Source organism: Fundulus heteroclitus, chromosome 2 (genome assembly GCF_011125445.2).
Source record: "Fundulus heteroclitus isolate FHET01 chromosome 2, MU-UCD_Fhet_4.1, whole genome shotgun sequence".
Taxonomy (NCBI): Eukaryota; Metazoa; Chordata; class Actinopteri; order Cyprinodontiformes; family Fundulidae; genus Fundulus; species Fundulus heteroclitus.
This window is the reverse complement of record NC_046362.1, coordinates 37990131-38276433: the sequence shown is the minus strand read 5'-3', so window position 1 is coordinate 38276433 and position 286303 is coordinate 37990131. Positions and strand designations below refer to the sequence as shown.

Here is a 286303-nt window from a genome sequence, read left to right as displayed (position 1 = left end):
CAGACAGGCTGAAGTTCTGCTATTAAAGTGTTCTGGACTTCCTGAACACTTCAGCAGAACCACAGGCAGTTCTCATCCATGCCGCATCGATCCAGTAAGTTATGCAAAAGGAGTCCAGCCCATGTATTGAGTGCAGATACTGTACAGAACATGGGTTTGTTATTCATTAGGTCCACATTTCTTTATTACAATATTTTCATTTGTCTGATGTAACATTTTAATCTTCAGATGAATTGTAATTTGACTTTACATGCTCTGTAAGCCAGAACTATTAAACAAAAATATTTAAAATAAATCACTCTGTGAGGAGTAAAACAATCTGGTATTCACCTCATGCCGTCCCCCCCCCCACTACCCAGACAATGTGCTGTTTGCCCCAATACTGCCAGGTAAACGCTTCAGAAGCTTCAAAACCAAAACTAATAAACTTAGAAACAGCTTCTTCCCCAGAGCTGTGAGGGCAATCGCCCCCTGATGGGAGACTGCAGTCCTACGCTTTAAAATCCCCCCCCCCCCCCCCCCCGCCACTGTTACTAACCGTCATATGTTACAATCACCTTAATGTTACTGCACACTATCTCTGAATATCTAAATGCACATTTCTGTAAATGAAGGCTCAATCGTCATTGTTCAATAAGCACCTTATTACCTCATTATCTGTTATCGAGTTCATGCAAACTTTTTAATTTTTTTAATCTTTTGAACACTATAATGGAGGGAAAATGTTTTTTTTATTATTATTTGTATATTCTGGTCAAAAAATAAATTTCACCACGATAAGACGCAGTGACAATAAAGAATCTTTGAATCTGGGAAGCTGCTCCTCTTTAAGCTCCTCCTGATTATCTGATGAGCTCCAGGTGGAGGACACACCTGCCGGTCACACCCTGTAATGAGAGGAAGTCGGCGTCACACGCAGCAGCCGGCACACAGCTCTGTGGATGTGACATGCATCTGTATTTAGTTTACTCAGCATTTCTGTTCAATTATATTATTAATCATTCTTTAAGTGAATTAGTCACTGGAAAGGACAACAAATTACCAGAGAGAATAGATTCCTCATGAAATTCTAGATATTTTATGTCTGACATCAGCAGGATATAACACCACTGACAGACAGATGAAGATAATATGCAACAAACAATAAATCAGAAAACATTTTGCTCCGTCACTAAGCAGAGAGCATGGTGACTTCCAGTGAGCTCTCTGCTTACATGATCCTCCCCTCCCTGTTTTGTTTTTTTACCATGAGCTCGGCTTCAGACACACACACAGACGTCTGGCTTGTTAGCAGTAATTACAGCGACACATGTGAGCGGCTGCTGGACACATTCAGAGTTAACTAATAAGAGACGCCCGTCTGGGTTCTGTAACAGAGTTGTTGCTCCGGGCCGATTACATTCTCCGCCATGTGTTGCTGTAAATGCAAATCAGACAACTGGGTCGTGCTCCCACAGCCACAGGCCACATTTCTTTCAGCTGCTAATCTGATGTCAGTGTTAGTGATTTTAACTTTTTTAACTGGTCCAAAAATGTTTGTGAGTTTCTTCAGTGGAATACAACCAACATCATCTTATCTGATGTTGATCTGAATATTAAAACGTTTTCATTGTTGGCCGTACAGAAACCAAGCATGCAGGGATATTCTACCAGGTTTGTCTGGATTGGGAAAGACATCAATGCTGTTTCTCCAGATAGAAGATTAAAATGCAAACGGGTTGTTGGACCTGCTTTCAACTTTCAGAACTTCAGAACTTTTGGTCCAAACTGAGATGATTGCTTCAGATGGTTGCTGCAGATTTCTCTGCTGAACATCAGCGATGAGAACCTCCTGCTCCACATCCCACGGGTGTTCTGATGGACCAACTCTGGAGACCATGGGAGTCCAGTGGAGTCATTTTCAAACCCGTTTCAGATGATCTGAAGCTTGTGACGTGAAGCATTGAGATCCACTGAGGTCATAAAGGGATGGAGATCATCAGCACCAAAACCCAGGAAGGCTGTGGGGTTTAAACTTTAGTCAGTTGGTGGTGATGGGCAAAAATAATAAAGAAAATGTCTCCGACCACCAATATGCCGCCACCACAACCATCCGGATGAAGGAATTTGTTTTGCCAAGTTCTGACCCAACCATCTGAATGTTTCAGTAGCAATCCAGACTCATCGGACCAGGCTCAGTTCTGGTGAGTCTGTGAGAATTGTAGCTTCAGGTTCCTGTTCTTAGCTGATAGGACTGGTACCTGGTCTGGTCTTCTGCTGCTGTAGCTCATCTGCTTCGTGTTTGCACAAGTTGTGGTGTTCTGCAGACCTCGGTTAGAACCAAGAGAAGTTTATCTGTAGCACATTTCAGTGACAAGACAATTCAAAGTTCTGCACATGAACAGAACATAAGAAAATAAAACATACAGAGGAAAGAAAACGGCTGCATGGTGCTATGATAAATGGGGATTTATTGAAGAATGTGGTGACTTAGAGGCAAGCAGGTAACACAAAGACCAGGAACTCAACAAGGAGAGGACCAAACGGGGGATGCATAATGGAGAACCTGATGAAGAGTGAAGGTGTACTGGCTGAATAAATAGGGAGGAGAAAAATGGGAAAGGCAGGTGAAGCAATTAACACAGGTGAAGTAACGGGGGGCAATTAAGCTGAGATGGAGAAAGGGCAATGCTATGTCAGGGGCAGCAGGAAAACAGAACCCAAAAAAACATGATGAATGAACAAATGTGGCAAAATAAACCCATAACTGAACAGAAGAGAGGCAGGAAAATAATAATCTAACAGAAACAATAATGCACTACTAAATCATAATGAGCAGAAAGCTGACTAATGACAGGAACACAAATCTACAGATAATAAACAATACTAAAGTGAGAAAACACAAACAGAACTGCAGGATCTCCAGGAACCTAAAACTAAGTAATCAAACCCCTGTGGATCCTGACTAGACATCTCTCTGAAAACTGTGAATAACACCTCCCTCCCTCTCTCTCTGCACAGTCAGACCTCAGAAACTCAAATTCATTATTAAATAGGTGTTTGTCTGAATCTCTACAGTAACTCTGCTTGTCTTATCTCTACCTATTACCATTGTCTATAAATCATTAATCGGTTTATCTATCTATCTATCTATCTATCTATCTATCTATCTATCTATCTATCTATCTATCTATCTATCTATCTATCTATCTGTCTGTCTGTCTGTCTGTCTGTCTGTCTGTCTGTCTGTCTGTCTGTCTGTCTGTCTGTCTGTCTGTCTGTCTGTCTGTCTGTCTGTCTGTCTGTCTATCTATCTATCTATCTATCTATCTATCTATCTATCTATCTATCTATCTATCTATCTATCTATCTATCTATCTATCTATCTATCTATCTATCTATCTATCTATCTATCTATCTATCTATCTATCTATCTATCTGTGTGTGTGCATACTACCATCTGACGCAAGGTTTCTTGTTCTGTAGGCACAATATTTCATTGCAATGCAGCATGAAGATATCCTAGGGCCATAGACTAGTCTATGTTGTCTGGCACCAGTGCAGAGAAGGAAAATTGATTCTTTGTTCTCACCTTCCCTCATATCTTTGTGTTTGCCTTTTTCTGAGATCTAAAACCTAATCTGAACTGCCAGACATTAACCTTCACCAGAATACAAAGACATTAAGTCACACTCTAGGCCTGTGGTTTTGGTTTTATGATCAGAGAAACTGCTGCGTGGTAAAACCATTACAACTTCTGTGATGTCTGTTATGTGCACAAACATCGGTCTAACAAAGAAAGAGATGGAGGCAGCTGAAAAGCAAAATCTATAAACTGCTTAAACATGGAGTGAATCTTGCTATACTGGTTATAGATCCTTCAAAACAGACTTTTAAGCAAGTGCTCATCAATCACTGTGTGGTTTTGCTACAAAAACAGGACCAGTCCAAACTACAATGAGCAATCAGGTCTGCAAAAAGGATCATCGGGGCTGACTGTCCCCCCCATCCAGGATTTGAACAGGTCCAGGGCCAGGTAAAGAGCAGCTAACATCTCTGCAGACCCCACACATCCAGGACGCAAACTGTTTAGACCTTTACCTTCAGGGGGCGCTGTAGAGCTCCGTTTGCTAAAACCAGCTGCCACAGAGACATTTTCTCCCTCCAGGCTGAGGCTGCATCTGAAAACATCTAATTATAGCACCTAGCTCCTGTTCCTTGACATTTCATGAGGTCAATAGTAAGAACTTGAGTCAAATCCAGGCCTACAGCCTTTCAAAAAATAACAAAAAAAGTGCAAATAAGACAAATGTAGTGAACAGCTGAAGCTCTACATCACACATGTAAACTTATCCAGACTTCCTAGTTCTACCAATAATCGGTCCAATTGCTTGTTATTATATTCTTAAAGAGAGTTGACATATTGGCAATGATTTGATTTTATGTATTTGATTTGAACATTATTAATAGGTTTGTTTTTAACAGAAAATATATACACTATGTATGTTAAATAAATGATGTGTACAACATAAACAAATAATCAGAGTTTAATAAGGTTAACGTATGTATATATATATATATATATATATATATATATATATATATATATATATATATATATATATATATATATATATATATATATATACACATTATATTTAATCACATCACAGCTGGTGATTTCATTGCTTCCTTTGGTTAAATACTTTGTTGATACACTGTTACACTATCTATCAGATCTTATTGCTGCAGACAACAAAGGCAGAAACGGCCAAAGGCCTCTGATCCAATTGTATGACCAACAAGTCATGTAATATGCTGTGCCATTATTATGCACGGTTTTAAATGATCTAATGTTTATTAAATAACTCTCTGTCTGTTAGGTATTGTCCTGTGAATATCTGACTAAACAGCTGACATCAAAAGAATAGTTGAAAGGGATGAATTCGAGCACTGGCGTTCTTTTAACATAGTTAAAACTCTGCACACATATAGAATAAAGGAGTGACAATTTCTCTTCAAGTTCAAGAGTTTATTAACAGAAATAAACAAACATCCAGAGAATACAGGCAAAGAATGCTGTTTATATGAATTAACACTAAATTCTAATCAAATCTTCGGTACTAGGCCAGTGAAGCTTAATTAAAAGTACTAGATCTTTATCAGACAATGCTTAATTAAACTTTAAAGAGTCTGCCACCCTTGGTCAGTTACTTTCATGCAAACCCACACTGTTTACTTACCTTGCCTGAGAAGAGAATCTTTACTTTACTTTTAGTGTCTTTATGTTGTTCGCCCAGCCACTGTTGCTTTGGTTTAAAGTGTCCAAAGACCTCAAGAATCATAACTTCTCCATAGTGTAGGCACTTTTTTGTGAAGTAAATTATTCACAATGTCTGTATATGTGACATATGGTAGTGAATCCAACTCGACACACATTTTGTACTTGTCCAACTCGTGTGGAGCTATAGCAAAAACAGCTATCTTTGCTTCCTACTTTTTAAGGACACATCATATAATGTGTCGCTGTGACATGCTCCAGCTCTAAGCAGGATAGCTAGCTGCTACTGCCACAAATGAGGTCTTCTGTCTCTCCCAGCACTTGACAAAGCCATAGCCTGCTAAAAAAAAAAAGAAGCCTGGGTAATGTGGCTCATAATGCTGTTCCTCAGTAATGCCTTTTACTGGTATAAATTTCAGGAGTTCATTACTTCCAGTCTGGTCTTGTGGAACCCATCTATTAACAGTCAGAGGAACCAAACCCATGCCAGACTTATAAAATCCTGATTGTTTTGAAAAACAAGTGGAATGTCTAGGATTGTGCTAAATTGGTTGAGTTCTTATTTGCAGCTAAGTTCCTCCCCTCTAACTCCTTACTCTTAAAGGTAACGCAAACCAGCTTTCCATCTAAGAGGTTGAGACTCATAAGTCTACCAATATATTTGTATATAATATTTGTCTAGTTGCTCACAGCCTACTTCAGAGTGTCACACCCTGCTCCTGACTGGAAGATAGTCACAGAGTAGCCTAAGCAGCAACTTTCCTTCACAACCTCCATTGCCCTGTCTGCAAACCATCCCCATTATCTTCTAGCGCCCGCCTCCTGGTGCAGCCAGGTATCTCTGTATCTCAGCTAATGAATTGACGGGAGTTTGGACAATCTTTACTGTACTATTTAGTAAAGACCCCTTTGTATCCTGGCCTTAACTCTATGGGTCAGTGACATCAACATGAACGCTTCTGCGTTAGATGGATTGGGCAAGACTGGGCAAAGGAGAGCCCTTGTGTGCCAGTGGGACATTTGCAGCTGCACACATGGTAGACTCCAGGGAGGAGGATCGGGTGTTTGTCCATTTTGTCAGCTGAGGATGTTGAAAATTCATACAAAATTGGATTTATGATAGTAGGATTTCTGCTTCTTGCCTGGAGTATCAAGAAATTCCTAAACTATGGGCCAGCTGTTTTGGCCCATGTCAAGACAACCTGAACTATGTAAAGTTTATTTTGTGCTACTAACACTCCGTGTGAAATGCTGTGTAAGCAGAACTGCAGGCTTGCTGTGGTTCCTGACCTTGCTGGCGGAATGGAATAGATCTAGGATAAGTTGGAAGCTCGGCTATGGCAGAATTACTACAAATTCAGCTGTTTGGAATCGCCATTAAGAAGAACCAGTGACACTTTAAGGCAGACAGGAAAAAAAGAGTCTGCATGACCAAAACTAGCATCCCCGCAATCTTAATTTCTCCTGGATGTTATGTAAACAAGATGCTTTGTGACATCTGTGAGCTGGAACAGAGCGCTACTGAACTGCCTGATAATGGTCCATCATTATCAAAAACTATGGCTGCAGGTGCTATATGGGACAATTCATAGACGTAAGTTAACACACACACACAATTACACTAACACACAGGCACACATACTGCCTTACTGCCCTTTTCCTTTACTCTGCTGCTTTCTGTTTTAGCTGTAGGGTCACAAAGGTCAGATCAGAGACCTCCAGTCGTAGCGATAAGGATTTACTTACTTAATTTTATTACAAGGATTTACCCAGTTTGTCTTATTATTAGAAGCAATTAGTGATGAAGCTTGTTCCAGTAAAACTAATGAATTCTAGTCAAGGAGTTACTTAGCCATTCTTTGTCTTCCTGTGGCTCTAAGTCCCCTTCCTTCTTCCTCTGCTCCAATGTTGACTCGACGTCTGCCCTAAGGAAGCAACCACAATCTTTCTTAAGCTGCCCTTTTATACCCCTTCTCAGCAGCCGGGATTGGCCTTATGCTCATCCAACCACCCAAAATGTTTTCGATTAGTCAGATTTTAATGCAATACCTGGTTTGGCTTTCCTGCCCTCAGGGGTGATAAGCAGTGTTGCAAAGTCTGCCTATTATAAGCGACTTTGGGCTTGGTTTTTTCCAGAGTCGCTTGGAAATTTTGTGAGTCAAGGGTTGTGTTTTTTTGGGCTTGTTTTAGGGCATTTGTTTTTTTGGGCTATAAAATAAGTGACTATAAACAAAAGCTTTAAATACACCTGCTCGACAGCGTGAGCCAGCTAGACTATCTGTCTGCATGCACACATCCCCTTTTTGACAACAATTATACAAACAGGTACAGTGATAGTGGGTGGAAATACCAAATTAAATACATACATTTAAATATTGTAGAAATAGACACTGTATTACAGTGTGGTAGTTTGCTTTTTGGGCTTCTTTTGGGCTTGTTTTTCATAGAACTGGTAACTTGTTTCTCTCGCAAGATCTGGCAACACTGGAAATAACTTCTTTAGGATTGACAGCTTTTCTCCTCCTGGACAAAAGGTCACTCTGAGGCATGCTTTTGGGCCCGGTGTTTCCTATCATGTTGTTTTGGTTAGCTTCATTCCTTCAACAGAGTCCTCTCCTCTAATGGTGAGCTGTATGTTTATATTACAACTTTTTTCCACTGCAGAGTGGATCTTACACAACATGGTTAGACTTATACACTCATTACAGAGATTTTCAATCATTAAAGACATGCAAATTATTACAGAAACATGACAATCATTTAATATTCCGAATTGTCTGATTCTTTAATACATATGGCTGGTTTATTTCTGCAAAAGTAGAAAAAAAGAATTAATTCAGCAGAGTCACACACTCATTTTAGGCCTTGAGATGAGTGAAAAAGGAATCAATTTACCTGCTGACAAAGACTTATTTTTAGGCCTTCAGATGATTTTTGTTCTGGGTTAATGTTCTGGGTTAAACTGTTCTGTTTGTTAATTTATGCATAAATAGATGTAAATATCTAGGATTATGCTGTCCACACACTCCACCACCTCCCCAAGTATGAAGAGAAGAGCGTGTTCAGTCTTCCTGGACCTCCTGTAGTCCACTAGGACCTCCTTAGTATTGCTGGTGATCATGATCAGGTTGTTCCTGGAGCACCACGGTGTCAGATTGTGGACCTCCTCTCTGTAGTGGGACTCATCATTGTTAGATATGAGCTCCACCACAGTGGTGTCATCTGCAAACTTCAGAGCAGTCGTGTGTGACACAAATATGCTGACAGTTCTGAGGAATTTAAAGTTAATGTGATCAACTGGGCATAAAGAGCAATGTGTTCCCCTGCAGATGTTCTTTAATACTGTCTGCTGACTCAGGATTAAATTCAAACTATGACCAAGCCCTTTGCACATGTCCTTACCAATTTTCAGTTACAAACTGCCACTCCAGACTTTGTTGTCAGCCTTGTCAGTGAGGTGTGACGAACCAAACACAGGAAGTTCGTGAGCTGAGTTAATGTCTTATAAACAGGCTGTACTAGTGTAATGTTCAAAAACAATTTCTACATCCCAGTCCAAACACCTTAAATGGACTTTCTGAGCACCTTCATTGACATGCTTTCTGTGTCCCATCAGCCACCAGCTCTGAAAGTCCATGTACCTCCAAGTGAATAGTTGTTTGTTGGTCTTTGTTTCCCATGCTTTTAAATACCATATTATTGTTTAATTATGTCAGTAGAAAGATTGTTATGTTCTGCTACTGGATTTGTGAATTTCCTTACTGGAAATTGTCTGTTTGTCTGTCTGAGACACCCTACTGGGTTGACTCACTTCATGGGAAAAATGGTCTTGTTCCTTTTATTTCACCCAGTGGGGGGATTTTATTATGGGCTCATTTAGAATTTCTGTATTCATTTTTGTGGTAGTGCTCATGTAGAACCTCATTGTTGAACAGTAAAATAGCAGGAGTGTTGTGGATAAATATTACTTATTTACCCTGTTTCTGCTCTCTTTAAAGTATAGAAACATTTAAACCTTTTTATGACAACTATCAACCCATATATCACACCATAATTATATTCTGCTGCACTGCTGTTCCTGTTCTACTGCTTTTTAACAACAGATATAGAACAGAGACTTTTCCAGTTTGTTTTTTGCCACTCTCTGTGGTACTTCACTGTTCTCTCTCAAAACCCCTGCCTATGTATAAAAATGGCGAGCTTTTCCCTCAAACTATTGCTCCTTTGCTCAAATGTAAAGTTAATACTATTTGATCTCACTTGAATTCTGCTCAAACTGTCTCTGTATGTAGGTCCAACCCGTTCTCTCAGTTGGTTCCCATCTCTCTGCTCACCAAATCCTTTTGTTTTATCATGCAGATTGGCACAAGCGACAAAAACAGCAAGGCCTTTCACAACTAATCTGACGTAATAATTTGTTTTAAATTTCTTAGGTCATTGTTGATCTCAGATAGGTCTTGATACGACGGAGGGACGAGAAACACCTCTCAGCACTTGCAGTGGACACAGCCTTAAAGCTAAGCTAACGAAGCAAACGAAGTAGCGGTCATTTTGTTTACATCACATGACACAATCAGCCAATAGGGTAGTTCACGCGTGACGTCAGCGCTACGTCCAGGTCCGGCGTGTAGGCACAAACAGTACTGTTCTTGTCTACTACATGACAAAACGGGTGATTTAGAGTGTACTTTTACTTCGTTTATTTTTGGAATCTAAACAATGCCTACGACTTGTTGTGCTCCCGGTTGCACAGAGAGGCATTCCAAATCGTTGGATGTACGTTTCTGTCGTTTACCGAAGGAGGAAGGACGAAGAAAGAAATGGATATTTTCAATGAAAAGAGCGCAGGCAGACACTCCCAATGGACTGGGGGAGCCATCATATTACGACAGAATTAGCAGTCTACACTTCATCTCCGGTAAATGCAACTTAATTCTGCTCTAGTCATTGTTCTTCTTAAATAGCGGCGGAGGGGAGGTGGCGATCGCTACACGGGCCGGAGAAGCGGCTGCTACAGCAGCAGCAGCCGCTTCTCCGGCTGTCTGGAGCAGTTTCTCTGTTTGCGTCCGCCATTGTGTTCGCCTTTTGCCTACCAGTCGCGCATGCGCGAAAAACCCGGATGAAAACAATAGCAGTGAACTACCCTATACATTTTTAGACGGGATGATTTATCGCTTTCTCATTGAAGAATGATGCTGCTGCCATAGACTATTGTGCATTTGAAAAAATAGCTATTGAATAATTTAATTTTATTTATATATATTATTTTACATGTTTGATCATCAAAACCCTACCGGCCCTACCGGTTCCACGGTCCTTGGTACCAAGCCCCCTGGGAGTTATCTCCCTCTTTGCCCGTGGACTTTGGCGAGACGGTCAAACATGGGTGCAGTCCAGAATTGCCGCTAAGTACAGCCTGCTGTGCAACATCGGAACCAAACCAGCCGACCGCCATGGACACAGGCTGCTTGTAACCTTTCCTCAGCTTTTGCAGGAGAAAAGCTGATCTGAAAACCGCCCCTTCTAGCTGTGCAGGGAGCCTATGAACACAATCAAGCTAGGAAAAGCCACATTACCCCCCCCCCCCTCCAATCATCCTCCATCATCCCCCACATCATCCCCCTTCACAGGCTGAGTGCAGGCCCTCACAAAAGACAGTCACACCAGGGAGGCCATGCAGAGATCCCCATGTCCACAGCCCGGGTCACAAACGAGGACCTTCCCCCCCCTGGCCCAGCCGGTTCCTCGCCCCTGGCCACAGAACCAGTTTCACCCTGGAGTGATTCACTGCAGCCGGACGCCCCGTCGCCACAACCAGAAAAAAACAGAGGTTTGGCAGAGAAAGTTTAAAATTCTTCATTCTTAATGTCTTTTCACCGTGTTTTAACATTTGACCGAGCTAACAGGCTAGCTCCCGCTAGCATTCTTAGAAAACAAAGCTTTGCTGATGTGTTTGGGTGTGTTTTACGGTTATAACAAACTTTTTAAAAAAAACTTTAATTGTATACACAGATGGGCCATTCATGTTTATGTTGTCTAGTCTGCTCTTTACGACCAAATGGAGCTTAAAATTCCTTTTAAATTAGCGCCGGATGTCCGCTAGCAAAGCGCTATTAGCCTTCCGGATCACCTACTGCTAGTACGCTAATTAAACATAAATACGGGTTGTTTTAAACATAATGTTTGGCTCCGTGTCGTTCGATGGTGCTACAAGCGTTAGTGTAGCATTAATGGGGAAGAATTATGTCCATTTAATTATGTTTTGTGTAATTTTAGGATTAACCCCACAAGCTAATATCAACAGGGCCAGGACGCGCTCAGATACACGTCATTTCCGGTCATTAACTCAGCTACAACCACAGACATACGTAGACGCGTCATAGGGCTCAGGTTCGCACGTCAACGTCACCGCCATATTGTATGTGGCAGAAAAAAGTTAAGTTCTGTTGTAGTGAACGTGGATCAGAGAAGCTGCCTCATTCCTGTGCTGCATGAAAATGTATTCTGGCTGATTTCACTACCTGTATCTGCCTTCTATAAACTAAGGCTGCACCATGTTGCAAAACTGGACACACTAAAGCTGCAGAGTGGTAACACTGGCTATATATATATATATATATATAATATATATAATATATATATATAATAAATATATATATATAATATATATGTAATATATATATGTAATATATATATGTAATATATATATATATATATATATATATATATATTTGTGTGTATGTGTTATGAATATAAGGATCAATTTGTTAAATCTAAACATTGTGGTCTTCATTATTTCATAAAACCGTGTCACATGTGAACCTTTAGGAACAGACTTTTTGGGTGAGTATTAAAGAGGTAAAATTAATAATATGCAGAGGTGTCATGTAACAAAGTACAAATACTTCGTTACTGTACTTAGGTACACTTTTTAGGTATCTATACTTTACTCCATTACTTATTTTTCTTCCTACTTCTGACTTCTACTCATTACATTTTTACACAAGTATCTGTACTTTCTATTCCTTACATTTTTAAAACAAACGTTACTCGTTACTCTTGGCTTCAGTTTAATATTTATAAATATTTATTTCACGTAATGTGCGCCATCCAATGCAGATCATTGGCGCCATCCACACCTAGTGAGAACTAGTGTAATTGGATGAGTCATATAACGCAAACACTCATTGGTTAGCTATTCTATAGCTATTCTCTTATTTTTATTTTTATTTCTCTCTCTCTCTCTCTCTCTCTCTCTCTCTCTCTCTCTCTCTCTCTCTCTCTCTCTCTCTCTCTCTCTCTCTCTCTCTCTCTCTCTCTCTCTCCACACACAAACTACATAGAATGTTTTTGCACCAAAGGGTATAGTTTACCTTAGGTATTTGATGGAACTCACACATTTATGTTCTGGCAGTTCTGCAGGCTTGAGTACTACTGCTGTTTAGAATTGAATTTCAATAAAGTTTGAGAGAGAACATGCTCCTTCAGTGACTTTGTCTTTGACTAATGGGTTAATGATTATGTTGTGTCTTGGGCCACATGTAGAACTAATCAGTGTTTAAATTAAGCTTTCAATTCATATAGTGGCACATACTTTTTCACTTTTACTTGAGTAAAGAGGTCAAGTTGATACTTCAACTTTTACCAGAGAGTTTTTAAACTGCAGTATCTATACTTCTACTTAAGTAACAAATGTGTGTACTTTTGACACCACTGATAATATGAGAAAAAAAGTCCTAGGTCAATAAAGTAAAAATAAACAAACAAACACAAAAGTGATAATGTTATGATAAAAACCTTATTATGAGAATTAAGGGGGAATATTTCCAGAATAATCACAGTTTGCAGAATTATTTCATTCCTGGAGTAATAGGGCCAGGTTAGATTATTTTAAATACTTTTATTCTTTAGGAGAATAAATTCAGGAGAATGAAGCTAAAGGGATACGAAAATAAACTTGTAATATTACAAAAACAAAACTACTACGAATACAAAGTATATTCAGAGATTAAAGTCCCTCTGATACTGTTTAAGTGACTGAGTAACTGCAGATTTGCCACATTTAAGATGGCGGATGCTCTGACGCATCGCAGCATAGGCAGAACCCGCCCAACGACGCGTCTACTCTTATATTATGTTTATGCACTACAACGAACTGAGCTACAACGTCATTTCCTGGAGTAATAATTACATTAATAAAATCAAATGTCCTAAATGATTTTTACAGAGGAAATCATTCTTTAAAATGTTATTTCCTCAAATGATATTTTATATAACTCATATAACTTTATATAACTTACAACTTTGTGAGGACATATGGATGTTTTTTTTTATTCACTGTATTGCTATAACAACATATTGGTGGCAACCAAAACTGTCACTGTCAATACTTTGACGCTAACTATAGTAACAGTATTAAAACAACAAAAAATATATAACTTTGGTTCAACTTGGTGCGTTTGACCTAATGGGCTTTCAAGCTTGATGCATGGATCAACGTGATTGGACAACTCATCTTCTGAAAAGATTAGGCTTACATCACAGTTCAGCTTACAGTGGTTAATTTTCTTCAGATTTCATTGATAAATCACCAACATCTATGTTTCTTTAGAGTACCACTGAAGGAAACCACAGAACTACCAGAGATACCTGAACCACCGTCTGAGAACCATGAACCTAAGTTCATGTTCCAGGTCCATGATAGCTTTATTCTGAGCTAATTATCCTTATTTTATGTTGACTTAGTTAAGTTGACTTTGTACCTCTGAGGTTGATGGTGTAACTTTCATTGTAGTAAAAACTAACGTAATCACCTCAGGGTCTAGGCAGGAAAATATCTTAAGCTGTCAAATATAACAAATGATTACATCTCTTTTCAAAGCTCTCCTCTTACTTAGACGCACAATCACACAGTGACACAATCAAGTTTACACAGAATATAATGGGACTTTGACCTCCATCTGCATTTCGACAGCCTGAGGAATCCTGGGAAAATAAGATTCAAAGGTCAAACTGGGCTCCTAAGTTACATCAACTGTTTGCTCAACATTTTATTTAACCCTAAGTGGCTGTTGTCACCGGTTAGGACATGTTGTAGCTTCTCCTGTCGTTGGCGTCAGCGGTGCAGGACAGGCTGCGATCAGCCCACGTCGAGCCCGGAGACCTGGCTGCTGGAGGTGAACGATGGCTTCAAAGTAACCAAAGAGGTAAAGACACGTTTGGAAATCAGCTACTTTGCAGTTTGCTGTGATTCCTGGTGGCTTTTTGACATCTTTTAAGGTCTTTTAAGGTGAATTTTATATGTTTTATGAAAAAACTCCTGTGCACTCAACAGGGTTTTTTTTCTTGTTAATCTGTTTTCCGTTATGTGTTTTTCTTTTTATCAACAGAAACACACTGACATGAATCTGAAAATGCACCTCTCAATTTTAGTGTCCTTTAACTTGGCCAATAGCTTACATCGTGACATTTACTTTATGTACTTTGTTAAACTGGTGAACTCTTTAAACTTGTAAAAGACCGTTAAAGACATCCAATGACCTTTGCGGTGGTTAATGATCTGCTCAGTTTAAATAAAGAGGGTTTTGACTTTGTGGAGATCAATGACCCACTTCACTCCTTCGGCAGCACGTGCAGCCTTTTGTGCATCCGTGTTTTTGCCGTGATCGGGAACAGGCTGTATCAGCAGAACTCTCAGAGGGGATTTATCCTGATGGAGGATTTACATCCATTGGAACCGACACCCCTGTGCACCAGAAAAACACCCGTTACTTATGAAAACGTTAAAAAAAAGCCTTACAAGAATGCCTGACTCAATTAATCCCTGTGACAGTAGTTGCATCTGCTGGGTTTGCATATTATTTTAACATGCCTTCCAGAAATATATATTTGTTGTGATGGGTCAGACGGGATTTATCCCCTTTGCACTGGTTGCACGTATTTTGGGTTTGTTTTTTATCAACGTTACACATCTGGGAACTGACATTTTTGTTCATTCTTCTTTGGAAAACAGTCCAAGCTCAGTCAGATTGGCTGGAGAACATCTGTGAACATCAGTCTTTTCACAGGTTTTCACTTGGATTTAGGTCTGTCTGGACTTTGACTAGACCATTCTAACCCGCATATCTGCTTTGATCTAATCCATCCCATAATATCTCAGGCTGCAGGTTCAGGCTGGTTCTCCTGCTGGAAGGTGAACCTCCACCTCAGCCTCAGGTCTCCTGCACTCCAAAAACAGAACTAAAAATAAGTTAAATGTTCTTAAAATGAGTGTATTTGTCCTTGAGTTGAGCAGGTAAATAAGACTATTTGCCAATGGAATAAGATTTCTGCACTTAAAATAGGAACAACTCATCTCCATCATCTTATTTCAAGTGCAGGATGTCTAATTATCATATTTTAGGGGTCAAAATACTCATTCCATGGGCAAATAATCTTATTTACCTGCTCAAATCAAGGACAAATACACTAACTTTAAGAACATTTTACTTATTTTTAGATCCGTTTTTGCAGTGTATTGTCCTGATTTATCTCCATCCATCTTCCCATCTGAACTACCTCTCTGTCCCACAGCATAATGCTGCCACCACCATGTTTCAAGGTGGAAATGGTGTTCAGGATGATGTCCAGGTTGGCTTTCAAGCTTTTCACATGTAGCCCAAAAAGTCACATATTTTCTTCTGAGCAGAGAACCTTCTTCCACATGTTTGTCTCCTACATGACAAACAGGACTTCTTATGACTTCTTTTCAACAACAGCTTTTCTTGCCATTCTTCCATAAAGACCAGATTTCAGGACTAATTATTCCACCTGAGCTGCTGGTCTCTGCAGCTCCTCCAGCGCCACCATGGTCCTCCTGCTTCTCTGATCAATGCTCTCCTGGTCCAGCCTGTCAGTCCAGGTGGACGTCCATGTCCTGGTAGGTCTGCAGGTGGTCCATCCTCTCTCCAGGTCCACATGATGATCAGAACTCTGGGAGGTTCTGTAGAACCTGATCCTGGTGGAAACTGGACCAGAACCTCCTCCCTGACCCGTCTGCTGGGTTCCATGATGCATTTTGCTGTTATCATAGGACACAATGAAAAGATTTCACTGTAAATTAGTTGTTTTTTTTCAGGATGGAGGTTTGTTTCTGGTCAGGCCACTGGAGAAAATTTGTGTTTTTTTCACAGATTATCCTAAGGTTCTGTTGTTACATTAAACATGGAAGTATTTTTGAAACAAACAGCACATAAACAGCAGGTTGTTGCGCTGCAAACACTCCTGCAACAACCTGCTGTTATACTAATTACCAGTTCTCTGGGAAACTCATTCAGATTGCTCCCACAGTTCTTCAGGCCTGTAGCTGCGTCTCCAAATGCGTTCTTCAGGGTCTTCAGGGCGCCATGAGTGACGCTGTAGCTCAGCAATCTGGTCAGATCATTAGCAACTGTTCCTACAAAGGGAACTCTTTATAAAGGGATTTAGCTGAGTTTCAAATTTAATCGGACTGATTGCATAATAACCCTGAGGTTGCTTCCCAGAAAACCAGCGAGGGAAAAGAGGTGATTGAACTTTTAAAGTCCTTACTGCCATGCTGCTTTTATAAATAACAGGCCTGGAAGCTTTCCAAAGCTCCTCCCCGCGGCCCTGGCTGGCATCTTCTCGTATTCTGCAGCCTGCCTTGTTGGATCAGGTGTCCTCTTTCCTTTGGCACGTGAGTGTGGTTGTCAGATTTGTGTCCTAATGGCCTCCCTCTCTGTTAGGAGCTGAGGAGAACTAACCCTCAATGTTTGAAAGAAACTCTCTTCTGACCACTCATGGCAACGTCCAAAACAAACAGAAAGGGGTGAGGGGCATGGCAGAGGGAGAATTACGCCTAAATGGATTTAGAAACTTGACTGCAGTACACAAGATGAGAATTAACATCAATTTGTGTCCCTTTATATATCAAAGTACTGTGGAAACCACTGCTGGTCAACATGGAGCCTCCAGAGAAAGGCCAGAGGAGCCGGGCTGCAGCAGAACCGCCTGCGGCCCCAGACGGGGGCTACGCCTGGTTCATCCTGCTCTCCTGCTTCTTCGTTTTTGGCCTGACCTTCGGTGTGATTAAGTCCTTTGGCGTTCTGTACGTCGAAATTCAGCAGCACTTTGAAACCACCGCAGCAGGAACGTCGTGGATCACCTCCATCACCGTGGCGACCGTTCACATCGCAGGTAACCGTCCACCATCACCACTGAAGGTTTCATGGAGAAGTCCAGAAATGAAAGTTATTTTAAGCATTTTTGAGAAAGTTTTTCTGTTTATAGTGCCACTGAAAAGTATTCACGCCCATAGATATTTGCCCTGTCTGTCATGTCTCAAGCACATGCTTCAATGAATGTTACTTTGTTTTATGTGATAGACCTCACAAACTACTACATGTAGAGGAGAAGGAAAATTATTCATTGTTTTCACATTTTTCTAAAGTTTGGCTTACAATAGTATTCACGCCCCTCCGTTTCCAGAAGCAAACATTTAAATGTAATTTAAAGTCTGTATAAATCCAGTAAAGGCCTCCGGGGTTTTGAGATGCACTGCAAAAAGAGAACTAAAAATAAGTCAAATTTTCTTGAAATGAATATATTTACCCTTAATTTGAGCAGGTAAATAAGATTATTTGCCAATGGAATTAGTATTTTTACCCCTAAAATAAGATAATTAGATATACTGCACTTGAAATAAGATGATGGAGATGAATTGTTCCTATTTTAAGTGCTAAAATCTTATTCCACTGGCAAATAGTCTTATTTACCTGCTCAAATTAAGGGCATATACATTCATTTCAAGAAAATTTTACTTGTTTTTAGTTCTCTTTTTGCAGTGTGATCACGAGACCAAAATAAAAGCTTATATACAAAAATAATGTCCACCATCCTTCACACACCAACTTTAGGCTGATGGTTTTTAGCTAATTCTGTAATATTTAATTAAGTGCAATGTGGCAGCAACGTGGCACAAATATGGAAATTTAAGGGGTGTGAATACTTGGACTTTATTGTACAGATGGAGGTTAACATGAAGGTATTTATCGTGAGAGTAAATTATCTCCACAGGTAAATAACTAATCAGCTGAGCTACTTCCTGTTTGATCTGTCTCACAAAGTCCTGATAAATGACATGAAAAGTTTTTAATTTGAAAAGAAATGCAGCACGGTGAACACCCTCTCTAATCTGTAAAACAGCTTATTCTCTGAAGTCAGGCCTAACTCAGTGTCAAAGTCTAACTTTGGTGACTTTCTGTTTTCTCTCTTTATCTTCATAGTAGGTACACCTGGTCTGGCGTTCTGTTAACTGTGACATCATCCAGAGAAGACGGCTCACCCGCTACTTCCATCTAATGTAGAACAGATTACTAGATCAATGTGTGCTTCTGTGCTTTTTTGTTTCTCTTGTTGTGTCTCTGCTCTGTCTTCTGTAACCCCAGTCGGTCGAGGCAGATGACCGTTCATACTGAGCCCGGTTCTGCCGGAGGTTTTTCCTTCCCGTTAATGGGTGGTTTTTCTTCCCACTGTCGCTTCATGCTTGCTCAGTATGAGGGATTGCTGCAAAGCCATGTACAATGCAGACGACTCTCCCTGTGGCTCTACGCTTCCCCAGGAGTGAATGCTGCTTGTCGGGACTTTGATGCAATCAACTGGTTTCCTTATATAGGACATTTTTGACCAATCTGTATAATCTGACCCAATCTGTATAATATGATTGAACTTGACTTTGTAAAGTGCCTTGAGATGACATGTTTCATGATTTGGCGCTATATAAAAAAAGAATAATAATAATAATAATTTTTTAAGAAGAATAAAACGTGTTTTTATAACTATAATTTAAATCTTTTCTACTGGAATCCTTACCTGTGACTGTTTCCTGTTCCAGCCCCCGTAGCCTCTGCTCTGAGCGCACGCTTCAGCCATCGCTCGGTGGTCATGGTGGGGGGGCTGATATGCAGTGCAGCCGTCGTGTTTGGAGCTTTGGCCCGCAGTCTCACTGATCTCTACATCACTGTCGGGTTCCTGAACGGTGAGTGATGCGTCCACAGGAAGAGCAGAGCCGCGTGCAGACGCAGATTTATTCCTGACGGCTGTGTGTTGTAGGGCTCGGCTACGCTCTGACCTGGACCCCCACCGTCACCATGCTGGGCCTGTACTTTGAGAAGAAGCGGCCGGTGGCCAACGCCTTGGCCAGTGCTGGAGAATGCATCCTCACCTTCAGCCTCACGCCGCTCTTCCAGCTGCTGATCGACTGCTTCTCCTGGAGAGGCGCTCTGCTCATCCTGGGCGGGTTGCAGCTTCACCTGTGTGTGTGCGGCCTGCTGCTGCGGCCCATCAGGACTCCAGGAGCCGCCGCCTCCATCCGCAGAGTCTCAGAGGAGGAGGGCGGCTTCCAGAAGGACGACTGGCATGAAACCAAGCCGAGCTTTCAGATGGAGAGCGAACTGAACATATTGGAGATGTCTGAGCAGGAGACGGTTAAAGATTGTGTGGAAGAACCCGATGAGACGTCTAGTTTGACCCAAAGCTCTACCAGCAGTCCACAGAAGACCAAGCTGAGGACCAGAGTTCAGCACTATGTAGATTACACCCTGATCACAAACGGCAGGTTCATGGTCTACTCCATGTTCGGCGTGTTCGCCGCCCTGGGGTTCTTCGCCCCGTCTCTCTTCCTGGTTCCTTACGCTCGCAGCAAAGGGATCAAAGAGTACCAGGCGGCGTCCCTGCTGTCCATCTCTGCCGTGCTGGACCTGGTTGGAAGAGTGTTCTTTGGCTGGGTGGCGAACCTGAGACTGATTGAGACGGTACGTTCAGCGTTATGGGAGGAAAGGCTTCTTCACTGCAGTGTAAATAGTTCTTTATACGTTGTGGTCTGCTCCTCACATGATAGGTTTCACCAGGGACATTCTAAACTTAGACTTAGACTTAGACTTAGACTTAGACTTTCTTTATTGTCATTTTGTAGCACAGAGTGCATACAGAACGAAATTTCGTTTTTTTCATACAGCTCAGAAAGATTGCAGTAACTCTACAGGATACCTTGCAGTGAATTTGCAGTACAGGATAAGAAAAATGCAGTGGTAAATCACAGTCAAATACAGGATAACTTTCAATTAACTTTCGGATAAAGTGCAGCAGTGAGCAGTAGGCAGATTGAAATGTAAAGATAATGTAAGCAATGTAAACAAATATCCAGTAAGGTGCAGCAGTGATTTAACAATAGACAGTTGCATTGTAAACAGTTTTGCAGTACGTTTCCGGAAAAAGTGCAGCAGCGATATTGAAGGATACATACAAATGTGCAAATCAACGGGTCGAGTGTGGTACACAGTCCGTTTTTATCCTTCAGCAGTTCAACAGTCTGATGGCAGCAGGGAAAAAGCTTTTGCAGAACCTGGTGGACCTGCAGCGGATGCTGCGGAACCTCTTTCCAGAGGGCAGCAGGGAGAATAGTCCATGGTGGGGGTGTGAGGGGTCCCTGATGATGTTACGGGCTCGAGACACACAGCGCTGCGATGAAATGTCTTTAACGCTTAACGTGAAAAAGCTTAACGTGGCTTAAGGTAGGAAAACAACGAGGAATCATCACCAAATTTCGCATGGCCATATCTTGTCATGAAGACTTAAGCCTATCAAAAAAAAATTAAACCGAAATCCAATGATTATAGAAGATATCTCGCATTAACGTTTTCTGCTTCATTGAGGCCTTTATTAAAAGGAAAAAGCTTAACGTGATTCAATGTACTTAAACAACGCTCAGTGATCACCAAATTTCTCTCATATATTGCTTATCATAACCACTTAAAACTATCAAAAAAATCGAACCCAAAGTCCAATTATTATGGACGTTATATGACATTAAGTATTTCATAGGCATAGAGGCTGGCTATATGAAAGCAGAAACGCTTAATGTTAGATAACGTCCATAGTAATTGGACTTTGGGTTTGACATTTTGTCAGTTTCATGTGCTTATTAGGAGCAATATGAAAGAGAAATTTGGTGATCATTGATCGTTGATTAGGTTCATTAAACCACGTTAAGCCTTTTTCTCGCCATAGGCGCCAATGAAGAAGAAAACGTTAATGTGAGATATCTTCTATAATCATTGGATTTCGGTTTATTTATTTTTTGACAGGCTTAAGTCTTCATGACAAGATATGGCCATGCGAAATTTGGTGATGATTCCTCGTTGTTTTCCTACCTTAAGCCACGTTAAGCTTTTTCACGTTAAGCTTTTTCACGTGAAGCTTTTTTACGTTAAGCGTTTTAGAATATCCCGTTTCACCATTGAAATAAAACGTTGAGCATGAAGGTAACAGGGTGCTTGCGCAAGTCTTGAAAGTCTTAATAAGTATGGAATTTTGAAACACTGTTTTCCAGACCTTGAAAAGTCTTGAATTTTGTGTGAAAGTCTTAATAAAGTATAAGAAAAAAAATGTATGGTAGAATTTTACAGTATGCTCAAAGGCATTGTGAAATGAGAAATAGGAAGGTAGGCTATAAAACTATAATTTTACTAACTGGTCACGTACTGTATTAGCCTAATGGAATCAAACACTTGTTTGATGTGAAATTCATGTACTTGTGATTTTCATGTTTTGAAACGTTTTCATCAGTAAAAGCATAATTTACTGTGAATAATGCATTTGTTCATTGAATACTAGCCTATAAAAATTAACATTTCTAATAAACAGTTTGTACAATCTCAACCAATGAAGTAGGCAGTAGGCACACAAGTACATAAAGTTAAGGTCTTGGGGGAAAAAAAATCAGTTTTAAAAAAGTCTGGATTTTAATTTGTAAAAAGAGCGAGCACCCTGAGTAAATGTGCTGAAAAGCCTCCCTGGAACCAGCAGCTGACGGCGGTCTCTCCGTCTCTCCACCAGGTTCAGCAGCTGACGGCCACGGTGATTCTGCTCGGTACCGTTTTACTCCTCTGCCCTCTGGCCTCGACCTTCTCGGAGCTGGTGGCGTTCAGCGCCGCCCACGGCCTGGTGTACGGCGCCACGGTCGCCATCCACATCACGGTGCTGCCGGAGGTGGTGGGGGTGGAGCGGCTGGGAAGCGCTCTGGGCTTCTTCATGCTCATACGCAGCAGCGGAGGCCTGCTCGGACCGCCCATCGCCGGTAAGCTTTGATACTCAGCAGCAAACACGCGACCCGCCCGCTGTGCAAATCACACAGGAGGCCAGTTTAGCTGCAAGATGTTGCAGTGGAATCCCCGGTGATCCGCTTCAGCCGGGCGGGAGCCAGAAATAAACTCAGAGCGGCACAGAGAGTGACTGCATTCAGTTGATTCATGCAGGATGATCATTCGTAGAGCTTCCCACCGTCATGTTCTGCGGTGTACAGGCTCCTCTCCACCCATACGGCTCTCCACCCAGGGTGGCACCACCCAGAGGGGAGTCAAAAGAAATGTTTATCAGTTGGAACTAGTGTTGCACCGATACCATTTTGATGTTTGTATGTCACTTGAACGCAGCCTTCTCTCTCCCCACTAGTATTATACATGTTATATAAGTTCATTAAAGTTGCACTGTTTTGGCATTTGAGAGCCAAAACTCAGGGTTTAAGGAGATTATTCAATTGTTAATGTAATTTTACTGTCTTACTGTTGCACTACTAATATACATTTTTCGAATGTTGCACTATTTTGGCCTTTGAGAGCCAAAAGTTTATTCAACTATTGTCACCCATTCCAGGTAGGCAATAAAAAGTTCTACTACCCTAAGTAGTATGCAGTTCTTCATATTTACACATCAATTTCAAACAGATGGTATCGGTATCGGCGCAACACTAGTTGTAACCCAGTGACAGCTGCTAATGTCGTTTCTGGAGGCACACAAGGCAAATTTAACTGTAACGCACATTTCAGTACAAAGACAATGCAAAGTGCTTTACATTCCAAAATATAGGAAAACAGAATAAAAGCAAGTTGGAATAAAATGTAGAAGAAACGAGACATCAGTCCTTTAATCCTGGAAATGTTCTCCAGGTTCTAGAAGGTCCACTTTGTCTTCAGATGGAGGTTCAGGTGTGAGTCCATCACTACTCCCAGGTTTCAGGCCTGATCAGTGGTTCCTAGCTGAAGCAGCTGAAGCTGTGAGCTAACTCTGGATCTCTCCTCTATTGGTCCAGAAATTATTCCTTCAGTTTAGTTTTTATTCAGTTAAAGAACATTTTGTCTCCTCCTGCATTGATTTCTTCTATTTCCTCAGAGGCTGAACTGGTTCATAGTCACCTGGTGACATGGTGATGTAGAGCTGTGTGTCGTCTGCATAGTGATGGTAGCTGATGATGTTTATGATCTGAGCTAGAGGAGCATGTAGATCTAGAACAGGAGGAACCCAGGATGGAACCTTGGAGAACCCCACATGTGATTTATGTCGTCTCTGATGTAAAGTTACCTGCTGACACTAAAAGTCATTTAAGTAGGAAACAAGAGGTCAGAGATTTACAAACAGCAAAACTCTGTCTAAAGGAGCAATCAGTGAAATTATGCCACTAGGTGCGTCTGTCGACCAAAATAAAACGTGTGGCAAGCCACGCCGTTCTCTACCTCCAAAATCTAAGCACCAGACCTGTTATCTGTTTTAATTTAACTTTTTTTTTGGGCAAAAAGAGAATGCCGTGAACGTACATGAGGATCACGGTGGGCAGCTCAAAAGCCCGCCAGGCTGCAATAAACAATGCTAACCGTGTTAGCCTGGCTAACGTCTGGCTAGCATTGAATCAGATCAACATAGCGATGCAATGCTAACGAGACTCTAAGACCAAATAAAACCAACATCTGACTGCTTCTGCTCTCCAAATGTTCTCCACCTTTGAAACGCGAGGTCAGCATTAATCCTTGTTTTTTCCTCCTTCCTTATCTGACAACTTCTTTGCCAAAGACCGTTTTTTCTTGTGGTAACAATGCCTCATGATCGTCTGCAGGCGAATACAGCGGTAGCATTTTATCCAGAATCTTTTATTGTCACCGTGGTGAAATCTTCTCTGGGACATACTTAGGAAACAAACAATTAACGAAAAGCAATAAATAAACAATAAGTACAGGTAGTAACACAGCAAACAGTGAGTAGAGTAGAGTAGAGAGGTTTTTTTTTGTTTTTTAGAGATTAAAGCATGCAAAGCAAAACAGTTTTTGGGGCCTGCTAGGACACGCACAAAGTTCTGAAAGTCAGTCCTATTTACATTCCTGATAGTTAATATGCAAACTTCTTAAACCTTAATGTACAGAAACTGTGCAATGAAACCTTCCTGATGGTTGAGTGTGCAAAAAATATGCATTCAGTTTATTGTAACGTGTACAGACTCAGTCTTCTCAGCAGGGGGCGATAGTCCTGACAGCGTTTGTGAAGAAGTCTGAGTCTGTTATGGATTTGATGGTGAAGATCCTCAGTCATCAGGTCAGGATTAATCCTAAAAAAGGTTAAAAATAAAGCAGCTGGACTTCTGTTCTGAAGCTGAAGACGTTTCTCTTCCATCCAGGAAGCTTTCTCAGTTTTAAATGTCTGCAGTAGTGAGGAGTTCCAGCTTTATGGACCTGCAGGCCTCCTTAGAGCTTAGACTCACCTGTAGATCCACCTGGAACTGATCGGCCCAACAATGGAGAGTCGTTAGGCTCCTCGTTAGGCTCCTCGTTAGGCTCCTCGTTAGCCTGGCTCCCAGGAGGAATGCTGTGGTCACATCATGGAGATGTGAACTGGGGGAAAACCTAGCAGGAATCAAACCTATCGCTGTGTTGTAAGTTTCTGAACTTATTACGCTGCGCTGGTAGTCCGTGATGTTTCTGATGTTTCTCCACATGTTACCTGGATTGTTGCTGCTGAAGTGGTCCTCCATGCTGCTTGGACCTCTGCTTGGCCTTCTGGACCTTTTTAAGTTCTCATCTAGTCCTGCTGCAGGCCAGTATGTCTCCACATCTGAACGCTGCTTCCTGGGCCTTCAGCAGGGACCGAGCTGTCCAGCCATGGTTCTGGTTAGGACTCTGATCGTCTTTGTGGGAGGACAGCATCAGAGCAGAAGTAGAGACAGGAAAGCAGAGATGATGTGTAGCTTTCTAAGTCAGCGCATCTTTAAATACGTCCCAGTCAGAGATTCCTGAACAGTCCTGTAGATCTGATCAGGCTCTTCTGTCCTAACCTGAATGTTTTTATCACCTGTCTGGTTCAGATCAGGTATATGTGGCTGTACCAGTTTAAATCATTGATCACACAGACATATCCGTACTGAGCCTTCTCTGCTTCCCTTTTAGGTTTCTTTATAGACAAGATGGACAATTATGGGACAGGCTTCCTCATGTCCGGAGTGGCCCTCATCGTCTCCGCTTTGTTCCTCCTCATCCTCCACCAGATGAACCGAAGGGTTCAGGGAGCAGCCACCACCACCAATACTGCTCACAAACAGAAAAAGAGTGAGACAAAGTGTCCCTGATGAAATAAAATAAAAACAGACGGTATGTTTGGCGCTAATCTGGATCCGAGTATGACCCGCTTTAAGGGTAGCAGAGGTTAGAGTCCAGCAAATCAGGTCATGTTGGACATAATCTGCAGGATCATCTCTGCACCATCAGTTTGAAACACAAAGGAGAAAATAAATACTTAGTAAATGTTCAGTGGATACAAACAAACTTAGCACAAAACCCGAGGATGTTCCAGTTTGGCTGTTTGTTTTTTCAGCAATGTTTAGCAAAATATTCCAAACTAGAAATAATTTATTTGGCTCACGTTCAACTCTGCTGTTCCACCCACCAATAAATTGGTATCATTTAAATAAATACATATAGTATAAATATATACAGGCTATGTGTAAGATTTATTGTTACAATAAAAAAAAATCGACCAAACATGAACCTTAATTTTTATGTGACTAAAGTAATAAATGAACTGTTTCTAAACGTAAAATCTGATGTTTACCTATTTTTTACTGTCAGTTTATTTTAAACAACCCAGGTTGTTATATTAGATGTAAAATTGAACTGCAGATCCTGAAAAACCTGTTTTATTTAAAAAAAAAAGTGTTTTATGTTTTTTTTTTAAAGCATGTTTTGTTTTCTGTTCATTTCATTAAAGTTATTCGCTGTTACTGAATCCAGTTTTTCCTTTGCTGCTTCAGATGAATGTTGGTTTACTGAGATTCAGAGCTAGTCTGTGGCGCCCTCTAGTGCAGGTCTGCTGGTATTACAGCCTTTCTGAAGCCAGAGCTGGAATCATAAATCTGTTAGCACTGAATCACATGACAAGGTGGTGAAATAGTTTCCACCCTCCTACTGTACAGCTATATATTTATCTATCTATATATTTATATATAGATATTAGAGGGAAAGAGGAGCATGTAGTACTGTGAGCAACCCGACACGGTTGCCTTAGTTAATCAGCTCTAATTAGGAACACCTTGTTTAGCTATCAGCATGAAAAGCCTGGTGAGAAGTTTAAGGTCTTGTAGATAAACTGAGTATAAATCCAGCTGCAAAAAGTAATGATCTCCTCCTCTGAGAAAACTGAGCTTGTTGAGGAGCAAAGGGCTGCCAGTTCTGGACTCTATCCCCCCCTGACTACCTTCATGTGAGTCTGTCTCCTTTAACGTCTCACCTGATCTTCAGCAGCTCTGCTCAGGAGGAAAGCTGAAGACTTCATGTTTTAAATCTCTGCTAGGTGTTGTCACAGTGGAAATCTGAACGCTGTTAGTAGTGAATGAGAAACTTTCCAGATTAGTTTGTTTCAAAAAAGGAGGCAATATTGATTTTTCTTCTTGTTTTAAGTTTCTAAGGTTCATGTATTTTTAACATTTTTCTTTCTTTTTATCAATGTAACATACCTGGACTCAAACTAAACCAAAAAAAAAAAAGTGCTACAGGTTTCTCCACAAGTTCTGGAAACCTTGACAAAGATGTGGGAAAAGAATAGAAATGAATTAATGCTCCATCACACAATGGATAAATGTCTAAGCTTCTGTAACAGAGCTTTGGAGGTCAGTAAAACCATCCGTCATCACTCTGAACCAATCAGAAGCCCTGTGAACATTTTCAGCCTTGAAAAAAAAATCACATGCAGTAAAAAGAACATATAAATACATCAGTCTGCATAAACTTGCAACAACAAACTGTGGCAGGAGATTTAAAGACACTGGACCCCTCACACACACACACACACACACACACACACACACACACACACACACACAGTAACACACTGGACACTCCAACACAACCCAGCAGATTCATCATAAAGCCAGAAAGCTCACTGCAAAAGAAAACCCACATCAAAGCCTCATAAGGCTTTGATTTATCAAACCGGAACAAAGACGCGATCCTTGTTTCATCAAAGCTGCATAAAGACACACAGACACACACACACACACACACACACACACACACACACACACACACACACACACACAGATCAGGAAGCCTCAGGAAAAAGCTACTGCCTGCTTAAACAAAAGTAAGGTAGTTTGTATCTCAGTGAATCTGTTCTATCGTATCAACAGTTTATTCCATAACATTTCAGATGCAGAGATTTAGATTTAATTCAACATCCTCCAACCAAGAAGCTCGTTTCTGATTATTTGCATCTCCCAAAAAGATAAGAGGCTGGCAGGCAGGCCTCGCTGCCATCACCCTAATCTTCAGCTCCCTCTACAGATTCAGACACGATCCGTAGGTCGTTTTGTGTTTTTGTTTTTTACTTCGTTTCAATTCTTTTGAAAAGGCTTTTTGTTATTTATGATGCTTTACACCCATGTTTTCCTCTCTGTTGACATCCTTGGCTCTTTCTTGAGTTTTGTTCTCTGTTTATTGGTTTACATTCTTATCTATCGGTAGTATCTTGCCTGTAGATGGTTAGCTGCTTTTGTCTTTTGTTTTATTTTATTTTTCCTCTCAGTCTGGGCCACCCAAAGGAATATTAAAATATCAATTCAATTCCAGATCTGACAGTGATGTGATTTTTATAATAATAATAATAATAATGTTGGGTCTAAGTGTATATCGGGAACATGTACGGCTGATTTAAATTGTTTTCATCTTTGGAGTGAACCTAAAATCTACGTAAAACCTTTATTTAAAAGAAAGATAATATCAAGCCTGTTATTAGAAAAACTAATACATTTACATGATGAGTGCAGAGCATCATGTTAACTATCAGGCCACTAGTTTCCAGGTTTGCAGTCAAATAAGGGAGAAGCGCTGAACTTGGTTGCTTGTTGCTGAAAGTGAATTTATTTCAGCAGATAATCAGCCGGCTGTTTTGTGCTTATTTGACTTCAGGATCATGAATCACACTGATTGTAGAGCAGTAGGCTCTCTCACCTTCTAGTGTTGGTATAGTATATTCACTGTTGGACTAAAATATTTTATGAAAAGCAACTTTTTTCCTACATTTTACGCAGTTTTTGGTACTTTTCGATTGTTATTCATCAATAAAACTACTGATAGATGTCAACGGTGCTCAATAGAAACGACTTTGAGAGACTTTCCAGAGGTTCTGGTCCAGCAGCGATGCTTTACTCGTGTAAAGCTCGTCAGCTTATCATGTGTTCATTGAGTAAACGAGCCAATGTGTGGTTAGAGGTTGTGCATTAAAACCTGAAAATATCATTAAAAAGTGTTTCAGGGGTTTATAATAAACCTTTTAACTTTTTAATAAACAGGATTATAATCATTACTAATTGAATTACTCACTTTGAGTTGGATCAAATTAAATTCAATGGATTCACATCAGAATGAGAATGAGCTGAAGTCAATGATAAATGAATGAACTAGACTATATTGAGTTTAACAGGACTGAATCAGTTTTTACTCTCTGGGTCTCAGTCTGGGGCGATAGTTTTCGGGAGCTGGACCAGCTCCTGAAAACCCAGCTGAGCTAAACTCAATGAATCTGAGCTGAACAGAACCAAAAGTAAGGAAATAAACTGAATGGACGCGTCTTAAACTGGACAGAACTGAATTCAATTGGGCTAAAACGTCCTGCATCCTGGTGGCGTGTGCAGAAAGAGCACGAAGCTGCAAGGAGAGCAAATTATTTACATGTTTCCTGGACTTTCTGAACCCGCCTGAGCTGAAAGGAATTTCCATCTTCCCTGAAGGTAGCTGTGCAGGGGGAAGGATAGAGGACAGGTTTCAGGGAGATCCAGGTTGGACATTAAAAGTGCTTGAGAGGGAAGGGAGAAGAGGAGGCAGCATGCTGGCAGAGGAGAGGCTCTGGATGTGGAGGAAACTCGTTGGTTGGAGTCAGATGTGCCAGCTGAGGCCTTTTTAGGGGTAAACCAAAATGATCCACAAATTAGGAAGGAACCACAAGAAGGAAGACCTGCTGGGAATGAGAACCGATCTGCAACAAGTGGTTTGGAGGAGCGGACCACCTCCGCAACTGAGCCGCGCTGTTTCAAACACAACTGTAGCTAATCTGAGAGGCCAATAAAATAGTCACTCTGAAAATATTTGTGTTCTGGGTGGGTTTTCAGAGCTAGAATAAATAACTGGAGCCAAACATGGTTAAAAGGTTGGCGACTGAGCAGACATGGATCCCGTGTTTAGTGTGAGTCTGCCAGCCCAACGTCAACACGGGACTTTTCCAAGACATGCTTCTACCTCTGCGTCGAAAAGCTGCACTTTTTGGATTTTATGTAGGAAAATGCACAACAGCTGATGTTTGTTCTGCAATAATTCCTTCTCTGGAGGTTGTTGCTGATATTTCCTTTTTCCCCTTTGTTGCTTAACTTGTGTTCATCCCTCAACGCCCCATCTTTAACTCATCACGCTCACACCAAAGCCAAATCTCACACATACTTAGAAAGGACTTTAAAGAATTTGATATGCAACACTTTTATCTTCTTTTGTCACAATAACATCATATTGCCAGAAATGCATTTCTTTTCCTTTTGTTTACTCTCTGAAAGCTCTTGCATGGATCTCCAGGGTAAATTAGAGCAGCTTTCTCTCCCAGTTTGCAAAGACAGATCAAGAATGTGTCGTCAGTCCTTCAAAGCGCCTGAAAGCCTTCAGGAAGCCGGCCTCACAGTTTGCACATTAACGCCAAATGCTGTGAATTAACACGACTTTAAAGGACACCCAGATTACATGAACTATACACACCAACAAAAGAATAAACGTAGTTCTGGTTTAACTGGTGGATTTAAAGTGACTCAGAGACATTTATTCAGAGGAGATGCAGCAATGAAGGACATATCAGAGTCTCTTTCCTCACTTCAAACCCAGGGAAAATTCTCACATAAATTATCAGCTTTCCTCAGATCTTTGTCAAATATTTTCTGCACTGAGCTGCTAAATTTTGACACATAACCCCCCCCCCCCCCCATTCATTCCAACCAATCATTGCTTCTCCCTGACCCTTCGGGTTGACCTTTGACCCCAGCTGACAGCCCTGACTTGCAGTGAATGGCTTATAAAGGTCCTCCACATACAAACACCCACCACAGAAGCAGGAAAACACTAAAGGAGCTTATTTGGTCTGTTGGCGCTGGCCACAGTAGCAGCGCCGCCGTGGGGGTGGGGGGGGGGGGGGGGGTCTGTACGACACAGATTCCTGCTGCAATCAGTGAATTAAGGCTGAAGGCAGCCTGGAATTAAAGCTGCAGACTGCAGGTCTGACAGGAGATCCTCATATTCTGCTGTTCTTGCTGTTGTGAATCTTTACAGGACGGGTTTATAATATTTTATTCTGTTCTGGTTCTGGTCCGCTTCTCTTTCTGGCTTCCATGTCTGCAGGGTGCTGCTCTTTAGCCAAATAAAATACCAAATGTTGTGTTCTGTGCTAGGAACCCTGGGAACTCTCATGTGATTGGCTCAGGAACCAGGAAGTAAACACGGGCTGCACTCTGAACCAAAATATTTCTGGACCGTAGCTCTAAGTCTGAAAGGAGAAAAACGTGACTAAGACATTGTTGATGGAGATGATTGTTTATAGGGAATGTTACTAACATCCTGGGAGAGAAATGAGAACGATTTAGGTTGATTTTACAGTAAATATTTTACTTATAGCTCCTTTAAAAAAAATATCCACACAGTCAGATGTTTCACAGGGACATTTATTGCAGTTGCACAACATGTTTCCTTATAGTTTGATGAAGATAATAAGAATGAGGGCCAAACCAAAGAATATTGACCATAATCAGTCTACAACCTCATTTACCAACAACAGATGTAACATTTAATTAAAAGCAGCTGTCAAACTGATTTGGGCTCTTGGGTCTGAGCTGGGTAGATTTGAAATGGTCGGGTGGGTTTTTGTCATCTGGGCTAAAGCAACGGATGAAAACCTGCTCATCAGATCTTCAGATACAAGATCCTAACTACTGTGGACCTCCACGGGTTCATCCTTGCCTCCAATTATCAGCCATGTTTGTCTGTTTCAGCCGTCATGTGCAGGTCTGGACATCGCAGCTCTCTGGAAGGAGACGGGTTTTATGTCCCAGCGAGGAAACATGTGGATCATCTCCAGAACCAAAGCTAAACACCTTTTCAGAAGCAGCTGAAGCTGGTAGGAGAGAGAATCACTCAGTCCTGGAGCAACATGGCCTGAAAGACCACTCAGAAAGGAAGAAGCCATTAGTCCAGAAGCGACAGATTAGTTCAAAAATACACTCAGGGACAAATAGCTCCATTCTTGGAGAGATGTGGTGATTTCTGATGGAACTAGAGCTGAAGTTTTTGGACAAAATGACCATTATTACATCTGGAACAAAGGAACAAGTTTGCAAACCCGAGAACAGCATCCCAACTGTGACGTACGGGGCGGCAGCATCATGATGGGGGGGGGTTTGCAGCAGGGACTGGTGGATTGATGACATCATGAGGAAAGAACCTTTTATGGAAATATTGAAGCGATACCTTAAGACGTCCACCGGGACATTAAAGCCTGGACACAAACGGGTCTTCTGGGTGGACAACGTCCCTCAGCTTGGCACCAGGTTAGTGGCTGCAGGACAACAAGGTCCATGTTTTAGAGCGACCAACACAAACACGACCCAGTTACACCGGTTCTTCAGGAGGAAAAGGTCCAGAAGCTTCTGGAAGGAAATCCAGCAACGTTTGACCCAAGTCACACCGTTTAAAAGGAATTCAAGTCAGCAGATGTGTTTGTGGGCGTCGACCGACTGTTACACCATGAATCAGACTGGAACGCATTCAGAGCCTGATGTGACGCCTTCTAAGACCTAAAGACAGAACGCTGAGATGCTTTTGCCTTCAGAGAGAAGATGTCAGATGAAAGAAATCTCAGCTTTCATGTCCCGTGTCTGATGTCTTTCCATCCGCAGCCTTTTATCTCTGAGGTGTTCCTTTCTCTCACGCTCTACTCTTACGATCGACTCATAAACCGGTCCAAACCTGGTTGTCATTTAAACAAGAGTCCGTGACTGAGAAACTGGACTGAAGGAAACATTCTGCTCGGCTCTAAGCAAGACGTTCTTTGAGGTGTTGAATGTGCGCGGCGCCCTGCATCGGCTCACATCCTGTTCATAAGCTGTTGATTTTGGTATTGGCTGCTGTGAAGCCCAGACAGGAAATGGGACGAGGCATTGGAGACAGTGTCTGGCATGCTAACATCCAGTCTGCTGCAGCAAACCGAGCAAATAAATTCCCTTCCAGGTCAGAGTACCGGGCTGGAGCTAACATTCCTGTCTCGGTCGCAGATACACAATCTCCTCAAGAGAAAAATGTTAGTTGAGAAGCTCCTGAATTTCAAAAGAAAACGTCTTCAGATGGTCTGGTTGCAAAGAAAAACTGGATTTTATTTGATGTTACGGCAGACCAACGGAAAGCTGTGCATATCTGTGAAGTAGAAGGAAAACTAAAGGTGGCTTTGTGTGTTTATTTTCAAGTTAAAATCTGCAGATTAGTTGGGTTCAGGTCTGGACTTTGACTAGGCCATTCTAACCCATCAATCTGCTTTCATCTAAAGCACCCTGCTGTTTCTTTAAACTTTGCAGTATGATGTATGTCCAGTCATCAAGGAAAGAATATGCAGATCATTGTTTCAGCGGTGGAGAAATAACCAGCAGCAGCTCAGAGCTGAGCTGTGCAGTAGTTTGATTTTAGCCACCTCAGATAAATCCAGAGGAGGAGGGGAACTTTATTCATGACAGAAAAAAGGGACCTGGAAGGTTTAAAAAGCTAGAGGTCCTCCACTTCATTGGGGAGCCGCTCTAAATAGATGTCCGGTAAATTTGGTGCATTGAAAAACCAGGTGAAAAGGTGTTTATTGGTCAAACATACGGACTGATTTAAAGGATTTAGCAGCAAGGCATATGTGAAGCTCCTTGGTGGACCTCTCTGTTGGCAGCGTTAAACAAACAGCAGGAACTTCTTGATGCTCTTCACCATGAATTAGACTCACTGTGACCATCATCTGCATATTTAATGAAATGCATGTTGGCCTGGGAACCACAACGGTCATTAGTATGAAATATATAGAGAGACACAACTGGACATCTTGTGACTTTCTTTCTGCAATTCTTTTCATCTTGACTCCTGGGATCTCTGCAGCTCCTCCAGAGTTACCATGCTCCTCATGGATGTTCCTCCGATTCACGCTCTCCTTAAAGTCCTCCTTTACAGTTTCTTCTAACGTTTGTCCTTCCATTGTTGTTTTCTGTCGTGCAAAGTCTGAATATCGGAGCTTCTGATCTCCCGTCTGAATATCAGTCACAGGAGATTTGCATGATCCAGACAGCAGCTGGGCTGAAATGCATGCTGGGAGATGCATGCAGTTCGCTTCTCTAATGCTTTTAATGGTCTGCAGCTTAGTAGCGACGTGCCTCTGTTTCAAATGAAGTGTTAATAATGGAGCTAAGGGCAGCAAATCTGTGCAGTCTTTAAACTGCAGCAACAGAGAGCTTAACGTCCGTAGCAACGGCATCTTAAGGTGGAAGGAGTTCATGAAGGGTCTTCTGAAAATCTTAATCATCACAACACCTCCTCAGCGTTTCCTTCACCTGAATTATTCACACTCCCCTTGGTCTGGTAGAGGACTGCGCTGCCGGAGCCGCTCTGCTCTCACTCGCTCTGCTCTCCCTTTTCTCTGTCTTTTGTATAAGTGAAGCCGGGGCCTCCCAGTGACATGAGCCCTGCTCCTGTAAAACTAATAATGACTGAGATTTGTGCAGGCTTAGCATTCTTTCCCTCCTTTCAGGGCAGCGCACTGGGAACGGAGCAAAGGGAGGCGATGGAAAGGGGAGGAAAATCTTGAAGCAAAGTAGAGGGGGGTGTTGGGTGGAGGGGTGGAGGGGGGGGGCAGTTTTTAAGAAGCAACTCAGGACATACATGAGAAGTTCAGCCCAATGAGGCACAAGATGGAGAAGAGAGACGGAGAGGCCCCTCGCTCTGAAACGCAGCACATACCTTCATTTTGCACGGGTCAGTGCCACTAATCCCCCCCCACCTCGCATCCTCTCTAAACATGTTACACAACCGCATGTTTTACCGCTTTAACGCGCATGTTTCTGAAGAAAAGGAGCGTTAATATGTTCACAGCCTCAGTGCCGTGTCAGTGTTGCTGTTTGGTGGTTAAACGATAAAAGAGTGGATAAAAGAGAAGAGTGGAGAGTTTTCCTCGTGCCTCGTGCTCATCCAGTCTCAGCTTTCTCTCCCTGCAGACGCCCAGACTGTCCAACGTGTCCCAACTGCTCAACGCTGACAAACGTTCGCAGAGATCCCCAGATGTGCCTCGAGATGCAACCATAGGGCGGGGGGGTTCACAGACACTGCCCACTTTAACATGCTCCCCTCTCTGCTTTCACCTCCTCTCCTGTGTGCACGCTGTGCCCGTTTGATGCTGCTGCTCCTCTCCTGTTCACCTCCCTCCTTTCCTTTCCTTTCTTCCTAAAACACTTCCTCTTTTCATCTGTCTGTACTTTCCCCTCTCTGTTCTCCGCTCTGTAATTCTGCTCGTCTGCACTCCTTCACAGCCGGATATAAAGGCAGGTCCGGCTGGAGGGAGAGGGCTTGTGTAATCTCTGGCAGCGCACGAGCACCAAAGATTCCTTCTTTCAGCGGGAGAGCGGGGAAGCCAGGGAGGACGGATCAAAACTTTGCAACAGGAGGAGGAAAAGGAGATAAATGAGTGAAGAGAAAGGGGAGAAGGAAGATTTCAACAGCGAGTGAGTGGAGCCACGGTGACCATGCCGGGCTGCTTGGTGCTGCTGCTGTCTCTGCTGGTCCTCTCCACGGGGAGTGATGCCAGACGGATCAGGAAACGAGGACTCAACCATAAGGTAGGAGAGCGTTCTCACTTTTAGCACCTGAACGCCACAGGAGTTCTGATTAGGGCTGCAGAGAGGAGAAGTGGGTGAAGCATAGACAAGACTGTGTTACAGGCCCGCTGCACACATCAGGACCGCTTGGTGGTAAAGGTGACAGGAGGTCGAGCTGCCCTGAAACCTGAAGTAAGAAGAAACAACCAGAACCGGGTTTGGGTTACTGGCAATACTGGAAGTTTAGTTTCAGAAATTAGACGCAGCTTCTCCAGAGTAAAGACAGAAAACAGGATGAAATCCATCCGTTGTTTTACCAGGTAAAAACAAGCAGCTGCTTTATGGAGGGAACATTTCTACACCAGCATTCCAAAAAAACGCATTTCATCAATTATGTTTGTTTTCCAACAAGAAGGTCCTGGGTTCAGATCCCAGTCTGGGGTCTTTCTGCAAGGAGTCTGCATGTTCTCCCTGTGCATGTGAGGGTTCTCTCTGGGTACTCCGGCTTCCTCCTCCAGTCCAAAAACGTGACGTTAAGTTTCATTTCAAAGTTTATTTGGTAGGGACAGACACACATCGACATAGACAAACTGAGCATGACAGCAGTCCCATGTTGGCGTCATAGTGCTATAGCCACTGCTAATTCGCAGCACTTGTCTCACCACATTGAACTTGGTCACTAGATTATTGATCATGTCATTTATGAGTGAAAATGTAATTATGTCACCTGGATTTTTTTTTTCCAGATCATAATTTCATTTAAAAAAAATATATCATCACATGTAACTTAATTTTAAAGATCACTGGACCAGACTTAAACCTTTCAAGACTGACTTACATGTTCTTACATGATCTTTCATGACACATGTTCTAGAAAGATCTGAAGAGCTCAAGACTGATATTTCCCCTTTAGATAGATTCTCCACCTGAGCTGTGGATCTCTGCAGCTCCTCCAGAGCCACCATGGTCCTCCTGCTTCTCTGATCAATGCTCTCCTGGTCCAGCCTGTCAGTCCAGGTGGACGTCCATGTCCTGGTAGGTCTGCAGGAGGTCCATCCTCTCTCCAGGTCCACATGATGATCAGAACTCTGGGAGGTTCTGTAGAACCTGACCTGCTGGAAACTGGACCAGAACTTCCTCCCTGACCCGTCTGCTGGGTTCCCTGGTCTCCATGATGCTGGATGTTCTCTGGAGAACCTCTGAGGCCAGAAACAGATCAATTCACGCAGAGATTAATTGAATTTACTAATTAGGTAACTTCTCGCTGTACTTTCTTCAGATTTTAATCTGTATTTTTTTATATAATATATTTTATCGTCAAAGACAAAAGGAGGAAGAAAAGCTTTATTAGAAACGAGAACAAAGTCGGTTTCTGTTTTTGATGAGTGTGGGTTGAGCCTGGCTGGAAAAAGCTGCTTATTTTTGAGTTTCCATGTGAGTAACTGAAGAGCCGTGTGTGTGTGTGTGTGTGTGTGTGTGTGTGTGTGTGTGTGTGTGTGTGTGTGTGTGTGTGTGTGTGTGTGTGTGTGTGTGTGTGTGTGTGTGTGTGTGTGTGTGGCTGATATTTAGGGCAGGAACTGAACTTGCTGACCAGGCCGCTGCTTGTTAGCTGCGCTCAGCGTGGCTCATTGATCTTCTCTAATAAGCGCTCACAGTAGCCTGCTGCCTTCTCCCTCTTTCTTCTCCTCTTTGCAGACTTTTATTCCTCAATGTTCTCAGTTTCTGACTTGTTTATGCTCTCCCTGGCCCAGAAATCAGAGAAGCTCACCCGTTCAGTCTTTGAACTCTGCTCTCCTTCCTCCCTCCTTCGTTTCCTCGCTCTCAGATGTTCCTCTGCTCTCCTGCTGCTCTCACAATGGACCAAAGACTTGCTGGTGTCTTCTTCCACATGCAGTAATTGAAACATGCTGAGGCGGACGTGGAAAAGGAGTTTTGGCTTTGCACTTTAAATCTTTTCATCTCTGATGTTTCAGTATTTTCCCACTGGTATTACATGCATGAACACCAGGATGTGCAGAAAGGCAAATGATGTTTTACATAAATGTGTGCTTTAACAGAAGAATCGCTTGCTGCAGCAAACCAGAGACCACCATCAGGTTCTGGCTCCTGTCGCCCTCTCAGTTAACTCGACAGAACTTTAAGCAGATTGGGTTTTTGTAAAATTAATTTCAAGTCAAGAAGAACTTCTGTGCACGAAAGTCATTTTCCAAACATAAAAATCACAAACCTCCGCAAATTGGTTGAAGAAACTGATCTGTATAGTTTATAATTCACAATAAATTTAAATGAACCTGTCAAAATGTGAGATTTCTCTCATAATTTTAACCTGGTGATCTCAATCTCTAAATGTGTGGGAAGCATTTTACTCATTTTATTGTGAAAAACAACTTTTTTTTTCGGATTTACAAACACGTGTCCTTAAAAAACTCTGTGGCAGCCATGTTCTCCAGTCAGCATGTGTTCAATTAGCCAAACAGCTGTTAGGAAAACCACAAACATGCAGCCGACTTGGATTGTTTTGAACTAAATCAAACCTTTTTGATTATAAGTGTGATTTACGTGCTCTCCTCTGTTTTCTATTTCTTCTTTTTTTTTTTTTCCACATCCTCTTTATATCTGATTGTTTGTGCAGGTGTGTCGTTTTCTTCAGGCTACCTGTAAACCTGCAAATGGAGAAAACCTGAATTTGGTCTCAGAAACAAATTTTCATTTTTTCAACTAGCAGGACTGAATTTACTGGAAGCACATGTCGGGGAAACCGGAGCAGAGAACTTATTGAAAAAAATGTGTGCATAAGTTATAAAGTTTGTTGAGTTGTTTCAGGCTTCAGGAAGGTTACAGAAAGGCCAAGAACACGGGCTTATTGTTTATTATTAAATGGTTTATATGGGAGTTTATTAAAGTCAAGCCTAGAAGTTAAAACTCAAGCTTAAAAAACAGCCTTTGTTGTATTTTTAAGTTATTAGGATGATCTAACGGATGGTGTAAATGTTTAATACTCACCATCACAGACCCCATCAAGCACGTTACCTGAAGGTTAAATCTCCTGCAGTCAGAAACACCGCCGGCCTGTGAGATCTGTCAGGGCACGCCGCGGCAGAAACACCGTCTCTGATGCGAACATCACAGAGTTTTCTCAGTTTCTTTCATGGGACGTGAGCCTCTGACACACCTGGCATGAAGACAGAGGGCCTGCAGATGCCTCCCTGTCTTTGTCGAAGCAGCTGGGACTCTTGGCCCGGGGCTAACGACGCTGAGGAGAGAGAGAACTGCTGGTACTTTAGAAAACAGCCTGAATCCAGCGTATAAATACTACAGAACCAGATCGTCCAGAGACCTGTGGTTCTTATTTTTCCTTTTCTCGGAGTAGACTTCAGACATTTCTGTCCAAGCCAACCATCTGGCCTGCAGGTTAGGAGAGATGCTTGATGCAGAAGCAATTATGATGGATTCAGAGGAGAGGGGGGGGGTTACACATGAGATCTCTTTTAAAGGAAAGCAGTAAAAACATTGTTAAACTTTTCTGTTTATTATTTATGAAACAAAACCTGCTTTTAAATTCTGACAAGACAGAAGTTATAATCTTTGTTCCAGAGTCCTCAAAAAATAAACTTCTTAACCAATCACTTAATCTGGGTGGCATTAACTTGGCCTCTGGTAATAAAGTTAAAAATCTTGGTGTTGTTTTTGACCAAGACATGTCATTTAAATCCCATATTAAACAGGTTTCCAGAGTTTCCTTTTTTCACCTCCGGAATATCGCCAAAATTAGAAACATTCTGTCCAGGAGTGATGCTGAAAAACTGGTCCATGCATTTGTTACTTCAAGGCTGGACTATTGTAATTCTTTACTATCAGGAAGTCCACAAAATGCAGTTCAAAGCCTTCAGCTGATCCAAAATGCTGCGGCAAGAGTTCTGATGAAAATCAACAAGAGGGATCATATTTCTCCAATTTTAGCTTCCCTTCATTGGCTTCCTGTTAAATCAAGAATAGAATTTAAAATTCTCCTTCTAACGTATAAAGCCCTTAATAATCAGGCTCCATCATATATCAGAGCTCTGATTACCCCGTATGTTCCTAACAGAGCACTTCGCTCTCAGACTGCAGGTCTGCTGGTGGTTCCTAGAGTCTCTAAAAGTAGAATGGGAGGCAGATCCTTTAGCTATCAGGCTCCTCTCCTGTGGAACCAACTCCCAGTTTTGGTCCGTGAGGCAGACACCCCGTCTACTTTTAAGACTAATCTTAAAACTTTCCTTTGTGACAAAGCTTCTAGTCAGAGTGGCTCATGTTACTCTGAGCTACCTCTATAGTTATGCTGCTATAGGCTTAGGCTGCTGGAGGACATCAGGGTCTATTTCTCTCTCTCTGCTGAGTTCTCCTACTGCTCTCCAATCTGCATTGTTTGTTGTTATTTCATCTTTTACCTTTTTGTTCTCTGTCATTTTTCTCTTCATAGAAGGTACACCTGGTCTGGCGTTCTGTTAGCTGTGACATCATCAGGGGAGGCAGATCATCCTCTATTACCATCTACCATAGAAAGTACTCCTGGGTCAATGTGAGCTTCTGTGCTTTCTGTGTCTCTGCTCTGTCTTCTCTAACATAGAAAGTACTCCTGGGTCAATGTGAGCTTCTGAGCTTTCTGTGTCTCTGCTCTGTCTTCTCTAAGCCCCAGTGGGTGGAGGCAGATGAGTGTTCACACTGAGCCTGGTTCTGGTTCTGCTGGAGGTTCTCCTCCCTGTTAAAGGGGAGTTTTCCTCTCCACTGTCGCTTCATGCATGCTCAGTATGAGGGATTGCTGCAAAGCCATCAACAATGCAGACGACTGTCCACTGTGGCTCTACGCTCTTTCAGGAGGAGTGAATGCTGCTTGGAGAGACTTGATGCAACCTGCTGGGTTTCCTTAGAGAGGAAACTTTCTCACCAACCTGGAGGATCTGATGGAAGCTGACTTTGGAAAGAGCCTTGGGATAATATGATGTGAATTGGCGCTATAGTCATAAAAATACTATAAACAGACTATACAATTACAGCCCATTTACCATCAGCTGATTGTTCACAGATCTCCTTCATGCTACAGATAACATAAAAAATCCGCCTATTTTATTTTATTTAAGCCCCTGTCCATCAGAACTCACCTCTGTCTGAGTTACAGTTTATCTGGGTAAGCTGCAGCCATTGTGATCTCTGTTTTTGTCTAACTCTGTGCAAGAATTTGGTGCTGTTGCTGCTGCAGGGCTTCAGTTGACATTATCAGGAATATATCTTGACTTACTTATTTAATGTGATTAACTCTGAACAAAGACTTTTTAGTCTTTAGGTTTTTATTCTTTTGGTTCTTTTTTTATCTATTGCAGGAGGTATTGAATGAATTAATGAATGAATTAATTCATTCAGTGCAGCAGGAGGTTTGTTTCCTGCTCTCTATAATTGGTTTCCCTGAACTCTTCCACAAAGGAAGCAGAGACTGTCCTGATACGTCTGAGATCTTGAGCTGGAATCACAAACGGTCCAATCTGGAGCCATTCCTGGCCTCCTGAGCCCCCCCCCTCTGCTAGCTCCACATAAACACTGCTGCAGAGCAGTGCAATGAAACGCTGGAGGAACCAGAAAATGGGCTGCGGAGATCAAGTGTTACAGCAAACATCCTGCTACTGCTTTTCAACACTGACAATAGTTAATAAAAGAAACAGGGGAAGGAAAATAAAGAAGACGAGGGAGATAGTGTTACAGGCAGAGAGGAGAAATGAACATGAGCCACGGTCCTGCTGACAATGTGAGGGCAGCCCCGCAGAACCAGGGGTGGGCTGGGGGGTAAGTAAACACTGCAACATCAGAGAGATGGGAGCCGGATTGTGTGATAAAGCTGAGGATTAAAGCATGGCGGCCCATCCGGCATCCAGCGGGATGAAAGCACAGAGACAGACAAAACATGAGTCCTCACACTGAGGTAGTAGGGTGGAAGGATGGATGGCAAATATGTAAAGAGTGAGTAGGTGGATGGTGCTATCATTCCCAGAGCTCAGGGACACTTCATGCCCTGTTGTGGCACAACTTCACATAAACAGGAAGGGAACACTTGACCATTTCAGGAAGGACTGGCAGCAGAAACAGAGAGTAGATCGGATGTGAGACAAGCAGAGAGGATAGAGGTCGTTATGTTATTATGCAATCAGAGCGGACTTTACTGAACTGGTTCATAGATGTTCTGAACCTGGGAGAGGTTTCAGACCATGGTGGTTTCCCAGGGCATAAAACAGTCTGTGTGAGGCAGTTCTGTTCAAGACATTTATTAGATATTAAGACGTGCAAAGTGGTTCTTCAAATGTTTTAACTGAACAAGAGACCAAATGTAGCATGCTGATACTGCGTTAACCGACATAAATGTTAAAGAGGACCTATTAAGCTTCCTTTTAAACATTGAAGATAGTTGTAGGGCTATACAAAACTTGTTCATTACATATTTTGCACAAAATCATTCTCAGATAATGAGATTTTACCTCAGTTTTACCTATTTTGAGCTCCTTTCAGAATGAGCTGTTTTCTATGTTAGATGGTAATAGAGGATGATCTTCCTCCCCTGGATGATGTCACCGCTAACAGAACACCAGACCAGGTGTACCTTCTATGAAGAGAAAAATGACAGAGAACAAGAAGATAAAAGCTGAAATAACAACAAACAATGCAGATTGGAGAGCAGTAGGAGAACTCAGCAGAGTGAGAGAAATAGACCCTGATGTCCTCCAGCAGCCTAAGCCTATAGCAGCACAACTATAGAGGTAGCTCAGGGTAACATGAGCCACTCTGACTAGAAGCTTTGCCACAAAGGAAAGTTTTAAGATTAGTCTTAAAAGTAGACGGGGTGTCTGCCTCACGGACCAAAACTGGGAGTTGGTTCCACAGGAGAGGAGCCTGATAGCTAAAGGATCTGCCTCCCATTCTACTTTTAGAGACTCTAGGAACCACCAGCAGACCTGCAGTCTGAGAGCGAAGTGCTCTGTTAGGAACATACGGGGTAATCAGAGCTCTGATATATGATGGAGCTTGATTATTAAGGGCTTTATACGTAAAAACAGTATAACAGTGGAAATTAATCCCATGCTGTCTGATAATTTTGCCGATCGGAAGCATATATATAGTAAAGAGAATTGGTCCAAGGACTGAACCCTGTGGTACTCCACAAGTGACCCTAGAGTTTGAGGAAGATTTATTATTAACATGAACAAATTGGAATCTGTCCGACAGATAAGATTTAAACCAGCCTAATGCTTTCCCCTTAATCCCTACAGTATGTTCAAGTCTTTGTAGGAGAATATTGTGATCAACTGTATCAAATGCAGCACTGAGATCTAACAGGACAAGTATAGACACAAGTCCATTATCTGAGGCCATGAGAATATCATTAGTGACCTTCACCAGAGCTGCTTCAGTGCTATGATGAGCTCTGAAGCCTGACTCAAACTTTTCAAAATCTGTTTTTAAAAACACATCCCTGTCATTCAAACGACAGGTTTCCCAGAATTTATATTAAAATCTGATAAAGTTTTAACACTCGGCTGATTGCCCAAAATATGATCTAAACAAGTTCATGTCGAGTCATTCTATTTCTGATTGCATTAAATATGTGGGTATAAATTCATGTAGATTAATGTCTTTCTAAGAACTTTGCCTGCCTCACATGTTTGTGCCTCTTTGCACAACATTAACAGTAATTTGAGGCTCTGGGAGAAACTTTTACTAGCTGTGACTAAGCCAGGCATTGTTCCTCCCATTGTTCCCCAGGGGAACCTGAACCCCCTAATAACCGTCCTCTCGCTAAGCTCACAGCTGCCAGACTGAATTACAGTGTGTTTAATTGAACCCACATTAGGGTTTGTGATACCACCATCAGCGCCAAGCCATTTATTTTCCCTTTGTGGTTACTTTGGGATAGCAGGCAGTAAGCTGGCCAAATAAACGGTACACTTTAATGATGGTCTGCAGCCCACAGACCAATTATATAATTACAAATCTTGCATAAAAAACAATTGTTTTGAAGGAGTTCCTGCATTCTTATTGTCAGATAAACTGTGCTCTTTCAGGAGGGAAAGGATTGCAACGCGACTTCTTTGTTAGCTCGAGAAAATCGGACTTTAACCCCTTGAACATTTTCCCATTTCCTGATGTTACAAAAATGACATTTAATATATCTTACTGGGTGTTTTTGCAATAAAACAACATGGCGTGGTGAATAACTGTAAAGTGGAAGGAAAATCATTCAAGGTTTCCAGACCTTTTACAAATGGAGAGCATATCTGAACATCAGTTTTCAAGTCTTGCAACAGACTCAAGTAGATTTAGGCCTGGACTTTGACTAGGACATTCTTCTACACAAACATGCTTTGATGTCAACCCTAGCAGGATTCTTCCTCCAAAACTGCTGCATTTAGCTCCATCTCTCTTATAGTCAGTTTTCTTGTTCCTGTTAAAAAAAAAAGCAATCCCACAGCATCATACTGACACTATTATGGGTGATGTAAAGTCAGTTTTTTCCGTAAATATAGCTTTGCATGTATGCCAAAGGTTTTTTTCCCAGAGCATCGTCTTAAACATGTTTTCTGTGTCCCCTACATCAGTGACTGAAACTTGGCCCCCAACCCTGGTCCTCAGGGCCCTCTATCCAGTATGATTGAGGTATTTTCCATGCTGCCACTCGCCTGATTTAAATGAATGGCCAATAAAAAGGCTTCTGGCATGTAGACGAGATAATGCAACATTTCAATAATGTGTAGGGTATTGGGACCTGGTAACTTACAATTGGGGACCACTGCCCCAAATAACTTGTGACAAACTGCAAGGCTATTCTGCTTCTTTTCCACAAAGATAAATTAAATTCAATAAAATTTTATTTCTATAGCTCCAATTAACATCACATCATCTCAAGGCTCTTTCCAAAGTCAGCCTCCATCAGATCCTCCAGGTTGGTGAGAAAGTTTCCTCTCTAAGGAAAGCCAGCAGGTTGCATCAAGTCTCTCCAAGCAGCATTCACTCCTCCTGAAAGAGCGTAGAGCCACAGTGGACAGTCGTCTGCATTGTTGATGGCTTTGCAGCAATCCCTCATACTGAGCATGCATGAAGCGACAGTGGAGAGGAAAACTCCCCTTTAACAGGGAGGAGAACCTCCAGCAGAACCAGAACCAGGCTCAGTGTGAACGCTCATCTGCCTCCACCCACTGGGGCTTAGAGAAGACAGAGCAGAGACACAGAAAGCACAGAAGCTCACATTGACCCAGGAGTACTTTCTATGTTAGATGGTAATAGAGGATGATCTGCCTCCCCTGATGATGTCACAGCTAACAGCACACCAGACCAGGTGTACCTTCTATGAAGAGAAAAATGACAGAGAACAAAAAGGTAAAAGCTGATATAACAACAAACAATGCAGATTTGAGAGCAGTAGGAGAACTCAGCAGAGAGAGAGAAATAGACCCTGATGTCCTCCAGCAGCCTAAGCCTATAGCAGCATAACTATAGAGATAGCTCAGGGTAACATGAGCCACTCTGACTAGAAGCTTTGTCACAAAGGAAAGTTTTAAGATTAGTCTTAAAAGTAGACGGGGTGTCTGCCTCACGGACCAAAACTGGGAGTTGGTTCCACAGGAGAGGAGCCTGATAGCTAAAGGATCTGCCTCCCATTCTACTTTTAGAGACTCTAAGAACCAGATCAGATCTCTGCAACCATTACTTCTCCAGGTGGCAGCTTCTCCCTCCTGAGCTGTGGGTCTCTGCAGCTCCTCCAGAGCCACCATGGTCCTCCTGCTTCTCTGATCAATGCTCTCCTGGTCCAGCCTGTCAGTCCAGGTGGACGTCCATGTCCTGGTAGGTCTGCAGGTGGTCCATCCTCTCTCCAGGTCCAGATGATGATCAGAACTCTGGGAGGTTCTGTAGAACCTGACCTGCTGGAAACTGGACCAGAACCTCCTCCCTGACCCGTCTGCTGGGTTCCCTGATCTCCATGATGCTGGATGTTCTCTAAGGAACCTCTGAGGCCAGAAACAGAACAGCTGCTGTTAGATTAAATTTCTCACAGAGGGACTCTGTTTACTGATTAGGTGAATTCTAAAGCTTGTAGAAAATATCTGTTATTTGTAATTTTTCTCTATTTTCCTTATCATCAGTCACATAATTTCAATATAAAGTGGAAGGCCTGTCTGAATAAAGACATTTCCCCTGTTTTCCTGCATCCATGGTTTCGGTGGTGAATATTTTCACCAGGGAGACGCTTAAATCGCTCTAATCCAATATCTCATGTTTTTTGCTGCAGTGCATGTGGCCATTTATTGTTCTGAGCTGCACACACATGGATTTTATTACAGCAAAGTCCCAGGAAGCACAGCTGCCCTTGACTCCACTTTTTCTCTCATGTTTTTTTCATAAAGTATAGAGTTTAGATTCGAGGAAAAATCTGCCGCACGATCTAATTTCCATCTTAGCCGACTCCTCCTGTTCTCCTAAAATGCTGGACTATCGCCTGTAGCTAAAGTTAAAAGTGTTAGTGCCTTTTAAAACATTTCTCTCTGTTTCTCACCAGAGGTTAAAGATGTTTGTTGAACTCCTATGGTTTGTTTTCATGATTGTAGGAAGTTTGTTGTGAACATAAAGGTTGTCCAGCTCCGTGAAAAAAGCATTAACTCCTGTTTTCCAAACTTCAGAATATGCTAAAGTCTTTGCTTTGGTCCAGTTTTGCCATCAGGCAGGTTTGTGTTTGCAAAGTTTTCCAATCCAGGTCGACCCTTCCACCCAGGAATGCACACAACTGTGTTTCTGTGTCTTTGCTGCCCCCTAGAGGTTCAAAGATGAAACGATCAGAGCTCCTTCAACCCTGCAGGAGGTCAAACCCTGGAGGAGCAGCATCTCAGACCAACATTTCTACCTGTCTGTGTTTAAGGACTACGAGTACCCCAACCACCCCGAGTCCACGCAGCACCAGAAGAACGACCGGTGTCCACCTCCTCCTCAGATGCTGCCGGAGCGAGCCTGTGATGTCCCCGGCTGCCGCTCTGACTCTGAGTGTGAGCACCACAAAAGATGCTGCTACAACGGCTGCATCTACGCCTGCCTGGAGTCCGTCCAGCCTCCCCCAGGTCAGCAGAGCATCATTCACAGCTTATTACCAACCTGTGATGGCTTACGGCAGCAGGGCTAAAGTGTGGATCTCTCTGAGCAGTGCTGGACTGGCTGGTTCAGCCCAAACCTCGATGGTTAGGAGGAAACGGCTGGCTGCTAGACGGGCCGGAGGAGGTTCTGCAAGGTGAGCAAAACAAACAGCTGGTCCTGACATCAGCAGCTGCTAACCCTGCTAACCTAAGGTGACCAGATTTCTGAAATCAAATCTGGGGACATTTCTTGCTCGTGGATAAAAATCAATACATCTCATCAAGATGAAATTAGGAAACGGGGACAGTAATGGTTTCATTTATTTTTACATATTTATTAATATTTAAACAACAAAAATCAAGTGTAAAAGCCAGGAATAATCCTCTCCACACTTTTAGTATATCATAAGATGAATACAATTAATAAATAGTGTTAATAGAAAACTAGAACTTTGGGTTGAGGCAAAGTGATGGGGGTGGGAGTGGAGGGGTCTAAGGTGGTTAGCAGGGTTTTTCAATTTTGTGTAGCCCAAAGAGCTCTGCCACCTCCTAAGGGGTGAGTGACATGAGGAAAAGAAAAACCAATAAATACAAACATTTAGACTGTGGCTCTCTGTGAAGACAGAGTTCCTCCACCTTTTAAAAAAGTGCAACAAATACTTATTCTGTTCATGTCTACATACCTATGAGCAATAGGTTTTTCTGCATTAACATCAAAAAGAAGTAGAGGTCAAGCCCGCAGGTAAAGGGTGATACATGTTTCTTACTGTCACCTGGCCACATCAGGGGCCTGTGCATCTCAAATAAGCAGATTCATTTCTTTCCATAATGGGCTATAAGCACAGCTCCGCTACTTCCTGAACCTCAGCAGCTCCTTTGTTTCCTTTCTTTCTTTCTTTACTGGACAAGCTGATTAATCCAGATGTGTCTGGCTGGTTACTGAAGTCAGACACACCTGGATTAATCAGGAGCTGCTGAGCTTCAGGAAGAAGTGGAGCTGTGCATGGAGCCTGTTTGGGACAAGAAAATGGGTTGTGGTGATGTGAGGTGAAACAAAGGCCCAGACTTGGAGACCCCTTGGATCAGTGTGCAGCATGAGCATGTATAAACTTACACAAAGTGTGTATAACTACATTATGTGTATGGTAGTGGTTGATGTGCCAGTATATTGTTTGCTCCTATAAGGTGAGTTAACTCCGGTCAGTGAGTCAGCTAACATGAGATCATCTCTGGTTTCTTCAAGGCCATCTGTGTCTGAAGAGCATCAGCCATGGTATCCAGAGGTCTGGATAAAATAAGAGGAGAGGATATATTATGTGCAGAACAGAAATTTTTAAAACACAAGAAAAAATACAACTAATCTGCCTCTTCATTCTGCCATAGCTAGGAAAGTGCAGTGGAACTCATGTTCAGTGCAGAGACTCAGAAAGAGGTTATATCCTCAGACAATTAGGCTTCTCAACTCAAACCTGAGTCACTCTGTTTTACATAGTATACTTCACACACTACATTACTCACTACGTTACTTTATCACTTAAATCATGTCAACGCTTTATCACTTGAACTTTATTAATGCTCTAAGTAAAAAAAATTCCATTATCAATCGTTCTTTCCATCAGTGTTCCTGTTTTCCTCAATTCTCATTTAATCTGCTTTTTGACTTCCTATCTTCTTTCTCTCTCCTCTTGTATCAATCTTACATTATTCTAAAACAGACATTATATAATTAAAATCAGTTCCAAAAACATTAGAATGTACAACGTGAAAACTTCCAATTATTGTTATTTTTATTATTATATCATCTGATTAAACACTACAAATCTAATTACCACAATATTAGGAGCTATAAGCAAAAACAACATAATAAATGGACATTAAACAGGCGGTTATCTCTTCCTCCATCATTCTCAGATCATGTAAATCTTTTCTCATTCAGTTCTCCTGTTACTGACTCCTATTTTTTCATGAGGAGCTTTCATATATCCAAAGTGAGCAGTAGAAAAGCTAAACCTAAGCCTGGAAGTCTATGCTCATAAATCAGCAAAACAACTTGTAATAACTCTACTTAGAACTATCTGAAATATAAACCAAAGCTCACCAATCAGTTCTAAAACATCTTTAGAGGAACCCTTGTTGATCCCTGGAGAACCAGCGTACCAGTTTAGCGCCTTACAAAGAGTTTTCAATCATTCTGTTACATTTTATCTAAGTGTCTTTTACTGATGTGAGCAGCAACTCGTGGTCTTGTCTTACTTTTTATTGATAATTTTTAACCTGGACAAAAACCAAACATTTATCACAGGATCAGCCCGATCCAAATACTTACCATGACACAGGGAAGCTCCCCCTGTGACAACGAAGTTCCACTTCTTCTTCTTCTGTTTTAAAAGTGGTGCGCTGTTCTTCCTTTTCTTCTTCTTCTTCCTCTTCCTCTTCGTTTTAATGGCATCTGACATCCAAAAGGATCATTACCGCCATCTAGTGGTGCGCGCAGCGCAACCAGCTACCGTAACACATTTTCCCCCTCGGTAAAATCGGGGACATTTCCGGGGACAGCTTTTGCCGGGGACAGGTGGTTCAAAACGGGGACAGTCCCCGGAAATCGGGGACGTCTGGTCACCCAGCTAACCGCACCCAGAAAAGCAAAAAAAAAAACATGTGGGACACGAAACGTTGTCTTATATTTAAAGGTTCTTACCAGAATTCAGCTTTTAGTTTCTCCAAACAGGAGATGTTCACTTTTCAACCAAACATTAGGCTAGGAATTTCATTATTTTGATCATTTATGTTGCCGTGAGTGAAGAGGTTTGTGAGTCTTCCTCACAACACTTTGAACCTCAAAATGGTCGAATAATGAATTAATTTTAAAATGATTTACTGTATTTTGTTAGGGATGATGAGCTTACAGAGATGGGCTGTGAAAGGCAGTTACCGTCGTGTTGTTGTGAACGAGAGTCCAGTACAGAAGCTGTAAACATCCCTCTGCCTTTTAGATTAAATATGTTAAAGTATAGTTTCTGTTACAAGAGTCTTTTTATTACTGCAGAAGTCTATGATAGAAAGACCACATTATTCAGGAAAAGAACCTGGGTCCACCACAGAAGGTCAATTCTTTAACAATATACTACAAAAGAAATTCAGCAAGCAGGATTAAACGTGTTTACGTGTTTAAAATCTTCACTGGCTGTTTTATGAGATACGGCTGATCCGCTGTTAGCACAAAGAGTGGATCAGCCAATCAGATTCATTCATGTAGACGTGGGGAAGACGACCTGCTGAAGCTGTAACAGCATCAGAATGAGGAAAAACGAGGATCTAAGTGACTGAAGGAAGTCCGGCTGTTGGTACCAGACAGGCTGGTTTGAGTGTTTCAGAGTTTTCTGCATGGAGGAAAATGTCTTGCTGATGTCAGAGGAGAACGGGCCGACTGGTTCCAGGTGATAGAAAGGCAACAGGAGCTCAGAGAACCGCTGGTTCTGACCGAGGACTGCAGAACACCTTCTCTGGGCAGAACATGCAGAACCTTGAAGCAGCAGAAGAGCAGTCCTGTCAGAACCGGGACCTGAGACTTCAGTTCACACGGAATCACCAGAACTGGACCGGAACAGGTTGGAGAAGCGTTGCCTGGTCCGATCGGTCTGGATTTCTGCTGCCACACTCAGACGGTCGGGTCAGAACTTGGTGCACTCGACAGGAGAGGATGTGGTGGAAGTCATGGTCTGAGGTGGTTTTTGGCACAGCTTGTGGCCCTTGGTACCATCTGCCCACCTCAGTGCTGGTTCTGATCATCTCCATCCCTTTATCGCCACAGTGGACCTGTCTGCTAAAGGCTTCTTCCAGCAGGATGATGATCCGTGTTACACGGCTTAAACTCAAGGAGTCAAAGAGTGCATGTTCACCTGAGAGCATCGCCGCATACCATGCATGCATATCGCTTCACCCTGACTAATGTGGCCTGCTGTCCTTCTCCTGGGCTAAAGGTAAAAGCAGGTTTAAGAGAATCCAAATGAAACTTGTTCTGTATAATCTGTCCATCAGCTGAAGCGTGCAGCACAACGGAGGATGGAGACGAGCCTCTGCACTGTCCTACCGGCTATGAATGCCACATCATCAACCCAGGAAACCCTGCAGCTGGAATCCCCAACCGGGGACAGTGCATCAAGCAACGGGTCAATTCTGGTACGGCTTTACGGTCCCTAGTGGCCAAACGTGGTGCAGTGTGACAGTTCAATTGATAATGTCTGTCTGTCTGTCTGTCTGTCTGTCTGTCTGTCTGTCTGTCTGTCTATCGATATAGCTATATTTATTTATATATATGAATATATGTGTGTGTGTTTGTGTCAATAGGGTGAGCTAAAAGTGAAAAACTCACATTTGAAATTAAAGGCATGCAAGTAAAGCAAGATAAGACACTAAAATACACAGACTTGTAACAAATTACACAATTTCTTCGTGTGAAAACAGGTTAAAGTGTCATTATTTATACCTAAACAAAAGAGCAAATACATTTTGTTCAATTAGAAAACCACAATCAAGTCTCTGAATTGTAAATTTAGTGACACTGTAACAAATCTGGGCTGTTATAAACCAGGAGTCCACAAAGTGGGGGTATAGTTGATTTAATGCTGAAAATGTATGCCTTCATTATTGGGGAGAAAAAACTTTTTTCAAAGATTTACAACTTTTCAACTTCACAACATCCAGGTTTCTATTCCAAATATGTAAAATTAATTTCTGTGGAAATGTTCTCCTCTCTGGTCAGTATTTTATTTTCCTTAATCTAGAATTGCTGTAATGCAGTTTTTTTGTGTGGAAATTCCACGAATAAAGTCATAATATTACCAGAACAAAGTTGAATTTGTTGAATTATGAATTTGAATTTGTAATGTTACATGAATGAAGTCCCATCGTTTCAAAGTCCTGATACTAACAACAATTTGATGATGATTTTCTAAAAAGATTTGGAGTTTCCTTATTTGTGAAACTGATACCACTTTACAAGACGCTCAATATTCGTCATTTTAAAACATATAGAAAATTACACTTTTTTGTAAGAGTTCTGATAAAATCACGACTTTATTAACAGAATTTCCACAAACATTGTATTATGGCCGCTATAGATTAAAGAAAATTAAGCAAACCTGAAACCAGCTTCATCTGATCTACCTGAGCGTCGTCCAGACCTTTAATGTGACGGGTTTGTTTTTGCTGTTTGCCAACAGATGGACGAGGTTTGAGGCACAAACACTTCAAGGACTACAAGGACTACTTGGGTAAGAAGAGTTAAACACTTTGAGCGGCTGAACCAGAGAAGTGTAGCCGACCCACGGTTCAACGTTATTTTTCTGACAGGTTCCAGTTCTAACAACGCCGTGGCCTACGAAAAACATCACCACAAGCACCTGGGATGAAGAGGAGATGGTGGATTTCATCTGCTTTCAATCGTCACTTCACAGCCATGATCTGGAGTTCAGGACTAGGAAATAAATTAAAATAATGCGCCCTTTGAGATGGTTTATCATAAATGTGTTGGAAGCAGAGCTTCAAAATGCAGAAAGAAGAAAAAGGAGCCGGAGACAAAGCAGAGAAGATTAAACAGGCGGTTCATCAGCTGATCAAAGGTTTCAGAACATAGTGAAAAAAAAGATCTTCACATAGATCTGGCTTTCATATTTTCTGTCAGGCGTTCACCCGCTATGACCTGTTGGCTTTAAAGAGTCGGGATTGTTGAGATGAACAATGAGGCTGTGATGGAGCAATAAGACGGACAGAGCAGGTTTCACTTCCAGACGGTGGATGTCCTTCATGAAGCCACCTTCACCACATGGAGCGACACCTATGTTCAATTCAATTCAATGTTATTTCTATAGCACCAATTCACATCACATCATCTCAAGGCTCTTTCCAAAGTCAGACTCCATCAGATTATACAGATTGGTGAGAAAGTTTCCTCTCTAAGGAAACCCAGCAGGTTGCATCAAGTCTCTCCAAGCAGCATTCACTCCTCCTGAAAGAGCGTAGAGCCACAGTGGACAGTCGTCTGCATTGTTGATGGCTTTGCAGCAATCCCTCATACTGAGCATGCATGAAGCGACAGTGGAGAGGAAAACTCCCCTTTAACAGGGAGGAGAACCTCCAGCAGAACCAGAACCAGGCTCAGTGTGAACGCTCATCTGCCTCCACCCACTGGGGCTTAGAGAAGACAGAGCAGAGACACAGAAAGCACAGAAGCTCACATTGACCCAGGAGTACTTTCTATGGTAGAGAAGACAGAGCAGAGATACAGAAAGCACAGAAGCTCACATTGACCCAGGAGTACTTTCTATGTTAGAGAAGACAGAGCAGAGACACAGAAAGCACAGAAGCTCACATTGACCCAGGAGTACTTTCTATGTTAGAGAAGACAGAGCAGAGACACAGAAAGCACAGAAGCTCACATTGACCCAGGAGTACTTTCTATGTTAGAGAAGACAGAGCAGAGACACAGAAAGCTCAGAAGCTCACATTGACCCAGGAGTACTTTCTATGTTAGAGAAGACAGAGCAGAGACACAGAAAGCACAGAAGCTCACATTGACCCAGGAGTACTTTGTATGTTAGAGAAGACAGAGCAGAGACACAGAAAGCACAGAAGCTCACATTGACCCAGGAGTACTTTCTATGTTAGAGAAGACAGAGCAGAGACACAGAAAGCTCAGAAGCTCACATTGACCCAGGAGTACTTTCTATGGTAGAGAAGACAGAGCAGAGACACAGAAAGCACAGAAGCTCACATTGACCCAGGAGTACTTTCTATGTTAGAGAAGACAGAGCAGAGACACAGAAAGCACAGAAGCTCACATTGACCCAGGAGTACTTTCTATGGTAGATGGTAATAGAGGATGATCTGCCTTCCCTGATGATGTCACAGCTAACAGAACACCAGACCAGGTGTACCTTCTATGAAGAAAAAAATGACAGAGAACAAAAAGTTAAAAGCTGAAATAACAACAAACAATGCAGATTGGAGAGCAGTAGGAGAACTACGTTAAACAGACGTATTCAACTTTTGATGGGTCCACTCAGCAATGAGTCCTTTTCTGAGTCTTTTAGTTTTGTTTGGGGATTTTTTTTGGGCCGTGCCTGAAATCGTTGATCAGCTGATGAAGAGACGTCTAAGTTCTGCCTTTTGAAGCCTTTCTTTCAACCCGGGTCCTGGTCTCAGTTCACCTGGACCTGTTAGGATTACATTCATGGTCAGATCAGCCGTAATATAACCTCAGATGTTCGCCCGGTCCAGTTTGATCTCATCACTGCGCCTACCTCCTCTTTGTAAAGCTCATCAAGCCGTCTCCGTTCAGGTGTTTTGGGAGGAGCATCTGATGAACTGTTACCTGTTGTCCAACCAAAGAAATGCTGCAGGTGCTTCCTCAGACACCGACCAAGGTCAGTGGAGCAAAACAGAGCAGAGGGCAGCTTTAGACCAAAGCTCGTAATAAAAAAATAAAAAGCAGTTTTTGCAACTCTGTTCAACTCCACAACAGATTCATCTCTTCTCAAAGTCAGCAGAAAAAATCAGGACCGTGTGTCGCTCTTACTCATTCTCCAAGAAGCTCTGCTCAGAGTTCCTCCTCAGAAATCTGCAAAACGTTTCCTGGTCAGAGAGGGAACAAACCCGGCCCCAGGGGGCACCTGTGCTTTAAACCCCAAAATGATATCATAGTAAACTTAACGAGTGTAATTAGCCGAATAAATGCCATGTGAGAGTGGATTGTGGCAGTTTTAATGGTTGAAGAGCAGATTTTAGATTCATGCCAGCCATAAAATGTTGCTCCAGATAAAAACTCAAGAGTTTATTAAAAATGCCCAACAGGGTGTAATAAAAATAATAAAGTAACAATTACAAACATGCATCTGTAAAAGTCTGCATATGTTAAAGATTTTTAGGAAGGTAGGTTGGATGAGTCCAATTAAAGTTACATTTTATTGTTTAAAACGTTTAATTCTGCATCAAGTATCTGATCAGTTATTGTTTGTTCTGACCGGGAGATAAAAACTATTATTTAGTGAGTTAATAAAACTGTTGACAATGGTGCTTCTTAATAATGGTAACAGAGCAAAGGGGGATTTTTTTTAAAGTGTTTTTTTTTAATAATATGTACATTGTCTTTATTTTAAAACTTCCCCAGCTTTTAGTCTTTATTCTGTTCAGATGGTGCTCTGGTTTATTGCTGCCTAACAGAAGAATAAGCTGAAAACACGAAACTCATCCATGTTGAATGTTGTTCTCTGAATGTTGCTGCGTTGATTCCCTGAATTTACTGAAATAAAACTTAACATCTAAACTAATATCCTCTTTGTTTTTGTTGTCCTCAAAATAAGATCTCATCTGTTGTGGGTGCATCAATTATGAAAATCCATTCTTTAATCCTTAATAAACCCATAATCACCTGATATTTTAAAACTAAAATTTTATATTATTTATTATCCGTATATTTTGGCTTAAAACATCATAAAATATCTGGTTCTCCAGAATAAATTCTAAACTTTGACAAATCAGTGTTTCAACTTAGAAACCAGCAAAATAAATAAAAATATCTTTTGTTGAGTTAATTTCAGAAATGTTTCTCAGCTGTAGCTGCTGACGTCAGAGCCAGTCTGCAGATACCTCAGCCAAACTGTGAGGTAAATTAAAGATTATATATATTATTTTTACATAGTTTGCATTTAGATTAAAAAAAAAAAACTCTGTGAGCTCAACTACTCCCCCTAGTGGACAAATGTCGTAAGAGTTTGTGACGATGAGGAAAAGCTGCTTGAGTTTCATTACTAAATACTATTTTTATTTGTGGGTTATACAATATGTTACATATTTAAATGCACTCCAGGTTAAATTGTTGGTGAATTGGAGATAATTGGCTACAGTTTGACCTCTCTCTTCATGTAAGGGTTGCTTTTTGCACTTCATTACTCCTCCATGAATTATTCATCACAGCAAACTCCCACAATCTGCCTTCATATTTTTGTTGCTGCCGTTAACAAAGAGTGAATAATGATCAGTTGTCTCTGTTACCAGAAGGGATTTATTGAGAAACTGTTTTTAAAACTAACTTCTAACTTTACATATTTCTGCTTTATATTCGTAGATATGATCAGAAACAGATTCCACTTAGAAGTCTTTACATTTAAAACTCTGGAAACAGACGGAAGTTATGTTAACTATTGTGATTGATTTCTGGGTTTTAGCAATCAAATGTGTCTTTATTTATTTACTTTTCATGTTTGATCTTTTGTCACAATCTCCATCAGTTTGTCTTGTGTTGTTGCTGGTTGGCAAGAAGCTGGTGATCTTTTCTAAATGATGTGAAATGAAGGAATTGAAAGTGCTCTAATGATGTTGCACTTTCTTTATTAATGTCACAGACTGAGCATTGCTGCATTTTAACTCGTTATGCACATAAACCAACCCAGATGGGCCTAAAACGTTTTAGCAGCAGCTAAATGACATCAGCCAGCTGGAGAAAGAAAAACTGCCTGAAATCCAAGTGTTGAACCTCAGTTTTATAACAACAGAAACTGCCAATAAATAAGGCTGAAGATACAAAATAAAAGTAAAAAATATACAATTTAAAACATCCTGATTCTGAGAAATGTAAAAATGCAGGTACTGTTAAAAAAACTCTACAACTGGTGCTTTTACAACAGACTATATAGTCTGTAAATAGTCTGTAGAAAACAGACTATTTATGGAAAGAATGGAAACCTGAGCACTTTATGTCCCTTAAGAGTAAACCCAAATCAGCTTTTGCATTTCTAATAACTATAAGAATGAATAAATAAGCTCTACGTTTCTGTAAAAACCAGGACTAGCTCCGGCAGACGTGCAGAGTCCTCCCTGATGCCCTGCAGCAGCCCGGTGGGGGGGTTCTTCCTCTGCCTGGGTCACACCTGCCTGCACCTGAGCGCCGCTGAACGCTGCATCACAACAATGAGTCAGTAGGAGAGCGGGGCTCACTGTGTCAGCCTGTTTGGGTCAGAGTGCCTGCAGGGTTCTGGTTCTGCTGCCTGCAGGGTTCTGGTTCTGCTGCTGGACAGTTGCTGCTGGTTCTGCTGCGGGTCAGCGCCTCGTCATGAACACACCGCGCAAGTCAACAGAGAAAAGGTCAGTTTTTATGCCAAATCCAGACTTCTTCTCCAACCAGGAGGTAAACCTGCCGACTGCAAACCTCTTAAAATTAATATACCAGTTTTTTTTTTCATCCATTACCTCAGAGCTCTTTTACAGCAACACCAACAACTGAAACCATCTATCTGGACGGTTCTGTAGAAACATGCAGAGCTAAATACGTTTCTATTATAACATCTCTGTGCTCAGGTGTCACTGTACAAAAGCTGAAGGTTAGTTTTATTTTACAGTGTTTGCACCACTGGAGCGATTGACCACTAAATGCATATTTTATATATACTTATAATGCAGTGAAATACTGTTTGCCTCCTTATTCCTGCCGTTGCTGCTTTTCTATAAACCCTAAATGTTTTAGATCATTAAAAAGCTGTTTTTAACGGATCAGCAGCAGCTTTCCATCTCTGTGGAGGAATCTAGAGCCGCTCTGCTCTGCAGATTTGCTTTAATTCAGCCACACTGAGTGGTTTCCAGCATGAAAGGCTTGATTAAGGCCATAATACAGCTTCTTTGTCAGTTTTGAGTCCAAATGTTGGGTAACATTTACAATTAGGTACAGTAAATATGATTAACTACCAGGGAACGTCCTGGGAACTAATGCTGTACTAATGGGTAGTTAACCAGTAATTACTGGGGAACACACAAATCAAACCTTATTGTCTATATCATAGAAATTGTATGCAATGCATCAGTTAAGGATGTATTTTATTTGTAAGAGACCAAAAAAAATATTCGTTAATAGTGGATATTGGTAATGATGAGTAATGACATCATTAAGTAATTGGTTTGACATTTTAATTACATGAAGTTAACATAATAATAACCAGGAAATGATCTGGTACTCAGAAAGTGAATCTGGATAATCTGATAAAATTTTACTTTGGAAAGTGCCTTGAGACGACATGTATCATGAATTGGCGCTATATAAATAAAATGTAATGGAATTGAATTGAAAGTCAGACATAGTTAAGATGACAGCAGTACAGGAATATAACTTTGCTAATGTCTTTCATCAATAGGTTTATAAAAAAGAGAGAATCCAATAAAGTCAGCAATCACTGGGAAACAGGTTTTAGACGATTACGAGTTGTTCAGAACCCACATGGAGAACTTCTCCTCTGTTTCTCTGAAACAAACCAGAAGTCCTCTAATGAGGCTGGACTGTGTGTCCTCCAGTCCGTCCTGGTAAACTAACAATTATTACATCATTGGTTCCCAAGGCGTTCCCTAGTAGTTAATCTAATCTTGTGTACCTTATTATAAAGTGTTACTGAACTTTGAATAGGCCCCTCCACAGGTTTCTGTTTACATGTGTTGAGGTTTACATGCTATGGATCATCCTGCATGAGTCCTTGAAATAAGATTATCTGCCAATGTAAAGAGTATATTTACCCCTAAAATAAGATAATTAGATATACTACACTTGAAATAACTTGATGAAGATAAGTTCTTCCAATTTCAAGTGCAAAAATCTTATTCCATTGGCAGATTATCTTATTTACCTACTCAAATAAAGTACAAATGCACTCATGTCAAGAAAATTGTAACGTATTTTTAGTTCTGGTTTTGCAGTGCATGTGTGGATCATGGTTCTCTCTGTGGTTCTTTGTGTCACAATCCCCAGGTGCTTGTTTTGAACGGGTTCCTTAAGTTCCTGGACCGCGCCTTCTTTGGTTTATTATCCTTTAGTGCAGAGGTCACCAACCTTTTTGGAACTGAGAGCTACTTCATTTGTGTTGTGTCATACGAAGGGCTGCCAGTACTGATCTTTGACCTAGAAGAGTTAGAGTTAACTTTATGTAAAATAAATACATTTTTCATGCTTTGTTATAGATGTCGTCATTTTTAAATCTATACAAATGAAAGTGTGATTAAGCAAAAAGAGTAACGGAATAAAATAAAGTCTTGGTGATGGACTGTGTTTTTTTTTTTTTTGTAGAACGTGCTTGGTGATCTCTGGTTTAGTGTTTGTTTAGTTTTACTTTGTGGATTTAGTCGGTGGATTCTGTTTAGTTTGTTCTGTAATCAGTTCTTATCGGATTCTGTTAGCTTTCCTCCCTGTCTGCCTCTTCTCTCTCTCTCCTTCAGGCCTTGTTCACATCCAGCCGGGTCGTTATGATAACGAATAATATCTGCCTCACTTTTAAAAAACAATGTCATACCCATGGGATTGTTTTCAGAAAACTTTTCATCCACACAAAGCCGCACAAATACGACACTGAGCATTGTTTTAAACATGCCAGACCCATAGGGGGCAGTGCACTACAAAGCCAAAAGCTGTGTCAGCCAATCAGAATCCTTCAACACAACCATGTGGTTCCTCCCTGTTGGGATGGTGTAAAACATTGTTGGAGCAGCTCTGAACCAACATAAAGATCAGATCATGTTTCTTCCGCTGCACAGTTGTACATTTCTGCTTTATTTGTCGCATACTTGTGATGCACGGGAGCCTAAAACCCTGTTGGCCATTTACACACGCAGACAAAAAACTAAGTTTGATTAAATCTCCACTTTGGTTGCAGTCTTCAGAATTAATTGTTTTTAGAGAAGTAAAGCTAATTTTTGTGTGGATGAAAGGCCAAAGAATGCATAAAAGTGTGTTAGTTGCTCCAGATATTCGGCTACATGTGGACGAGGCCTTCATCGTTCTGGACTGCTGCCCATCTTCATCTGATTACTCGTCTTCACGCCTTCTCGCCTCACTCTCCCTGTTTTTCTCCTCTCATTTGCTCCCCTGCTCCATGTTTATGCCGTGTTCTGCCTTCCTTGTGTTCCCCTCAGTTCATTTGTTTCATTTAATTAAATATTTTTTCATTCGACATGCGGCTCCTGAGTTCCTGTCTCCTACCTCTCAGAACATAACACTTTGGAGCCATAAAGTTTTAGAAATATTTGTAATCCTTTGCAGGCTGATGGGTGTCAGTGACGTTGTTTCTTACCTGTTCTTGGATTTCTTTAGATTGATTTATGAGCCTTTTAAGCCTACTTCATGCTGTCAGACAGGTTCTATTAAAGTTAGGTTCTTGATTCTACGGGTCTGGTAGTAATTAGGATTGGGAGTAGTTGGTGAAATTGAATTCAGCTTCCCAAACAACGTGGTTAACCACAGGTAATTAATGATTAAAAAGGGGAGGTGATCACATTTGGCCAAGTTGTTTTGGAGAGCTTCGTTCCCTTAATACATGAAATCAGCATTTAGAGAGTGAGTTTTACTTTTCCTCATGTTATTTTTGTCTGATTTTCTTTAAACTTTTTCAAACCATTCTGCATTTTAAACTCTTGCTTGTTTTTGTTCCTCAGAAATGCCTCCAAACACAAGCTGGAAAAGCTTTTAAAGGAGCGAAAACGCACCTTTCCTCTGCTGACTAAGGTACTGAGAGAGAGTTTATTCCTCATACTTACATTAAGTATTTTCTCTGTTCATGTTTTCACTTGAGTTTCTATACTTTGCTGTCAGGCAGATTATTCATTATTCTAAATTATAGAGGTTGATATGTTTTTGTGTGGAGACATTAGCCCCCCCAGGCAACCTAACACTCTATTTCCATCTGTGGCCTATAAAGTAAAATGTTCTTTGGGTGATTGGGATTTATTAGGGAACATACTCTCCCTGGTGCTGCACCAGTGAACTCTCCGGTGCCGGGTTCCCATTTGCTCCTGGGCGGATGACCGCTCAGCTGTGGCCCCCCGCTGTGAGGGCTCCTCTCCGTTGACACCCAGGTTAACCATCACACTCTTCCTGGAAAGTACCGCAGCTTTCAGCTCTGCCCTAAATGGACACTCTGCAGCAGCAGCAGACTCATTTGGCAGCTCGTGTGTTTTTGGCCCCTGGGCTCCGCTACATCAGTCACTTTTTCTTTGTCACATTCCTTTGATCTCTGCCTGGAAGAAAGCCTCCGCACCGAGTAAACAACCCGAAAACGCCACAAACACAACTGCATCCTATCTGAGGCATACAGTGAAGAAGTTCAGAAGTCAGCTTTCTAAGTTGGGACATCAATGCGTCTGCGTCATCACAGAATGCAAACGCAGGCAGCTTCTTTGAACAGATGCATCGCCCCCCTGAAACAACCCGCGGCTGGAGGCTGCACAGCATTTTTATTTCTTTGTTTGTGGTTCATGTGAAATATGACTCACTGCTGAAGTCCTCATCTGGCTTTTTTTTGCTTCTTTTTATACTCCAATAGACATAATTCATGTTTCACAGCCTTTTTATTTATTTATTCATATTGTTATGCTTTCAACTAATCTTTAGCTGATTTTTTTGTTCCTCATCTGTCTACATAATGATTTTCAAGACAAAGCTGTTGTCTCATCGTTTCTCGTTTCCTAGAAAGCCACAAATGTTCTAAACCTTGTTTGATGCACAAAGCGGATTAAATGAAACACATTTAGTGAAACAGGGAGTCTGCTCATCTCCACAATTTTGTGTGCTGGTGATTAGATTGCACCCTTGATTTTTATCGTGTGTAGGAATGAAGGGTTTAATTTGGACAGTCTGCTGTGTTGTTGCCATCTCTGGAGAGTACGACTCAAGTTTAAGGCGGGGCAACCCGGGTGGACAGGGCCAGTGGCAGGATTTCATGTAAAATGTCCCTCAAGCTGGAGAAATAGTCTTAGTTGTAATAACCACCAGATAAGACCCGGTCCCCTGTGTGCCACTGCAAGCATTCAGCATGCCGATGTGAGTGAAGTAATGCTAATATTTAAAAAGCACTCGTATAAATTCAGTTTGAGTGGTGTAAGTCCCCACCTTCATGCTGTGGAATTTCTCAACATGTTTGGGAAATGAGCTGCAGGCTGGCTTAGCAGGAGTTCACATTATGCCTCCAGGATCAGAGGCATAGAGAGACGGTATTTACTGAAAGCTGTGCATGTTTGTATTCCCCAGAAAAGAAACAGGTATGCGAAAGTGTTACAAGGCTGTTAGTGTGTTAGATAAAACCGTGAACAATAACTTTGGGAACAAAGGTTTGCCAGACCTTTCCCGAAAATGGTTAAGCCCAAGGGTCTATTTCCAAAAAATGTTCCCACTTTATAAGGCATTTTTCAATTAGTACAACGCCTAAACTGCTAATGTTGTTGGCGACTAACATAAAGGTCCTGGATGTGGATGAAAAAAGTTCAGAGCAAATTGTTCTGGGCCAGAATAAACGAGATTTAAATGCATGTTTATATGCAAAACTTCTTACTTTTGCTGTAGAGAAGGAAATAAACACAATAAATTGTAACTACAGCATCATGGTTATCATCTGAAGCAAGTTTGGTGTCCACACAACAAGCAGTTCAGAAGTTATGCATGTTTAGATTTTTTTTATATATCCAAACAGACCTCTAGTGTGTTTGGCACAATTATTAGACTTTGAAATGTATTCTTATATTTTTATTGTCATATCCCCCACCCACAAAAAAAAAACAGTCTTTATTTTGTTTAAAGGTATACTATGCAACCGGGGTTGATTTTCCAGCGAGGCTCCCCCCAGAGGGCGAAAGTAAAAGTGCACTGTCATAAAGATGCTCAGCTGTTCTGGTTCCTCCGTCAAGCCAGGCGCGGTTGTTTTGAGCTTAGCAGACAGGCGAACGCAACGAAAAGTGGAAAAAACGGCAGTAGAAACAATGACTAACACAGTGAAGGTATGAACATCAAGCTTCCCGCAGCGCTATCTTGGCAAGGCGCCTCGCCGCGGCCGCCTCGCCAAACTCACGCTACCGCCTCTCCAACATTCAAAAAAAATAAAAAATAAAAATAAAAAATGATAATAATAATAATAATAATAAAACTCGATATGCTTGCATGTTTATTTGACATTAACACGCGGTTCTTTGTTGTTGCTTTCGCGTGTGCATATAGTGAATGGCAGGGCAAAAACACATGGAGTTCTCGCCGTAAAGCAAGACCGACTCTCGCGGTCTTGCACCAGACTTCTGAGCCTGTGAGTGCGGGCCGAGGGCTCCTGCAATTGCAAGTGCGGTAATTCCCCCACAGACCACCAGGGCGGCCGAGAAAACCTTTGTTCGACCTGAAATTACTTATTTAATCATCCAAAACGGTATGGAACACATTAATTAACTGAAAATGTTGCATAGTATGCCTTTAAACATTCTTTATTTACATACTCTAATTACAAACTATACATGCAAACAAATGGGAGAAAAAGGGAAAAAGAGTTTTGCTATGTTTTGGGGAGAACTGAGGGTTGGACTGTAAGAGGCACAATGGTAAAGTCTGAGCAGGTCCCCGATATCTCAGGGCAGCAGAGATGATGACAGAGAGACAAGCAACCTCGCACACACCTAAGCGCGAATTATCCCTTAAGTTGTGTTTTGGACAGTGTGCGGTAGTCAGAGTACCCAGAGAGTATCCGTGCATGCACAGGAAGAACCCAGAATCTCAGTGCAGCAGGAGCCCAGGTGAGGAAACCTCCAGGGTCCTCCTGGACGCACCACCTAACACCTGTAGCGCAGTCCTGGCCTTCTGTTAAATTAAAAGTCTGTAAAAGCGGTTACACTTCACGCTCTGCCCCGCCTGCTGTGTTGCAGGCGGAGCCATGGCCCAGCCGTTACCCCCGCTGATTGTGCCGTCACCCTATTATTGTGATGAACCCGGCCTGATAGAGTTACTCATCGCAGCTTTGTCCCTCGTTGACACCGGACCCTCAGAAGTAAAGCGGGTCATTTAGAGGCAGAGCTCAGTCCTGCTGACACACATTCAGATATCAGTGTCCCCGAGCGGCGGGCTAACACCGCTACTCTGCCGCCCCTGGGGGAACCTAACTCTGCTTTAACTAAGGGAAGCGGGCCTGCAGGCCTTTTTAATCTGCGTGCTTCTGCTGCAGCGTGCCTGTCTCTGCATGGCTGGGTTCTGCTGTGGGTTCACTTTAAGCTCGTCCTACGTTAACACGTCCGTCCTATGTTTAGACATCCGTGTGTGCCAGCAGAAACGCCTGTGGTTCCTCGTCAACGCTTGAATCCGGCACCAGAATAGCTGCCTGGGTAGCTGCGCCCTGAGTGGCGTGGAGGAGTCGTACCTCTACGCGGGTTCGCCGCCTCATCTTCAGGCCGCCGTGGCGAGCAGGTGTTGTGGCGCCCCTCCAGAGAGGACTGAGAAACCCCGTCAGCTTGACAAACATTAATTGGATCTCCAAAGAATGCATTTTGAAACGCCACCCAGGGAGTTTAGTTAATGAGTGGCTGGCGTCTGTTTTTCCTCGGCGGTGAATCACGCAGCGTGGAGCTGCAGGGGATGCCAGCTCACTCCCCCATCGCGCCTCCTTCTCCAGAGGCTCAGGAGCAACGTTGTGTAATCCGCTCTCCTCTGAAATATCACCATTATATAAGAGGACCCTGCTGCTGGGCTTGATTCACAGCTTCACCCGTTATTTCCCACAGAATAGCTTCAGATGTAACGTTTCATAACTCTTTTCAAACCTTTAAAGCATTTTACCAACAGTTACAGGACATGTCGCGCCCCAACGGAACCAGAACCCTCTGTAAGCACAGGAACTAATCAAATTAATTGTATTTCATTGTTATGTTTAAGATATTAGTTGCAGACGGCGGTCAACAGTTTCTGAAAATCTGGAATTCCTGCTTCGATCGTTCTCTAATTAACCAGACTATGATTAATAAATTATGAAAGGTTATTTATAACATTTAATCACCTGTGTTTGACTCACTGCTGGTTCGTCCCCATTACTGTAGAACCAGCGGTCCAGTCTGGTAGGTCCGGGACATAACGTCTATTTTAATCCGATCAGGGTCAGAATTTCTCAGATTTCATCAGACTCAGCAGGTCCAAACTGGGATGAGGACCAGTTTAAAACGGAAATAGGCTGTAATACAAAGCTTTGAGAAAATAATAGCAGCAAATTCAAATATAAGTAAGAGTTGAACATTTTCCTCTTCCATGATTCATCCTTTAATAACAGTTAAAATGCAGGAATTTAAGTCCAGAGTGGTGCGTTGGCGGAAAAAATGGAAGTAGGAGAGGATGAAATGGTAATGTGAGTATAAATCAGGGAAATAATCCTCAGAATAGAAAACGGATCATTAATGATGACTTACAGGTGGTTTATTACACATTTACAGCCTGGAACCTGTTTTTAGTCTCAAGCGACAGCAAAGAAATGTTGTTTAAATGGACTTTAGATTTAATCATTTAGATGCATAACCATTAGGAATAATCAGGATGAACCTTCAGGCCATGCCTTTTAGTATTTACTGCAGCATCACAGTGAGACGCAGAGGGACTTCCAGGTCTGTATCAGATGAAAACAGCAACAGGAACCGGAAACTTTTACAAACTGCTTGTCGTCCTCGTCGTTTGTGCTGGAAGGTGATTGGTTGACAACAGGCTGATCACCTGAGTGATCAGGCCCACAGGGTCATCAGCCCGCTGGGACTAAAGGGACAGAAAAGGCTCTAACCTTTCAGCAACACTGTGGAGGTGAGAGGAGGTCAGGGGAATGAGCCGTGGGCGGCCTGCAATGCATGCTGGGAGCTTCACATCCAATCCAAGCAATATTTGACCCATTGTGCAGATCAGCACACGTGACACATACTAGACATGCCAGGTTGTCATCGCACACACCGGCCCGCTGACGCGTCTCCATCCTCGGGTTCTGAGGCCCGGCCCGGCACAGCCTGGGGCATTTGGGTCTCTGCGGCGCCGTTAACGCAGCTAAGCGGTACTTTTCACACATGCAGCTGCACAGCGAGGGTTTAGCCCGGTGGTGAATCACTTCGCTGGATGGGTGAGATAACAGCGCCGGCCGGTGGCCTGCTGACCCAGACATGGAGCCCTGGATCCAGTCTCGTTCCAGGAAGCGAAAGCAGCACAACTTTGATGAGAGAATGATTAATGAGGTTAGACTTAGGAGTCCGTGACAAATTTAGAGAGAAAAGCAGCTGACGTTAAAGTCGGAGTATGAGCTGTGCTTGGAAAACTTTGATCCCCGGCTGTCCAGGAACCTTTTCTTGACTTTTGTTTCATGGATGTGAACAGAAAGTGATCGCTGAGCGTTAGAGCGGACCGCATGAAGGACCCGGCATGTCAGCGCCGCTGTTTCAAACACCGTGAAAAGATCCCAGGATGTGCTGCGAGATTTTAGTTTGACGTTATTATCGGGAGATAATTCTGCTGCTTGATGTGATGCTTGATTCTCCTTAAGATCCACGTGATATTCTAGAGCTAAAACCGTCCTTAGGGGCGAGCCAAGCTTCAATAACATCACACATTATAAGAAGCTGGCATTTTTAAGATGAATTAATGGTTCCCCGGTCATCAATAACAGGATTTTCTTCATTCTTATTTTCAAAATTTATTTATATAGTTATTTATCGCATGTTATAGTCTAAAAATAGATCAAATTCACACACGCGTCCTAAACCAACCACACCAAAAACTCTATTTTTAAACATATGCTTACAATCATTAAGAAAATGAATTCAATATACTTAAATGATAAACAAATATCATGCAAAACCTAAACAATTGATTCATTTCTTTTATTAAATTATTAATTTAATGACCTGAATCCCTAAATTTAGTCTGGGTCTTCATTCACTTACATTGTCTGGGTGAAAATTATAAATAATATTAAAGTCATTATGGATTGAGTTTTTGATTCTCCAGTTCTGGTCACAAGTTTATAAACACTTTTCCCAGACTTGTAATTTATTTTTTATTTTAAATGTTTCAACTGCAATAATAATAAAAAATAAAAAAGTTTAATTCTATTTTGGATTTTATCCAAACCTACAAAAATTATGTATTCCAGGCTCAAATATATACATACAGCGCAACTAATATTTGTACAAATCTTTCTTATTAAGATGTAATAAAGCCTCAGGCCTTTTGCAGCCGTTATCAAGCTTCTGGTTTGGTTCTGTTTGGGAATTGGACCGGTCCTGTTTGCAGAGTTGATTTAAATTAGTGGGTTGAGCTCAGCTCATAGTTTGTCTGTTTTAACGCTGGTTCTGATGTTTGAGATTAATGTCCAGTCCAAGATTGATCTGTTGAGGTTCTGAAGTTTGAGGAGCAAACTGGACTCAATGAGGCTAAAGAGCAGAGCAGCAGCACATAAAGTCTGTTAATAAATCAGCTTTTTATCATCCTAAAACAATAAAAGAATAAAGGATTTCCTGTCAAAACAGATTAATCTCTGTACAAAAATCCACAGGCAGCTGCAGCTCATCTAAAATTCTGCCTGACCAGGAAGCTGGATCATTTCAGAACCGGTTCTGAAATCAATAAATAAATAAATAAAGCACCAAATGGACAACAACCCATTTCTGAGCTGCTGGTCAGGTCTGAACCGTGCAGAACCCAATATTTAGTTTCTGTGCTGAACACCTGAGATGTTCCTTTAAATCTGGACTGAAAACATTTCCGCTCAGTGCAGCTTTTGAGTTTCACTGATGAACTGATTAACCGAGGAGCGACATTTAAAATCACATCATATTTAACGTGTTTCTCTTATGCAATGAGTTTTTCTTCTATAATTATCAGACTGTTTCTCTTTTGTGTGGCTGAATGGTGTTCTAGAAATAAACCTGCTCTGCTTTGCCTGCACTGAATGTCAATGTTTTGTAATCATTTAGATTAGCCTTAAAATTGACAGATTTACTATAACAGTCCAATCATGAGTAAACATGGACACGTGAAATGAGCCGTGGCCCAGTTCTGGTTATTCTGGTTCTCTGTCTAAAAGAGGGAGACAAAGCAGGCGCCTCAGGTTTGTCTGTTCGTGGGTTTCTCTGTGCATCAAATGATGAATAATGTAATATAGAGCATGAGAGGATTATGCTCTCCATGCACGACGGGTCAGAACGGCTGACACAGACGCTGAGGAACCGGGTCCAAAGTGAGAGAGCAATAAAAGCAGCAAGGCAGGTTTATCTGTTAGTTCTTCACAAGGAAATAAAGGAGAGAATAAAAGTCTAATTTTATCGTCACAAATTGAAAAACTAGATACTAAATAGCTTTGAAAGGATAAAAATGTATTTGGCCTTCGTCAGAAAGCTGCTGAAAATCGACTGTTAGCTTCATTTCTATTCATCCAATTCAACAGTTTTCAGGAAGTTTGTTCCAGAACCGAGGAATAAAAACGAGACGCTGCGTCTCCTGGCGGGTCTGCTTCGTTCCTGCCGCTCTGGGATGGATTCGTTTTATAGAGCAGAAAGTTTTTATCGTATTTATCGCCTGATTGGAGTATGAATGATGTAAATATCTGGACCACAACAACAAATCTAGTATCAACAATTTACAACATCTGTTTTTCTGAGACATTCAGGCACAGGATGCTCGTTATGTGGCCTGAAGGTTTATTACGTGAAAAACAAAAAATGTCGCTCCTCTAGAAACAAGTTTCTATGTTCCTCAGATCTGGAGCAAACTTCCTGAAAACCTGAGATGTTCAGAAACTGTTTGCTGCAGCTTTGCCCTAAAGCTCAGGTGTTATTTCAGCAGTTAATGTTTTCTAGCACATATTAGCTGTTTTCTGGTTTTGGCTAGACGCTGTTAGCTTCAGACAAACCTGTGATGATTTGATCAGAACGGAGGTGAACTGCTGCCGGTTTACGCAGAGAAGCGGCGGAGAAGCAGAATGCTGAAGAGATTCAGTCATTCTCTGTATTTATCCAACTAATTTCCATGTGGAGCAGCGAATCTTTCCACGTGGAAATCACAATGAGTCGTGGCCTAAGTCGGCTTCGTCTTTCAGATTTGCTAAAAATAAAATCCAAACACATAATCACCCAGTGCCACTGATGCAGATTAAGGATAATAAGTTAAGTTAAACTGCTTTTTAACAGCAAGGGGGGTGCTCTTTGGGATTATAAGTGAATTTAAGATGTTACAGTTATTATTGTTATAAAAGTCCCAGTTCAGTCAAACATTTTCTTTATCATAAAAAGCTCAGCTGACGTTAAACCACTTCCAGGACGGAAACTATCTGGTTTCCATTTTAATATGAAAATGATTTCTAAAAGCGGAGAGAGGATTATTCTCAGGTTCTCTCATATCTGGTTTCTACATTTTCTGGCATGGCCGCCTGTCCGAGCCGGACTAAATCATTACCATAAACACTTATCCAGCCTGAACATCAGGGGCTCCGTTAACCTGCGACTCACAATCGGGCCTGTTTGCCTGTGAGTGAGCGCCGTTCTGTCAACTTGTGAACTTGACCCGTGTCCAACGCGGTGTAACCAGACGCCTCCCAATGTGCAGATGGTGCAGTGCAGCTTCCAGGTCAAGCCGCCCGCGTCGCTCTCTGCCACGCAGACCTCGGCCCTGCAGAGTTTCACCTGCCAGAGCCCGGCAGAACCTCTCCCCAAAGGCCCGCCTGGCCCCGCTGGTCCAGCCACCGGCTTACAGACCCGGCTGCAGCCATCAGAGAGGAACCGTTGGGAAAACGACTTCTTTCATGCGGGTCTATTGTTTTTTTTATTCTGTAAGAACCTACGGATATGAAGAGGAGACCCAGAGCAACCACTGTACCCTGCAGTGTCCTGCAGCATGCCAGGAGCGGCTGACTGCGCAGTAATGAAATACAGTACACCAGGGGCTACATGCTACAGAAATAGCAACATTTTTCCTGTCACCAAAACATGTTGATTTACAGATTATATTTTTGGTCGCCGGGTGAAACTGGTGCGAGCAAAGATAGTTGCGCTTATTGCCCCTGTGTCATTGGGTATCAAAACAACGTGTTAAATACGAAGTGCTGCACCTTAATCTGCCCAATAACTGGGGGTTAAACAGACACGTGGCATTTAGGCCCTTCCAGTTTGACATTTATGAAGCAGCTGAGAATAAAGCTGCAGGGGAGGCCTGTCCTGACTCAGCGTTCACTGTAACGGCACTTTCATCTGGGTCTGAGGAGCAGAGAGACAATAAGTACGTCTGCTCATTTAAAGACAGTCGTTACTTAGACGGAAAATATGACATGAAATAGGTAGAAAACCTAAACATCTTGAGACTGCATCAGAGTCCTTCTCCTATAAATCTGTGCAGGAAATGAGGGTGGAAGTAGATACAGCCAAGGATGACGCCTGCAAAAAAAAAATAAGCTGCAGTTTCTGTTTAAGGATTTTGCAAAAACTTGCAATAAGGATCTTGGATTTAAGGGAAGGAACAACAACAAGGACACGACACAGCTGAACCTGTGGAGCAGGAGCGACTGTGGCTCACAGGGAAGAGCAGCCATCTTGTAATCCTTTGTGCTCATAAACACGCCCTGCTGCAGTCCTGACGGTCCGGCTGTTGACTCAGCTAAATGGTAAACTGACTGAATTTATGCAGCACTTTTCTACTCCTACCGACCACTCCAAGCATTTTTATAGCAGAGCCAAATTCATCCATTCGTGCAGATTGGTATGCAGCTTGGAGTTAAGTGCCTTGCCCAGGGGCAGATAAACATGTGGCATGACATGTAGCTAACAAATAGCTACAGCAGCAATGTTTGGTTGGTTTTTACAGTGTCTGAACCAAACATTGACTGCAGATGCTGTCTCCCCCTCCAACCTTCACAGATGTAGCATCAGGTTGTGAGAAAACCAACGGCACAAAGACATGTAGAGTTTGAGCAGCATGAGGGACAAGGGGCTCAGAGCAACATTTTACATTGCTGCCCTCCATTGAACCTGTCAGGAATCTCAGCTAGTGGGAGCATATAGATGTAGAATAGAAGGGTTCCCAGGACTGAACCTTGGGGAACCCCACATGTGACTTTTGTCCGCTCTGATGAGAAATTACCTGTTGACACAAAGAAGTCCCTGTTTTTTAGGTAGGATTTGAACCAGTTAAGAGTTTTACCAGATTTCAGAGATTGAAATGAATCTGACTTCAGCTGTAAGTCTGAACACAGTTGAAAAAACTATTAGACTGCAAAAGGGAAACTAAAAGTAAGTCAAATTTGCTTGAAATCAGTGTATTTTCCTTGATTTGAGCAGCTAAATAAGACTATTTGCCAATGGAATACGTTTTTTTGCACTTAAAATAAGAACAATTCATCTCCATCATCTTATTTCAAGTGCAGGATGTCTAATTATCTTATTTTAGGGGTAAAAATACTAATTCCATTGGCAAATGGTCTTATTTAGCTGCTCAAATCAAGGAAACATACATCATTTGAAGAAAAATTTATTTACTTTTAGTTCCCTTTTTGTAGTGTTAAATCTTTAAATTAAATCTGATTTGCCTGAGAGTATCAGTATAGTGAAAGTAAATCATTGTGTTCTGTTTTTTTGCAGCTTATTGTTTCCACTAAGTCCAGTCTTATGTCACATTAATAAATGTGCTAATGTCTAAAGATTTATAAATACTTTAAAAATTCAGATTTACCGGTGTGGGTTGATTTAAATCAATCTTACAACTGAGCCTCCAAACTGTAAAGAGGCTCAGTTGTATAATAAACTATTCCTGTCAAACATTGTTTTCTAACTGTAAAAGTGAGAAATCAAATCTTAATAAAACTACGTTTAAATCAAAGAATCTAATTAGAAATTACTAGAATGACTAAATATCAAAGGAAATGACCAGAAACAAAGGTGTTTGGTAGTCAGCGACGTTTAGGCGTCCCTCAGCGACCCGTGGCAGCTCTACTGTGAGAAGACGGGTAAAAAAGATGGAGGATAAGACGAGGAGAGGCAGGCGGGGGGTGTGGCGTCCCGCTAGCTGCGTCTCCAGGATACAGTGGCGAGTGTGAATGGAGAGGAAAGTTTGAGGCGTCTGCTGGGCCCCACGGGAGGCCCATTAGAGCAGAACCTCCTCCCAGGCTGACTTCCTCAGCCCCATGAGGAGCTCACCTGGGAGCACGATGGGATCTGCATCTGCCATACCTTCCCTCTCATTGTTTGTTCGCCCCCCCCCCCCCCTCCTCCGCCCATCCACCAATCCGCCGCTCTCAGAGCCCTACAGGAGACACAGAGCCAGGCCCCCGCTGCTTTATCTCCGGCTCAGGATGGGTCCCCGGTTGAATCCCATCCGTACGTCAGAGGCAAAGACGAAGAACGCTCCCTCCCCAGTGCTGCCATCAGCTTCTTCTCTCCTCTCTCTGTCCGTACCCCAGAACGGGCGCTGGCATGTAAGGATGGATACCTAGATGATGCTCGGCATCCTGGACGTGTTGGGGAGGCACTGAATTAAGAGGTGATCCAGATTTTAAGCAGGTGAACAGATCTAAAGGTGGAGACTCAGCTGCAGATCAGAGGAGGAGCTTCATGGCACAAAGTGGACCCCAGGTTCTAAAAGAAAACATTCTGGCCTAAAATCTTCATGACCAGTTTTGTGGCTCTGCAAACAACCCGGTGTTTCCTTTATTTACTGGGAGACGTCCCTCGCTCTGGCTGGAGATGAGGTTGGCCGGCTGAGGAGGCGTTCAGGCTGTGCTGGTGGCAGCATGGAGGAGGTGTGCTATGTGGGAAGACGGGACCTCACCTGCCTGCTGTGGGCTCAGGTTGCTCCTCTGTTGCTGCCTGGGGAGGAAGAGGAGGGTCCAGCCAGAGGTAGGCGTGAAGGCAAGCTGCTGTTTTCACTGTTTTCCCTTCTTTCAGACTAATCTGCTCATTATTTATCAATATTTCAACTGAATTCATATCTGTTTGGAGTTTTTTTAAAACTCTAATCTGTTGTTGATTTCTCTTATATGAATTATAAATTACCCATCATGCTTTGCTGCATGGGTTTTTCATTGCCAAGGCGATAAATGCTGCGCTGCGTCCTTTTGTCTCCTGGGTGAAGACGGACTGACTCTGTCTCACCTGAGGCTGATTCACAGGAAACATCACAGACTCGTGGCTCCGTCAGCAGGCAAGGTTTAAAGAATTATTACATTTATTAAAGAAACAAACCCAAAGTCCACAGGTCTCCTTCTACTGCAGATACAGCTGGGACACACATTAAATATCATTGATAATAACTTCATAGAACCGCAATATTAATTAAGACATTAGCAGCATTTTACTAACCAAAAATCCAGAATATTTGATCAGGACGACATCCCACTAGGTACTTCGTTAGTGGAAACTCCACATGGTTTGCTCTGCTTTTGGTTTCAGCGCATCTGGTACTCGAAATAAAAGTTCCTGCTTGCTCCAGAAATTGACAGTCTGGCAATCATTTTTTAGATTTCAATATTTTTCTTCCTCTTTCTGTTGAGGAGCTCCATTCCTCGCGCTTCTGCTCGCTCAGCCGTAGATCCGCTTTGGTTTCCAAAAAGGGTTTGGAAAGCACTGTTGCTTGTCTTGGTGCTGTAATGCACAACCAGATTCTTGTAATCCAGGCATAAAGTTTTGAAAAACAAACTTGGAATTAGCTCTCCTCTTAAGAATAAATATAATACTGCCCTGCTCTGACACCACGTTGTCATGTGACTGTGGAAAGCCAATGAAGATGCTATATAAGCAGGAAGTAGTGGCTGCTGGGAAAGAGTTTGTTGGAGGTTATAGGAGCAGCCTACTGGGGCCAGACTGGGCAAGAAGTAGCAGGGTTTGTTTTTTTTGTTGTTGAAGCCACAGAGTTGGTCAGGTGTTGATGGCAAGCTAGGAACCTACTGCTAAGGCAAGAAAGCCTGAAGCTCATCCCAGCCCAGAATTCACCTGTTGGGTATCACCTGCTCTGAATTAGCTGGTAGGAGGCTTCATAGCCTCCCCTTTAAATCACCGTCCCGTTTTTTCAACTCATTGCCCCCAGCCTTTCTACATTAACCCTCCCCTCCGTTTTGAATCTGTTGGGCTTTTGTCTGCTGGGCCGTTGAACTGGATGCTGCATGTGGCATACACTGCTGCTGGGACCTGGATTTCTCTGGACCTTGTTATTTAAGAAATATGCAGAAGTCTTGCAGGACTGTGAACTAATGAAATCCATCCATTCATTTCCGACACGCTTATCCCCATTGGGGTCGGGGGGGGGGGGGGGGGGTACACCCTGGACAGGTCGCCAGTCCGTCGCAGTGACCTGATCAATTGTATTTAAGATTTTAATGGCCATTGTTTTGATATCTTTGTGTGTCCGTTATGCTTGTCTTCCTGCACAATGTATGGTATGAACAAAAAGGTGTTGTCCAGAAAGGCTAGAGGTGTCCCATCAGGGGCAGAGACAGGAGACAGGAGACAGGGCCTTGGTCCAGACTTGGGTCGTTCACAGGAAGCAGGAGAATCCAGGCACAGGCAGAGACAGGCAGGCGTGGTCAAGAGGCAAGAGATCGATGTCCAGAACACAGAAGCCAACAGGAGAATCCGATAAGGGCAAGGCAGGCAGGAGAAAACCAGAACGAGACAGGTCGATGATCAGAAGGTCCAACAACGGGACGCTGGATGGTCTACTCACCTGATGGCTTTCAAGAATCTGGCGGTTACACGCTGGGAGAGCCAGGAATATGTGGTGCTCCTTCCAGGTGCAACAGCCCCAGTAATTGGAGCTGCAGCAGGTGTAACCACTCAGACCTGATTACTGGTGCAGCACAGAGAGCAGGAAGTGATGTCACAGAACTGCAAAAAGGAGCTTTTCAGGCACGAGCAGACAGGAATCATTACAGGCTGCTGCTTTGGTTAGGCAGGTCTGGGCCCAAAGTGGCTCCAAACACCATGTCGACCGGTGGCTAATAACAAGCACTCCAGGTAATAAAATTTGCAGTATTGGTCAGAGCCTGTCAGAGAGGGCTACTAGTAGCGTTAATAATCCTGTTCCTGGTCCTGCTAGTAGGAGATGTTTGACCTTTTCTAACGATGTCCAGCTTTGCTTCAAAAGTCCGTCCTGAAAATGGCTTTGACAAGAAAATCTGCAAACAAATTAATTTCTTCTTCTCCTGCAGTCGTTGGTTGACCAAAAAAGCGAGGTGCATCTCTGGTTAGTCCGCTCTCTGACCATCCAGTCCAACGGTGTGAATAAACTCATGTTACATACGCCTGCTAGGCACGGGTGTCCATGGTCACCTAAACTAAAGCAGCAGCTTCATCGACTCTGTACTACTGTGCTATATGCTACAGGGTCTGCAGAACTGATAGTGAAGGCAACAAATGTACCTGACCAATTACCTGAAATGTAATTGATCAAATGCTTTAATGTGAACCAGATGTCTGGAAGAACGGGGTCATGGACGTCCCCAGCAGTCAGAGAGTAAAAGGCCAAGAACATCCTGAATAGGTCACCATTTCTTATCAGGGCGACCATGAAGACATTCCCACCTGAAGGCGATCGGCCCGGGGTGCGTGTTTCTGAGCTGTGGGAGGAGGCTGGAGTTCTTGGCTAGAACCCACACATGCAGAGGGAGAACATTGCTGCAAGGCAACGGTTAACAGCTGCACTGCTTTACTTTGCAGCCTTTATGTCAAGCATGTCTTATAAATGTCTAATTCATGTCTTTAAAGATTTAGCCATCTGTTGGTTTAGTTAGATGGACCCTGTCTAATTTATGATCACGGACAGAGGAGCAGGGACTGCAGACTCTGGTCGTTTTAAGGAGGAGAGAAGCTGCTTTATTAGTGGAGGCTGATTACTGAGGTGTCCAGGACTGTTACATAACAGGATCATCTTATCATATTCATCTCCTGTTGTTGTGGACTAATCATCACATGGAGCTGTTTTCCTCTTGCAGATAGAGATTAGTCACTGGAAAACAACCTCTTGAATTTACGTAATAGTGCTGAAGTGCAGTTGGTTGTTTTTCTCTTTCTCTTGTAGTGAGTTGGATAAAAGCTCTTGGAAATATTCAGACCGCTTTAACTTTTTCCCCATTGTGTTCCTGTCACCACCACAGAACCTCGTGGTGTTTTCTTTGGGTTTTAGTTGGTAAAGCAACGCAAAGAGGAGAAAAATGGTGATTTGTGGAAGTTTAGGTTCAGCCGAGTTTTCTTTGAGACGATCATGTCAGCAAACAGAATCCAGCTGTAAGTAATTTAACCTCATAATAAATGCAGCTGTTTTCTGAAGGCCTCAGAGGTTCTTCAGAGAACATTAGAGAACATCCAGCATCATGGAGACCAAGGAACCCAGCAGACGGGTCAGGGAAGAAATCAATGAATTATGAGGGATTGCTGCAAAGCCATCAACAATGCAGACGACTGTCCACTGTGGCTCTACGCTCTTTCAGGAGGAGTGAATGCTGCTTGGAGAGACTTGATGCAACCTGCTGGGTTTCCTTAGAGAGGAAACTTTCTCACCAACCTGGAGGATCTGAAGGAGTCTGACTTTGGAAAGAGACTTGAGACGACATGTGTTCATTGGAGCTGTATAAATTAAATTAAATTGAATTGAAATCTGCATTGAAATGTACTGTTTTGAGATGTTTATATTTAATTTCAGACTTTCACATTCAAATCTTTTTTTAAACGCCTTATATTAATATTTAAAAGATTTTCCAGTTAAAACGTTTTCGTGGATCCGGTTTCCTTCACCGAAACCGTCTAAAATAGCAAGTATTTGACGGAGAATGATTAGATTTACAGGTTGACTACACGAGACGCCTTCTGGCGCAGAGCCTCTCCGTCATCTGGAGGGCGAGCTGTCTGCATGTTATTTACTGCCCTGTGCGCTCCGGCACGGAGGTGCGTGCGTCAAGCCCCCCTCGCTCTCCGCCGCTCTCCTTCTCCTCAGAGCTGCTGTTAGAAAGCGCCTGGGTCATAATAGGCTTGCTGGAGGTGGAGGACATTAAAATAAAAGACCTATATCGGTCCGTCCCCAGCTGTCAGAGGCAGCAACCCGAACAGGTGGCTCCTTCAGGCGCAGGGACCGTCGACAGCTTGTCGCGCTCGCTAATCTCCGCTGTGACGACAGCGCATTACCCGGTGCGCGTAAAACCGGCAGTGCGGGAGGTTTGGGTCGGGGATTCTCATCAGTCATCAGGATTTTACTCATCGCTGCCGGTTCCGTGGGAGACGAAGACAGATTTTTCTCTTTTCCTTTGGAAAGTCTGGCTTTTTCTTTGTGGATGCTCTGAGTTGGAAATAATGACTTTTTGTAGGATTTTATAAATTTCTCCTGTGAATTTGAGCCGCAAAGACTGACTGAAAACAGCATGTTGCCGGAAATAAATAACAAGGTGAGACACAGCTGGGGGGAAACTCTTAAAATCTGTATTTTTTGTAAGACTGACATCATTATGCAGATTTTAGGAGTTGAAAAGAACAAATGTGGACGGCTGTCCTTTTTTAGCTGTGTTGATCTAATTGATATAATCTAAGAAATAAATGTTGTTTAACATGAAGTGCAAATTCCAAACCTTAAGTTGTATTAGAATGGTGTCATTTATATTAATGTTTGCTAAAACGCTGCACTGTAATTGAATGTGAAGTGAGCTGTTTCTGCCTAGATACAGATCCAACATTTGCAGTGATTTCATTTTTGCATAAATTCAAGGGTGAAACTTGACAATAGAGCCGCCAAATTGACGCCCTAACTTTATAAACCAAAACTTTGCTATGGTTTATGGATTTAAATAGTGAAATATTTCAAATTAGACCTTAATTCTGGTGTCTCCTCTCCTTGTTAACGCTTTTTAACGCTGATTTTAAAGTTCTGCACCTTTGTTCCTGAACACATGCCAAGTTTTGGTGAAAAATCTGATCCATTTCTATTTCAGTCGTTGTTTAGCCCATTTATTTCAGTGTTTGTTGTGCTGACAGATTCCATAAGTCTAAATGTGTGCTGGTATGTTTTTCACGCCGTACATGGGGGCTGTTAAATTTATCCATTGCTGTTATGGGATCTTAAAACAGTAAAACTCGTGTTAAATATACAGATGGGTCAGCTTCAGAAGCATCGTTCTGACCTCCTGGTCAAACTGGGGTCATGATCCGCTGTAGAGACGATACGATGGACTGATTTCACGCTGATAATTAAACATCTGACAGATGATAGTGGGAGCGTTTTACAGTTTGTTGATGTTTACTTTGGTTCCCCCGGTTTATGGCCTCGCTTTGGCCCTCTGACCAACTGACCCTCCTGGAGATGAAGCTCCTCTCTCACATTTGCAAGGATCATCCTAGATCAACGAAAGCTGTGCAGCTGCATGGACAAAGTGGATCACTAACCTGAATGTAGCAACTTAAAAAGTTTCTTTTGTAAAACCTTGGAGCATCTTTTATTGTTTTTAGCTGCAGCTTTGAAGCAGGAGTTGATTCTGTCGTGATCGCCTACGAGTTTTTCTCTGTTTTGGTGCTGATCTGCGTTCATATCAGCTGAACATGTGGTCAGATGTCACTGACCTGTGACTCCGGTTCACCCGTTGAGAAGACAGCAGTTTGATGGTCATTAGAGAAGCTTACAGCGGATCTTCACAGCTGGTGTTTTAGGAAGCCGACCTGCCACGGTGACCTACACGGCTCCTGGTGTCGCACGCTCAACCTCCGAGGTCGAAACACGACTAAACAGCCGCGCCGCTGCAACTACATGTACTCCACCTCCCTGACTGAACACAGGAGTTTACCAATCATAGCGTAGAGTTAATAACCCTCAGGCATATTTAAATGTAGATACTTTATCTGTTAAACAAAAAAGGTTTCAACACAGGATTGTTACATCCGAACCAGAAAAGAAGAAGCTGGCACACAGAGAGCTATGGGCTGCTATGTTAATGGAAAGTTGAGTGGAAGGAAAAACGAGGGCAGAGAAAGGTGCACATGCCGCAAAGTTTTGTCTTTAATCTTAGATAAAATAAGATTGGATAAGATAAGCTTTATTGATCTCACATTGGAAAAATTCACTTGCCACATCGGCTCATAAGAGAGAAGGTGCAAATGTAGGAAAGGTGCATCAGTTATATACAGTGAATCTTCATATATATACAGTGGATCAAAGAAAAAGAGAAAAATAAGAATAAAAATACAAAAAAAATAGGAATGGACATGTGATGTCTTATTTACATTCACGGTGATTAGACTGACGGTCCAGCATTATGAATGAAGGGACTGGGGGTTGAATCGAACTTCTTTGAGACCTAAATTTATTTATTTTTCTCTGCTGGAAGCGTAGAAATAAACACTAGAAATTAATGAAGCTCTATAACATAAATTGATATGCTTGAAACTGAATTTCTGAAATGAGGTTTCATGAAGCTGTGTATCAACGTAAATGAGAACAGAGACGTCGGGGATTGCTGAATGAGTTGTTAAAGGTTTAAATGAATGAACTGGAATTAATCTAATCTGTCTGTAGGATTCTTTGACGTGTTATTGTATTTCTGCATAGATAACTGAATGTATGCCTAGTAAAGTGCATTGAGGTCACATTTGTTGAGAGTAGGTGTTATAATAAAAACTGAAATGACTTGAACTAAATTAAAGAGTAGCTCGAGGACTTTTTTTTTTTCTTCAGTTTCCTTGAATGGCACCTCAGTGGATTTAGTTTGTATTTCTTAGGCCTCCAGTCAGCGGTAAAGCCCTGAGATTACGATGGGGAAGTTCTTTCCTACGTCGCACCTGCAAACAGCACACCACTCATCCTGATCAGCCCCTCCCTCCTTCTCTGCCAGAGAGGTAGATTGAGTTTAGCACGGATCCCCACATGAGGATAAGCCTTTATTCACCCATATGGTGCCGCCCACCAGAGATGCACGCTGATTAATGAAGCACGTGTAAGCTGGCTCTGAATCATTACAGTGTGTGCTTCAGCGTTCTTTTTTCCTCCCTTTTCTGGGACATCGAGATGTTTTGGGTGCTTCACGTTCTGCCAAACTGATCTCCAGCGGGCTCCTCCTTCTGCGCACACATTGACGTGCACCTGCACCGAGCACGGAGACGACGGTTGTTGCTGGGTTTTTGCAGGAGTGATCTATTTTAGGATCACAGTGCATTATTTTTACTGGCCTGGTTATAGGCCGGCTCAGATGCCCAGAGGCTGTGGGTTGCTAAAGAGACTGGAGAACCAAGCCAGAACAAGCTGTGTGATTATTATGTTACTCAGCTCCATTAGGGCTGGACCATAATTCAATAACATTAGATATCGATGATAGGAAAAAAAAGGGTCAATAAAAAGTTTAATAGAATAACAGTTTTCCTCCCTTGTACATTCTAGTCATAGGTTAATATTTAAGTCATTATATCCTCCCAACCAATCACAACGCAGACCCAGGAACAAAGCTCCGCCCCCTTCAAAGGCTTTTTTTTAAATACTTGCAGTTTTTGGTAAAAAGTTGGTTGAATAAAAGATTGAGTTTGACTTTAGTGTTTGTTTTTCATCTTAAAATATATTTATTGAATTTGTTGATAATTATCGATATCGATCAAAATGATTTGTATTTTATTTAGTGGAAAGCAACAATGATCCCATATTAAATCATTCTGTGCTGAATTGAAATAAAAAATAAAGGTCACACGTCTTGCATGGCTACTTTTATTTGCTGCCATCTTTTTCCTCATTTAGTTGAACCTCTTCATCTCTCCTGCAGGCGTCACGGCCGGAGGCGTTCCCTCACCCTCACCGGCTCCCAGCGGAGGGCAGCCGTATCGGAACCAACCGGCCCTGCTCACAGGTCAGTGCTTCCTGCCCGCGTGACGCCGCTGCAGCCGACACAACCCAGAACGTGACGTAACGACAGGAGCATCATTTGAGCTTTGATCATTCCACGAGTGAAAAGCCCACTTCTTTCACCACATGTGATCAGCATCTATAGAGGGGATTCTTTTGAACATTAAAGGCCTCTCTGTTGTTACTCACACTATTTGGGTTATTAACAGTGAAGCGAAAACAGAAGCTGGCTCTCAGCTATCAACACACATGATCCTCATGATAACTACTGCTGCAGCTGCGCAGCCGTTTTCCATGTGTACATGCACATGTAAACCTACCACTGGTTCCAGAACGTCGTATTTAAACATCCTGTTCCCTCGGCCAGTTTGCCCGTTGTGGCATGTGCCTGTGACTATATTTAGCCCCGTCTCCATGCGTCACAACCAGGTTAGCGGATCCTGCTGCAGCATGCATCACATCAAATTAAAAAATTATAAATAACTGCCGTCTAGGAAAAGAAAAAAAAAAACTTTGTGGGGTTTTGTGAATGATTGAGAGTGAACTGGATGTGGGGATGCATTACAGGCACGGAGCAGCAGGACTGGCGTGGCACAGGAGGGCTAATTTCGTCCATCATTGTAGGGGCTGAGCGCCGCATGGCTGCAACACATGTAATCGTGCGGCGAGAGCAATCACAGTGTCAGTCAGAGAAAAGCCGGTCGCTGCGCAGCGCCTTCTCCCACAAAGACGCCACAGACAGCCGCTGTCAGAGCCCCGCCCGGCGAGGCTTTGTCTCCGCGTTACTCTCATCACGGCTGGTAATTCCAGCCGCCGCCTGCCAGGGGGGTCCAGGTCACCTGAGCCTCCATGATGGGAGGTAGAACGTGAGAGAGAGACCAGGCTGATGAGGAACCGCGTGATCCAGATCATGCAGGAGGAACTTTGTGCAGAAAGAGGGGAAAATACGCAGCTTTAATGTAAGAAAACAATATGGGGCAGGGATAAGTTGCCTCAGCTAAGGTCAAAGTTAATAACGTCCTTGGTGGAAGAGTTTCAAGGCCAGAAATCTTAATTCCCCCCAAAAAATACTTTTAAAAAATACTTTTTTGGACTTAAGAGACAAAAGTGGACTTTTGTTTCACGTCTGGTTTAAAACTAACATTTCTTTAGTAGTTCTGCCCTAGATTATCTAATTTCTGTTCCAGTTACTTTTCTGTTATTTCTTTGGTTCTCAGTGTGAATCCACAGCCTTGCACACCAGTGGCTATATTTGACATCGTTGCCCCCCCTTAGCATTTATTTCCGCTCAAAGGAATTTCATCCCTTTCTCATGTTTAACTGCGAGACGCTCCTTATTGTTACACTGGAAGTCTGATAAATATCTGTGTCTATTTCCTTTGTTCAATGGTTTAGTATAAATGTGCCTTTATTTGATTAGATTTTTGTGCAGACTTTATGGAGCTGAGCTTTTTTGGTGAGGGGAGGGGAGGGTAAGATTAAAGAGGAAAATGTAAATATGTGCCGTAAACTTGTGCATTGTATGGCTCTTTTTAATTTTTCTCTCATGTATGAAACATTATGGCCAACTTTGTGAAATGTCTATTATAATATATTTTATATTTTTATAAAAACTAACCCAGCATTTCAGAAACTGAAGTTTTAAAACAGGCTTACCTTATATCAGCCAAATTAGTTTTTCTTAGGATGAAACCAAAACGACCAAGAGCCTTTTTTCAGCCAGCTGATCGGCAGTGTGTGGCAACAGGTGGGGGAGGGGCAGTGCTTCTTGAACCTTGCTGCAGGAAAATATTACGGCCCCCAGCCTCGTTAAAAAAAACTTAAACCGTAGGAAAGGTGTGATGTTGGGAACGCGTTTTTTAAACCCTGGTTCTGAACCAACCAGAGCCGGATTTCCAGCACCAACAAGCTCAATCCATTTGCAGTTTGATGAATCACATTTTCTTTATATGTTGTCACTCTTTCATACAATAATGTCTCATTGTGTCTTTAACTACTGCAAGTCTGAAAATATGAAACGGTTTCTGTGAATTACAGAAGTTCAGCTCTGGTTTGGGCTCCCTGCCTCAGCTTGAAACGCCGGTGGTCCAGGTGGTGGTCAGCAATGCCAAAAACCAGCACCAGCAGTCCGACAACATCCTGCCCCAAATCACCAACAAAGGGGGTCAAAACAACTACCAAACGGTGAGAGCCTCATCCACTGAGCAGCTGTCAGGTCTTTTAACGCAACAGATCAGCTTCTACAGATGTTCAGCTGTCCAAACGAATTTTAGCTTTTGTTCCTTTTGCTCATATTCAAAAGCACATTTTTTTTGTGCAGGTCGAGAGGTCAAAGCCAACGCAGCAGTTCTCGATGCGCGGCGGTGCAGCGACAGATAAAGTGTCCGCGCCTCGAAACAGCAAAGTCTTCAGCAACAAGCTGGAGAAGGAGAAAGTGTATGAAGGACAGAGGCTGCCCATGTCACCTACAGGTGCGTACGCCCGGATGAGGACGTTCATCTGGATTACAGGAGCTCAGAGACAGGCTTTCACGCCTTTATTAATGTGTAGGTGGGCTCCTGTTAATGAGTTACCAGTGCTATTTAAAGACGCCGCTCCTCAACCCTCTGCTGGGGAGTTTTAAATGTAACGCTGACTCATCATTCCCTCCTCCTCCTCCACCAACTTCCTGCTGCAGAGGCGATCAATAACTTCAGGGAGCGCCTGACGGAGTTCGAGCAGGAGGAGATCAACGACTACGCAGAGGTGTGGTACCTGGGTCTGGGCTCCCAGAAAATCGAGGGTTCCCAGGGAGCGGCGCAGAACAACGGATACGATGACGAACACGGGAGCTACGTCAGGGTAATGACATGTTGAGGAGGCTTATCGATGTGAGGGATGGCTTAGAGGGTTTGATGCAAGCAGAGGGCTGTTATTTCTGGCAGGAATCACTGAATGCTGCTATATATATATATATATATATATATATATATATATATATATATATATATATATATATATATATATATATATATATATATAGTGTGTAGTGATAGTGGACTATATGATAGGAGAGCTTCATGGTGTTTTCTGCTGTCTTCCAGGTGCTGCATGACCACATTGCATACAGGTTTGAAGTTCTTGAAGTGATCGGGAAAGGGTCCTTTGGCCAAGTCCTAAAATGTTTGGACCACAAGAACAACGAACTGGTCGCCATCAAGATGATTCGCAACAAGAAGAGGTGCGTGCTCACCTTTCCTCTCTTCACTTCATTTAATTTATTTCTCTTCCGTTTGGATCTTCCTGCAAACGGAGGAACTTTTAGGAAAATGACCCTGGTTATTTACAGCTTCCGAACATATTCCACCTCTCCACATCTGAAGAATAAATGACTTGTGACTAACCCAGAGCCATCTTTTGGCATTTCTTCAACATCTGATAGCGTTGTAAGATTTTCCCACATGCTTGCTCCGTGATCGTTTTACATTTTATGAGTCTGCCAATTTGTTGCGACCAGATTTAGCCTGATGGGAGTCGGTGCTTCAGGGTGTTATCTTACCTGTCCTTCGCCACTGAGAGACACAGTCGGCTACAAATGCCTGAGTCCTGCTGGCCTTTGGGGTTTTTCACCACTTCAATAATGCAGAAAACAAAATGGCCGCAGCGTGCCTCAGATTGCTGCGGGGAAACTCCTCTCTCCATCCGATTCTCAGTACCAATGCATGCTTTGATGAAACATCTGTTTCTTTGAATTTTAACAGTTTCTACATTGGGTTTTTTTCTGCAGGTTTCATCACCAAGCTCTCGTCGAGCTGAAGATTCTGGAGGTGATAAAGAAGAAGGACAAAGACAACCTGCACAACGTCATTCACATGAAGGAGCACTTCTACTTCCGGAACCACCTTTGCATCTCCTTCGAGCTTCTCGGGTTAGTGAGAGCATAAACGAGCGCGCCTTCAAAGGAGACTCTAAACACTTTGATGAATAATTGATCTCCTAATTGGAGGCGCTTCACCTTTAACACGTTCAACCCTAACCCTGATGCCCAAACCCAGTTCTCTCTGAGTTCTAGTTTTACTGGTAAATAACTGTACTAACAACAGAGTTAAGTGGTTTCTACCTGTTAGAACAGAGCGCCGCTGATATCTATTTGAAGGGATGAAGTTTTATGTGTCACTCAGGCTGAATGACCTTTAGGGGACGTCTTGGGCCGGCACCTTGTCTAACGTTACCGTCACCGTATCCTTTAGTTAAAGCCTCGATCAGGGCCCTATCTCTTACCCCGTCTTGCTTCATGGTGCGAAGGATCCAGTTGCGTAGACTCTAAAGAAGTTTATGCTTATCACAAGAAGCAAGAATAGCACTCTGTGTCTCTGCCTGCCTGTGAACGTGAACACAATCAGCTCTTTTTCACGTACGTTGCCAAAGTCCAGGTTAAATCAGAGGTGTCTGGTTCCTTTGTAAGATTTCTTACATTGTTCTTTCTGCAGAAACATGTGGTGATACAACAAAAATAAAAGTTAAAGAGGAGATTTAATTAATCCCGTGAATGTTCTTCAGCACCGTGATGGATGTTTCGTCCCTTCTGACAGGGTGAACCTTTATGAACTCATCAAAAAGAACAACTTCCAGGGCTTCAGCCTGGCTCTCATCCGGCGGTTCGCCCACGCTCTTCTCCGCTGCCTGCAGATGCTGCACAGGGAGAAGATAATCCACTGTGACCTCAAACCGGTACGGACATTTAAATCACCTCCGTATGTTTTTAGAAAATGACTGATGGGACTGACTGCTGTCCGTCTCTGGATGGAGATCATGCTTTTGCACTGAATCACCTTCTGCTGTCGCTGATTTCATTCTGAAGTTTTCCTGGAATGACGTTGAGCTCCCTCTTGTGGGGAGAAGCTGCACTGCAACCACTACTTGAGTGGAGGGTTTTTAATTTGTTTGCAAAAAATCTTTCAACAGGAGAACATCCTTCTGTCCCAGCGAGGGCCGGGAAACATCAAGGTGGTCGACTTTGGATCGAGCTGCTACGAACAGCAAAGAGGTAAAAAGCAGAAAACTGTCTAGAAATAAATATAAATATCTGAATGCGCCCTGTTTCCTTATTTCCCCTCTACCTTCTCTGTCCTCAGTGTACACCTACATCCAGAGTCGCTTCTATCGCTCCCCGGAGGTGATACTGGGCCACCCGTACAGCATGGCCATCGACATGTGGAGTCTGGGCTGCATCCTAGCTGAGCTCTACACCGGCTACCCTCTCTTCCCAGGAGAGAGCGAAGTGGAGCAGATAGCCTGCATAATGGAGGTGGGACACAGAACAACACTGCTGGGGAAAAGTCTTCACCACCTTGCAAATTTCTTCTGTTTGTCCTTCAATTCAGTTCAATTTGTCCACAGTGGACAGTCGTCTGCATTGTTGATGGCTTTGCAGCAATCCCTCATACTGAGCATGCATGAAGCGACAGTGGAGAGGAAAACTCCCCTTTAACAGGGAGGAGAACCTCCAGCAGAACCAGAACCAGGCTCAGTGTGAACGCTCATCTGCCTCCACCCACTGGGGCTTAGAGAAGACAGAGCAGAGACACAGGAAGCACAGAAGCTCACATTGACCCAGGAGTACTTTCTATGTTAGAGAAGACAGAGCAGAGACACAGAAAGCTCAGAAGCTCACATTGACCCAGGAGTACTTTCTATGTTAGATGGTAATAGAAGATGATCTGCCTCCCCTGATGATGTCACAGCTAACAGAACACCAGACCAGGTGTACCTTCTATGAAGAGAAAAATGAGAGAGAACAAAAAGTTAAAAGCTGAAATAACAACAAACAATACAGATTGGAGAGCAGTAGGAGAACTCAGCAGAGAGAGAGAAATAGACCCTGATGTCCTCCAGCAGCCTAAGCCTATAGCAGCATAACTATAGAGGTAGCTCAGGGTAACATGAGCCACTCTGACTAGAAGCTTTGTCACAAAGGAAAGTTTTAAGTCTAGTCCTAAAAGTAGACGGGGTGTCTGCCTCACATTTCAGATCAGCAAACTAATAATTTTGATGGCAGAAAAAGAAGTTTTCAAACGTTGATTTTCTTTGCTAAGGGGAAAAGCTATCCAAACCAAACTGGCCCTGTGTGAAAAAATGTTCCTCCCTAAATCAAAAAAAAAAAAAAAAAAAAAAAGTGTAAAAGGGGTAAATACTTTTAGAAACATATTACTTCTTTGGTTCCTCTGCACTTTAACGAGTTCTGGTATGTTTTAACCTGCAGGTTCTTGGGATGCCTCCAAATGATTTTGTCCAGTCGGCATCAAGGAGGAAATTGTTCTTTGGTAAGAATGTTAGATTGAAATTATTCAGCAAACTGTGTGACCTGTGCAGAAAGCAGTGATGTTGCATTAGAAGCCAAATTCACAAAGCTGTGCTCCATTTTTATTTGCTATAGTTTAAATTCGTTGTATGTCTTTCAACTGATAACAAGCAGCGACTCAAGTTAAAGATGTATTTATTTGTAAGGTGGTCTCAGGTGGTCTAAAGAAATCTTTTGCAATTGTATGTGAAATATTTTTAGAATGAAAAGAGAGCATAATTCTACCTCAGTGGTGATCTACATTAATAATCTGAAGTATGGACAGATTTCCCTCTGCATCACCCCAGAGAGACGCTTTCTGCCTAGTAGGGCTGCTGTGTGTCCAATTTGTCGTGAAAAGGCAGGTTTGTGAATTCGCCCCTTTAGCGCAGGATTTGACCGCCCTGCAAGGCTTGGGTGTTCCAGAAAGAGTAAAAGTGTTTTATTAGCCTGGTTATTTAATAAGTGATTGTGTTGTGTGTGCAGACTCCAAAGGAAACCCGAGGAACATCACTAACAGCAAAGGGAAGAAGCGGAAACCCGACTCCGTGGAGATGTCAGCGGCACTGAAAACCAACGATCCTTTGTTCCTGGATTTTATCCAGCGCTGCCTTGCGTATGTTTAACCAACACCTCTGGCCTCAGCACTTCACAGACTTTCTCTTTGGTCCTGCCTGCTGCACTGACACTTTAAACGTTGTCTGGCTGTTTCAGAGCAGGATTTACCTCTGCTTTTCACGTGTAATTCTCATTTTCCTCTGATTTTAGTTGGGATCCAACAAAAAGAATGACCCCGGATGAAGCGCTGCAGCACCAGTGGATCCTGGAAGGAAATTTCAACAAAGTCCGATCCAGAACCAAGCCGACGGCAAAGAGGACCACCGACAGCTGCAGCAGCAGCGACAGACCAGCAAACAGCCGGCCTGGTGAGAGCGCCGCAAGCTTCCAGATGTGCTTGAAAGCAATAAATCTAACAAGTGCATAAAATAACACATTTGAGTCGTCTTGCTTTCACAGCGGAGAAGGTCGGCTCAGAGCAAGGCAGCAACGACAAGCTGAAGAGGGACAGTTCAGCCGCTGGAACGAAGACGGCGTCTGGCGAACGTCTGCGGCCCATCGGGGCGTCGGCGGAGGAGGAGGTGTGTGAAAGCGACGGCACAAAGAGCCAGGCATCAGGAGGGCGGCGGCGAGAGGCCCGTTCACATCATCATCAAGCCTCAGGAGGAAATGAGCACGGAACGGAAAGACGGCTAGAAACCGTCTGAGAAGGTCGCGTTGCATTCATGACAGCTGGGAAATCCGGACGTTCAGAGGCGAGGCTAAAGGAAGCGACTGCTGTTTGGGTCTGGACCTGCAGAGACGCTTAATACGGTGAACGGGTTCAGCGACGTCTCACCGTAGAGAAATGAAGAAATCTGATGCTAGAAAGCAGCTCAAGTGGATTTTTTCCAACATTTGCCACATGATGAGAAAAAAACAGGAGAAAAAAGAGTGATGGACACGTTTTATGTTCTATATTCTTGTCGAATTTAAATCATTGTATTTTTATAGACGTTGTGATGCATTTAGTTTTTTTTTGCAGACATTGTAACTAACTTTTTCACATCTGAAACATGAAACTTTACAGACCTGCTGTGGGTTAATTTCTGGATTTAAATCTTTGCTGTGCATTGCAAGAAAATCTCAGATTTAAAAAAAAAAATAGACTTTAGCTTTAGGAAAATCCAGTAGAGAGCAGGAAAAGGTCTAAAATGCTCTTTGTTTCTTGAAGACTTTATCTCCTCACAATAGTTTAAAATGTTTAAATATTGAGTCTAATAACGGCTGAGCCAAATGATTTTTATGACCCAATTTATCAAGACACGTTTTATTTGCAGAATTAGGTTGATGACTGGTATTACTTATTATTTCTTCTTTATTTATTGTGGAGTAGCTTGGAGCTTGCTTTTCATATGTCTTGAGAAATTTAACTAAACCCTAAAATGTGGATTTGTAAGAGAATCGATTGTATATATTTCTGCTGTAATTTCTTATACATATGTAAAAGAGAACAGATTTTAAATTTAGACAAGGTTTTACTTGTTGTGCTGTTACTACATGATATCGTTTTGTATGTTTGTTATTCCTAATATTTTTATATTAGAAGCAAAAAGACAATCCTGTCATTGATAGTTTGTGCCTTGCAGTATTAGAAATCCAGCACTTTATTGTTGTTTTGTCGACACTTGCATTAGAAACTGCAGCGTTCCTGTCCAAATATGATCCAGGCCTCCTGCCAGGAGCGCTTTTATTTAATAACACAGTCTCTAATTCTGAATAGATTAATTATTTATAACTTATTTTTCTGTTTGTTTGTTTTTTTTTTTAAACAAAAAAACTTTGAGAAAAACATGTCCCCACTATGTATAAGCTGAATAATGTGATCCTTAGAAGATTGGACTGGAGCTGTTAATACGAGAATACAAGAAAGAAGCAATTTTCATGTATTTCATGCTGAAATAAATGCTGTTTGAAGGACATTTGTTTTAATTATTTAAAATATTTCTTTCTCTTCTTGTGTGTGTTTTTTGTTAATATTTTTATCTGTTTGTGTCCAGGATTTTATCCAAAACTAAATTAAGGTATTTTTATTTTTTCTAGTCTAATGTATATAAACCAAATATGTTTTAAACACAACTGCTTAACATCACTGGTTCTAATACTGAGGACAAATAAATTAATAGTTTTTCTTTTTCAAACACTTTAAAGATACATTATTTCAGTCCGATTAGAAATGAGCTGATAACACGTGGTTTTACAATAATTAAAGCTAAAGCTTTGATAAACTTAAGTCAGCAGCCTGCATCAGTTCTGCTGTATTTAGTGAACAGTTTGTTCTGCTCATGCTGAGACGCCGCCAGCGTTTATTCATTAATATTTCTATCCATCCATTATCTACACCAGCTGATGTGCTCTTATTGCTGGGTTGTGTGTATGCAGGTCGGTTGGGATCTTAAACATACAAACTGTGGGAGGAAGTCAGAGTACCCAGAAAGATTGCACTCATGCACAAGGATAACATGCAAACTTTATGCAGAAAGACTGATATAGAGATATCTGACTAACTTAATGCTTCCATTTATTGCAAGGTTAGATATAATTCATATTATTTTGAAATTGTAAGACATTTACAACTACAGAACTGGGAAACACTGAGACCTGTTCCCTGAAGAAAAAAAATGTCTCTTTAAATATATATATATAAATGTTTTGCATCTTCCATATTAAAACACCAAGCATACAAACATATCGTTTTTCCTGTTGATTGAAACTTAGGCGAACCAATAAAAAGCAAAATGTTATTTTAAGCTGTAGTTTGTTCCTCCGAACTCGACTTATTTCTGCTTTACATGTATTCATATTTTTGTTGTTTTGTTTAATAGTTCTTGTAACAACAACCTATTAGGATTTAACAGAATGTGGAGAAATAAATTGTATTAATTGTACTTCTTAACTGTAATTAAGTTTGATGAAATTATTAAAATCTAACTCAAGGAATTAATTTCAATTCAATCTTTTTTTTTTCTAGAATGAATTAAAACGTTCTTTATAGTTTAAACCCTGAACGTAAATATTAAGATGATTTACAAATATTGCAGCAACTGGAACAATTGAGAAATTAGACAATTATTCCCATTTAGGGAGCACTGACACAAAAATAAATAGTTTATAAGGTTAGATAGTTAATCATCAAAGACTACGGCCTTTATTCTGGGTCCGCATCATTTCTACTTTGTCGCACTTAGCGGAGCGTCATGTGGGCGGAGTCTGTGTTGTATGTCGAACTGAAAATCATGCCCTATATTTCACGCCCTGTTGACGAGATAAAAACGTGAAAATAGCTGATGGAATGAATAAATATAAGTCCTAAATTAATTGGAATTACAAGTAGTACCTATAATGTATTGGATAAAAACAGATATCCCAATTTAAGATGCTTGGATAAAATTTTTGGTAGTTTTTATTCCCACACCTGATGATGGTGACCAATGTAAATGGGGTCATCATAAGGATGGGAAAAGGTGAGCTAAGTGCAATCTGTATCATAATCAGAGTATTTAACAGTAATATCACAATTTAAATTTTATTTCTATATCATCATGAGCCATTATAAACAAGGGGAATGCATGTTTTTATCTGAGAGCTTTAGACTTAGACAAACTTTATTGTCATTTTGTATGCACAGAGTGTACCAAATATGTTTGTTGAAACATTTAAATGACACATTTAAATGTTTCAACAAACAACAACAAAAAAGAAAGGTAAAAGATGGCATTTACTTTTTTCTAACACTCTTTCTACTAATTAAAATGCAAGGCATAGGCAATTATTTCACTGGGGTTTAAACAAAAACTACTTTCAAATGCTGTTCACTTATTAAAGTTGATAGTTTCTCTCCAAAATATGTTGAAAATATTTTACACTAAAGACAGTGTTGATTCAATTTACAATATGTTGAAATAATATTTGTAAATCAGATCATAATGTTGTACAATTAGTATACCAGTTAATTTTACACATGTTTGATTCTGTTCTGTTTTCTTTGCTCAGATAAACTATATTCTCACTAAGCTGAATTTTTAGTCAGGGACAAAACACGGTTCCTGTGTTAATAAAGGACATAATCAGTTAATTTAGTCTTTGAGTGTCTCTGACAGAACGTTCCTGTTTTACTGTCACACTCTACTGTGGGTGAATGTTTCTTTTCTTAATATTTTAGCAGCAAAGGTTCCCTCCGAGTCTCACGCCGGTTGTCCAGAAAGGAGCGGACCCAGCGTTTGACGCCCAACAACAACGTTCGCGCGTTTAATTTTGGCCCGCGGGGTTGCCGTACTTCGGAAAGATGGCGACCGTAGTTTTTGTTAGCCGTCCTGCGGGTGTCCTTTCGAGGATTTCAAGTGAGTAATGTTACAACAGCGAAAGCTGGAGGCTTGCTCCCGCTGTGCAGCTCGTTGTATTTTATATTTATTCACACCGAGTGACCTCTCCAACATGGACGGACAGTCGGGGACTCTCGGCCGGAGTGACCTTGCTAACTAGCTCGGCTAACTATCCGCTAGCAGGGCTGCAGCTAACCGATGCCTTCATGTTTTGGTAGAAATCTGCAGCTGAGGCCTGAGATGAGAAAGCTTCTGTGTGTCGGAGCGCCTTTCTTTTGTTGTGCAGAAACACACAACATTGTTTTAATAATAATAATAATGTTTAAATATTAGCTGCGTTATAATAATAATATGTGTGCAGGAATATCGAAGTTCAAGCTTCCCTCTGTTCTCCATTTGGACATTGGGTTTAATAGCTAAACTTTCTCAAAATGTAACGCATCGGATGTATTAATGTGGAATAAAATAAAGTTTAAACTTTGTCGGAAACCAGTGTGTGGGTTAAAAACCCGGCCAGCTGCTCCGCTGACCCAGAACCCTTTCCCCAAAATCCCCACAAATGTTTAAAATAAACTACTTTTTAGGTGCTCCCAGGACACACACTAGATTATTAATCTGATATAAAGTGGTGACAGAGAACAATCTGCCTTAAAACACAAAGATATTCTCCGTGCAGTTTCTTAAATATGTTAAATTAATTCTCTAATTGGGGTAAAAGTTATAATTATGGAAAATAGAGCATGATAATAACATGTTTATGCATTAAACCAGTCTGTCAGTTAATACAGATATTAACTGACAGACTGGTTGGTTGGTTGGTTTAAAAAATGCTTCTCATCATCAGTTAAATCAGTTTAGTTGGAATAAAATTCCATAAATAATTTAATTATTTTAAGAGGAGTAAGGAAAATGCTTTACTGATTAAAGTCTGTTAACTTTATCGCTGTCATCACTGTTTAAGCCAGGAGATCAGCTGCCATAGACTTAATGTTACTAACATTATGCTGCTTATATTTAGCAATGATGCGTTTTTTTAAGTCCCTGTCTGCAATAAAAACATCTCTGGTGCACATCCAGTAGAAAACCTGGACTGAAACTAAATGGAAATGCAGCTAATATAAAAAAACAGACTAAAAAAGTACCAAACTTCTACCCCTGTTGGAATGAAAACCGTCAGAGAAACCAGAGTTCGGTAAAAGCCTGATCAGCTAAATCTCTGTGGTGTGCAGGCAGCTGCGGTCCCGCTGCGTTCGCCGCTGCGTCTGTCGCCACAGTTCAGCAGAGGAAGCTGCACCATGCCGTCGTGCCCAAAGGGAAAGGAGGACGCTCGTCATCCAGTGGGATCGCCGCCACCGTGTTTGGGGCCACGGGTTTCCTGGGCCGCTATGTGGTCAACAGGCTGGGTGAGCTTTTATTCCTGCGAAGAACTACAGACGTTTAACGCTTTATTCGCCACGCTGTTGTCGTCTTTCTATTTCTGCAACTTACTGCCAGCTCAGCATCTCATGAAGCACATTGTTGTTGTAAAGCGGTTTTAAAATGAAGGTCGTGTGGTGCTGCAGGTCGTCTGGGATCTCAGGTTGTGATCCCCCACCGCTGCGATCAGTACGACCTCATGTACTTCAGGCCCATGGGGGACCTGGGCCAAATCATTTTTATGGTAAGTTGCATTTAAACACGTTTACAGACAAGATTTGCTGGAGCTGTTGTTGAATCTGCCGTTTTTGTGTGAAAGGAGTGGGATGCGAGGAACAAAGAATCCATCCAGCGGGCCATCGAGCACTCCAACGTGGTCATCAACCTGGTGGGCAGGGAGTGGGAAACCAGGTGTGTTAGCCTGGAAAAACTTAAGATCACGTCTGACGAGTGAAATCTCATCTGCAACATCCAGGCGGTCCTGAAACCAATCATGCAAGTCTGCTGTTTTTTCTCGTTTCAACAAAAACAGAAACTACCGTTTTGAGGACGTCTTCGTCACCATCCCTCAGCAGCTTGCCAGGGCAACGAAAGAGGCCGGAGTCACAAAGTTTATCCACATGTCGCACATCAACGCCGACATACGCAGCCCCTCCAAGTACCTGAGGAACAAGGTGCCGGCCCGCCTCTGCTCACGTTCAACACAAAGCCCGCCCGTCTTATGTGGGGCGTTGCTACATCACAAGGTGAAGCTAACCTTCTGTAATCTGTCCTTCTGCAACAGGCTGTGGGGGAGCAGGTCGTAAGAGAAGAGTTCCCAGAGGCTATCATCATGAAGCCATCTGAGATGTTCGGCAGGGAGGACAGATTCTTCAACTATTATGCAAGTAAGAACCGTTCAGGCTTTTTACGATGGAGTCTGGCTAATCACGGTGTTTTACGTTAATAAAAAGGTTAACGAAGCACAAACCAGCCGTTTCTGGATTCATGAAAACTTTCATGACACTTTTGCAGATATGCGCTGGTTTGGCAACGCTATTCCCCTTTTGGGCCTCGGGAAGAAAACTGTAAAACAACCCGTTCATGTAAGTTTTGTTAGATTAAAAAAAGCACCTTTATCGTTTTTTTATTAAGCTTTAAAAACCCTGAAGTTGCGTTAAATTTGGCGCTGCCGGTCTCCCGTTGGCAGGTGGTGGATGTGGCCAAGGCCATCGTCAACGCTGTGAGAGACCCGGACGCTAACGGGAAGACGTTCGCCCTCGTTGGGTGAGTTGGTCTGTCAGAAACTCTGCTGAGGTTCTAAATGTGTACAGATTTTCATCAGTATTCCTAAAGTTATATTTAATTACACCAAAAACGTCTTTCTTTATGTTCAGTCTTCTATTTTTTTAGAGCATTTTGTTTTTAAGGGGAACTCTTCTGCTCCTTTAACAAACTTTTTGTTGGTTTCATAAAAGTTCTGCTGGCATCATCACATATTATTCATTAAGGATGTTATTTATTTACCCAAGTTATTTTAAAGTTAAAATTTGACTCGCTGAAACCTGCACAAACCCTGATGAATTGTGGTGTTCTGCGTTTTTTTTTCCACATTTTGTCACGTTAACAGCCACAGACTTCAGTTTATTTTTTTAATCTGGATTTTATTTGACAAACCAACACAAATGGTGCATAATTGTGATGTAGACAATAAAAAACAAATCAAAGTGTATCTTAAATTAGCCCCGTTTATCCTGAGACTTCTAAATAAGTCTGTTTCTGGCCTTAGAGAACATTAGAGAACCAGCAGCCTCATGGAGACCAAGGAACACTGGCGCCAGAAAAAAAACCTTAAACACACGCAGCGTGATATATTTACATGCATAACGAGGGAAGAAGCACCAACTATCTTCCAGTTAACAGGTCTGCTTCAACGAATCAGCGCTGGGTTATATTTAAACAACACAGTGTTTTTCACAAAGACTGCAAATAACTTTTTTTTCTTATTTTATTTAATCAGGACAGTGCACATTAATGAACAATCATACTCTTGTACAGATTGTAAATGAGCCAGATTATAGCATAAATGCTAATTTACATCTGTCGTCCTGAGGCAGGAACAATAAAAAGACAACAACACAAGATAAAATACAATATCAGTCAAAATACTAGACACACGTTCAAACAATGACATTACAAAAAATAAAATTAGTGAGTGCATGACTGAGAACTTTTAAGAAACTGTTTAAGCTGTGGCAATCAGTGTTATCGTCCCAATGTGCTGCAGCAGTGATGTGGAGAAAATGCAGGCAGATGAAAACAATAGGGATGAGCTTCTCTGTTCATGTCAACTTCTTTAAAATAATTGAGGAAAATATAAGCAGGACCCGTGGAAGCAGCCTGGTGAGGCTATCGTTTCATTTTCTGAATGTAATCTCAGTCAGAAACCCGAGATGCACAAAACCGTTTTTTATTGGAGAACTTCTGCTATTTGACATTTTATTTTATTAAATACATTATTTGGTATTATAAAATAAAAACTGCTGTTTTATCAACATTAGTTCAGCAGCATTACAACAAAGCTGAAGAAGAACCTTTGATATTATTTTTATGTTTCTGAAAATAATAAGAAAATATTCCAGCTGCCAAATCCGCTTTACATCGGCATAGAAAGCGTTTTTTTATCATTGTTCTACCGGTCCGTGTGTCAGCGACGGTTCTCATGTCAAACGCTACAGCTGAGCGGAGCTTCTTCAGCCTCCATCTGGTCTCCAAAGTCCAAACAGCGTCTTCATCAGCTCCTCTTCACATCCACAAACTGCTGCCTGACAGCCTGCAGCTGAGCAACGTTCACCGCCGCTGCTTTGGCAGAGATGGAAAGAAGGTGAAGATTCTGAGGAGATTAATAATATAGTTCACAGCTCCATAAGTCACTTCCCCCATCAGTTAAAAGGCCACATACCTACAGATGACATAAACGATACGTTTGCACATGTATTTTCTCTCCGTCTTGCAAACTTGAAATCGTTTCTGTTGTTTTATGTGATCTGAATCGACTCTGTTGGTCCGCATCTATGAACCTGCGTGCCGGGGCGACGTCAGCCACTCTGAGCTCGAAGATTAATACGAAATCCGTTACTGAAACAAAGTGTTCATTTCCTTGTTTTGTCCGTCAGAGTAAACTTTGTTGTTAACCACCTCGCTTGAATTTGGGGCGTCTGCAGGATTACACAGGCGGGGCACAAAGCACACCTGAGCCACACCTGAGCCACGCCAACACTATTATGGCTTTTAATATGTCAGGCACATAAAAAACAACATGGCATCACGAACCTGCAGGTCAGCTCCTCAGCCAGATAATTGTGACATTAGTGCGATGCGCATGGCGCACAGAAACAGAGCAATTATCCACACAATGGCTAACAATGACAGGAGAACAGCGACAGAGAGAAGGCGTTTATTTCACTAATAAAACTTAACTGAAAAACACCTTTCCACTCCTTCCTGTGGAAAAACAGCTTCATTTTCCGGAGCTCCGCTGGTTGTTACATCATTTCCATTTTAAAACATTTAGTTACTTATTGACTTCTTTAGGTGATTAAAAGGCTAAACATGAACATGTGTGACAACAATGAGAACGAGCGACTTTACAGTAAAAGGGCCTTTTAGTAGAAAGAATCTGATCATCATCTGGACCAGGACAGAAATTGTCTGCAGTGAAGCGTAAATGTTGGCACACAGAGGTAGAAATAAGAGACTGGCCTACCGTACGCATACTGTAGCGTTATTAGTTGTTAAAAATAATCAAAAAAATGTAAGAAGTGCAACTCCTGAGTAAAGTGATGCGTATTTCTGCATGAAAACAGACGATTTATACGACTTAAAACCCAGAGATGTAAACACTGGAAATAGGTGGAAGACGGTTCTCTGCTCAGATCAGATAGAAATGGAAGTTTCTGGCCAACAAAAAGTTGTTTTTCTGTTAACATTTTGCTACGTGAATTAATAAACAAACGTGACAAGATGTGGAAATGTGTTTTTTAAACTATTGTAGCGGGAGAGTTATGTCATAAGAAAAACGTTACGACGACAGTAAGAGAACAAGGATTTAAATCCTTGTTTTGTATTTGGCTTTGGAGGAATAAATCAAGTTAATTACGAAGCCCGTCTGGTTTTAGTTCTTTTAAACAAAGCTTTTGATCAGAACATGAAGTTATTGGCAGCTGTCAGCAGGTTGCTGCTGGCTTTAAAACTGGTCTCACCTGTTTTCAGCCAGCAGCAGGAACCCTCATGTCGAGGCCTTACAGCGAGCAATACCCACTGCTGCTGTTTGGTACCACGTCTGCACCGAGCCGAGCCGCATGTAGCAATTCTTTATGAAAATGCAGATACAAGAATAAATAGAATAAAAGCTATAATCATCAGAACGTCAGAAGATTTAAGTTCAGCTCTGGGAGAATGTTAAACATGTGCTTAATGAGACTCAACACAGAATTCAGGTGCAAAAAATGGTGTAATATATATGGAAAGAAAATATTTAGAATATTTACAGTTGTACACAAAAAGTACAAACAAGCCAGTTCAGTTTTTCCAAATGAATAAATACAGAATTGGTCACTAAACTGTGGTCTGCGATTTCTACTTCATATGGTCCCACAAGGCTGTATTATTGTCCAAAAAGGTTGATTATGAGCAAAGGGCTGAATGATATTGAAAGGTTAGTATATGGATGCATGTGAGTTAAGGGAAACGAGCTGCAGTGACTCCTAATGCACTGATGGGAGCTGCAGTCGCTTCTTTCCAGGCTGAGACACGAGGCCTGTCTCTAGCTCACCACCCAATATATGGGAACCAAGGAACCTGGCCTGTATAAACATGAGTAATAATTAGCACAATGATTAACTAATCATTAATCATTAACTAATTTTTAACCATTTTGCAACTCTGGTGTGATGGTGTACCACAGTCTCGCTACCACGGAGCGCACCGTTGATGGATGGGTTGGGCAGACGCCTTTACGGTTGGGCGGGTTGCGCTGTGCGTCTTTGTTCTGAGCGTCGTTTCAGAAAAAAACAGCTGATCTACCCTTAGTAGAAAGCTGCTACTCTGGGTAGTTCTTCCTCCCTTTGTCACACTCAGCATGTCCGATTTCAGAACAGATGAAATCAGTCAGGTAACTAAACACAGCGCCCGATCAACCATTGAACGCGAGCATGAGCATTGAAAGGACATGGCAGCAAAAAATTTGTAATAAATAAATAAATATAAAAGCCAGTCCACAAGCTTCCTCGTTCACATTATTTATTGACTGTATCTAAAAAAAAAAAAAATCAAATATATGTTTAATTCTGATGAAAATATAAAATAATACAATGCAACATACAATTATTTAAATTGTATTGTGTATACTTGGTCATCAAATCAGTGTCAGTTAACTCTGTCAACCAGGTTGCCTGTAGGGATTTTTAAGGTCCAGCAGGTGTCAGTATTCAGTGACACAGTATCAATACAGTTTGGCAATGTGTCGAAACGCTTCATGACGCCTCATCGACCCATCACTTATATATATATATATATATATATATATATATATATATATATATATATATATATATATATATATATATATATATATATATATATATATATATATATATATATATATATATATGTATATATGTCATCTACATGTACATGATTTATCTTAATTGTTAAATAAAAATATACAAAACAATTATTCATCGAGTACTCTAACAATTCTTTACCATATTGAATGGTTTTGTACACAACTACACTTTTAGAAATGCATTTCAATATGCCCATGTATGTAAAGGCATTCAGCCAATAACCATAAAATAAGGTTATTGTTAACTAATTTTAACCCAGTTGGTCAAATGAAGCAAAATAACAGGCTAATGCAGCATTACAACTATGGAAGCTAGGCAATATAATTGTTAGCCATGATTCTAGAAACAAATAGAAAGTGCAGCTAGCGCCCCCGCTAAGCTAACACTGTCAACACAGGGTATTTAGCATTAGCGTGCTACAACAAACAATTCAACACTCACCAGTTCCGTTCTTTACAAGGCTCAAAACAAATGTATCGACCTTTGGTGGTGCAAGGCATACCAGTGAGCGTTATAGCAGTTAAGATGGAAAAATATTACTTTACGTCAGCTAATTGCCTACCTGCAGCAGCCTCACACTAAATACAACAACAGTGAGCGGCCCTATAGACATAATATAAGAGTAGACGCGTCATTGGGCGGGTTCTGCCTATGCTGCGATGTGTCAGAGCGTCCGCCATCTTAAATGTGGCAAATCTGCAGTTACTCAGTCACTTAAACAGTATCAGAGGGACTTTAATCTCTGAATATACTTTGTATTAGTAGTAGTTTTGTTTTTGTAATATTACAAGTTTATTTTCATATCCTTTTAGCTTCATTCTCCTAAAGAATAAAAATATTTAACATAATCTAACCTGGCCCTATTACTCCAGGAGTGAAGTAATTCTGCAAACTGTGATTATTCTGGAATGTTCCCTCTTAATTCTCATAATATGACATTTTTCTCATAACATTATCACTTTTGTGGGGTTTTTTTGTTTGTTTTTACTTTATTGACCTAGGACTTTTTTTTCTCTTATTAATTTTTACCTCTTTAATACTCCCCCAAAAAGTCTGTTCCTAAAGGTTCACATGTGACATGGTTTTATGAAATAATGAAGACCACAATAATATATATATATACTGCAAAGGGGGAACTAGAAATAAGTTAAATATTCTTTAAAATTAGTGTATTTGTCCTTGATTTGAGCAGGTAAATAAGATGATTTGCCAATGGAATAAGACTTTTGCACTTAAAATAGAAACAACTCATCTCCATCGTCTTATTTCAAGTGCAGGATGTCTAAATATCTTATATTAGGGGTCAAAATACTCATTTCATTAGCAGATAATATTATTTACCTGCTCAAATCAAGGGTAAATATACTAACTTTAAGAACATTTTACTTATCTTTAGATCCGTTTTTGCAGTGTATAGAAGGCAGATACAGGTAGTGAAATCAGCCAGAATACATTTCCATGCAGCACAGGAATGAGGCATCTTCTCTGATCCACGTTCACAATAACAGAACTTAACTTTTTTTCTGCCACATACAATATGGCGGTGACGTTGACGTGCGAACATGCGCCCTATGACGCGTCTACGTATATGATGTCTGTGGAGCGGCCCTATTTATTCAAATCTCACCGGAAGTCTTGTGGGAAAATCTCACAGCAAGTCTCACGAGATTACAGACTTAGTGCCAGATGGAGGAAATTTGGGGAAAATAGAAGAGGGAGAAGCCTTAAAACAGCTTGATTACACGCTCCACTAACAACTGTCTCTGTGTTTTCTGAAGCCCAAACCGCTACGTCCTTCACGACCTGGTGGAGTACATCTACGCCGTGGCACACAGGCAGTTCGTGCCCTACCCGCTGCCTCGCCCATTCTACCAGTAAGCCTCCAGCAACCAGTGACAAGACGGATCAGAACAAAAGATAACATTAAAAACAGCAATCTAGAGCTTACCTGAAGAATCGGTCGTAATCGTTTGAATAAAATGTCTTTTTGTTTTCAGCCTGGCGGCAAAGATTTTTGCCATGAACCCGTTTGAACCCTGGACAACCCCGGACAAAATCGACCGGGTAAGATGATAAATAATAACTGGTACCAGAGGTTTGGGTCGTCTTTACTCGGCGTGTTTTTTCCTCTCACCTACATTGTGAATAAGCGGAACGTTTTATTTGGTTTTCGTCCAGTTTCACACAACAGACATGAAGTATCCGGGACTCCCGGGTCTGGAGGACCTGGGCATCACCGCCTCCTCCGTGGAGCAGAAGGCGATTGAGATCCTGCGCCGCCACCGCCGCTTCCGTTACCTGGAAGCCGAGCTGGACGAGACGAAGCCGGCCAAGACGGTCAACTACTAAACTACAGCATGAGAATCCTCCTGAAATAATTCTTCTTTCTTTAGCGGTATTCTGTATATAAATAAACAATTATCCTTCCTGGGTGTTTCTGTGAGTTTCTTCCGTTTATCAATAAATCATGAAGCAGAAACGCTGTAGGCTCAGATTTGATCCTTTACAGATGGAGCTCAGTAATATGTGTTTATTTCTCTTAATGTTGATGATTCTGGCTAAAACCCCAGAAATGTTAGCCTCGTGAGACCATCCTGATCTCGCGAGCTTTCAAGGTTTCACTCGCAGATCAGTCTGGCTACTTTCCGTTAAAGAAAATTTGGAGCCGTTCACCAAACGAACGTCCAATCAGCGTTGGCTTTGAGGCGGGTTGAGGTGTGACGCAACGGGAAGCGCGACAGTTCAGTCTAAAGAACATGGCGGCTTCAGCCGATTAAACTAGCTTTAGCGCGGCTATTGAGCAAGTTTTATCGGAATTACAGAGTATTTCTCTGCTGAGCTAACGAGCCTTTACCTGCAGCAGCAAGAGTAGCTTGGCTTGTGGTTGTGTTTTCGTCGTCGCTCGTAACAGAGTGACGACGAATCTGATTGGTTCATTTGGCCCGTCTATCACCAACATAGGCCAATCAGCTAACCAGTATTTTCGCCCCTTCCCAAAATTACTTCAACGGAAGGTTTCCAGATGGATATGCGGAGCAAATCTATCTGGCGGAGTCAGGTAACAGAAATGTAGCTGCACAGGAAATTATATTGCAGTCATATTAAATAAGCCAGATTAATGCAGCGTTTATTTCAGTAATTTAGTTCATGGAGGAATGTCCTTTGGTCAAGACTGTTTGCTTGTTTGGTGCGGTTCGCTTTCACATATGTTTTGCAAGTGAACTTAGTAACAGAACTACGTGATCACTCCCATTGGATAGATTATGGAGCACAGACACAGGAATGGAGGAAGCCTGTATGCAGGGGCGGTTCTAGACCAAATTTACCAGGGGGGCCAAGGTGGGGCCAGTGTTTTTTCACAGGGGCACAGAACAATAAAAAAATAAAACAGCAATATTTAACTGTGTAATAATATTAAGTGAGCCACTTGTGGCTCTGGAACTGCAGGTTTCAGAGCCCTGATCTAGCAGTTGAAAACTTTGCCCCCTGCTCAATACAGCTAAAGCGAAACGTGAAACATCTTAAGTTTTAAATTATTTTTAGAGTAAAGCTGTATAGGTACAAAATAATATTGGTCAAAGTGACCAATCAGTTATGGTTTCTTTGTCATTGCAAATAATTATGAGAAGTTTATTTAACATCATGCTTTTAGTACAGGGGCCATAACAGGGGCCAGGGCCATTTCTACAGGGGCATTGGCCCCTGTCTAGAACCGCCCCTGCCTGTATGCGATGTTATTACTCCTGTTGAGTCAGAGCAGCTCAGGTTTGCAGACATTTGTTGTGGACCAGTGTCAGAAAATGCATCCCACAGCGTGCTGGCTGATGCTACGGTACAAACCTTTATTGCTCCTAACTATGGTTTTCTTCTTAAAACGAATGAAGACACGACATTCAAGATTATATTGCACCAGACCCATAAAAGTAATTTTATTAATATGTATTCGTTCACCTTTTCTCCTTTTTTCTCTTCTACCTTCTTGTTTTAGTGTCCATATAACAGGAAATATTCCCTACATAAATTATAATAAAGCTATTTGCATGTATAAATCAAATGGATCATTATGGCAAAATCGGTAAGGCTCCGCCTGTGAAAGTAAATCTGTTGGACTCTTTAACATTAAGACAACAATTCTTAATGTTACACTGCCAGACAGGACACTTATACCTATATATAAATACAGAGATGTGGGCTTAATGACAATTATGTTGAATATTTTAACAGGTCCTTTTCAAATGAGAACTTGTGTCCCAATGAGGGTACATGGAAAAAAAATAAAATTATACATTTATTTAAGGTTTTGTCTGACGGTACTTTAATTTGATAAACGGGCCTCTATTGCAGGGGTTAAAGTTCTCCGTCGCTGCGACGGATTTCCTAAATGTTCCGTGTAGACTTTTTATTTAAGATTTTAAACAGAAGCTGCGCTCAACCAATGAAATCTGGCAGAGCTAGGACATTAGCCAATCAGAAACAGAGTAGGGCGGGTCTTTGCAAAGCGGATATCTGCCAGTCTGAGGTTTATCGGTGTTCAATCATTTTAACTTTTAGAAGAAAATCTCAAACTGACCACAGATGGTATTAATGAAAGTAGCGATGGTCAAAGATTTTCTTTGGATTTATGAACCAGCAGGTCAGAAAGTTCAGCGGATTGAACATCTGACAACGTTTTCCCTCTGTAAGTATGTCTGTCGCTGCTGCAGCAGTTAATTAGTTATTTCCACCTGTGGTCATGTCGCCTGTCTGTGTTTGTTCCCTCCTTCCAGTAATTTAGCTGATAAACGCGGCGACTAACCAGGGATCTCCCCATGATTCACTGTTATGTTTAATTTAAAACTCAAAGAGTAACACTCTAGCACAGTGGTCGCCAGGGATGCGGGAGCTGCCACTAGGGGGTGCGCGAGCTGAAATGTGTAATGGCGTCTGATGGTGTTTTTTCCCCACACCATAAAGACACGCAAATGTATCATTTCCTTTGCGAAAATTTAAATCAAAAACTGCAAATTTGATAAATTAAAAAAAATGTATTGACATGAAAATCTATTTATTTTAAGATTGATGAAGTTAGATGAAGTTATCTTATTAGATGAAGTTATCTTCTTCTACGCATTGTACTTCATATGCGCTCCCAGCTTGTACCTCTACTTCATTCATTCTCGCAAATGTGCTGTCATGGGCGTGTCTACCTGCTGAATGTAGCCGCTGTAAAAGTTTGTATCTCTCTGATTGATAACATTTATGGATCTCTCTCTCTCTCTCTCTCTCTCTCTCTCTCTCTCTCTCTCTCTGACACAAATCAAAGTTCTTCATGTTTGTATCTTGCGATGTAAATTGTGAGTCAGACTCAGATTAAGAAGCTGATGCACGAAATGAAAGTGAGAACACACACAGGTAGAACATCACAGTTTAGTCCGTGAATGCACCAGCATGGCCGCTTCAGAGACGTTTCAGGTTGTGGCCGATCCCAGCGTCTCTTTCTTTCTCTGAGCCACTGATGCACCTGAAAATCCTCAGGATTCCATTGTGGATTTTGCAACTTTATTGCAGTTTAATTCAAATGATGTTCTAAGTTTATGATACTTACAATGTTTTCTTTGTTGCATTAATTTGTCTATATATATATATATATATATATATATATATATATATATATATATATATATATATATACTCGTTTTTGTGCAGCACTTGCATTCATCCACTGTGGGCATGATCACACAGTTGCCACATTTGCACCTGTAGAATATAAACAATCCTGATTCATAATAGCTCACCAAAAAATCTGAATTAGTAATGGTCAAATGGCTAATCTTAGTTTTTGTCTACTACAGTACGAGGTTGCTTAAAATTTTAAATCAAAAACACGAAAGAAGTAGCTTAGCGTTAGTTTGAATTTAATTTGACATAAAACCAATTCTATCGACATCACTCTTAGATGGATCACTACTTGCAAGTAAAAAAAAAATCGTAGAATCAAAAAACATACCGGTCAGTATTTGTTAGTCGTTGGGAATGGTCGTCAACATCCTCTTCACTGGCGGCCTGCTAGCGGCCTGCTAGCGTGGTCATCATTGCCTTTTTGCTTGGTCAGACAAAACATGCCAACAATACCGGGTCCAAATTCTGCAGCGTGGCATGGAGGGCATCAGGCTGTGGTTCTGCTGTTTGTTTTATTAAACACCTTCAGCGGCCCAGAGCGGCAGTCTGTGGGATTCAAACCAGAACCCTGCTCCTCTGGGCCGCCACCCTCATTAAGATAATGGTATGGACTAATACCAGTCATCATTGGTGTTAATACCATTAATACATTAATTCATTGGTATTAATAATCCATACCATTAATTCATTGGTATGGATGATTAATATTAACTCTTCTCTCATTTTACACTGCTTTACTATAAATGTGTCATCATGACCAAATAAATATATATCGTCTTTCTTCATCCAGGAACAGCAGAACTACATTAAGCTATGAATATAAACTAGATGTATATATGAACATTTATATTTCAAACGCATAAAAGAAAATCACACCTCAAACATTTTCAGCTAACTTTGTCTGTTGTTTTTTAACAGTTGTAATAATCAACGGGTCCGTTTTGGTTGCAACAAACCCAGAATCTAAGGAGATTGCTGAGAGAACGTCATGAGCGTTATCGTTTAGATAAGATATGTCCTATAGTTCAACCTGACCTATAAAGCTGTTTCAGTTTGAGTCCCTGCATTACGGAGAGAACAGAACGACATTGATTTCTGATTAAATACCACCATGAGGATTTCTGGCAGATTTGTAGGAGGTTTAGTTGTTTTTATCCTGATTATCGGCACATTTATGTTCAACACTTGGACAGGGGGAGAAGAAAAAACATCTCCAGGAGGAGTCACAGATCACGAGGCGGTGATTAGAAAACTGGACAGGATTGAAGAGATCCTAAATAATCTGGGTGAGTAACTTTTCACAAGCAGATTTCAAAATAAATCAACATCAGCCTTTCATTTGAAATGAATTTAAGATGTTTAGTTCTACTGTAGGACAACTACAGCCATTACAGGCCTTTGTTGGGCAGTACTATAAAGCTTTGAGCTCCTTCTACTCCAGACATTTTAAATTGAAAAATCTTTCTGGATGGGAAGCGAAACGTCTTCAAACTTCGGAAAAAAGTCCAGTTGATTTGTTTTTTAACTTTTTTGGAATGACAATGACCTGGATGACTGAGAATCTTCAGCAGCGTAAAATGAGTGTGTGTGTGTGTGTGTGTGTGTGTGTGTGTGTGTGTGTGTGTGTGTGTGTGTGTGTGTGTGTGTGTGTGTGTGTGTGTGTGTGTGTACACCATGCATATGTTAGCCACTAGGGGCGCTAGACTTGTTGGGCTGTGGGAGTTGTTTGGATGTTGGAGTGATTTTAGTTTTTTTTTTTTTCTCTGTGTGTCTTTTTCGGGTGTGTGTGTGGGGGGGGGTTGCTTGTCTGGCTCTGTGTCCAGCTTACTACCATTCATAAATTGAACTATTGCAGAAGATAGCTCAATATGAATAACTTTAAATTGAATAAATTAATAGAACATACGATTAGCTTACTTAAGGCAGGAAAAAAGAGGAAGAGGAACCCAAATCTTTATGAGAGAAGGGGGAACACAAACAATCTACACAGCTACAAAACAGAGATGTCATGTCAGGTATTTAAACACATTTTATGTAATTGTAAGCTAACATTTTAACAGTAAATACCAAATAATGGTAATAGTACCTATCTCCAGCAGTCATTGGTAGGGAGGCGGGGTCTACCCTGGACAGGTCATCAGTCCATCACAGAGACACACCTAAGGGCAATTTGGACTGACCAGTTATTTATTTGGTCATGACACGAACTGTTAGGTTGGATTTTATCTTTATCAAAAAGGAAGAGAACTCTACTCAGTGAAATAGAGAAAGATGCATCTTTGTTTTCCCAAATTTATTCAAAGGCATAAAGAGTGTAGGAGCCATTTTCCTTGTTTATGTGTTTATCTCCCCTAGGAGGTGTACTTCCTTTTGTTTACTGATTATGTTGAAGAGGAATTGGGGTTATTTAAGGACAAGAGTGATTATGTTCTGGTGTTGCTAATAAGAAGGGGCAAACGGTTTTCTACCATCTTTGGTTGGAAGTTATGTTGGTTTATTTTGTTCTAAATGGAAATGGCAAGACAATGGACCTTGTGACAGAAAAAAAAATAGTTTATTGATAATGATTCCGAATGAGGACCTGCATAGAGATTCTTGATTGAGCGCACGTAAGACCAAAGCCTACCAGCAACAATAGCAACCAGTAGAAATATAGGATTTTATCCACTACTGAGCGCTTGAATGTCTCTGTGTCTGAACGCAGTCAGAAAGGCAGAGTAAGAACAGAAAAGACACAATACACATTTATACACGCTGGTTATCAAGGAGCAATTTTAGGGAGTGTTTTCCATCTGAGCAACATTCTTCCCCAGGACATAATAGTTGCATACAGCTGGTACGATGCAATTCTTATCTAACACAACTCTCTCTGTCCTTGGGTGAACATAACACAATAATAAATCCCTCTTTAACCATGTGAGCTCTTTCACGCTGGAAGAATATGCAGCTGCTTCTGGACCAGATATGAACAGAGAGTTACATACGCCACAAACCCAAGCATGCACATGTGAACTCCATGCACAAAGACCTCAGACTGGGATTTAAACCCAGAGCATTCTTGCTGAGCTAGCAACTGCACCACTATGTGGAAATCTAAAAAAACTAAAGACAATAGTAATAAAACATGAAATGGTGTTAGTCAAAGTGACTGATAAGAAGTCATAAAATTTTCACAATCATTTAGAAAGTAAAAGTGGGTTGTACGTGAAAACAAAGCAGATGATTGTCTCGTTGGTTCCTTTATTTCACCAGCAGTGCTGTAACAGGACCGTCCATCAGAGCTAGACAGACGCGCCTCCACGGCTGTGCTGTGTGCCGGAGAACAAAACTAATAACCTTCAGTCCGAACACAACAAAAAACACTATGAGTAAATATCTTTGTGTAAAAAATATTAACAGTACTCATACTTACAAGCAAAATAAAATTTTACCACACTTTGGTACCTTTAATGCAGGCTAAGTGCACAACATCCCAGTTTTTTTTTTTTTTTGGATTTTATAGACAATGTCTTGTACAAAATTCAGTGGTATATTTAACTGATGGTCCACTCTAAATAAAAAAATAAATTAATAAATAAAATGAATATTTTTGCTTTTAAGGAGAACATTGATACTTTAACACAGACATAATGGCAAAGAAGAGAAACTTGAGGTTCATCTTTAATAGAAGTTGATTTTTTTTTCTTTAACTGTGCACAGAACGCAGAAGACGTCTTTTGCAGAATCAGAGAACTTGAGACCCGCCACAGATATCTTCAGTATTCCTGTGTTGTTTTTTTTTTGCTGAATGGATCAAATATGAATCAAGCTGCTCGGTGGTGAATAATGTGACGCGGGAGCTCTTCATAACATGAATTCAGTCTCCATAATCAGATGTTTCCCAGTCCAGCATATGTTGACATGAAAAGATTCCAGATCTGAAACTCTGGGATGAGGAAACCCGCATTAAGACAACCAGAGCATTTACAGAATATTACAGGACATATTTAACGACTTAAAATGTTGCAGATCAGCTGCTTCTACTCTTTGGAGCAAAAAAAAAAAAAAAAAAAAGCCACTGTTTTATTAACCGGAAACCAAAAGCAAAGAGAAACAAAAACTTTGTCTGAATTCCTGCAATGATTTAATAAAAAATAAACATCAAAACTAAATTCAGTGTAACTAAAGTAACTGTAGTACCTCGCTGAAAATTAGGTTAGTGATAATAATAATAAAGAAACAAAACTGAAGGTGATTAATTTGTTGTTTATTCGCTCTTATTTTTATCGCCATCATGGTTTTGAGGTCTGAGTGTTGTATCGTCTTTTATTCTGCTCATTCTGAGTTTTGGGATGAGAATAGCTGCAGCAACCAGTTCAGGTTGCCGATGTGGGTTTGAATCATCTGTGCCGGTGAGAAGTGTTCGTAGATTAATGATAAAGGCCAGTTTTCATCGTTTAAATTGATCAGTGCGATGCGAGGAATAAGACAGCCTACCTCACTGTGAGGTCATCGTTGAGCTGCTGCCTCCTGGGTGGATCTTCTCCGCTCACAGATGGAAAAGCGGCGCTGCTGATGTTCACAAGGTCTCAAAGCGCAAGTGTAGCTTTAACGAAGAAACGGCTAAAGAAATGTCCCTCATGCCATCCTGGTCAGGACAAATGTGTGGCCGAGTGCAGCATGAGAAAAGCTGGCCTAAAAAAGGCTTTTAAAAAAGGCTGCAAGTTGACTCAGTTTATCTTTAAAACACAGAAAAAAAGTCTTATGGTGCACCAGAAGTGGAGCAAATATTTTGAGAATCCACAAGTAGAACATGTTGGTCAGATATTACTGAAGATTGCAAAGTTTGTCTTTGCACTTCCCTCCCAGAGCAAACTTCTGGAGGGTTTTCAAACTGATGCAGAGCCAGTGGACTGAGGCGAGGAGCCCGAGGCGAGGAGCCAGCTGTGCGGCCCGTTGATATATAAACCCGTAAAGACTTGCAAACAAAAACTGTAAGTCACACCAGCTCTGCATCAAATTATGAATGAGGAGGATAAAGATGAAAACTAAAGACTGGAGTATAAACATTCTTGTTACTTCATTCAGGTTTATTATTGCATACAAAAGAAAAGGATACTTTTATCTCAAAATACTATCTCACATTTCTGTTTGTTTGTCCAAAATGACTCAAAAGGTGAGCTAATATTGTTACTGGATGCTTTGCTGGAATAGAAGAGTCATTATCTCTATAATTATTGCATTTCAGAGGTTTCTTTTTTTATGTGTCCTGTCTGGCAGTGTTGCACTCAGAATTGCTGTCTTGATGCCAAAGAGAGCCCGACACATCTACTCCTCTTGATACTCATGCTAAAAACTTTATTAGATATTATTTTGGGATTATGTAACATTCAATGGGCACAGAAATGGAAACGTAAAAGAGAAAGAAAGAGTTGGAAAAAGACAAGACAAAATGTTAAAAGGGAGAAAACGTGACAAAAATAGAGGAGATGAAAAAGAGAGAGCGACATAACATCCTCTGAGTCTGCTTCTACATCTGCATAGAGAGATAAAAAGAACAGCAGAACCAGCTGATAAAGTATTACAGGTGCAAACAACAGAGACTTCATGCCCTGGAAATCTCAGTATTTTATATTTTCAACCCATCTATTGAATTTAGTGCACTAGTTGATATTTTCTTTATCAGAGAACAGCACTGCAGCCAGAATATGGGCTTTTTTGACCTGCTGTAAATTAGCCAGTCCCTAACAAATGTTTCCCTTCCATTGCAGGAAGTAGAATATGTTAGATACTTTGGGAATTCTCTGCCCTGTGAATCTCTGAGAAAGGCTTCCTTTTTGCCATTAAACGCACAACATTCATTAGATCATAATCAGTCAGTTTTGTTGGCCATAACATGGGATCATTGAAATTAACGCTGTGATCCATCTCTGAGCCACTATGCTCAGACTATCCAATTTAATAGGATATATGTACTGGGTTCTTTCAATGTCTTAATTACATTTTCTGTGTGGGCTCCAGTAACATATGATAGATAATATCTACTTTGAAAGTTAACATGAACTGCTGCTGAAGATGACCACTCTGATCTACCTGGATGTTCTCTGGAGGACTGAAACGCCTCAGTGACATCAGTCTGTGGGTCTGTCGGGGCAATCAGAGAAGTTTCGTCTCCTCTCTCCGTTTCTGTGGCTCGATGTTTTCTTGCTCATGGTTTTTCACATGCTTAGATAAATTTGTTGTGTTTCCACTGAATTTACCCGGCTTTTTACAAAACATACAGCTTGATTTCATTGACTATATTAAAATATAGCCAAACGGCGCTTCTTTCCCCCTTCATGTTTTACCGCTCCTGTTTCTATGGAGCCATATTTGTGCCTTCTGATTGAGCGCGCAGGAACCAATCCGAGTGTGCAGTGAGACAACACGCGCGCGCTCAACTCAGAAAAACTCTTCTCAACCCACTGTCCTCCTCGCGCTCAGTTCCATCTCTGCTCGTGCGACCTTTTCCTTCCACGCTCAACACCAGCTGTGCGCTAGCTCGGCTCGTTCTGCGCTCACGACTTGAAAATCTCTACCTCACCAGCAGTGGCTGCTGGCCCATAGGGGGCGCTCGCTCGGGCACTGCCCTCCCTAGATGTGGAGGGGAAAAGTCAAAATATATATAGATTTTAAAAGTATTATTTTCAGTTTTTACTTAATAGTACGTGGCTACATGTAATAAGAATTATTAAAACACTTCTACTGATTGACTCTATCATTTAACAGTGCATTTCAACCAACAGAACATATCATTTCTCTTCTTCTACACTTGTGGGGCTGTGACTCAAGGAGCCCCACAAGTGTAGCGAAATAACCAATCGTATACTGTTGCTAGGGAAGATTTATAAATATTAGGCCAATCATCATCGCCAAAATGAATGGGTTTGGGGCTCCTGGAGTAGTAGCCCTAGCTGCACAGTAATAGGTGCACTTCACGCGTGACGTCACGAGCTACATCCGCGCTACATCCGGGTCGGCAAAAACAGAACTGTTTTCACTTACCAGCGTGACAAAACGGGTGTATTAGAGCGTACTTTTAGTTTATTTTTTAAATCTAAACATTGCCTACAACTTGTTGTGCTGCCGGTCGCACACAGAGGCATTCCAAATCGTCGGATGTACGTTTCTTTCGTTTACCGAAGGAAGAAGAAATAAATGGATAATTTCAATGAAAAGGATGAAGGATGCCAATCGACTGTGGCAGTCATCATACCACAACAGAATTTGCAGTCTACAGTTCATCTCCGGTAAATACAACTTAATTTTGCACTAGTCATTGTTCTACTTAAATCATTATATAAATAAAAAATTAGGATATATATTTAAGTCAAGACGTAAACGTTTGTTTCGTAATAATATACGTACATGTACAATGTATGCAAACCTTCTGGCATGAATCTGTGAAAAGGATTAATAAGACAAAACCACCAAAATAATCCTTTGTGAACGATGTTTTTTTTTTTTTTTGATGAAATGCTTATTGTGGAATCATAGTAATTTTCCGACTTTTAATTTAAATGCATGTACTGGGTTAGGCAGAGAAATCTATTGGCCAGGCCCACCAAGATTTTTTTTTAGCCTAAAATATTTAGGCTAAAATATTTAAATATTTGAGTTACTAAGAGTTACTAAGTGAGGTGTGAAAATACTGTTGTCTCTTTTCCTTCCAGCTTCTAGGCTGTGATGCAATAGTTTCTTCTGATCATACTCATCATCATTGTCATCATCATTTAAAAAGCCCTTTAGATAAGAGATACATCAGATAAGAGATAACATCTAATAAAATGACTTGGCTAAACACTCACAATTTAAAACACCACCTAACTTGCCCCATTTTTTCTGTTTAATAAATGTATGCTTTGTTTGTTTTCTGTAACCTCTGTTTGTTCTTCTCTGTTTATTCTTTACTTATCTACTTCCTATCCACTTATGGAAATATTTGCTGGATTTCATGTCCTTTGTTTTATCTGTGATGTTTGTTTTGTCTTTTATTGGTTCATGTTTATAATTCAACTTACTGTCTTGTGTTATAACATGGATGTCTATGTATTGTGTTCATTGTTGTGCTAAAATCATAAATCAATCATAATAAACAAATCCTTTCATTATGAGTACCGGCAATCTTTTAATTTGTAGTGAGTAATGAGGTGTCAGATTGCAAAGAAAATAGGTAAAATTATAATTTTTATCTTATGAATTTAAAGAAATAAAAGTTAAAGATTTAAATTAATACTTGGTAAAAGTACAGGTCCTCAAATGAAATACATTTTGTTAATATCCACCTCTTTTGTAAATTAACATTGTTACTCTTGTCTTGGTAGGTTTGCAGTGAGTCCATTCTTCTATTTTCAGAGAACGGATCCAGCAGTGTTCTGTTATTAATGTCTAATTTGCTTATTTTGTACCGTCAGATAAAAAAAGAACAGTAAAACATCCTTACTCTCACAGAATGAATAACACTTATTTTTGTTTTGCATTTCCCAAAATAGCTAATTTAAAAGAGAAACCTGTCCAGAAGACCTCCACAAAAGAAGATTATCCAAAGAACAACCAAAAAAGGGTGAAAAGTGCGGCGCCAAAGTTGTACCCAAACTCCCACCTGTTTACAAAGTGGGGCGATGATCTGTCAGAAGAGGAGCAGAAGGAGGCTGAAGCTCTTTTTCAGATTTATGGATACAACGTCTTCCTCAGCAACCAGTTGCCCTCCAATCGGAAACTCCCTGATCTGAGAGATCCAAGGTAAATGTTGCTGGTAGGAACAAACAATCACAGTTTTTTCTCGTTGAAAAGTCACACATCATCTCAAACCACATAGATGTGTGCAGATGAATTATCCCAAAGACCTTCCCAGCCTCAGCGTGGTGCTAATCTACATAAACGAGGCTCTTTCTGTAATTAAGAGGGCAGTAAGAAGCATCATCACCCACACACCCAAACACCTGCTGAAGGAGATCATTCTGGTGGACGATCACAGCACTTACAGTAAGTTCAGCTGCAGCCTCACGATGGGAAAATTAAGGACACCCATGAAATATTATTTTTTTAAATTAATATTTAGATATCAATGTCCTTTTTTATTTCTTAAAAAATGAAGCTATTTTATTGCATTTTCCAAAAATCCTCCTAGTTTTATTTATGATGAAAACATTAGGACAACCGACGCCTCCATAGCTACATAGCTAGTTTCTTGTCTCTGGCATCAGTCTGAGGACATTTTGACATACTCCTCACTTCTTGCGGTGAGCTGTTAGAGCATCTCAATGAGATCAAGATCTGGACTTTGACTAGGCTCAGAACTGTCAGCGTGAGAATCGGTGGATTTGCTGTAAGTTTTGGGTTCCACTGGAAAGAGACCCTGGAACAGACCCAGAAATCTCTGGAGGACTTTATCTGTCTGGCCTGGGGACACCCAGTGTTTCCCCAGGATGAGCTGGAGGACGTCACTGGAGAGAAGGATGTCTGCGGTTCCCTCACGGACATGTTGACCCCGCAACCACCTGATCTTGGATACGCAGAAGACCATGGATGAAAGATTTAAAGGGAAAGCCATTAGATAATAACCATGCTTTGTGGCCAAGAGAGTAAATGGGTGCTGGGATGGGCTTTCTGTTGATTTCTTATTTTGGGCAGAAGATCTGTATGAAGCAGTCTCGGTGTGGTTCCAGATTCTTAAAGAGCCAAGAAGGTGGGTTCTTCTCAGAACGGGAGGTAGAAGCGCATCTGGAAACCACGAAAGAAGTAGGGTTGGGGGGGGGGGGTAGCTGATAAAGGTTTTGAATGGGGATAAACCTGAAGTGGCAAAATGAATGAGGAGTCATTAGCACTGCAACATTGCAGCGTAGGTTCTAGTTCCTGACTGAGCCGTTCACGTTGTGCATTAGTCTGGGGTTGGAGACCCAAAGCGAGTCGTGAATTGCACAGAGGTCTTTCCATGCCTGGGCTATCAACTGGAGTCCTCTGTGATTTCTGTGAGAATGCCTTGGAGTCTGAAGATATGATTTATGGGTAATTTGGTGGTGACAGTGGCAGAAGGTAATCTGGAGAGGTCAGAGCCGTTGGAGAGCCCTGTGAGGGTGGTGTTGGATATGGAAGCGGTGAGGAGGAGGAATTAACCTAATTATTTACCTTGGAATATAGAGGGATGATGGTACACATGGTCTGGGGGAGATCCTTTCTGGGATCTGGTTCATCCTGAAGAGCGTGCTGGATTTTTGGTTCTCCAGATCCCAGGAGAGACCTCCATGCATGACTGAGAGAGGAAGTTTTTTTCCAGTTGATTGGGAACATCTTCAGATGAGAACTCTTGAGAGAGCCTCTGGTTTGATGTTTCACAATACGTAATAGTTAAATTGAAACAAGAGAAGAAAAGAGACCAGCATAACATCTGAGGATTTAAGCGCTCAGCTAATTGAAGGTAGGGAAGGTTTTTATGGTCTGGCTGTTGCTCTGTGCTCTCCAGCTAATGTCTGCATTCCTCTAACGAGCTTCCCTGAACAACAGAGCTGCTCAGAGCCCGGCCACTCTCTGTAGGAAGCTCGTTTCAGCTGTTTGTACTGTATCCAGGATCTCCTTCCTTACCTCTTGACCATAGGGGACATTGGTAGATATACAGACTGTTAAAGCGAGAGCTTTGCTTTTTGGCTCAACTCTGTCTTCATCACAACCAAGCAGAGCAGCATTGGCATTACTGCAGACAAAGCTCCAGGTACAGACATGCACTTTCATATCAACAGTAGGAAGAACCTGCTGTAGGTCTCCTGAGGACATTTTAGTGTTCTTGGGTGAACTTGCTTGTGTTGGCTGTGGTTTTGAATGTTCCCCGGTTGTGGAATATTTTCTATACAGTGGAATGGCAGATTTCACATTCTTCTGAGACCTATTTAAATCCCTCATCAGACCCAGAAGCTCCTACAATCCTCTCCCTGAAGATCCTTAGATATCACCACGGTGTTGAATGTCACTTCAACCATCAGGAGCACCAAACTGAATGTCTGAGGTCTAAAACAGGAAAAAAACTCGTTCAGAATGCTAAGTAATGATGTCCTTCATCATGTTCACGTATTTTGTTTCTTTTACAAGGCTTACGTTTTTCTTTATAGGTAATAATTAAATATCCATGTAAAAAAACAAACACAGGCTGTCCTAATTTTTTCCCATGACTATAGACCCCACATTTCTTCATCCTGTATAGAAGACACTTTAAGTTTGAAGGACAGGTCAGTGGTTTGGTGGCTTAACAAACAAACATCTCCCACATCAGAATCAGAATCAGATTCAGACATACTTTAATGATCCCAGGTGGAAATTACTTAAATTAAGTAATTTAGGTTAAGGTTTAAGGTCAGAATAAGGTTCGGCTCCTTAGAGGCCAAAGAACAGGAACTAGGATTGATTCTGGACAGCACAACATTGTTTTCTGTACTGCTTCTGACCGAGGATTGTATTTTCAGATGATCTTGGGAAACCTTTGTACGACTTCATTGATGAAGTTCACAAAGAAACGCCTGGCCTCATTAAAAGAGTCTGGCACCCACATCAAATGGGTTTGTCCCAGTCCCGGATCACAGGCTGGAAGCAGGCCACAGGAGATGTTGTGGCTATTTTAGATGCTCACATTGAAGCTACGCAGGGATGGTAAGCAAAAAACACCAGATCAAGATCAAGATTGTAGTCCGTCTTCTCCTCCTGAGCTTTATAACACATTTAGTTTCGTGTGTCGTCTGCAGGGCTGAACCTTTGCTGGCCAGGATTAAAGCTGACAGGACCGTGGTGGTGTCTCCTGTTTTTGATAAGGTCAACTACGATGATCTACAGGTGGAACGATACGAATCGTTTGCTCATGGCTTTGACTGGGCTCTGTGGTGCATGTACGAGTCCTTCGGACCAGACTGGAACGGGAAGCAATCCCAGCCTGGAAAGTATGTTGGAAAATGAACCCTAGAATATTTATTGTAACCCCCATTAATTAAGCATCTCTGTTACAAATCCTAAAAATTAATCAAACAGAAGATATTTAAAATGGAACTAAGAGTTAACAGGAACTACAGCCAAGAATCAGTGGTGTTATTAATTCCTCTTGTATGTACTTAATATTTTAACCTGTTGAAAAGGAAGAAAACAAATAAGAATCAAGAACAAATACATTAATGATGAAGCTACTTTAAAGCTTAAAAGTGAAGTTAAGACTTCCGGGTTGACGGGCGAGGCGATGGCAGCGTAGGAGAGTGGCTCCTGGCATTTTGAGTAAAAATCACTCATGACAGCCTGAATACTAAATAAAAACGAGGACAAAGTCAAATATAGGAGTGTGGGCCTTGATAATGCCTGAACATGAGCAGAAAAAGTCAACGTAGTTCGAGTTAATTGAGAGAGATGAAGTCAGCCGGGCATCCCGGGTTAGCAGGATGAAAGGAGCAGTTAGTTACGGGTTTATCGATACTACTACTCTTAACGACACTCCTTATCGATACGATATTATTGATACTTATTTTTTCAATCAAACAAAAGGGTAAAAAAAACTAATAATGATCACTTACTGGTTTATTTTTCAAACATTTGGAACAGAAGCAAACAAAAAAGTACAAACATATATTTTTTAATAAAAATAGAGTAACAAAAACATTATAGAAATAACTTCGTAAGACCAAAACACCTTGTTGAATAAAGTGTGTAGTTGTAGGAGAGAGGAATATCTACACTGAAAAGACAAAAGAAAAATTAAAAACACTCTGAATATGTTAAAAAAAAGAACTTATTTCAAGTGTTAAATAATATTTCTGCCTGAATCCAAACTACATTTATACATGTTTTTATATAATTAATTTTAACCAAAAGATAGCAGAGGGACCCACAGTGGATGAGGTGAAGAAATGATATAAATGTATAAGTCAGTTACAGGGAGGATCTATTTAAGAGCAAAATTTACAGAGAAAACAAAATATTCCCACTACCCATTAAAGATTTATCATATATTTACATCCCGCTTTGTAATCTAGTGGAAGCTTTGCTCATTTTCAAAGGGAAACAGACGCTTCACAGCTGCTCTGTTTGCTGAGGAGACGGTAAACTCAGAGCGATCGCTGCTTTTCCTTGTTGCCCGCGTCTCAAACAACAGAAGAAAATTTGATAGATCCATTGCTTTCTGCTTGGATCTTTAAGTTGTTTTGGGTCAACAGTGGTTCTGGCCTTGGTATTCTCCCATAGAGGCCATCTTTGTCCCGTCTGTCTTTCTTATTGTTGAATCATGACCTCTGAAGTGCAACTCATCCCAAAATCAAATTTCAATTTTGCACATATTTAATGAACTTGTTAAGTTTTGCAATATTTCTTTTAAAACCGTCACCAGAACCAGAACCAGAACCAGACATGGAGAAGCAGCATTTAGTTCCTGTGCTCTACTGATCTGGAACAAACTACCAGAAAACTGGAAAAGCGCAGAAAGCCTGAGTTCCTTTAAATCAAGATTAAAAACATTTGTTTAGGATTGCCTTCGACTGCTCTAGTTAAACTGTTTTACTGAAACATCACTAGTTCAACTTTGTAGTCCAACTGTTTTTAATATTTGCTTTTAGTTTCTATTCTCCCATGTTTTATTTTGTTTCATTTGTTCTACATTTTTTCCAACTTGCTTTTATTCTGTATTTATTTTCCTATTTTTCAATCATGTAAAGCACTTTGCATTGTCCTTGTACTGAAATGTGCTGTACAAATAATTTGTTTCTTGCCTGGTCTCAGTGCTGTCCTCCTAGGGTTGCAGTTGAATTTTCCATTTGGTTCAAACGTTTCATGCTTTTCTCATCATCTGCCCAGTTCGGATATAAAGCTTCTTAGTCAGACTTCTTGCAGCAGGCGGGTAAATGTGTCAGGTTTTCCTCAGATTCTGACGTCTCTCATGCAGGAGCCCCTCTGTGATGGGCATCTTTGCAGCAGACCGGGGTTTTCTTGGAGAAATCGGTGGACTTGATGGAGGCATGACAGTTTACGGAGGGGAAAACGTTGAACTTGGGATCCGCGTGAGTGGCTGCGAGTGTTAACGGTAATTTTAATACAAGACTGACACGGCCACCTCTGAACACTGATCTGTGTGTTGGCTGCTCAGGTGTGGCTGTGTGGAGGAAGTGTGGAGATCGTGCCTTGCTCCAGGATAGCTCACATCGAGAGAGCGCACAAACCGTATGCGCCGGATCTCAGCCTATCCATGAGGAGGAACGCCTTAAGGGTTGCAGATGTTTGGTTGGATGAATACAAGAAAAATGTGTTTATTGCCTGGAATGTTCCTCTGAAGGTCAGTCAGGTTCAATATTCCAGCTGGGGAGAAGCTAAAATTAAAGCTTTAATGAGATTCAAGCTGTATGATAGTAGTTTCTGGTCTTCGAGAGGTGGTGTTCTGCATGTTTTAGCTGTGTCCCACTCTAACACATCTGGACACATCCTTTAGAAGTTTTAGTACATGAGGTGTCGAAGGAGAGATGCAGAGGCAAGAAATGGCATGGTCCACAATTTGTAATTATTATTTTTATAGTGCCTATTTACATAAAGTGCACTAACCAAAAGTGAAAGTGCAATGGCGATTGTAGCAGCAGGGTCTTCTCCAGCATTAGATACCGGCCCGCTGTGGTTTCCCACCCCTGATTTATTGGCACCCCTGTTAAAGTAAGTACCTTCATTTCTCTGCCGTTCACCTTTAACAAGAAAGATGAACTTAAAGCTGGGGTGGACGATTTTTTGGGAATTTCCCCGAGTCCCTTTTTGAATAACTGCACCAGACCGTCTTACCTGCACTACTGCTCCTCAAAGGGATCGCATGAAAAAAATCTCCCAAATCCTCTCTGGTCTTATTTCTTTCTACTGAGACCTTCTTCTTCTTCTTCTCATAAACATGAAAAGGGTTTGCTTCATGCGACTCTCCGTCATGTTCAAAGTCTACGGTGAGAGCAGTGGAGCTACAATGAATGGCTAACACCGAAGCTAACCGCTAAGCTAATCGGATACATAAACACTAGAAGTGCGCAGCCAGCAAGCAGAAACTTACGAAGCCCGTCTGGTGACATGGACAGAAAAAAGTTTATAAGATGTTAAGTCGTGGCCACGTGTTACTAATGCGTGGGAACGAGATAGATGAGATAAATACTGCCTTCGGTTTAGCCTTCGGGCTTGACACTCAGTGGATGCGAGTGGATCAGGGATGCAATAACTGTACATCCTTCTTTTTCGCTAAGTGACGATAGAAAAAAAAACACTTTTTGGTAACGTCTGGTATCAGAATTTATACTTAATGATACCAGATTGTTCATGTTCATCATGTTTCTTGGATGTATGCTACACCACCATAACGGAGCTCCCTCACAAATAACTTGTGGCCACGACTTATCTATCTCGTTCGCACGCATTAGTAACTCGTGGCCATGATTTAACGTCTTGTAAACTTTTTTCTGTCCATGTCACCAAACAGGCTCCGTAGAAACTAACAAGGACCAAGGACACACACTAGTGTTACGTGAGCGCGTCAGAATGATGACATGTGGGACAACCACTAGATAAGGTGATACTCCAGGAACTAGAGGGACGGGGGAGGGGGGGGGGGGAGCAGGAACAAAACTGACCAATCCCTGCCCTTTAGTGCAAACGTCAGGGATTGGTCAGAGATTTTACAGGCCTGCAACTCCCATAGAGATTAATTTTTTAACCTCTTTTTTCTGAATACATAAAGTATTAACTAGCTACTTTTAGGATGGAAGAACGATTTTACCCAGATTAATAATAAGTATTTCTGAACAGGATTACCAACTATAGCTTTAATCCGCTGCTCCCTGGTAGTTTGGTCCACAGATGCAGGCAAACTGAAAACTTTTGCATGTTTATTGTGCCAACCAACAACAGAGCAGTTAACATGAGCACAACGTTTGGTCATCTTTACTTTTAGCACAACTCGTTAGTGGCGGCGACACAACTAGTCATTTCAGGTGGTTGACGAGGCATGCGTTAGCGTCCTTCCATGAATAATGCAAATCAAGGAGGAGCACCAAAATCTCTTGTGGATTTTTCTGGTTTGTATAAAGAGTGCACAAAAAAACACTTTCACACTCCTGATTTTCTGGAAGGTTTTAACCCAACACCAACATGAAAAGGTCAGGTTTTCTGGTGATGACCCCTTTAACATATATTTCCCCTACTGAATAAATTAAATGTTGGATTTAAACTTTTCAAGCTGAGTTTTTGCTACTGCAATCAATCATTTGTTTCATAGTTTTTTGCAGATCTTTATCAGGGGTGCCAATAAATGTGGAGGGGGATGTATGTTCAGTGGGTTATACAGTGAATATTCTGGACTAAAGATAAAATTTTAACTCTAATCTTTAACTCGAGGTTGACTAATAAAATAACAGCTTAGAAAGTAACATGCAGCAGCAGCAGGAAAGTTACCTTCAGACTGAAATGATTAAAAGGATATTTTAGCTGATTCTGTTTCATCTTCTAATGTGCATTTTAAATGTTTTGACTTAAACAGATTTTACCCAATTTTATGATTTTTATATGTACCATTTTGGTGATATTTGCCAACAGGACCATGGAATTGATATCGGCGATGTGTCAGAGAGGAAAAAACTCAGAGAGAACCTGAAATGTAAACCTTTTAGTTGGTACCTGGAGAACGTTTACCCGAGTCTGGAAAGATGGGACAATGTCTTGGGCTACGGAGTGGTAAGGACCTTTTTCAGGAGTTCATGCAAAACCAGTTAGCCTGAAATGTTCTCAGTTACTTCAGATAAAGAAATATGCTTTTAAGTACAGTAGCTGTGCTTGTCGGACTCTAAAATGCGCTCTCCTCAGCTGCAGAACAGCCTTTTTAAGAACCACTGCGTGGATCAGGGAGTGATTCCTGGAAACATTCCAGTCTTATACGAGTGCCACTTCCAAGAACCACAGGTAGCACAAAAAGTTGATAATATAAGCTCAAACCAAAATACCGCACCCGAAACGTCAAGCTATTCCTTTCCTGCAGCGGTGTTTCTACAACACAGAGAGGGAGATCCTCATCGGGAGGTTGAGATCTCACAAATACAGCAGCAACCGCTGCCTGGTGGATCCAGGCTCAGGAAGCATCCCCACTCTGCACGAGTGCAACGTGGCGAAGCTAAACCAGCTACACATGCACTGGGACTTCACACAAGTAAGCTGGGAACATTCATGGCAGCAATGCAGTGCTGTCTGCAATTAATGCTGTTATCTCATTAAATGTTCAATCAAACCTTCACAGGGCCGGGAAATTAGGAACATGGCTACGAAGAGATGTCTGGAGATCGCCCAGGGAGAAAACTACTACTATCAGCTCATCATTCAGCCCTGCAGCAGCCAGAGCTGGACCATTCAGCACCTCATCACAACCTTCTAGCTTAGCAGACCTTTAAGACTGATGGACCAGAACAACGGAAATTATACTCGTTTTACACCACATAATAAATGTTGTTAACATCAATGGGAAAGAAGAAATTAAGTAATTTTGTTTGCAACTCGACTTTATTGGGCCTCTAATTAAGGTGACAGGCAAAGCATTAAGCTGAGAAGCAGCCAAAAGGCCCATAATAACTCTGGGGGAGCTGCAGAGCTGCACAGGAGAGAGAAACTGTTCACAGGATGTTATAAGAATTATTATTCTGAAGTCACTATGGCCTCACACCACTCGGACAGAGGAGGCCTGGAGACCTGATGTCTGTGTATAAGATCCACTGTTTTCTGATTGCAAGGCCAAATGCTGCAGCTGCTGAGGGATACTGATTGTTTACAATAGACTGTCTTTGTTTTGTCTCATGGGAAGGCCACGGTGCAGTATTAGGGGAAGCCCGAAAAGCGAGGCAGACAGAGACAGGGCAGACAGAGACTGCAGCGGAACCGTGGGGTGCGATTACTTTCCAACTATGCGAATCTCTGCTCTGTTTCTCAATAAAGGTGCTGGAACGTTATACCACCGTCTCGTCATTTAGTAAAGATGGGAACTCAGTTACTATTGTTTAATATTCCACCCAAACCTCCCATAACAATTTGGCGTCACGAACAGGATCTCCGACCGACGAGCGAGGGAGTCCGGGGACAGGAGCTGTTTTGGCCAACCCGGAGAGGTTATCCGGCCTCTGGTACCCCGAATGGATTTTCAAGGGATGTGGAGGAGCTCCTGGTCTCGGAGCGTCTCTGGGCGTCGGCGCGAAGATCCGAACCTTTCTTTCATGAGACGGTAAGGGGATTATTTTCCAGCTCTTTTAAAAACAAACGCAATTGGTCAAAAATGCTTGCAAGCTTTTAAAATTTAAACCCCATTTTAAAGTATACCTCAAGAAATTTTAAAATTAAAAACTGTAAACCTAAAAGGTAGAAAAAGTAAAAGCCGGTAGAAATAATGAATTATATTTAATCCTTAAGGCAAATAAAACAGGGTTGGCAATACCGAACGGTGACTAAGGTTTAAACATTAAACTAAAATTCAAAATTTAATTAGAATACGTTTTCAGCTGAAATACGGACTTTCCCACAAGGGGGGAGGAGTGGCAGAGTGATTTTCACCTGGAGAACAGGTGACCGGCTGAGCAGTTTGCAGCTGGTCCATTAAAGTCCTCTTGTCTTGGGTTTGTGCAAGAGGCTGTCCACTTCTGTTGTGGATGAAAGCGGCAGGGATGCTTAAGTCCTTGACTGTTGCGAAGACGTTTGCAGCTTTGATAAGTGGGGACCCCGACCATTATACCAAAAAGGCGACCATCGGATGTGAGGCCTTTCATTTAGTTGGTCGATCGTGCTAAAGACGAGTAGAAAATAATAATAAAACACAAAAAAAGGATAAAATAAATAAAAACAAACAAAAAAAAGTCTGGAAGCAGAAGAGTCAGTGTAATGGTTTAAAGGCAGAGTTTTTCAGGGTCAAGCCTAGCCCCAGGGTGAGACGTTCGATTTCATGCTGAAAAACGTAGGGGCCCAGACGCATGACATGCATAAATGATTTGAAATGATTTGATTAAACATGCAGATTTCTCACATAGGGATTATTATTATTACTATTATTTTTATTTTATTGCAGTACTGCTACTAAATAATAAAAATAAAATTAAGAGAAAAAAAGAAAAGCGATAAAAACAAGGAAACGGAAACGAAACTAAAAAGGCGTTGCACCGGGGAAGCGTTTACATGGGGACCGATTAGGCACTTCCGTTGTGGATAAAATTGGTCTAAACTGCTAATAGCGACGTATAACTTTCAAAAATGGGTAAGCGTCCAAGTGTCTGCGAGACACAGAGTTGTATCCTTGCGGGACTGAAGCGTAAAACCGCGTGTGGACGAAGCATCGGGGGGTCGTAACCAGCGCACGCTCTCCACCTTTTAAACTAAGCGGGAACTTAACGCGTTGAAAACATCTTTCGGCGTTGACGTTTAAAAATTATGAAAACATAGAACTATTTAAGATGGTGAAAAAGCAGGCCTGCACGTGTTTGTCTGTCTGAATGTCATCGTTTGTATGTAACCGTACGTGTGTATGTATCTATGTAACTAAACGTTCGTCTGTGTGAATTAATTCGGGGTAAAAGTAATGTTCATGGTTTCAGAATGTTCATTTGTTTTGGGAGAACTGCAGCTCCGTAATTCAAATGACATTTTAAGCATGGACTATGTTAACAATAGAGGTACAGTAAAAGAGAGATTTAAATAACAAAGTTTGTTTTTTAACATTAAATATCAGGACCAAATTAAATTGATACACGGAGAGATTAACATGTCTTGAACGGAAATATTTCAGCTTTGTTAGAAATTGGAAATAAGCGTTACATAAGCTTGTTAATAAGTTTACTGTTTTACAAATTTAGGCTGAGATCCTATCACTTGTTTTTTAGCCCTAAAGTAATTTAAAATTACTGAAATCTCATTACTTATAATAATAATGATTCATCACAAACCAGTCCAGTTGAAAGAAGTTTAGATATACAAGATTTTTGATTTAAATAGATGAGGGAAAACTGTGCTTTGAACAAACTGTATGGAACTAAATATGGTTGTTTTTCTAAGGGTTCTCAATTAATTTATTTTATTTCTTTTATTTGGGATTTGAATGCAACTAATGAGAAATTTTGAAAAGCGTCAAAATATCAGAAGGCCACGTTACACGCGTCATCAGTTAAAAAATCATCTGATTTTATTAGTTATGCTGCGCTGAGGTGAACCTCAGACGGACGGCATAACCTGAGAAGGACAATAGATATGATAAACAAATCTGACCATGATTTAAAACATCTGAATGTTTATGGCGAGGCTGGGTCTGTGTGTTCTGGCCTGGGGCCTGAAAACTATGTCAGAGGGAAAAAATAAAATAAAGCCAGCTTCTGAAGGGTTAAATTTTAATTCTAATCTTGGTTTGTTTTGGGTAGCCTTCTCAATGTGCGGAATTATGGGGAAAACTCTTATCATTTATAGAGAAACACTAGAAGTTCAGTAAGCTAAAAGGGAAAAATCATTGTTTTAAAGTTTCACCCTTGACCAATTAAGATTGAAAAGGTATATATGTATAAAAGTATTACTAACAGCAAATACACATGGTCAAAGGACCAGAAGGATATCAAAAAGGTTTGTAATAAGTCAAAAACCTATGTCATATTGGAAAAGACATAATTGTGCTCCTTGGAAAACAATTTTGTTTTAGTTTTTTTGGTTCATTTCTTTCGTTTTTTTTTTTTTCTTTCTTTTGGAGGGGTTTTGAACAAAGTTTCAAAGGAAAGGTGAAGAATAGAAACCTTCCCAGGATCAGAGAAAAAAAGGGAAAAACATCACGTTAAAGGGACACTAAGGGGACCAGGGTTTTAACTGCATGCTATTAACACTCTTGTTTTTCTCTGAGTTATTGCTTTCAGATTAAAGGAGTTATAATCAGATTTGGACACTAAATTATACTTGGTTTTAACCAAGTTATGCCAGATCTTCCAGCAGGAAAGGTGGTGTCTTAAAAATGTTTGTTGCTTTCTGCTATTAACAGCTCTATCTTTCTGCTTCTTTTTCTTTGCAAAGAAACCTGGTCAATATGATAGGATTGTGCTAACATAGAGATTTAGTCTCATTTTAGACATTCTCAGATGCGAGAGAATGCAGAAACAGTGCCGCAGTGCCATGGGGGCTGATCCTTGGGACAAGGACTAAAGGTGATGTCATTGACTTCAGCCTGATCCAGTTTTGAGTTTTATTTTGTCAGAGACAAAGTTTGATTTATTTTTTTTATCCTTTTGTTTCTTTTATGTTTGTCATGTTAGAGGGAACACTGTAGTTAAAATGTTTGTGACTGCTTTGCTGTAATTTCTTTTCAACCTATGGAGTGTTTTCTTTGGCAAAAAATGCTGGCAGAATTCATTCTGTTTGCAGGCGTGAGGACTGGAGGATGGACTGTTGATGAGAAGGAGAATGTTGGGCTGCTGAATTTAGACATTGGACTGAAAATGGACAATGAAGGACTATGACTGAGGCATCGGACAACCTTCGACAACAAACACAGATGAGTTCTGCAGACACGACTTCATGCATTTCACTTCAGATTTTGTTGTACACAATTAAAACAAAACACACATTACGAAACACATTAAGATTATGTAAAGGTGAAAACTTTTAAAGAAGTAACTTGATGGGAATCATAGAGCAACCTAATTAAGTGGGTATTATATCAACAGTTAAATAAATAAATTAATTAATTAGTTTTCACTATATAAGTAGAGTAATCTGAACTTTTAAATAGCATTTCATTTAGTGAACATCTTAGAGTAAGCTGATTTCTGCCAATCCGGCAGGCATCAATAAAACGCAAAGAAAGATTACTGGCTAAAATGGGTAATGTTGCAATAAAATTAGCATAATGACACATCCTACTAACTAACATGGGTAAATTTAGGATTAAAGCATCAGGGTACAATGGTTACAATATTTATGGAGATTTAATATCTTTCAACTAGAACACAAATAACTCAATAGTCTTTTTAACCAGTTAAACATCCTAAGGGAAAAAACACAACACTGAATTTAGCAAACCTTTAACCTGACAGCTTTTAGATCAGGATAATTTAATGGTTATCGTCTTACATACAAAAAAATAAGTAAGATTAATTTAATTAGATTAAATTCTGGGGACATTTTGGATCTGGTCAGGATGGTTGGGGGGCTGTGATGATAAAAGGGTAACAGCTTGAAGGTGATATCAATGAATGAAGGTTTTCTCTGAGGAACATTAAAGCAGCAAAGACACCCCACATTGGAACTCCTGTTTTGAACGGGACATAAGGTGAGATCCTTACAATGAGAGGCGTTCCACACAGGGGGGTGTGGAGACCCCTGGGGCATGGCACCCAGGACGAGCTGCTGTGGACTTGACAAAGCTGGTGGAACCAGAGAGACGACAAGGTGGTCCCACAGGTTACCTGACACCTTACACTGACTGTAAAGGGTTCTGGGTTTTCAGGGTTGCTGAAAACAGAAAGCTTCAGAGAACCTTTAACCCTTCCTGACCAGGCACGCAGAATACATAGATCATAGATCAGATTGCAGAGGCCTAGACAAATAGGAATGCAGAGACGCGTTCACCCAAGAACTTCTTAATAAAAGTCCTTAATCCTCAGTTTAAGAAGATAAATAAATAAATAATCACAATGTACACAATGTAAGGTTTACTTTATTTTAGGATTAATTTGGGAACTAATTCTGATTTGCTTAAGTAGCTTTGGTTGTTCAACAATGTTAGAACATTTTCAAAAAACTCCTGTTCTCTCCTGCTCTCTGCTTTGTTTTGTGTTGTAGAACCTTGGCATCCTTGAACAGTAACAGCATGGTATAAATATTTTGTCTTTTCTGTGCAGAACAGCACCTCACTTAAAAAAAAAAAAAGAAAAAAAGAGGGAGAGAGGGAAAAAGCTTTCACATGGAAAGGCTTTCTTTTTCTCAGTTGGGTTTTCAAAATAAATGGGAAATGTCATGAAACGAATATGTTGATGAAATTATGTTGCAGAGAACTTCAACTGTCAGACAACAACAGTTAAGACACACATTAAAAGCATTCTGTTAAGAATTATTATGAATTTACTGCAGATACACTTGAACTTAAAGATTACTATTTTAATTAATAATTAAATTGCAGAATTCTGAAAGCTAAATAATTGTGCACAGAAATATCTTGAATGTGAAAGTGCTTGGAGGATGTTTTAATAAATGACACATGAAAGGGGTTTTGATAAGAACACTAATTACACCTTGTTTCTGTTCTCTAGTGGGAACAAGGACTCGTGTCTGCAGACCATCTTCACAAAGTGTTTTATTAGAGAGAAATGCAAAATAAAATGCTCAGTGCCCATCCAGAACTGAACACTTATTACCATCCAGCTCAATCGTCCAGCCTGCGAGGAGGAACCAGAAGAGGACTGGGGATGAAGAAGCCAGAGAACTCTGATTCCTTATTCTTCAACGGGAGGAGTTGCCTGAAGAGACCCTAAGCGCGATTAGATTAATTTCTGCCTTGTGCCTGAATGGCCTGAAGGCTTTCTTAACTTTGCGTTCTTGACGTTTGGAACTCTTCTCATATTGTGTTGCTGTTTGTTTAACTGCTCTGTTCCACTGACTCACATGTTTGATTTTTTGTGTTATGAGATCTACACTTTAATGTTACATCATGTTGATCAATATGGTTTTATGGTAAGAAATGGAAACTGTTTGCTTCAGACACACAAGGATCTATGGTTTATGCACCTTTTGATTTGATATAGGAAGAACCAGGATCGGATTGGCTCTAAAGATCCTTTAATATTAGCTGGTAATGATAACACTTAGATTCAATACAGGGGTTTCAGGCTCAGATTGGCCGAGAGCGTGATTTCACCTGGGGTCACATCAGTTTTTATCATCTTTTAGATAGGATGAATTTTTCTGATGACAAAGACCCAGCCTGCCCTCTGATGCCCCTCAGTGGTGCTCCTGGATTTGTAAGGTATGAAAGTCATGGATGATTGTCCATGGGAATGGTAAATGGAGAACCAAGTAAGGGGTTTTACAGGGTGGGTGAAGAGTAGACGGATTTGACCTTGGTTACTGAACAGGTTTAGCTTACCATAGTCTAATGTAATTTTAAAATAATGTGCGCATAGGTACCTAAAACAGGCCTTACCTAATTAGATGAATCCTAAATTGTGGACAAAAGCTAAATCTTTGATCTTGTGTGTTAAAGCTCTATGAAGCATTCATGTTGATCTGTACTAAAAGTTCCAGCACTACCCGGTTCCAACACGGGAACCCTTTTGGTCCCACTTTACGAGTTTACAGAAATGGTTCCTCTGTGCTTTGTTCACATTTTCAAGTGATGGGTCATCTTGTTTTGTCTTGATGCTGACGACGCCATCATCAAAAAAAAAAAAAAAAAAAAAGAGAGGAATGTTATAAGAATTATTATTCTGAAGTCACTATGGCCTCACACCACTCGGACAGAGGAGGCCTGGAGACCTGATGTCTGTGTATAAGATCCACTGTTTTCTGATTGCAAGGCCAAATGCTGCAGCTGCTGAGGGATACTGATTGTTTACAATAGACTGTCTTTGTTTTGTCTCATGGGAAGGCCACGGTGCAGTATTAGGGGAAGCCCGAAAAGCGAGGCAGACAGAGACAGGGCAGACAGAGACTGCAGCGGAACCGTGGGGTGCGATTACTTTCCAACTATGCGAATCTCTGCTCTGTTTCTCAATAAAGGTGCTGGAACGTTATACCACCGTCTCGTCATTTAGTAAAGATGGGAACTCAGTTACTATTGTTTAATATTCCACCCAAACCTCCCATAACACAGGACAACTATTGGTCAATCACTACATAAATAACGTATTTTTGGAAGAGGGAAGGTTAAGATTTTTGAAAGAAAGCAGAAGGGGGCAGTTCCCCTGGATTGGCAGACTGGGGTGGTGGTCCCCCTGTTTAAAAAGGGGGACCGGAGGGTGTGTTCCAACTACAGAGGAATCACACTCTTAAGCCTCCCTGGTAAGGTCTATTCAGAGGTTCTGGAAAGGAGGGTATGTCGGATAGTTGAATCTGGGATTCAGGAAGAGCAGTGTGGTTTTCATCCTGGCCGTGGAACACTGGACCAGCTCTATACCCTCAGCAGGATTCTTGAGGGGGCATGGGAGTTTGCCCAACCAGTCTACATGTGTTTTGTGGATCTGGAGAAGGCATTCGACCGTGTCCCCCGGGGGATCCTGTGGGGGGTACTCCGGGAGTATGGAGTACCGGACCCTTTAATAAGGGCTGTCAGGTCTCTGTACGACCGGCGTCAGAGTCTGGTCCGCATTGCCGGCAGTAAGTCGGACTCGTTTCCGGTGAGAGTTGGACTCCGCCAAGGCTGCCCTTTGTCACCGATTCTGTTCATAACTTTTATGGACAGAATTTCTAGGCGCAGCCAAGGTGTTGAGGGGATCCGCTTTGGTGGCCTTAGGATTGCGTCTCTGCTATTCGCGGATGACGTGGTCCTATTGGCTTCATCAGGGCGTGATCTACAGCTCTCACTGGAGCGGTTCGCAGCCGAGTGCGAAGCGGCCGGGATGAAAATCAGTGCCTCCAAATCCGAGACCATGGTCTTGAACCGGAAAAGGGTAGAGTGCCTTCTCCGGGTTGGGGAGGATGTCCTGCCCCTAGTGGAGGAGTTCAAGTATCTCTGGTCTTGTTCATGAATGAAGGGAAGATGGACAGGCAGATGCTCACCTGTTCAGGTTCAGCAGTTTGTGAAAGCTCTACTGAAGCAAGATGCTCTTTCCCTACTCTCTTTTAATTGATGACAGAACCTGCTGTAAAAGAAGCTAAGAAATCTGAAAGAGCAATGAGAACAATGAATCCAGAAGCGTTTCATTAACAAATTTGTTCCTGAAGTTCTTTAGGTGCAATGTACTTCTCTGGAGATCTTTTAGCCTACTTCATGTTGCCACACAGGTTCTATTTAAGTGACTTCCTGATCTACAGACCTTGAAGTAAGGTGCAGCTGCTGGTGTTCTAAAAACATGATTACACATAATCAAATGAATTAAAAAACAACAAGAGGGCAATTACTGCCACGGGGCCAGGGTGTTCTGGGTACATTTCTTTATCTGAAACATTTACATGGGACAAAATAGCAAAAACTGAAGAATTCTGTAAGGGTTTAGATACTTTTTCATGTCACCGTGGTTGATATACACATCTGGCTGTAATAATTGTAATAATTTCTGAATGGAATAAATGTCCTAATAGTATTAACTGTTTAGAAATAGAACAGGTGATAACCAATCTTATGTTGCAACAATGACTAAAAGGAGGAAATGATGTCCTGATATCTTCCAGTGCAACATTCCTCTTTGTGAGCAATAAGCTGGCATACCTTCTCTGGGTGTGAATCTATTTTCCATTTTATGCTAAACAAACAGACAACAACCTTCATGGAAACCCGTTGAGAGCACAGTTTGATCTTGTTGAAAACGTCAGCAGAAAAGTTCCCAGAAGTCAGAATACAAGTGAGAGAGACTCTGACCTCACAATCCAATATGGCCGCTTTGCATTTAAAACCTACAGCCGCAGTAAAAAGTAGTTTATTAAACCCTCACACAGGACTTTACTAAGTCGTTTTCTGATAAAGCAAACATCAGCGTCCTAAAAACAACTCGTCTTTCTGACCCTCAGGTCTCTGTAGCAGTTAATTAGTTCTCTGCAAACAAGTAATAACGTTTTATGCTTACTTTTATTGCTGTGTGCTTTACTATCTGCAAGCCTACAGCTGCCTTTTGTGCTCAAGTTGTTTGATTTATGATTACAGTAATGAGAAAAAAAAGAGCTTTCATGCAGCAGACTGCAGTTTCAATGATTTCATTTTACAATTTAAAGTTTTCATGCCCAAATGTAACTCTGTGCAGAAAGGCAGACTGTTGATGTTTGGTCTGATATTTCTGGATTCAAGAAAACCTCTTAGCAATAAATCTGATAAAATTGGAAATTTGTTTCCTCCTAACTGGAGCCGTTTATGTAAGTAAAATCCATTTTAGGGTTGGGCAACAGGAAAAAGGGTCAGTGCCAAACAGCTTTTCCTGCCGTTGGTGTTTGCTGTCATTTTTTGGACTGATTGATTCCGTTTTAAAAACAATAAGGCAAATTTAACCCTTAATTTGTGCAACTAACTGATACCTTCAAGGGGGGGGGGGGGGGTAAGGACTGTGGCGCCTCCAGAAATGTTTCTAAAAACTAAAAGCCATAATTTGAGGATTTTATTCCACTGTTGTCGTAAAGCTGCCTGTAGAAAACTATCATAAAGACTTAAGTAAACGCTTACTAAAATTTTTTGGTTTATTGTTTGATTTTTAATGTTTCGAATGATCTAATGTGTATAGACCAATAACAGTATAGTTAACATTTGGAGTTGAACAACAATTCCTTTTCATTGTGTAATTATATTAGGAATAAGGTGTACATTTATTAATTTATTGAGAAACAAAACAATTACCAGGGGAAAGTAGAAACTGGAAGATACAAATAAAAATGTGATAGAAGGTCAAGAAGAGCGGCTCTTTTGCTGGCTGTGCATAATGGGAGGAAATGCTAAACTGATGCTAATACAACTCACTGGCCAGTGGGGGGGGGGGGTGTAAGGACAGCCATGACTGGAGGACAGCGTTCGGTCCCTGAGAGGTTTGGGATGTTGCTGAATGTCTGTCTGCTCTGAGATTTCCTCCAGTGATGGAGAGCAGAGATTTTCCAACGAGCGATGCTGGCCCACACCTTCACACCTTCACACTGTCTCCACTGAAGGGTGTTTGGCCTGGGCAGAGGAGGTTTGCTGTTTGGTTTTTCATTTATTTCTCATAAATTCTTCACTCAGCTGCTCATGCAGTTTCTGTCCAAATGAGACCAACGGCGAAAAAACAACAACAAAAAAACAGGCTTTTCAACCGTCTGAGATCTGTGGTCAAGAAGTATTGTTACAACAAAGAAAAAAAATCAACAAAATACAAATTTCCCCTCTTTTAGTTTTTATTTTTTTATTTTACTTGAAACTGAAAAAGTGACAACTGAGCCTTACATGGATTTTACAGATATGTAAAGTCCATGACTGACAGCTGTCCTGTGGAGATTCTCCCACCTGAGCTGTGGGTCTCTGCAGCTCCTCCAGAGCCACCATGGTCCTCCTGCTTCTCTGATCAATGCTCTCCTGGTCCAGCCTGTCAGTCCAGGTGGACGTCCATGTCCTGGTAGGTCTGCAGGAGGTCCATCCTCTCTCCAGGTCCAGATGATGATCAGAACTCTGGGAGGTTCTGTAGAACCTGACCTGCTGTAAACTGGACCAGAACTTCCTCCCTGACCCGTCTGCTGGGTTCCCTGGTCTCCATGATGGTGGATGTTCTCTGAGGTTCTCTTAAGAACCCCAGAGGCCAGAAACTGATCAGCTGTATTTATTATGAGGTTAAATTACCAACAGATTAACTGTATTTATGAGTTTGGTGTTTTTTGGTCTCATCAGATGTTCAGGGTACCAGCGTAAAGGAGGCTGCCGTCATTTTTAGATTTTTATCAGTAGAAAATGCTCAGAAACTTGCCTGACTTTCCGGTTTGTTTAAAATGCACCCCTTAGCTTTGCTGTCTGACATGAAATCCTGATTATAAACCCAGAAGTTGGTGGTTTTAATGGGACTGAACGAGGCGAAGAGGCGTGAGAACGCAGCAGCTCGCAGCCTGTTGTTGTTTGCGTCATCGCGACTGTTAAATCAGCTCTGAGAATAAAAAGGATGCTTTCAACTTAACCGGATCTTCTGTGTCATGTTGACCTGGTACCACTTGCCAGGCTTTAATTATAGCGTCTGGGTTTGGCCACGCCCCGCTCGGCTTTGATCGGACACACCTGTGTACCTGGATGCGCGCGTCAGTCCGAAGCGGCAGAACCTGTCGGCGCAGTCTTCGCGGTTTTGATGCAGCGCTGCGCACAGATCCTTGGCAGTCCAGGTTGGCACGGCGGCGCGTTTCCATCATGAGAGCAGTGTCCTTCAAGCGGCCGGTCCTGATCGCAGCCTGTGTTGGGGTTGTATTTTACCTGGCCGTGTTTCTGAGGACCGGACAGGTGTACGAGGAGAGGACGGGCAGGCAGGTGGAGGCGGACCCGCCGGCCAGGAGCTTCTCTGACCTGGAGCAAAGCTTGAATAATCTCAGTGAGTTGGCTGAAGCTTGGTTCCTTCTGACCATCTTCCACCAAGTAGCTTTAATAGAGCAGAAACTGGAAGCCATGTCTACAGAGGAAGAACTTGTAGGATAAGTTAGAAGCCGCTTTATGTTTCAATATAAGGGGAAGTATTGTGACATGATGTTGGTATTATAGGCTCAAAATTATTTCCTGTTTGGCCTCACTTTTTAAAGTAACTTAATTTATAACAGATCTGATAAAGGGGTTATTTTCTTATTTTTTGTGTATTAGAATCATTTATTTTACTTTGTTTATGATGATTTCCCAGAATTTCTCAGCAACTCCAGATTAAAACAGATGAGATCAAATAAAGGTTTAAGGTTAGATGTATTACTTCTGTGCAGTGCCGGCCCGAGCCTCTTGAGGGCCCTAAGCAGCATTTGATTTGGGGGGCCCCCCTTCAACCACGCAGAATCACCTATGCTAGAAGATTATTGACACAAATGTCACACTATCATGTTATAGCGAATATTATAAAGGAACACAGTGAGGTTATGTATTAATACAAAATAAATAAGCGATACCTAAAACATTTCACTCTTTTATTAAAACTTCTGAATACAAACGTCACAAAACATATTAAATAAATTATTTCATCATCATTCATTCATTCATTTATATCACTTGTTTGTTATTTAATTGTTAAAGGAAAAGTCCGGTCAGCAAGGAAGAATCAATGGATCATCAAGTTTGAATTCTGAATATGACCGGACTTTTCCTTTAAAAAACATGAAAATTGGGGGCCCTCTGGTGGGCTTATGCCTCGGGCCGGCCCTGCTTCTGTGGATGGCTTTTGATGTTTTGGCTTTCTCGCTTTTTTTTGTAGCCAAGGTCCTCAGACAGTTTGCCCAAAAACAAGACTCCATGCAGAGGATCCTGGAGGAGGACCGAGACACACAGAAGAAAGTGGCAGACGTCCTGAAGCAAGCCATCCAGGAGAGGGCAGAGCAGAAAGAGCAGCAGAAAGAGCAGCAGCAGCAGCAGGAAGAGGCGCCGCCGCCCCCAAAGAAAAAGTCCAGCAAAGTGTTCCCCGGGTCCCCCCTGTTCCAGGGCTGGGGGGAGAACCTGTCTGAGGACGAGCAGAAAGAAGCCCAGGTTCTGTTTGAGAAGTATGGATACAACGTTTTCCTCAGCGATCGTCTTCCTCTGGACCGACCTCTGCCAGAGACAAGAGAAAAAGGGTAAATCTGGCCCTATCTACCATACCATACCAACTTTATTTATGAAGCACTTTATACACCGACAGTACCAAAGTGCTGTATCTATCCAGAGATGTTCAATATTGTTCTGATTAAAGCGTTTCACCGCGCACACTCACGTCGGCCACATTTCCGGTCACGTTTGACTAAAACCACGCTCAGATCCTTCAACCTTTTCTCATTTTAAGCCCATCTGACGTTTGTCGGCAAACTTCTGGAAAGGATTGTTTTTATTCAGCTGCAGTCTTTTCTAGAATATAACAATTTGTTAAAAAATAAATAAATTCCAGTCTGGCTTTAGATCCCGTCATAGCACTGAAACTGTACTGCTCAGATTACAAATTTAAAAAAGCTGTTCTGCTGGTGATGCTGGGCCTGTCAGCAGCTTTTCACACAGGAATCTCCGACCTTTTAGAAAATGAGAGCTACTTCATCGGTTCTGTGTCAGATAAAGGGCTACCTGTACCTGTACTGACCTGTGGACTAGAAGAGTCAGAGCTCACCTTAACTTTATGTCATCTAAACATGTTTTAATGCATTTATCATTTTAAATCTATGTAAATACAAGTATGATTAAAAAGGAAGAGCAGCTAATTAAAATAACATTTTAGATGCAGCACACTGGAGGGTTGTGCTATTTTTTTAAAGAGGCTTGAAGGGCCCCAGATGTGGTCCTGGGGGGCTACCTGGAGCCCGCGGGCCCCGTGTTGGTGACCATCTGCTCCTGGTCACTCGTTCGGCTCAGCAGGTTGGCCTTCAGGGAGTAGGAAGTCCTACTTAATGGACGGTCGTGATCGGTGATGAGGCCTCAGGGATCTCTTCTGGGACCTGTTCTGTTTTTCACTATACAGGCTACCATTAGCACCTACCGTTGCACGCCATAATTTGTCTTTGCTTAAAGGACATTAAGCGTCGGCTATCTCAAAATCTCCTTCACTTAAATAACGACCGAATGAGATGGATTTGCTTTAATTCGTCCAGTAATTCATGTGATATTTCTCCCAGTCTAGGTCTTTCGATCCCCCACTTCAAGGTTAAAAACATCTAGGTGTGAAGCTTAAAACCTGATAAACGGTTGATTCAGTCGTGAAAAGCAGCTTTTTTTCAGCTCTGTCTGCTTTCCAGGGAGAAGGCTCTCCTTAGCCGTGGCGATCTAGAGAAGGCCCTCCATGCCTTCAGCTCTAGACTTACTGTAATACTTTATGTGTCGCATTAATCAGACTTCCACCTCTAGATTACAGCTCATAAAATACTACGCCCCTCGATTACCGACTAATACATGTAAATATGAACATATCAGTCCTGTCCTTTCATCTCTGCTCTGATTCCTGGTTCAGTTTAGGATAAAGTTCAAGCTGCTTTGTGTTTAAAGCTTTCAAAGGCCTTGCACAACCCCCTACATTCCTGAAGTTTTGAAAATCCACCAACCCAGCACAACTTTATGGTCTGCCAACAAACATGCTAGGCTTTGTTGGATGGTGCTATAAAAAGTTTATTTGTTTATTTAAAACAAACCTTTCTGGGTTTTAAATGGTTCTCCATCTGAACAGGTGTCTAACAAAGACGTACCCGAAGGAGCTGCCGACTATAGGAGTGGTTCTCATCTACCTGAATGAAGCCCTGTCTATCCTGAAGAGAGCTCTACGCAGCATCATCGACCGCACGCCTAAACACCTGCTGAAGGAGATAATCATGGTGGACGACCACAGCTCTAATGGTAGGTTGGTCCAGGATCCGTGTGCAGGGGCCACCAACCAAACGCTCGCCTGTAAACCTGCAACAGGGAGGGGTTCTGCCGTGTGGCCCAGTTTAATGCTCCTAAAAATAAATTCAATTCAATTTTATTTATATAGCGCCAATTCATGAAACATGTCATCTCAAGGCACTTTACAGAGTAAAATTCAATCATATTATACAGATTAGTCAAAACATTTCCTATATAAGGGAACCAGCAGGTTGCATCAAGTCTCTCCAAGCAGCATTCACTCCTCCTGAAAGAGCGTAGAGCCACAGTGGACAGTCGTCTGCATTGTTGATGGCTTTGCAGCAATCCCTCATACTCAGCATGCATGAAGCGACAGTGGAGAGGAAAACTCCCCTTTAACAGGAAGGAGAACCTCCAGCAGAACCAGAACCAGGCTCAGTGTGAACGCTCATCTGCCTCCACCCACTGGGGCTTAGAGAAGACAGAACAGAGACACAGAAAGCACAGAAGCTCACATTGACCCAGGAGTACTTTCTATGTTAGAGAAGACAGAGCAGAGACACAGAAAGCACAGAAGCTCACATTGACCCAGGAGTACTTTCTATGTTAGAGAAGACAGAGCAGAGACACAGAAAGCACAGAAGCTCACATTGACCCAGGAGTACTTTCTATGCTAGAGAAGACAGAGCAGAGACACAGAAAGCTCAGAAACTCACATTGACCCAGGAGTACTTTCTATGCTAGAGAAGACAGAGCAGAGACACAGAAAGCACAGAAGCTCACATTGACCCAGGAGTACTTTCTATGTTAGAGAAGACAGAGCAGAGACACAGAAAGCACAGAAGCACACATTGACCCAGGAGTACTTTCTATGTTAGAGAAGACAGAGCAGAGACACAGAAAGCACAGAAGCTCACATTGACCCAGGAGTACTTTCTATGTTAGAGAAGACAGAGCAGAGACACAGAAAGCACAGAAGCTCACATTGACCCAGGAGTACTTTCTATGTTAGAGAAGACAGAGCAGAGACACAGAAAGCACAGAAGCTCACATTGACCCAGGAGTACTTTCTATGTTAGATGGTAATAGAGGATAATCCCCTGAGCACCGCGACACTCCGGGCTTCAGCAGACGTCATCGCTCCAAGCAATCCCTCATTCCCCGACGGCTGGAAAGGCTGCATTAGTTCCTCAGAGCTCTGCTACTTGTTGTTGTTCAACTCCTCTGCTAAAAATGATGTCACAGCTAGAACGCCAGACCAGGTGTACCTTCTACGAAAAGAAAAGACAGAGAACAAAAAATTAAAAGCTGAAATGACAACAGTCATTTCAATGCAATGCAAAACAGGAAGGAAATCCACATTTTAAAATCTGTGTAATTCCACATTAGCATTGTGGTGGTTGATATATTTTTTTTTTTTTTTTTTACCTAATTTTTTCAGTTTTGTCCCATTTGGATTTATATTAGTAGCTTTTTACTTTAAATGTCCTCAACCTTTATAGTTGCGTTGCTCTAAGTACTGGAGAAATTCCTTGTTGGTCCTTAATCTAACTTTCTACTGAGCTTTATCACATTTATCCTTCGAATAAATGTTGAACAGGGAGCTGCAGACTTCCTTGATTTTTGCATGGCATGCAAACAGTCTGGGGACCATAAAGAAGAGGGTAATAACTCATGAACCAACGTTACTCAGCAGTTGACGGTTGGTTTGAGACGCATATTTATTTGTTTAAATAAAAGAGCCTTTGTGATCAAACTGGCTGCACAGTCTGGTTTTAAATCTGGTTTGCATTCCGGTTTATCTTTTCATAACTCTCCCCTCCAATTGAACTTGCTTTCATTTCAGAAAACCTGAAAGGTGACCTCGACGCATATGTCAAATCGCTGGAGGAGGAGAACCCAGGGCTCCGCATTGCCAGAGTCAAACACACGGAGCAGAAAGGCCTGGCGCACGCCCGGGCCTCCGGGTGGAGGGCTGCCACCGCCGACGTGGTGGCCATCCTGGACGCTCACATCGAAGTCCATGAGATGTGGTAGGAAAATGTCTGCCCTCCATATCGGAGCTCGGTCTGCAGCTCTTATGCACAATCTCATATAATGTGGTTATGAATTAACCTATCAGAAGCTTGCAAACACATGACATCATCATCTGTGCTTTTCCCAAATGATTTGAATTTGAAACACGTAATAAAAAGTTTTTCCAATTTTTCTGGCATTTACAAACAAATTATTTAGATTATCTGCTCAGCAACAGGAACAATTAAGTCAGATTTAACGTCATTGATGACAAAATATCCTGTTTTTCTACTGTGTCTATATTTAAGTACCTGGTTTTAGCCGTATATATACACACATTTGACACAGCAACCTTTCACCAGTCTGCCTGAACCTGTTGCTCATTTTTCTCCTGGGAAGAATCCAAACTAGGCCTCTGGTGATAAAAAACCCGCTGGGTTCTGCAGGATATCTGGTGGTTAAAGTAATCATGTCCCCCAAGTGTCTTCTTGTTTGAACTAAGAATGTTAAACACACACACAGGTACATTAAAACAACATCTGATAAGCCGGTTCACTGAACATCTGGGTTGTACTGAGGGTGCGGCTCAGACTGACAGGCTCTCACTTGGTGACAGGAGGCAAATAGACAGAAAAGGTGATTTTTATAATGTGACTCTGAAGGAAAACGACGCACCATTTCCAGTCCTGACGCTCCCTAAGTGCTGCACACGTTTTATTATTGGACGGCAGCTACTGAAGCATTCAAACACGTCAGCCGGGCTGGAACAAAACAGGCTGCATGACAAACTACAGTTCATTGTTTACGACCGCTTTGCCTTTCAGGCGGAAACCAAGAGAAACAGAACCTTTTCCTGAACAAATGCTGATTAAAGAACCACGGCGTCAGAAGTTAGGTTTGTTAAACCCGACTGAAGCCGGTCTCTCCCTCCTGTCTTAGGGCTGAACCCCTGCTGACCCAGATCCAAGCGGACCGGACCGTGGTGGTTTCCCCCGTGTTTGACAGAGTTAACTTTGACGATCTCAAAGTGATCCACTACAACTCTGCAGCGCATGCCTTTGACTGGGCTCTGTGGTGCATGTATGAGTCCTTTTCACCCGACTATTACAAGCTCAATGACAGCTCCCTGCCTGGAAAGTAAGTTAAAAATTTAACAATAAGAATTCAGCTTCTCCACATTTTATTTATGTTCAAACTCCTAAACAATTACAGATGCACCAACCAGGAATACTGATACTGATGTCTGCTTGATTTAGATTTGAACCGATTCTATTTTCTCCCATAAATTAATGAGAAAGATTCTGCAGCAGAAACTGATGAAATGAAATGCACATTTTATTTGATTAGCAGATGACCGATTAGATTAAGGGGAAACTGGTTGATTCTGATCTTTGCCTGACTGATCGGTGCATTTCTGTAACCAGGTTTTTGCCCAGGTGCTTTTTAACAGAGCAGCAAAGCATTTCTGCAGCGTAAAAACCCGGATTATCCACATTAGTAGCCTCAGACACCTTAAAAACTGACCTTTTTGTTGAGCAGTGGCACAAACTAGTGCTGCACACTGATGTAATTTAACTTTGTAAAGCATAAAGCATTTTAAAATTCACTGAGTTTCTGAGTTGTCAGGTGAGAAAGTAAGCTGCCAAAACAAAATAAACCTGTTTGCAATAGAAATGATCAGAATAAGTGTTGTTCTTCGATTAGCACATTTCTTACTTGAGACAAAAGGTACTGATGCTCACTAAGCAGGGACGGATGAACAAAGAGGTAGGAAGAGAAAGATTTCAAAGATCCTGGAAGGAAAACTAGAGAGAGATGTCTCTAAAGAACCCAAAACAACTTCCACTGGTCAGATGAGCTGAAACTGGAGCATAGAGACATTTTATGTAAAGAACATCATCCCTCTAGATGGTGGAGGAGTCAGAAGACAATTTAAAAAGCACTCAGCAGCAGAACTCTGTCTGGGTTTTTCATTTAGACGTGCATCAACGCTAGTGACAAACTAACTCCAGAGAACAAAGTGAACGTTACTGCCTGAGCAGCAGAAAAGCCTGACTTGAAAGCCGGTGAAAATCTGCTGGGTGGGCTGAAGATGAAGATCCATAAGAGGAATGGGCCGGGATTCCTGACCGGGGCTTTTTGAAGGCTGCAACAAACGACCGCATGACGATGATCTGCAGTAACGTTGGTCTCGCTTCCTTTTAGGAGTCCGTCTGTGATGGGGATCTTCGTGGCCGACAGGAAGTTTCTTGGAGAAATCGGAGTCCTTGATGAAGGAATGAAAGTTTATGGTGGAGAAAATGTGGAGCTCGGGATTCGTGTAAGTAGATCTAACCTGTTTGACATCATAACCGTCTCCTGGTGACACGTTTCACCACGTTGGAGTGAGATCTGCTGCAGGTTCACCTCCGCTTTACGTCCAGCTCACCTTCAGCTCTGCATGCTGGTTGTTTTTGTTGTGCTTCACACCTTCAGCTTCCTTGGAACAGGCTGTGTCCCAACCCTGAAACCAAATACCAGGGAAAATGTCCGTTAAAACCCAACCATGGCAAACATCTGGCTGCACGTTATTTGGGATTGTAAATAACTATTAATTTAGCATGATGCAGGTTAGGAAAGGAATTCATGATAAGCTGTCGTCCTTTTGCCTTTTTCAGCCTGAGGACATTTTTAAAAATAGGCATAGATGGTTTTTAAACGTGAACATTGTTCGCCACACATTTTACCATCACTCGTCATGCAGAGCCAGTCCAGAATCTGCGTCAATTAAGTCAAACAAAGCAGTGACTAAAACCTGGAAAAGGCCTCGTCAAACATCCACCCCCATGGGCGTTTTCCTTTCCAGGTCCTTCGTAAAGTAAACGCCTCTCTTCAATGCAAACAGGACAAAACGCCAAATACAATACAGTCTGGTTCTGTTTGAGTTGGCACAGGTCAATTGATGTCAGGTTCAGCAGAACCAGGGTTTTGTTGATTGTTACCATTGTTAAAAAGGACAAATATGTACCGTAACTTCTATTGAAAGGTGACTGTTTTTATTCGTTTGTTGGAATTAGATGTGAGAAATGCGAGTGAAAGCAGAGCACTAAATGGTAAATGGTGTGTACATAAGATAAGATAAGATAAGATGGGCTTTATTGATCTCACATTGGAGAAATTCACTGGTGAACAGCTCCTTAACCGGTCCTATGATCCCAAAGCGCTTCACACTACAGTCATTCACAGCCTGACGGTTGTGAGCTGTGCTAGTTACAGGAAAACCTCCCTAACTCCAGCGCCACCGTCGCCCCAAAAAGAACAGTGCTGGTTAAAATACAACCACAATGAAAAGATACAATATAAAAGTACTAAAAGTTAAACATCAAAAGCCCTTTTGAATAAATTGGCCAGACCAGGTCAGATGAGGCGTGCAGCTGCAAGGGAAAAGTTTTTAGATGGATGTTGTCGTAGGGCTGGATGATAATTCAATAACAATACATATCGATCGATAGATGTATATCGATGATGGGGGGGGGGGGGTCAATAAAAAGTTCAATAGAATAAAGTTTTCATTCCTTTTGCATTGTAGCCATGTAGGTTAATATTACATCATTACATCCTCCCAACCAATCACAACACAGACCCAGGGAGCAAGCTCCGCCCCCTTCAGCGAGTTCAGAGAGCACGCGTTCTTTTTCATTTTTTTAAAAAAACTTGCAGTTTTGGTACAAAGTTGGTTGAATAAAGGGTTGCGTTTGAATTCAGTGTTTGTGTGTCTATCTAAAAATAAGGGTCACTAAGAAACAGCATAAAATTATCAGGGCTGCACTTAAAATATGTTTTTAATTTGATAATTATCGATCATTATTATTTCTATTTTATCGTTATTGTTTTGTTCTATATCGTCCAGCCCTACATTATGGTATCTGCTCTGATTCTGACCAGCATTCTTAGTCTGATGTAGCCTCAGCATGTTCCTTCCTCCAGCTACGTCAGATTTACCCGCTTCATGCTGGCGAGCCTCGCTGTGAAGGTCTCGCTTTCTCCACATAATCTCTGCTTGGCTTTAAACGTTAAACCCTCAGGACACTTTCCGAAGTCCATCTAGAGTTGGTTTACCCACATCAGTGTGTGGTTTGGCCCTAGAGAGTCACTTAAAGCTAACGCCACCCGTACGACGGATGGAAGGGAAGTTAAAATGCTGAACACTCATTGCTGTTGCTGGATTCAAACTCTACATTTGGCTCAGACACAGAAACTTTCAGCCAAATCTGATTATTGTGGCCAAACATGGTTGGAGAAAGAGATAAATTTAACGAGCTCTGACAGAGGAACCACAGACGGTTAAAACTGCTGTTTTTAAAAAGAAGCATTTTCTTACTTTATTAACGTTATGCTCCCAAACAACACGAGCTGTCAATGATCTGGCTGTTAACTCCCTGCTAGTGCGATCTGTAATCTCTGCGGGGGGAACTCAGTCCTGTTCTTGCAGCTCCGAGCTGTTCCTGCACAAATAATTCAAGAGTCCAGAGATTAAATAATCCAGAGGCTCACTATGTTTCCAACAGACGGGATTTTTGCATGAGGGTCTTGGAGCTAATGTTTTCCTGCATTCTGTGGTTATTCATAGGTTTCCTGTTCAGGTACGTTTTTCATCAAGCAAACAATCCCTAATATGGTTCCTGCAAGCTATTTGCGCACGGTGCTGTTACAGATGCCCAACCACACGTGGCAGTGCTTTGAGTTTTTGTGGACTTTGCTTAAAAGGCTCTTTTTGTGCCAGAAAAGTGCACTTTACAAAAACAAAGGTGCTTTAAAAACTGATGGAAAGCCAAAGTTTTTATTTTATTTCATCTTATTTTTTTAGTCGCCCTGGTTCTATAATATGTTAAATGCAATTTAACATTTAAGAAAAATTAAGTACATACGATTATTCAGTTCAAAGAAGAATCGTACTCTGTATGCAAAACATTATGAGAGATATTTTGTGCATAAAATATTTTTCTACATAAAAATGGTCCAATAGTGGTTCTTGTTTCTGGCCCTCAGTACTTGCCCTGCATGTTTTAGGCGTGTCTGCTGAAATAGGGGAATAAAACATTGTTCTGCAGCATTTGATGCCTTGCTGAGGAGCAGAAGCAATCGTTTGAACCTGGAGCAGCGACGCGTCTAAAGCATGAGGAGCCGGCGACCAGAGCTGAGAACCACTGCTGCAGAAAAGACACAGTCTGCAGAGATACTTGTATTGCACCATTATTAAGAAAAAAAATAACAATTTGAACTTTTAGGAGACACCCACTGATATGAGATGTTGAACAGTGAGATGCGCTTTTTAACGTTTTATCCATTCTTGGTTGGGAAATCTGTGGGCAGGCTTTAGAGAAATGCACATGTTCATGTTCCATGAATTTGCACAATTACCGCCTCCTTTTTCCTTAAAAAAAACACAACCTACATAGGTTCAGGCTGCTGTTTGTATCTTAATACCTAATGTCTGAACGCTGTGCACTGCAAAAACGTAACTAAAAGTAAACATTTTAAATTAAAAGAAAATTTAAACATTTGTGTATTTGTTCTTGATTTAGGCAGGTAAATAAGATTACTTGTCAATAGACAGAGTATTTTGACCCCTTTTTAAAATAAGATAATTAGATGGGATGCCCTTGAGATGAGTTGTACCTATTTTAAATGCTGAAATCTCCCTCCATTGGCAGATAATCTTATTCAACTGTGTAAATCAAGGACAAAAACATTAATTTCAAGAAGAGTTTTTGCAGTGTGAGCTGTAAATAAAATGAAATTAGCTGAAGTATTTGTTTCATTTTCTTTTTACTTGTATCAAAACCACAAATTAAGCAGCTGTTAACTTTTTTTCAGTTTGTATTGATGTAAAATCTTAAAGCTTCTAATAAATGTTTCTGGGTGGTGTAGGTGTGGACGTGTGGCGGCAGCATTGAGGTCGTTCCGTGCTCCAAGATCGCCCACATCGAGCGCTTCCACAAGCCCTACTTACCCGACCTGACCCCCGCCATGAAGAGGAACGCCCTGAGGGTGGCAGAAATCTGGATGGATGACTACAAACACAACATCAACTTGGCTTGGAATATTCCCTTCGAGGTACTGGGGAAGGAGCCGTAGAAAGTAGCATAAACGTCAGAGGTTCACTACAGCCACAGGAGTTTGGTTTTCCCTTTAATTTCTACGAATGAAAACCAACAAAAACGTCAGCAAACTTGAAAATTACGTCAGAGCAATGAAAAAATATTTTTAATACAGAAATGTTGCATAATGAGCTGCAGACTTCAGTTTCTAAAGCTGTTTTTCATCATAACGAAGTCATTTTGAAATGAATCCCTTCGTGCATTGAAATACGAGTTTGAATTACTGGAATATGTTAACATTAAGTTTTATTCAGATATAGATTTGTTGTCTGTGCAGAACCATGGCATCGACATAGGAGACATATCTGAGAGGAAGAAGCTGAGGGAGCGTTTGAACTGCAAACCTTTTAAATGGTACCTGGACAACGTGTATCCCAAGCTGGATCCCTGGGACAACCTGCTAGCTTACGGAGCAGTGAGTCTGCCGTGGTTTGTTTTCTTCAGAGGAACTCCTGCAGGATAAAACTCTCTAACCTTTCCTTCCTCTGACAGATGATGAATGTGGATTCTGGGCTGTGCATTGACCAAGGGGCAGTACCAGGTGACACGCCCATTTCCTACACCTGCCACTACTACGGCCCCCAGGTAAGGGAAGCAGTCCAAACGCTCAGTCACATACAGTGCTGTGCAAAAAGTATTCAACCCTTTTTTAGATTACTGCTTCTTTTACTTTTTTGTTACATTTAATTGTTACTGATCAACAAATAAACTTCAATGTCAGACAGATGAAAACAAACAGCAGTATTTTACTGTATAGTTCTGGTAGCTTTACTGTGGCGTTGGACTAACCTGACCCTAGCCAGCTGTATGTCGCTCCGCCTAGCTCCACTCACATCCATCTGGGACAGATCCATAGGAATTGCCTTTATTGAAGGCTGGGCCTTATCAAAAATGCTTGCATATGATTGGATAAGCCACTTGTCTGTCATCTTTATCGACGTGCTATTTCAACCACTCACACCGAAGCTAACCCGTGACGCTGTGAGAGCGACGCAGGAAAAAACTAAACTTTTTTTAAAATTTTTTTTATGTGTTTGCGGCTGTAGTGGCACACTGATGAAGAAGGCCCAACAATGGCTCCTCTTCCTCAGGAAACTGAAATTGACTGGACTTTCTACTAAGCTGCTAGAAAACTTTTACAGAGCTACAATAGAAAGCATCTTGTATCTCAGTGTAACTGTGTAGCTGCACAATACAAGAGGAAGAATTTAGACCAGGTGGTGAGGTCAGCACAGGGGGATTGTGGGATGCCATCTACAAGATCTAGACATGTTTGTTACAAGTCCACAGAAAAGGCCAGACGTATCGCCACTGATCCCATCCACCCAGGCGATGCACTGTTGACCCACTTCCATCAGAGAAATGATTCAGGAAAATTAAAATTGCTTATTTCTGCTGTGAGCGCTATCGCCCCCTGCTGGGAATCATTAAACCAGCAGCTCAGTTCATGTTTGTCACATGTTTACAACATGTTGCAGTTTCTACAGTTTCTTGATCAGTTAAGGAATCATTTTTTGTCGCTAACATCCTGATGTCACACTTGCACAAAGTAATGAACACTTTTAGTTTCTCTGGGAGGGCTTGTTTGGACATCCAGGCAATCACAGGGTTTTATATAGTTCTGTAAACTGCTATGCCTTTTTTAATTGAACATTTAAATCTTATTAGATGCTAATTAACTATTTGCACACTTCTAGCTTCTCAGGAAGTGCTGTCAGTGCATTTAACTATTTGAACAATATATCTTGATGTGTGTTCTTGTCAGGCTTCTCGCCAGCGCATGTCAGATGTCAAAATTACGCTGAAATTAGACCATTAAGTAACGTCTAAAGGCTCATTGGCTGACATCTGGGCTCCCTTTACGGAGGGTTTCCCTCGCTGACCCGTTCACTGTCAGCCCAAATTGTCGGCTTGACAGTCTCCAGAATCCACCATTTTTAATTCTTTGAGTGATTTTGTAGTCCAAGGTATTGGTTGTCCATATAACGTCCCACAACAGACTACAAAAATGGCCGAACGGGGTGGAGTGGAGCGCTCTGTGACCTGGACGGAGGGGGAGGGGGGGCTTCTTTAGATTTAAAGACACAGCACCCAAACGAGTTGCTCACTGATGCACCTCAGAACCGTGGTATGTGGGGGTAAATTAACAAGGAACACGGAGCAAAACATCACAGTTTCAATTTATATAGACCACAACTGAATGGTTTTAATGTGGAAATTAGGAACTGAAAAGCATGATGCGACCCCTTTAAGAGATTTCTGCTTGACAATCCTCTCAAGGCTGCAGTTTTTAATTCTCTGTAAATCACCAAAATTACAAAAAAAAAAAGATAAAAAAAATACTGGGAATATATCTGTGTTTAATGATTCTATATAATATATAAACTTCACTTTCTGAGACAATGGATTATTCAAATGTTTTTAGACGCAGCTATAAACTGTGAGGGGAAAAGAAATTTACAATCCTGTATAATCTGAGATGACATGTTTCATGAATTGGCGCTATATGAATAAAATTGAATTGAGAATTGAAATTGCAAACAGCAGAAATCTTTTTAAAGTAAATCTTATTTCCGTCGCTCTCATCGTTTATTTCGCTGCTCCGTTTCTGTTTTCCAGATTACATATTACCGCGCAACTGGTGAGATCTACATCGGCGGCATCAAGTCCCACAAGTACAACGACAACCGGTGTCTAACCGACCGAGGCGAGAAAAAGACCGAGCCGGGTCTGTTCAACTGCAAAGAGGCCATGCAGAAAGGAATGGGGATTTACTGGGACTTCACGCAGGTAGCACTCAGGAGTGGAGACATTTAGTGCAAAAAGAATAAAAGAGGGAGCCTGTAAATGCTCTATATTTAGTTTGACTGTTCTGATTCTGTGTTTCAGGGGAAAGAGTTGAAGAACCGGCAGACAAAAAGATGTCTGGAAATTGTAAACAAGGTGCTTCTGATCCAGGAGTGCACCGGCCAGCAATGGAAAATCCAAAACGTTATCAAAAACTCTGGGGTGTGAACACTAAACCAACACCTTTCTGTTCATAGGCCCATAAATTATTAAACTGGTTTGTATAAAATGTGAAAGACAATAATATAAGTTGCATGAATTTAATTGTACTGGCAAACTTGAAAGTGTGATTAATGTTGCACATCGGATGAGGGGTGTTTAAGCTTTCTGTAATTATTTTTATCAGAACAGAATGAAGTCGGTTCTGCAGCATATAGAAAGAAACCAAAGAAGATAAATTTTAATCAGCAGGTCATTTAGGATGAAGCTTCGTTTCCTTGTAATTGGTCGGTTTGTTTTTAAACAGCTGTGCTGCATACTTGGTGTTAATGTGAATAATAAGATGTTCTTGCTAATTCTGCTCTGCAGTTCGAGGAAATGCTAGAGTTGATGGTTTAAGTTTATTCTACTTTTAAAAGGAGTCATACGTTACAGCTTTGTGAGGATCCGCGGGACTGGATAACTGACGTTTACTATGATTTAAATCAGAAACTAGTTTTTCTTCTAAAGCACTTTGTGATGTAGGAAACCCTGCTATCACTAAAAAAACTATCAAATATAATTTGGAGAAGTAAATATAAAAAGTTAGTTTATAATCTGTTCTTTAATGCTTTATTATCTGAGATGGTGTGGATGTAAGGTGAAGGAAATGTAAATAAAACAGTGGCCAGAGAAAATGCTTCAAAGACGAGTCGAAATGTGAGTGTTTGTTGGATTCAGATTATCTTTCCAGTCATGAGAAATTTAATTAGGGCTCATTTCCTCCACTTTGTTACTTTTTCTTTATAGAAAATCATGTGAAACCTTGAAATCTACAGGTGTGAAGTTATTTAAAATAGTTTGTACAGTTCTTTTAGTTCTTGGTGTTTCTTTTATTCTCGTATGTCTGGTATCACAACAAGGAACCTTTTTGTAATGCTTGAAAATAAAAGTTGGTATATAAAACAGGTGAAACTGGATGTTTTATTATTATTATTATTATTATTATTATTATTATTATTATTATTATTATTAAACCCACAGCTAATGTCCAGTGAAGCACATATTTTACTGCAACACAGCTAAGAAATGCATAAGTTTGCATTTAGGCAGCTCTTTTTTTATGTGTTCTTCACTAACTTTATATCAGATGTTTCTGGAATATAATTAAATTCACTCTTTTTAACTGAAGTTTTAAAGGCTTTTATTTTTATTTTACTTTAAACTTTCAGTGGTCACTTAGTTATCATGTTTGCTTTGTGACAGAAAATAAAGTTATGGGTAGAAAAAAATACATATGACATACTTTAATACACTTTAGTGGTAGTTGTTTCTGGGGTGTCGTGTTGGAAGACAGTTTACTGGACAGATGCCCAGAATATAGTCGACAGCCATAAAAGATCATTGCTAAAGAAGCAGGTTGTTCAGATTAATTTAGCCGATCAGATTCCTGGAAAGTTGAGTGGAGGGAAAACTGTTGGAGGAAAACAGGGATGACTGCAGCCTTAAGAGGATTGTCAAGCAAAATCAGTTGAATTTGTGCGAGCTTCACCAGGAGTGGCCTGAGGCTGCTGCTGCATCAGGAGCCACTGTGGTACAGATGTGACGCAGGAATTTTACCTGGACTGAGGAGAATTGGAACTGGGCTGTTCTACTGTGGTCCAAAGTCCTCTTTTCAGATTCAAGTTTTTATTTCACCTGGAAATCAAGGTCCCAGAGTGTGGAGGAAGAGAGGAGAGGCCCAGAATCCACGTCACTTGAAGTCCAGCGTGAACACAGTCAGGGGCGCCATGTCATCGGCTGGTTCTGGTCCTCTGGGTTTTCTCAGGTCCACAGTCAACCCAGCCCTCAATCTGGGCATTTTAGAGCACTTCATGCTTCCATCTGCAGACGAGCTGTCATGGAGGCGCTGATTTCATTTTCCAGCAGGACTTGGTACCGGCCCACACTGTGCCAAAGGTACCAAAAATGGTTTAGTGAACATGGTGGTGCTGTGCTAGAACCCCAAAAAGAATCTGAAGTATTGTCCAGAGGAAGCTAAGACACCGGAACCAACGATGCAGATGACCTGGAGGAAGCTATGAGGCAGCCTGGACTTCCTGAACACCTCAGCAGAACCGGAGCCTGACCTCCACCCCACGCCACGGCCCACTGATGCAGCAATTCATGCAGATTGAGCCCAGACAGAGTGGTTTGTATGAAATAAACATCTCAGAAGCTGGACATTGGTGATCAAATGTGGTGATGCTGTGTAATATTAAAATTTTAGGTTTTCATTCTGTGTAGCCAGAATAACAAGAAAAAGACCCGATAGTTCCACGGCCTGAAATGAAAATTAACATTTCATGAACATGTCTTCATGTATAAGTCTTCAGCATCAGTCTGAAGCTGGGGAGAGTACCACAGCTGTGGAAGACCTCCTGTGTGGTACCGGTACCAAAGACACAGCTACAGGCTGGTACCGCTAACATCACCTCAACCATCTCAGGTGAGGTCCTCACCGGATCCCCTAAAGTCTGCCTACCATTCTGGCACCGGGGTGGATGGTACCATCATCTACCTGCTGCTCCGGGTTCTGGTCCATCTGGAGAATCCTGGCAGCACCGTGAGGATCATATTCTTTGATTTCTCCAGAAGGTTCAGCACCATCCAACCAGAACTCCTGAAGGACCAGCTGGACCGGTCAGGAGTGGAACCACCACCTGTCCCAGAGGACGCTGGTCCACCCAGTATGTGAGGACACATACTGAAGAACTCTGTAGGCCGGTACCAGCAGAACCTCCTCAGGATAAATGCAAAGGAGCTGGAGGACCTTCATAGGTGCAGAACCACCTCACTGACCCAGGAGAAGATCCAGGAAGCTGATGTGGAGATAGTGGACTCTTAAAAGAACCTGAGTATGGAAGACATGGACCTTGGTGATGGTGAGCACAGTCTGTGTGTGTCTGCTGCCCCCGTGTGGAGAGCCTGGGTGTTGCATGGTGTTCTCTGGTGAATGCCAGTCAAGCTCCACGGTACTGGAGCACAGGGCCCACCAGAGGATTTTGGCCACTAAGCTGCCCTCCATAAATCTGTCTATGATTTGGTCAGAGACACTGAAGCCGGTGGCCCACTGGAGGTCACATTTAGGGCTGTGGCAGAACTCATCCTGTTCCTCCTGGCACAAAGGTCCTGCTGATAGGTTAAGGACCTCCAACGGTTCTGTCCAGCTCTCATGAGTAACTGTCTATCTCCTGGAATGTCCTCCATGCTCTGAGACGGTGCTGGAAGACACAGCGACCCTTCAGGCAACGAGTATTAACGACCCATCCTGGTGGAACTGGACTGTGTGAAACTCTGTAGGGTTCATGTATCGCTTCACGGAAACATTAGTGACACCGACCTGGTCCAAATGCAAAACTACTGAAAAGCTGTAAAGAGACGAGGAGAGAAAACTGTCTGTGGTCTCCACCTGCAGAACAAAAAATAAAAAATAAAAATGGGGTCCAGTGATTAGACTAGAGGCTCCCACATACTACCACTCTGTGGCGCCCTGAGCAAAACTCTTAGAGTGGGTTAAATAAATGCTGTCGACATTTTTCATTGCAATGACTATCTATCTATCTATCTATCTATCTATCTATCTATCTATCTATCTATATATATATATATATATATATATATATATATATATATATATATATATATATATATATATATATTGAAAATTAAAGATTGAGGATGTTTTGTGAACACTGTCTTTGTTGTTTGACATTTGTTTTGTATAAATCAAGTAAAATATTACTTATACTAGAAGGATTAAGGTTATGAATTTTACATTAATGGTAACATATCAGAACATATGCGTGTCCTCTCAGGTAGCCACGTGTATAGATATATGTAATAGGAAGCAAATGTGTCCATATTCACAGGAGTTTGATGGGAGAAATAAACACAGAAAAAAAAACTTGCTAGATTAATTTGTTCACTTGTTTTGAGAGGGGAACGCGATTCCAGCAGACAGCTGGAATGTTAGGTTCTGCATTGATGATCCTTTTTCTCATTTTAAAAAAAGGAATATGTTCTCAAACTTTAGTGACACTTTGTTAGAGGAACATGTAAAGTACTTTAACAGACATTAACGATCGCAAATTATTTACTAGAACTGTCATTAATCCTGTGTTGTGTGATGTTTTACATTAGAATCACCTGGGGTCCGTTCTTCGTACGTCGCTAACTCAGTTAGCTGGATTTGATTGTTGACGATTTGGCATGATCTTGGATCGTTTGGTTCTTTGAAAGACATCCTGCACTTGTTGTCATAGCAACATGTGCTCCAGCTTAAGCCTGCTCGAGTCCAGGCTTATTTCATGTAAACAGGATTAGATCACGGCTTTATAAGCGGGGGAGATGGGAAGTCTGTCGTAGCCATGTCCATTTTTACGACTGCAACCTGTTGCGGAAGGTGCTAGAATAATTTCAGAGTTTTTCGAATTAATCGCGTATTGCGCAATAGACAGGATCCTTTAGAGCAGCGCGACGATATTAAAATGCAAAAATTCATACTGTAGAAAGTGATAGAAACATCTACCATGGACAGTATTTACGCATTAATTTGTCTGCTGCTTTTTGCCAGCCCTCTCTCCTGGCTTTAACAGACTTTGAGGTGTTCCCTGTCGTTTTAATTAATGACTCAAATTCAGCATAACCTTCCATTAAAAGCTCGTGTTCTGCTTGGGAGAAAAACTGTGGCCGTTCTTTGGCCACATTGTAAATAATAATAATAATAATAAACACCACAAGACCAGGTTTCATTTTTAATTTCTATAGTAAAGGATTAAAAAACATGACATGATTGGGTGTCGTTTTACCGACTGGTATCCTTATGCTGTTCTTAGGTCAACCGCCCCAAGATGGCGGCGGTAATTTATGCACCGCGACAGTCAATGCGGGGTCTGCTCTTTATATAATAACGCCTTACACCTCCTTCTACAGGGGGGCCCGTTCTTCGTACGTTGCTTAAAAAATCCGAGATCAAATGACACATCCAAGATGACTTCATCCGGCTAACCATGATCCGGCTAATTGGGTTCTTCCAACACACCTGTTGTTTATGATTAGTATGGCTGGATTGAGTTATCTGAGATAACTGCGCGTTCATGCGTTTGTTTAAAAGGGGAAATGTATCGATAGTAGAAACATTGATCAGCAGCGCTGCTATTGGCTGTTCAGTATGGCCAAAGAACGCCCACAGTTTTTCTCCCAAGCAGAACAAGAGCTTTTAATGGAAGGTTATGCTGAAGTCATTAATTAAAACGACAGGTAACACCTCAAAGTCTGCTAAAGCCAGAGAGAGGGCAGATCTCTCTACAGTTACACTGTCGCGCTGGGCTAAAGGATCCTGTCTATTGCGCAATACGCGATTCATTCAAAAAACTCTGCAAATTATTAATTTCTAATCCTGTTTATATGAAATAAGCCTGCTCGCGAGCAGGTTTAAGATGGCGCACATGTTGCTATGACAACAAGTCCAAGATGAGTTTCGAAGAACCAAACGATCCAACATCATGCCAAATCGTCAACAATCAAATCCAGCTAACTGAGTTAGCGACGTACGAAGAACGGACCCCATCTTACAAAATGCTAAAGTTAACATGATGCAAGGAATTGTCTCACTGCTGAAGTGGGTCTGTCTCTGTTAATTGTTGATTTTAAATGCTTAAATACATATGTTATATGCATTTATACTTTTGGAGATTGGATTTGTATGCTTCCACTGGTTTAATTTAAATTCCTTTTAATTTATTTTTTTCATTTGCCTTGCACAAGTTGATCTTCTTTATATAATTGTTTAATTTCTCTTTTTGTAAGAATACAAATCGGAGATTCTTGTTGAACATGTAATTAGTGTTTTGATCAATAAATCTGTTATGAAAATACATTTTAAAAATCCTTCTACTGCTGAACTGCTATTGTTCGCCCTTCACAACATGGCGGACGCGCTGACGTACCATTTCTGGGGACGAATGATAGCGGCAGCGGCGTCTTCCATGACGCAGCCAATCAGAGAACGCGCTATGCTAAAAAAAAAAAAAAAAAAAAAAAAAAAAACCGGAAGCTCCCCTTTCCTCCGGTAACGTAGCAACCAGTGTGTTAGGATAAGCGTTCCACCCTGAAAGGAGACTTTTAACAACTTGGCGGCTTCTTCTGAGTCAAAATGTTCAACGTTGAGTTGATTTCTGAGCGCGTCGCCAGAGAGAATCTGGAGAGGCGCCGTGAGAGAGAGGCGAGAAGGCAGGAGAGGATCTTTGACCACAAAGTCAGGACTATTGGGGTGAGTTTCTGTGAGAGGTGACAATAAAGTCCCACTAAAAATAATCAGGATTAGGGCTGAACGATTTTGGAAAAAAACTAATTACATTTTTTTATCTTAATATTGCGATTTAATGTGATTTTTTTTTTTTTTCAATTTAATTTAACAGCAAATCAATGTTTCATCGCTGTGCAGATTAGGGGCTAAAAGAGCCGCTGCGTCTCAACTCGGAGCAGAAATTATTGCGTTCTGCCAACGATATATTTCTACTTTTCTCTGCATTAACCACAAGCAACAAAAATGGCCTCTACATAAAGATGTTTGTAAACAAGGACAATTTAAAACAAGAACTTTTAATGTTTTTATTAATCAGAATATTATTCAAGAGAACAGCTTTTAATTTAATTGGACATCAATCCTTGTTGAACATAAAGTGCAAAGTGCAACCAACAAATAAGTCTATGTATTAAATTGATAGACCCGTAGTTAATGCTATGGAGAGATTCCTGAAAATGTCTGGTAAAACAGTATGAATATATAAACTTTAAAACAAGTAATAAAATTAGATTATCTCACTGCTGCAACTCTCTCCGCTTCCATGTGGAGCAAACCCACTTTAAACATGTTACCCACACCTAAAGGACGTCTGATCCACTAATTGTTAAATAGCCAACAATTGCAGACCTCTGTGAGTTGGAAATTGCTTTTTTTAAATTGCGATTATATTGAAAATGCGATTAATTGTGCAACCCTAATCAGGATGGTCTTTAAATCAGGCCACGGCGCTCTGCCCAGGGCGACAGGGCACAGGGGGCGCCACATGGCTTACTGGCATCTCCAGCCATAAAAGATGAGTTTATGTTATGTGAAGCTTTTAACTTTATGTTAAATTAAGGGGCTAGTTCTTTTTTTTATTATTGAATTGAAGTTCATTTGATCACATCTAGTGTAAACTACTCTGAATAAATTAAAGTGAACTAGGTCATTTTACAGAGATTAGGTGTTCAGACAACAGAAGAAAGCGCTGCTCTGACATTCAGCCATAATCCTCCATGTCTTCATGTGGCAGCAGTGACCGTTTAATCAAAGTAGGCTGACAGAGCGCAGTTGAACCTCAGACAGCTACACTGAAAACTAAAGCCAGATCACATCGTTTGGATACCGCGTCCCTCCACGCACCTAGGAGCATTCCTAGCAACGCGGACAGTACCGCGCAGAAAAACATGGCGGACGAGAAACCGCTCCTTCTAGTGGAAGTACGTAAATAAAGACGTCTTTATGATTTTGGCCTTGAAGGTCATGGTGATCAACACATTGTTAACAAATCCTGGAGAGAAATCGCCGTCACTCTTGAAAGAAAGTAAAAGGTTTTGGAATGTTATAAACAGCTTCTTCTACGTGTAGTGGGTTGTAGTACGCTTGGTGTAGGAGCACAACGCTGCCCTCTAGAGTCTAGGGCAGGTGTCTGCAACCTGTGGCTCTGCAGCCACAAGTGGCTCTTAATAACTTTGGCTACAAATTAGATTTTTATTATGGTATTTAAATCTAATAATAATAATAAATGCAGGTTTTAGCAGTTATTTTCTTGCCAACTGTAAAGGTTGCAGGCCCGTGGTGTAGGAGAATAGTGCTGCTGCAGGAGGAAGAGCCACACGGAGCATAAAAGCTGCAGACGTCGCGTCCACACGTCTCATTTCTGCATGAAACGTCCATGCGTCGAGCTTAAAGCAGCCTTAAGGTCCTCCTCATCTGTTATTTGAAACAATCCCCTCTGTTCCTTGAAGACCGATTGCCTTGAAGACTGTTGCTTGTGACAATGTTGTTCATTTATTATAGATAATGTTGCATCAACGAGAGCTCTTACTTCACAGGCTGGTTCTGACCCGTCAGTCTATGTTCTCAGCTCTGACTCTTTCCTGGAGACTATTGATCATTTAAAGCCTGGAGGTTCCCCTAATGATGCTCCACCTGTAGGACTTCTTTAAAAAGGTTTTTTTAGAGACATCGTTAACTGCAGCCTGTCGTCAGGCGTTCTCCAACCTCTGATTAAAAAATAAATCTGCTCTAGATCTCGCTGTTTGGGTAAATTAAAGGCCCATCTCTAACCTTGCTTTCTAAAATCTAACAGGTTTCTTATTTTCAATAAATAGCCTTTCTGGATGAGCAGATCATATTCATGGTTTCCCAGTCAGGTTTCAAAGCTCCTCGCAGCTCTTTTAACGGTTTTTATTGATGCATTTCTAGCCACTGACTAGTGATAGTGTTCCTGGGCTTTTAAATTTAACAGCAGTATTTCTTTACGGCGGATCATAAATGTGCGTTTCTTATTTGGAGCAGTGGGTTGGCATCAGACAGCTGGACTGGTTCAGGTTTGATTGGGCAGATCGAACGTTCTGCGTTAGCCATGGATCCTCCTCTGCTCCTGGTTAGTGTGGCGTCCCACAGGGCTCCATTTTAGGCCCTTTGCTCTTCTTTATCTGCTCCTATAGGAGATACTCAGCTTTATGTCCCACTAAGACAGAGAAATGCGTTCTGCACTTCATCACTTCATCATACTGGTCCCTCCTGGACTAAATGATTCAACACTAACCCCAGAACCTTTAAGAGAAAGCTTTGATTGGCTACTTCACTGAATCTGCTGGTCCGGCTCACAGGTGGATAAAGACGCCTTGGATCTGCAGCTGCAAGAGAAGAAGAGACGAGAAGAAGCAGCAAAGAGAGAAGAAAACGCTCACGGTGAGTTAATGACCTGTCTTTGCCTCTTTTTTAGGGCCTGCTTGTAACAAATATGATTAAAGATGATGTATTAATTATATTAACTCCAGATAACATTGTTTTTATAAATTAGGGGCAGTCAGGTGAGCAATGCATGTGTTTTCTAAGCAGATGCTGATGTGCATCAGTACAACAAAGCAGCGTTGCTGATCCAGAGAAGACGAGAGAAGGAGAAGCGTATGATGCAGAAGGCCACGGCTCATTTCTGCCGTCAGAACCAGACGTTTGATCCGAACGACCCGGACGGCTCAGAGAAAGCTGAAGACCAGATGATGCTCCCCGGCCTGGTGGGCGAGGAGCCGGACAGAAAGAACCGTCTGCAGAGGCAGAGGGAGCAGCTCAGAGATTGGCTCATCCAGCAGCAGGACGAGCTGGAGGAGGACCAGCACCAGCAGAAGATGGAGGGTAGGTGGGCCGCTGGGCCTTAAAGACCACAAAACAGGAGTTCACACACAGACATTCACGCTTCTGTCCTCCTGGACCTCAGAGCTGCACTACGACCAGAGCCGAGAAGAAATGGATAAGAAAACCCTAGAACTGGAGAAGCTTGAGATGGAGAGGAGAAAAGCAGCCAGCATGGCCACTACCAACTATAACCTCGCCAAGGTAAGTTATCTCAAAGCCCCGCTAACGAGGTTAACGAGGTGTTAAGAACATTCCAGCTGGGCAGGACATTTAAAGCACAACAAGGTAGAGAAAAGCCCTCAGAGAAGCAACCTGTGATGATGGGGCGGCGATTCAAGCGTTTATATTATATCCAGTTTGACCGGCCCAGAGTCAGACATGAGCTGCTGGACCAGGAGACCAGAGAGACGGTTGGTCTGTCACATAAAACACCAAAGTTCACAGTTACTTCAATATTAGCGGTGGGTAGATTAATTCTGCAGTGGTTCCTTCATATAAACACCTGAACAGAACCAGAACCCTTCAAATAATTAGAACAGAGCTTAAAGTTCTCCAGGATCCACAAATCAAATCAAAACAGGACGAAGAAGACTTAAAAACAGGATGGATATGCCAGAATTAAAATCTTTATAAAACCAAAATAATCTAGACTGAATAAAAGCTGTTAAATCTATTAAATTTAACTTCGGCACCAGCAGAAACCCAGAAGGTCTGGTTCTACATTCAGGGACTAAGACGAACTGCTGCTGTGCCGGGATCTGATGCTGAAGACCAAAGACACCAAGGAAAAGTTAAAGTTTGCAGCTGAGACAAAATATGACAAGTTCAAGAGGTGTTAATTACTTTATTTTGATTTTTTTTTTTAAAAGATTGAGGAACAGCGGCGTCAGGAGAAGGAGCGCGGTGATGAAGGCGTCACACAGAGCGCCGTGGGAGTCCCTGGTCTGTGTCGCAGCAGAGACAGGAGAGCTCCTCCTGAGACCCTGCAGCAGGTCCTTCAGTTCCAGCGAGACCAAGTGGAGGAGAAGAAGGTCAGACCGAATACCGGCACCAAACAGGTCCAGTTAAACGTCTTTATTTACAGATGTGTCTGTGACCTTAGAGGATGGAGCTAGAGAAGAAGAGAGAGGAGGAGCACTACCATCGTCTGCAGCTGGACTCGGCTCGTAAAGCTCTGCTGATGGACCGGCAGCAGGCCCGGCTGGAGAAGCAGCTGAGGAGACATCTGGACAGCATCAACGTCCAGCTGGCCCAGACACACGTGCAAGAGTTAGTGACGTCTTATCAGTGACGTCTTATCAGTGACGTCTTAACAGTGACGGCTTATCAGTGACGTCTTATCAGTGACGTCTTATCAGTGACGGCTTATCAGTGACGGCTTATCAGTGACGGCTTATCAGTGACGTCTTTTCAGTGACGTCTTTTCAGTGACGGCTTATCAGTGACGTCTTATCAGTGACGGCTTATCAGTGACGTCTTATCAGTGACGTCTTATCAGTGACGTCTTATCAGTGACGGCTTATCAGTGACGGCTTATCAGTGACATCTTATCAGTGACGTCTTATCAGTGACGGCTTATCAGTGACGGCTTATCAGTGACGTCTTTTCAGTGACGTCTTTTCAGTGACGGCTTATCAGTGACGGCTTATCAGTGACGGCTTATCAGTGACGGCTTATCAGTGACGGCTTATCAGTGACGGCTTTTCAGTGACGGCTTATCAGTGACGGCTTATCAGTGACGGCTTTTCAGTGACGGCTTTTCAGTGACGGCTTATCCAGACGCCGTCTGACCTGAGCTCGTCTCGTTTCAGGAGGCCCGACCTTAACGGAGGACACGCTGAAGACGGCTTCTTCTCCAAGTTCAACACCTGCAGCAGATGATGGAGAAACGCTGCAGAGAAAAGCAACAGCGCCGCTGCAGGACGCGCAAAAATAAAATCACATATGCAACATTTCTTCTGTCTGACTTCTATTCCGACTCAACATTTAAAAACCCGTCTGCAGTCCAGGAGACATTTCATCATGTTTTTGCAGATTTTTCACACCTTTCATGTTTTTACAATCCAGTCAAATAAAACTACATCTAACTCGTAAAATTCATCCATAAATGAAAAAAAAAAAAAACACCACAAAGCTGAACCACCATCTGATTCCTCAGCATTAATTATGACCAGATATGAGACCAGGATCTCTGATTGGACATTAATCCGCTCAGCGGTCACTCTGCTGATCTACTAACCAGGTAAACTGCTCCGCTGGATTATTCAAAGCCTTTCTGCTTCCATTCCCCAGAAACCTTGAAATAAAATGTAGTCCAAGCAACCAGCCTTTACCAGTCACCTCACTAGGGTCAATTTAACCCGGTTCTAACTCACAGGTTATTTACACTGCAAAAAGAGAACTAAAAGTAAGTCAAATTTTCTTGAAATTACTGTATTTGAGCAGATAAATAAGATGATCTGCCAAAGGAATAAGATTTTTACACTTAAAATAGGAACGACTCATCTCCGTCATTTTATTTCAAGTGAATATATCTAGTTATGTTAATTTAGGAATAAAAATACTAATTCCATTGGCAGATAATCTTTAATTGCTCAAATCAAAGGACAAAAACACAAATTTCAAGAAAAGTTGACTTACTTTTAGTTGCCTTTTTGCAGTGTAGAGAACATCCGGTATCATGGAGACCAGGGACGGGTCAGGGAGGAGGTTCTGGTCCAGTTTATAGATGGGTCAGGTTCTACAACAACAGCTTTCAACGTCTCCCAGAGCAATAAAGTGTGCATGAACAAAAATAAAATCACATGAATGTTGGTCCTGGTCTGAGGTGCAGAACCCATGTGGCTCAGCAGCTGTTCTCCAGGATTCATGTTTCTGTTCCGTTTAACACAAAATGTAATAAAATTATTCAAACAATTTAACCCCTCTGATGAACAACGCTCTGATGTTTTCTGAGAGAAAATCACTTTTTTCACATTAAGAGGAAGAAAAAAAAACTACATACACCCTATACTGCCAAAAGTATTCCCTCCCCTGCCTTGACTCTGGTCTAAACTTCAGTGAGCTCCCATTCCTGATCCACAGGGTTTAATCTGACGTTCTTCCAAACTCTGCAGCTTCATCAGCTTCAGATCTTCTGGCCAGGCGGTCCAGGAGGTTCTCTGAGCTGCTGAGAGCGACCCGCTCCTTCCCACATGTCTGCAGAAAGTCTGCAGGCCTGGATGGTCCCTGTGGCCGTGGAGGAGCTGATCTCCATTAGTAGGGTGGGGGAGTGAATACTTTTGGCTAAGTAGTGAATTTCACAGATCAAATATGAAGCAAAACGTAAACAGAGCCAGCTTCATTTACGCCAACCTGGGTTTTAGAGGGACGGTTAAAATAAATGCAAACGTGTTTTAATGTCGGAAAAAAGTTCCATTTGGATCGTTTTCCGTCACAAACTGGTTCCATCTTCTCTGCCACAGAACCAGCGCCTCCTCCTGCTGCTGCGGAGGCAAAGCGCTGTACCTGAAACGCAGACGGCCAGGTTCAGAGCGGAGCCGGAGCCGGAGCACGAGGCGGAGCGCACACCTGCTGAGGCTCACCTGAGCGAGTTCATGGCCAGCTGCTTGAGGGAGCCCAGGTGGGACTTGATGCCGCCGAAGCCCACGAAGGCTTCGTAGAAGTCGTAGGAGAGGCCAGACGCCCCAAACATGGCGGGATCGTCCGAGCTGACGACCACCGGGTGGTTCTCCAACATCAGGGCAGCAGCCGGGTGGTTCCTCAGATCTTTAACGAGCTTCAGCACCTGGAGGGACCGGCACCGAGATCCATTTAAAACACATGTGCAGCGTATCATCAATATAATCCCCAATAAAATGATACATAATCATGTTAAGCAGCTAAAACCTGACATCTGATGATGATTAAAGATGTTAAGCCTCAACATACTGATGGAAACTGTTTCTAACACTTTAGATAAAAGATGTCATTTATTTCATTCCATTGAAACACTGAACTTTATCTAAACTGGTGACAGGGAGAGAGAATTTAGGTATTTATTTCTGCTAATTATGATGATTCTGGCGTTAAATTAGAGCCATAAAAACAAAGATTTTTACTGCGGCTCCATTCACTCTGCAGCGTTTACATTCAGCACTCGACACGCTGGGATTTGCTGCAAAGTGCTGCAGTAATCCCTGTGGCTTGTTCCAGGTTTTCCTTCCACTTAATTTTCCATGGATAACGCGCCCTGTAGACATGCAGCTAGTCCAGATTTAATCTAATATTATGAAGCATGTAGTCCGCTCCATGATTATGTGAACTTACTCCAGCCTACTCTGCATACCTAGAACCAGAACCAGAACCAGAACCAGACACGGAGAAGCAGCGTTTAGTTCCTATGCTCCACTTATCTGGAACAAACTTCCAGAAAACTGTAAAAGTGCGGAAAGCCTGAGTTCCTTTAAATCGAGATCAAAAACACATGTGTTTAAAATTGCCTCTGAATGTTCTAGTTAAACTGTTTTACTGTTTTTAATGTTATTTTTTTGTTTCTACATTCTATCCTTACTTGCTTTTATTCCTATATTTTAATCATGTAAAGCACTTTGCATTGTCTCTGTACTGAATTGAGCTATATAAATAAATTTGCCTTGCCTTGCCTTGTTTAAATGGACTCAGACTTTTTTACAAACTGAATTGAGGTTTTTATGCAAGCCATAATCATCAAATCTAATATAAGCACAATACAGATAGCAGTAAATGGACTCTTATTAATATTTTAGTGTAATTAGTGGCGGTTTACAGGCGTTAAAACCTGGAATTTGAGCGGATTCTGCCGTCAGCGTACCTGGTTGGAGATGGGGCACACCTCCACAGCCACGCCTCTCTTCCTGGACAGATCTTTGGCCACCGGATGGCGAACCAGCGAGAATCCATGGCCGATACGCGACGTGTTCAGGAGCAGAGCGTCTAAAACGTTCTGATCCACGTCAGTCCCTTCCAGATCTGCGCCCAGCAAAGCGAAACAGAAGGAATCAAAAAGATGAGGAGATTCTGGGGCGTTGGCCAATATTTAAACGATACGAACCGAACTGAGAAACATCTCACAGATTTTTATCTGTTTATCGCTTTCTTTGTTCAACTTAAATGTTTCAGGTGATGAAACCAATTTTAATATTGCATAAATACAAACAGAAAATACGAAACGCAGCTAAATGTTTCAGACAGTTGGATTATCACCTGACCTCCAGATATAATAAATATTTTAGATAAAACCTCCTTGATGGATGAAAGATCTAAAAAAGCAACGCATCTAAAAAAAAAAAAAAAAAAAAAAGCCTCAAAAACTCTCTACCAGAAAATCCTGCAGCACAGAACCTTAAACCCAATCACACTTTGGCTCCGCAGCAGGACCACAATCCAGCAGCAAGAATAACGTTTTAATGACATTTAGGAGTGGCCTAGTCAAAGTCTGGACTTTGTTGGGAGCTTTTTCCCCCTTAATAAATTAAATCATCATTTTAAAAGAAAATTGCTGTTTTACATTTACTTTGTTCCTCTTTATGTAAAAGTTAAATTGTTTTGATGATCTGAAACATTTAGTTGAGACAAAAAGCCACAGCAGAACTAATCTGTAATCTTATCTGAGGCACATAGCCATAATTTCTGCAGCGCTTCCTCCCAGTCAGCTCACCGGTCTCCCCAGCGTGGAAAAAGTACGGGAGCGCCACGCCTTTCTCTGCAGGCAGGGACAGGGCATCCCTGAAGTACCACAGCGGTCTGCCTCGGTCCTCCTGACCCACCTGAACACGCAGAGTTACAAAAACCCAAAGCATCTCTTATTCATGCAGAGCAACGGATCCGGGCGGATCTCACCAGGTCGAAGCCGGCCATGAAGTCAGGGAAGTCCTTCTTCAGCTGCATCGCCTCCTCCACCGCCGCAGCTACGGCCGATCTAGTGGCTCGCCTGCAGATTGGGAACAGGACCGTCAGTCGTGCGGCCCGAGCCGCCGGGTCTGGGTCGGCGCTGACGCTGAACGGCTCAGAGTCGTCACCTTTGGTTCGTCACGATGATTCTCGCTCCGAAGAAGTCCGGGTGCGTCGACACGAAGCGCTCGGTGACGTCCTGGTAGGTCTTCAGGGTCCATGCTCTGTCGTGGCTGCTGCCATCCAGCTCGTACACCTGTGCGCCAAAACGTACCGTTACCCAGAGAACACCTGGGCTGGACGGGTCCTCCACCGCCTCGCCCACGCAGACATGACGGCACCTGGGGGAGCAGAGCCCGCAGTTCCAGGTACATGACGTTGTCGGCGTGGAACTGGCTCAGGCCCTGGTAGTAGTAGTCCCTGAACACGGGGGCGTAGGTGACCAGGCCCCACACGGCCAGGAAGGCCTGCTCGAAGCGGCCCCACACCGCCGCCTGGCTGGGGAACGCCGCCTCCGGGTCCTCGTCCGTGAAAAGCGTCAGGTTGGTCCTGATGCTGAGGAAGAGGAAGAGGAAGAGTCGCCGAGAGCTCAGGTCCAACTGGACTCAGGTACCATCAGAACGATGGATTATTATTTAGGTTCTTCTAAATAATAATTCATCATTCTGATGGTCTAGCATTAATTAATGATTACTTAACTTTTTATTAAACTTTTTTGTGGAATCTTATAATATTTCTACACGGACTTTAAAACTGGACGCCATCCTGTGTGTAAATGTCTTAAATGTATGTCAACAACAATAAAGTCCGTCTTCAAACAGAAAAGAGATGAACGCAGCCCTTTTTTTGTAATGATTTTAAATAAAATAACTAATTTAACATTATGAATTAAGAAAATCCAATAAAGAAAGAAAACTCTTGATATCAATAAATATAAATGGATGTGAAAGAAATAGTGGAAGCCTATAAAATCATCAGGATCTTTAGAGAAATGCGACCAAAATTAATGTCAAATTCTCACAAAGAAAATCCTAAATCCAATGGGGAAAAAATTAATAATAAATAAACAAATAAATAAATAAATAAATAAATACATAAATAGTAGACCTAACCTATTACTTCTGAGACAGAAATATATTATTTTATTAATTATAATGCACCATGTTAGCACTCCTGATAAAATGTTTAAAAAGCCTTAAAATAAAGTTATTTTAATTGCAGTAGCATTACAGTAGATTTATTCAGTAGATAAATTAACAAAAATAACTGCTTGTGACACAGTTATCAGAACCCCTTAAGGTTCCTTCAAAATAAAACCAGCCTTTATCAGGCTGAGCAGCCGCTGCGTTTGTGAGTGTGGCTATTTTCTATAACCTAACATTTATTTAAACTTTACTTTTTAAAACCGTCTAGGAAGCTTTAATTAGAAAACGAGGAGCCACACTGGGTGCAGGTCAGGGGCTGAACAGAGAAAGAAGTGTCTCCATTTTAAAGATTAAACCTGTTTTCAAGTTCAAAATAATTAAATTTTCATGAAATAATCTGTTAAAGTCTGTGACAAAGCGCGACTCACCTGTTGTCCAGGTCCGTTGTGTTGACCAGTTTAGTGCGAAGGTTCTCCAGCAGAACCCAGGGGGAGCAGCGGGCCAGAGGTTTGGGCCACTGAGCCGAGAAGATGAACCTGACGGACGGGTCGTCTGTGCTGCACATGTAGCAGTTCGGTCGATACGTCACGTTCTTCACCAGCCAATCCACGTCCACCATGGAGAAGTCGTGGACATGAAGAGCGCCCCCTGCAGGAGCGAGGTCAGCCTGATTAAACGATTCAGGCAGAAACGTAGAGAAATGCTCGTTGCTCTGAGGACACAACTAACAATTCAATTTTATTTCTATAGCTCCAATTCATGAAACACGTCATCTCAAGTCTCTTTCCAAAGTCAGACTCCATCAGATCCTCCAGGTTGGTGAGAAAGTTTCCTCTCTAAGGAAACCCAGCAGGTTGCATCAAGTCTCTCCAAGCAGCATTCACTCCTCCTGAAAGAGCGTAGAGCCACAGTGGACAGTCGTCTGCATTGCTGATGGCTTTGCAGCAATCCCTCATACTGAGCATGCATGAAGCGACAGTGGAGAGGAAAACTCCCCTTTAACAGGGAGGAGAACCTCCAGCAGAACCAGAACCAGGCTCAGTGTGAACGCTCATCTGCCTCCACCCACTGGGGCTTAGAGAAGACAGAGCAGAGACACAGAAAGCTCAGAAGCTCACATTGACCCAGGAGTACTTTCTATGTTAGAGAAGACAGAGCAGAGACACAGAAAGCACAGAAGCTCACATTGATCCAGGAGTACTTTCTATGTTAGAGAAGACAGAGCAGAGACACAGAAAGCTCAGAAGCTCACATTGACCCAGGAGTACTTTCTATGTTAGAGAAGACAGAGCAGAGACACAGAAAGCACAGAAGCTCACATTGATCCAGGAGTACTTTCTATGTTAGAGAAGACAGAGCAGAGACACAGAAAGCACAGAAGCTCACATTGACCCAGGAGTACTTTCTATGGTAGAGAAGACAGAGCAGAGACACAGAAAGCTCAGAAGCTCACATTGACCCAGGAGTACTTTCTATGTTAGAGAAGACAGAGCAGAGACACAGAAAGCACAGAAGCTCACATTGACCCAGGAGTACTTTCTATGTTAGAGAAGACAGAGCAGAGACACAGAAAGCACAGAAGCTCACATTGACCCAGGAGTACTTTCTATGTTAGAGAAGACAGAGCAGAGACACAGAAAGCTCAGAAGCTCACATTGACCCAGGAGTACTTTCTATGTTAGAGAAGACAGAGCAGAGACACAGAAAGCACAGAAGCTCACATTGACCCAGGAGTACTTTCTATGTTATATGGTGATAGTGGATGATCTGCCTCCCCTGATGATGTCACAGCTAACAGAACCCCAGACCAGGTGTACCTTCTATGAAGAGAAAAATGACAGAGAACAAAACATTAAAAGCTGAAATAACAACAAACAATGCAGATTGGAGAGCAGTAGGAGAACTCAGCAGAGAGAGAGAAATAGACCCTGATGTCCTCCAGCAGCCTAAGCCTATAGCAGCATAACTATAGAGGTAGCTCAGGGTAACATGAGCCACTCTGACTAGAAGCTTTGTCACAAAGGAAAGTTTTAAGATTAGTCTTAAAAGTAGACGGGGTGTCTGCCTCACGGACCAAAACTGGGAGTTGGTTCCACAAGAGAGGAGCCTGATAGCTAAAGGATCTGCCTCCCATTCTACTTTTAGAGACTCTAGGAACCACCAGCAGACCTGCAGTCTGAGAGCGAAGTGCTCTGTTAGGAACATACGGGGTAATCAGAGCTCTGATATATGATGGAGCTTGATTATTAAGGGCTTTATACGTTAGAAGGAGAGTTTTAAATTCTATTCTTGATTTAACAGGAAGCCAATGAAGGGAAGCTAAAATTGGAGAAATATGATCCCTCTTGTTGATTTTCATCAGAACTCTTGCTGCAGCATTTTGGATCAGCTGAAGACTTTGAACTGCATTTTGGGGACTTCCTGATGGTAAAGAAGGATCTGCAACGCCTCCATGTGAAATAAACCAGCGGAGCCACACTCAGGCCGGTCATGATAATAAATTTGTACTGGGCGATAAATTTTCCTAAAAATTATGGCGATAAATCATAATATTGTCAACTGGAGACATTTTTCTACCAATATGATAATGGCATAGGAAATACACCGTCTCTGCAGCTCGGCTCAGATAAATGAAGCAGTTCACCTTTTCCTTTCTCATGCTAACCCTAACGAGCAGGGGGAGTAGACATCGATGCATCGCACTGAAACCTTTTGTTATAGAGACTTTTTACACACAGATCATCGCGCTTATGTCAGTTAATCATGTAATTAGAATTTATTGTGTGATTAATTTACTGGTTATTGTGACAGGCATAGCCACATTTTTAATGTCAGTATTTCTAATAAATCTGCAGGAGGGACAAATATGTCTCAGGACTTCTGCCAGGAAATTAAAGGCATACTATGCAACATTTTTCAGTTAATTAATGTGTTCCATACCATTTTGGATGATTAAATGAGTCATTTCAGGTCGAACAAAGGTTTTCTCGGCCGCCCTGGTGGTCTGTGGGGGAAATACCGCACTTGCAAGAGCAAGAGCTCACGGCCCGCACACACAGAAGTCTTGCTTTACGGCGAGAACTCCATGTGTTTTTGCCCTGCCATTCACTATATGCACGCGCGAAAGCAACAACATAAACATGCAAGCATATTGAGTTTTATTATTATTATTATTTTTTTTTTTTTTTTTTTTATTTATTTATTTATTTTTTTTTTTTTATGTTGGCAAGACGCTACCGCGGCAGCCGCGGCGAGGCGGTGGCGGTAGCGTCTCGCCAACATAAAAAAAATAATTAAAAAAAAATAATAAAAAAATAATAATAATAATAATAATAATAAAACGGGCGAGGCGGCGGCGGCAGGGGCCGCGGCTTGGCGAGGCGGCGGTGGCGGCGGCGGCCAGGATAGCGCTGCGGGAAGCTTGATGTTCATACCTTCACTGACTGTGTTAATCATTGTTTGTACTGCCGTTTTTTCCACTTTTCGTTGCGTTCGCCTGTCTGCTAAGCTCAAAACAACCGCGCCTGGCTTGACGGGGAAACCAGAACAGCTGAGCATCTTTACGACAGTGCACTTTTACTTTCGCCCTCTGGGGGGAGCCTCGCTGGAAAATCAACCCCGGTTGCATAGTATACCTTTAAAGCTTTGACCAGCTTGGGTCTTCTAACGTCCCTCAGCGTAGCACCAGGTTAGCAGCTGATGGACAACAACGTCCATGTTTTGGTTCACGACTTAAAGGCTTTAAAATAATAAAAGGGGAATCACTGAGGATAAAAACTGGGATCATCTGCAAAGCGCCTGATTGGTGCATCTCTATGTATGATTTCTGCATATTGTTAAAAAAAGAAGATTAACCAGATCTTAGACCATCAGAACATGGTGGGTTTCTGACCTTTGGGCATCTTCTGCAGCAGTTTGAAAATGGGGCTGGTCTGGATGAGGCGCTTGGCCCTGAAGAAGTGCATGGCTGGAGGAAAGATGGCTGCAGATACGGCCTCCTGCTTCATTTCAAAGAGCAGCGCGTCCAGCCGCTGCTCAGCCTCCGTCAGCACCATCCGCCCGCCCGTCTGCATGGAGGCCTCCAGCTGGATGAGAGCCTCCCTCAGCCGGGGGTCCGGACTGGACAGGACCCCGCAGCACAGGAACAGACAGGCCGCAGCCAGAAGGGGGCGCTGCAGCGCCACCATGTGGAAGCCTGAGAGAGAAAGTGAACTGAGACACAGCTGACACAAGCCAAGGGCCACAGATTAAAGTTTTACATATGGGGTAATATAACTTTGGAAATACAAACAGAACATGTAAATTGTTCATCTGGCAATATATATATATATATATATATATATATATATATATATATATATATATATATATATCGATATTTAAATGTCACACCTTAGACTTAGACAAATTTTATTGTCATTTTGTATGCACAGAGTGCGTACAGAACAAAATTTAATTTGCATACAGCTTAAGAATTTCAGTGAATTGCAGTAGAATCCTGAAAAAAGTAACTTTGCAGGATAATAAAAGTAATTTTTTGGTTTGTTCCCTGCAGACTGACTTAAAGGTTTTGATTTATTGAGCTCAGAGACAGGAAGAGGCATCAATTAGAACCAAATCAGAAATATAAAAAGGTAATAAGCAAGGTTGCAGTTAACCCTTCCTGCAGAACAACCCACCGTCTGCAGGCGTGTCCAAAGAAATCAGCAGTTAATTTATTTCAGTAATCTGTTATCTGTTATCAGTATCTGTTAAAGGCCCTGTTGACCTTTGCTAACACACTTCTCCTTCCGCCTTCCTCTTATATTTCCTGTCTTCTGCCCTCTGAAAAGTCTTCTTCAGCATTTGTAGCTTAACCTGATGGAGTGAGTCGGTGTCAAGCCTGTGTGTTTTTATTTAATATTTTACATTAATGAGAAACATTCAGTGTTTTTATTGGCTTTGAGCCACAATCATCAACATTAACACAGACTGATCAGTCTGTAATTAATCCACATAATATGACCTGCAATTTGTTATTGAATACTGAATTAAAAGCGCTTCTTTTTTCTCTGCAGCGGCCCTGTATGTGATGAGCTATAGAAAGAAGTTATTTCATGTTTACTAATGCAGGGAATGTCCATAAAAAGTTACATATGATTTTAACATGAATCCTTGTTTTAATTACTGATGTACTTCTTTGTACACAAAGAATTACAGGCATGCTTACACAGATATAATGAACGCATTAATTAGAGCTGGGTTAAAGGCTGCGGGGCCAGAGGAGCTGTTTGCAGAAGCGAAAACAGTCTTTCTGAAACCGGGAGGCCGGAACAAAACCGCTGAGAGAAGAAGAAGAAAAGCGGAGCAGCACTTTTCTCCTCGGCGGCAGCAGAAAATATTCCGTTTAACGGGAGAATGTGACACATTCAGCCGCTTTCTTCAGACACAACAATAACCTGGCAGTCACGGAGGGAGGGGGCATTACCTGGACTCAGCTGTACAGGTAGCGGAACAAAGACCCACGCAGCTGCCGGTCCACTCAGGAGGAAACGCGACTCAGACCCCACGGCCACGCGAACAGTTTCGCTGTTTACACCGCGGAGGACTTCCCCCGCTGCTGTCACAGAAATAAATCCACAGCTGAGCCCCGCTGGCCGGACTCACCCTGAGCGACGACTGCCAGGCAACCAGGCCCCGCCCCCCGGGCTGTGATTGGCTGTTAGGACAGCGCTCGCTGTTTGATTGGTTCTCCTGCCGCGAACAGCCGTTGGAGAGATGAGGGAGGTGGAGCCCGGACATGTTTTTGTTTTGGTGGGCTGAGGAGAGCTTTGTGTTACAACAGAAACATTTAATGACCAGCGTGAACAGAATAATGATAGTTTTAGATTTGGACATAAATGTATTCGCTTAGGATTATCTTTGACTAGTTAAACTGTTTTACTGAAACAGCATTAGTTTAATAGTAGTCCAACTGTTTTTAATGTTTGCTTTAGTTTCCAGTTTCCCATGTTTTGTTTTGTTTTCATTCCAAATTCTATTCCAACTTGCTTTTATTCTGTTTTATTTTCCTACATTTAATCATGTAAAGCACTTTGCTTTGTCTTTGTACTAAAATGTGCGTTACAGATAAATTTGCCTTGCCTTGGCTTACAGAGCTTCACTAAAAGTGCTTCACGTTCCTCTTCAAGTTCTCCGCATTTTGTCACGTAACAGGTGAGCTAAACACAAGGCTCCTCCAGAGGCAATGAGGCCTTCTGCGCTCATAAATACCAAAAGCTGATAGCCTCAGGCTACTGTCTGAGTCTGGCAATGCCAGGAGGAGGAAGTAGCTCAAAGGACAAAATAATATCTACAGGCAATATGGAAGAGATTAAGAAATTACTTAATTTAATGACAGCTGAACTGTCAAAATTAACATCCCAGCAACAACAACTGAGAGAATGAAGTAAAAATACCAAATGATTGGAGCAGAGGGTGGATGATATGGAGCAATAATCATTAAAGATTTGATTCTTGAAACTTGACAGCGATCCTCTGCAGTAAAGAGAATAAACGCTCTGCAGGAAGAGCTGCAGACTCTAGAACAAGTGGAGAACTTCCTTCACAGTAAAAACATTTAAAATTAGGCCGTTTGTATCTGCCATAGATTACCAAAGAACACAGAGAAGGCAAAATCTGCAGTTATCATTATAATATTCAGCAGAAACTAGAAATAACCTTTTAAAGCACTCAAAGAAACTCCAAAGCAGAAGTGGGTAAATCTATCTTCGCTGAAGCAGGTGATTTTAAACATTAGTCGCTGTTTCTGCTGTGCAGCTGTTTCCAGCTGTAGTCGCTGTAAAAGCTTTTTACTTCCTGAAAACGGACCAGCACCTCGGCTCTGAGAGACCAACAAAAGAGAATCACACGAGAAGCAAAGATGTTGAATGAATGAATCATTTATTTCAATCAATTCAAATCAACACATACAAGCACTATGTATACATAATTAGATATATAATTTATAGTAATAATATATGTATATAATTTATGGATTATGTCTGAAAAAGGTTATGAAGAAGTGAAACTTATTTAATTATTCCCCTTCTCTTTCCTATAATCATAGGAATATTCATAACAGTCTTCCTGATTCCTGTGACTCCATACTACTCAAAGCAAATAAATCTATATGCTGTACATTATAAACACGTTTATATGTAGCCACACTAACGTATCCATCCATGTCCTGGTGTTCACTGTCCTGCTTCCATCTCAGATCTTTTTTTAAAAAAAACTTTTTAATTTTTTTTCTGAACCGTTGCTTCACCGCTGAGTTTGTTCCAGAGCTTCACATCTCTGACAGAAATCAACATTCTCTTCATGTTTTCTGAGCACATGAGAAGTTGAAATTCAGGTTCTCTCTGTAACGATGCCCTCCGTCTCTCTCAGCATGTTTTTGTTTGCTATTAGCTGTTTATTTCTGGCTTTATATGTTAACGGTAAGGTTTAAATCCTCCAAGATCTGAGAGTTTTAGCTATCAGAATGATTTCCAGCAGATATTATAGTCAATAATAACACCCAAGACTTTAAATTAATTTACTCTTTCCACCTTTACCCTATTTATTGTGATTTTCACATCTAGATTTCCTTTATAATTCCCAAATAACACGAACTTAGCTTTCTCCAAATTTAAGGACAATTTGTTTTTCTCAGATCAGTTTTTAACTTTGAACGTCTCTGGAGTGATTTAATCTAAAAGCCAATGAAAGAAATATTTGTATCATCTGCAAACAAAACAAACTGTAATACTTTTGAAACATTATGAAGGTCATTTATGTAAAAAACACACAACACTGACTCCTGCTGGACACCACCAGCAATGTCCAAGCATGATGGCTGATAATCACCCATTTTTGCAATTTATATAATTAATCTAATTCAGTCATTAATATATTGAGATCAATTGTGTCACATGCTTTATTTAGATAAAAAAAACAGGCCTATTTCAAACTTTCAGAAACAAGTTCTAGTCTGCTAAAGAGTTTTTCTATAATCTTGGGAAATTGTGGAAGTGGAGAAACAGGCCTGTACTTTGTGAATTGGTGTCTATCTCCAGTTTTTATTTTGTTTGGAAATTGACCAGAGAGGCTACAGACATGATTCAGAGGTTTAATCTTCTGGGAAGAGGAGAGTGTGGTCAGGCCAAAAGAGGGAATCTCTCACCAAACAGTGTAACGGTTAGTTTGCTGCTGTCATGTTTTAATGGAACATTAGTTTGAAGCATTTGATGGACGTTGTCTTTTGTTTAAACACGTTCGTTTGCATTTGATGAGCTCAGTCTAGTGTTGACACGGCTGGAAAACGTGTGAAATGTAGAATATTCTGACAGTTGTTGCCTGTGTGTTTTAATCAGCCTTTACACATGTCCATAGTGACAGATCCAGGTGTGATTGTGTAAGAACAGGTTAATAAATGTCACTGATCATAGTAATAATAACGTTTCAAATATTAAATGTAACAGGAAACCAAAGGAGCGATCATTCTGATGGTTTACCAAAAGTTCATTTGAGTATAAGGTGGGCAGTAGTAATAGTAGCAAAAGAATGACACTAATGCAGTTTTAACATAGATGCTTTATTAATGTAGAAGCCTGATTAAGGTCATTTTTCTCCTTTCCCTCCTCTGGTAGTTCCTTTAACCCCATTTTTGGCCGAGTGGTTAAAACGATGCCTTTAATGCATTAAAACGGGCCTTTAATAGCCAGACTACCAACATAATAAAAAACACAATCAAATCTGTCAGATTACTTTATTACCCAGTGAAAATAATTCAAAAATAGTCCAAATAGCTTGAATGTATTTTTTCTTTTTCTTTTTTTTACGGAAAGTTTATGTTTGTCTTAGAAGGGATGGAAAGAGATGAAAAGCCCGTTTGACCTGTTTTGCTTTTGCACATAAGTTTGTTGTCACGCTCATATGCTAAATAAATTATATAAAACTTCAGATATCTCAATAACTAGAGAGATATCTACTAGGTTATTGCCAGGGAATGCAAAAAGTTCCCTCGGGCAGCGGCCCTCAAACTGGGGTCCCCGGACCCCAGGGGGTCTGCGAACCACGGGTTGGGGGTCCATGAAACGCATGTTGCTCTGTAGATCCCATCCTCGTTAATAAACAATGTTTTATGGGAGTTAATGCACTTTCGTTCTGAGAAAGCTGTGAGTACGGTTTGACTCCCACAGACTGCCATGGGTCCATGAGCAAGACCCTTAACCCCAGACTGCTCCCTGAGGAATGGGGTGAACAGAGACATTTCCCCCTGTGGGACTAAAAAGGGAATTCCTCTGATGTGTTCCTCCATCCTCGTGTCTATTTGCTGTTGATTCATGTAAAATCAATTGCTGAGGGAAGGTCATTATGATTAAATCCATTTAGTGTCAAACGTGGATTTGGTGCCTTTGAAACATTCTCAGTGTAAACAGATCTCTGGTGCATTCAGCAGCAGTCCTGAATGACCCCCACTGTGTGTTTCTGAGACACGGTGGAGTGGAAATAACGTAAATGAGATGTTTTGGTTTGTTTCATGAGTTAAACTCACTGATCGACATGTGAAACGTAACGTGTGGCAGAAAACCAACCCTGCACATCACCCTAAACACACACAGTGAAACACGGCGGCTGCAGCGTCATGCTGTGGGCTTGTTCTTCTCAACAGGAAACAGAGGAAGAGGAGGGCAACTGGGTTTACAAAGTCAAATTAAATCAAATAATGACTCTTATTCTATTTGTTCTGCTGTTTTATTGCTTCTTTTATGTTATTTCTTTTATTTTATGGATCTGTTCAGCACTTTGGATGTAAGACGCTGTATAAACAAAAGTTTGATTGAACTAGATGCACTTGAATTTATTTAGGGGCATTAAATAAAAGGGGGAACTTGGAAAATATGAGGTTGTTTATTGTTTATAGTCATCCTCCTTTTCAAGCTTTCTTTCAATATTTCTGATAGAATTATTTTTACTATTTTCTATCTTACTATTTTACTATTATCTACTAAGTTCATTGCATTTATTACGTATATACTCTTTACTACTAAGAAGTTTTTATGTTTTATTAAAGTGTATTTTATATGCCTGATCTCTCATTACTTTTGTTTATTGTTCATTAGGTTTATTGTGTTAATCATATTTGCTGGAATATACAGGCCAGTGGTTACTATTTTATTTTACTACGTATGTGTATTGATTTACTCTCTCTCTCTTATCGTTGCAGAAAGCAGAGAAATATGTTGTGACGATAATAAGTGTTTTTCTAAATAAGTCTGAAACTATGATGAACTGTATTCAGCCATCTGGAGTGCTTATGTATAAATGTCCTGTGTGGACTGCTTAGTATTATCTAACGGTCTGTTGCTGTTGTGAATCTTTACAGGACGGGTTTATAATATTTTATTCTGTTCTGGTTCTGGTCCGCTTCTCTTTCTGGCTTCCATGTTTACAGCACTGAGCTATATAATACACTGGAGTGCTAATCGCCGTCTGTTTGAACGAGTCGCTGTGAAGCCACTAGCCGACATATTGGTACTCCCTATTTCCCCCAGTAACTAGGGAATATGTGCACTACAGCATCGAATAACGAGGATTTTCTCATGTTCAGGGGGGCTTAAGACTTTTAAAATGTCAAATGCCATATATAGTTTTATGTTATGTTCTAAAAATATCAAGTACTGAGAAAGTCATGTGGTGAAATATTTTGCATTTTATTCATTTAAATATATATCTTTAACATTTATAAAGATATAAATAACAATATACAAAAACATATTTACATATGTGTATACATATATATACATATATACATATACACATACTTATATATACATTAATATATATATTTAATATGAATAACATGTAAAATATTTCAGCACCTAATTTCCTAGTAGTTGATAGTGTTAGTACATCCACTGACTGTAGAATCACCTATGAAACGTGTCCACACAGCCAGAAAACTGCTTGTTGTTGCAACCAAATCCTATGGGATTCCGTGAGAGTAGGGAGTAGCAAGATGGCGGCCAGTGACTTCAGTTTTTCGGCAAAATCAGCACTCCAGTGTATAATATAGCTCAGTGGTTTACAGGCTGCTGCTCTTTAGCCAAGATAAAATACCAAATGCTGCGCTTTGTGCTGGGAACCCTGGGAAGTCTCATCTGATTGGCTCAGGAACCAGGAAGTAAACACGGGCTGCACTCTGAACCAAAGTAGTTCTGGACCGTAGCTCTAGGTTTAAAAGGAGAAAAACGTGAAGAAGACATCGTTGATGGAGAGGATTGATTATAGGGAATGTTACTAACATCCTGTGTGAGAAATAAGCATGATTTAGGTTGATTCTGCAGTAAATATCTTACTTATTGCTCCTTTAATAGATTTCTGTTGCCTCATTAAAAAGGCCTGAATGTTTCATCGTGTTTGTCGTAAACTGCAGAGTTAAGAAAAAGGCAACATTCATCATAATAAGACAAACCCGTAGTTGAGAAACGCTTTTTATTTCTAAGACAGTATAGAAAATAATCCATTCCAGTCCCAAAATAATCCAAGTCAGTCAGACAGGAACATGTAAACGCAGCTTTAAAATCAAAGATACAAGACATTTTCCTCTTCCCAAAGCCTCCATGCTACCGAGGTTTAAAACATTAAAACATCAAAGGAAATCTTATATTAAAACAAGTCCAGAAATGTACAAAAGTTCTTAAAAAGAGCAAATAAATATGATTCACATTTAATCACGCCTAAATGGTTTAGTCACTAGTGCAGAGATGACGGAGGAGCAGATGGGGGGGGGGGGGGGGGGGGGGTGGTTAAGTCCTCCGGGCGCTGCCTCCTCGCCGCTACGCCGCAGTTCAGCATCAAACCAGCGAGTCGCTGAGCAAAACTCTCCAGTTTCTCCTGACGTCGGCTTAAAGACGCTGGAATCAAAGAGCGTCGACCTGCGTTAGTCCAACTGGACCGGAACCAGTCCACCCGGTCCTCTTCTCCCATCATGCATCATTCCAGGCCACGTTTACCCCGTCCACAGGCGGTGAGCCGGGCTGATGTTAGAAGCCACTCAGCAGCTGGTTGAGGTAGATTGAGTTGAGGACTAAACCGCACTAAGAGCGACTGAAGCGGAGCAGGAAGTCGAGTTTAATGCCGGACGGCGGAGAATCCGCTGAGCGCTGAAGACGAACCGGGCGGCGCCAGAACCAAAGCTGCTGTCTCCGTTCAGGCGTGCTGCTCCTTCCTCAAAGGACTGATAAAAATACCCGTATTCTGAAACCCTGAGCAGAACCTTACAGCAGGAGGAGGAACGTCCTGGAGATCAGCAGAACCAGAACCAGACGGAGCTCTGGCTGGGCTCCAGCGTGGACCACGGCCTCGCGTGTGCAGCGCAGCAACAGGCAGGGGAGGGGGGGGGGGGCCTCAGTAGTTTAGGACGCGTTTCTGAAGGCCACTCGGTTCTGGGGCGTCTGGACTGACTGAACGGCGCCGAGCAGAGAATCAGGGCAGCACCAGGTTCTGGCCCGGTTCTGCAAAGACATTCTTAAAGACGAAGGCAGCTTTGAAGATGCATATTTCACTGGGGGTGGAGGAAGGTTCTTAGAGTTCTGGGCAGAAAGAGGCTGGAGAGACCGGCGCTGTACGTCCTCACATGTGCAACCGCGGCGCCGCTTCTCCTGTCCCAACATTTACTCATACATTCACAACGAGGACGAAGGCGTCTGCAGGCCGCTTCTCACAGGACCTCCTCTTCCTCACCTGAGTTAATCTGACCGCGTGGGCCGTCCAGTGTTGCTAAGGCGATGCCCCCGGCCGGGCAGGCTGACCCGCTGCGTCGTCCTGCCCGGCCGACCGGAGCCGATTGATCCGCGCGGCTCAAAACTATTTCACATTTTCTCTGTTTGTTGCAGCAGCCGCCTGGCAGGATCTGCACCTCCAGACGGCTGATTCTGCTGGGGGTCGGTGAAGCCGCCTGGCCAGAACCGGACGCAGCTTCTGCCTGTTGGGTCCGTATCTGGAGGAAGAGGAGGAAGGTACGGTCAGGATGAAGGTGCGGTCGGTAACGAGCCGATTAAAGGCAGATTTTACTCACTCTGACCCTCCGGTGTTTTACGGCCCCTGTCTGCCTGCAGGACCTCCAGGAGCCGCCATCATCTGTTGTCTGTGAACAGTTTACACATTTAACCTGTTAGCGCCGCCTGCTGGTTCTGGTAAAATAAAGCTTTGGCTTACAGGGTTCATTACAAACATCAGGTCTTTTTTCATCCAAGGCAACAACGTTTGGCGCTAATTTAACTACAGCTCAGTCTGAGGATCTGGAGAAACGTTCCTTTATTTTTCTCCTGGAACGCTAAAGTTTAGATTCAGCCGTAAAAATCGGTGTCTGGACCAGTTCTGCCTCTTTGAGAGTTTACATCTCAATCCGCCTCTGATTGGTCGATCAGCCCCTCCTGTCGACTCGGAGACGCGTCAGGAGGCAGAACCAGCGAAGCAAAAACACAAATTGGTTTGGAGAAAATAAACAAAACGTCTCACCAGTCAGGCCCACTTTCCAGAACTGGTGGTTCTGATACTGAAAAAGGATTACCGGATTATCCACATTTCTAGCTGCCTCTGTTCATCCTGAGATTAAAGAAAACTTTCCCTCTGACAGAGCAGCAGGTGTTTGATCATCTTAACGACCTCAGAGCTGCAATGCTTTGTTATACATGATTAGATGACGTCCGTCTTTATTATTGTACATTTTATTATTAGTTAGTTTAGATTACTCTCATTGTTGTCTCCTCAGTAAACTGTTTTAAACCTGTTAGATTTGTGAATTCAATAAACGTGAAGCGAACTCGTTAACTCGCTGCTCACCTTTCAGGTGGATTTAATTAAAACGAGTTAGAAACGCTGAAATATTTGCTGAATAAAAACTTACCCGGGGTGTAAGAAGCGCTCTGGACCCAGGCCTCTCTGCTGGAGCAGCATGCCCTGAAAGTGCCCCCCAGCTCTGGGGTGTCTGTACACGGCCATGCGTGTCTGGCCGGGGGGGTAGGGCAGCTGCTGGGGGCGCTGCAGAGCCTCCATCAGATGGGGGTGGGGTCTCTGGGCGGCGTAGCGGGACTCTGGGTACGGCTGGCCAGGGTACGTGGATCCGTTTCCCACTCCGTGGCCCTGAGGCAGCATGTGTGGGGGGGGGACGCCGCCCTGCTGCACCCCCGGGTGCAGGGCGCGGGGGTCGTACATGAACCCGGAGGTTATGTGCGCGGCGGGATGCAGCTGGAGCGGCGGGGCGGCTCGATGGCGGGCGGCGGCGTTGTGGCTGTCGAGGTCGAGGATCTGTTTGGGGCTCTCTGGCGGTTCTGAGCTCTCGCTCTGCTTGGCGGGGGCGCTGCTCCCCCCCCGCTCCCTGGCCTCCTCCTCGGGGCCGGCGTCGGCTCCGGGACCCGGGGACAGGAGGCCAGCAGCACCGCAGGAATCTGAGCCCAGCGGAGACGCGCTGCTCTCTCTGAAATGACCGTTGGATCGCGTGGCGCCCGCAGGCAGGTAGGCGCTGGGTGGGAGGGGCCGCTGAGGCCGGAACGCAGGCTGGGGCCAGTCCTTGGGGGGGTAGCCCCCCCGGCTGAGCGTTTGGGCGTGAGGCTGGGGGTAGTAGGCCTGCTGCTGGTACTGGTGGGGTGGGTACATGTTGGTGAGGGCAGGTGAGTGCTGCTGGGCAGGTAGCTGGTAGGAGTAGGCTCCGCCCCCCTGCTGCTGGTACGCAGGCAGGGGGGCGGAGCTGTGCAGCGGGTTCAGGGTCTGGCTGTGATACGTGTGGTGAGCAGAGGGAGGCTTGTTGGTGTGGCTGTAGTGTGGCTGCAGAGGGTTAGCCATGCCGTACTGACTCTGGGAGGGCGGGCCGGCGGGGCTGTAGCTGGCAGGCGGCCCCCTCTGGGTCGGCCCCCCCACGCTGCCCCCGGCGGCCTGGGCCTGGCTGGGCTTGGGGCTGAAGGCCCGCTGCGTGTAAAGGCCGGCGGGCGGCCCGGGGGACACGATGGCGTGGTGCGGGGAGACAGCGGCGGCCTCTCTGTCGGGCCGGCCGGTCGGCTCGGCTGGGCCGGGCTGGGGGGGGGGCAGCGTGGCAGGATGGCTGGGCGGCAGAGAGGCGAGGGGGGCGGGCCGCGGGGGGCCGGGCTGGGCGGCCGGAGCCCCGGTCTGGGCCACGGCGTGAACGGGGCTGCTCTGTCGAGGAGGAGCAGGATGGTGGAGCTCTGAGGCGAGGGGCGGGGCGGGGGGGCCCTCACTGAGGGTCCTCTCTGGTTTTAAGGCGTTCTGCGGCTCCTCGCTGCGCTGCGGTTGGTTCCCAGGAGAACCCAGGGAACCAGGGACATGCAGCGGCCGTACCTCTGGACTGGTGTGGGCTAACGGAGCAGCGGGGCTGCGTCCGGCGGCCTCCTGCTGGCGGGCCTCCTGCTGGCGGGCCTCCTGCTGGCGGGCCTCAGGCGCTCCTGGAGGGTTTCCCTGTGAGGTTCTGTAACGCCCAGAGGGGCTCAGGGAGGCGATGAGATCCTGGTTGATCACATTTCTCTGTGAAGCAGCTTCCTCAGAGACGTCTGCGTCTTCTCTGGTCTCTGACACGGTTCCTGTTAGCAGAGAAATCAGGTCAGTGGTCTGAACGCTGCGACGCACACAGGCAGAGAAAAACAGCGGCCAGCAATTACTGTCGACAATTAAAACCAAACAAACGTTTACAAATTACAGATTATACATATAAAACTATTTATACTTCATACTGACAGACTTCAGTGCATTTTACTGGGATCTTAAGCGATGGATCAACAGAAAGATGTGTGAGGGGGCGACACCAGATGAACGTCTATAGACTGAACATCTACAGTAGGGCTGGACAATTAATTGCATTTGCAATAAAATCGCAATTTAAAAAACGCATTTCTAGTAGTAGTTTACACTAAATGTGATCAAATGATCTTCAGATCAATAATAAAAAAAAAGAAATAGCCTCTTAATTTAGCATCAAGTTAAAAGCTTCACATAACATAAACTCATCTTTTATGGCTGGAGATGCCAATAAGCCATGTGGCGCCCCCTGGGCCCTGTCGCCCTGGGCAGAGCGCCGTGGCCTGATTTAAAGACCATCCTGATTAGGGCTGCACAATTAATCGCATTTTCAATATAATCACAATTTAAAAAAACTGTTTCCAAATCACAGAGGTCTGCAATTGTTGGCTATATAACAATTAGTGGATCAGACGTCCTTTAGGTGTGGGTAAAATGTTTAAAGAGGGTTTGCTCCACATGGAAGGGAAGACAGTTGCAGCAGTGAGATAATCTAACTTTATTATTTGTTTTACAGTTTATATAATCATATATAAACATTATGATTATATAGTCATACTGTTTTACCAGAAACTTTCAGGAATCTCACCGTAGCATTAAGTTCTGGTGAAACTATTTAATACATAGACTTGTTTTTTGTTTGCATTTGCACTTTATGTTCAACAAGGATTGATGTCCAAATCAATTAAAAGCTGTTCTCTTGAATAATATTCTGATTAATAAAAACATTAAAGTTCTTGTTTTAAATAGTCCTCGTTTACAAACATCTTTATCTAGAGGCCAGTTTTGTTGCTTGTGGTTAAGGCAAAGAAAAGTAGAACTATATCGTTGGCAGAACGCAATAATTTCTGCTCCAAGTTGAAACGCAGCGGCTCTTTTAGCACCTGATCTGCACAGCGATGAAACAGATTGATTTGTTGTTTGTATGTTTAAAAAGACATGATAAATTAAACTAAAAAAAATTATCGCATTAAATCGCAATATTAAGATAAATCACAATCAGATTATTTTTCTAAATCGTTCAGCCCTAGTCTACAGACTGAACTTTTTTCCCATTCTTTGTTGCAAAATGCATCACACTCACTCAGATTAAACTAAGAACGTCTGTAAATGGCAATTTTTCAACTCTTGCCACAGACTCTTAGTTAGATTTAGGTCTGGACTTTGACTAGGCCGTTCTAACCCATAATTCTGCTCTGATCTAAACCATCCCATGATGTCTCAGAAATCAGTTCTGATTTATCTCCATCCATCTTCCCGTCTGAATTGCTTCCCTGTCCCACAGCATGATGCTGCCACCACCGTGTTTCAACAGGGGGATGGTGTGTTCAAGATTATCTGCAGTATTAGGCTACATTCACACTGCAGCCTGAAGTGACCCAATTACGATTTTTTTGCCAATATGCGACCTGGATCTGATCTTTTTATGACAGAACAACACAGATCTGATCTTTTTATGACAGTCTGAACAACACAGAACGGATTTTTTCAAATGCGACCTGCGTCTCTACGGCCCGGTCGCATTTATCTGACCTGTACGTCACCAATACTCGACAAACGTCACTATTCTGCGTCCTGCTATGCAGAAGCGATAAGAAAGACGACACCCATAGCGGACAACAATGAGGAGAGCAGTCAATGGAGAGAAAGCTCAGGTTAGAAAATAAATTAATGACCGCAAAATGCGCGCCAGCATTATAATCCATGTTTACTTCCGCAAACACTGAGGACGCTTGCTATGTGTGACGTCATCGCGTCCAGCGTATGCGGGACACTTAGGTGGGAATATGAACATCCACGCAAAAGAAAAATCAGATTTTACAAAAAAATCATAATTGAGCATTAAGACCTGCAGTGTGAATGTAGCCTTAGTTTAATTTGTAAGAATATTAGAATCACAAATACTTTCCAGCCCAGTTTACGCTTCCACACCACTTTGAGTTGGTCAGTCACATAAATCCCAATGAAATACATTGAAGTTTGCAGTTTTAATGTGACTAAATACAGATTACGGGGACCTGTAAATCATCTATAAAATCTAATCTGCAAATTAGTGACGTATTTGTTTTCTTGCACCGTTATAGAAACGACTGAGAAGCCGTAAGAAACGAACCAAACTGATGAATATTCAATCAGCTTCCTACTGTGAGGCATAATTTAATGAATATGTCAAAAGCAGTTGACACAGAGGGAGGGGGGGACGGGGGGGGGGGGGGGGGGGCTTTACTTTAAGGAGAACATAGGAGCAGAAAAGGTTTGCGTTCTGTCACACAGAGACGTTCTGGTAGAACGGCAGAAAGGTCGGGTCTACCTTTGGGGTCCGCGGCCGTCTGCTGGGAGGACTGGCTGTCCCCCCCTTTGTCTCCTGCAGGACGCAGCAGCTGAACCTCAAGGGAAGGGGGGGGTTGGGGGGGGTGAGCTGGGCTGCTGCCAAACCCTGACGGGGCCCCTGGCTGCTGAAAGTGTCCTGTGTGCTGATGAGGGGTGCCGGCGGGGGGTCCAGAGGAGGCCGACAGCTGCTGCAGGGCCCGCATCTCTGGGCTTTCCAGCATGGAAGACAAGTGAGTCCTGCTAGTGGAGTCTGGCTGAGGCCCAGGGGCCTGAGAAGACAGGGGCCCCAGGGAGCTGGCTGCAGCAGACATCTGATGCAGCGCGTTGGGGGGGTGCTGGGGGTAGCCGGCAGCTTCCGGCCACGGCTTATGTCCCATGGGTGGGGGGATTCCCCCGTAACCGAAGCTGCGCTGGTTGGCAGCGTTAGGATCCTGCATCCGCACGCCGTTGGGGCCCGGCCGGTTCATACCGGGCCACAGGTTGGAGGCCCCCATGCCAGGAGATCTCAGGCCCGGGTAGGGGTGCTGACCCGGTCCCTCTGAGCCGGAAAACCTGTTGGCCATCGGATGCAAGCTGTGGCCCTCTGGACGCTGGTGCTGGGGATACATGCTGCCTTCAGGAGGCGGTCCCGGCTGGAGGGCCAAGGGCCGCGGCCCCAACGACGGACCGTGAGTCGGACCCATGTAGTGGCCCTGCTGCCGAGGCGCCGCGGTGGGATCTGGGCCCACTGGGTACCTGGGGCCCATGGGAGGCCCGTCAGCCATGCGGTTCTAGATGACACAAACAGATCACACGGTTAACTGGGTATTAACTGGGTTAACTGGGGTTTAACTGGGTTAACTGCATATTAACTGGGTTAACTGGGTATTAACTGGGGTTTAACTGAGTTAACTGGGGTTTACCTGGGAATTAACTGGGTATTAACTGGGTTAACTGGGTATTAACTGGGGTTTAACTGTGTATTAACTGGGTATTAACTGGGGTTTAACTGGGTTAACCGGGGTTTAACTGGGTTAACTGGGGTTTAACTGGGTTAACTGCATATTAACTGGGTTAACTGCATATTAACTGGGTTAACTGCGTATTAACTGGGTTAACTGGGTATTAACTGGTTTAACTGCGTGTTAACTGGGTTAACTGCATATTAACTGGGTTAACTGGTGGTTTAACTGGGTCAATTGGGGTTAACTGGGAATTAACTGGGTTAACTGCGTATTAACTGGGGTTTAACTGGGTTAACTGCGTTAACTGGAGTTTAACTGGGTTAACTGGGGTTTAACTGGGTTAACTGGTGGGTTGACTAGGTTAACTAGGTTAACTGAGGTTTAACTGGTGGATTAACTGCGTTAAATGGGAGTTAACTGAGGTTAACTGGTTTTTGTTAACTGGGTTAACTGGGGTTTAACTGGGTTAACTGGTGGATTAACTAGGTTAACTGAGGTTTAACCGGTTGATTAACTGCGTTAATTTGGGGTTAAACTGGGATTAACTGAGGTTAACTGGGTATTAACTGGTGGTTTAAGTGGGTTAACCCCAGTTAACCCTTCCCTTCATCATGGTTTACTGCCAACAAAACTTTCCATAACTTTCTCAGTTATGGACGACAAAGAGTTTTTCTACCTGCAGGTTAAAACTGTGAGGGTAGCGGCTGAAGTTGGGCTCTCCGGGTCTCGGCAGGTGGACTGGGTAGCCGAAGCGAGGATCCATCGCTATCCTTTGGCCGTACATCTGCGGGCCATGAGGACCGGCGGGACCAGCAGCAGGACGCAACTGATGAGAAAACCGAGAGAAAACAGAGACGTTAGTCTAGTTTAGGTTATTCAGGTTATTCAGGGCGGGGCTGCTGAGGATCTCAGGGATCTGCTACCTGCTGTCCTGGGTGGAACATGTGCTGCTGGCCTGGAGCCAGGCTGTGAGGATGAGCGGGGCCGTTAGCCCAGTGAGGAGGACGCTGCGGTCGGGTCAGCCTGCCGTCCTCGGCCTCTGGGGGGGCGCTGCCTTTGCCCTGCGGGTTGCGTTTACGCTGGACCTGCTCTGTGGCCCTGATCAGACTCTCGGGGCCTAAATGTCGACTGTTACGGCTCCGTTTCTTGTCCTTGCGCTCTTTGTCTTCCCGGCTGATGTGGAACTCCTCGTCGGTGTCGCCGTCCTCTGATGGGAAGTGTTTGAGCAGGGCGCGGTTGAAGCAGCGCTCCAGAGACTCGGCCATGATGGTGTACTCTGGGGACAGACAGGAGTCAGCTGAGGACAGGACGGTCGTCTGTAAACTGCCTGTTACTGTCACATAGAAATGTTACAAACAACCTGAATAAATGGTGATTTTTATTCTTTGATGGAGCAGATCTACCAAATCAACTAACCCCCCCCCCCTAAGTACAGGTTGCTTTGACCTGATCACTGGTTCTGAGACTTTAACGTGTCTATGGAGGAATTCAGACCCGATCTGGTTTGAGGAATAGTTTTAATTGGAGGTTTTTCTCCTTGAGGGTTAAGCATCTTTTTGCAGTTTAGACCGTGGATTTGACTAGGACATTCTAAATGCTTCATTTATTTTGCGTCGCCCGGTTAAGTAGCCCGGTTGGTCTTGGACCACGGCGAGGCATCATAGGAGCGGCCATCTTGCTTTCTGATAGCACCGCGGTTCTGCCGGCCATGAAACAACAATGTCTAATCCGCTGGGTGCAAAAGTTTTGTTCAGGCTCAAAATGGATTTAAGTTAGCAGCATCCGGATGAACGCTTAGCGTATATTGTTTAATTTGAGGAGGAATATATGGGTTTAGGTGTTTTTTACAGTCATGGTATGTGCTTAGGCCCCTTTAGGGTAACGTCAGATGATTTCTGCAGACAGAGGCATCGTTTGGCCGACTTCATGTTGGGAAACAGGTTCAGTAATCAGGCGTCTGGTGAAATGTAACCGAAACGCTGTGGTTGATCAACAGGGCCACGCTTTAAACAGCCAGTTGCTTTTTTCTTCCTCTACACTGCAAAAACAGATCTAAAAATAAGTAAAATGTTCTTAAAGTTAGTGTATTTGTCCTTGATTTGAGCAGGTAAATAAGATTATCCGCCAATGGAATGAGTATTTTGACCCCTAATATAAGATAATTAGACATTCTGCACTTGAAATAAGATGATGGAGATGAGTTGTTCCTATTTTAAGGTCAAAGATTTTGTTCCATTGGCAAATCATCGTATTTACCAGCTCCAATCAAGGACAAATACAATAACTTTAAGAACATTTTACTTATTTTAAGTTCTGTTTTTGCAGTGTAGTCTTCTTGGTCTGATGTGAAAATTAGTTTTATGATCTAAAAAAAAACAATCTAAGTTTAACAAAAATGTAAAAACAGAAGGTAAGTTTATTGATGAAGCACTTTTCAGTAACCAGATGATTATGAGGAGACCTTTGTACGGGGGGGAAGCTATAAACTGTAACCTACACGGCCTCCATGGGCTCAAAGGAGACCAAACTGGCCAACTGTTGTCAGCCTCGCCCTGTCCAAATGGCCGGGTCAGAGGGCTAAGGCTGCCCCCCCCCCCCCGGGCCCTGCTACGTCTCTCCTCCCCCACCCGTCCCCCGGGGGAGCATTGAGCAGGATGGATGGCTCCAGACAGGGAGCTTAGGGCCAGGAATGTTCCTCTGGGTCCCCCTGAGCGCTGCAGCACAACTCAATCACTCCCCATTAATCAGCGTCAAGGCTGCCCTGCTGCAGCAACATGTCCCCCCCCCCCCCCCTCCTTCTGCTACAGCTCCTCCCTGAGAAACACATTTACACCTCAGACACGCACAGAAACACATTCTGAGGCCTTAGCGCGTGTTTAACTCATACAGAATAATTACCGCTGTCTTCTCCGTTATATTCCACGCAGTTTTCAAACATGAGCTTCACATCAGCAACAAACTCCTCCTTGGCGACGTAGTCCCCGTCGCTGAGCTTCTTTTCGATGGTGGACAGGTCCATGGGAGTCTGACGGGATGGAGGACACGATATTTAGCATAGATCCGTGTTAAATTTAGAAATGAGATGAATCCCTGGCGTACCTGGATGATCTCGTGGTAATTGGGGGCGTAAGAGTCGTCGACCGGCTCTAAGAACGGCCAGGAGTCTTTATGAGCTTTCAGAGCCTCGAGCACTAAAGGACAGAAATGATCGGGTTAAACGTCCGGCCAGACGTCTACGGCAGACTAACACGAAGCAAAGCGGGTTTATGAACGCACCTTTATACAGAGCGGTGTAGTCATCGTCAATATCGTAACTGAAAAGGCAAATATTTGAGAAGGTGAAGATGAGCAATAGAGCGTCATTGAGTAAATATCGTCTCTAACAAAGCGGTGCAAAGCTGTGGAGTTTAAACCACCTTTGGCTGCAAGCAGTTCCACTTTTCTACACTTCTACTCAGTCGACATCCATCTTCAGCTTGGTCTGGACTTTGACTAGGCCATTCTTGCTTAGATCTAAACAGCTGGTGTCTCCGACTCCAACACGGCCTGAAGGACACCTGTGATCTGACCCATGATAGCTCTGGTCGTACCTTTACGTGAAGCTGAACCTCCTCCCTACCCTAAGGCCCTGCTGAAGGGTAGGGAGGAGGATCATCATGTGGACCTGCTCTCTCCAGGTCCACATGATGATCAGAGCTCTGGGAGGTTCTGTAGAACCTGACCCTGCTGTAAACTGGACCAGAACTTCCTCTCTGACCCGTCTGCTGGGTTCCCTGGTGTCCATGATGCTGGTTGTTCTCTGATGTTCTCTAAATAACCTGAGACCAGAACCAGAACCCCTGCAGTAAAATCCAGGTTAAACTGCACACCAGGTTTTATTTTATTCTCCTGCATTAAAACTGGACCTATTATACTTCCTTTTAATGCTAATTACATGGAGGGTAGGTCTATGGGCGATACAGAAACATCTTCATTACATTTCTTTTACACAAAATCTCTAGTTCTGCCTATTATGACCTTTAGGGCTCTGTCACGTTTATGCAAATAAGCTGCAGCTGGCCACGCCCCCTAACGCCATGTTTACACTCACACTTACAGGTGGAAAGCAAACAGATGCACAATGATACACCAGTTCATCTTTGACCCGAGTCAGACCCACAAGCAGGTGGAGCAGGGCTGATGAAGTGGGCGGAGCTTCGCTGCTGTTGCTAGGTGAGGGGCGGAGCCTGCTGATTATGACGTAACAATCAGGAGGTTTTTGGAACAGCTCGTTTTTTTTACAACCAAACATTTAAATGTTGCCAAAACGCGGCTGGATGTTTTTGTTTAGAGCTTGGATTGTTTCTAGAAGCAGCAGAGAGCAAAAATTGTCCCCTTTAAATAAAACCTGCGTCCTTTTTCTTCCACTTTAACAATAATCTGGCACCTTGTGATGTTTAATCATCAGAAACCCTTTTAAACACACTGAGGTTTGCAGCTGCAACACAGCAAAGTGTGAATCTGAGGAAAAGCTCGACTGGTTCTCACAATTCTTTGCTCCTTCGCGTTCTCTTGATGGGAGACGGCGGCTCCAGGTTCAGAAGCTCAGGCGGGAGGTCTTTTCCTTGAGACAGCAGCCAGGCCTTCTCCTCACGCATCCTCCGCCTCTTGGCTCGCTCTGAGGGAAAGCCGACAACACAGCGCTCAGTTAGACCCAAAGGCAGCGGCGGGGAAACGCCGTGTGATCGCGGTTTTAGGCTTCGAAGGTTAGGTCTAAATCAGGGCTTTGAACCGGTTCAAGGAACGAAAACGAAAACCGGGAACTTTTTGTATTTTACAGGGAACAGAAACGAAACCGGAAACGTTATTATTCTTTATGTTCTGGAACTGGAACACTTATTTAAAAACAATGGTAATTGGTTAATACCGGTTTTATTTCATTCCTCAAAGTTTTCGTTGCCTAATTAACTAAAAAAAAAAAAGTAACAGCTGACTCCGCCAGCTGTATGTCGCTCCGCCTAGCTCCACTCACATCCATCTGGGACCTCTCCCATAGAGAGTGATTTCTCCAACCAATTTTATGGTCTGGCCAATCAGGACGCAGGGCTGGAGTTTCATAGATGTGACGTAGTGGAGAAGCGACCGTGACGTGAGACTGTTTTGATAGCAATGGCGGCTCGTCGAGGAAGCAAGCGTTAACATTGATGCTGGTATTTCTTCCGTGTTGTCCAATCTACCCAATATTGTTTCATTAAAAGAACATCAGAGAACGCCTCTGAAGGCTTTTCCGGGGCGCGTCCACAGTGGACATCTTGTGGGTTAGCGGTTAGCGCGAACCATGTTAGGAGGCCTTTAGTCCTCGACGCGGTCGGCCCGGGATCGACTCCGACCCGCGGTGCTTTGCCGCCTGTCTTCCCCCTCTTCCTGTCAGCTCACTGTCAATAAAACGCCCGCCACTAGAGCCGCAAACACATAAAAAGTTTTTTTTTTTCCTGCGTCGCTCTCATCAGCGTCACGGGTTAGCTTCGGTGTGAGTGGTTGAAATAGCACGTCGATAAAGATGACAGACAAGTGGCTTATCCAATCATATGCAAGAATTTTTGATGAGGCCCAGCATTCAATAAAGGCAATTCCTATGGAGATGTCCCAGATGGATGAGTGGAGCTAGGCGGAGCGACATACAGCTGGAGTCAGGTTAGCGCACGTAACCATGACGGCTGAGGTTCACTTCCTGTGTGACATCACATCACACATTCGCTGACTGAATGGAGAGAGAGCGGTGTCTCCACTAGAGCTACACATCTTAAATAAGAGGTAAATTACGATCCATCGTTAAGTAAAACGCTCATTCCAAACACAATATCAATAGCTGTATTTGTCGACGAAATTAACCGTTCCGGGAACAGTATTTTTTTTGTTCTAACCGGTTCGGGAACGTCAATTTATTGGTGGAACTCATAACCGGAAACGTTATAATTCCGTTTCTGTTGGGAACGAACCGATTGGGAAACAAAAATTGGTTCAAAGCCCTGGTCTAAACTGTCGGTGCGATCTCTTTGAGGCCGACGTGAATCAGGCCTGGACCGTCAGGGACGACAGCAGCTCACTGAGTTACCAGAGAGCAGCTCATCTGTCGTCCGTCTTCAGGTCCAGTCGATGAAAAGAGCCGAACAGAGAGAGTAGAAACACACGACTGCGTTAGCTTTCTACATGAAAGGCAGCGCGGCCTGCCGGACCCCTGCTGGGGACATTAAACATGTCTGAAGGAGAATATCTACAGATCCTGCTGCTCATGGACACCATCAGCAGCTCATTAAGTCCTGATAGATGGCATCAGAGCGAGCGAACCAAGGGATCCTCTGATTAAAGGCTTTTCTGTCCCCGTCCCGCTCTGGGTTCTGCTCTTAAATCAAACAGCGTTTCCAGCTCCAGAAGTGAGAGGGGCCATCATGATCCATTAACAAAGCTTCACACCTGCAGTTCCCCGATGACACAGTAAATAGTTGGCCAAATATTATAAAACCGTATTTTCAGACCATAAGGGGCACTTAATATTCTAAGTGTGTAATATCACTCCTTCACGTCCTCAGCTCTCTATTGTCTCTGTGGGGAGGACAGAGTAGCTGGACTAATCTGCCCTGATTCTGACATGAGGCCAAAATAAATGTAGCTTTTATATTAAATTAACTTACTAGGTTTATTGTTGCTAGCGCTACTCCAGGCTGCCTTACATGAATGCGCTTCTAGTTCAGACATTACAGTCAGGCAGGCTGGTAGACAGCTCAGGGGTCCTCAGGTAGTGACACAGTGTACCGTAATGCTCCTAATATGCATTCAGCAGAGCGGCTGTGTTGCTAACCAAAGTCGTACTTAAACATTTTAACAGGTTTCTGAGTGTATTGTTCCACATAAAATCAGTCAGTAAACACAACGGTGATCATAGATAAGGAGCACCATCAGTTTTTCAGAAGATTTAAGTATTTTAAGTGCGCCTTATAGTCCAAAGACTCCGTTAGTTGTTACACTGAGGTGTGTGGGGGTCTGGGGGCTGCAGACCCCGCCATGGGGGTCCGGGTGACTCGGGCTCCTCACCCTCGGCAGCTTTGATCTTCTCTAACTTCTCCCTCTGCTGTTCTTCCTGCAGGAGCCGCTCCTCTTCCCGGCGCTGCTCGGCCAGCAGAACCTGCCGGTCCAGTTCTTCGTCTTTCCTCCTCTCCTCCTCTGATCTGCCCTTCAGGTTGTCCTGCACGCACAAACACCAGAGCTGTACTCGCCTCGCCGTCCACGCCGTGTTCAGCGTAAACGCGGAGCCGCCGCTTCCACTCACCTCGTTCTCGTGCTCGACGGGACTTTCAGAGAAACCCTGAGACGTCCGGACCGGCGCCGGATCCAGTAACTTCTGTTTCTGCTCTCGCTCCTGAACAAGAGAAGGAACACGGACACAAAGTTTGGTTCTGCTTCTAGAACCGTAGTTATGCAGCCCCCCCCCTCCCCAACCTGTTTCTGTGATTGTCAGGGACAAAGCCGGGACGGTGTTGATACATATTTACACAACTAAACATTTTCACTTTCAGCTCCGGCATCCTTCAGCTTAGACAGAGATAAAAATGTCGGTTTTGCAGCTGGAACTCTGTGAGCTTGTTTAGAAGTTCTGCAGCATAAATCGTGACGTAAATGTTCAAAAAAGATAACGGAGAAAATAGAACGGCTTTAAAACTAACTTTAGATCAGATCAGTTTGTTTTTCCGCTGCTATAAGCTGTAACTGTCCGTCTCTGTGGCATTATGAGGTAATTTGTCTAATCTAATCTTAAAGGACATAAATATATCTGGAGAGGCTGCATTCATCTTTCTGCTCTCCTGCAGGATCCAAGGACACAACTTAAGGGGTAAGAAAGTGGATCTTGCAGGACATGGACCCTTTAATCTGCTGTTTGATGTAACTATATACAAATTAAACTGATGAATACCAACCAAAGTTAACATTCTACCTGTAATGATCTGTAGCAGCAGCATGAAAAACTCTTTGACCTTTCAGTAAACGCCATTAGAGTCGTTTAGATCGACGTTTATTCCCAACACACAGCTTTCCCTCTGGGTTCTGGAGAATTTAAGGCAGAATCAGAAACCTCCTTCTTCATGCGGCTGGATAAGATTAATGTTCTCCGTTTGGAAAAGAGGAAGGTTTAAAACTGACCACACTGACAACTGGAGCTGCACAGCGAACTGAGTTTAGCTGAATTTATCTGGATAATGAAGCCGTGTGTGTGTTCGTACATCTGGAAAGGAAAAAGAAGAAGACGTGGGAGGAACTAAACGACACTGGTGGAAAGGAGATAAAAGGGCAGCATTTCCCCCGTCTGTCATTCAGAAACACTGATGAGGCTCCAGGCGCTACACCTCCACCCAGAAAAACCTCCAGACTCTCCGACACGAGGCTCAGGCGGCGCCGCAGAGCGGGCCGACAGAACCCAGCAGAACCGAGCAGCGTACACTGCAAAGACTAAAAGTCAAATTTTATTGAAATTAGTGTTTTTTTGTCCCTGATTTGAGCAATTAAACAAGATTACCTGACAATGGAATTAGTATTTTTACTCCTAAAATAACATTATTAGATATATTCACTTGAAATAACATGATCGAGATGAGTTGTTCCTATTTTAAGAGCAAAAATCTTATTCCATTGACAGATCATCTTATTTTCTGCTTCAAAATCAAGTGCAAATACACAAATTTCCAGAGGATTTGACTTACTTTTAGTTTTCTTTTTGCAGTGGAGGCGTAATCTGCTCCTGGGGAACATCGAGTTGTTCCTTAGGGAACTTCATACCTACTGGTTTTATATGATCCACTGAATGCAACTATAATCACAGCTGAACTGGAGTATATCTGATAAAATGCAAAGTGAACTGGACTGAGGTGAATTTAACTGGATGTGTTGGTCTTATGAAAAGGTCTTGGATGAGAATAGCTGTGAAACGGATTATTCGTTATCGGGTCTGACCTTGTGCTCGATCATGCTGCTGATCTCAGGCAGGAAGTTCTGGCTGATGACGCGGTAAAGGTGCCGGTCCTGCGGGGACGTTTTGTCCTTGATGCTCTCAGCCAGGCTGATCCACTGTTCCTCCGTATCACAGACCAGGGACCAGGCGCCTCGTTTACGAGCTGGCAGCAGCACAGCAGAGAGACACGGAGGTAAACGAGAGTAAATCTCTGGACAGCAGACCCGAAAACCTCAGACTCCTTTAGATGTGGATTACCTGAGGTCGGAGGAACGTCATCCAGACCGTCGTCTGTTTTCACTTCTGTTACATCACCTTCCTCTTCACTGGGCAAAATAAAGGGATAGCGATAAATAAACCTAAAATCTACTACCATTAAACACAAATACAGCTCAATTAATTAGAACATCATCAACCCGTGCCACATATGGAGAACATGCAAACTGAAGAAGAAAGGCCCTGGGCGGTAGAAGCATGCAATGCTGAATATATGTTTAGGAAAATATATTGTGGAAATATTCTAAAGAGGAAACTTTTTTACTCTACTGAGTGCAGTACAGTACAGAACATGGACGTATCAGCAGGTCTACATTTCTGGCTTCTGATTTAGCTGCAATCTAAAATGAATGTTGGACATTTGCCTGTGTGTAAAAACACTGTGCAACAAATTAGTGAAATAAAGGTTGATGATATTCACATTAGTTGAGCCGCTTCTGTAATAAACGTATCAAAAATTCTTTATCAAACAAGACATGAAGCTGATTTAGGCAATTCATTATTTTCAGTGCAGGTCTTCCTTTAGGACGAACACAAGCGTCCAATAACTTATAAAAACGTGGTAAACAGCCTTTAAACCAGCTGTGGAAGTTTAAAAAACTTCTGGTTATCCATATTCACCTCATATTATTGTCTTCTAACTGTCGCTTCTTTGGTGGTCTTCCCCTTCTCTTCTTCTCTGGTAATGATGGATCAAACTCGCTGCTTAAAGACAGAGAAGAACTTTTAAGGCCCCAGAATCCTTAACAAGCCAATAAACGTGTCACGATTACACGCCTGAACATCGACCGTTAAAATCAGATGAAACTGACACGTTTAGCCTCGGGGGGGGGGGGGGGGGGGGGGGGGGGGGGGGGTCAGACCAACACCTACCTGAGCCTCTCAGCTTTCCTCTCAGCCGGCTCTTCTTTGTACATACGAGTGCCGTAAAAGTACCAGTAGAGGGCGCCGTCTCCATCTTGCCCCAGGGGCTCCACCCTCAGGCTATCTGCATCCAGCCCCTGCACACAGGAAAAGTGAAATCATGGTTTCAGTGATTAATGCCATTCAATCCTTTCATCTGCAGATCATAGAGACACGAGTGGAAAACTGCATCATAATAAACTTTTATTACTGAATCAGACCCAGCGGAAAAACAGCAGGGAAAATCTCAGCAATGCCTAAAAATGGGTCTAAAATATAAGCACAGAGCTAAAAACAGAAACAGAAACTCAAAACAAATCCCTTTGAAACTACTATAAGTCGCATTTATTTATGAAATTTTATTTCACACAATCTGAAGACTGAAAACTAACATTTAATCTGGTAAACTAACTTATTCTATTGCGCAGCTGCATCTATAATCAGCTGAATAACCTGGAACATACGGGGGAGGATGACTGGGGGAAATTAGCATAAAAAGCCACCAACTCCAAGTTGTGGTCAGAGCATTTCGCTCTAACTAGGCTGAAATCAGACCGTTAGCGTAGCGATGCTACGTGCTAAGCTAACAGTAAGACACGGATGTTTCAGAGCAACATAAAGCTCAGAGCATCAGAGAAAGTTGTAAAACGCACAGACAACAGAGCTGTAAGCTAGCGCTAGCTGCTGTTAGCTTCACGGCCCAATAACAGGTTCTGGTTCCTTCAAGCTGCTCCACGCAACGATCTGCTGCATGAATGCAGACTGGAACAATATATGTACATGTGTTCAGTCTTTGTGGTTTATAACTTAATGTTTTAATTAATTTTTAAGTGGTGCAAGAGCAGCATAGTTTTCACATGCATAGAGCGCCCTCTTGTGGCTATAGACGGTAACGTTCACTACTTGGTTCATGTTGTTCAGTATAATTTACCGTTTAAATCTGATATATAAGTCGCACCTGATCAGCCAAAACTATGAAAAAAGTGCAATTTATAGTCAGAAAAATAGGGTTCATGATTTATTTATCAGAAAACCCCATAAAGCTGGGACCAGATGAATCCCCTCCCTGGTGGAGAGGGATGAAGATCCAGTGATGGTCTCAGGGCGAGCGCTACCTTCAGCAGGTCGAACACGTCGGCAGCATCCAGGCGGTAGTCGCAGAGCCGGTGCAGCAGCTCCACCTGAGTCCGAGGCGGGAGGCCGTGGAAGGGCCCGTCACGCAGCGGGTTGGGCTGCCCCTCCTCCAGCTCCCACCTGTAGCTGATGATGTCATCCAGGTAGCTGCTGAACGTCTGCGGGCTAAACACAAACGTGTGGATTTATTTATTTTACACAGAAACATCACAAACCGCTGAATAACATCCCCAAAAAAAAAAAGACAAAAAGAATCTGTATTTTACAAATCCGATTATACTTTTGCACAACTTTAAAACACAAGACTTGACCGGCCGCCTGCTGCTGTTTTTATTCTAGACGCTGAGGCTGGAGCGCCTCATCCAGACCCGGAAAAGCAAACATTCCTGCTTCAAACCAGAACGTTTTATTTGGCTCTTATCTGCTCAGCCTTGCTCATTTGGTTTTTAATCACTAGTCAAAGTCAGCCGCCTTCCGGTGAAGCTGCAGCCGTCCTGTAGAACCGGTTCAGTCTGATTAGAAGTCCTGTTGTTCAGGTTGGGGCTCACTATAACTCTTAATGTGTTTACGCGGCTGCAGCCTCTCCTGGCAGCTGGATCTGTGTGGCAGCTCTCCGCTGGTGGAGCAGATTAGCCCTAAACTTTAGGACTGGCTTTATCTGAGCATCTATGCAGCAGACAGGAGAAGCAGCTTATCATGGAGGAGCAGCGGGAACTTTTCCCACCGCCGCTCCTGTCCGCCTCCTCCATCCCTCCCTGCAGCTCCGGCTCAGCTTAGTGAAAGGCCAGCGCTGCCCCCCCCCCCCCCCCCCAGGACGCCGCCGCCTGTCCGGTTCAATAAAGCGAGCTGTCTTCCTGTTACCCGCTGCCTGGGTGGAACAGCTGGATGAGCGCTCGTCGCCTCGCGGCTCCATCTTCCTCCTTTCTGGTGACGGAGGTGAGTGGGACGCTCACAGAAAGGGAATCCCCCTGAAGAACTAAAAATATCTGTGGATTTGAATACCAGCCTCTGCTTCAGAGTCACTTTCTCCCATCATGAGAACGCAGCAGAGCAGCGGTTTCAGTGGCTGCGCCGCCATCGTGACTCCCACCCGCTCCAGTTGCGGCGCTGCTGACTCAGACTTCCTGTGAGGCTCCTGGTCCAACGGCTGCCGTTCATGTTTGATCAGATGCCGCTCGACGCTCACTGGCTGCTCTCTGCACTTCCTGGGATGTTTACTGAGTGCCGACCCGGTTCTGTGAGGCCGTTTACTCACACAGCCCTTCTGTTTTTGCTCAGCTTATAAGGTTTCAGATCAAACTAACTTTACTATCAGCCAAAAGGGAAGATAAAAAACTGTTTTCCAGTGATGAGGAGAAAATCGTATCCAAACTAACCTAAATGAATGCGAGTCTGACCCGTCACTGAGGAGGAAGGCCGTCCCACTCTGATTAATTATTTTATTCAGCCTCACTGGAGCCTTTGAGCATCTTAGTCAGACGTAAGCCCAGACTTTGACTAGGCCACTGTGGTGGACTTCCTGAGTCTAGGTCTCAAACTGATGAGCAGGCGTTCTCCTGAGCGACTCCCCGCCATGTTTATGTCAGACGGGCCTTTTTTCTGCTTCTGGGCCAGCAGTGGTTCTGGCCTTGGACTTCTAGCCTCTCTTTCTTATTGTCGAATCATGAAGTCTGACCTGAGATGCTATTCTGATCTAATAAGACACTAAATGACAAAAACCTTTTTTTTTTTTTTTTATAAATATTACCAAGAAAACTGCTAACATTGACATAATAATTGTAATTTTAATAAAGTCACGCTAGGGCTGGATGATAATTCAATAACATTATATATCGATGATAGAAAAAAGGATCAATAAAAAGTTAAATAGAATAACTGTTTTCCTTCCTTTTGCATTCTAGACTATCATGTAGGTTAATATTACATCATTACATCCTCCCAACCAATCACAATGCAGACCCAGGAACCAAGCTCCGCCCCCTTTAGAGTTCAGAGAGCACATGTTTTTTTTTCCTTTTTTAAAAACTTACAGTTTTGGTAAAAAGTTGGTTGAATAAAGGGTTGAGTTTGAATTCAGTGTTTGTGTCTTTATCTAAAAATAACATCAACAGTATAAAATTATCAGGGCTGCACTTGAATTTGTTGATAATTGTTGATATCAATCAGTATTATTTCTATTTCATGGATATTTTTGTTCCTCTGTCGTCTGGCCCTACGTCGCATTGACAGCCGTCTACGTCAGCCTGCCTTCCTGTGTTACTCAGACCGGCAGCGTAGCGTCTCCACTCACGTGATGTCGGTGCGCTGGTAGCATCCCTGCAGCAAACAGGCCAGCAGGTCCCCCAGGAAGTCCAGGTCCTGCTCTGACAGCGCTTTCTCCAGCTCCTACAGAGAAAAAGGCCAAATTCACTCAGCGTCTGATTCCCACTGTTCAGGTAGATCAGGTGTCCAACATGTGGCCCGCGGGCCGTTTACAGCCCCCGCACTGATTTTGTGCGGCCCTGAACTGCATTTGAAGAAACATTTGGCTGACCAGCCCTGGTGGCTCATGCAGATGGAAACTTTTTATTTTTAATTAGGGCAACATTATTGCAGACAACTTCAAATCTTACAATTAAATGTTAGGTACAACACAAACATTTGTTTTTTAATAACCACCATTTTACATTCTCCTTAATTTCCTAGTAAACAGGACCACAGCTATCTAAAGGCTTTTGCTAAAATGCAGACTTTGGCGCATTAGAATTCATTTATTAAAATTAGATAAATACAAATGGTTTAAAACTATCAGATTTTGCACAACAGCTTAAAAAACGTTTTTTTTTGTTTGTTATTATTTTGGCTATTTTGATTTGATGATTTCAGCCCACATGCCAGAAAGTTTGGACAGCCCTGGAGTACTTTACTATCAGCCAAAAGTGAAGATAAAAAACAGTTTTCCAGTGATGAGGAGAAAATCAAACACAGCAGAGCTACAATCATGTAAAAGTAGACAGTAAATGAGCGGACCACTGAGTTTCTGGCTCAGAGCCTTGATGTCAACTTTTACAGGATTAGTATACACTGCAAAAAGGGAACTAAAAATAAGTACAATTTTCTAAAAATATGTATATATTTTCTTGATTTGAGCAGCTAAATAAGACTATTTGCCAATGGAATGAGAATTTCTACCCCTAAAATAAGACAATTAGACATCCTGCACTTCAAATAAGATGATGGAGATGAATTGTTCTTATTTTAAGTGCAGAACTCTTATTCCATTGGCAAACAGTCTGATTTATCAGCTCAAATCAATGAAAAATACACACATTTCAAGAGGATTTTACCTACTTTTAGTTCCCAATTTTGCAGTGTAACTCGTTTAAAGGCTTGAACTTGACTCTGCATTCATCGATGCTGCTGATGCTCCAGCAATCATGACGCTGTCAGGCTTTGGCCCCTTTGGGTCGACCTTATTCTGGCTTTTTTGCTGCTGGCTGCGGTTCTGGTTACTTCCTGGTGGTGAACGCACCGAAGCAGGTTGAGGAGACAGTAACGCGTTTAACTGAGAGGAGGCTGGTGCTGAGGGGGAGAAGACTCAGAAAATAAGATGGATCTACATCTGAGCCGAGCTAAGCCGACTGCGGCTCGTCACGGCTTTAGTAGAGAAAACAGGTCACAGCATGAAGCCTTGAAAGGATATTTTAAAGCAGTTATTTAACTTTTTTATTCTACAGCTGGAATCAGCAGGTCAAAGCTTTACAAACATAGGAAGACCATAAATCTACCACTAAAGTCAGGTGAGAGCGTCTCTAACGGGGTTTGGTTTGACACTGAAACCTGTGAACCCAGTAAGGGGGGGTGTGGACTTTAAATTTTATCACAATAGATTGTGGTAATGTTGCGATAAAAGTGATGATAAAGGACTATTTAAATTTTCTTCCAGTCTTTTTTTAGGTATCTATTATTGCCAAATAAGCACAAATACTGTCCTTAAAAAACATTCAAAAAAAGGCCTCTGGTTACATAAAGATGATTTTTATAACTAAAAAGTAACTGCGTTTAATTACATTTTTGAATTTGTTAATATTTATTGATGCTCTGAATAAAAAAAGTAACAATCCTGTCAACACGGACAGTTTGGGGGGTTTTCAGACAACACTGGTTGGAATTTATCGTGAAGATGAATCCAAATCCTCATCATAAGACGATAAAACGATAAAGACCACAGAGCTCAGGTGCCTCCACTGATCCCCCCCCCCCTAGCTCAGGTGAGACTGCATGCGTCCAGTCGGTGCAGCGGCCCACAGGTCAGACTGCGCTCTGCAACATGCAAACAGGAACAGGATATATTTGATATGGAAATGTGACAAACAGCGTGACAGAAAGGCTCTTCTTTTCCTGAGGCGGACGCTCCTGCAGGAGGGATAACTGGGATTAGTCCGCCGGTCGTTTCAGGCTTCCTGGGCGTCGGGGCGACTGCAGCCTCTCGCTCGGCTTTGTGTTTCAGCCATTCAGGCTTTATGAAGCGGCAGTAACGGCCGACATCATGATAAAGGAGCCCAGAGCGGAGGAAAGACGGCAGGCAGGCCCCCTCCTCTGTCCCGCTGACCAACCCAGGCGCAGCGCCCCACATGGCCTCCCACAATGCACTGCTCTCTCCAATGATACCCAAAGGCTCTGGAGTCACACAGGACAAAGGGAGGCTGGGTGCCTGCAAATGCAAATGCAGCTTTCCTCGGCCAGGAGTCCAGTTGAGTTTCTCTTCAGGCTGAAGTACGAGCAGCTTTGGCGCTGTGAAAAGTATTTGTAGTCTTTACCTTTTTTTTGGATCAAACAAAATTATCAAAACAAATGTTGATGTTTAATGACCAGAGTAAGTACTATATAGGCCGGGTTTAAATGATGGTTTCATTTAAAGATGAATCCAAAGCCAATACCTGGTGGTTTGAGCCACAGTGACGTTAAACGCCGTGGAGGAGCTTTGCACAATTAGATTAACCGTCAATTTAAAGTCATGCAACAGCATAGAAACACCTTTATTGTCCTTTATTGCGTGACAAAAACACAGACAGGATAGACCAGAGCTACACGAGATTAGGGAATTGAATAAAACGCTAAATTAAAGGGAAACTCGCCTCCAAATCAACTTTTTCTGCCAATAAGCTGCTAACAGGGTTGTCTTATAGTACTTTCTACCCATCCTGGTCATTATTTGGACAAATTAGTGCATGTTTGATAAAATCCTGCTTCTGTGTCTAAACTCATCAGTGGAGCCTTCCTGGGTTTAAACCGTCTTGCGTTGATTTTTGTATCCGTATTCCTATTGGCTCAGACGCTTTTATGACATAAACAGAAACTGATGTCAGTAGCTCTGCTGCTGTCGGGTATAAAAGTTGTTGTGCAGTTACTCTCCTAAGGCAGCAGCGAGTCCTGCCGTGAGCCTCTTCCTTTTCCCTGAGCGCTGTCTCACAGGCAGACAGCTGCTGCCTCGTCCTGAAACCCGCCTGCAGTCAGAGCAGAGAGAGCAGAGAGGAGACCAACCATGCTCCGTTTACACACTGCAAATGAATCATGAGGAGCAAAGCTGCCGGTGATCCTGCCTGGATTACAAAGTAGGAAATAAGATAATATATAATTAGACCGATCCTTCCTCCACTGCAACCCGCTGGGCTCCACAAAGCCTCCATCAACCTCTGAACCGCAGCTACAGCGTCACTCTGCTCACTCTCTATGGTTCATTAAGGCTAATCAAGCTAGCTGCTGCTCCCCTCATCCTGTACACAGCTCCTGCTGGAAGTTTTAAAGTCTGCCAGCATGTGGAGAACAGCCAGGAGAAAACATGCAGCGCTCTTTAAAGACCAGATAGAACCTAAAGCGTTGTTCACAGGAACTTTCCCAGGCAGACAGACAAGAAACACAAAACGCTGAGCAGCGCTACGCTAACGGTACGACGCGGATGTTTAGGAGCAAAACAAAACGGTCAGTGAAGCTGTTATTAGCTGTTAGCTTAGCATGTAGAGCCTGATCTGATCTTCTGTGTTGTGACTCCAGCCTAATTCACGGTTCTGGTGGACGCCCAGGTAGCTACAGGGTCAGTGAGTTCTGGACCTCCAGACATCCACCAGATCCTTTGTTTCCCTGCATTTAACCTGCAATGGTTCTGCCAGCAACATCTCAGCTGGATTTAACAGCAGACTTTGACTAGGCCACTCTAAAGCCATTCATTTGCTGTTAGCTTTAAACCAGATGTGACTGCAGGCAGACCTTTAAAAAAAACGCCTCGTTTTATCCCCCCAGGATACTGAAGCAGAAAGGTTCTCCGCTGTTCCAGATGTTCTCCATGTGAAGATAATGGTTCTCACTGTGGTTCTCTGCAGTCCCAAAGCTTCAGAAATAGCTCTGTAGCCTTTCCTAAACTAACAGATGTAAATTACTTTGTTTCCATCGTTTCCTGAATTTCTTTATATCGGGTCACAACGTTCTGCTTTTTGAGATATTTCTGCCGACTTCGTGTTGTCAGGCAGGTTCTAAGGGTCCATCAGCAATTGGACCTCAGTGTGGCCAATGAAATTAAAGACAGCAATTATGGTTAATTACAGTTAATTCATAATTTGAGTTACATATCTGTCAGATAATGCGTTTAAAGAGTAAACGATGGAAAACAAACAACAGAAGAAGTCTGTATGGGTCAAACTGTTCTTCTCTGTTCTGTGTTCTCTAGGAAATAACCTGACCCTGTTCCTTCTGGAGATCCTGCTCCCACAAACATCTAGCGCTGCAACAGGATCATTTGATCATCGTTTGATTTCCTAACATCAGCCCTGAGACAACCGCTCTCTGCTCCAGGAAACATAAAATGTGTCTAAATCAGGGTTCCTCTGCGACGTGGAGGCCCATTTAATTAAGACGCCGCCATGTGTGTCTTTGTCTGCCTCGCCGAGCGGCGCTCAGAGGTCAGCTCCTGGCCCCGGAGGCCGGCAGAGGCAGGGAGGCAACACGTCGGCACGATGAAGAGCCCAGGAGGAGGAGGAGGAGGAGGAGGAGGAGGAGTTGAAGAACAGGGTAAATATTTCTGCTTGAAGTCAGAACAGAAAACAACAAACTGCTGCTCCTGTGAAAACTAGCAGCAGGAGATTTGAACACGAAGACAACAGACAGATCCAGATTTTTATACACTGAAGGTTTACCAACCACTTCCCTCTCCAGTGTGATAAATTTATATATATTTATATTTACATGTTTCAAAGACAATTAAACTCAAAACCTGCAGCAATTACAGAAAATAAAGGACTTGTTTCTGAGCCAAACTCACTGAACACATCGTTTAAAAAGTAACCATGAATTAGATCTGTTACAGACGAGTTATGTCCTAAACGCGTCGCCCGATTTCTGGACCGGTCCAACAAAGCGTTGGCAGCTGAGGGGAAGCAGGTCGACAGATAAAATGGCAGCTTGTTTAGATGTTTAATATAGAACATTATTAAATTCACCAGTCCGTTTGTTGCCGGCTCTAAAGTTTATGACCCGGGCTGAAGCTCTGAGGCTGGTCAGGTTTAGAGCACCGTCAGCTTTCTCTTTCTCAACAAGGCGACACGTCTAATATTCATCTGATGTAGGTGAGAACTCGGCTATGAAAGAGTTTTTAAATAAAAACCACGTCAGTAACGCAACCAAGAAACAACACGAGGAAATCAGCTGCTGCCCGACTGCTAAGCTGCAAAAAGGAAACTAAAAGTAAGAAAAACTTTCTTCAAATGGGTGTATTTGTCCGTGATTTGAGCAGCACCTTTAAATGATCTCTCAGTGAAATAAGACTTTTGCACTTAAAATGGGAACAGCTCATCTCCATCATCTCATTTTAAGTGATGTATGTCTAATTATCTTATTTACCGGCTCAAATTAAGGACTAATGCACTAATTATAAGAAAATTTGGCTTACTTTTAGTTCTCTTTTTGCAGTGTAGTAAACTGAAAAACCCTACAGTTTAGAAGTCAGTGAAGGCAGCACTGATGCATCGGTGAGGCGTTTAAGGTCCAGCAGAGGGAAGCAGAAAAGCTGGAGGAAGTATTCTAAAGCCACTTTAATCATCTTTAATCTTCACTTTATTAGAGTAATAATAGAAATAAAGGAGCAGAAACTTTCACACAGCCAGAGATAAATCTGCTTTAAACATCCTCCAGATGATTTCCAGCTAAGATATAAAAACCAGAAGCAGACAAAACGCTGCAGCAGCTGCTTAAACTGAGCTGCTGATAAATAAAATCTGCTGTTCATATCGGCATCAACAGGCGCGTGGCAAAGGATGCACAGAGATCCTGTGTCACGCTCCTCTCTTCCTCAGGGATGAGGAGCTCATCCATCAGAGGCCGCTGCACTTTGATGAAGCCATGGGGGGGGGGGTCTGCACGAGACGTTCTGCTTTTTAACCCTACAAACTGAAAGGTGTAACGAGATAAGAGCTGGATAAGTGATAAACTATAGATTATGGATCTTCACAGAGGATGGAGGCAGAGTTCAGACGCAGTCCTCCAGACCCCTGCTGCTCCTCTTCACCTCCTTATTCGCCTCCTTCTCCTCCCCCGGTCCTGCCGCCCCACATCTCCTTATCTCCTCTCTCTCTGCATTGTTCCCGTCAGACAGTTTGTAGCTGAGCTTTATCTGATCCCCGTCAGACAACTTTTCCTCCTTTCACTTCATGATCCCCTCAGTAATCCCTGAATCAGGAGCACAAATAGTCCAAATGTGGAACATCTCCGCAGAGCCTCAGCCACCGTCTCCTTTGTGCCCGGCGAGGAGAAACGGCGCCGGCTCCAGAACCCGTTTCTTCCTAACGGGCCCGCTGCAGCATGACCAGAACGAGGAGCTAAAGGTCTGAAGACCTGGATCTGCTTCACAGACGTACAGCTAGAGGAAACGAGCCACGCTGGCTTTAAACTTCTGGCTTTAAACTTCAGGCTTTAAACTTCAGGCTTTAAACTTCAGGCTTTAAACTTCAGGCTTTAAACTTCAGGCCAACGCTGCAGTTTGTTGGCGTCCGTAGAAACAAACGTAAAGAAATTCTGACCTGAACGCAACTAAACAAAAAGAATGAATGAAAATCCTTCAAATGGAGAAAACTGTCAGTTCAGCTGTTAAAGTTTGGATTCTCCTCTGGATCAGAGCTTCTGTGCCTTTTTCTGTCTCTGCTCTGTCTGGGAAAGTTGGAATCAAACCAACAACCTTCCAGCTGCCACAGAAGCCTCTGATTAGGAAACATGAAACTAAACTCCTCACAGTTCACTTCACCATCAAGGCTGAAAAGTGTTCACCCCCCCGTTACTCCACGTTATATTTTACTGGGATTTTACGATCAACACAAAGATGACGAGTTTTACATATTAGAATCTGAAAAGTGCGGCGTGCACATTAAAGCCGGTAAGTTCCAGTCCTGCTTTTAGAAGAATTAGGGAAGACTCCATCTGTAGTGGTTCTGGTTCTGGCCTCAGAGAGAACATCCAGCATCATGGAGACCAGGGAACCCAGCAGACGGGTCAGGGAGGAAGTTCTGGTCCAGTTTACAGCAGGTCAGGTTCTACAGAACCTCCCAGAGTTCTGATCATCATGTGGACCTGGAGAGAGGATGGAGCACCTGCAGACCTACCAGGACATGGACGTCCACCTGGACTGACAGGCTGGACCAGGAGAGCATTGATCAGAGAAGCAGGAGGACCATGGTGGCTCTGGAGGAGCTGCAGAGACCCACAGCTCAGGTGGGAGGTAACTTAGCGTGTGAGGAATGGGAAAATAGTTCACATCTACTCGAGCGGACCTGCAGCAGAACCTGGTTAGTTCTAGTCACATTAACCACAGAAAGAACTGCTGCTGATCTGTAGAAGACAAGGGGAGCTGGAATCAAACCCACAACCTTTCCTGCTGAGTGACTGTCGCCATGAAACCGAGAGCTGAACACTAATGTTGTTAAAGTCTGAATATTGTTTTATTGAAACGGGAAACAGAACGATCCACAGGGGCGAGATTCGAGACATTTCTGTTGATCCGACTCCTTTCTGAGTGACTGTGTTCATATTAGCACTGAACTATCGGGTCAGAGCTAAAGCTGGAAGGTGAGTGGGGACGACGACTACTAGTCGGTACCAGAACCGGACCGGCCTGCATCACAGCACAGAACAAACTCAGTTTCCTCCTCATTTAATTTGTCTAGGAACCAGTCTGAGCTCCACGCCTCTGGAACAGAACCAGAACATAAGGATCTAAAGGGGTTCTGCCTGTGTGCAGAATAACTGAGGAACCCACTGACACAGAACCAGGGAATAAAGTTTGACTCATTTGGAACAATGGAGGCTCAGCAGAACCGCGGCATTGACGATAAATCAGCTTTTGGCAGCAGATTCTTTATTTCTCACTATGGACTCAGACTTATGTAGAAAATCAGATGTTTTTATCTATTTTGAATAAAACTGAGGAAAGATCTGTGATTGATGTTAGACGTCAGCCTCATTCATGAGAAACTGGAGGAGTTCCAGGTCTACGCGCGATCCTGGCTGATCCCGGCGCAGCCACAGAGCTAACAGAGCTAACAAAGGTGGCGGCTCTATGACAGATTGACTGTATGTGGATTTTAAGTGGCTGCAGTCACTTAAGGGTGTCGGGTCAGAACACTGTAGGGATGTTCAGGTGCTCACAGGAATAAGAGGCAGAGTCCTTTAATGCAGTTCAATTAGTTTATCTGCATTTAAGTATCTGAAGATACAAGATGTTTCTGAAATACAAACATACATAGTGCAGATTCAGAACATGAAACAAACAAACTCAAGCTTAAACATGCTAATTAGCTGCTAACAAACATAGAGCTCCAAGCCTATTGCTAATTAGCTTCTAACATAAAGTTGCTCCTCAGTAGGAAAACCAGTCGCCACGCTACAACAACAGTGAAACTACTACTGAGGCTAACAGGACCCCAAACAGGATATAACACAAACATGATAACTCACGGTTCTATGAACGCACCCACCACAGATCACAGAGACATGTCCGCTCCGTATTGAATGCTGCGCATTCAAGAACCTGAGAACCATCATTACTGATCTGATGTGTAACTTAAAATCTATGTTCTTTGTTTTTTATTACTTAATCTCAGGCGTCCTTGCTGCTCTAATGTGTTTTTTCTGTTGTTTTAATTTAATTAAAGCTGGCTGCGGTCATTAAAGGCTAAATATCAGCATGAATTCTGAGTTGTTTTATTAGGCTGTTAACGGTGTTTGTTTCCTGGGAAATAAACACCGTTAATAAAACCTTATTTGGATTAATTAAGAGTTTTATCTCAAAGCTGTTTGGTGCAAACTAATCCTACACAGTCCAGGTTCCTCCTGCAACATTCCTGATTTAGCCTGAGCTCATTAGCAGCTCACTGAAAATATCTGCTGAGATAGATAGATAGATAGATAGATAGATAGATAGATAGATAGATAGATAGATAGATAGATAGATAACAGCTCCTCTGGAGGGGGGGGGGGGCTGTTTGTTGTCTCCACCTCCTCCTCAGTCTCCCTTTATATCTACTTCAACCCCCCCCCCCCCCCCCCCCCCGCTCCCACACGGGTCCTCCAGGAGCCGTGGTGTGACTACGCCCTCCCACCCCCACACGCAGCCACATGACGAGCCGTGAAGCCACAGGAGAACGCCCTCACATCCTCAGGATGTGCAGATCGTCTGCTCACATCAACGTGTTCACGTCTCTGAGTTCTCACCCCCCCCCCCCCCCCCCCCCCCAACAAAACAAGAAGCGTCTGCACGCCGACAGGCGACTCGGTTCCATGAAACATCTGATGGATCCGTACATCAGCCGCTCAGAGATCATTTATCAGGGAAAATCAGGAAGTGAAATCAGAAATGGGACGCTCCCCGCTGTGGGCCGTTTCAGCTTCCAGATGTGTCATTATCCCGTCGATGTGGTCCAGGTGGGCTGAGGAGGAGAACCACGGAGGTCCATCCTTTCTGGACCGAGCTGTCTTCAGAGCCACCATGGCTGCTCGCTAAGAGCCGCTCACACTTCCACTCTGAGCAAACCTCAGCGTCCACTTCCTCAAACCTCACGGAGCTTCCTGCTTCAGCTCACTTCCCCCTGGAGCTACAGGAAAACACGCCACAGGAGGAAGTTGTAGGCCAGGATCTCCCTTCAAAATAAAAGCCCGGTGGGAACCGGCTGCAGACTTTGGGGTTCAAACGCTGCATTTCAGAGGAGGTGACAAAGCACCACGTCCCTTTGAAGTCAGGCTGCTGTGACGAGGTCCTGACATTCCCAAACACCCCCCCCCCCCCCCCCCCCCCACGCCCGGGTCGTCTGAATGGGGCCACACTGGTGAGCGTAATTTTATTCTGCTCCCGGTGGTTTTATCAGACTCTCCTGGCCAAATAAACACTTCTGGCTTTCTGCTGGTTCTGATTTCTTATTTAAGGACTAAAACAATTAAAGGAGGAAAAAAAGGTCCTGCTGGGTTTTTGGTGGTAGAAGTTTTAGATTCAAGACACATTAAAGGAATTCATCAAAATATGTTCCTAACCTTTAACAGATTAAATGTAAACGGGCCACCGGGCCCAGTATTCACGCTAGACTGAATACAGCCGGCGTAAACGAGCAAGGCAGCAAACGGAAAGCTGCAAGAAGCCCAAAGACGATCGCTGTTTCACTTCTCAGCTCCTGCCACAGATACACAGATGCTTTATTAAAATGTCAAACACTTTCTGGATGAACCTGGATGAAAATGCATCCCTTGCTGCTCAGAGCTTTCATTCCTACCCCCCCCCCCCCCGCTTTGGATGCGTTTTACTTTGCCAGCACTACCTGCCTCCTCTTTCTTGGTCAGAACTAAATCACTTCAAGCTACGACTTCATAAAATCCATCCTTCCTTCAGATCCGACACCCATTGGGTTCCTGTATGTCTGGAGCTTTAAGCTCGAGGAGAACGATGGAGTTATTGCTGTGATGGGAAAGGAAAGCGTGGATTCATCACCGCTGACACCGTTATCTCAATGTTCAACAGTAAAACTGTTACTCCATGTTTTCCTAACCCTTAAACGGGCTTTGCTGGGTTACATTTTCAAACCCAAATAAGAAATAAACACAAAAAGTAAGGCTTCATGAAGCCTTGCTTTTTACCAGAAGTGAACAGAGCAGTGAAGCAGCAGCCTGTTCTTTACTCTTCACCTGGGCGGTTGCACCTGAATCCCGGCCCCGCCCCGGTTTCCCTCGGCTCCCCTGCGTGGGTGGAGGATTTCATCACCGCGGGTCTGGGCTTCACATCCAGCTGCAAAGGGACCCCCCCCCCCAGACTGGAGACAGAGAGTGGGAACCATGGGGAGTCGCAACAATGGGCCGGGCTGAGAGAGAACGGCCTGCGCCCCCCCCCCGCCTCCCCCCTCTGCACACACTCCCTATGAGAAAGCATCTGATGCTGGTACTGCTGCTCTCTGCTGTCAGTCAGATGGGGGGGGGGGGGGGGGGGGGGGGGGGGGGGGGGGGGGGGGGGGGGGGGGGCATCTTCCATGGGCCCTAACTTAGCATACAAGTGACAACGTCTGACAATAGGCCTGTTAGAGCCGTTTGATCTTCAGGGGTAATAACACCCCCATGTCTCCATTTCACCGCTTCCTGCTACCATCTAATGCCCTAAACCAACCAAAGAAACCGGTTCTGATCAATTATGAAGTTTTACTGTAAAATAAAAATGCTCAGATCTCTTAAATAATTTAATGTAACAGTATTATTATTATTATTATTATATCATATTTAACTTGACTGGTTCTAATTCTCCTTTGGGTTATACGAGATAATTTGAGAATAATATCTAGTGGAATAACAAAACCATGTCGCCTTACAATAATCTAGAAGTAGCCTATAGAAAATGACTATTTGCTGTTAAAGTGCATAGAAAACGTCTCTGAGGCAGTTATGAACGGACCTAAGGTAAATTTAATGGATCTAAAGAGGTCTGCTATGAAACACCTGTACTCTATAGTAAAGGTTAAAAATTACATAAAGCTTTGAAATAATTAGAGAAAACAATGCTACGGTGACTACTGTGTAGCGATTAATCCAGCACATAAACGAGTTTTCAGCGTTCTGTCATAGAAAACAAAATAAATAAATCCCAACCTGAGTTTATCACATGTGGAACGATACTGTTATGACAGGTTAAAAAAATGCTGTTTCTGTGCGAGAAGAGGTCAAAATATGTATTTTGCATATTAGCGTAACATTAGTTGTGTGTTTAAGCTGAAATCAGACTGTTATGCTCATATAACGGCACGACGCAGATGTTTGAAAGCAACAGAGAAAGTTGAGTAAAGCTTTTGAACGTGCATCGGTGAAGTTTTAAAACTCCTGGACAACATAATGCTAACAATGCTGTTGTTAGCATTAGCTTATCTGCGCTATAACAGCAGCGAAACACCAGCTGAGCTCCTCAGGAAGAATCAACAGAGCCAAAACAAACTTTTCTCTGTTTGGCCGACCCGACAACAGGAACATATTTCTCGGTGCTTGTGGAGTATTTAGCAAGCTTAAATCAGCGCTGTGAAACGTTTTAGCCACTAGGGGCGCTAGACTCTGTAGCGTCCAGGTCTAGCGCCCCTGAAGGCCGCTGGCAGCACTGCGGCGCCACACATGTAGACTGAGAAGTCATGGAGTTACTTTACCACCAAGGCCACGTTCACCCCTCTGGATTAAATCGTACATCAGAAAACCAAAAACATGTTTTCAGGTCATGTGACCTAGCAACACATCCAACCCTCTAAAGTTACATGGAGTCTTTGGGAAGGGCAGCTGAGGGTTGCATATTGACCTGAAAAATCATTTAATATCTGAAATGAAGCTGATTCTTGGGTCAGAACTTACACGGCGCCGCTTTAAGTCGTCACAGTAAAGCCGTGGCCTGCGGGCCACACATCAGCGCTACACGGAGACGCTAGCGGCAGCGTGCGTTAATCCAGAGCCATCAATAGGGGGAAGCAGGAGACGGCGCATCTGTCTGCAGGGAGCGGCGCTGAAGGCTTGATCCCATTCTCTGCTAATCCACTTGCTGTTTAGACAACAGAAACAAGGACATGCTAACGAGCAATCTGTTCTTGCTTTTCTGCTACATCTAATAGCACCAAAGCTTCTTTCACAAACACCCTGGTTAAAATGCACCCACACACACCAGGAGCCCCCCCCCCCCCATCCCCAGCTTTACCCTGTGAGAGTGGAGAGCCTCCACCCTCCTGGGGAAAAGAAAGAACCACCATCTGGGGTTTAGTCATGGAGATGCCAGGGACGGGGCTCAGCGAGGGGAGCGGTGGGCAGACTTAGCTACCAGGAGACAAAGTAAACAGACCCCTTTATAATTCATCTCCACATTGGTTACTGGGACACGGTAAAGTCTGAAGGTGGAGCACCCCAGAACCCGGGCCTTTGGATCTAAAATATCCGTTTATTGTTCTGACTGCCATCTCAGAGGAAGAGGTCGTTATATTTCCTCGGCTGTTGGGCCTGTTGTGGTTCTGCTGCTGATAACCTGGACGGCGCTTTAAGAGAAGATGTTTTACCGCCACTGGTGGACGGAATAATAATCAACTAAAAATAAGACCCAGATTAAACAATAAAACACAATTAAGGCAGTTTAAGTCTGGATCTATGTGGTGCTGTAGAGAAACAGAGACAAATGATGGTAAAAACAGGTAACTGTGCCTGAATAAATCACATAATTGTGGCAGAGACGTCAGCATTAAGATTAGGTTAGGTAAGGTTATGGTGACACCCAGAAACTCAAAGCTGGCGACACTCTCCATTGCTTCTTCCCTGATGGTTGATCTTGTGGACCAGTCTGTGGTCATCCAGCTGCTCCTTTGCCAGCGTGGATGGGCACCATGGATGTGGACTCAGAGCTTCTATCTGCGTGTAAATCATGCAAATCTAGCCTTCGTGTTGATTCCTTTAAAAACACGTTTACAACCGTCTGGTTAAAGACTTTTCTTCATGACCCACCTCAAAATATCCTCAGCACAACGTTCTTGATTGATGTGAACATCTTTAAAGGAGATGAAGAATAGATTAAAAATGAATTTATTTATAGACGTGAAGATCTATGGATCGGAATCAGATAAAAACAAAGAGGAAACGAATATCAACTAAAGGAGTGCTCTATATGGGGCTTGGGCTGCTGATAAGATATGAAATGCCTGAATATTGAGGAAAATTTGTCATCAACTATTAGCGCTAAAAGGGCAAACTGATTGCATAAACAGAAAAAGTGTTAACAGAAGCCCATTTCCTTCCTGCAGATAGGGAAAGGTTATGATGAGCACAGCGGCTTCTCAGAGCTGTTGACTCAAAATGTCAAATATGTTACACATCTGTCACCATCAGCCAAACAAACCAAGGACGTATAAAAAGAAAACTGATTAAACAAGACAAGTATTAGAGATAAATGATGTACAAATGTGGAAACTGTGGCCAAAGTTCAGATCACAACTTCTGTTCATCCGGTTTCTTTAGTTTATTACGTTTCTGTAAAAACAAAAAGGCTCAAATGGTGAAAAACGGTCATTTTAATTAACATTAAGAACTTAATAAAAATTAGTAACATCTTTAAAGGAGCAACAAGCTAAATTTTATTATTCTAGATAGTTTTGTGAAGAACTAAAGGCGTTTTTTTAGATGGATTATGGTACGAGGTTGGATTCAATTTTCAAGAATCGATTCAATTCTGATTCTCAAGATTTAGAATTGATTCTTTACGATTCGATACGATCTGATCTCAGATTGAATTGTTGGTAATAAATTGTTTAACTGTGACCTGAATTTCATGACTGTGTATTTATATTTGCAACATATTGATACTGGTATTATGAATAAAGTAATGGTAGCTAATGGCTTCTCCATGAATGCTGAGACATTCAGGGGCAGAAAACCCAAACAGACACCAGAGATTTCTGCTATTTCTATTCAGCTCAATTCAAAAACACTTTATTAAACCAAAAATGGAAATAAATTTGGACACTAACCTGGTGCATTATTAAAAATATAAAAGAGCCCTGGATTAAAGGTGTGACTACGGCAGACCTGCTCTACTTTACAGGAAAATGCTGATAAAGGTAGAGCTGGACGATGTAGGAAAATAAGCATATCGATAAAATAGAAATCAGACCAATTGATATTGATAATTATCAACAAATTAACAACATATATTTGCAGCCCTGGCCATTTTATGCTATTGCTTAGCAACCTGTTTTTAGATACAGACACAAACACTGGATTCAAACTGAAAGATTTAAAAAAAGAAAAAAGAACACGTGCTCTCTGAACTGTTTGAAGGGGGCGGAGCTTGGTTCCTGGGCCTGCGCTGTGATTGGCTGGGAGGATGTAATGATGTAATATTAACCTACATGACAGGCTAGAATGTAAAAGGAAGGAAGAAGTTTTATTTATTGACGTTTTTATTTCTATCATTGATATACGTCGATAGATTGATATTTATCGTAACTGAATTATCGTCCAGCCCTAATTGAAGGTGTTTCATATCAAGCCGACTGTGACGGAGAGAACTGCTGACTACCGTATTCCTAATTAGTGATTTCTCACCAGCTGATTCATTCCAATGCAGAATAACAAAAATACCCCCCCCCCCCCAACCTTTGGTTGATTCTCCTCAACAAAATCATTGCAACAAACCAAAAAGCAATTTGTTCCCAATAATCAACAATACGATCAAAATGATCACGTGATCCAGACCCGCTGTGTCAGCGGTTCTGTTCAGGACGCGTCTGCAGACTGATGGCGGAGGGAAGATGGCCGCCAACTAATTAAGATGCGTAGTAAACAGACGAGCGTTGCCAAACAAGCTGTCAGCGGAGCGCGTAGCGACAAGTCCAGGACAAAGGGCCCTGGCACCGTGTCTGCCAATGAGAGGGGCCCCTGAGGGCCCCGCCTGCTGGCAGCGGGACCCAGGCATCGTTTCACTGATGCAAAGCCAACAACAACAAAACATGCGCCAGAGACACCTGAAGCAAGGCGAGGCAGGGAGAGCGTGGGTCCTTACTGCCCATCGCTCCCTCAGACTTCCTCACGCCGTCTCCAGGACACGTCTCTCCTCTTCCTCGGCCGCCAAGGGGGGGGGGGGGGGGGGGGGGGGAGGGGGGAACCAGCGACAGTGAAGTGTGTCGGGGGGGGCCTGGCAGAGACCATTATCACCGAACCGCCACAGAACCGGCTGTGCAGCGCTGCTGGAGCGCATCGCCGGTCCACTGAAAGGCCGACGAAGCAGTGAATCAGGAAAGAAACATGCCGGAGAGGAGAAGAACATCAACGGGGTTTAGTTTAGTTTAGGGATTCTGTCCAAACTGTCCCCACATCGGATTCACTTCCAGCCACGTTTGGACAGTGAAGCGTTGAATCATTTAAACCGGTGAGGCTTTAGGTGCCATTCCTCCTCCGTTTTTAACGAGTTCAGATTAAACAGAGAAGCTCATGTCTGATATTTACCATGTTTTAGTGACCCAGCTCTGCAGAGTTAAAATAATAAAATAAACTCCTCGTTTAATCAATGCATCAAAAGGTAGAAGTGGGACAAGATCTCAAGAGCGTGACAAAATGTAAAAATGCTGCAGAAGTCTGACTCCAGTGTGTTTCTATCATCTAAGCGTGGCTAGTTTATGGCAACAGCCTGACAGACAACATAAAAACTATTTAATAAACTATACAGGTTTAGTTAGCGTGTAATACTTAGAAAACTGCATTAAACCCCTGAGAAAAATGAGAAGTTTCTTCAAAGAGTTGTCGTAGATGGAGTCTGAGAGCAGGAAGGATCTGATCCGTGTTTCAGTTTCATGAAGACGACGCTCAGCAGCGACTTATTTCCAGTTAAAAACCCAAAACAACCCCACATGTCCAACCTGGATTATTCTAGATAGAAAACTGTTTTCTATATCAACCAATTTACATTTTGAAAATAAATAAAGAGCTAAAACCAGAGTAATTGAGAAAAGCAACAAAAACAGATGTATCCAACCCAAACCTAATTACTCGTCCCTGATTCCAGAACCATTAAATAACCATTTATAAAACATTTACACACCCCTTTGGGACTGGGTTTCATCCTATCAGGAGAAAGTGTAATTACAATAGTATTACTGGATATTCCAACAGAGATATGATTTAAGATCAACCCACGTTTCCGTCCTCAGCTCCCAGAAACCAGCATCAGGGACGGCAGGAGTCCATCGACACAATTCATCATCTGCATGCAGAATTTGCATTAAAGGCGTCTGAAACATGATGCATCCATGCAGTAATTTATTATTGTCATTGTCAACACAGATGTTGCGACGCTGAAACTATTTGATGCGTCTCTGATTTGTAAAAACAAACCGTGGGTAAGATCACTTTATGAAGTCAAACCCAGGCTGGATTATTCTACGACGGTTACCGGTTCTTTAAACACAGTTTGTGATTTATGAATAATTTCCCTCTGGTCTCATGAGCTGAACTGATGAATCTGGCAAATGGATCTAGACCGCAGACGGCCACCAGTACAAACCGCCCGGTAACCAGCGTCCTACTAAAAAATGTTCTCCTGGGTCAATGTGAGCTTCTGAGCTTTCTGTGTCTCTGCTCTGTCTTCTCTAACATAGAAAGTACTCCTGGGTCAATGTGAGCTTCTGAGCTTTCTGTGTCTCTGCTCTGTCTTCTCTAACATAGAAAGTACTCCTGGGTCAATGTGAGCTTCTGTGCTTTCTGTGTCTCTGCTCTGTCTTCTCTAAGCCCCAGTGGGTGGAGGCAGATGAGCGTTCACACTGAGCCTGGTTCTGGTTCTGCTGGAGGTTCTCCTCCCTGTTAAAGGGGAGTTTTCCTCTCCACTGTCGCTTCATGCATGAGGGATTGCTGCAAAGCCATCAACAATGCAGACGACTGTCCACTGTGGCTCTACGCTCTTTCAGGAGGAGTGAATACGCCTGTCACGATAACAAATTTTTCTGAATGATTAATTGTCTCAAAACTTATTGCGATAAACGGTAATATTGTTTGAAGACCTTTTTGCACTGATTTAATGGAAATTACTTAATAATGTTTGCGATTTCCTGCCAAAGATAAACACACTTTACACTGGAACTGGTTAACAAAATAAAACGAGAAATAAAAATCAAATGGACTCTTAGTCTCTGTTAACTAAAAATACACTTGAATAAAAACTAAACACAAGATAAAACCATGGTGGAAATAAAAACTACATTCAACCAAAAGAGTACAGATAATGAAGTCTGTATATCATTAGATTTTAAAAAAGATAGGCAAAACTGCCATTTTATAAAAAAAAAAATGCAACGTAACAAAAGCAGATTCTTAAATAAGACTAGATGCCTCAACAATCTTTAAGCAGATCTGTAACTACTTTAGTCAGACAGATTCCGAGCAAGAGTAGCAATGTGTCCAGCTGTACCAAACATTCTCTCTGAACTGGTGCTTGTTGCACAAATACACATGTATTTTTTTGGCCAAGTTTGCCATCAAATGATTCTTTGACTGACTACCTGATGCGATAGTCCACTCCTCCTCCCTCCTCATTTTTCCCTTCCTAAAAAAAATTAGGAAGGGGAGGGGTCAGTGGATAGCACCGGAGTTAAGCCTTTTCATCCAGCGTCATCAATAGAAACAGAAAAACACAGGCAGAGACGATATAGACGATAAATTAAAAGACGCAGATAGTTTTTATTTATCGTGCGATTAATTGATTTATTGATTATCGTGACAGGCCTAGGAGTGAATGCTGCTTGGAGAGACTTGATGCAACCTGCTGGGTTTCCTTAGAGAGGAAACTTTCTCACCAACCTGGAGGATCTGATGGAAGCTGACTTTGGAAAGAGCCTTTAGATGATGTGTTTCAAGAATTGGCGCTATATAAATAAAGTTGAATTGAATTATAACTTAACTGCATAGGGATAATACTAAAAGCCCAAAAATGATCTGCTTAACAAGCTTGTTAAGGTGATTAAAACAGGCAACCTGAGACGAGATGTTCCCGCTGATCCTGCATGAATCTCCACACCGGCGGGCAAACTCTGCTCAATGAGGCAATTTCCAGCAATTTCCATGAGACTCAGAAGTTTAGCAAAAGTCCCCACATGGAATAAAGTCGACTTTTTGTCTTCTAGGTGGTTTTTCCTTATCTTTTCTCCCTGGTTTGCTAATGAGGGACCGTGACATCAAACCGATTATGTCAGAGTTAAACAAACTGGCAGCAGAAGGAAGTCAAATGACTGAACGCTGCGCACTTTCACAACAAGACGACAGTCACTTCCTGTCTGGAGACCCGCCCTGTTTCTGGCTGCCTTTACCGACTTAATCCTTCTGAGAGAAAGCTAAACGCCTCCACAGCGGGACAGCAGAGGAGCATCAGCTGGAACCAAAGCTCATTCTGCCTAACAAACCTTCACTGGAACATCCCATCGTCCACAGCGGTCGCTGGGCGAGCCACGGCGAAAGCAGAAGTGAGCGACAGCGCGCCGCATTCCCAGGAGCCGCCCGGCCAGCTCGTCTGGTTGCTGCGATGCGGCGTCACAAACAACAAACATGTCCGCCTGCGGTTTCCTCTCCGTTCTGACAGCAAGCGGGCTGGATCCAGACGTCCAGACGGCAGAAACTGAATCTGAACCGGACCGAATAAACGGGACAGTTTTCAACTAAAGGCTCAGCACACGGCGCACAGGAGGAATCCGCAGAGACACTCAAACATTTTATCTGACTAAATGTCGGCTTCCAAGACCAAATGTCACTGTTTAACGGGAAAAAGCAGAACTTTAATGTTTATTTACAAAATGGAGGAAACCTGAGATATCGGCCTTTAACATCAGCCCAAATTGTGAGGAAGACCAGAAACTAGAGTTTTAACTGAGGTTGATCCTGATGCATATTTCTAAAAGACATTCCTGGTGCTGCACCAACGCTCACGCACACGTTTATCTCCAACGCTCTGGTCTGCCAGGATGTTACACGTGGAGCACGGATCAGAAGTGATAGAGTCCGTTTGAAGCTCCGCGGCTCGGCCAACAATCACTTTGCTGCTTTCTAGTCGCCTCAGCGGTCAGGATGAAATCAGAACCAAAGCTCCCAGAGAGATTCTCAGCAGAATGTCACTGTTAGCAATACAGAACGACCGTCTGAGTGTTAAAGCATCAAAATACAGAAAGCAGAAAAGCTTTCAGCAGGTGAATCAGACCAGATTTAAGAACCGCGGGTTCTAAGAGGACCTGCGGGATAAAGAATCTAATTCTGAATGGAAGTGCCTTCATTTCTTGGATATAGGAAAAGAAACAGAGGTTATCTCACTAAAAGGATTAAAGTCTGGAAAAATCTAGCGTTTTTCTCTAACTTCTCTTTTTCCATATTTATCCAGACCTGGAGAATTATAAAGTTTAATTCCAGCTTAGGTAACATGCAGCTTTATCGCTTTTAAAAAGCAAAGGGAGGTAAGCGAGGAGAATAAACTCTCATTTTGGATGTTTTCAGGGACAAATGATTGTCTTCCTGGATCTAAAGTAAAAGCTTCAGCTCATCGTTAGCGACGGACCGAGACGACTTTTTACGGCCAACGACAATTTCTGATTTTCTGTCGCGCGCTCAACTGTTTCCATTTTCCCAAAAAGAACTTTATGAAATAAAAACATGTGTGCAACAAGTTCTTTGACAGAAGTAAACGTTTATAACAAAACACAAAATTATTCCCATTTACTAATCATAGTATATGTCTATAAACTATATGTAGGTTTTAATTAAACTTATAAATGGGTGTAAAAATATGCACATTACGTGGTTTCTATGTCTATAGAAAGAAAACTGCTTTGAGTGTTACAGCATTTGTTTAATAGGCGCTATGTTCCTGGTCTCAGATTTACGCTACAGTTAGTGAAATAAAGCAGCCGATGGTGAATAAATGGAGTTATAACCTTGAACATCCTGCATCTAATTAAAATGTCAAAGTATGAGGACTTCTCCATCAATCTCCACGTGTCCTTGAGCTCCAGCTGAGGGCTGCGCTTTGTTCAGCGATGCGGTTTAACATGAACAGATTATTATTCCTGGATCTGCAGAGAATCGCTGGTAAAATGCATCAAATCATGATTAACCAAAGAAGCCATTAGGAAAGTTACACACTAAGACGCCTGGGTGAGCAAAACTGTGCAGGTGGACAATAATTCAATATATATCACGATATAACTATCTAATAAAGGTGGTATAACATTACCAATATTTCAACGTACATTATAATATATAATTACAGCATTTGTCACTGACTGACAGTCTGGGCGTTACGTGACTTTATGTGCCTTATTTTTTTTAAAGCACATATTACTAAAATGTTATATGTAATGGAGTTTTATAAACGTGGTAAAGTAATAGTCAGCAGTTTTTTTCAGGCATGCTTTCTTTGCTGTCTTCCTGAGGCTTTTATTTAGTTTATATCATATGGAAGTTCCTAAAAATAAGGAATATATGGTGATATAAGTAGTCCAGCCCTGTGTGCATCTACACGTGGTTACAGCAGCTTCACAACACGCGTGGGGGGGGGGGGGGGGGGGGCGATCCCCCATCTGGCTCACACTTGGTTTCACAACAAAGCCGCTGCCTACGTGTTCCCCGCTGGAGGGGGTGGGGGCGGCGGAGGCTTCCAGCGACCCGGGGTGGCAGGGGGGGGATAACTGGGGAAGTTTAACCGTGAGAGCCTGCGGTGATAAATTAACTTTTTTCCCGACAAAGAAGCGGGAGCACGTGCCGCGGTAACGACCCGCTCCGTCCGGTTAACGTCGCGTCGAAGCCGCCGCCGCTCCCGGTCGCCGCGGAGCAAACAATGCCCGAAAAACAGCATCTGCGTCCCCCAGATGGCCCGCAGGACAATAAACCCCCCCCAGCCCCGCACACCCAGGACTCCTCTCCGGCCCAGAACCGGACCCGAACCGCCCCCCTAACAGCTCAGCACGTCCACAGGAGCACTTCCCGCACACTTTGCGCTCCTCCGGGGAGTTTTCCCGACTTCTCCGCGGCAGATTCGGACCCAGCTCCCCCCCCCCCCCCCCCTCCGCTCAGGGTAAACCGGAGCCAACAAAACCCAACCGGTGGCCCTTTGAGCTGGAGTCACCCCGCATCCCCCGCCAGCGAACGTTACAACGGGCGTGTAAACGCCGCGTTATAACCCGAGACACTCCGCGGCTCCAGGGAAGCGGGAGCCGCCGCGGAAGCCGCCGCGGAAGCTAGCCGCTGCCCGGCTAGGGAAGTCGCTCGCCAGCTAACAGGATTGCCGTTAAGGTGCGAGAAGTTCGGCGAAGGCTCCATAAGCGGGTTAAGCGGGCGGCCGCTCGCTCCCTCCCCCCCGGGGGCCAAAGTGCTGACACAAACACGTCCTTATTTCCGTCTTCCAGGACGTCGGTGCGGCCGCGCGCCGCCGCCAACGGTCGCTTACCTCGATCTCGAAGTCCGGGAGCCGGAACGCCGTCCTGAAGAGCGAGCAGAAGTGAGCTATGGCGGGGACTTCCCACCAGGACTGGACCTCTTCCACGGACACGGCGCAGCCCCGGGACATCTTGGGACCGGTCACAGCGTCGGACGCTCCGTCCTCATGTAGGAAAAGTAGTTCGTCGAGTGACTCAGAGCGCCTCCGGAAACATTACACGCGAGGGGAAAGTTTTCGCTCCCTTCCCGTTGGAGCGGCGGTTGCCATTGCGACCAGCGGAGCGCGGCGGTCTGCTTCAATCAGTGTCTCCCCGGAGCCGAGCAGATGGGATGGGCGATACCAACGCGCCCCGAACCGGGGGGGTGATCGATGGGTCGGCCCACGTTAATGAACCACACCCAGACATACAATGTTAACACACTGTTGGTGATATGTGTGTATATAAGTAGTAGCTTATAAATAAAAAAATATTTGCTTTTAGATTCGCTTTTTAATTAAAAAATATAAATGCTGAAAAGTTGACCGGCCCCCGCCACTCAGATGATGCGCTCCCCGTTTAAAGGGAATGATAGTAAAACACAGAATGACGAAGAAACTGAAGAAAAAAAAGTTACGCAATGTGTGCTGCTGGTGACAAACCGTCGTGTTTCTTCCACATTTGATTGTGCAAGCTTTCATTAAACCGCTTAACTTAAAATTCCACACACATTAGTTCGCAAACTCGACTCTTTCGCTGTAAAATCGTGACTTTCTGTTAATTAATGATTGTTAGGTTTCGTGATAATTCGTTTTGTACCAGATAAGGTTCAGTAACTAAATACAGTGGCGGTGGTATTTAGTAAACAGCGCTGTACAGTCACCGTTCAGTTACACGGGGGCTCCCCCTGCTGTTGACATTAAGTATTGCACCAAGCGATGTTATTACCGATGTTCAACAGGTGCTTCGCAATAAGTTACAATATCCTCAAAAAGCCAACGTAGATCGGTAATTCAGTTCAAAAAGCGGGGAGATTCGGGTGTGACAGGTTACACACAATTAATAGCAATGGGAAGAGGAAAAAAAGAGAAGAATTAAAAAAAAAGAGCAAACCGGTCAAATCTAAAGTTAAAACATTAAGAGTGGAAGATAAGAGTAAATATCAGAGTAAATATTGAAAAAAGGAAAAAAGACTCCTGCCTATTTACATAACACCATAATACTAAACGCAATATTTACATAATGTGCAATGATATAATATGCATAATAGTGCAGGAGCATCCCTACCTAAGGTGTGTTCAAGTTACCTTAGCATCTGGGAACAGTGTAAACAATTAATTAATGAATTAATTATATATATATATATATATATATATATATATATATATATATATATATATATATATATAAAAGAGAGAGACTTTAAATTAAGATGCTGAATAAGCAGGTATTTTCTAAATCTAGTGCTTAAAACTTTGTTTTGCTTACAGTTATTATACTTGAGGTATTTTAACTTTTGATGCGTCAGGTACCTTTGAGGAGTTTATGGGTTCTGGTGTGGCACATTTTATTTTAGTATTATTTCCTTCTACGTGCACAAGTCCCATAAATTACACTGAATCCAGTTTACCTTAATAAGGTGCTGGGATGTTTCAGCAGTTCTCCATGTGTTAAACAGACCCTGGACAGGCAATTAAAGGCAATTAGAGTATGCAGTGTACCTTATGCTTCTGCACCACTGAGAACATGCAAACTACATGCAGAAAGATTCAGATTCAAACCCAGGACCTTTGTGCAGCAAGGAAATAGTGCCAGCCATAGTGCTACCAAGCTATGATCAGCAGAAAACATCCAGGCAAAAGTGTTATGGTCTGATAAAAGCAACTAAACATCACCAAAACAACGCCGTGTCCAGAGACAACATCATGCTTTGTGGTTGTTTCATTATAATTTATTGAATAATTATTTAATTTACCTATTCTGATATACAATAACTAAATAGGTGCATAAGAGAAGATCAGTCTTGCATAATGTATTAACGGGTCTGAGCAGTTCTTATATGGCTAAGCAGCTTATTGACAATCCCTGGAAAAATTAGATTTTTCTGTTTTTTTATTCTGTATCTTGATAATAGAAATGATTTTGTCTAACTGTAGTACATTTAGGTTCTACTTTGGGACGGACACACCCGGCAGAACCAGCAATAAAACCTTAAAAATGGATGAAACAGACAGAGAAACATAGGAAATAGTGTTATATTCTCATGATTTGCTCTCCTGCTCAACCAAAAAAGACAACTGATCCAGAGACCCAGATGCTGTAAAAACAAAAAAATAAATAAACATATGGAAATAAAGGCGTCTTTTTATTATTATTTTTTAAAAAGGTCTTGGAAGATAAGTTTGCTTTGGCTAAAGTCTCCACTAAACACACTTTTGCTGTTTTGTTCCACACAAACAGAGGTCTGGACCTGACCTGGTTTTATTCTGTTTTTATTTTCCTATATTTTAATCATGTAAAGCACTTTGCATTATCTTTGTACTGAAATGTGCTATACAAATAAATTTGCCTTGCTTGATCCCATCAAGGTAGAGTATCATCACCGGCACAACTCACTGACGCTGATGTTTCTAAAACCATCACAAACATTTGGGCAGAAGCTTAATCAGAGAAAGCCATGAAACCAGAATCAACTCAAAATCTAATTTTCTTTCTGTATTTTTACCATTTAAATAATTTCAGCAGATCAGTCTCAGCTGTGATGGCACTTAAGATTAATTTTTTTTAGGAAATAAATATGTCTGCTTTATCTCTGGTACACTGGAAATTAAAGTCATGAATGTTAAATGATAAAAATCATTTGCAAAGGGATTGCATTTGCTGAAGAAGTTGTTCCTGAAGGTATTAAAGCAAGTAGATCATAGGTTTACCCGGACCGCCATCTTGGTAGACTTTTAGAACAGCTGGACGAGAGAACTTGGACTTCTTTTTATTTTTGTCCTAAGAGCCAAAAAAAGTATATATATATATATATATATATATATATATATATATATATATATATATATATATATATATATATATATATATATATATATATATATATATATATATATATTCCACTGAATCATCTGGGTTGAAGCATGGAATGTAATTATCTTATCCAGGTTACAAAGGTTCTCTAAAGGTTTTTCACCAACCCCAACCACCAGGTGGCGGTAGTTAGTGGTGTCAGGGCTGCTCAGTCACTGCGCCTCTAAGATTGTTCTTAGTTACCTCTAACCTAAAAGCATTTTAATTTGTGAAAAATGCCATTGTTTGATTTTATGGGAAAAAATATAACAATATCTCGATGGTTTATTTAATCAGAGCCCCAAAGTATCATGATCAGTGACCTTTGTCAGTTATTGTGATGCACTAGACTCACAATTATTCAGATTTGAAGATAAGAACAGCACCAGGGTTGTGATTTAAAGCTCATCCTTACTATCTGAAACCAAATATTTTACACATGATGTTTTCGTTCAAGCTGTTATTTGCATTTTAACTCTTTACAAATTAAACTCACTGCAAACTTGTGTCCAATGCTTGTAAACCCCAGACTCTGGATCAATGTGACTAAAGCAACAGAAAGTAAAACAGGTTAATGCTGCAGTAGACTAATAATGTTATGACTCTTATAACTCCTTGTCTTACTTTTCATCAGTCCTCAGCTATATATAAAAAACAATAAATTCAGATTAAAATCTTAATGAGGACAGAAAAGGTTTACATCAGACCCGTGAAAGTTATTCCAGTGGGGAATCACTGTGGAAAAACCCTGCAGGTCAATATTTCCGTTTGGTAAATCATGTAATTAAAAGTAAACGAATAGTTTGTAGTAGAGACAGGAAACACATGCAGAGCAGAAACAGAACTTGTTTTCTGTCTCTTTTTTACGCATTTCTCACTTTAGAACCAAGACTCGGGTATTTTGTGAAATAATTTCTACTTTTTCCCTCCACCGTGTCTTTTGTTCATGTTCCTCATTGGTACTTTAGGTGGGAAGGAATAAGAAGAGAGGAGCTAAAGAATTAAATAAAAAATAAAAACAAGTGGAAACACTGAGAACAAGTTTTAATCTGACAGCATAAGGGTTAAAAAGGCCTGGCCCACTGGTTTGATCAGAACCACCTGGAGTTTAACACTCAAGACAGTGGAGAAGACGGTGGACTTATGGAGAACTTCAACCAGAACCGAACCCAAACTGCTTTGTGCACAAACCGGGCCAATAAAGCGGATTCAGAACAACAACGCAGAGCAGAGGCCCAGAATCTGAGCCCATAAGGTCCACTGTGACGTTTCCACAGATTTGAGGAGTCGTCTATCATCTGCTGGTTCTGGTCCACAATCAGAGCAGCCACCTACATTTTAGAGCTCTTCATGCTTCCTTCTCCTGACAAGCTTCATGGAGATGCTGGTTTCATTTCCCAGCAGGACTTGGTACTGGCCCAGACCACCAAAGGTACCAGTACCTGCTTTAATAGGCAAACTGGCCTGACCCAAACCCCACAGAGAACCTATGGGCTGTTGTCAGGAGGAAGACGAGAACGACACCAGAACCAACGATGCAGAGGAGCTGAAGGTCCATACACTGCAAAAACGGATCTAAAAATAAGTAAAATGTTTATAAAGTTAGTATATTTATCCTTGATTTGAGTAGGTAAATAAGATTATCTGGCAACGGAATAAGTATTTTGACCCCTAAAATACGATAATTAGACATCTTGCACTTGAAATAAGATGATTGAGATGAGTTGTTCCTATTTTAAGTGCAAAAATCTTATTCCATTGGCAAATCATCTTATTTTCCTGCTCAAATCAAGGACAAATACACTCATTTTAAAGAACTTTTTACTTATTTCTAGTTCCGTTTTTGCAGTGTATTAAAGCAACCTGGGCCTCCAGAACCGCTCAGCAGAACCACAGACTGGGTCCCTCCGTGTAATTCATGGTAAAAGAGTCCAGACCAGGCACTGATGCAGGTACTGATGGATGCAGTGTCCACATTTCTGCATTAGAACCCTTTTTTATTCCTGTAATGTAAAATCAGAGCATTAGGTGTTAATTTACTGCCAGGCTCAGTAATCAAAGTGTAACAGAAATAGCTGCAGGAAACATTTCCCCCTGCAGGAATGAACCCATCTACGCTTCCTATCATCTTATTCTCTTCACTTCCAAAACTTCTGCACGGTGGCTTTAAAAACAACAAAGTGAACCCGGCCAGTACTTTTTGTACCAACTGGAGGTCCGTGGACGTTGTGGCATGCAGCCTGTGTGCAGATATTACGCAACAGCACAGCGAGCTCATTAGTGATGGAAAAAAGCTCTTTTGTCGGCAGTTCTGGCCGGAGCAGCTTCATCTGTAGATGAAATCCACACCGAGGTTCAAATATTGACATCAGGCGCTGCGTGTCTGCTGGGTGCAGTGAACCGGCAGCACCACGGGCGCCAGTTTAATGTCAGGCTGCATTGGTGCAGACCGGGTCACCAGGACAGAGAGACAGACAGAGAGAGAGACAGAGAGAGACAGACAGAGAGAGAGAGAGAGAGAGAGAGAGAGAGAGAGAGAGAGAGAGAGAGAGAGACAGACAGAGAGAGAGAGAGAGAGAGAGAGAGAGAGAGAGAGAGAGAGAGAGAGAGAGAGAGAGAGAAAGTCCGGCCGAGGGAGGGACTTAGGCAGCGGGACAATGCTGGTGTTTGTGCAGCGGCCCCTGAGTGGCGGCTGGCTTTCTCACATCGCTCTCGCTTGACTAGCAGAGCTGCCAACATTACTGAGGTGAGAGAAAGGAGAACGGCTTCATCCTGGGAGAGGGATGCACTGAGGGAGGTAAGGGCTGCTGGGTTTCTCTCTAAAAGTCGTCGTGGGTCTGCAGGCAGGAGGTTCTGGATGTTGGCTTGGGTTCAGGCCCACCGCTGCGTGTGAATGCAAAGTAAAAAGAAAGTTGCACTGAAAGAGGCTCAGTTAAAGGCGCGCGTATAGAAGGAGTTCAGTGGAGGGACGATCCAGACGATGAGCAGAAGGTTCCTGTGGCCGAGGCGTTGGGAGACGGATGACGGAGAGACGCGTCGCCTTGTGCTGCTCCCAGCGCAGGAGACAGGGCAGGGATAGGTTGAGGTTTACAGCGGTAAAAATAGACAGAATGGAGGTGGGAGGATTAGGGGAGGGAGATTAATGCGAGTTTGAGGCGAAAAGGGAAATCAGAAGGTGAAAAAAAGCAGAAACTGTTTGAGGGAAAGGAAAGTAGGAGCAGACGGTTTACCGGCTGTCACACGTTTCCCACGCTTGACTACAGACTTCAGGGGAGATTAAAAACTAAACAAAAACGTGTCAGCCTGTTCGTCTAACCTTTGCTCAAACGTCCTGTTCAGTTATTTATTTTAAAAAGTGCGGCTAAATGACAACGGCGCGCCTCTGGCTGCAGATCTGCCCTCCTTATGGAAGAAATCCTTTTAGCTGACAGATTAGAGACTGAAGACCTGCTAACAGACGTCTATGAATGAGAAAGAATAAAAAACACTTTAGAGGATAACGGGCGCGTCTCCTACTAACTTCCTGGTGACTGGTCGTGTTTTGTGCTCACAGGCAGGGCGAGGGACGCTGAATGTGATCTGAGAAGTCGGCCACAGCGAGCGTCACATAAAGGAGGACAGCTGGGAGGAGGAGGCACCTGGACCCGGTGCGCTGAAGGAACGAGAGGAGGAGGAGAGGAGCAGAGGAGCCCAGAAACAACCAAGATGGGGGACAAGAGAGTCAGGTAAGCTGGTCTGGATGCAACAACAGCAGCTTTAGTCTTAAGGTCTGCTGTGCGGTGCTTCAACGCTCCGTTTTCTCGTGGTTTTTCTGTTGTTCGTGGATCTGAGTGAGTTGTTGATCCCTCTGCAGCCTCCCTGCTAAGCTGATTAACGGGGGCGTGGCAGGCCTGGTCGGCGTGACATGTGTGTTTCCTATCGACCTGGCAAAGACCCGCCTCCAGAACCAGCAGGGCGTCCAGGTCTACAAAGGAATGTGAGTGGGCTTTCCTGGTTTAATCTGCTCCCGTCCAGATAGACTCCGGGAACGAGCCGCTGCCAACGCAGACCTTTATAAGTGCAACAAAGTATCGATCACAGCAACTTTGTTGTATTTAAACTCCTCGTATCTGAAAGTTGAAATGAACAGATGAAAAACACTGATAGAAATCAGCCTTGATCACAAACCTCGGTGTATTTTACTGGGAATTAAAGCGGATTAGTGCCGGATTGTGAAGTGAAGGGAAAGAAACACAGTTTTCTCTTTTTTCAGTCCAGAAAAAAAAAATGTTTTTAGCCTCTTTTAATCTGATACCCCAAAATAAAACCCAGTACAGCCGATTTCCTTCAGAAGTCACAGAATCAGAGGTTCTGTAGAAAACATCAGAGAACATCCACCATTATGGAGACCAAGGAACCCAGCAGACGGGTCAGGGAGGAAGTTCTGGTCCAGTTTACAGCAGGTCAGGTTCTACAGAACCTCCCAGAGTTCTGATCATCATGTGGACCTGGAGAGAGGATGGACCTCCTGCAGACCTACCAGGACATGGACGTCCACCTGGACTGACAGGCTGGACCAGGAGAGCATTGATCAGAGAAGCAGGAGGACCGTGGAGGCTCTGGAGGAGCTGCAGAGACCAGCAGCTCAGGTGGAGGTTAACCAGGAGGACCATGGTGGCTCCAGCCCTGTCCTACAGCATCAAGCTGTGGGACACGGGCTGCTGGGAAGATGGATGGATCTCAATCAGGACAATCCAAGAAGAAAAGCTGCTAGATGCTGCAGGAGACCTGAGACTGAGGTGGAGGTTCTCCTTCCAGCAGGAGAACCATCCTGAACACGCAGCCTGAGGTATTATGGGATGGTTTAGATCAGAGAAGATTCATAGGTTAGGATGGCCTAGTCAAAGTCCAGACCTGAATCAAAACAGAATCCGTAGCAAGACCTGAAAACTGATGTTCACAGATGTTCTCCCTCCAGCCTTACTGAGGTTGAGAGGTTTCTTCTTTTTTAATTAGACTGTATGTGTAAATAATTTTTATTTTCCACCAAAATGTGTATTTCAAGTGTTTTCACATTGACAGCAACGTTTGTGTGCGCACATTTGGCTAAAATGTTCATTGTGATTGTTTCTTATTTGCCTCATTTCACAGTTATGGACTAATTTGTGTTAGTTTATCACTTAAAATCCCAATAAAATACACTGCTTAGGGTTAAAGGGAAAAGGACAGACGGACCAGAACCGTGAACAGAACCGTGAACAGAACCGTGAACAGAACCGTGAACAGAACCGTGAACAGAACACATCTGGCGGCGGACGGGGCGTAGCCGTCCTGTTTGTGCTCTGCAGCCTGTGGCTTTCCACTCTGAGTCATACATGGAAAATAGTCTGGATAGCTTCTCCCTTTTTATGGGTCTGTAACGCAGTTAGGAAACAATTCTCTCTACTTATTCCCTTTGTTAAAGTATGTCTGATTCTGATTCTGATAAAGCAAATAGGATTGTTTTAAAGGCGGCCCATAAACCCAAATAAATGCTGTGAAGTGAAGAAAGGGGCTGCTGGTTGGCCCAGAATATGTTGAAATGACATTTTTAAAACGATGACAGATCTAATGGCTCTTCTCTGGTGTTTTAAAGGTTCGACTGTCTGGCAAAGACGATACGCTCAGAGGGCTATTTTGGATGCTACAGAGGTAAACGTCGTGTTTTAAGCGCCGTCTGCTGCCGTCTGTGGAGACATGAGCCTGTTTGTTGTGTCCAGGTGCCGCGGTTAACCTCACGCTGGTCACACCAGAAAAAGCAATCAAACTGGCAGCCAACGATGTCTTCAGACAAAAGCTTTCAAAGGACGGGTAATCTTTCACTCATCGACATTTAATGCAGCTATAATCAAACAGTTGAAGGTAACCAACAGGACCAGATTCAGCTTTTCAGCAGGAGTTTAAATTAAAACATATCGTGCTTTGGTTAGCGTGCACCATTTAAACCACTGACTGTATGTTTGGTGACATCTGGCTTTGCTCCAGGCATCTGCCGCTGTGGGGGGAAGTGCTGGCGGGGTGCGGGGCAGGGACCTGTCAGGTGGTGGTCACCACGCCCATGGAGATGCTCAAAATCCAGCTGCAAGACGCAGGACGGCTTGGTGAGGATTTAAAAAACGTCACGGCTTTTTTTTACGTCCCATAACCAGAGGAGTCTTTGCATAAGTCCCGTATTGGTTCGATTCAGGTGTGTTGGGGCGGGAATGCGTCCAAACCACTGAGCTATATTATACACTGGAGTGCTGATTTTGCCGAAAAACTGAAGTCACTGGCCGCCATCTTGCTACTCCCTACTCTCACAGAATCCCACAGGATTTGGTTGCAACAACAAGCAGTTTTCTGGCTGTGTGAAAACGTTTCACAGGTAATTCTACAGTCAGTGGATGTACTAACGCTATCAACTACTAGGAAATTAGCTGCTGAAATATTTTACATGTTATTCATATTAAATATATATATGTATATATAAGTATGTGTATATGTATATATGTATATATATGTATATTGTTATTTATATATTTATAAATGTATATATATATATATATATATATATATAATATATATATATATATATATATATATATATATATATATATATATATATATATATATATTTAAATGAATAAAATGCAAAATATTTCAGCACATGACTTTCTCAGTACTTGATAGTTTTAGAACATAACATAAAAGTATATGGCATTTGACATTTTAAAAGTCTTAAGCCCCCCCCTGAACATGAGAAAATCCTCGTTATTCGATGCTGTAGCGCACATATTCCCTAGTTACTGGGGGGAAATAGGGAGTACCAATATGGCGGCTGGTGGCTTCACAGCGACTCGTTCAAACAGACGGCGATTAGCACTCCAGTGTATTATATAGCTCAGTGGTCCAAACGCGCTCCAGGACCAGATGTGGCTGCTTTAGAGACACAGACCCGGTTCTCCATGCTTCCTAACCTGAGCTGCTTTCTGTTTCCCCATCAGCTGCACAGCGGCCCATGGCTGCTCCCTCTCCGCTCGCGCCTCCTGGTCCTGCTCCATCGTTAGTGGCCTCCGCGTCGCAGGCCCGGCCGGCTCGCCCTCAGCGGCCCTCTGCTACCGGCATCACCGTGGAGCTGCTGAAGACCCGCGGCTTGGCCGGCCTCTACAGGGGGGCCGGAGCCACCTTGATGAGGTCAGCATGTCCAAGTTAACCTGAAATACAAGGCACATTTCTTCTGCTGTGAGAGATCTGTAAGGGGGTGGATACTTTTTGCCAGCACGGCTTCTCTTAACTAGTTTCCATTTATTTAAGTAGTGTTTACATTTGCAGGAGGGAATAAATTACGTCCCCTTACCTTCACCCTAACGAGCAGGGTGGAGGTAACGAGGCCTTCCAACCTCAAAGCTAATCAGACAAAGTTAATCATCAAAATACCACAAGTAACGTTACGCAACAAGCTGCTTAGAAATTACAAAATATGTTTGATGAATAAAGATTTTCCTTTGATTTCCTATGAAGGAGGGTAGAAATAATTTGAAAAATGCCATTTATTTCAGGTGAGCCTCTTTAGTTGATACTCGTTTAACTGTTTATTGTGTTTTAAGAAATTCCCTTTTTAATTTTCCATTACAAACTAAGCTTTTAATTAAATAATAGTCATTTTAAATCTAAATCTACCATGAATAATCCTTTAAACTGTAGAATTGTCCATCCGTATGTTGGCTGCCCTCACTGACGGCACTTCATTGATGTTATTGCACGGAGAGAATGAAGAATACACAAAGATTATTAATTAAGAGGCACTGGAAGCTTTGAAAAGGCTTTAATCTTCCTAACAGCGAGCTCACAGCTCTGCTGCTGGTGCTGGGACACATAAAAGGTCAACATTTGATCCGTTACGCAGTGAAAAGCGAAGGAACAAACGTCAGAGACTGAGCTCCAGTTTCAGCTTTAGAGTTAAGGTAACCGGGTTCATCTGTTCTGGAGAAACTTTGGGTTTGGTAGCGGGTAAATGAAGGCTTAGAGAAAACTAAATGGGATGGATCGTCTGCTGTGTGGTTCCAGTGAAGCCAAACTCACCTCACAGCTGAATAAAACGTCCTGCAGGTCGCCTGCCTGCACCGTTTCCTGATAATATCAGGGTGGAGTTATACTGGAAGATGACTTCCTCACAGAACCACATGGAATCAAACCAACAACTGCATGACTGACTTATTAATGCAATCAGATCAAAACCACCATCAAAAAAAAAAAAAAAAACAGCAATGAAAAGGACAAAAAAGCTGCTCAAGTCTGCAAATGACAGAAATAAAAACACATTAAACTATGTCAGATATTATGCCAATCCATATTTTGTATAAACTCTTCTTGACCTTCTATCGCGCTTTTATTTTTATCTTCCAGTATCTACTTTCCCCTGGTAATCGTTTTGTTTTTCAATAAATGAATAAATGTCCACCATATTCCTAATATAATTACACAATAAAAAGGAATTGTTGTTCAACTCCAAATGTTAACTGTACTATTATTAGTCTATTCACATTAGAACATTAGAAACATTAAAAATCAAACAATAAACCAAAAGACATTAGTAGGCGTTTACTTAAGTCTTTAAGATAGTTTTCTACAGGCAGCTTTACTACAACAGTGAAATAAAATCCTGAAATTACGGCTTTTAGTTTCAGTGCCGCCCCAAGAGTTTAAGCGGCTCCACCTGCCCCCCCACACTCCCCAATGAAACATCTCTGGAGGCGTCACTGATTAAACCATGTCGGATATTATGCAAATTCATATTTTGTAAAAAACAAAAAACAAAAAAACCCTCTCATTTTATATTTTACCTTGATTTTAGTTTTTAAAATATTGCTCAAACCCAGAACAGAATCTAAAACCTGCTCCTGCAAACGGGGCCAGTTCAGTTTATGTAACTCCCGCTGCGGTCGGTAAATCCTGCACGGCGGATCAATGGAGCCCCGCGGCCACGTCTGGCTTCCTGTCTGGCTTCCTGTCACGTCCTTCCTCACGTTGCTAACGTTTCTCTGCAGGGACGTCCCCTTCTCCATGATCTACTTCCCTCTGTTTGCCAACCTCAACGCTCTGGGCCGCCAGAGAGCCGAGGGCCACGCCGATGTGCGGGCGCCGTTCTGGCAGTCCTTCGTGGCCGGCTGCTCCGCCGGCTCCGTGGCCGCTGTGGCCGTTACGCCGCTGGACGGTGAGCTGAAACTAAAAACGACACGTTTTTAGTTTTTGCAAATGAGAATCTGAAAAGTGTGGCGTGTATCCAGCTCAGTAAATGCTCTGCAGCGCCACCTTCTGCTGCAGTTCCGGCTGAAAGTGTTTTTATGGCGTCTCACTGCAGAAGCTGCATGTTTGGAGACATTTTTGCTGGAAAACAGCTCAAGCTCAGCAAGTCCTGTCAACGTTTGTTTTCATTGGGTTTACGTCTGGACTTTGACTAGGCCATTCTAACACATGAACCTGCTTTGACCCGATCCATCCATTGCATCTCTGGCTGCATGTTCAGGCTGGTTCTCCTCCTGGAAGGTGAACCTCCACCCCAGTCTCAGGTCTTCTGCAGCCTCTAACAGGATCGTCCTGGATTTAGCTCCATCCATCTTCTCTGATCAATGCTCTCCTGGTACAGCTGCAGGTCTGCTTGGGTAAATGTGAAATATTTTCCCATTCTTCACACGCTAAGTTACCTCCCACCTGAGCTACTGGATCTCTGCAGCTCCTCCAGAGCCACCATGGTCCTCCTGCTTCTCTGATCAATGCTCTCCTGGTCCAGCCTGTCAGTCCAGGTGGACGTCCATGTCCTGGTAGGTCTGCAGGTGGTCCATCCTCTCTCCAGGTCCAGATGATGATCAGAACTCTAGGAGGTTCTGTAGAACCTGAACCTGCTGTAAACTGGACCAGAACCTCATCCCTGACCCGTCTGCCGGGTTCCCTGGTCTTCATGGTGCTGGATGTTCTCTGATGTTCTCCAGAACCAGAACATCTGCATTTATGCACAGATTCAACACAGGTTGAACTGGGTTTAGCATGCTGACAGCAGATGCCTGCCACACTTTGCAAATTCTTATGTAAAAATCTTTAAAAAAAAAATGTGTTTGATTTCTTTCCACTAAACAAATTTGCCCAATTTGTTCTGTTCTGTCACATAAAATAGATTTATTTTTTATATATCCTGCATATGAACAGCTATTTAAGGGTCAGTATTTACTCTTATTTGAACAGAATGTCATTGTCTATACTTCTATGCACATGGTCATATTATTAGGTTATATATTAGGTTATAGGGTTATATATTAGGTTATATTATTAGGTTTTATGGTTATATATTAGATTATATTATTAGGTTATATGGTTATATATTAGGTTATATTATTAGGTTTTATGGTTATATATTAGGTTATATTATTAGGTTATAGGGTTATATATTAGGTTATATTATTAGGTTATAGAGTTATATATTAGGTTATATTATTAGGTTATAGAGTTATATATTAGGTTATATTAGGTTTTATGGTTATATATTAGGTTATATTATTAGGTTATATGGTTATAGGGTTATATATTAGGTTATATTATTAGGTTTTATGGTTATATATTAGGTTATATTAGGTTATGGGTTATATATTAGGTTATATTATTAGGTTTTATGGTTATATATTAGGTTATATTATTAGGTTTTATGGTTATATATTAGATTATATTATTAGGTTATATAGTTATATATTAGGTTATATTATTAGGTTTTATAGTTATATATCAGATTAGATTATTAGGTTATATGGTTATATATTAGATTAGATTATTAGGTTATATGGTTATATATTAGATTATATTATTAGGTTATAGGGTTATATATTAGATTATATTATTAGGTTATATGGTTATATATTAGATTAGATTATTAGGTTATATATTAGATTAGATTATTAGGTTATAGGGTTATATATTAGGTTATATTATTAGGTTTTATGGTTATATATTAGATTATATTATTAGGTTATATGGTTATATATTAGATTAGTTTATTAGGTTATATGGTTATATATTAGATTAGATTATTAGGTTATAGGGTTATATATTAGGTCATATTATTAGGTTATAGGGTTATATATTAGGTCATATTATTAGTTTATAGGGTTATATATATTAGCTTATACTTATGCTTTAAATGTCCACAGTGATAAAGACTCGTCTGCAGACCCTGCAAAAAGGTGAAGGGGAGGACACCTACCGGGGAATTGTCGACTGCACACGGTAAGGCTGCAGAGCAAAGAGTGCTGGGACCCCCCCCCCCCCATAGTCTGGCTTAGATCGTCCTCTCTGTGCGTTTTTCAGACGCATCATGAGTCGGGAAGGACCGTCAGCATTCCTGAAGGGCGCAGCGTGCCGAGCTCTGGTCATCGCTCCTCTCTTCGGCATCGCGCAGGGCGTCTACTTCCTGGGGGTAGGCGAGGCGCTCCTGGGCCTCCTGGGATAAACGGCAGCAGTCCAGCTGTTTCCACCAGCAGCAGAGAGCAGAGGAAGCAGCACAGCCACGCTCTGCCGCCCCAAAGCAGCAGCAGAAATAACCGAGATGCCACAGCAAAGTGGGCCGGCGGGCTCACGCTAATAATTGTTCTCTAGGGTTTGACAAGCGGCCAAATCGAGATCCTGTGTAGGTCTGTGTAACTAATCTGAGAGTCCTGGTTAGCGCAGGGTGCCGTTTCCCTCCAGCTGAGATTATTCTGGCTGTGATTAAAGAACTGACCAATATTTTTACAGCATAATCTGAAATGCCACACAGGGTGACCTTTTACTTCCGGCTGTGCGTCATCTTGTGGAAGCTAATTTAATTTAATTGATCATCTAAACCGACCCGGTGCATGCACAGAGGTTCTGTTTGGCGTGACTCCGGCCCGTCTGCGCGTTCTGTCCAACGCCTGGTTTAAAACTGGAGCTCTGCGTTTAAAACTGGAGCTCTGCGTCTATCTGGCCGCTCGGTTAGGCGTTCCTCCCACTCCATCCTGTAGGGCGCAGTTGTAATCTGGGATTCTCCTGCTGGCCTGGGAGGCGCTCCCTGCCAATCTCTCTAAGGTCATTTGTTAATCTGATGGTAATACTTTAATCCCTGTGATAGCGTACAATTCAGTTTACAACACAACTCGCTTCCTGTTAAAAGGCCACAGGTTAGACAAGACAACACGTCGCCTTCCAGGCTCCGCCGCTTGGAATTTAAATAAGGACAAGAATAGCTGAGATAATTATCCCTCCTTATTTATGGTCTTAAGTATGTTGCTGTAAATCACGTGCGCACAATATCCAAGGACGACGCAATCAAAGCCTTATAAATACCGTTTGCTTCAAACTCTACGTCTTGAAACAGAATAAAGGAAAATTCTGATTTTCTCTATAAAGTGGGGTTCTGTTCAGAGGTTATATTTTACCGGTAGTAAAAAACTCTCTATGAACCGGATCAGCTTTCCAGCTAAAAACTAATCTGTTAAGAAAAAACAGCTAATTTCTGCCTTCAGACGACAACAACTCCATCAGTCTCTCTCAGCGGGTCATCAGGTCCGTTCTCTAGACCAGAGGTTCAGAAACTTTTGTTCTGGTAATAGTATGTATTATTCTCCTAATATTGCAACTTTATTTTTGTAATGTTATTCATTCGTGTACACCTAATACTATGACTTTATTCCCATAATTTCCACACAAAACTGTATATAGATTATAGAAAATAAATTATTGGACACAGAGGAGTAAATCTCCACAAAAAACAGATATATTGGTATTAAACTCTGATGCTGAAAATTTGCAAAAATTCAAGAAAATAAAAACATAATTTTCCACAATTAAAGTGCACATTGGTTATATTAAAACTAGGATATTTTCTGACACCTATTCTCCCCCCAAGGGTCCTGACCCCCACTTTGGGATGTCAATAAAATATAATTAAATTAATACGCTGTGATTACAACGATTTTAAACATTTTAAACATTTCAGCTGGGCTACAAACCAAACCCAGTTACACCGGTTCTGTTCAGAGGAACGGGTCATAATTAAGGTTCTGGAGGAAAATCTAAAATGTTTCCCTGAAGCCTTACGATTTAAAAAGGCAATTCTGACAGATATTGAGGAAATGTTGAAGTTGAAGAAAGCATACAACAATATTTAATTTTCTGTGATTTAAAAAATACACTTTGGTGATTCTGTCCGTCGTAGAAGAGAAAAACCTTCATGATTTAACGTCTGTCAGCTAGAAAGCTGAACAGACGTTTATAATATGTCAGAAACCTGCCTGGGAAATGAATCTCCGTTCCGACAGATTTACCCAGTCACGCTAAGATACTGACTGCTCACAGCCTCTCAACAACACCCCACTTTAACAGTGTATGAACTGCCCCTTTAGATGGAAACTCTAGTATTTTGACTGAATTTGAGTTTTACGTATTAGACTGAAGCAGGGAAGGCACCGACTGACAAAACCTAAAACCACAAGATGGCGCTAAAACGTTTTGTTTGTGCATTTAATACAACACAGATTTCTGTCCATAGAATATTTCCTTTTCTTGTTTTGTAGAGAATTTAGACTGAGAAACCTGTTTACAAGCTGTAAATAAAGAGATTTCCAACATGTCGAACCGTGTCCCGAATTTATTTCCTCTGGTTGTGAAATATCTACAGGAACAAGACACAAAGATCATGTTTCCCATCGATTTCACGTTGGCAGCCGCTTCCAGCATGAAGGCCAAGAATGTGCAGAAATATCTGGGTTTAGTTTTTCCACCTAAACACAAACGTCTGCGATGTTAATTTTATGCACAACGGCTCGCAGACGTGAACACGGAGGTAAGAAGGACAACAAGCAGCTTCTGGGTTTTGTTTGACCTAAAAACCGGACGCGCTTTTTTACAGGCTCCTGTGAAGACGGTCAGTGGTCACCTTCATGATTCCAGCCGTGTTCTCATGGTTCTCCGCAAATTAGCCATTACTTCGCTTTAAAAAAAAAAAAAAAAGTTAAAAGCTGTTCATCAACTTTTAACTTTTTGTTCTCTGTCATTTTTCTCTTCATAGAAGGTACACCTGGTCTGGTGTTCTGTTAGCTGTGACATCATCAGGGGAGGCAGATCATCCTCTATTACCATCTAACATAGAAAGTACTCCTGGGTCAATGTGAGCTTCTGTGCTTTCTGTGTCTCTGCTCTGTCTTCTCTAAGCCCCAGTGGGTGGAGGCAGATGAGCGTTCACACTGAGCCTGGTTCTGGTTCTGCTGGAGGTTCTCCTCCCTGTTAAAGGGGAGTTTTCCTCTCCACTGTCGCTTCATGCATGCTCAGTATGAGGGATTGCTGCAAAGCCATCAACAATGCAGACGACTGTCCACTGTGGCTCTACGCTCTTTCAGGAGGAGTGAATGCTGCTTGGAGAGACTTGATGCAACCTGCTGGGTTTCCTTAGAGAGGAAACTTTCTGACCAACCTGGAGGATCTGATGGAGTCTGACTTTGGAAAGAACCCTGAGATGATGTGATGGGAATTGATGCAATATAAATAAAATTGAATTGGATTGAATCCAAGAATTTGCGGCACTGAATAACGTCTCTCTGATTTCCGTCAGCGTCTGTAAGGAAAAACCCGTCACCAAAGGTGGAGAGTCCAAATATAAATGCATCAGCATCTCTCAGTGCTTCCAATAACTGCATCTAACCAACATCACGGGGTGTTAAAGGAACCCAACTATTACAAAATTCACTGCAAAAAGGGAACTGAGTGTATTTGTACTTAATTTGAGCAGGTAAATAAGAATATCTGCCAGTGGAATGAGTACATTGACCCTTAAAATAGGACAATTAGATATACTGCACTTGCAATAAGATTTTGGAGATGAGTTGTTCTTATTTTAAGTGCAAAAATCTTATTTCATTGGCAGATAAAATCATTCACCGCTCAAATCAAGGACAAACACAAATTCAAACAAAATTTTAGTGTTAGTTCCTTTTCTGCAGTGCAGAGGCTACTGAAGGGAAGCTTAAACATTTGACCTTGTCCAGACCTCAGGATGTTTTTGACATGTTTCAGAAACGTTTTAACAGCTTTGTACACCAGACAGGAACCGTGTTCGTTCCCTAAATTAACATAATCTACACAGGCTGAAAAGGTTTACGTTTGATTTTTAAGACTTCAGTATTTATCCATGGATTGAGCTGTGCTGCCCCCTGCAGACAAACAACAGAAACTGCATGTAATGATTTCCCATAATAATACAGATTTCTGCACATTCTCTGAGCTTTTCTACCTGCTGTGCTACGAGCTCCAGCCTGCTCTCCAGGATGTTGGAAACCTTGATCTTCCCATTATCGTCGTTGTACACTTCAACTCCCCCGCAGCCGTTAAGAAAAGATTCACTTTGACCCGGAGAGAAAACTAAATTCAGCTGCAGCGACGGTCCTCTGGTCCTCAAAGGCTGAGGACCAGAGGACCGCCCCCCCCCCCGTCCCCCCCAGCTTTGATCTGTAGCTCATATAAGTCACAAAAACATTGAATATTTAAAGCGTCTCACATGTCAGATGGAAGAAAGTGATCCTGGTCATTAAAGCGACTGTTGTTTCACTCCTGAACATGAAAACGTTCCTATTATAAATATTACATTATTAGAAAACGGCTAAATCGCCTGAACCAGTTCCACATCCCGATGGCGGCCGCGGAGGGTAACTTTAGGCTCCAGCAGCTGATAAAATCCCTACAATGTGAGGCTCGGCTTGTTTCTGCAGCAGAACAACTCGACCCTTTCCAGAGCCTCAGTGTTACGCTGCGATCCGTACACAGAAAACTCTGTGGCTTCTGATTTAGAGGACTTTGCCCTCCAGGACCAGTGTGATGGGAAACGTTCTTTTTAAAACCTCGGTCCAGTCTGGCTTTAATGGCGACTGGAGGGCTCCAGCTGTTACTCGTCATTTAGGAAGAAAAGAGCTGGAGAGGGTTAAATAATGAAACATTGGAAAAACATAATTTGCAGGGGTAGAAATTATGTCCTTTATCTGTAATATTTTTCATTATCTTGCAATAATCCGAATCAGAAATACTTTAATAATCCCAGAGGGAAAGTACTGTTTCAGTACAACCGCCATCACAAACATTTCACGGGGAGACGATTTACTGAGGCCATGCTGCCAAGGACACCGCCTACACGGTGCCCACAGGGCGCTGCCATTACTCTGTGGAAAGATAGTGGCCACAATAGGGGGAGGAAAAAAAACACATATTTCAAACTTTATCCTAATACAGAATACCATTTGAGATATCAAAAACCTCGGCACAAGAAGCACAAATAAGGTTTTTGATGACCAGAAACTCATGTTTTCTTATGTTGCTCAATCTGCTTTTCCTTCTTCTCATAGTAATCCATGATTTTCACCGTCTGGGTCTGAACCAGAACTCCAAGCGAGGTCCACAAAGACCTGGAGGAGAGACTTTGGTGAGGAGGACCTGGACCCACCTGCACAGAGTCCTGACCTCAAACCCACAGAACACGTCTGGCATGAATTAGAGCGGAGACTGAGAGGCAGCTCCTCTCGTCCAACATCAGTGTCTGACCTCAGGAAGAACGGCCAGAAGGTCCCAGAAACACTCCAGAACCTCTTGGACTGCCTGGCCAGAAGAGCTGAAGCTGCAGAGTTTGGACCAACATCCAGATTAGAGCCTGTGGATTAGGAATGGGAGCTCAATGAAGTTTAGACCAGAGTCAAGGCAGGGGAGGGAATAATTTTGGCAGTATATGTGTATAACTTCTATTGGAACTTATGCGGTTTCTGGAAAGAAAATATAACTTTCCACATCCGTGTGAACTAACCCGGACAACTAATAAAACTCAGCTGTCCGCTATGTTGGTGACGTTTCTGTTGACAGAAAGATGCTTTTAAACGTCTTTACCTGTTTCTGTACGTCAGCGTCGGTGAGCACCATGTCTTTTCCTAAATTTTCTGTTATTTTGAGCCTGAAAACAACATCTTCACGACTTTATACCGCAGCTGAAGAGGAACCCTCGCTTTTTTCCTCGAGGATGCGAACTTGACTTCCGGTCAGTAACACAAGAAGAAAGCTATCATTCTTTTAAATTAATTATAGTTTTTTAATAAATAAATAAAAACAACAACATGGTATTTGTATTGAAAGCTTTACACGTTTTACATTTAGAGCAACACAAACAAAAATGTTCAACCATACACTCCTAAAAATGTATTAAAGGGGCGCGGTGTTCATGACGTTCCGGCCATGTTGGGAGTGGCATTTGGCTGAAACCTGCTGCTGCTGCTACAACAACTAATAATAATAATAATTTCTTAATAATAATAATAATAATAATAATAATAATAATAATAATAATAATAATAATAATAATAATAATAATAATAATACATTGTCAATGCCGCAGGAAAAATAACTACAGAAGAAAGTGGAAAAAAGAGCTAGATAAGAAAAAAAATGGTGATGTAAAAAAAATGGTGTACATATTGAAGGGATAGGGAGAAATTTAAACTTATTGACCGGCCATTTCACCAGAAATACTATCACACTGGTCACAGCTTTAGTCATCTAAAGTCTGAAATAGTCTTCACCACCATATTGGTAGTTCTGCAGTTGTCCATTGTCCATGTCTAGTTGATGGCTTGAACAGACCACTGTGAGTTGTCAATGCTTGGGATTGAGCTTGAAAGGGATTCAATATATTTTCAGATGTTTTATTTGGAGGCCTAATCATTTGTTCACTCATTTGCTTTTTCATATAAAATCCCAATAAAATACATTGAAAGTCGTGATTGTAACTTGGGAAAACGTAAAAAGTTCACGGGAAATAAAAACATTTGCAAAGCACAGTTATAAAACCAATATGCAACAATATAAAGTGACATGAAATGGTTAATAATGTTATTTAAGAGATATTAAACACAACTATGGTGAGATATGACATAAAAAATGTTTTTATTCAAACATTTAGTGGAATTTCAATGTGGATTTTTTTAGGCGTACGAGTGGTACATGAATGCACCACAAGGCCGTAAAACACCGTATAGAAGGGCAATGACCTCGGAAGGGCAGCGCAGGTGAGAGAGAATGGTGCTAAAAACCAAACCTGCGCGCACTCTCTGAAGAGACGGTGATCTGATCCAATCAAAATTAATGATACGCTACATTCGCCGTATTTCCCTGCACAAGATGGACGCTCTCCGCGCATAAATCGGACCCTACAGCCCGCCTTCCAGGCAGCAGGAGTGTTATTTTGAAGGGCTTCAGAGGAACCGCGGCGGTGTGTTGCCGTGTCCCGGAGTTTGGTGCTACCTACCGCTGCCAGCAGCCAGCGGGGCTCCGCTCACTCCTCACGCCGCTGCTGTGGGGGGGTCGAGTGGCGCAGGACAGCGTTCAGCCTGGCGGTTGTCAGCGGTTGGTTGTCTTTGGACCCGGACGGTAAGAACGAGACCCCCGCGGAGCCGCTAGAAGTTACCTGAAAGTTTAGTAATTTGTTTAGTGGAAATAAGGCGAAGTGTTAAGCTAGCTAATGTAGCTTCCATGCGGGCTAAAGGCTTCCAGCAGCGCCCTGTGTCCTAAAAGCGTTTTCTGCCGTTAAACGGCAGACCTGCGCCCTTTGCACGGAGCTCAGCAGCTAAAATTTAGCTTTTAATGACAGTTGGAAATAATTCATGCCGCTGGGGTTTCATTTAAAAAACAACAACACATAGCTGAAATTAATGCTGATATGAAAGCTGCTTGTGTAATTTTAATAAATAAAGATTTTATATATTCTTTTATTTTTTTCGTCAAACTGAATTCAGGATTTCATAAAGTGGCACGACGTTTATTTTGAAGGTCAAACCGGAAGTCTTGTAATAGTTGGGCTGATTTCAAACTTCCTGCCCTCTCGGTGTCACCTCGTTAAAACCGAGAGCTAAAAGCGCCACAATCGATTAAATAAATGTATTAAATTCACTTTTATATGCGCGATATAAACGCATTTTTCTATAATGATTAAAATGGTTCAATGCTTTTCAAAACAAAATTTTATTAAATGCAAAAAACTGTTATATAAACATTTTATTTTAAACAATATAGAAAGTTATTTCATAGCCCTGTGTTGCGTACTGTCTTGACCCTGTAATAATTTAAGCGAATATGAGAAATCATTTCTAACTCAAAGTTCCCTTTGTGTCACCTTGTTTATGTCAAAGGGCAAAAACTAAACATAGAAGTTTTAAATAAAAATATTTATACTCTTTAAACTGTTTCACGAATGACTAAATTAAACAAACAAATGATTAAATGACAGTAATTTGTTCCGTTTTCTAATCAATTGTTTATAGATTGCAAACAATGATTTTACAGGTTATTTTAAAGTCCTGTAAATCAGAATCAGACATACTATAATAACCCCAGAGGGAAATTACTTTTGTTTTACTTTTGTTACATGCTCTATATATATATATATATATATATATATATATATATATATATATATATATATATATATATATATATATATATATATATATATATATATATATATATATATATACAACAAATCGTATCAGTCCCCAAGAAGTCTTGTAATGTGTAGGCAATAATTGAAACAAAATTGGCATAAATACATAAAATGACTGAAAAATTAGACTAATGTGTCAATTTCTTAAAAACTGAATGTCAAAATAATTAATTAAAACTAAGATCAATTAGTAAATTGGGTGGTGGGCGCGGCCCCCGGCATGCTAATTGCTAAGGAGCTGCTGTGTGAGGTTAACGGCACCAGCTTGAAATAGTTGGACCCGCCTCAGTGCAAAGCCTGGGATCAGCTCCTGGAGAGCCGCTGGACTCCGCCCCCCCCCCCCCCCCCCCCCCAGCTTCAGGGTGAGAGGCTTTGGGCGGCATGGTCCTCCCAGTGTGCGAGAGCGTCGCCTCCTCCAGACGTTGAGTTGGAAAGTGGGAAGGTTCTGGCTGTGTGGTCCATGGAACTGAAACACGCCGTGTTCAGGACCTCCATTGCTGATGCAGTTTTCTCTAAGTAGAGCCGCTGCTTCTCCGCATCGAAAGGAGCCTGTAGAGGTTTGGGTTCCCAGGACCGTCCCACTAGACCCAGAACTCCATGTGAACCCTGGTCTGGCCTGGGAACGCCTCGGGTTTCTCTCCTGGATCTGTTGCCCTGATCTCGGATAAGTGGCGAAATTAATTTGTGTAAAAATGTCACATGATGATTAAAGTATTTAATTTAAGGATTTAATCTAATCTGATTGGTGCAGCAGTGTTAGCCCCGCCCACTACTCATAAAACACAACTATGAGCAAAGTAAATAGAAATGATTTAATCGTTTTAAATGATTGTGCTATAAAAAGAGTAAACATTTAAGGAATTATAAAGATATAAATATCCTATTTAGTATTTTTCATTCAGTATCTAATAACATTTTTAAACTAATCTTATATATGTATGTTTATTTTTAACGCATATTTTGCTGCTGTTTGACATATTATATTAACGCGTGTATCTGTTTATTTTTATAAGATTTTGTGACTTTTGACCATTAGCTGCAATTCCATTATTATTTTTATTATCGCAGGGTTATGAGATTGTACTAATTTACCTGTAATTATATGAATGCATTACTGTTAAATTTGCATTTATAAATATTAGGACATTATGATGGTTTTGACACTTTTGGTCTCTATAGTTCTAGGAGTTCATTTGAAACAGATGAAAGTTTGATCTGTAAATGTGCACTTTGTGTAGTTTTTGCCTTTTCATGATTCATATTCAGTAAATTAGAATATGCATTTCTAAGAGGCTTTTAAAAAAACAACCTTTAAGCCGATATTAAACATACTTTTCACTAATCCCTGTGATTATGTAGCTTTTTTTTTATTAGTCTGCATTATTCTAATTTTAAATACTCCGGTTTTTTATTAGTTGGAGGTGAAGAAAAAATCTTTAAAACATCATCAATCTGTTTTAATCTATATAATGTTGATCCACTGGAGAAATAAATGAACTTTCCAGTAATATTCAAATTTATTGAATATGACTGATAAATGCATCCATGAGTGCAGTTTTATTCCTGCGAGCATTTAGGACATGTAAACTCTTAAAGTAGATATTTTTATTTAGTAGAACCTTTTATTGCTGTGATTTTTAGACAACAGTGAAAGTCTTCATCTTCCTCAGGTTGGTCGTCCAGCTCTGACTAGAAATTAATGTGCCTGAGGGTCTGAAACCCGTCTGCTCGATGGCGACCTCCAGCTCCGCCGCCGCCGCTGTGCCTCCAGGTTTCCGTTATGAAACTAAATACGTTCTGCTGAGCTACCTGAGGATGCGGCCCGTCGACAGAGCCCAGACGGCGGCTACAGAAGCAGGTGAGGAAGAGCGCGGCGCCGCAGCACGAACTATTTTCAGCGGTCAGGCATGGAGCCACCTGTTTACCAGCAGCTGCTTCAAAGTGCGTCCAGTAGACTTCCACTTTTAATTTAGAACTAGATGTTATCTGAGACGGCGGACGGCTGTAAACTCCAGATTCAGACTCGTATAAACGTTCACTTCACTCATCGTAACCTTTCAGTTTATCTTCCTCTCTTCCTGTGCGCGTTCTGCTCCGCATACTTCAGCACAAACGGATCTTCTTCATTTCCCGCTGCAGATGCAAACCTGATGTCAGGCTGCGGCGCTGCGGCCGCCGTCCCTTTAGAGCAGCTGGGCTGGTTTAGCAGAAACGTGGAGGACTTTTGATTTAAACGCGTTTGAACGGACCAAAACTGCCTGATCCCCGCTTTCCGCTCGACCCGATCCAACTTCTGACAGCCTGTCATGTGTAATCATGGCAGGATTACTCTCACGCCAATAGACGGAAGCAGAATAGTTGTGTGACCGGCTGTATGCTGAGACAGCAGCACCAAGCCCTGAACAAACCAAGCCTGATCCTCGGGGAGTCCGGGGGGGCGAGGACAAAGAGGAATTAAGGGGCCTGGTTCAGAAAAAACAAATAAAATAGACAGATTTATTTATTTCCAGGGAATTGAACACTACATTTAGTTACAAACCTGCAGAACTGCTTTTCACTGCAGCTTTAGTCTTTCCTCTAACCTGCACACAGTTGATCACGTCTCTGTTACAATAATTTACTCCCAAATGAGCATCAGTGCTTTGAATCAGTGGCAGAATCTCCATCTTGTTGTTTTTTGGCTCGTTTTCTAACCTGATTAGGAGACGGGGCGAGTAGATGCATGCTGAGGTTCTGTTCCCAACACAAAACGCACAATATTGGCTGTCAGACTGTTTAAAGTGTCAATAAAAGGCCGCAGACACTTTCCCTTAAGGTGGATTCTACAGACGGTCGACTTGTTCATTCATGGAAAACATCACAAAAGTATTCAAACTTTTTACATTTAATAAATGCCTGTGAAATCAGATTTCATGAGCTGGACCAACACAAAGTGGTGCATCATGGGAAAAAAGGTGAAAACCAAAGTGATTCATGAAGTTTTCCACAAACAAAATCAAAATATTTCAGTGAGCAAAAATATTCAGCGCCCAATAATCTGATATCCCAAAGTAAAATCCAGTGAAACAGATTGCCTTTAAAGTCTCCTAATTAACAAATTAATGTCCAGTTGTGTGTAATTTAATTTCAATCTAACTGCAGATGTTCTTTAGAGAACATCAGAGAACGTTCAGCATCAAGGAGACCAAGGAACCCAGCAGAAAGGTCAGGGAGGAAGTTCTGGAGAAGTTTAGGTTATCCGCCTAAAGGATCCACCATTAGTTCAACATTATGAGAAACAGCTGAAAAATAACTTACTGGAATACTTAAAGGTATAATTATGACTCAACATCTCAATATAAACTATATATTCTCATCTTATAGCTCCTTTTAAAAACTCTGTATTTTAAAAATCCCGATACATTGCCCAGCGCTGGTCACAAGAACTTTATTAGATCCCCCTGAGGAGGGAAGACGCTCCAACGCTGGTATTCAAAAAGTGTCCGTTTTATGCCTTTTTTTTAAGTGAATTTATCATCCAGACCTATTTTAAATGTTTGATATGATTTATCTAATGAGACTGATGTGTTTAAAACGCACATTATCCACATTCTTCCCCCGAAACAAGGCAGGAAACCCGTCAGATCAGGGCTGGCCCTCCAGCAAAAGGAGGTTTTGCAGATGGAGACTTAATGTAATATTTTTAAGAGATTTTCACTTATTTCTTATTCAGAAAACGTTTGGTGCAACACAGCATTTTTCTTCTGTTAGACACTTTTTGTTCTTTGCTAAAAACATCCTGCGACCCTTGACTCTCAAACAAAAAATTCATTAAACTTGACTAAATATATCGAAGGTTTCCAAAGTTCTCGTTTTTAAGAACTTCTTTTTAGACCCATAAAGGTGGGAGACTGTAAACCTTCATGAGAATCTTTAGACCTAGAATAATTAGTCTCCTTCAGATGTTTTTCCATGTTTCCATGCTGACTCTATCCTCTGCTTCCACATAAAACCCAGTAAAATATTATTTAGTTATAAAAAGGATTAACGGGTAAAAGTGTTTCTGTAACAAAGCACAGCGACTCTTTTCCTCTCACTGTCCTATAAACACTTTTCTTTCAGATTAAATTATGTTCTTGTAATGAACCAGAAATAAAAACATAAACTGATCATAGCTGACCTCATCTTCTATAGAGGTCAGCTATGAACATTAAACCAACTTAAAGCCGTACACTGCAAAAAGGAAACTAGAATTAAGTGAAATTTTCTTGAAATCAGTGTATTTTTCCTTGATCTGAGCAGGTAAATAAGTCTATTTGCCAATGGAATAAGATTTTTGCACTTAAAATAGGAACAAATCATCTCCATCATCTTATTTCAAGTGCAGGGTATCTAATTATCTTATTTTAGGGGTAAAAACACTCATTCCATTGGCAAATAGTCTTATTTGGCTCCTCAAATCAAAGGAAAATATACTCATTTCAAGAAATCTTTACATACTTTTAGTTCCCTTTTTGCAGAGTAGGATTGTGCCTGAGATGCAGAGAATCTGACGCTTTAGATTTAATTTATTTCTTTTAGGAGACGCGCAGAATGAGCGGGAGAGGAGCAGGAGGATGAAGGAGCAGATCGAGGAAGAGCTGAAACATCTGGAGGAGGAAATGTCTGCCTGTAAGTTTCCAGCTAATTGGTCTGATCTCCTTTCTGATTAAACTTAATTCCTCCAGCTTGTCTTATTGTTAGGTTCTGATAAAAGTCTTCTTTTTGTGTTGTTTTCTGGTTGCAGGCCTTTCCAGCACAGGTGTGGACCTCCAGCAGTCGTCGGTGTTCTGCCCACCAAACCCAGAGAGCTCAGTGGAAGACTGCCTGGCTGCCATCGGAGACAGCGTGGCCCAGCAGCTCGGTCCAGACCTGCCAGCAGCCGTGAAAACTCTCCTCACTGGGTCAGATTACACAGCTGTGACAATATTTGCAAAAGTATTTCACACAATGACTTCTCCTCATCGGTCCACACGGCTGCAGATAATCCTGCTGCTCAGCGTCGACTCGTTTGCTGCTGCAGCAGGATTATCACACATGACGTTTATTCCAGCGTTTGGTGGAATGTTTGAACCGTTCTTCTAAAAGAACATTTATGAGGTCAGACACTGATGTTGGACAGAAATGTCTCCGCTCTAATTCACCCGTGGTGTCCTGCTGGCTTCAGGACAGAACCTTGTGCCGCTCAGGTCCTTCCTCTCTAAACCCACTCGTCCCCATCTTCATGAGCTGGGGAGTATATCAACATTTAAAAGAGAGACGTAAGATGAGGCTATATTGTTTTATATTGAGATTCTGTGTTGTGTTTATAAATATACCATATTTTTTGGGCCAAAAAGCGCATTTAAAATCCTTAAATCTTCTCAAATTGATGGTTTGTTATAATCCAGCGCAGTTTATGGTTTGAAAAGTACAGAACTTTTATGTATTCCAGTAGGTTATTTTTCAGGCGTTAAAAAAATGTGCCGATGACACATTTGGGATAAAGCCTTGATTCAGAGCAGGGATGGGGCCCGTCGATCCAGCTCAGCGCCGTGGCTAACCAGCTTTTAATTACAACACGTCGCTGTGTGGAAACATGTTTCACCAAAACGCCGCAAAGCAAGACCACAACTTAGAATCTCACAAAGCTGTCGTACCGAGAGGCGAAAGCTTCGCCGCGTCCTACGATACGACGGACTAAAACATCAGAAAAACACCGGGACGTTTTAGGCTGCAGCCTGTGAGCCACGCAGGCTGTCTGCAGACTTCAGAGTCGAGCAATTTCCTACATTTCTTGTGACTAACTCATACTTTTCCCACACTGCTAGTTTGACAAAGCAGAGGATTATTTTTATATTAAGTTTAATGAGCCAGTTGAGCGTCTAGCGACCTCTAGTCTCTTTGAATTTTATTTGGAAAGGGAAGAGTTAAATAATAATAAGTTACGAGTTAGATTTCCTCAAACTTGTGCAGATGAGTTAAATAAAAATGTTAATTATAGGAGCTGTTGCTTAGTGGAGTGTCTTATAACAGCATGAACGTCTGCATGTTTCAGACCTCTGGACTATCAGAGATTTCAGAGCACGACGCTGGATCTGGCCCAACTCACTCAAGCAGGTTGGAACAAGGTGAGCCTTTCCTGACACGTTCTAACGCCGCTTATTTCTGCTTTTATTTTCACATAATGGCGGCGCAGCTTCCTGACTTCTGCCGTTGTCTTGCTGCTCTGCTCCATCAGGTCTTGGTGCCGTTGCTGCTGCTTCAGGCTCTGCAGAGTGAGGGCAAGCCTCTGGCGGCCCTGCTGCAGCTGGGGCTGCGCTGCCTGGAGGAGGACGAGGCGCCGTTCATTATCCAGCAAGGAGGATGGGTGAGTTTAAATCCTTCACAAAGGGAATGCATACATGTGTGGATTTGAATTAATGAGCTGGAAATATGCAAGAGGGGAAAGGTTAATGCACTGACCGACTGAAGAGGTGGCTGAACTCCATCAGTCCCTGCTGGGCGTGAGATGAAACATGATCCAACTCAGCAATCACACCACACTGCAAAAACGGAACTAAAAATAAGTAAAATTCTCTTAAAATGAGTGCATCTGTGCTTGATCTGAGCAGGTAAATAAGATGATCTGCCAATGGAATAAGGTTTTTGCACTTAAAATAGGAACAACTCATCTCCATCATCTTATTTCAAGTGCAGGATGTCTAATTATCTTATTTTAGGGGTCAAAATGCTCGTTCCATTGGCAGATAATATTATTTACCTGCTCAAATCTAGGACAAAAATACAAATTTTAAGAACATTTTACTTATTGTTAGGTCCGTTTTTGCAGTGCAGGGTCTGAAACAGCCGTACCAGGACCGATGGGAGGAGCGGGTCTCGGCACGGTTCCACACGTTCTCTAGGTTCTGGTGGGAACGTGATCCGATCTCAGTGCGACATCGCTACCAGGCGTTCACGGCGCGCTCCATCCAAACACCTTCCTGTAGCCAGGTTTGCATTGCATTATGGGATGTGGTAAATTTAACTTTTTAAAGCATAAAGCCCAGAAACACACCAACAAAGTTAAATTCTCCATGTTTTCTACCAGCACAGCTTCTGCTGTACATTAGGTTCTCCCATCCTGGACCCATCTGACCAATAAACAGTCTAAATGTTCCAGAGTGGTTTGCAGTGGCAGGTTCTGGTTCATTTCAAGTTTTCCTTAATGTGAAAAGAAAACAAACCACAGAAAAAAAAATCTCATCAGTTGCTTCGGACCAAAATAAACGAGCCATAGGTGTAAAAGAAGAGATGTAGACCGATAGGATGTAGATCAGCAGGACTGGATGGTATCAGGAAGTGCCCTCTCAGCTGTCTTTGACCTTTAACCTCTATCATCTGGGTCAGATGTGTCCATCTAACGCACTGAGACTCAATCCAGCCGGCTGCAAACGTTATAAGGCTTTATCCATGTATATATTCAACTTTAAATGGACCAGTGTGAGCCAGTCCAGAACCTGTAAATGACTGGGTGTGGAGCCAACTGGCTGGAATAATGTTCAGTTTTACAGGAAATGGAGATAAAAGTGTGAAATAGTGTAAAGATGATGGAGAGAAAACATCTGAGCTCATGTTCAGACTGACCTGCAGTTACTAAAATGGCCACATGAGGGCATCGGTGAGTTAGAGCGGCTGTTTACTGCAGGCTGAGGCTGAGCAGAGAAAGATGTTTGTTACCTTCCTAACATATTAAACCCAACATGTCTCAAGTTTATCAGTGCGTCTTTGTGACGCATGAGAAACTGAAACTGTGTAATGATGTAATAAATGTGGATGCAATGCCGAACCACAGCATATTCTGGCACAAAAATGTAGAAAAAATCAACAGAGAAACAAAATCTGCACCAATAAATCTTTTTTTATATATATAACTTAGAGCTTTTATTGCAGCATTTTATAAAAAAAAAGCTGTTTCTAGTTTTTCAGAGCCCCTGAGTAGCGATCCATAGTTTCCTTTTATTTTACATATGATTTATGTCTTTGTTCGTTTTACACAACTATACCTCAGTTATATCTGTACAAAAACATTAATTAGGAAAACAAAGCAAAGCTTTTAACAGAAACGGCACCAACCAAAACCCTCTGACCAAAAAGCAACACTTCTTCATTTCTTTTATTTCTCAATTTTAATATATGCCAAATGAAAACGAACTAAAAACAAAATGTCAGCCTTTTATTTTTACTCTCATTGTTTCACCGTTTTTCTCTTTCTTTAATATCTACTAACTTCAAAACTTTCCAAAGTCCCTGAACGGACATTTCAAATGTTGCCTATTTCCCCTTTCCTACCTTCAGGGACATTTTTAGAGGAAGTTGAGCCTGTTAGTGTTTATCCAAAATATAGAAATCTTTTTTTGTTTGTTTTGTTTGTTTTTTTTAGCTTGTGAGAGGTAATGATTATTTGTCCAGTCTTGGTAAAGTTGTTTTTCAGCATAAATTCCCTAAATTAAAAGACCCAGTCAGGTTTATGTCCTTTGATTTAATGGTTTCTTTAGCGTTTTTAACCTTCACCCAGAAAAAGTCCAACTTGAACAGTTTCTCTTTATCCTATGATTTTAAACACAGACTATAATTTCTCTTAGCCAACTCTCCAAAATGGGAAAGACAGGGAATTTGCATAAAAAATTAACACTTAATCTGCTTTACTTGAACGCCACGTCAGGAAACGGTTACAAGAAAACCAAAAGCAGACCTGAACTTGTGAGGTGAAGACTCTAGCAGCGCCGGAGAAACCGTCTTTATTACCAGAACATCGTGTTTTGGATCACCGGCCCGAACTTTACAGCCAGAACAATAACTACTCAGTTTGTTTTGATCATGAAAACAATATAAAGTCATTCAACAGAGGAAAATATGACAGGAGGGGAAAATAAAGCTTTATGAGCAACTAAACAGCTCCAAATATATTGAGTTTATTACAGCTGAACCCAGATGTTTACTGTATAAAGAAACACGTGACCTTATTTTCCCAGTCAGATGAAACTTTTCTTGTTTCAGGTCAATTAAGATAAACGAAATAATTTCTATTTGCTCAATGTCAGAAAAATTAGAAGGGGGGAAAAAAAAAACAATAAGATGGAAAAGTCCAGCCATCATGTGGTTCTGGGTCCCAGAGATGAACGGGTTCTGGTGGGAAATGTTTGGATCGGCTCCAGAACCAAAGCTAAAGACCTTAAGAAGATGTTAAAGCTGGACCGACATGAGCTGAAGGGCCAATCAGAGAGGAGGAAGCCATTCAGACTAAAACAACAGAAAAAAAAACATTAGTTTATAAAAATAAAGCCAGTGACCAGGATCTGTGTCCTCTGGTCTGATGGAAATAAAACTGAAGAGTTTGTCCACAATAATCTTTGTTTCATCTGGAGGAAAAAGAAAGTCCCTACTGTGAAGAACGGAGGTGGCAGCATCATGCTGTGGGGGTATTTGGCAGCAGGAGGGCATCAGGAAGTTAAAGCTCGGACACATATGGGTCCTCTGGGGGGACGGCGTCCCTCAGCGTGGGCCCAGTGGCTGATGGACAACGGCGTCCATGTTTTAGAGCGATGCCCTCAGTCGCTCAGAGTGGAGCTGAAAGGTTTGGGTTAGCAGGAAGAGCCTGACCCAAAACTGCAGCAAATTACTGTCAGAGGCCACAGGATGGAGACCCAAGTGTCACAGTTTAAACGCAGTTCTACCAAATAAATGTTTAGAAACGTCTGGATCTGAAGAAAGACAATAAAAACCAGTAAAATTATCATCAGTTATCAGACATTTAGCAAATAGGGAGTGAAAAGGTATTTTTTTTCCCCTACCGTGTCTTTAAATTAGGGCTGGGCGATTATGGATTAAAAAATAAATCTCCGATTTTATCATACCAAATCCGATTAATCGATTTTTTTTTTTTTTTTTTTTTTTTTTTTTTCTCCTTTTTGTTTCATAAAAAGAAATTAAAGAAATTATTTTAAAACCTTGCTTTTATGTCAAGCATTTCGTCAGGGAGTTGACCTGAATTCAAAGTGCAACTAAAAACAAGCTGTGAAACATGTAAAACAAGATGGCAGCCGTGCCATTATAAACAATGAAAATATAACAAAACATTTGCTGCTAGTGGTATTACACATTGAGCTAAGAACAGGCTTCACTGCACTTGTGAACTTCTAATTAAGTTTTAAAAAAAGTAAATGAAGTACCTCGTATTATGGTAAAAAAAAAAAGTTTCCACTTAACAATATTTTGACAATATTTTGCCTAAACATATATTCAGCATCACATGCTGTTCTCTTCATGGAAACCCAATGAGTGTATTGGCAAAATAAAATCCAGATTTTCCAAAAATGAAATCTTAAAGAATTGTAAATTCCAATTAATCGATTAAATCGATTTATCGCCCAGCCCTACTTTAAATGTCTGGTTCCGACTAATTTAGCTGTTCTCCATACGCCATGGGTTCTTATTAAAAGAACGTCAGTCAGAAGAGAATCAGCTGCAGGGTTAGAAACAAGCGGGCCGGAGGGAGACCCACATCTACCCTGGTGTGGGAGGACGGTTGTATTTCTCCACTGCAGGAGCTTTGCTCATGGGAACCAGGAGGCCAGCGATCGTTCAGCATGTTTCAGAGACACTAGCGGCATTAAGCAGGTCGCCCTGATGCAGCGTCACGTGACCCGCCTCCTCAGGACGTCTCATGAGCTCGCAGCCCTCTGCCTCCACCCAGCGTTGCGTCACCGCGGATAAACAGATGATGACCTCGGCCGGGATGGCTGATGAAGAGGAGGCTGTGATGGGCAGGAAGGGGAGGAAGGGGAGGAAGGGGAGGGCTTAGAGGATGTGAGCAGCAGCCAGTGAGAGCTGCGCTGCATCCCTGTGACTTTGACAGCTGCATCCCTTCACCCTGCTCACAAACCGCCTCCCCACCTGCGCTCCATCCTGGAGGCTCCCTGGAGCTTCGTCCTCTGAACCGTAAACTCAGGACTTCCCTCGGAGGTAAGATGCTTTGCTTTGGCGCTCATTAGTCCTGGTGTTTGCAGTCTTCAGACGACGAAAAGGTCTCTTCCTACCAGCAATATGGCCTCCTCGTCCTGCAGAGGAGCCGCTGATGGAGAACGCTAGAAAATAAGCTTCTTCTTTCGTCTTGCTGTTATTTTTATATCTTGATAATTCCTTAATGCCCTTTAGGTGCCGATCAGGGACGCTTATTTTTCTGTCCCAGTGTTAAAAAGCAGAAACTCTGTTGGCCTGAATGTCACAGAGAAGAAAGTGGAGCACGGTGCTAGACGCTGGTGCCTCTCATGGTGCTTCGTCAGTTCGGCTGAAAACAATGAGGATTATTATTATGGGCCTAATGTGGCTCACACTTGGTTTGGCACGAACAAAGCTGCTTGTCCTGCAGCCGGGCACAGCGGGGCTGGGTTCTGGAGGTCCGGCAGGGAAAACGCTGCAGGGAGATAAGGGTGGAGGAGTGGCGCTGTCACCAGGAATCAGACCGCCAGCCGTCTCCCTGTGAAAACTGCCGAGTCAGGGCCGGTCACCTTGGCGTCATTTGAATCGCGGATGATGAAGGTGACAAAGTGACGACTGTCTCCTGCAGCGGTGATGCACATTTTACAGTTAAATGATAGTCAAAGCAGGATATCTTAAACGGCTGTAAAAGCTTTTATCTGCTCGTCCTGTTTTACACGGAGATGTATGGAGTAAGAAAGATGTCAAAAAGATCTGTGCGGATTCAGATTATGTCAGAAAAATACAAAATTCTGCTGTAATATATTTGAGTCTGACATCAGAATGTTGTATTTGATATTTTGTGCAATATTTTCATTGACAAATATGAACTGTTAAAATCGTGCACACATCTTTTTTTTGACAGCTTTCTTACTCCATACTGTCATGGCTTCTTCAACCCCCACCAGAACTTATCTATCTGACCAATCATGTCTTGGTCACAAGCTCCTCCCACACCAGGAGAAACTCTGCAGTCTTCCTTCACTCATATGACAGCAGAATTTTGTATTTTAACTTTTCTATAATGTTTCTATTGATATACAAATATGAGTTAAATCTTTTTGACGGCTTTCTTACGCCATAAAGCTGCTGCAGCCGAGGCGTTTTTAGGAACCAGCTGGTGTCGGGGCTCCAGCTGAGGCCCTTTCAGGCCACATCACAGTTAGTTACGTAAGTCTTGGCTCTGCGGCTCCAGGGTGCATCACTGTACGTTCCTGCGTGTCTGAATTAGACTGAACCGCAGAACCGAGGCCGCACAGGACGGGAAAAAAAAAAAACACTTCTAATAAAATCTTTAGCAGGGTGTAGCTGACCCACTTTTAGCGTCTGCTGCAGCGCATTAACTGTCTGCTGGTGTTTTAGCTGGACAGGCCGCCGTCCGCCTGCCGCTCCGACGGGTTCTACCAGAACAGAACCGGCCGGCTGGATGTTGGACCTGTCCAGGTCTCCACACAGTTGAAACTCTAACTGGGATTGAAGTATTTAGAGGTCTACATTTCCTTCCCTATAAACATTGGCTGTAAATTAAAACAGAACTTTATTATCTGTCTGTATAAATGCTCTGAAACAGGAAAAGATGATCTGTGCAGAAAGACTATATTTATTAACCCAAACCCAGACAGAACATTTCTCCAAAGTTTATTTGGATCTTTTCCACTTCTGTAAACTTATTTAGAGCTAAGAAATTAAGCCGGGTGTGTTTTTAAATGCAACAAGGTTCTGGTGATAGAACCGGTCTGGATCGTGGTTCTGGGATCCAGAAAATCATTTTTAAGGTAAATCTGAAACAAGTGCTTTAAATTGGACTCTAAATGGTTTTATTTGCTCTCAGCTCCATGCGGGTGAACCTGATAAATGCTGAGCAGACGAGTCGCTGAGCGTCACTTTAACCAAATTATTCTCCATGTTTGAATTCAGAGGGTGAATACGGTTCGCTTTGATGAGTTTAGTGGTTTCGTTTGGCAGGAATCTGGTCAACGATCAGTAGCGAGTATTTATAACGCATCACAGACTGTTTTGGACCGGTGCTGTGGGGGTTTTGATCTGAGGTCAGGTATTGATTTACAAAGTGAAAAGCAGGCGAGGCGCCCTCCACAGCTCTGGCTGTGACCCAGGAACCTGCCGGCTTTATGGTGGCGTTGTCTTCAGGCGAGGGCGGAGAGCTGAACCTGGCAACGGCAGCGAAGGTTTAAAGTTTTACGTTAGTTTCAGCGCTGCAGCGCGGCTGAAAGGACAGCAGGCAGAACCCTGAAGGTTAACGAGGGAAGAAGGTAATCCTGGACTTTATCTCATGTTAAACCTCTCGCTGTGGCTCGTTGTTACTTTCTCCTGTAAAACTGACTTTAAATAACTGTTAATGTGCATGAAAAGCTTTTAAAGCTTTAAAACCCGACCGCTGCTCGTTTCCACTCTGACCAGCTTATATTAGCGGTGCGTTGGCGCTCTAATGAAGCCCAGAGTTTAGGACTGCAGCCGCGTCCCGCTAATGGCTGCATCCACAGCCGGAGGATTTACTGATGTTGGATAACCGAGGAACGCCACCAGATTTAATCTGCTGTCCTCCTGCGCACAGCTGACGGCACCAAACGCAACCTTCGCACTGCAGAGGTGGTTTAAAACACGCCGGGGCAGGTTTGCATGTTTTAAACAGTCTATGGGAGAGTTGATGTTGATTTGAAGCGAGCGTGATGCAGTTCTGCTGCTCAGTCAGAACCGGCCCTCCAGGCCCGTTTGACTCACACCTGGCTTCCCTCAGCAGAACCCGGCTTTCTGTCGCTGCCTGTTAAATCCTGCTCCACCCATGTTTTCACAACCCTGAACACAGAACTCTGCGTGTTTTAATCCCCTCACCAACGTATTCAGGTTTAGAAATAAAAAGGCGGGCCGTCGTATTCAGACAGAATAAAATGACGGGGAACCAGTTCCTTCAGAACCTGGTCAGGGAATAGAGATTCAGTGGAACCGCAGCGGTTCTTTGAGACCTCAGAGGTTCATTAGAGAACATTTCTCACTTTTTAGGGTTTTTTTTACTGCTGGAAATACTTTCAAAAAGCCAAATGTCTCTTTTTTTTTTTTTTTTTTTTTTTTAACGTTAAGTGTAATAATGTATTTCAGCCAGCTGTGTAGCAACAGGTGGGGGAGGGGAAAACTGGTCACTGGTTGGTTTTCTCTTGCAGCTCAATAAAAAAAATGTAAAATTTATTTATTTATTTCAGACACACAAGTATATAATAACGACAGTATATGTCCATATATCCATATAACATAAATTAAAACAGTCTGAAAAAGGGTGTATTGGCAGAAGCAAGAAGCTTATAATGCCCACCCTGCAAAGCAAATTTAAAAACCCTTTTGAACACGATGATGGAACGTTTGTAGAACTGTTCTTAAAATTGTGGAACCATAACAGGAGGAGCTCTCTGCCTCTGTAACGTCTCTCTGTCCCCCCCCCCCCCCCCCCCCCCCCCCCAGGCCGGCGTGTTGGACCTGCTGCAGCAGGAGCATTCCCGGTCCCATCGCTGAAGACAGCAACGACATCTACATCCTGTCAGAGGAGCAGCAGCCGGACCCGCTCAGCCCGCCGTCCTCGCTGCTCGGCGCCGCAGACGACAGCGAGCCCGGCTCCTGGCAGACGGAAAGCTTGGCGGCGTCTCTGGCCGGCCACGAGTCCTGGGCACAAGTCGGTCCGATGGACCCGGAAGACGTGAAGAGCCTGGACAGCAACGAGGCGGCGGCGCTGGCCGAGGAGCGCAGCGACAACAACTCCTCCAACTCGGACATCGTTCACGTGGAGCGCGAGGAGGCGGAGCTTCTGGAGGAGGGCGGCGGCGGCGCCATCGACGAGAGCATGATGAGCGTTCTGGGCACAGAGAGCGACCTGGCGGCGCTGCGGGCCGAGTTCGGGGACCCGGGTCCGGTCGGACCCGTCTCCTCGCCTCCGGCCTCCCTCGTGTCGTTGGAGGAGCCGGTCGTCATAGAAACGCCCACAGGTCTGTCTGCGGAGCCTTCCCACGTCTCCTCAGAACCAGAGCTGCTGCCTCCCGACCCGGAACCCGTCGCGGTTCCTCCAGCAGAACCTGGGCCTGGAGCTTCACCGCCTGTTCCTGCAGCAGAACCAGAACCTGAGCCAGAATCCACTGCTGCCAGCACCCCAGTGCCTGTCGAGGTGGAGACCTCATCTCAAGCTAAGGAAACCCCAACAGCACCAGCAGAACCCGAAGCCGCACCAGAACCAGCTGCTCAACCAAAGCAGGAAGCCGAGCCTGCCGCGGTCCCTCAGCCGCCGGAACCAGAGGCCGCGGCAGAACCCGATCCCACAGCGGCAGAACCCGACCCCACAGCGGCGGCACCGCCAGCCGAGGAGGTCCCAGCGCCTTCTGAAGCTCCAGCTGAGGCTCTGGAGGCCCCTGTGGCCCCCAAAGCTGCCGCTGTGGCCCCTGAGGAGGTCCCAGCCCAGCCGGAACCGGCAGAAGAGCTCCCGGTTCTGCTTTATGGAGGCGCTGTTCTGGTGCTGCTTGCTGCTGTGGTCTGCAGCGTCATCTTCTTCAGGAGGAGGAGGTAGAAACAGCGCTGGGATCCCGTAGGAAGGAAATAAAGGTTTTATTTTAACGTAGAAGTAATAAGTTCCCTAAATGTGTGCTGGGTTTATCTGATTAGTTGATCCTGAAGGGACCCGGCTCCGTTCCACCAGGTCCAAACACACTCCGCTCCGTTTCTGCCGGCTTTACCGGCCGTGTTGTTCTGAAAGTCTTCTCTCCCGCCTCTGATCCGTTTATGGGATCCGTTCAGACTTTCTGCTGTTTTCTCCCGTCTGCCTGCCAAGCCGCAGGAAAACGACTCTGAAGAGATTAAAGATTAAAAAAAATAAGCTTCTGAGACTTTTAGGATTTATTTTTCTGTTTTTGAGCAGCAAAAAATTAGATTTAAAGTTCCCTTTTTGACGATGAATTCTTAAATTGATGAAACAGTTTATTTTATTTACTGTGAATGTGGACCCGTTCAGACATGCTGGGTCTGATTCTGTAAAAAAAGAAAAAAAAGAAGCAAAAAGCATGTTTTACTGTACATGCAACATGTTTTTATTTTGTGAAAAAAATAAAGCTTTTCCCCAAAGATGAGTGAAAATACTTGAATATGCAAAAGGTTCAGGAGGGTCTGGATTATTAGACATGCAGGTCCGGTCCTTCAGGAACCTACAGGTCTGACATCAGAGATGGGAGGTTAGATTCTGGGCAGGACTCTGGTTACTTAGTGGCGATTTAACAGAAGTAAATTATCCATAAACAGGATTATGAAACTCTTGGCAGGCGTTCTGGGACCTTGATTTCCAAATGAAATGCAAACTTTCATTTTTAAAAGAGGACTTTGGACTCCGGTTCTGTTTCTCCTCAGCCCAGGTAAGGAGTAGTGAAACACTCCGTATTCACCACGATTCCTCAGAATAAAAGCTCATTGTGACGTCATTTCAGGTAAAATCTTAGCATTTCACGAATTTGAAAATTTTTCTTACCTTTTTACCCAAGTAAGATAAAAGTTATTCACAAACGTCAGGAGTAAAGAGGACTTTTAGAGCCTCAGTCTGAAGCAGGAAGATGGTGGAAACAGAGCTGATTGGCTGATCCTCCTGAGCAGAGGAGGAAATAAGTACAAAAACTTATTTGACAATCACGCAATTATTAATATGTAGATAAGATAAACTTTATCATCCCCATGGAGGGAAATTACTTTCAGCAGCCGGACGGGTTTAAGGCGCGGCTCTAGTAACGTAATTTTGAGGATAAATAAATAATGAGGGAAATGCTGAATAATCATGAATAAAAAGTGGAGAAATTTACAAAATATATAAAAGAGATGAGAAAGAATTTTCTGTATCGCAGGATAATGCCAGTAGCCTAAAATATTCAAGTTTATTTATTTTTTCTTCAATCCCACCGTCTGCAGCGTTTTGATTTAATCCATCCGAATGCAGTATTTACAAACAATTCTCTGATTGGATAAAAAAAACTGTATGTGATTGGCTGGAGGAGTGGGCCGTTTTAAGTCGCGAGCGCAGAGATGGAACGGAGCGCGAGGACAGAGGGTAGAGAAGAGTTTATCAGAGTTGAGCGCGCGCGTGCCACGTTTAAACGCTGAATACCTGTCTCTCACCTGACTCACTGTGCGCTCGAGTCAAAGGAACAATCGTTCCGCCATAAGGATCGCTTGCTTGTGACGTCATCTCCTCGCTTTGCCGCACGGAGCGCTTCTCTCTGGTGCGTAAAGGCACCAAGAGGCGCAGATCTGCGGCAACGCGCTTTAGAATCCGCGTGTTTGCGCCGTGATCCAGTTTAGTTTTCACCACGTTTCTCTTCCACAGCTGCTGCCCAGTTTGGTTTGTTTCACTTTTTGAAGTTGGTAGTTTTGCTGAATCCAGCCGCTTTACGCACGCAGACAGGTGAGAGCGCGTTAACAAATAAAGTAGGAAAATGACAGGTGAGTAAAAATAAATGAGCAAAATGTGAAGCTTTTTATGCTGTGGGGCCGTTTTGCTTAATTTCATCATCATGACATTTCTTCATCCAGCCTAATCGGTTAATTTCTCTCCTTTCATCACTAGAACCAATCACAGCTGTTAAAAGACAGCATCACACCAATCAGGGTCAGCCACACCTCTCTGAGATGAAGCTTTCTGTCATTTCCTCAGAGTCACTCTCAGCAGCGCCTGAATCTCTGAGGCTAAAACTCTTCGGTAGTTTTAGGCAGAGTTAGGAGCTCTGAGGGTCTTTGTGAATACGGACTCAGGAAGGTGATGGTTCCATCTCCGGGTAGAACCCGTCTCCTGTCTGACTGCAGAGCCAACGTGGATCTCTTGGCTAAGCTTTGCTTCACAGTCATCTCACGGCTTCGGTTTTTCTACCATTTCTTCCTTCCACCTAACTTTCCGTGAATCCACTTGAATGCGGCTCATAGAGAAGCTGGCTGACCCCTGAGGAGGTTGCCAGGTCTGCAGTTTTTTTTATTGGTTTGAGACGATATTTCCCATTTTCTGAGAAAGGCGTTCTCCTCCACACAAGATTCACTTTTAAACAGAATCACTGAAATAACTGACATCATTCTGCCCTTTGGTGACATGTTATTTACCTGACTCCGCCAGATAGATTTGCTCTGCATATCCATCTGGAAACCTTCCGTTGAAGTAACTTTGGGAAGGGGCGAAAATACTGGTTAGCTGATTGGCCTATGTTGGTGATAGACGGGTCAAATAAACCAATCAGATTCGTCGTCGCTCTGTTACGAGCGACGACGAAAACACAACCACAAGCCAAGCTACTCTTGCTGCTGCAGGTAAAGGCTCGTTAGCTCAGCAAAGAAATACTCTGTAATTACAATAAAACTTGCTCGATAGCCACGCTAACGCTAGTTTCATCGGCTGAAGCCGCCATGTTCTTTAGACTGAACTGACGCGCTTCCCGTTGCGTCACACCTCAACCCGCCTCAAAGCCAACGCTGATTGGACGTTCGTTTGGTGAACGGCTCCAAATTTTCTTTAACAGAGAGTAGCCAGACTGATCTGCGAGTGAAACCTTGAAAGCTCGCGAGATCAGGATGGTCTCACGAGGCTAACATGTTATGGGACAGTTTGACCAATCATAACTCAGTAATCTGACTTAGTTTTTCAGATTTTTAGGATATGATGAACAGGTAAAGATCTCAGACTGACACCATGAGGCTGCATCGCTGCCGTCTTTAATGCAGAACGTGTTCCATGCTCGTCTCAGCGGCACCGATTAAAGTCCTCCTCAAAGATAAACCATTTCTTCTTCTTCTGTCCTCCTCAAAGATAAACCATTTCTTCTTCTTCTTCTTCTGATCCGGCCGGCCGTCGAACCAAAGTTCATGTCTGGGTCCGGCTGCGACAGACGTTCTGAACCTGAAACCCGTTCGGACCGACCATGTGCTTCACGTACAAAATGCAAACTTCAGTAAACAGAAACATGTAAACTACCAAAAAATAACAATTCAGTCAAACTTTCAGTTCCTTCTTTTTTTTTTTTGAACGAGTCTGACTTCCTGCATTCACAGTTTGACTGACGCTGTAAACACCAGCGGAGCTCCTTCAGTGCCGGGCGGTCCCTTTGGAGCCGGGCGGTCCGTTGGCAGCCGGGCGGTCCGCTAGCGCTCGCTCCCTCGGTGCCCTGCGGCCCAGTTCTGGCAGATGAAGCGGACCGCCGTGTCGAACAGAGTCCCCAGCAGCTGCGGCGCCTGGACGCAGACGGCCTTCACCAGGGTCAGGGTGAGGGCCACCATGACCCGGCTGCGGGGCAGGTCCACCAGACACACGCCGTCCCTCATCAGCCGGCCCACCTCGTTCACCAGATGATTGCTCAGCTGCAGACAGACACAAGCAGTCAGGGAGCATCGGCACAGAGCAAAGCAGACCTGGACCTTTCTGAGCCTCCGTATGGTCGGTGATTCTGCCGCGGTTTGGTGCTCACTTCAGAAGGGACCTCTGATATGTTCCTGTTCAGGTTCTGGGCGGCCCGGGTCACCGCTTCGTTGTCTAACTGGGCTGCGATGTCTCTCAGCGCCTGTGCGATTGCCTGGTAGTCGATAACCTCCCCTTGGCCTCCTAAACGGGGCGATAAGAGACACAACATGACTCAGGACCACCTCTGAATGCAGATTCTGACACGTTTCTCTTCAAACCTCGTTCTCAGGACCCGCTGCGTGTTTTAGGAGTTTCTCCGCCTTAAGCAGAACGTTGATTATGAAGCCCCTGATGGCTGAGGAGGCCATGCAGGTGACTAGGGCTGAACAATTAATCACATTTTCAATGTAATCGTGATTTAAAAAAACGCAATTTCCAAATCGCAGAGGTCTGCAATTTTTGGCTATGTAACAATTAGTGAATTAGACGCGTACATTAGGTGTTGCTAAAATGTTTAACATGGAAGGGAAGAGATTTGCAGCAGTGAGATCATCTAATTGTATTACTTGTTTTAGAGTTTGTATAATCATACAAAGCATTAAGTACAGGTCAATAAGTTTAATACATACTTATTTGTTGGTTAGACTTTATGTTCAACAAGGATTGATCAATTAAAAGCTGTTCTCTTGAATAATATTCTGATCAATAGAAATATTAAAAGTTCATATTTAAAATAGTCCTTGTTTACAAACATCTATATTTAGACGCCATTTTTGTTGCTTGTGGTTAATGCGGAGAAAAGTCAAAATTGCAATTTTGATTTAAATATATTGTAGGCAGAACGCAATCATTACTGCACCGAGTTTAGATGCTGTGGGTCTTTTAGCAACTAATCCACATGGCGAGGAAACAAATTGATTTGTTGTTTGTATATATTTTAAAAACACACGATAAATTAAACTGGGGAAAAAAAAAATATCACATTAAATCGCAATATTAAGAAAAAAAATTGCAATTAGATTATTTTCAAAAATCGTTCAGCCCTACAGGTGACTCAGGTGTGGTGGAGCAAAGTAAAACGTGCAGGACCAGGACTGTCCACTGTGGCTCTACTGCACACAAAGGGAACTAAAAGCAGGTGAAATCTTTTTGAAATTAGTGCATTTTTCCATTGATTTGAGCTGATAAATCAGACTATTTGCTAATGGAATAAGATTTTTTGCACTTAAAATAAAAACAATTCATCTTCATCATCTAATTTCCAGTGCAGGATGTCTAATTATCTTGTTTTGGGGGTTGAAATTATCATTGCATTGGCAAATAGTCTTATTTAGCTGCTCAAATCAAGGAAAAATATACTAATTTTAAAGAAAATTTTATTTACTTTTAGTTTCCATTTTGCAATGTTGCTGGAACCTGCTGGGTTTCCTTAGAGGAGAAACTTTCTGACCAACCTGGAGGATCTGATGGAGTCTGACTTTGGAAAGAGCCTTGAGATGATGGGATGTTAATTGGAGCTATATAAATAAAATTGAATTATAACATAACTACATAGGGATAATGTGTTATATAAATAAAACTGAACTGAAAGAATCCCGTTAAATGGTAAATGGTAAATGGACTGAACTTATATAGCGCTTTTCCAGTCATGTTGACCACCCAAAGCGCTGTACACTATAGCCACATTCACCCAATCGCTCTCACTAACGCACACACATTTATACACCGAGACGCAGCTCGGTAGGCAACTTGGGGTTAAGTGCCTTGCCCAGGGGCACATCGACATGTGGCAGGGGGAAGCTGGAATCGAACCGACAACCCTCAGATTGCCAGACGACTACTCAACCCACCAAGCCACAGTCGCCCCACGTGGCTTTATCATTCTGCTGGACCGGACCAGGAAGGTGGAGGAGGAGAGACCTCCTAACGGGACGGGACTACCTACCGGGCCGCTGCAGCTCCACCTGCGGCAGGATGTCCTCCAGGCGCAGCGACACTTCTCCGGGCAGGTGGCCGTCGGACTCCAGCTCCCCGGAGTCTCCCGCGTCCAGCCCGGGTCCGTTATGGTTGATGTCCAGGGTCGCGATAAGCTCCCGGCGGTAGTTCAGGGCTTCGGAGTCGGGCTGGAGGAAGGCGAAGGCCACCAGAGCGGCGCTTCGCTCGTTCGCCAGGAACTTGTCGTCCATCGGTGACCGACCAGAAAACAAGCTTTCAGCGAGAAGAAGGAGGAAAAAACGGGATATCTGGAGTTAATTGTGTGAAACAACAGATCTGAAGACCCGGAAAAAAAACATAAACCGGGTGGAGCGGGGGGTGGATTGGAAGGAAAACGCAACAGCAGAACTTTAAAGTCTAAAAACACGAAGGTTACGTCAGAAAAAAAACACCAAGCTAGCTGTTAGCAGCTAGCTTGGTGCTAACCGGTTAGCATCAAAAGTTAACTTTAACCGAAACCGCTAACCGGCTACAACAAACTACCAAGTTATTCTGGACTAAAAAAAGGGATTTATACGCGGCTGTGCCTTGTCTGTAAAACATTATTACGGAGCGGAACGGTTGAGTCGCTGATGCTGACCGTAGAGATGCTTTGACGGGTTTTAACGGGCTTTAAATGTAACTTCGCCGCCTTCCGACTTCTTCACTGCGCTACGGCGGCAGCTTCTTATCTGCGCAGGACGTAGAAGCATTACGGTAGTTTACGTCCACGGCAACTTTCAAAAATAAAAGCACAAAATAAAAAAAATAAAAAATAGATATAAAGAAAAGAAAAAGTTCAATAGTTTGTCTCTCATTCTTTTATTCATTTATTATTATTTTATTTTTTACATCTGGTCTTACGTGTGGACGCATAGTAAAGCCAAAATACTATAAGTCAGGTGACACTAAAGCTTAAAGCTTAAAGTTGGTCATCCTGTTCAGAAACTGTTTGGGATAAATTGTCCTTCCATCCTGACCGTAGTTAATACATTATGTATTCAGAAAAAGGAGGTTAAAAATCTGTCTGTGATTGGCACAAAATAATTTTTGAACTAATCTCTCTAATGTCATCACAGTGTGCACCAGTTTTATACAGTATGGCGCCCATTTTTGGACTTTATTGGGCCAGACCTTTCCTCCACCCTATTAAAAGTTCTACTGTGGACATTAACAGCATTGTGTAAGACTGATTTACCACCTTGTATCATGCTGTATATATTTTTCTTCATGTAAGAGCTGTCATGTGTGTTTTGTGTTTGTTCTGTTCTGTGCCGAGTATGGTAGACACTGTTTGTTTGTTGAATGGAAACAAAAACTGCAATAAAAACAATGGATTAAAAAAAAAGTCTCTGTAAAAGTTGCATGCCTGTAAAAACTCTGATCAATCCCTGTTGTTCAGTCCAAGGGGGAAGGATTGGTCAGTTTTGGTCCTTCTCTCACCCTGCTCCGTTTGATTTATATATAACTTTATTAGATTTTATGCTGGGACTATTTTATGTTCAATGGACACAGAAAAGGGAAGTTAGAAGATGAATAAAAAGGAAGAGAAACAGATGAGACAAAATGCTAAAAGGGTGAAAAAGTGAAAGAGGAAAGGGAGAGAGCGATATAACAATATAAATTTAATGGACACAGAAACAGAAAAGTGCAACAAAAAGAGGAAGAAAGGAAGAGAAAAGGTCAGGCAAAACGTTAAAAGGGAGAAATGGTGACAAAAATAGATCAGGGGGAAAAGGTAGTAAAAGAAAGAGGAAAAGGAGAGAGCAATATAACATCCTCTGAGTTTGCTTCTACACCTGCAAAGAGCCGATAAAGTATTACAGGTACAAACATACAACGCCTTGATACCATCACTGAAGAATATACAGGATTAATTAATACAGGATGTATAAAGTCACAGCTGAAGGTAATAACAGGGGTTTTCTGTATGGAAGTGAAACTGTAAGCACCCGTAGGTGTTTGTGAGAGTGAGCTTGTGTCTGTAAGACTCTTTCTATGGGGTTCAGGTCGGTTTGCTAATTAAGCCCAGTAACGGTGCAGCGGGTCGCTTACTCCAACCTCAGTCCACTCCTGGAGAAGCTCCCCCAGATTACTCAATAGATCCTCTTAAACTAGGTACATTTTGTATAAATGTATTTTTTTCAGTGTAAAATCAGTCATGTCAATGAGAATGAGTGGTAAATGTTGAATGTTAAACTCCACACTGCTTTACCAATAAAATGTGCACAAAGAGAGGAAATGAAAGTAGATGATAAATTTAGAATACTTCAGTCAAAAACTTAAAAAAAATAAAAATAAAAATCTCCAAAATAGCTGCCAATCTGAAAAAGTAAAAACAAAAAAAACACACTCACCAAATCTGATTGGTCTGGCAAATGTCTGGTCCATCAACCACCTACATGAATAGAGCTTAAAATTGTGCAGCTAAACGGCAAACATAGTGGGGAAATTATGCATGAACTCCAAAAGGTGTTACTGATTACGATCAACTAAAGAAAGGTGGTCCGGTTCATCAGATGCATGCCACTCTTGCTGCAAAATTCCCCAAAAACTCCATTTCAAGGTATTCAAAACAGAACAGTGATGTGCAAAAACTTTCATACTAAGCTACATAAAATAAAACTCTAAACCGATGAGCCTCCATCTTCTCAGTCTGGCAAGTATTTATTTAAAGAAAAAAGTTTGCAGAGTCAGTAAAAACAGTCATGTCAGTGTGAGAGTGGAAAATGTTAAACTAAGCAAACCAAGCCCTGGAGGAATCATACGGAGTAAGAAAGCTGTCAAAAAGACGTGTGCATGATTTAAACAATTCATATTTGCATGTCAAAAATATTGTACAAAATTCTGCTGTCATGAGTCTGAAAAAGGTTTTGGGTTAGGAATGTTTTCATGAGAGCATGAATCTAAAGCTGTGAGTCCAGCGTTTTATGAATACAAGTAATTTCTACGACTGAGTCTTCACTGTTCGCTATTCAAGTTAACCCTGATTGTTGGGGACCGGGATGATTGTAGCGCGTGTGAAGCACATGGGAACCTCAACAACACGAGATTATTGAAGATCCAAGTGAAAATGGGGAACCTAGGAATCCTTTTAACTAAAGTGTGTGATTTAATGGAGGTTATAACACCTGAGAGTGCAGCCAAGGACTTATTCCGTACTTTAATATAAACAGACAAGGCTGCATTTAGGGTAAAGGAGCTTAAAAACTGAGCCAGTAAAGGTAGCTCAAACCAAATAGTGAAAATGGGCCAATTGGAGGATAGAAAAACTTATTTTTTTTAAATGTAAACAAATAAAAGCCACAAGATATGATTTGTTTCAGGTGGCCACATTTAAAATACAGTCTGGTAAAGTCACAGCTGAAATAACAGGGTCTCCTTGTGACTTTTAAAGAGTTAACGGCTGGATGGTTCATACTTCCTGAGTACACAGCTCAGTGCCGATAGGTGAGGTAGAAAAAAAGAATTACTGGAAATTCCCCATAAAAATAACCCACACAGCAAACTAGACCACAAATAGGAAAAACACAAATAAGAAAATGCATGCATTAAAAAAAAGAAAGAATAAAATGTTTATTTACAATAAAAAATAAAGCCAATGAGCAGCCAAGGGTAATGACCCCAAATAGTTATGAGACCAGCAGGAATCAAATTAGCCTGCTAAAGCCAACTATGTCTAAATTTCAGTTACACAAGTTCACTGAACTTCCTCCTGAGAGACTTGTAACAAAGACCCGTCCCATTTGTTAGACGGGGGGCTGGGGGGGGGGGGGGGGGCATGCCCGTCACACGCCACAGCCTGGACAACCAAAGCTGACTGATCGAGCAGTTTTCCTGCCGACGAGTCTTCTCCCCATTCTTGGTGCCGACCCTAGCTTATTTGGAGGTTTCAACCCAGGGCAGAGATTCGGCTTCGGTGACAAGGCCGCCTTCCGCGCCTCCTGGAGCTCCCTGTGAAAATAAAATAAACCCCCATTAATGTGAATCATTAAATAAAAGCTGCAGCTTCATGCTCATTTCTTCGAGTGTGGCCAGCCAGACTGATGCGTAGCACGCTAGTGCTGCATATTATCAGTCTGGTTCTGCTCCCAGCCAATCCGGGTGGGGAAAGGAGAGAATTTCAGCAGAACTCTCTGAGCTGATTGGGCGAAGAGACACCTAGTGCCCGCCTACCAAAGCTTGGTTTTAGCCAATCACGGTACAAGATGAAAATCTAAGCACCAGACTGCAGTGAAGCTAATAAAAGCTAGCGCTAGCTTACAGCTGTTGCCCGGCCAGGTTACAACTTCTCTGATGTACTTCAGCTTTATGCTCTGAAACATCTGGCTTATACTGTTAGCTTAGCACTATTACATCCATGGTTTAATTTTAGCGTAATTGGACCGAAATGCTCTGACCAGAACTTTCCCGGTTGGAGTTTCTGGTTTTTTATGCTAATTTACTCCATTTATCCTCCCAGGTATGTTCCAGGTTATTCAGTTGATTAAGGATGCAGCTGTGGAACTGTTGCCTTACAAGATTAAATGTCAGTTTTTAGTCTTGGATTGTGAGAAATAAAATTTCTAAATAAAAGCGACTTATAGTCCGGTGAGACTTATAGTCTGAAAAATACGGTTAGCTGGTCACGGCCCTTTTTGCTGTTCTTTACTCCTGAAGAGTTTAACTCCTGAATTCTTTCCAGAACGGATGTGACAGCAGCAGCTACGCCCGAGTCCTCCTGCGCTGCCATGTTTGTTCAGCTTTAGTTTATTCTTGCTTTCCTAGCAGCGGTTTGTCAACCTTAATATCGCCACGTGATTGGTCCAAACCCTTTTTTTGATTTGGACACAAACAGTTGAAGCCAGACCAGGACAAGATCGATTCTTGAGTTTGTGAACGCACAAATATTGAGAGAATTCAGCTTTTAGGTAAGATTAGCGTTATAGTAGTGGTTGTAGCCCCACTGGCGCCCCCTGGTGGCACCTCTACATTCTGCATCACTATTGCAAACCTTATTTTTTCCTTCTATAGTAATGCCCAGTCTGACCAGGAGGTGGCAGCCTCCCCCCTTGCCTCCTCACTTTTCAAGCATGGCCGTCCTGAACTTCTCCACATTGAGCTCCCTACGCAGCTGAGCAGCCAGCCTCTCCGTCCTCTTTTCCCGCAGAAGGGTGTGCTTGCAGAGCTCCTTGGCAGACGGCCGCTTCATCGGGTCTGGATCCAGCATCGACTGAAACGACAAGTTAAAGGAACATCAGACACATTTATACAAGTGGACGTTGTAAAAAAAATAAAAATAAAAAAATCAGTCTGTGTCTGAATACCTGAAGTAAATCTTTGAAGGGAGGAGAGAGCTCTTGTGCAACTGGAGGGAGGTGCCCCTCTCTGAGACGGTGCCACTGGTCTCCATTAGGAGGCAGGGAGGGGGCTCCAGCTGCCAGCAGCACCGTGAGGCCCAGAGCAAATATGTCGGCCTTAGGGAGGTTGGAGTAATCCTGGGAAGGAAATAGTTTAGTGCCTCTGACCCAGCAGCACACGGTGAAGCACCGAGAACATGATTACCTCATGCAAAACCTCTTTGGCCAGAAAACGGCTGTCCCCCTCCTCAACTTGAGGACTACTCACTGATGTCACGTGACCAAGGTCGCCTGCAGAAAAATTGGATTTGTTAACAAAAAGAAGCAATCCAAGCAACCAAACATCCTTAAATACCAATTTTGTAGAGGACTCCAGCTGAAGAGCCGTCGTCATCTTCCCCATCGCTGTCCCCTTCACACCCAGCTTCTGCGCTGGGCTGCTGGCAGATGAATATGTTGCCTGGAGAGAGTCGGAGGAGGAGCAGGTTTACCAGAACCGGAGCGTACAAATCGAGAAGCAAAGACAGAACATACTTGGCTTGATGTCCAGGTGGGCCAGGCCTGAGCTGTGGATGTATTTCAGACCCAAGGCCACTTGTAAAAGCAGATCCCTGAGCTCAGCCTCCGTCAGCAGCTCACCCTGCGCTCCTCTCGTCACGATGCCGTCACCCAGACTCCCGCCTTAGCACAAACAACAAAAATAAATAACAAATAACAAATTAGAATATGGTTATTTTAGTGAATCAAAGTGAAAGCTGCTCTGTATAGATTTGGTCTTTACAGAGCGATTCGTTTAATGATTCTGGCTTTCTGTCCAGGAAATGCCCAGAATTTATGTTCCCAAAGTTACAACATTACATCCAGAGGCGGTTCTAGACAGGGGCCAACAGGGGCCCATGCCCCTGTAGAAATGGTCCTGGCCCCTGTACTAAAGACATGATATTAAATACACTTCTCATAATTATTTGCAATGGCAAAGAAACCATAACTGATTGGTCACTTTGACCAATATTATTATTATTATTATTATTATTATTATTTTACCTATATAGTTTTACTCTACTTAAAAAGAATTTAAAACTTAAGATGTTTCACGTTTAGCTTTAGCTGTATTGAGCAGGGGGCAAAGTTTTCAACTGCTAGATCAGGGGTCTGAAAACTGCAGTTCCAGAGCCACAAGTGGCTCACTTAATATTATTCCACAGTTAAATATTGGCATTTTATTATTTATTTTTATTTTTTTTTTTTGTTCTGTGCCCCTGTGAAAAAACACTGGCCCCACCTTGGCCCCCCTGGTAAATTTGTTCTAGAACCGCCACTGATTACATCAGACTAATAACGGGATTGATCATAAAGGAATGCGGACCTACGGAACCAAATCTGCACTCAGAACTTTGTCTGGGCTCATTTATCATGATTTACTGCAGCGTGGCATGGAGGAGACCAGCCTGCGGTTCTGCTGAGGCGTTCAGGTAAGCCCAGGTTGCTGAACAGAGACCATCAGTTCGTCTGTCTTGTTGGTTCTGGTGTCACTGCCGGGTTCGGGTCAGGCCACTTTGCTGGCGTGACCATGGTGATTAAAGCTGGTATTTGTACTTTTGGCAGCGTGGGTCGGCACAGAGTCTTGTTAAAAAAAATCCAATCATCTTCATAAAGCTCGTCAGGAGAAGAGCTCCAAAGTGTCCTGGTAGATGCCGCTGTATCTGTGGACCCGATCAAACCCAGTGGACCAGAACCACGCTGCAAAAACTCAATTAAAAATAAGTACAATTTTCTTGAAATTAGTGTGTTTGTCCTTAATTTGAGCAGGTAAATAAGAAGATATGCCAATGGAACGAGTATTTTTACACCTAAAATAAGATAATTAGATAAACTGCACTAGAAATAAGATGGAGATGAGTTGTTCCTATTTTAAGTGCAAAATTCTTATTCCATTGGCAGATTATTTAAATTTGCTGCTCAAATCAAGGATGAATACACTAATTTCAAGAAAACTTTACTTATTTTTAGTCATGTTTTTGCAGTGCAGCAGATGACATGGTTCCTCAAACCATCACCGGACCTCAGCAGCTTGGATCGTCTCCGCTCGTCCTTCACACTCTGGGATCAAATGAAACGCAAACTCTACTTGGCCTGTGATGGACAACCCTGGACTGGCAGACTGTCCAGGGTTGTCCCCGCTGGAGACGGTATCAGCACCGTCCCCCGACCCGGACCAGAGACGACGGATGGACGGCGTAATCTAATCAACTGAGAAACTGAATGTATGACTTTAGAGGATAGCTGCTTCATATGTCGATTGTCCTGCCACCTTCACATTTCTGGGCGTATTTTTTTTTTTAAAAACATGCATTTTAATGAGCTGTGCAGCTCGTTTCCGAGCGTGAGACTCACCGTCACAGTATTCATTCTGAATCAGCATGTGGTCGTCCTCTGCCCATGCGGAGTAATAGCGGACAACATGTGGGTGGTGCCCCAGAACAGCGTGTGCGTACACCTCCTTTAAGGCCAGCTGCCTGAGTAGAAACAAAGCGTTTCATGAACAGATCACGAGACGCTGACCGATCAGGTCCAGGTGCCCGAAACGGCGACTCACTCGTTGGCAGAGCCGGCCAGGGGACGTCTGGAGCGTTTGATGGCGTACAGACAACCGTCCAGCCGATTCACGCACTTATAAACGGCCCCAAACTCGCCCACGCCGATGCACTCCAGCTCCAGGAACTCGCTCTCGTAGCGCGACAGCATGAAGGCCGGGACCGCGCGTCTCTGTCGGATGGAGGCCAAAAAGCAGAGAAATCTGAAACACTTCTAAACAAGGACGACAGCGTCATGCAAGGGAAACGCTGGATTCTTCCCAGAAATCACCAAATATGGTGCTACTTCCACCCAAAAAAAAAAAAAAAAAAAAGGGAATGCGTCTGACAGCATTTAGGTCTGATCGTCGTCAGCCGGAGACTCCTTAGAGAAATCCCGGAAACAGAACTGGCAGCGTGTCATTCTGGACAAAAGACGAGGCGGCAGCAGGAGACGACGGAGCCGGATGATGAAACTCCATCAGCACCATCTGATTATATTCAACCGTGGGCATTTATAAAAATAGTTGTACCTTAGGTGGGAGAAAGGCCTCGTCATCCTCTTCAGATGACGTGAGGCTGTGCTTCAACCTGAAAGACGGAGAGAGGACTTTAAGCTTTAATAGTCTGATCAGAAAGAGTCCAGATATGAGAGCAGGTACAACACATTTACTTCCACACAGGTTTGATCGGTTTTCCTCAATCAAAACTATGTTGATGAAACCATTCAAAACTAGGCTTAAGTGAAAATGCATAAATTAGATTTACCGTACGCAAGTACGTTTACCTACTTCACCTTTTATTTCTGAAGTTCTAGGAAACTTTTAAAGTTTCCATTTCTAAAACATTTCAGTAAGTTTAGAGCAAACGGCAGAAGTGATCTGCTACAGTCTCGTCTCTGTTCTGGTTCTGTTGGACTTCAGTGCTGCTCTTTGTTTGGATCAGAGGGATTGTTCTCAACTGGTTATAGTTGTGTTTTTCTGATGGAGTTCAGTCAATGCAAGTACACTCCATTAATGGATCCTCGGTTCAGAGTCACGCACGGGGTTCCCCAAGGTTCTGGACTCGGACCCATTCGGTTCCCCTTTATTAGAGAATGTGATTATCTATGTAATTATACAGACAACGCTGCACCATCTATGAAGCATGAGAATAAAATCCACTTTAAAAAACAAAAAGTGAGAAACAGTCGGCGGCCAAAACCTCAAAGATTGAGTTTCTAATGCCATTCATTCTCCAGACGGTTTCACTCTGGCCACCGAGACACCTTGGTATCGTCTTTGACCAAAACTTAGCTTCTAAATCTCTCGTTACAGTATTCTTTAATCTCAGAGGCACCCTTTACCAGACGGGCTCACGTTCAGCCTGCACAACTACAACGCTGGTTGTCCAAAAAACTGCACTGCGGCTTCAGATCCGATTACATTCCTCCTGCACTGGCATCATGGGAACGCAACGTTAACTTCTTCTGCCCATCCTAAAGATCTTCTCCCCCTACGACCACATTCTCACCTTCTGTTGTCAGGCAGTAGAATCAGCTCAATTCAAGCAGATTATTGCTTCTAATTTTATTTTATTACACGTTTTTTTCTAAGTTGAATTATTGTTGACTTGTTAATCTCCTGACAGACGAGTTTATTTTTTTTTGTGTTGTAAAGAACTTTGAAACGTCCAATTAACAGAAGGTGTTATTAAAATAAAGCCGAGTGGAAATACTTGTTCCTGTAATCGTGGCCGTCGTCTTCGTCACTCCTCCATTGCAGCTCGCTCTTCCTGCGGACCGTATCCGGAGTGAAAGGATTGACGTTGACGGAGGGAGCCTGGACGAGGTTGGCAGCAGCAGAGGTGAAGCGCAGGCTCCTCTGACGGTGACTTATCTTTAAGCTGGAGAACGGCTGGGTGGACTTGGACAGCAAACTCTGCAAGAAGAGGCAGAAAAAGGCAACTCAGATTGATCAGATGGAGCCAAACCAGTGACCAGAGGGTCATTCTGTACCTTGGGTGTGCTGGGGCTCTCACACAGCCTCAGCTTCCTCCAGGAGGCATAAGGTATGGGGCTGGTGCACTGCAGAGGCGAGGAGGCCGTGCTGCTCCTGCCGCGGAGCCGCTGCACCCGGGGGGTCCTGCAGGCCAGGCTGGGGTTGTGGACGGCTACGCAGTCGTCAGACGTGGTGTCACTGCTGTTTCCCTCCTCGCCACAGCTGGAGAAGTCCAGCTGCTGGTTGACGTCATTAAACAACGTCGCCATGCCTTCAGCCGGAGTCATGGGGTCCAGGACCTGAAAATAAAGGAGTTTTATTATTTTATTTCTACAATTAATTAAACCAGGGATCACCACCCTTTGTGAAACTGAGAGCTACTTTAGTGGCGTCGTGTCATACGAAGGAGTTCACCTTAACTTTATGTAAAATAAACAAGTTTTTCATGCTTTGTTGTAGATATTGTCCTTTTAAAATCAATATAAATGCAAGTGTGAATAAACAGGAAAAGGGATGTAATAAAATTAAGTTTTAAATGAAGCTCACTGGTGGAATGTGATTTTTTTTTTTAATTGTTTTTTTTTTTTTTTTTTTTAGATTAGGCCCCTGGGCACCACATGTGGTCTACGGGGGCTACTTGGTGCCAGTGGGCACCATGTTGCTGACCCCTGATTTAAACAAAAAGTGGCCTAACATAAAAAAACATTTCAGTATAGGCCCATTTCTATCATAAATAATCTAGTTCAAAGCCCCCTCCCTTCCCTAGGGTGGTGGTCAGTATTGTTGATTAACACATGAGCTCAGGTTTTAGGACATTATCTTCTTGGTTTCACCAGAGAAATTAAAGTATCCTACAAGAAAATGCAGCATAATTGAGAGATAACAACAGAAACCACTTATGGAAATTATAAGCAATAGAAAATGTATATTTCCCCCCAAAAGAAAGCCATGTTTACTTACAAACATAACGCCCTGCGCATTTCCTCCACAAACACGCTCACATTCCGCGCCACGCATGTAAAACACTTCCTGTTGAAATAAATTAACGCACCCGGTCAACGCACCTAGCGCTGTGATTGGTCGTTCGTTTAACTTCCTGGATAACTAATGTTAAACACCTTTCTATCGATATTAAATGTTTGAGTACGAAAACTTGATTGATTATTTATGGGGATAGATACATAGTTAGAAATATAGATATGTAATTATTTAGACCAGTATGTTCATCCTTCACTTGATGAAGTTAATTTACTTTACAAAGTAAATTATTGTATTTATTGTTTAGCTTTTCTTTATTAGGTTTACTCATATGCCCATTAACTTCAAAAATTATTCATACACCTGGCTAAATCATATTTATAAATATTTCCATCTTCCCATAAAGCTTCTTTCTGACAGGAAAAAAAGTATATATATATATATATATATATATATATATATATATATATATATATATATATATATATATATATTCAGTTACTCCATTACTTCGTGAAACAGTTTAATGACACAGACGGGTGTTTTAAAACCTTTATTTCTGTTAATTGTGATGATTTTCTGCTCACAGATCATGAAAATACAACATATCACATCAGACCGATAAAATATAAGTTTTAGTACAGAAATGTGGGCTTAGAGACAAGCATGTTTAAGGTAAAGGTTGTTATTTAAAAAAAATAATAATCTAATTCTAAAGAAATCTGTTTCAAAAAAAATAAAAATAACATTAATAATAAACATTTATATTATGAAAACCAAAATAACTTTTAAAATGTTCAACACTGAACTGCAATAACGTCCAGATCTCTGTGTGCAGCTAAATAAACACAAATTAGGTCATGCTATGAAATAGTAATGGAGACACGTGGGCGGAAGTCGGCTACGTCATCACAACAGTGAAATCACCCCGTCCGTGGATGTGACACGCTTACAAATCCACGGAAAAAACAGCCCCGACATCATGATCCGCGTCCAGCCGCGCGTCTGAGCCGCTCCACGCAGCCGCACCGCCGGAGCCTCCCGCCGCTTCGCTGCCCTCACCGAGTCCCCGGAGGCCGCGGCACCATGGTGGAGCAGTCCGACCGAGCCCCGCTGCTGGACTGGGAGGAGACCCCACCGCCCTACCCGAGCCCAGCGGCCCAGCCGCCGCCCGAGCCGCAGCGGGACCACGGCGCCGCCGCGGCGGAGAAAAGTTCGCAGCCGACGAGCGCCGCGCCCGGTGCAGGGCGCAGCGGCGGCGGCGGCGGCGTCCCGACCGCCGTCACCTACAGCCCCACACGGAACCGGACAGCTGTGGTTGTCAGCAGGGACAAGCCCCCCGGCTGCGGCTTCGATCGGCCGGAGCTCTTCGGTCCGGCCCGCGGTCTTCCGTTCCCCGGCATCACGGCGAGGGAGCAGCGGGAGGAGAGGGACCAGATCGTGGCTGTGTTTGTGGTGACGTTTGGCTCCAGATCAGGTGAGTCAGGTGAGATCCACCTGGTTAAAGATGGTCCTCGCGTGAAATGTTTTCATCTCTGGCCTTTAATCCATCGTTCACAGGACTTTATGTGTTAAAAAAAGAACACGCTGGTTTATTTTTTATTTGACATGTCTGGAGAACCTGCAGACCTCACCTGACCCTCCGCTCGTTCAGATCCAGCAAAGCAGCGTCGCTTCAAAACAAATATCCTGCTTTTATAACGCCTGCTATAGAAAATTAGTTTAGATTTTTAAACTAAAGAGCTATTTATTTAGATACATTTTTCTTCAACAGGGTATTCAGTTACTATAATTATAATTAAAAAAATAACATGATTACACCCTATTCACAGAAAATAAAACTTATTAAAAAGGAATATTGCTTACATTATTAGTGCCATAATTTGTGGAAATGTTACGGATGAATAGACCTGGAAAAACTGCATTGTTTTAAATTAGTGTAACATTTTTAAACATGATTCTTTAGAGCTTTTGGCCAAAGTTATTAAGGGCCTGAAGAGCCACAGGTTGCAGAGCCCCGCACATCCAGACTTTATCTGTAAAACCATTTAGTTGACACCAAAAAGCTGATTTTACCGTATATTTTTCCTCTGGTGCACTTTTTAAAAACATGTTTTGTTAAATCCTGCAGTGGAAATCTACACGTGGTGTTTTCTGCCGGTTAACGTTGATTGTTTTGTTTATTAAAGCTTCCAACCAGAGGCGATTCAGACCCAACTGTGTAAAATCTATTTTGATGTAAAGTTTTAAAACAAACCGACTGCAGTAATCTAAGAGCAGAGACGCCGTCAGGTTAATGTTTACTGGAGGTCAGGCTCTTAGTCAGCGTTTCTCTGGAGCGGCTGAACTCTTGAACCTGAGGAACATCCAGCCGTGGAGGAAGGAGGGGAAGTGACTGCGTGTCCGTCTGTGTGTGAACGGCAGGGAACATGGTGGAGTGGTGCATGCCTCACGACGTCAACCTGGACGGAGTGGAGTTCAAGTCCATGGCCAGCGGCTCCCATCGCATCAGCAGCGACTTCATGTAGGTCCTGATCCGTGTGTCCCCCGCGTCCGGCACAACGCCGTCCGTGTCTCTGTCTGTCCCCGCTGATCCCTTCTGCTTCTGATATTCAGATATTTTCGTAAGGGAAGCTACTTCGGGCTGGCCTGCTTCGCCAACATGCCTGTGGAGAGCGAGCTGGAGCGCGGAGCGAGGATGAAGTCTGTGGGCATTCTGTCTCCGTCCTACACGCTGCTCTACCGCTACATGCACTTCCTGGAGAACCAAGTCAGGTGAGCCATGCTGCAGCCGTGTCTGTCTGCCTTCCTGATTTATTCCTCACCAAACTCTTTACAAAGGCTTTCCTTCTATTCGTGCTTCTTTGTGTAAAGAGTTCTCATCCATTAAACATGAAGCCAGCGCCTCCGTCACAGGAAGCCATTGACGTGCCGTTTCCCCCTTGGAGTCCAAACACAAAGCATGAAGAAACCTTGACAGCCTCTTTTCTCCTCCTTTCTATGACTCTGCTCCTCTTCTGTGGACCGTTCACAGTTGACTCTCTCGCTATGGATAAATATAAAAGAAGCGCCACAGGGATCCATCTTCCTGACCTTCAGTGGTTGTTTAGTTTAAAGACACCTGAATAGTGCTTTAAATCACTTTTGCAACTGTGAAAAGTTTCTAGCTTTTTATTTCTCTCATGCAGCATAACTGACGGCTCAGAGGGAAATAAGTTCAGTTATAAATGCGCTGGACTTTGGACTCAGACGGAGACGTTAACAGGCCCATTAAACCAGATACATGGGATACTGGCATAAAAAACAAAGAGAGGCAAAAAAAGATTCAAATGCACCTGGAAAACAATAACTGAGAAAGAAGCAAAATCAAAAAAGAGGAGACAGAAAAAGATACGCTGCCTTGCAAAAGTATTCACGCCCCGAAGCTTTTCCCATCCTGTCAGGTTAGAACTACAAACTTCAGTGGATTTGATCATAATTTTATGTTGCAGATAAACGTATGTAAGCATGTGAAACGGATACATGGTTTTCAAGCTTTTTTTTGCAAATGACTCCTGGTATTTATTTGCATTCAGCCACCTTGAGTTTTTGTAGAATCAACCTTTGCAGCGAGTTATTCTGGGAAATGTCTAGAGACGGACATTTTTACCGCGAAACGACAGTCAGGCTGGTATCGCCTCTTATTCTTCATGAGGTTTAGGGTGACTTGGGGCCAAATACAAATATTCAGATCAGGTTATTTATGCCAATTCACGACAAATGTCATCTTAAGACACTTTACAAAGTCAATCCACCAGACAGAGTGGTCCAAAGTTTTCAATCTAAGGAAACCCAGCAGGTTGCATCGAGTGGGACAGATGCATTTGTGCTCCAAACATTTTAGTTTTTGTAAAAAAAAAAAAAGAATAAGTAATCCGTGTCTGATCTTGCTTCAGTTTACCATTCATGCATTACTTTCTGTTGGTTCTTAACAAAAACAACTAAAATACAAACAATGAATACATAGAAGTTTATGGTTATGTGAAAAAATGAGAACCAGTTCAGGGAGAATCATTACTTAACGATCAGAATGGGACATGAAATTATCATAAATAGATGCTAATAAGCTTTGAAAAGATAAGTTATGAAATGTGGGAGACAAAACAACTCAGTTGATGCACATTTAGAGAAAGAGGATGAAGGGAACTATAAGAAGCTAACCAAAGACCATAAAACAACAGAGATGTAAATGTCTTCCATGTGCAACATTTAACAGAAATGGCAGCTAGCTACAGCAACAAATAAAAACTATAATGAGAATGAATTATCATGCAACTTTAGCTTAAATCAGGAAGAATCAAACTCAGAAATACTGTCAAGATGTGCAAACTACTTTAAATAGTGCAAATATAACCAGCAGACAGAAACTGAATTAAAGTGCCGTCTCGTTAACGTCTTTTATTCATTTATGGTTCTCAGGAGCAGCTCCTGTTGCGTGTCTGCACACTTTCTCTTTTCCTGCACAAACTCCTTATTTTTAAAGGGGCCGTGATAACAAATTTCCTTTTACTGAGGTTTGGGGTGTAATATGGTCTGTTGTGCACTGATGAATGAATGTCCAAATGGAAGGAACTGCTCAGGCGAGGTCAGCTTTGTCTCTTTCGGGCCGTCTTAATATTCTCCAATCAGAGCGCAGCATCAAGCGATGCAGCCAATCAGAGTGAAGTCAACTTCTGTATATCATTAACACAAACCTTTTACTGAGGAGGGACATCTGGCCTGACGAAAACAACAAGATGCTATTTTTTTTTTATATGCAGCAATATCAACTACATGAAATGGTTTATGATGTGACGTCATGGCCCCTTTAAATATCTTACAGCAAATACAGATTGAGTAAATAATAATTTTGCATGCCAGATCTGTTTTTTTTTTTTTTTTTTTAGCTAAGCTTGAGCTAAGCTGTGAGCAGGATGTTCTGCTGATGAGAAGACATTAAGAGCTGATTAGAAATGTAGAAAAAAGAAAAACAACCTGTCATTCTGGTTAATTATACCGATCTGGATGAAGTCGGACCCGATGCCGTTGTTGATTACGTGACGTTTGCCTTCTAGGCACCAGCTGCAGTGTCCGGGCCAGTATTCACCTCTGGAGGCCTTTTACGAGGACAAGAAGGCGGTTCTGCACCCAACAGGAAACGGTTTGGTGACGTCGCTGCCGACCTGGACTCTTGCCTCCATAAACCGCTGCATGCACCCAGAGATGAAGGTCTGAGAACCCCCAAACGCTCTCATGTTCCCACAGAAGCTCCGTTAGACGTAGAAGACGTTAAGAAACAATAAATAAAATGCTCCCCCCCCCCCTCCTGCAGATCACCCACCCAGCAGGCTGCATGTCCCAGTTCATGCAGTTTTTCGGGGAGCAGATCATGGTGCTGTGGAAGTTCGTCCTGCTGAGGAAGCGCCTCCTCATCTTCTCTCCTCCACCCATAGGCGTGGTCTGCTACAGGGGTGAGCAGCCGTCTGTGGTCAGAAAGTAAAACTCTTCAGCTGTTTCTGATGCACTGAGATGTTCATCTGAGTGTTTTCTTCTGCTCTCTCAGTGTATTGCTGTTGCTGCCTGGCTAATGTTTCTATCCCTGGAATCGGGGTTTCTGTGCCCGAATTGCGGCCGTTCTTCTACGTCAACATTGCTGACATCAGTGTCCTGGAAACGGAGCTTTCTTATGTCGCTTGTGAGTGGGTTTTTTTTTGCACGGCACATACCTTTTTGGAAGAATGTGCTCAGAGCTCCATGAAATAAGATTATCCTGTTGCTTTTAAGGCACCACAGAGAAGATCTTTGAGGACAAGAAGGAGCTGTATGACGTCTACATCGACAACCAGAACGTGAAGACGCACAGAAGCCGCCTGCAGCCGCTGCTCAGACTGAATGCAGCAGACAAGGAGAAGTACAGGAAACTGAGTGAACAGAGGTACGCTGCATTCCCAGTTAAATATTCAGTTCTTTATCCAGATATCGTCACATATATCAATATCTTATAATTTTTCAAAATGTATTTGTTTAAAGAAAACTACTTAATTACAGCTACGACCAGAAATGAACCTTCATTGACTTCATCTTCCACCCTTAGTCTGAAATGGCTTCAGTGAGGAGCTTCTGGTCTGAGGAAGGTTTGCTCCACTCCTCACCTCCATCTGTGAGATCTTTGAGGGGTTTCCTGCAAGTTCAGCCCGTTTCACGTCATCCCGCAGCATCTCGGTCAGATCTGGGCTTTGACTAGGCCCTGGACTTACCATTTATCCTTTCTCAGCCAGGCCTTGGTGGATTTATCTAAATGTTTTTGGGTCGTCGTCGTGTTGCAGGGCCCAGTTCTCCCTCAGCTTTCATAGTTTTTCAGATGGTTTCATATTTCCCTCTGATACACAGAAGAATTCATGGTTTATTCGCTGATGGTGAGCTGGTCAGCTCCTGCAGCGGCGGAGCTTCCCCACACCATGACACCTCCACCTCCATGCTCCACCGTTTGTTAGAGGTTCTTCTCCTGGATTGCTGTACTTTGGTTTTCCCCAAACATGTCTGGTGTCAAAATATTTCAGTTTTACACTCATCTGTCCACAGAACATTGTTCCAGTAGTCCTGGTCTTTGTCTACGTTCTCTCTGGTCTGACCTTCATGTCTTTCATGGAGACCAAAGGTCTTTTCTTCTCATGCCTCCCACTGAAGTTAAAGTTAACTTGTTCCGTCTCTTCATGACTGAACAGACATGAACTTATACACCAACCGTAGGAAGGACCTGCTGCAGGTCCCTTCATGACATTTTAGGGACTTCTCTTGGGATTTTGCCGTATGCTTTCAGGGTGAACCTTCTCGGATATCCAGACCTTGATGGACTGTAGACTATTATTCCCTGAGGTGGAACGGCGGTGTTCAGATTCTTTAGAGGCCTTCTTAAAACCCTCACCAGCTCCAGGAGCTGCTTCCATCTTCTTCCTGAAGGCCTCATAAAGATCTTTGGACCTGACCGTGATGTCCGCCATACCTTCATGTGTCAGGAGCACCAGACTAAATGTCTGAGCTTTAAAACGCGGCAATGCTCCTTCATTGCGTAGTAATCATGTCCTCCTCATGTTCAGTTATAAATCCTCATGTACCTGATGAGATACACCTGTGTGAGGGTTCAGGACTTGTGAATAAATGTGTGGTTGAGCTAATGTGTTCTTCACCAGAAATCACAGTTTTATGCATTTTACAGGAAGTTCTTCAGTTCTTATAATACCCAGTTTTTTTTCATTGCTTCAGTTGATATTAAAGGGGACATGTCATGCTTTTTAAAGCCTTCCTTTTCACATTTAAATCATTCAGTTGTGGTCTATTTAAAGCAGAACCACTGAGATAAACTTGTTTTGGTGCCGTCTCTTTAAATCTAAAAGAGGCACTTCACACCCGACCCCTCCACACCCCGTTCGGCCATCTTTGTAGTCTCCTGGAGGACGATGTGATGAACTGTAAAGGTTTAATACACCCAACAACCAAACCTTGTCCACTTGTGCTTTGGTCATCCTTCAACTTGGACTAGAAAATCACAGCGAAAAATAAAAACGGGGATTTGCAAAATTAGTTAGCTGGAAGCTCATGAACTTGTTTAGTAGCTCTGCAACAAATACTGTAACGTAATTATTTCAAAAAACGATAAAGAAAACTGAACGGCTTGAAAAACTAAAAAAGACCCAAACATGTAAAGAGATCTACGCAGCTCCTGCACAGGTTATATTAAACTTTTCTGCACTATAGAGACTCTATGCACACAGCAAAATATTTTAAAAGGGGAAATATAATGAAAAATCCACTTTAGCTTTTAAATAATATCTCTGTATGGAAACATGTTGGCAGACGTGGATGAATGGTTGTTTTTTTTTTGCTTCACCTTTAAATCATCATCTGCTGTTTCTTAGATTTTGTCGCTATAAAAGTGTTTTTATGCATTTTTTTGTCTGTTTTCAGACAAATGCTGCTGTACTCTCAGGAGGTGGACGAAGACTGCACGGCAAACGAAGAGGATCTCTTCATCTTGTGAGTCCTTGATAAGAACTTTTATCAGATGATGATCCTCTCTCTGTGTTAAACGTGGAGGACACATGGTGGCTATTTTTAATCTGGTCCTCACTGAGACATTTGTCCCCCAGGTTCTTCATGGAGCTGAACAACCGGATCTTTCAGACGCTGTGTGAGGTGGCAGGCAGCGCTGATCCCACCATCACCGCCGACCACATGAGGGCCATGGGGCTGGATCCTCAGGGGGACCGCTCCTTCCTGGAGGACCTGCTGGAGGTGTACGGCATCGACGTCACGCTCGTCATAGACAACCTCTGCTGCTCCTGAGCCTGGAAACCAGGAGGGGGGGGGGGGGCAGTGGCCCAGCTGGGTCTGCAGGACTCCCACACACCGACACACTGGAAACTCTGCCTCCATCAGGGGGTTTTAATCCGCCTGCTGCTCACCTCTGGACGTCCCGTCCCACGGAGACTGCGGGGGTTTAAACCCTGAGGAGCACCTGGTGCACAGACGCTTGTAGCAACTGTAGTTGGACCCAGACTTGGATTCTGGCTGACGGGGGTCTGAGGTTCAACGCCGGCTGAGAAGCAGCCTTCCCATCAGGATGGTGGTCCCACCTTGCTCTTGTTGTCGCCGCCTTCGCCGTCCTGCAGCTCGGGTGTCCCCCGCAGCTTTGCCTGAAGAAGGGAATAAAAAAAGTTCTCCCACTGGAAATAAAATGTGTCCTTCACGGAAAATTAAACAGACTCCAACTCGTTCAAAGTGCTGTGACCCTGACCTTCTTCTGGTAAATCTACTTCTAGATATGGTAAAAGCTTCTTTTCTTTCCAGGAAGGAAGCGATTTGAGAATTAAAACGCATTTTTTTCCTGTTGCTGTCCCGTCTGTAAGAGCGAGGTGGGACACGAATGATAACTGGAAGAGGCGATGACTGTGAAGCTGCAGATTTGGTTAGAAGGTTACACACAGTCACCGAGGGCATGAATATTATTTATTCTGGGCTTTTAAGGACACATTTGAACTGATGTTATATGCAGGACACGATTTTCATTATTTTTCAGTAACAATTTGGAGCACAGGTTTTTGAAATTGTTGTGAATTTTTCTAATTTCCAAAGTGACATGAATACATGCAGGCTCACAGATAAGCACCCACATTTGAATAAAAGTTCCTTAACCGGTTGCACCTCCTCCACGTTTTATATACACAAGGTTCTGGTTCTGGTTCTGGCGTCGGTGCGGTTAGATATTTAGAGTTAGAGTCCCTGCTCAGAACAAGAGTTCATAAACACTGCTTGGCTTTCAGAGTAGTCCCCAGATTTCCTCACAAGGTGGAGGTCTTCACTCTAAACAAGTTTTCCAGAAGAAAAAAACTAAAATTCTGATGAGCTTTACCCAAATGTGTCCAGGTTTCAACCATTGAGCTGTTAATTTGAGAAGAAGATGAGGAATTTAGAGACCTCCTTTGGTTTTGTATCCATTGCAACTGCTGGCAGCAAAGTCCCCCCCCCCCCCCGACAGCATGATGCTGCCACCACCATGCCTGACAGCTGGTACAGCGTTCCTGCGTTTGAAAACCAGAAGGCATGTTGTGTATCTGCATGGACAGCTGCAGATCTCAGTCAAGCTTTCAGACGTGCATTTATTTATTTTTTGTTGAGCAGGATCTTCTTTTTGGGTCGACAACTTCTCAGTCCAGCGTGATGCCAGAAGCATCTTGGTGGCTCCATAATGTCTACCATAATAATAGCAAGGGTGTATGCTTACTTTTGACCCTGCATGAGTAACTTTGAACCTAAGAGAGAAAATTCACAATAAATTCAAATTCAGTGTCTTTAACAGCCCCAGGTGAACCGTATGTAAACTTCTGGCCCTGTGTATAAGTAGGAGAAAACTGTTAATAAATACTTTAAGCTTTATGCACTTTCACCATCGGCTATGTCTGCTCACGTTTCTCAGGCATTCTGGGAAACGTAGTTTTGTTTGTGAAAGCTTAACACTTGTTATATTCATGGGAGGATTTCAGTGAATCTGCACCATAGCTAGAATGTTGCACTCTGTTGAACACTGGATTATTTCCTCACACACACAGTCATGCTTAAATGTAACCTTTTATATGCTAGGTTTATGATTTACAGGCTTATTTTTTTTTTTTGCTGTTTTTGGGCCAATCCAGAAACTTCAGGGGGGGTCTTCGGTAATGTTGCTAATTTCTGTGGTAATTTGTTCCATGTTGGAACACAGAAGGCTCAACATCTGCTTTATGAAAATCTACACCAGTGGGAACAAACTTATTTTTTAGGAATGTCCTCTGAAATCCTTTTGGTATTTAAAATATACTGTTTTTGAATCAGTGATTTTTACCGTATTTCCTTTAAAACCTGTGTTTGGACTTTGGTTAAAAAAGGAAATGGAGCAGGTGTTGAAAAAAAAAAGCAGCAGTTATGCTTTATTTCATATTTGGGGCCTTAAATTGTTTTTTTTTTATATATATATATTCACAGAAAAGTGTTAGTATTTTTTTTTTTTTTGTTTTGCAGAAAGTCTGACACCATTGTGGCTTTGCACTACCCATCAGCTGATACGTCTTTGCTCTACAGATTTAATGTAAAAGGGAATGTAGTCACACCACTGTACAAAACGCCTTCCTGTGTGGACTTGCTCACAGATGGGGACAGATTATCCGTCCCGTCTCTCATGCCACTGAATGTCTAAAGACAGCAAAGGTATTGCAGCTACGCCACAGCAACCAAGCAGAGCAGCGGCTTTTTTATTTCTTGACTGGATTGTAAATCAGGAGTTTTCACCAAGTAGCAGTGAAGTCTTTGCCTCCACCGATGTGAAACACTGTAAGAGACGTCACTTATAGACACAAAGCCCAACCGCATGATTACCTGTCAGTTCACTGTAAAACTAAATGCTTCAGTGTTATTAAAGCCCACGATTCTCCCTCTGAACGGGTTTCCTGATTTCTTTACACAAACGTAAAGCACAGCATGTATCAGAAATCCTGATAAAGGTGAAAATGTCTTATTTCAGCACCATAACCCAACCCTGGAAATAGTGCTGCTCTCCAACAGCAAACTTTGGAGACAGTCTTTCATCTTAACACTTCATAACATTTCGTATTAAACCTTTATTTCTACAGGTAGTCTCATTTAGACGGACCTGTGAACACAAATGTAAAAACTCACACAGAACACATTTACAAGACTTACGAAAATAAAGTGTCACAACACAGCCTCGGATTCTTCAAAGGGAATATTATTGTTAGCTTCAAAACATGGACTTTCATTATTACTTTCATTTATTACAGCAAGATATTTTTAGGAGGATGCGAGCTCAATAAAGGAACCTTCTGAGGACATAAATAAAGGTCCAATTCAGTACTAGGTGAGATTGGATATCTGGTCAAAAACAAGCACATAACAGTAAATGATGGTGTCATCAGCATACAGATGGACAAAAGCCTGCGTTGGCCTATAATATATAGGCCACCCTATATCATTTAAATAAACAATGTAGGCCCAAACACTGACCCTTAAGGTACACCATTAATAATATTTAAGAGGACTGAAGGGGATCGATACTTATTGATTTGACAGATGATTAACCCAGAATTGAGCAGATGTCACATAGTTTCTGGTACAAAATGCCACGATCAACAGCTTCAACGGCCTTAGAACGGTCAATGGAAAGGGCAGCACAACAGTTCTTGGCATCTAAGGTTCTCAACCAGCTTCTTTTTAGGATTTTCAACCGATTGCTCTGACTGATAAACACAAAGATTGGTGAAAGAAAATTAAAGATCCCTTTCTCAGAGCGGAACCTGGCCTCCGTGTTTAATCCATCGCTCAGGGAGCAGCGACACAAAGATCACCGGCGCCGACATGGTGGCAACCAGAGGGCATGTTGGTGCTTCAGGGCCTGGTTGTCTTTGTGCAGACAGGTTCCAGGAGGACTGCAGCTCCTTAAAGCAGGACTTGAAGCTGTTTCGACTCTGCGTCCAATGGGTTTTCTTCCAGGGTTCCCCCCCCAGACCTGCTGACAGCTACCCTGTCCCTCGTGGAGAAAATTATCCCCACAGCATGATGCTGCCGCTACACCAGCATCATTACATCCAGTTCTGTGATAGAAAGGCGTCCTGCTCACCTACATCCGTCCAAAACCTCTTTTCTACAGAACAAAACCAATCCGACTACTTCAAACACGGACGAGTCGTGGCATTAAAAAGCCATTTACCATATTATTATTATTATTATTATTATTATTATTATCTAAAGCTGCAAACTCTGAGATCATTAATGAAATGATTTTCAGCCAAATCATTAAAATATCTTTGAGCATCACTTCGTGTTTTCCTAAAGAGACGAATAAACGGAGGCCTGCGGCGCAGCCACCAGCCTAATCCTGCACCATCTGTCAGATGAGAGCCGGCCGTGCCAAGCAGGGAGCCGCTTCTCCTCATCCAGCCTCCTGGAACGCGTTCCTCCTTTTCTCTCCATTTATGTTCAGCCCAACTCGCCGCCTTCGCTTTTCAGAGCCTCACTCTGCTTCAACAAAACCTTTTATTTTTCCAAAAGGCTTGAAAGAGCTTTACCTGTGCTGGTCTCCA

The 286303-nt window shown here is 42.6% G+C and overlaps 14 protein-coding genes across 18 annotated transcripts; 10 read left to right on the top strand and 4 right to left on the bottom strand.

The window, feature by feature from the left end:
* The first annotated feature begins 14012 nt into the window (after positions 1-14012).
* Positions 14013-26359, top strand: si:dkey-246g23.4 (uncharacterized protein LOC559426 homolog). 3 transcript variants are annotated; one of them, XM_012862980.3, is made up of 7 exons: positions 14013-14266; positions 14346-14466; positions 17195-17455; positions 19152-19295; positions 19370-20070; positions 22154-22394; positions 25525-26359. In XM_012862980.3, the coding sequence occupies exons 3-7, from the start codon at positions 17221-17223 to the stop codon at positions 25701-25703; spliced, it is 1500 nt and encodes a 499-aa protein (XP_012718434.2). In that variant the 5' UTR covers positions 14013-14266; positions 14346-14466; positions 17195-17220; the 3' UTR covers positions 25704-26359. The 3 variants fall into 3 exon arrangements, with proteins under 3 accessions (XP_012718434.2, XP_012718436.2, XP_035982764.1); XM_012862982.3 differs by lacking the exon at positions 14013-14266 and adding an exon at positions 17005-17087 and having other exon boundaries at positions 14286-14466; XM_036126871.1 differs by lacking the exon at positions 14013-14266 and having other exon boundaries at positions 14286-14466.
* Positions 26360-35011: 8652 nt separating this feature from the next.
* Positions 35012-52254, top strand: wfdc1 (WAP four-disulfide core domain 1). Its single transcript, XM_012862986.3, has 6 exons — positions 35012-35504; positions 46411-46606; positions 46690-46773; positions 50657-50797; positions 51841-51891; positions 51971-52254. The coding sequence occupies exons 1-6, from the start codon at positions 35412-35414 to the stop codon at positions 52027-52029; spliced, it is 624 nt and encodes a 207-aa protein (XP_012718440.1). The 5' UTR covers positions 35012-35411; the 3' UTR covers positions 52030-52254.
* Positions 52255-71847: 19593 nt separating this feature from the next.
* Positions 71848-89081, top strand: dyrk4 (dual-specificity tyrosine-(Y)-phosphorylation regulated kinase 4). Its single transcript, XM_036126859.1, is given in 15 exon segments — positions 71848-72286; positions 80164-80247; positions 82281-82427; positions 82564-82714; positions 82921-83084; positions 83327-83463; positions 84010-84150; positions 84815-84953; positions 85188-85269; positions 85358-85530; positions 86485-86545; positions 87049-87178; positions 87331-87488; positions 87580-87743; positions 87745-89081. Coding segments are annotated over 15 exon segments (1893 nt in total). The 5' UTR covers positions 71848-72196; the 3' UTR covers positions 87817-89081.
* A 2310-nt stretch (positions 89082-91391) lies between these two features.
* Positions 91392-100931, top strand: ndufa9a (NADH:ubiquinone oxidoreductase subunit A9a). Its single transcript, XM_012862987.3, has 11 exons — positions 91392-91499; positions 92711-92884; positions 93044-93141; positions 93217-93308; positions 93430-93571; positions 93682-93784; positions 93912-93982; positions 94087-94163; positions 100282-100377; positions 100501-100567; positions 100682-100931. Exons 1-11 carry the CDS (start codon positions 91445-91447, stop codon positions 100850-100852), a joined length of 1146 nt encoding a protein of 381 aa, XP_012718441.2. The 5' UTR covers positions 91392-91444; the 3' UTR covers positions 100853-100931.
* An 8373-nt stretch (positions 100932-109304) lies between these two features.
* LOC105926541 (probable polypeptide N-acetylgalactosaminyltransferase 8) lies at positions 109305-121702 on the top strand. Its single transcript, XM_036145186.1, has 12 exons — positions 109305-109316; positions 112504-112510; positions 112672-112921; positions 112998-113164; positions 115633-115816; positions 115909-116100; positions 118080-118194; positions 118281-118466; positions 120746-120883; positions 121013-121108; positions 121185-121352; positions 121440-121702. The coding sequence occupies exons 1-12, from the start codon at positions 109305-109307 to the stop codon at positions 121572-121574; spliced, it is 1650 nt and encodes a 549-aa protein (XP_036001079.1). The 3' UTR covers positions 121575-121702.
* An 11187-nt stretch (positions 121703-132889) lies between these two features.
* On the top strand, positions 132890-148417 carry LOC105926594 (probable polypeptide N-acetylgalactosaminyltransferase 8). The gene is made up of 11 exons (XM_012862985.3): positions 132890-133374; positions 134233-134587; positions 136156-136322; positions 138157-138343; positions 139266-139463; positions 140532-140646; positions 144237-144422; positions 144744-144881; positions 144959-145051; positions 147086-147256; positions 147356-148417. Exons 1-11 carry the CDS (start codon positions 133083-133085, stop codon positions 147479-147481), a joined length of 2028 nt encoding a protein of 675 aa, XP_012718439.3. The 5' UTR covers positions 132890-133082; the 3' UTR covers positions 147482-148417.
* Positions 148418-153537: 5120 nt separating this feature from the next.
* ribc2 (RIB43A domain with coiled-coils 2) lies at positions 153538-158849 on the top strand. The gene is made up of 7 exons (XM_012862910.3): positions 153538-153764; positions 156398-156479; positions 156630-156923; positions 157006-157124; positions 157793-157954; positions 158026-158192; positions 158735-158849. Exons 1-7 carry the CDS (start codon positions 153648-153650, stop codon positions 158802-158804), a joined length of 1011 nt encoding a protein of 336 aa, XP_012718364.2. The 5' UTR covers positions 153538-153647; the 3' UTR covers positions 158805-158849.
* A 30-nt stretch (positions 158850-158879) lies between these two features.
* Positions 158880-169637, bottom strand: ada2a (adenosine deaminase 2a). Its single transcript, XM_012862988.3, has 10 exons — positions 169446-169637; positions 167871-168173; positions 164407-164626; positions 163175-163388; positions 162962-163089; positions 162783-162873; positions 162601-162709; positions 161755-161912; positions 160508-160710; positions 158880-160430 (listed from the first exon to the last, which is right to left on the bottom strand). The coding sequence occupies exons 2-10, from the start codon at positions 168163-168165 to the stop codon at positions 160319-160321; spliced, it is 1530 nt and encodes a 509-aa protein (XP_012718442.2). The 5' UTR covers positions 168166-168173; positions 169446-169637; the 3' UTR covers positions 158880-160318.
* A 6306-nt stretch (positions 169638-175943) lies between these two features.
* Positions 175944-219114, bottom strand: LOC105926542 (cat eye syndrome critical region protein 2). Of its 2 annotated transcripts, none has more exons than XM_021316650.2 (19): positions 218829-219114; positions 196650-196744; positions 194341-194524; positions 193196-193323; positions 192944-193027; positions 192305-192372; positions 192049-192209; positions 190373-190462; positions 190138-190288; positions 187594-187723; positions 186343-186380; positions 186166-186257; positions 185965-186091; positions 183990-184342; positions 183743-183892; positions 182103-182892; positions 177894-179577; positions 177063-177131; positions 175944-176984 (listed from the first exon to the last, which is right to left on the bottom strand). In XM_021316650.2, exons 1-18 carry the CDS (start codon positions 218946-218948, stop codon positions 177080-177082), a joined length of 4497 nt encoding a protein of 1498 aa, XP_021172325.2. In that variant the 5' UTR covers positions 218949-219114; the 3' UTR covers positions 175944-176984; positions 177063-177079. The 2 variants fall into 2 exon arrangements, with proteins under 2 accessions (XP_021172325.2, XP_012718374.2); XM_012862920.3 differs by having other exon boundaries at positions 192944-193024.
* Positions 219115-224505: 5391 nt separating this feature from the next.
* slc25a18 (solute carrier family 25 member 18) lies at positions 224506-234356 on the top strand. 2 transcript variants are annotated; one of them, XM_036126816.1, is made up of 10 exons: positions 224506-224665; positions 225422-225593; positions 225722-225844; positions 227483-227538; positions 227607-227697; positions 227872-227987; positions 228870-229059; positions 230913-231079; positions 233061-233136; positions 233218-234356. In XM_036126816.1, the coding sequence occupies exons 2-10, from the start codon at positions 225574-225576 to the stop codon at positions 233357-233359; spliced, it is 981 nt and encodes a 326-aa protein (XP_035982709.1). In that variant the 5' UTR covers positions 224506-224665; positions 225422-225573; the 3' UTR covers positions 233360-234356. The 2 variants fall into 2 exon arrangements, with proteins under 2 accessions (XP_035982709.1, XP_035982713.1); XM_036126820.1 differs by having other exon boundaries at positions 224511-224614.
* A 1160-nt stretch (positions 234357-235516) lies between these two features.
* Positions 235517-238500, bottom strand: LOC110368569 (V-type proton ATPase subunit E 1-like; the record flags this gene model as incomplete). The annotated part of the gene is made up of 6 exons (XM_036145177.1): positions 235517-235540; positions 236444-236479; positions 237155-237292; positions 237530-237598; positions 238223-238354; positions 238453-238500. Coding segments are annotated over 6 exons (447 nt in total), but the record flags the coding sequence as incomplete, so codon positions are not given.
* Positions 238501-239961: 1461 nt separating this feature from the next.
* Positions 239962-257455, top strand: bcl2l13 (BCL2 like 13). The gene is made up of 9 exons (XM_036126809.1): positions 239962-240321; positions 243061-243248; positions 245951-246040; positions 246156-246312; positions 247446-247518; positions 247629-247757; positions 247832-247838; positions 255100-255121; positions 255905-257455. The coding sequence occupies exons 2-9, from the start codon at positions 243122-243124 to the stop codon at positions 256965-256967; spliced, it is 1668 nt and encodes a 555-aa protein (XP_035982702.1). The 5' UTR covers positions 239962-240321; positions 243061-243121; the 3' UTR covers positions 256968-257455.
* A 9041-nt stretch (positions 257456-266496) lies between these two features.
* wee2 (WEE2 oocyte meiosis inhibiting kinase) lies at positions 266497-273777 on the bottom strand. The gene is made up of 12 exons (XM_012862976.3): positions 273639-273777; positions 272696-272977; positions 272416-272618; positions 271233-271290; positions 270723-270892; positions 270521-270642; positions 268661-268807; positions 268482-268586; positions 268332-268417; positions 268094-268264; positions 267851-267999; positions 266497-266741 (listed from the first exon to the last, which is right to left on the bottom strand). Exons 1-12 carry the CDS (start codon positions 273693-273695, stop codon positions 266576-266578), a joined length of 1716 nt encoding a protein of 571 aa, XP_012718430.2. The 5' UTR covers positions 273696-273777; the 3' UTR covers positions 266497-266575.
* Positions 273778-274444: 667 nt separating this feature from the next.
* Positions 274445-282919, top strand: dennd11 (DENN domain containing 11). Its single transcript, XM_012862909.3, has 9 exons — positions 274445-275133; positions 276081-276180; positions 276273-276431; positions 278750-278903; positions 279007-279145; positions 279238-279369; positions 279459-279609; positions 281640-281708; positions 281822-282919. Exons 1-9 carry the CDS (start codon positions 274743-274745, stop codon positions 282015-282017), a joined length of 1491 nt encoding a protein of 496 aa, XP_012718363.2. The 5' UTR covers positions 274445-274742; the 3' UTR covers positions 282018-282919.
* The last annotated feature ends 3384 nt before the right edge of the window (positions 282920-286303 follow it).

Coding starts and splice junctions, on each gene's coding strand:
- si:dkey-246g23.4 (XM_012862980.3), top strand. CDS start 17,221: ATGGAGCCTCCAGAGAAAGGCCAGAGGAGCCGGGCTGCAGCAGAACCG. Junction 20,071..22,153: donor ACCTGAGACTGATTGAGACG/GTACGTTCAGCG, acceptor TCTCTCCACCAG/GTTCAGCAGCTGACGGCCAC. Junction 22,395..25,524: donor GCTCGGACCGCCCATCGCCG/GTAAGCTTTGAT, acceptor CTTCCCTTTTAG/GTTTCTTTATAGACAAGATG.
- wfdc1 (XM_012862986.3), top strand. CDS start 35,412: ATGCCGGGCTGCTTGGTGCTGCTGCTGTCTCTGCTGGTCCTCTCCACG. Junction 46,774..50,656: donor GCCGGAGGAGGTTCTGCAAG/GTGAGCAAAACA, acceptor TCTGTCCATCAG/CTGAAGCGTGCAGCACAACG. Junction 50,798..51,840: donor CAAGCAACGGGTCAATTCTG/GTACGGCTTTAC, acceptor GTTTGCCAACAG/ATGGACGAGGTTTGAGGCAC.
- ndufa9a (XM_012862987.3), top strand. CDS start 91,445: ATGGCGACCGTAGTTTTTGTTAGCCGTCCTGCGGGTGTCCTTTCGAGG. Junction 93,142..93,216: donor TGGGCCAAATCATTTTTATG/GTAAGTTGCATT, acceptor TTTGTGTGAAAG/GAGTGGGATGCGAGGAACAA. Junction 94,164..100,281: donor AAGACGTTCGCCCTCGTTGG/GTGAGTTGGTCT, acceptor TGTTTTCTGAAG/CCCAAACCGCTACGTCCTTC.
- LOC105926541 (XM_036145186.1), top strand. Junction 113,165..115,632: donor GGACGATCACAGCACTTACA/GTAAGTTCAGCT, acceptor TTGTATTTTCAG/ATGATCTTGGGAAACCTTTG. Junction 118,195..118,280: donor ACGTTGAACTTGGGATCCGC/GTGAGTGGCTGC, acceptor TTGGCTGCTCAG/GTGTGGCTGTGTGGAGGAAG.
- LOC105926594 (XM_012862985.3), top strand. CDS start 133,083: ATGCGCGCGTCAGTCCGAAGCGGCAGAACCTGTCGGCGCAGTCTTCGC. Junction 136,323..138,156: donor GGACGACCACAGCTCTAATG/GTAGGTTGGTCC, acceptor CTTTCATTTCAG/AAAACCTGAAAGGTGACCTC. Junction 145,052..147,085: donor GCCACTACTACGGCCCCCAG/GTAAGGGAAGCA, acceptor TCTGTTTTCCAG/ATTACATATTACCGCGCAAC.
- ribc2 (XM_012862910.3), top strand. CDS start 153,648: ATGTTCAACGTTGAGTTGATTTCTGAGCGCGTCGCCAGAGAGAATCTG. Junction 156,480..156,629: donor GAGAGAAGAAAACGCTCACG/GTGAGTTAATGA, acceptor TTTTCTAAGCAG/ATGCTGATGTGCATCAGTAC. Junction 158,193..158,734: donor GCCCAGACACACGTGCAAGA/GTTAGTGACGTC, acceptor GTCTCGTTTCAG/GAGGCCCGACCTTAACGGAG.
- ada2a (XM_012862988.3), bottom strand. CDS start 168,165: ATGGTGGCGCTGCAGCGCCCCCTTCTGGCTGCGGCCTGTCTGTTCCTG. Junction 162,874..162,961: donor ATCATCGTGACGAACCAAAG/GTGACGACTCTG, acceptor CCCAATCTGCAG/GCGAGCCACTAGATCGGCCG. Junction 162,710..162,782: donor TCATGGCCGGCTTCGACCTG/GTGAGATCCGCC, acceptor CTGCGTGTTCAG/GTGGGTCAGGAGGACCGAGG.
- LOC105926542 (XM_021316650.2), bottom strand. CDS start 218,948: ATGTCCCGGGGCTGCGCCGTGTCCGTGGAAGAGGTCCAGTCCTGGTGG. Junction 190,463..192,048: donor GCAGCATGATCGAGCACAAG/GTCAGACCCGAT, acceptor TCTCTTGTTCAG/GAGCGAGAGCAGAAACAGAA. Junction 186,258..186,342: donor CTACACCGCTCTGTATAAAG/GTGCGTTCATAA, acceptor TCTGTCCTTTAG/TGCTCGAGGCTCTGAAAGCT.
- slc25a18 (XM_036126816.1), top strand. CDS start 225,574: ATGGGGGACAAGAGAGTCAG. Junction 227,698..227,871: donor CAAAAGCTTTCAAAGGACGG/GTAATCTTTCAC, acceptor GCTTTGCTCCAG/GCATCTGCCGCTGTGGGGGG. Junction 229,060..230,912: donor GCCGGAGCCACCTTGATGAG/GTCAGCATGTCC, acceptor GTTTCTCTGCAG/GGACGTCCCCTTCTCCATGA.
- bcl2l13 (XM_036126809.1), top strand. CDS start 243,122: ATGGCGACCTCCAGCTCCGCCGCCGCCGCTGTGCCTCCAGGTTTCCGT. Junction 246,313..247,445: donor GTGAAAACTCTCCTCACTGG/GTCAGATTACAC, acceptor TGCATGTTTCAG/ACCTCTGGACTATCAGAGAT. Junction 255,122..255,904: donor CTGCTGCTCAGTCAGAACCG/GCCCTCCAGGCC, acceptor CTGCTGCAGCAG/GAGCATTCCCGGTCCCATCG.
- wee2 (XM_012862976.3), bottom strand. CDS start 273,695: ATGCGTGGCGCGGAATGTGAGCGTGTTTGTGGAGGAAATGCGCAGGGC. Junction 270,893..271,232: donor AGGCCTTTCTCCCACCTAAG/GTACAACTATTT, acceptor TCCATCCGACAG/AGACGCGCGGTCCCGGCCTT. Junction 270,643..270,722: donor CTGGCCGGCTCTGCCAACGA/GTGAGTCGCCGT, acceptor GTTTCTACTCAG/GCAGCTGGCCTTAAAGGAGG.
- dennd11 (XM_012862909.3), top strand. CDS start 274,743: ATGGTGGAGCAGTCCGACCGAGCCCCGCTGCTGGACTGGGAGGAGACC. Junction 278,904..279,006: donor GCATGCACCCAGAGATGAAG/GTCTGAGAACCC, acceptor CCCCTCCTGCAG/ATCACCCACCCAGCAGGCTG. Junction 279,610..281,639: donor AGGAAACTGAGTGAACAGAG/GTACGCTGCATT, acceptor GTCTGTTTTCAG/ACAAATGCTGCTGTACTCTC.